Consider the following 253,501-nt stretch of genomic DNA (forward strand, 5'->3'; position numbering starts at 1 on the left):
CATCTTCAGCACCCTGCTCTGCACATTTAAATCTATAGGGAAATGATTACTGGCTGAGAGCCATGAGAGGCGGTGCTCTCAGCCCGCCAGTCAGCCGATTTCAATGGGACTTTGAAATTGGCACTGAAACCCAGCCTGCACATCTCAATTGATGAAAACTGCTAAAGTCGTATAATTTACGTTAATAACATCAACTTTGAGCTATTTCCAGTGAATTTTGACCACTTCACAGTTCACAGTATTGTTTTCATGTAGTTAACTAAAAAAGGTTGCACCAAGGTCACTGGCTGACTAAGCGAAGTAACAGCAGTGACCGGCACACACAAATGGCAGTTCAACTTCAAACATGGCACATCTAGGACACAGAGTGGCACTGCAGTGGCAGACAGGATGGCAGTTTAATAAACTATACAACCTCACAGAAAGTAACCTAGAATGTTTTTCTTACTCAAGAACTAGATCAGAAGGATGGATTGCTTTATAAGTTAATTTAATTCTTTGATTCTGAAAATGTTAATCAAGGGGGGCATTGGGGATAATATTGAATATTCAAATTTGATGTAATTTTCTGTCCTAGGTTGCTAAAGTGCTACAGCTTTCGAATGAGGCCTCACATGTGTTAATTTTAGTTAATAAATCAATCAATTAATCTTTCTGGTGTTCTGTTTCATTTTTTTTTTTAAAACAGTACGCATCTAGCATAACAAACCAAGCACTTCAGCAACAGGGAATGCCACTTTTATGGCTGAAGTGCTTGGTTTGTTTGGGCACCCACAAAGCTATTTTTTGGAAGGACTATCTCTGATCTCTAATAAAGAGGTTTATGATGAGGGTATCCATTGCAACAAATTATAAATTTTTAAAGTATGTTATAAACTCACCACAAACAAACTTTGGCCTCACAAATTGTGATTGCTTTACAAACAAGTTTGGGGTAAGAAGAATCCCCCACTCAAGAGGTGGCTTTTAAAAAAATATTTTACTGGCAGATGCTCAATTAGTTTAGTGATATATCTCAGGTGCGTGAACAGGAGGGGTAATACTAAGTACGATAAAAATACATTGTTTTCCCCAGTACTCAGGTTTGCTGAGGCACCTGAGACACCGCCCCGCCGAATACATGCCCCTCCACCACCGATTCCCCTTGATACTATGTGAGGGGATGTGTAACAAAACACACCCCCTCACATGCCTTCGCAGCAGGAGAAATCATTCAATAGTCGCTGACCATCGAATGATTTCTCCTGTCTTCGCAAATAGAAGTCAGTGAAAACTAACTTTTATTTGAATGCGCCTGGACGAAGTCGGGGCAGGCGGCTGACTTCCTGTATTCCACAGGAAGTCAGCCGCCTGCCCCGACTTCATCCAGCCCACCTTCGGAAAGCATCGGCCCGCCTGCGTACCCATGGGAACGCCCAGCATATTCATGGGAACGCCCATAAAACGCTTGGTGTTGCCATGGGCGAGCCCCATTCCTGCCGCAGTCCGTCCCCTCCCCTCCCCCCGCGCAACATACGGCCCGACAAGTGTGTAACTCGCTGAGGTCATTCTCTGGCGGAGTCTGCACATGCCCAAATACGCACGTGCGCATGAGCAGATCCCCAAACATCGGAACGGGGCGAATTAGGCCTTATGTCTGGATAATTTAAGTCCCCCATTATAAAACTTGGCCCTTTTCTGGTGATGTAATAGTTGCTCCTAATCAGACTCTTTAATGTCAGGAGGTTTGTATCATATACCTATCAATCATTTATTTATTTGAATTATTATTACCCCAGATATCTAAACCCATAGAGCCCAAGTACTGTCCCCACTACCTAGAATCTTTTATGAATGGATCCAATGTGGGTTTAACATACAGACAGACCCGACCACTTACCGCATCCTTCCTGAGCAGGGTATAGCTCTCTATATTTAATGCCCAGTCATAGAAATCATTGAGTATCTGGTGTCCTTAATTAATGTCTAATGCTATAATGGTATGGAGAACTGCACAACCAATAAATATAGTTAGTGCCTTCAAGTTGCATAAAATTTAGGGCGGGATGTATTAAAATACATCGCCGCCCGCCGCGATGCCAGCGCATATGTACTAACATATGGGACTGGCATCGCGGTGCGGTGACTGAGCCCCCCCGCGATACCTGTACTCTGGTCTCCGTCACCTTCCTGCCGCCTCCTGCTTCCCTCACGCCTGGGACAGCTAAGCAGGCTGTCCCCGGCGCCTCCTCCTCCCCCCTGCAGCCGGAAGGATGTCCGGCTGCTTCACTAGGGGGAGGAGGGGCTTACCTTCCGGGGTCCAGGAGGACCTTTCAGGAAGGTAAGCCGGAGGGGGGTCGGCGAGTTTGCGTCGGAGGCGGCAGGCGGCGAAAAGAAGCCCATAGGCTTCTATAGGGTATCGCCACCCAAAGGTGGCGATACCCTACAATGCGGTATCGGTGCGGCCGGGTTTTGATATATAGGAAAATGCGGTAAAACCGGGGTTTTACCTCATTTTCTGTTTAATACATCTCGCCCATAGTACATTAAAAACATACTTATATGCTAAGGGATGAATTCACACAAGATCAAATTGCATTTGGAATTTATTGCACAGGCATCACATTAATCATGTATATTAAAAGCGAGAAAAGAAGAAATATCACAGCAAATATCTGGTTGCAAGCAGGAAATCCCATATCACAGGCAGCAATTTTAGTATCAGTACTTGCAAAACTTCCCAAAACATACTGTTACTAATGTTCTATAGAAATATATTGTAACAAAGAGCATTAAAGCATAGTTTTAAAAAGTAGGCAAGTATGCAGGTCACCTGTCTGAGCCCCCTTTGGATCTCCTGTAACAGCAGCCAAGAGGGGGTGCATTGGACACGTATAAGGTGTTGCTGCTGGGTCCACAGGACAGCCCCCACAGCTGCTTGTTTTTCATGGTCTGTGATGAAGGGCCATTTCCAGAGGAGGGTTCCTGAGGAACCCTGCCGGAACTACATCCTGCCCATAGGCTACTGTGGGCTGCTGCAAGCTGGAGGTTGCTGTAGGTGCATGGACCAATATCGGGCAGCATTGTATTCCCTCCTACAAACCTATGGGGAATGCAGTAACCAGCGGTAAAGGAGAAAAGTATTGGTGTTTTGGGGGCATATCTGCAATTATTATTTGATAAATGGCGCCAAAGCACATGAGGCGAGAGTTTACAGAGATCTGTGTGCTAATATTGGTGCTGAACAACAGAATGATTTATTTTTACATTGGCATGACTAGAAGACTACAATAAAAGCCTAGACATTACAACATGATGGGGTAAATGTAATAGGGTCCAGACTAGTGCCGTAGCAATAGACCCCATGGTAGTTTGGAGGCACCAGGTAACCGTGGGCGCCAAGAGTCTGCTATTGTTACACTGCTGATGGGACCTGCAGATCTACTTGTCTGTGGTTCTGGCACTCCTCCTGCTAACATTAGAAATATCTCTCACAAAATGGCTGCCTCCTCACAGCAGACAGTTATTGAGGATGATAGAGTATTCAGTGGCCTCCTCTAAAATCCTTAATAACTGTCTGCTGTTAGGTGGACATTTTGCAAGGGACATTTTTAATGGTAGCAGGAGGAGTGCCAGGATCTCAGACAAGTAGATCCGTATGTCTCAGCTACAGACCTGGCGGCGGTGGAAGGAGGGACCGAATTTTCTAATTGGGGTGCCCAACTTTCTGTTATGCCACTTGTCTGGACTGTTGGAAGTTTGGGTTCTCGTTTGAGGTTGGCTGTATATTTAAAGCGGCAATAACTTTCAATGCAAAACCAACTTGCATTTTCCTTGTAAATAATTGCCGCTTAAAAAAAACGGCCATTCTCGGACAAAATCTCAGACCTTAATCAGTTCAGACCCAGTTCCATTTATCCCAATATCTTTAAGCCAGAGCCTTTAGTCTTGAAATAATGTTTCCTCTTCTAATCATCTCCCAACGTAGCCCCCAATCCAATCAATATAATTGTTGACTTTGGTGTAAAACCCATAGCCACTCCCACATTTAAGGCCCCAGGACACGAGACCTGTGAGCACCCACCTGTCATTGTTCAGGACGGCAAATGGGCCTCCGATGTCCCCACCACACGAGTCTTTCTGCTTTTGACCTGGAGTTTCCAGGAAACCAGCGCAGAACATGTTCTCTGTGAAGTTCTGCAAAAACCTCCTAAATTTGTCTAAATACCGCTTACATTTCTTCCGCTCCACCATGGGCAACTTCACATAAAGCAAATCTTTAGACATTACCTTTTGCTCTGTCACCCCAAACCCAGTCACATAACCTAATATGCCGGATTCATACAATACTTCATCACTGTTTTCGGGGAGACAGATGGGGGACACATTGTCATCCATAGTGACTGGATCTTGCAGCTCGACCAGTGCGATGTCATTGTCATAGTTGTTTTTAGTATAGTTGGGGTGCACGTGAACCCCCTTCACAAGTAAAGGGCCTTTTACAATTAGCTTGTCTGACTTTATATCACCAACAAAAATCTTCACGTCCTCAGGCCTAGATCCCGTCGACAAACGGATTTGTGAAGCAGACATCATAACCCAGCGTTCTCCAATCAGCACCCCACCACCAGTTGATAATTCTTTGTGCACTAAAACTTGCCACGGGAAGTTCCCAGGAGAAGCTTTTTTGCCACCGATGATGCGGCTAATTTCTACCACAGGATGGACAGGCTTCCCACAAACTGAGAACACAAAAATGGACAGTCAGTGACTAATACGCCTTTCACACCACAAATGCAGAGACAAACCGGGAATTAAATTCCAGGGACATTCCCGGGCTGGGACCCATTCACGCATGCTTTTGAAGCAGGGACAATGTGGTTCGGCACCTTTCACACTGAACCACGGATGACCCTGCATTTTTATGAAAATATCATAAAAAATGGCCTTTTTAAGGTCCACATTAAAAGGAATTGATTATTAATAATTAAGACACAAAACATTTGTAGTGTTTCAGCCTTTTTTTAACTTGTATAAAACAAATGAATAGGTATATAAAGCATAAAATCTGGCGCTGGATCTCCTCTTCCCCTATAATGCTTAAAAGCTCCCCCAGCTGCCAAGACATTGCACGCAGGGGTTAAAATGCACTTCTGGGGTCTGTGGTGCCACAGAACATGCACACTGTATCCCCGCACACTGTATGATGCCTCTGGGCGTGTCTGTGAGTGTCCACCACAACAGGAAGTTGCCCTGCTAGCAAATCAGCATCAGCAGACATCAGTAGAGGCAACACGGGAAGGAGGGACAAGTCCCTGCACCTTTCACACCAGCACTAGTCCCGGGTCGTTATACTGGACCCAACCTGGGAATTTAGGCTGGTGTGAAAGGGGTATAACACACCTGTCTGCATATGTACACCATAGCCTGTTTAATGGGGGGGGGGGGGGGTGTATTTTTCTATGTGTATTTCAAGGTTGTTTAGGTTGTCTTTGTTCCACTAAGAGGAAACTTTAAGATAGGGGGTTATTTTGGTTCACTCGGAAAGGCCCAATCACTCTCAAAACCATATGTATATGAACAGCTGCCAACCTGCCGTGGGGCAGATGGGGAACTGCAGCAGCAGTCTCCAAGGTCCCATGGGGTGCCATGGAAACCAAGATCCTGGCATCACCACCAAGACCTGCAGAGACACAGGGGGCATCTCCCAGCTCATTTTTCAACCACCCCAGCGGCAGGACTCCAAGAGGTGCAAGTAGGAGCCTCAATAGGGGTATACTGTAAACGACAGAGGGGAGCCAGAAAAACAGTGGCATCATCGGAATTGTAGTTTATCTTTTACTGGTCACACTTTGTGCAGTGAAGAATAAACTGATAAACTACAAATCCCATGAGGCCATTGAGCCCTGCTTTGATTCAGAGAAAGGAGAGATCGCTGGCTGATGCTGACGTCCTGCTGCATGTACACTTGAAGATCCGCGCCGGCATGTCTGCAGTCTGTGCAGGGAGGCGTGCACCGGCCCGCTCTGCGCGTGCGGCGCGGGAAACAATTGTCGGCAAGGTGAGAGAAGGGGAGGAGGCAGATTGCTGAAAGCATGAAACAGCAGCTAGCGGGGAAGGAGGACGGGTGAGAGGAGCGGGGGCGGGGGAGGAGAGGAAGACTGGGACAGGTGAGGAGTAGGATGGAAGTATGATTGGAAATACTGTATTAGGGCAGCGGAAGCAGCAAGGATGGGACTCCAGCGCTTAGCGTTAGAGGCCCCCTGTATGCAGGACCTGCAGTCAATGGATAGGACCCTGTAACAGAGAGTGCTGGAGTTCTGTCTGTGCTGATGCTGCTAGCTTGGTATTGTGGCCAAATTCAACCCCCCTGACCCCCCGCTGACCGCATTGCCGCCGGGGCTATAATGGGCTATAGGTATGCGAAGTCGGGCTGCCTGTTGTTGATACATCGGGCAGCTTCACATCCCCCATAGAAACTCATGGGGGAGGTGGCCGGCGGCGGTGCAGGTGGGGATCACAGCAGGGATCGGAGATCCTGCTGTGGTCCCCTTTGGTACATTACGGTGATATCAAATATTTGCGAGTAACCCCCGAAAACAGGTGTTTCCAGGGATGTAGCCGCAAATATTGTTTGATAAATGCAGCCCTCTGCCCATTGCTGTTTCTCCTTCTCTCTCAACCCAACTTTGGTGGAGTGGGGGCCCTTTCAGTATTTTCCTATGGGGCCCATGAAGTTCTAGTTATGCCCCTGCGTAACATGTGCAGAGAGAGTTAGATTTGGGTGGGGTTTGTACTTCAAACTGAGATCTATATTGCAGCGTAAGAATAAAATCAAACAGTATTTACCCTGCACAGAAACAAAATATCACCCAAATCTAACTCTCTCTCTCTCTGCACATGTTACATCAGCCCCACCTGCAGTGCAGCATGGTTTTGCCCATTAGAAAGAGGTTTTTGTGAGCCACCCTGAATGAGGCCCATAGTCGCCACCCAGACAGACTAATCTGCTAATCTCCTGTTCAAATATAGCAGATCGCCGGCCGGCTGCAAATCCATTCACAATTCACCATCAAATGATTTTCGGCACCGGAGCGGACATCACAGACCCTCCCTGAAGACACTTGGGCGCGCCTGCATTTTTCCTCACAAGTCCAGAAAACAGGCGGTTTACCACCCACAAACGCCAGCTTCTTGTCAATCCTCTTGCTCATGGCAAGCGATTAAAAAAGTATCAAGATTTCAGCGCCGGATGGCCTCGCATATTCTATACTATGGGCCGAAGGGAGACCAGCGGCGACGGTGGGGGAGGCAAAGGGGACCCGGGACAAGCTCCGTTGGGAGCGCACCCATGGCGGGAGCCAGCCGCTGGTTGGGGCTGGCGATACTTTGCCAGCCCCTGCAAGAACTAGGCCAGATCCATCTGTAGGTTTCGTGGAAAATCAGGAAAGCTTCCGTCAATCTATATCATTGCAGCAAGATCCACAGATTTATTTAACAATTGCCAAAAAATTATTATTATTATTTAAGCAACGTACCTGGCACACATTTTGGTATTTGTTGTTCCCCGTTCTCATCCCTCCACACTCGATCCTCTGAACAGTTGAACGTAGCTGAGAATCATGTAAACAGAAGTATTAAGGCCCATACACACTTAAAGATTTTCATTTCAAAAGTCTTTAGGTGCCCATACACTAGTAAGATTTATTTGCAGATCTGACTGGTTGCAACAAAAACATGGTTATGGATGAGTGACAGTTTGTAAGTTTTCCAGCATTTCCAAGCAAATGGTCAACTGTCATTTGCTCTCATCCATAACCATGTTTTTGTTCCAACCAGACAGATCTGCAGATAAATCTGCATGTGTATGGCCACCTTTAGCCAAAATTTCTGATAGATATATCTGTCACCAAAGTAGTGCGTACACACTGAGCTATTTTCCCCAAAGAGCAAGAGGTTTTCAGGAGGTGAAAGACTTTGCTGAAAATCTTTCATATAAAAAGATATTTACATAATGGGCGGGGTTTGAATTCCAAGGGTGGGAGTACTGGCCATTTTATTCAGTGCATGTCTGCATATTCTGGCGACCGCTCAGAAAATGGCAGTGCTACTCCCCAAAACATCCAACTGACCAGCGATCGCAGGCGTTCGGCAGTGGCGGCAGTAACGCATATATTGCTGGCACATATATATTACTGGCTATTGTTGCTAATATCCTGTAAATTTACAGTGGTGGCCAGTAGTATTTCTGTGCTGCTGTCCTGCGGGCTGGGGAGCGGGAGCCGCCGCAGACGGGGGAGACGCGGCTGCTGCTGGCGGCTGCGAATGGCTTTTCCTCCCTGCTCCATGAATATATAGAGCAGGGGGAGGGAGAAGGGGATAACGGGGTTTTTACCGCATTTTTACCTTAGAGAATCTCCCCCAATTTCTGTTAAATTTCAATCTATCAATAAACTTTTCACTTTATCACGTGGAAAGTGATAACGCAAAAAGAGATAAACTACCAACCAACAGGCACCTAACTGTTATTTTAAACCATAGCCTACAGCATGGTAGTTAGGAGCTTATTGGCTGGTACATTATCTCACTCTATTTAATATTTTTGAAGGCTTAGTACATCTGCCCCAATTTTTTTGGGAAAAAAAACAAACTCACCAAAAAAAAAACATTGTACAATCCACCTATACCTAAAACAACCCCAATCAGGGTAACACTAGTCCATATAATAATAGACCCAGCAGTATACGTACCACTTCCTGTCCGAGTCCCCACTGTGTAACACTAGTCCATATAAGATTAGACCCAGCAGTATACTGTACGTACCACTTCCTGTCCGAGTCCCCACTGTGTAACACTAGTCCATATAAGATTAGACCCAGCAGTGTACGTACCGCTTCCTGTCCGAGTCCCCATTGTGTAACACTTGTCCATATAAGATTAGACCCAGCAGTATACTGTACGTACCACTTCCTGTCCGAGTCCCCATTGTGTAACACTAGTCCATATAAGATTAGACCCAGCAGTATACTGTACCACTCCCTTCCCGAGTCCCCACTGTGTAACACTTGTCCATATAAGATTAGACCCAGCAGTATACTGTACCGCTTGCTGTCTGAGTCCCCACTGTGTAACACTAGTCCATATAAGATTAGACCCAGCAGTATACGTACCATTTCCTGCCCGACTCCCCACTGTGTAACACTAGTCCATATAACATTAGACCCAGCAGTATACGTACCACTTCCTGTCCGAGTCCCTACTGTGTAACACTAGTCCATATAAGATTAGACCCAGCAGTGTACGAACCGCTTCCTGTCCGAGTCCCCACTGTGTAACACTAGTCCATATAAGAATAGACCCAGCAGTGTACGTACCACTTCCTGTCCGAGTCCCCACTGTGTGACACTTGTCCATATAAGATTAGACCAGCAGTAGACGTACCGCTTCCTGTCCGGGTCCCCACTGTGTAACACTTGTCCATATAACATGAGACCCAGCAGTATACATACCGCTTCCTGTCCGAGTCCCCACTGTGTAACACTAGTCCATATAACATTAGACCCAGCAGTATACATACCGCTTCCTGTCCGAGTCCCCACTGTGTAACACTTGTCCATATAAGATTAGACCTAGCAGTATACTGTGCGTACCACTTCCTGTCCGAGTCCCCATTGTGTAACACTGGTCTATATAAGATTAGACCCAGCAGTATACGTACCACTTCCTGTCCGAGTCCCCACTTGTAACACTTGTCCATATAACATTAGACCCAGCAGTATACGTACCACTTCCAGTCTGAGTCCCCACTGTGTAACACTAGTCCATATAAGATTAGATCCAGCAGTATACGTACCGCTTCCTGTCCGAGTCCCCACTGTGTAATACTTGTCCATATAACATTAGACCCAGCAGTATACATACCGCTTCCTGTCCGAGTCCCCACTGTGTAACACTAGTCCATATAACATTAGACCCAGCAGTATACGTACCACTTCCTGTCCGAGTCCCCACTGTGTAACACTTGTCCATATAACATAAGACCCAGCAGTATACATACCGCTTCCTGTCCGAGTCCCCACTGTGTAACACTTGTCCATATAAGATTAGACCTAGCAGTATACTGTACGTACCACTTCCTGTCCGATTCCCCATTGTGTAACACTGGTCTATATAAGATTAGACCCAGCAGTATACGTACCACTTCCTTTCCGAGTCCCCACTGTGTAACACTAGTCCATATAAGATTAGATCCAGCAGTATACGTACCACTTCCTGTCCGAGTCCCCATTGTGTAACACTAGGCCATATAAGATTAGACTCAGCAGTATATGTACCACTTCCTGTCCGAGTCCCCATTGTGTAACACTAGGCCATATAAGATTAGACTTAGCAGTATACTGTACGTACCACTTCCTGTCCGAGTCCCCACTGTGTAACACTAGTCCATATAAGATTAGGCCCAGCAGTATACGTACCACTTCCTGTCTGAGTCCCCACTGTGTAACACTAGTCCATATAAGATTAGACCCAGCAGTATACTGTACCACTTCCTGTCCGAGTCCCCACTGTGTAACACTAGGCCATATAAGATTAGACTCAGCAGTATATGTACCACTTCCTGTCCGAGTCCCCATTGTGTAACACTAGGCCATATAAGATTAGACTCAGCAGTATACTGTACGTACCACTTCCTGTCCGAGTCCCCACTGTGTAACACTAGTCCATATAAGATTAGGCCCAGCAGTATACGTACCACTTCCTGTCTGAGTCCCCATTGTGTAACACTAGGCCATATAAGATTAGACTCAGCAGTATACTGTACGTACCACTTCCTGTCCGAGTCCCCACTGTGTAACACTAGTCCATATAAGATTAGACCCAGCAGTATATGTACCACTTCTTGTCCGAGTCACCATTGTGTAACACTAGTCCATATAAGATTAGATCCAGCAGTATACGTACCACTTCCTGTCCGAGTCCCCATTGTGTAACACTAGGCCATATAAGATTAGACTCAGCAGTATATGTACCACTTCCTGTCCCAGTCCCCATTGTGTAACACTAGGCCATATAAGATTAGGCCCAGCAGTATATGTACCACTTCCTGTCCGAGTCCCCACTGTGTAACACTAGTCCATATAAGATTAGGCCCAGCAGTATATGTACCACTTCCTGTCCGAGTCCCCACTGTGTAACACTTGTCCATATAAGATTAGACCTAGCAGTATACTGTACGTACCACTTCCTGTCCGATTCCCCATTGTGTAACACTGGTCTATATAAGATTAGACCCAGCAGTATACGTACCACTTCCTTTCCGAGTCCCCACTGTGTAACACTAGTCCATATAAGATTAGACCCAGCAGTATATGTACCACTTCTTGTCCGAGTCACCATTGTGTAACACTAGTCCATATAAGATTAGATCCAGCAGTATACGTACCACTTCCTGTCCGAGTCCCCATTGTGTAACACTAGGCCATATAAGATTAAACTCAGCAGTATATGTACCACTTCCTGTCCGAGTCCCCATTGTGTAACACTAGGCCATATAAGATTAGACTCAGCAGTATACTGTACGTACCACTTCCTGTCCGAGTCCCCACTGTGTAACACTAGTCCATATAAGATTAGGCCCAGCAGTATACGTACCACTTCCTGTCCGAGTCCCCACTGTGTAACACTAGTCCATATAAGATTAGACCCAGCAGTATATGTACCACTTCTTGTCCGAGTCACCATTGTGTAACACTAGTCCATATAAGATTAGATCCAGCAGTATACGTACCACTTCCTGTCCGAGTCCCCATTGTGTAACACTAGGCCATATAAGATTAGACTCAGCAGTATATGTACCACTTCCTGTCCCAGTCCCCATTGTGTAACACTAGGCCATATAAGATTAGGCCCAGCAGTATATGTACCACTTCCTGTCCGAGTCCCCACTGTGTAACACTAGTCCATATAAGATTAGGCCCAGCAGTATATGTACCACTTCCTGTCCGAGTCCCCACTGTGTAACACTTGTCCATATAAGATTAGACCTAGCAGTATACTGTACGTACCACTTCCTGTCCGATTCCCCATTGTGTAACACTGGTCTATATAAGATTAGACCCAGCAGTATACGTACCACTTCCTTTCCGAGTCCCCACTGTGTAACACTAGTCCATATAAGATTAGACCCAGCAGTATATGTACCACTTCTTGTCCGAGTCACCATTGTGTAACACTAGTCCATATAAGATTAGATCCAGCAGTATACGTACCACTTCCTGTCCGAGTCCCCATTGTGTAACACTAGGCCATATAAGATTAAACTCAGCAGTATATGTACCACTTCCTGTCCGAGTCCCCATTGTGTAACACTAGGCCATATAAGATTAGACTCAGCAGTATACTGTACGTACCACTTCCTGTCCGAGTCCCCACTGTGTAACACTAGTCCATATAAGATTAGGCCCAGCAGTATACGTACCACTTCCTGTCTGAGTCCCCACTGTGTAACACTAGTCCATATAAGATTAGACCCAGCAGTATACTGTACCACTTCCTGTCCGAGTCCACATTGTGTAACACTTGTCCATATAAGATTAGACCCAGCAGTATACTGTACCGCTTGCTGTCCGAGTCCCCACTGTGTAACACTAGTCCATATAAGATTAGACCCAGCAGTGTACGTACCGCTTCCTGTCCGAGTCCCCACTGTGTAACACTAGTCCATATAAGATTAGACCCAGCAGTATACGTACCACTTTCTGCCCGAGTCCCCACTGTGTAACACTAGTCCATATAACATTAGACCCAGCAGCATACGTACCACTTCCTGTCCGAGTCCCCACTGTGTAACACTAGTCCATATAAGATTAGACCCAGCAGTGTACGTACCGCTTCCTGTCCGAGTCCCCACTGTGTAACACTAGTCCATATAAGAATAGACCCAGCAGTGTACGTACCACTTCCTGTCCGAGTCCCCACTGTGTGACACTTGTCCATATAAGATTAGACCCAGCAGTAGACGTACCGCTTCCTGTCCGGGTCCCCACTGTGTAACACTTGTCCATATAACATGAGACCCAGCAGTATACATACCGCTTCCTGTCCGAGTCCCCACTGTGTAACACTAGTCCATATAACATTAGACCCAGCAGTATACATACCGCTTCCTGTCCGAGTCCCCACTGTGTAACACTTGTCCATATAAGATTAGACCTAGCAGTATACTGTACGTACCACTTCCTGTCCGAGTCCCCATTGTGTAACACTGGTCTATATAAGATTAGACCCAGCAGTATACATACCACTTCCTGTCCGAGTCCCCACTTGTAACACTTGTCCATATAACATTAGACCCAGCAGTATACGTACCACTTCCAGTCTGAGTCCCCACTGTGTAACACTAGTCCATATAAGATTAGATCCAGCAGTATACGTACCGCTTCCTGTCCGAGTCCCCACTGTGTAACACTTGTCCATATAACATTAGACCCAGCAGTATACATACCGCTTCCTGTCCGAGTCCCCACTGTGTAACACTAGTCCATATAACATTAGACCCAGCAGTATACGTACCACTTCCTGTCCGAGTCCCCACTGTGTAACACTTGTCCATATAACATAAGACCCAGCAGTATACATACCGCTTCCTGTCCGAGTCCCCACTGTGTAACACTTGTCCATATAAGATTAGGCCCAGCAGTATACTGTACGTACCACTTCCTGTCCGATTCCCCATTGTGTAACACTGGTCTATATAAGATTAGACCCAGCAGTATACGTACCACTTCCTTTCCGAGTCCCCACTGTGTAACACTAGTCCATATAAGATTAGACCCAGCAGTATATGTACCACTTCTTGTCCGAGTCACCATTGTGTAACACTAGTCCATATAAGATTAGATCCAGCAGTATACGTACCACTTCCTGTCCGAGTCCCCATTGTGTAACACTAGGCCACATAAGATTAGACTCAGCAGTATATGTACCACTTCCTGTCCGAGTCCCCATTGTGTAACACTAGGCCATATAAGATTAGACTCAGCAGTATACTGTACGTACCACTTCCTGTCCGAGTCCCCACTGTGTAACACTAGTCCCTATAAGATTAGGCCCAGCAGTATACGTACCACTTCCTGTCTGAGTCCCCACTGTGTAACACTAGTCCATATAAGATTAGGCCCAGCAGTATACGTACCACTTCCCGTCCGAGTCCCCATTGTGTAACACTAGGCCATATAAGATTAGACTCAGCAGTATACTGTACGTACCACTTCCTGTCCGAGTCCCCACTGTGTAACACTAGTCCATATAAGATTAGACCCAGCAGTATATGTACCACTTCTTGTCCGAGTCACCATTGTGTAACACTAGTCCATATAAGATTAGATCCAGCAGTATACGTACCACTTCCTGTCCGAGTCCCCATTGTGTAACACTAGGCCATATAAGATTAGACTCAGCAGTATATGTACCACTTCCTGTCCGAGTCCCCATTGTGTAACACTAGGCCATATAAGATTAGACTCAGCAGTATACGTACCACTTCCTGTCCGAGTCCCCACTGTGTAACACTAGTCCATATAAGCATACCTCCAAACTGTCACGATTCCGTCGGGACAGTCCCGATTTTAGGGTCCTGTCCCGATGTCCCACCCGCGGCAGGCATTGTCCCGCTGCGGGGGGTGGCAGTTGGGAGACCCCCCAATCTAGTAGAATAGACGCTGTGCGCATGCGCACAGCGTCTATTCTCGTATGAAAATGAGGTTGCGGCTAATTAGCATAAGCCGAGCCCTCATTTGCATACGCCCCGCCCCCTTTTCGGACGCTCGCACGGCTTCGCCGCGCGAGTGTCCCTATTTCCCCCGGATGGAAGTTGGGAGGTATGATATAAGATTAGGCCCAGCAGTATACGTACCACTTCCAGTCTGAGTCCCCACTGTGTAACACTAGTCCATATAAGATTAGATCCAGCAGTATACTGTATGTACCACTTCCTGTCCGAGTCCCCACTGTGTAACACTAGTCCATATAAGATTTGATCCAGCAGTATACGTACCACTTCTTGTCCGAGTCACCATTGTGTAACACTAGGCCATATAAGATTAGATCCAGCAGTATACTGTACGTACCACTTCCAGTCTGAGTCCCCACTGTGTAACACTAGTCCATATAAGATTAGATCCAGCAGTATACGTACCACTTCCAGTCTGAGTCCCCACTGTGTAACACTAGTCCATATAAGATTAGATCCAGCAGTATACGTACCACTTCCTGTCCGAGTCACCATTGTGTAGAAAGGCTCAGTGCAGTTGTAGATAATGGTCAACTGGGTCTTCCCTTCGTTTGGCTTGGTCAGGAATTTGTATCCACCATTACGTAAAGTTGGCGGATTCTCACAGAGCTGTTCTACAAAGACCAGAGAAACGTATTATAATAATGAATGGATGACGCAACAGTTCCATCAGGGGCGTAAGCAGAAGTTTGTGTGCCCCACAGCAAAATTTACAATGCCCCCTCCCCCCAATGTCCATTACACCTTACACTAGACACCGCAATGTCCCTCACTTTATATACTGTACACGCATACACACGTCCCACACTATATATACTGCACACACACATACAGTATATTCCACACTATATATACTGTACACACACATATGCCACACTATATATACTACACACATATGCCACACTATATATACTGCACCAGGCTCAGCCAATCGGACACATACAGTTCTGACTTCCCCGGTAGCCTGGAACTCCCCGTCTTACTGCTGCAGGTGAGCGCCGCAGCCGCTGTCCTCACCTCCTCTCTGAGTCCCACCATGCGGCTGCAGTTCTCTGGCCGTTGCCAGGCCGTCTCTGCTCAGCTTATCCGCCAGCCACCCGGCAGCCCGGCACGGCGCGACTCCCCCCATCCCCCCACCCAGCAGCAGGCAGTCACGATCCAGACGGCCGTGTCCCGCACCGCGCCAGCTCTTTTATGAAATATAAAAATCACAGTTACGGCATACCTCCCAACTTCTGACCTGTAGAAATAGGGACACTCGCGCGGCGAAGCCGAAAAGGGGGCGGGGCGTATGCAAATGAGGTTGCGGCTTATGCTAATTTGCCGCAACCTCATTTTCATACGAGAATAGACGCATGCGCACAGCGTCTATTCTACTAGATTGGGGGGTCTCCCAACTGCCACCCCCCGCAGCGGGACAATGCCTGCCGCGGGTGGGACAGCGGGACAGGACCCGAAAATCGGGACTGTCCCGCTGTAATCGTGACAGTTGGGAGGTATGGTTACGGTGCAGGGGAGTGCTTGCTTTCCATGGGGCCCCCCCAGCCCCCATAGCAGCTGCACCCCCTGCACCCACGGTAGTTCCACAACTGAGTTCCATATAATAAATGATTTAATAATTAAGCTGGATACACATTAGACAAGTGGTTCCCAAACGCTAATGAATCAGACTCGCACCAGTAGTAGTAGGTGTATGTAGGCTTATGGTATCAATTGCAGACAATGTCTAGGATGACCGTCACTAGGTCCAGCACTTATGGTCGACAGTGACTAGGTTGACACCTTGAAATAGTCGACATGCCCAAGGATGACATTGACAAAATGTCGACACAAGCCTATGGTCAACATAGACATGGTCAACGTGAATAAGGTCAATATGAGTTTTCACATTTTTGGGTGTCTATGTTGACAGTGTGCTGTAGTCCACAAGTTCCTAGAGGTCTAAAAACTTATTTTGTTTGTTCAAAGAGACCCTGGACTTTACCCTCCACAAGCAACATCTCTATCTGTACAATACCAGGAAGAACATATCACTGGTCTTATCTATGTTTTTTGGACACTTGTTCTGGCCCCCAATTTATTTATTGTAAATGTATACAGCGTTTGTTCACTGAACCTCGGTGGTCGGTGGAATACAATAACGTTGGGGGTCAGTGGAATATAATAACAATAGGTGATTCATCGCGCCCTACGGGCGATCTTCGCACCATCGTAAGGGGCTGCGCCCCCTTAATTTGTGAACGTTTGTATATGAGAAATATGGTTAGAATTGTATGAAAGATGCCTGTATTGCAACTTGAGTTATAGGTGAAATGTGTTAAATAGAGAGCATATGATGTGGAAGGGGTGTGTATTGTTTTGTTTAATTAAAAAGCGGTTACAGAGTAAGATGTACATTGATAGTGTGGATGGTACAGTGACATTTGTGGGTGTGGGTGGGGGTGTGTGTGTGCGTGTTGTTGAGGTGTGTGTGTGTGTGTTGTTGAGGTGTGTGTGTGCGTTTGTGTGCAATAGTATAGTAGGGTGAGCGGGTCCCCACTGGTGGAAGTTACGGGGCAGGAGAACAAGAGGCAGGGCAGTGATAGGGGTGTGTGGGCATGAGGGGTAGTAAAGGTTTTTGGCTGTTGCAGAGTAGGGATGGCCATTGGTGCAGACGCCATCGATGGTTGGCATTGATGGTGATTTTGCACCCTGCCATCAATAGTAGTAAAATATTACTTGGATAACCATCGATTGTTGTAGCTATTGATGGTCCTCCATTGAATCTGACTGAATAGGTTGTGGGTCAATCAGAACTTGGTGGCGGGACTTCCGGGTGTGGGTAGTGTGTAGGGGATGCAGTTAAAATCCCGGCGGTCGGGATCCCGGCGTTCAGAATCCCGACGCCGGAATCCCGACCGCCGAAATGCCGACACATTCTCCCTCCTGGGGTGTCCACGACACCCCTGGAGGGAGAATAAATTAGTGTGCCGAGCGTAGCGAGGCACCGGGCCCGCTGCGCGGCGATCCACGTCCCCCCCTTGTCGGCATTTCGGCTGTCGGGATTCCGGCGTCGGGATTCTGAACGCCGGGATCCGGACCGCCGGGATTCAATACTGAATCCGTGTATAGCTTTGCTCCGTGTCCCGGCTCCTTAAAAAATTTTGAAACTTGATCGGTTCTCCTTTGCCATCGATGTAGAGAAACCATCTGGTCCTCCCACATCGATGGCATCAACGTTTTTCAACATCGGCCATAAACCATCGATGATTTGAAATCATTGATGGTCGATGGGCATCCCTAGAACTGGAGGAGGGTGGGGGACAGTATGCAGCTCCCGGCAGTGGGTGAGCGTCTCCTCCCACTGGGAAGGTGCATGAGAGCAGGAGGCTGTATAATAGTGGTATGTTGGAAAGACATTGATAAAAGTTGTGGCGCTGGTGAGGGGGGGGGGGGGGGGGCACGGCACGGGGGTCGCGGTGGCCGCGAATCACGAGAGGGGGGGGGTCGCGGGGGGCAGCTGGGAATCGCGGGAGAAGGGGGTCGCGGGGGTCCAGGGGAGGGGGGGTAGGTTTGCTGGCAGAGGGGGGGGGGGGAGGCTGTGGAGTAATGGTGGATGGTGGGCGTGTACTGTAGCCCTGGCTGGGTGGGGGGAGGTGATGTCAAGGGGGTGGTGGTGTGTATAACACTGGTCTTTTCCCTAGGGGGGGTGGGTTTGTGTAGAATGCTGGGCAGGAACGTTATACACACAGGGGATGAGTGACAGATCTGGCTAAATATATAAGAGATTGGTGGTTAGTGGAATATAATAACATTGGGGGTCAGTGGAATACAATAACATTGGGGGTCAGTGGAATACAATAACATTGGGGGTCAGTGGAATATAATAACATTGGGGGTCAGTGGAATATAATAACATTGGGGGTCAGTGGAATATAATAACATTGGGGGTCAGTGGAATATAATAACATTGGGGGTCAGTGGAATACAATAACATTGGGGGTCAGTGGAATACAATAACATTGGGGGTCCCTGGAATACACACACAGGAATCAGGCCTGGATGCTGCTGCTGTTCGTGAGGACCGGGCTGCTCCTGGTGACACTACTGCAAATCCCTCTGCCACAAGGCTGGCACAAGATGGAGCAGGGGTGTGTCCAAGAAATGGCGTCCAGTGATGCTACATCGTCCAGGTTAGTTCTGTATACAGTTCGGTAGTGCATACACGCTGAACGATGCGCAGAAATTCATTAACGATACATACAAACCTGTATGTTCAAACGATCAGTAGAAACAACAAACGACCAGCGGGACCGAGCATCAGTGTGACAACAGAGGACACACACTGGCCAATTTACATGGTTTGTTGTTCAGACCACGTCGGAATCGTCCACATTGTTTAAAAAGTCATCTCATGTGTACCCAGCTTAATATTCCACCGGTCTGTCCTTACCACTGCCCATACTGATGGACAACCCACCTACTATGTGCCGCTATAGCATTATCCTTGGTACTTATCAATATGTCGTATACGAAGATACCCGGCAATGTTGTTGCCCTTTGTTTTACCAGTGGATTGCCCATCACTTAGAAACTGATCGGTATAAACCACAATTAATGCCAACTGGGAGAAGTAAAAGCATACAGAATGGTAATACAAATAGCGAAAGTATATATACAGGATAGATTAAGTGCGCTGCAGCAGCTAGTTAAGTCCACACTACCCAAAAAAGGTTCTCCTTTAAAACCTCCACCACAATCAGATATAACATACAAAATGGTAGTAGACTTATCCAGCGCTATGTATCAATCCCTCCTGAGAAGTCTTCCGTCTCAGTGTGTACTCCACATGTAGGGAATATCAAAGGAAATATCTCATAGTGTAACACTGTTAGTTTATTACATACAAGACATTAAAAACATATATTCTTCACTGTCACAACCAGTGAATGAAATGAAGAGACTTTTCACATTAAACAGTTAAAAAGCATGTCCTCCGTTGCTAGTATGTAAAGGGGGTAATTACCGAGTCCAGGGGAACTGTTCGAAAGACAGTTCAATCAAGCGTGTTTAAGCACAATCCACAGGAGTCAGGATACCGGTCTCTCCTTTTCTCCCCGGCGCGCTGTTTCTGGTTCCTGGATCGGTCCCTCTTATTCTACCGTGCAGCGAGTATTCAGGTGCGGGCTTCACCACCAACGCGTTGATTCCCCCTCTACAGCCCCTTTTCCTCTTTTCAGCTAAGGTTTTTGTAAGGAGCGGCCTCTTCTGTATAAAAAATGAGGTACCTGTGGTTCTTCATAGTCCTCAAGGGCCTCAAACCTATTAGTTTCCATCAGTTCAAACTGTGTATTGGGGCAATGATCTTTTAGCCCCTCCTGATAGTTTCTATATCTCTTTCTCTTGCCACTTCTCTCCTTTCTTCTTTGAAAGAATCTCCTTTCGGGATCCCTATTGGGCAGACCCCTATTTGGGAACTGTCTAGGGATCTAGGGATCCAGCCGCGCTGCCGGAGATGGAGGAGTGGCCGAACACGATTTAAAAGTCAGACACGGCGGACATACAAACACACCTTGATAAAGTCCCCAGAAGGGGAGGAAACGCGTTGGTGGTGAAGCCCGCACCTGAATACCCGCTGCACGGTAGAATAAGAGGGACCGATCCAGGAACCAGAAACAGCGCGCCGGGGAGAAAAGGAGAGACCGGTATCCTGACTCCTGTGGATTGTGCTTAAACACGCTTGATTGAACTGTCTTTCGAACAGTTCCCCTGGACTCGGTAATTACCCCCTTTACATACTAGCAACGGAGGACATGCTTTTTAACTGTTTAATGTGAAAAGTCTCTTCATTTCATTCACTGGTTGTGACAGTGAAGAATATATGTTTTTAATGTCTTGTATGTAATAAACTAACAGTGTTACACTATGAGATATTTCCTTTGATATTCCCTACATGTGGAGTACACACTGAGACGGAAGACTTCTCAGGAGGGATTGATACATAGCGCTGGATAAGTCTACTACCATTTTGTATGTTATATCTGAGAATGGTAATACAGACAGTGGGACATCACAGCATACAGTAAACCATACAACACCCTCATAAAGGATTAAACGCCCTCATAAAGGATTAAACGCCCTCATAAAGCAGTATACAACCTCATAAAGCAGTATATATACCCTCATAAAGCAGTATATATACCCTCATAAAGCAGTATATATACCCTCATAAAGCAGTATACACCCTCATAAAGCAGTATATATACCCTCATAAAGCAGTATATATACCCTCATAAAGCAGTATATATACCCTCATAAAGCAGTATACGCCCTCATAAAGCAGTATACACCCTCATAAAGCAGTATATATACCCTCATTAAGCAGTATATACCCTCATAAAGCAGTATATATACCCTCATAAAGCAGTATACACCCTCATAAAGCAGTATATACACCCTCATAAAGCAGTATATACACCCTCATAAAGCAGTATACACCCTCATAAAGCAGTATATATACCCTTATAAAGCAGTATACAACCTCATAAAGCAGTATATATACCCTCATAAAGCAGTATACGCCCTCATAAAGCAGTATATACGCCCTCATAAAGCAGTATATACACCCTCATAAAGCAGTATATACACCCTCATAAAGCAGTATACGCACTCATAAAGAAGTATATATACCCTTATAAAGCAGTATATACCCTCATAAAGCAGTATATATACCCTCATAAAGCAGTATATACCCTCATAAAGCAGTATACACCCTCATAAAGCAGTATATACCCTCATAAAGCAGTATACATCCTCATAAAGCAGTATACGCCCTCATAAAGCAGTATATATACCCTCATAAAGCAGTATACACCCTCATAAAGCAGTATATACCCTCATAAAGCAGTATACAACCTCATAAAGCAGTATATATACCCTTATAAAGCAGTATACACCCTCATAAAGCAGTATATACCCTCATAAAGCAGTATACACCCTCATAAAGCAGTATATATACCCTCATAAAGCAGTATACACCCTCATAAAGCAGTATATATACCCTCATAAAGCAGTATACACCCTCATAAAGCAGTATACGCCCTCATAAAGAAGTATATATACCCTTATAAAGCAGGATATACCCTCATAAAGCAGTATACACCCTCATAAAGCAGTATATATACCCTTATAAAGCAGTACATACACCCTCATAAAGCAGTATATACACCCTCATAAAGCAGTATATACCCTCATAAAGCGGTATACACCCTCATAAAGCAGTATATATACCCTTATAAAGCAGTATATACACCCTCATAAAGGAGTATACGTCCTCATAAAGCAGTATACGTCCTCATAAAGCAGTATATACGCCCTCATAAAGCAGTATATACACCCTCATAAAGCAGTATATACCCTCATAAAGCAGTATACACCCTCATAAAGCAGTATATATACCCTCATAAAGCAGTATACACCCTCATAAAGCAGTATATATACCCTCATTAAGCAGTATACACCCTCATAAAGCAGTATATATACCCTCATAAAGCAGTATACACCCTCATAAAGCAGTATATATACCCTCATAAAGCAGTATATACCCTCATAAAGCAGTATATACCCTCATAAAGCAGTATATACCCTCGTAAAGCAGTATACACCCTCATAAAGCAGTATATATACCCTCATAAAGCAGTATACACCCTCATAAAGCAGTATATATACCCTCATTAAGCAGTATACACCCTCATAAAGCAGTATATATACCCTCATAAAGCAGTATACACCCTCATAAAGCAGTATATATACCCTCATAAAGCAGTATATATACCCTCATAAAGCAGTATACGCCCTCATAAAGCAGTATACGCCCTCATAAAGCAGTATACGCCCTCATAAAGCAGAATATATACCCTCATTAAGCAGTATATACCCTCATAAAGCAGTATATACCCTCATAAAGCAGTATATACCCTCATAAAGCAGTATACACCCTCATAAAGCAGTATATATACCCTCATTAAGCAGTATACACCCTCGTAAAGCAGTATATATACCCTCATAAAGCAGTATATACCCTCATAAAGCATTATATACCCTCATAAAGCATTATATACCCTCATAATACAGTATATACACCCTCATAAAGCAGTATATATACCCTCATAAAGCAGTATACACCCTCATAAAGCAGTATACACCCTCATAAAGCAGTATACACCCTCATAAAGCAATATATATACCCTCATAAAGCAGTATACGCCCTCATAAAGCAGTATATACCCTCATAAAGCAGTATACTGTATATACCCTCATAAAGCAGTATACACCCTCATAAAGGAGTATATGCCCTCATAAAGGATTATATGCCCTCATAAAGGAGTATACGCCCTCATAAAGGAGTATACTCCCTCATAAAGCAGTATACGCCCTCATAAAGGATTATACTCCCTCATAAAGGAGTATATATACCCTTATAAAGCAGGATATACCCTCATAAAGCATTATATATCCTCATAAAGCATTATATACCCTCATAAAGCAGTATATACACCCTCATAAAGCAGTATATATACCCTCATTAAGCAGTATACACCCTCGTAAAGCAGTATATATACCCTCATTAAGCAGTATACACCCTCGTAAAGCAGTATATATACCCTCATAAAGCAGTATATACCCTCATAAAGCATTATATATCCTCATAAAGCATTATATACCCTCATAAAGCAGTATATACACCCTCATAAAGCAGTATATATACCCTCATAAAGCAGTATACACCCTCATAAAGCAGTATACACCCTCATAAAGCAGTATACGCCCTCATAAAGCAGTATACGCCCTCATAAAGCAGAATATATACCCTCATAAAGCAGTATATACCCTCATAAAGCAGTATATATACCCTCATAAAGCAGTATACACCCTCATAAAGCAGTATATATACCCTCATTAAGCAGTATACACCCTCGTAAAGCAGTATATATACCCTCATAAAGCAGTATATACCCTCATAAAGCATTATATATCCTCATAAAGCATTATATACCCTCATAAAGCAGTATATACACCCTCATAAAGCAGTATATATACCCTCATAAAGCAGTATACACCCTCATAAAGCAGTATACACCCTCATAAAGCAGTATACACCCTCATAAAGCAATATATATACCCTCATAAAGCAGTATACGCCCTCATAAAGCAGTATATACCCTCATAAAGCAGTATATATACCCTCATAAAGCAGTATACGCCCTCATAAAGGATTATACTCCCTCATAAAGAAGTATACACCCTCATAAAGGAGTATATGCCCTCATAAAGGATTCTACACCCTCATAAAGGAGTATACACCCTCATAAAGGAGTATACACCCCCATAAAGGATTATACGCCCTCATCAAGCAGTATACGCCCTCATAAAGGAGTATACACCCTCATAAAGGAGTATATGCCCCCATAAAGGAGTATACGCCCTCATAAAGGAGTATACGCCCTCATAAAGGAGTATACACCCTCATAAAGGAGTATATGCTCCAATAAAGGAGTATACGCCCTCATAAAGGATTATAAGCCCTCATAAAGGAGTATATACCCTGAAAAAGCAGTATACGCCCTCATAAAGTAGTATATATACCCTTATAAAGCAGTATATATACCCTCATAAAGCAGTATACACCCTCATAAAGGAGTATACACCCCCATAAAGGAGTATACACCCCCATAAAGGAGTATACGCCCTCATAAAGGATTATACGCCCTCATAAAGGAGTATACGCCCTCATAAAGCAGTATACGCCCTCATAAAGCAGTATATATACCCTCATAAAGCAGTATATACACCCTCATAAAGCAGTATATACCCTCATAAAGCAGTATATATATCCTCATAAAGCAGTATACCCTCATAAAGCAGTATATACCCTCATAAAGCAGTATATATACCCTCATAAAGCAGTACTATATACCCTAATAAAGCAGTATTTATACCCTCATAAAGTAGTGTATATACCCTCATAAAGCAGTGTATATACCGTCATAAAGCAGTATATATACCCTCATAAAGCAGTATATACACCCTCATAAAGCAGTATATATACCCTTATAAAGCAGTATATACACCCTCATAAAGCAGTATATACACCCTCATAAAGCAGTATATATACCCTAATAAAGCAGTATATACAAATGCAGATTTGATGAGGTAAGTCTGTATAACCAAAGTAGAGTAGCGTCATACATAAAACAGGCAGGTTTGCTAAAAACCGGAACTGGACCACGGAACACTGGACCGTACGGGCTCCGTTCATCAAACTGCCGTTCTGAAGCTTGTAGCGTCCTGTCTGGGGGTGTGCCTGTCCAGGGCCTGAGCAGGGGGTAAGGGAAAGCAAGCGGCAGCAGGGTCTGCGTGAGTGCCGGCACCCGCTCGACGCAATGACATGCTGCTACCTGATGCTGCCCACTGGAGGCGAGTCAGCCGCAGCGTGGGTGCGGCCATGGCAGAGACGACAAATCCCCCCCACTGATTCAATTGACTGTACACAGAGCTGGCTTTTGGCTACTATGTACAGGATGAGCCGGCGGATGGGCATGCTGGCGCGCCCTGAGATGCGTCGGGGCCAAACGGAATCAGCAGTGTCTTCTGGTCTCTCTGCCTGTATCCTGCTTCAGCTTCTCCATTATGCGTGAGACATCATCACGGCACATGCTGGGGAAACACATTGGAGAGGAGGTGGGGGGCACAAACGTTTTGGCAGGGGGGAGCAAAACTTATAGTTACGCCGACCTGGCAATTAGGGGAAGAAGAAGGCAGGCGGCAGCTCTCTGTAGCTTTTTCCAAGCCGACTCCCCCATTCTGTGCCATTACCGGCGCCTCTGTACATTGTATATATATATATATAGATATATATATATATCTATATATATATATATTCCTGTGGGGGTCAATGTGTGTATGTCTTTTGCCTGGCAAATGTCTGAGGGTGGATGGTGTGCAAAACTAAGGCATAAAGTGGTCTTGCCCTGTAAGGCCACACCCCCTGCAATGAGGCCTCACCCCTTTTTGGCGCACTATACTATTCTACCACGGGGCGAACATATTGCTTAGCAACAGACCTGGGAGGGAGATGGTACCAGGGATATTTGTACAATGCCTCGTTGGGGGTGTTCTAACATCCGCACCCCAGCTCCACCCTCTATCGCCACCCATCGCATTCATAATTATCACATATGCGATAATTATGGCAAAGGACAGCTCTTGCATTAAGAGCTGTCCCTCGCGGTGAGTCAGCGCTCCCCCCTCCCTCACCTGTCTGCTGCTGCTGCGGCGGGGGGACTGGCTCTCCTCCTCCCTGCACCCGGAAGGGGATCATAGTGCAGGGAGGAGGAGGTCACAGGTCTGGGCAGCACAGCTCTGTGCTTCCCAGACACAGGTGAGCGGGGGCGCGCGAGATGCGGGGCGGTGGGGGTCCGTGCGGGGCGGCGGTGAGTTGGTGCGGCGGGGGCGCGCGTTATAAGCCCATAGGCTTCTATGGGGCATCGACAGATTTTTTCTGGGGATGCCCCCCGCCGCGATAACCCGGCGGGGATGCCTAGAGCATCTCAAAATGCGATAAAAACCCAGATCACTGGGTTTTTACATAATTTTTAGCTTAGAGAATCTCCCACTAGGGGCACATAGGATACAGGTATAAATACTATATATCACTGTCACATACCTACAGCTGTGTAGTACGCAGAGAATCCGGTATATCTCTCATGGTTGGAGGCGTCGGATGTGAACACCAGTGTCAGGTGTGTGGTTGGATAGTATTTCTCGCCATTAGGTATTCCTGTAGATTTTACCAAACCGCCATCACAGAGCGTCTGCTGCACCTCACCCCCAACTATAATCTGAGGAATAGAGACCGCGGTCAGCCAGGAAACAGTAGCACAGGGAGAAAGTACTGTACATACCCAAACAGGCAGTGGTGGCTGCAGCACAGACCAAAATACAAATAGGGGGGAAACATCAACTGCCAGTGAATGGCATGGCAGTTGGTGGCAGTGGGTGTGGCTCAACTATTTACATTTTAAACTGTGCTGCAGCCCCCTCTCTGGAGCCACCGCTGCTAACTGGTATCAAGCATCCACTGACAAAAACATACACATAGACACATACCGACAGACAGAAATCCCACCCACAGGCAGATACATACAGGCAGACAGAAATCACATCCACAGGCAGACACATACAGGCAGACACATACAGGAAGATAGAAATCACACCCACCGGCATGCACATACTGGCGGACAGAAATCAAACGCACAGGCAGACACATACAGGCAGACAGACAGAAATCACACCCACGGGCAGACACATATCGGCAGAATGAAATCACACCCACATGCAGACATATACAGGCAGAGAGAAATCACACCCACAGGCATACACATATCGGCAGAATGAAATCACACCCACATGCAGACACATACCGGCAGACAGAAATCACACCCACAAGCAGTCACATACAGGCAGACAGAAATCACATCCACAGGCAGACAGAAATCACACCCACAGGCAGACAGAAATCACACGCACAGGCAGACACATACAGGCAGACATAAATCACATCCACAGGCAGACAGAAATCACACCCACAGGCAGACATATACAGGCAGACAGAAATCACACCCATGGGCAGACACATACAGGCAGACAGAAATCACATACCGGCAGACAGAAATCACATCCAGGGACAGTCACATACCGGCAGACAGAAAACACACCCACAAGCAGACACATACTGGCACACAGAAATCACACCCACAGGCAGACACATACTGGCAGACAGAAATCACACCCACAGGCAGACAGATATAACACCTACTGGCAGACACATACTGGCAGACAGAAATCCCACCCACAGGCAGACACATACCAGCAGACAGAAATCACATCCACAGGCAGACACATACCAGCAGACATAAATCACACTCACAGGCAGACACATACAGGCAGACAGAAATAACATATACTGGCAGATACATAATGGTGGACAGAAATCACACCCACAGGCAGACACATACCGGCAGACAGAAATCACACCCACAGGCAGAAAGAAACCATATGCACAGGCCGACACATACCGGCAGACAGAAATCCCACCCACAGGCAGACACATACCAGCAGACATAAATCACACTCACAGACAGACACATACAGGCAGACAGAAATAACATATACTGGCAGATACATAATGGTGGACAGAAATCACACCCACACAGGCAGACAAATACAGGCAGACAGACAGAAATCACACCCACAGGCAGACACATATCGGCAGACAGAAATCACACCCACGGGCGGTCACAAGCCGGCAGAGAGAAATCACACCCACAGGCAGACACATACTGGCGGACAGAAATCACACCCACACAGGCAGACACATACAGGCAGACAGACAGAAATCACACCCACGGGCAGACACATATCGGTAGACAGAAATCACACCCACATACAGACACATACTGGCAGACAGAAATCGCACCTACAGTCAGACACATACAGGCAGACAGAAACCACATGCACAGGCCGACACATACCGGCAGACAGAAATCAGACCCACAGACAGCAACATACCGGCAGGCAGAAATCACACCCACAGGCAGAAACATACCGGCAGACAGAAATCACACCCACAGGGAAACAGATACTGGCAGACAGAAATCACATTCACAGGCAGACACATACCGGCAGACAGAAATCACACTCAGAGGCAGACACATACAGGCAGACAGAAATAATATCTACTGGCAGACACATACTGGTGGACAGAAAATACACCCACAGGCAGACACATACAGGCAGACAGACAGAAATTACACCCACGGGCAGACACATACCGGCAGACAGAAATCACACCCACACAGGCAGACACATTCTGGCGGACATATATCCCACCCACACAGGCAGACACATACTGGCAGACAGAAATCCCACCCACACAGGCAGACACATACAGGCAGACAGAAATCACATGCACAGGCAGACACATACCGGCAGACAGAAATCTCACCCACAGGCAGACACATACCGGCAGACAGAAATCACAACCACAGGCAGACATATACAGGCAGACAGAAATCACACCCACAGAGAGACAGATACTGGTGGATAGACATCACATCCACAGGCAGACACATACTGGCAGACAGAAAACCCACCCAAAGGCAGACACATACCGGCAAACAGAAATCACAACCACAGGCAGACACATACCGGCAGACAGAAATCACACCCACAGGCAGACATATACAGGCAGACAGAAATCACACCCACCGAGATATAGATACTGGCGGATAGACATCACATCCACAGGCAGACACATACCGGCAGACAGACAGAAATCACACCCACGGGCAGACACATATCGGTAGACAGAAATCACACCCACATACCGGCAGACAGAAATCGCACCTACAGTCAGACACATACAGGCAGACAGAAACCACATGCACAGGCCGACACATACCGGCAGACAGAAATCACTCCCACAAGCAGCAACATACTGGCAGGCAGAAATCACACCCACAGGGAAACAGATACTGGCAGACAGAAATCACACCCACAGGGAAACAGATACTGGCAGACAGAAATCACACTCACAGGCAGACACATACCGGCAGACAGAAATCACATCTACAGGCAGACATATACAGGCAGACAGAAATAACATCTACTGGCAGACACATACTGGTGGACAGAAATCACACCCACAGGCAGACACATACAGGCAGACAGAAATCACACCCACGGGCAGACACATACCGGCAGACAGAAATCACACCCACAGGCAGACACATACTGGCGGACAGAAATCACACCCACACAGGCAGACACATACTGGCTGACATAAATCCCACCCACACAGACAGACACATACCGGCAGACAGAAGTCACACACACAGGCAGACACAAATAACATCCACTGGCAGACACATACTGGTGGACAGAAATCTCACCCATAGGCAGACACATACTGGCGGACAGAAATCACATCCACAGGCATAACACATACAGGCAGAAATCACACCCACGGGCAGTCACATACCGGCAGACAGGAATCACACCCACAGACAGACACATACAGGCAGACAGAATCCCATTCACAGGCAGACACATACAGGCAGACAGAAATTGCATCCACAGACAGACACATACAGGCAGACAGACAGAAATCACACCCACGGGCAGACACATACCGGCAGACAGAAATCACACCCACAGGCAGTCACATACAGGTAGTCACATACTGACAGACAGAAATCACACCCACAGGCAGACACATACAGGCAGACAGAAATCACACCCACAGGCAGACACATACAGGCAGACAGAAATCACATGCACAGGCAGACACATACCGGCAGACAGAAATCACACCCACAGGCAGACATATACAGGCAGACAGAAATCACACCCACCGAGAGATAGATACTGGCGGATAGACATCACATCCACAGGCAGACACATACCGGCAGACAGACAGAAATCACACCCACGGGCAGACACATATCGGTAGACAGAAATCACACCCACAGGCAGACACATACAGGGGAGACATAAATCCCACCTGCAGACACATACAGGCAGACAGAAATCACACCCACAGGCAGTCACATACCGGCAGACAGAAATCACACCCACAGGCAGACACATACAGGCAGACAGAAATCACACCCACAGGCAGACACATACAGGCAGACAGAAATCGCATCCACAGACAGACACATACAGACAGACAGAAATCACATCCACAGGCATGACACATACAGGCAGACAGACAGAAATCACACCCACGGGCAGACACATACCGGCAGACAGAAATCACACCCACAGGCAGACACATACAGGCAGACAGAAATCACACCCACAAGCAGACACATACAGGCAGACAGAAATCCCACCCACAGGCAGACACATACAGGCAGACAGAAATCGCATCCACAGACAGACACATACAGACAGACAGAAATCACACCCACAGGCAGACACATACAGGGGAGACATAAATCCCACCTGCAGACAGGTACATCCCCAGGATACTCATCCACAGACTGGCATCTTATAGGCATGTTATCGTGTGCATGTTGCTGTAGTGTTCTCATGCAGAATATTTGTCTACTCTCCAGGAGTTCACTCCCAGCCACCCGGAAGAATAGGCAATTGTACTATGGGTGTTATTCTGGTTCACTCGTAAAGGCAAATTCGCTCTCTAATGGACAAAACCATGTGCATTGCAGGTGGGGCTGATGCAACATGTGCAGAGAGAGTTAGATTTGGGTATCATTTTGTTTCTGTGCAAGGTAAATACTGGCTGCTTTATTTTTACACTTTGGTTTTGCCCGTTAGAGAGTGAATTTGCCTTTGCGAGTGAACCAGAATAACCCCCATATGCAAGCACTCCAATGAAGCACCCAGGACACCCAGCCATGTATACTGTCTCCATTTACCTTCAGTGAGTTATTCCTGCAGTCTGTGGAAGGCTCAATGTCCAGGTGCAGGAAATACAGGTGGATTCCGTACCCTTCTGGCACCCGGATCTCCCAACTTTCATTGGTATTATCGGGGTAACTCTGGGGGTAATTTGGGGATGTGATTTTCCCAAACATAGAGGGAGACCCTGCGCCGACATACCCCAAGAGGGCAAGGAACAGCCACCTGCTGGTAAAGGCACAGTATTACAGCCTCAGTCCCTCAGTGTGTTGGAAGACAGGAAGTAAGACAGTGACAGGAAGTAAGACAGCTCACAAATGTACAGTATCTGCTAAATGCATACCTCCCAACAGCCCCGATTTTAGCGGGACAGTCCCGATTATCAGGACCTGTCCCGCTGTCCCTCCCGCGGCCGGCAGTGTCCTGCGGTGAGGGGGGGCTGTTGGGAGTCCCCCCTGTCAGCTGCTAAACAGCGGGGAATAAACGCTGTGCGCATGCGCACAGCATCTATTCCCGCAGCCATGGGGCTGGGGGCATGGCTAGAGGCTCACAGAGCCTCTGGGTCATGCCCCCATAGTGGCAAAATGGGGGAGTGGCCTCGCGGAAGAGCTCCGAGTATAGGCCACGCCCCTGGAATTAGGCCACGCCACCGAAAATTTCGGCGCGCGCGTCAACAGTGTCCCCGCATCCTACTCGGGCAACGTTGGGAGGTATGTAAATGTCCCAGTGGCACAGTGGCCGCACACAGGCAGAATTATAGTGAACTGAGGGCTTAGGGGCAGATTTACTAAGTATTGGGAGTATTAATGTAGTAACATGATTGTAAGGGCAATGCTTTCCCTTCTATGTCGGGAGTCAAGGCTGTTCTGCACAAGTGCGGTCTGCTGAGCATGCATGTGTGGCGCCCATTGCTGGGAAGGTAAATGGCTATGAGCATGGGTGTTCCTGTTTAGTTGCTGGATTGATAGCTCTATCGGAAATGGGGAGATCAGTGCCTGAGTAGGGGGGGGGGCAGTGCCTGAATAACCAATAGGGTAAGTAGTAGTAGTAGTAGTACGTTTATTTATAAGGCGCCGCAAAGTGTCCGCAGCGCCGTACATAGCAAACAAAAAAACAAATTACAAGGTAACGTACAGGGTGTGTAGAAAGATACAGTATAAATAGCTGGTAGAACTAAAATCAGCATCAGTTCTGAAGTAGGTGTCAAAATTGTCAAGGAGACTGAAGATGAAGTAGAGGAAGGGAAGAACAGGACAGGAGCACAGGTGAGGTAATGAGGTAGGGTGAGTACGTGAGGAAGGAGGGCCCTGCTCATAAGAGTTAACATACTAAAAATAGGTGGGTGGACAAACGAAATACAATAGGATAAGTAGGAATGGAGGGGAATGGAGGCAGGATAGGAGGATCAAAAGAGGTTAGGAGGAGGGATAGGCTAGTCGAAAAAAGTGGGTTTTGAGGGAGCGCTTGAAGGAGGTAAGGGAATCAGATAGCCTGATGGGTGGCGGGAGGTTGTTCCAGTGCAGGGGGGCAGCGCGAGAGAAATCTTGGACACGGGAGTGGGAGGAGGTGATTAGGTGAGAGGTCAGTCGGCGGTCAGCGATGGAGCGAAGAGGACGGGAGGGAGTGTGGATAGAGATCAGTGAAGAGAGGTAGGGAGCTGTGGAGGAGGAGAGAGCCTTGTAGGTGGTGGTGAGGAGTTTAAAGAGAACTCGGAAAGGAATGGGAAGCCAGTGAAGAGATAGACAGAGGGGGGAGGCGGAGGTAGAGCGGCAGGAGAGGAAGATGAGCCTAGCAGCAGCGTTAAGAATGGATTGGAGAGGTGCGAGGCGGATGAGGGGTAGCCCAGAGAGAAGGATGTTGCAGTAGTCAAGGCGGGAGATGACAAGAGAGTGAATGAGAATTTTGGTCGCGTCAGTGGAGAGGAATGGTCTGATGCATGAGATGTTGCGTAGGTGAAAGCGGCAAGACTGTGAGAGAGCACGAATGTGGGGGGTGAAAGAGAGGGAGGAGTCAATGATGACACCGAGGCAGCGCGTTTGGTCGGTGGACGTGATCTCGGTTTCACCAATGCTGATGCAGATAGTGGGAGAAGAGGGGATGTTCGGGGGATGGAAGATTAGAAGTTCAGTTTTAGCCATGTTTAGTTTCGGGAAGCGTTGGGTCATCCAGGCTGAGATGGCCGTGAGGCATTCGGAGACCTTGGACAGGAGTGATGGGGATAAGTCGGGGGAGGAGAGATAGATTAGGGTATCATCAGCATAAAGGTGGTAATGAAAACCATAGGAGCTGATGAGGGTGCCCAGAGAGGTGGTGTAGAGGGAGAAGAGGAGAGGGCCAAGGACTGACCCTTGGGGAACACTGACTGGCTGTGGGGTAGTAGGAGAGGAGGAGCTCGGAGTGGAGACGGAGAAGGAGCGATCGGAGAGGTATGAGGTGAACCAGGAGAAGACCGTGCCAGTAGGCTGCAGCCGAGGGCACCAGGATCTGGGAGAGGAAGGGGGGCACTGCCTGATTAACCAATAGGCTGATTACGCTGCAGCCTAGGGCATCAGGACCTGAGGGGGGAAGGCGGGCAGTGCCTGATAAACCAATAGGCTGATTAGGCTGCAGCCTAGGGCACCAGGACTGGGGGGAGGTGGGCAGTGCCTGATTAACCAATAGGCTGATTAGGCTGCAGCCTAGGGCACCAGGACTGGGGGAGGTGGGCAGTGCCTGATTAACCAATAGGCTGATTAGGCTGCAGCCTAGAGCACCAGGACTGGGGGAGGTGGGCAGTGCCTGATTAAACAATAGGCTGATTAGGCTGCAGCATAGGGCACCAGGACTGGGGGAGGATGGTTCTGATTAACCAATAGGCTGATTAGGCTGCAGCCTAGGGCACCAGGACTGGGGGGAGGATGGTTCTGATTAACCAATAGGCTGATTAGGCTGCAGCATAGGGCACCAGGACTGTGGGAACCCTTATCAAGGAATAAATTTTAGGTATAATTTACTCCATGCTTGTTAGCTCATCCCCATGTACTGTGAGGGGTAATGTTCTTTGGGTGCCTGCCAGATGGCTGTGCCAATGTAACTTACTGATGGAACCATTACTTTATGTACATTGTGCTACAGTGCCAGCTGGGCAGCCTAAAGGATGCACGCCGGGTTTTCACTGCAGGAGGTATTGCCAGCAAAACCAAAAGCTGGTGACCACCGCTGCTCCATAAGGACACCTGCCGATCCCCCACAGCCCACCGACGACCAACCCACACCTTTGTCCAGGCAGCACAGTGCTATGCTGCCCGGACCAATGACCTCCTCCTCCCTGCACCATACATCCTCTTCTGCGTGCAGGGAGGAGGAGGAGGAGAGCCTTAGTGACCAGCATCATCATCAGCCGCCGGGGACCTGCTGCACATCTCCGGTGCAACACAAAGGACAGTTTTGTTTTGTTAAAACAGAAATTAATGCATCAATAATTCCATACCTCCCAACTGTCACGATTCCGTCGGGACAGTCCCGATTTTCGGGTCCTGTCCCGACGTCCCACCCGCGGCAGGCATTGTCCCGCTGCGGGGGGTGGCAGTTGGGAGACCCTCCAATCTAGTAGAATAGACGCTGTGCGCATGCGCACAGCGTCTATTCTCGTATGAAAATGAGGTCGCGGCTAATTAGCATAAGCCGCGCCCTCATTTGCATACGCCCCGCCCCCTTTTCGGGCGCTCGCACGGCTTCGCCGCGCGAGTGTCCCTATTTCATCCGGAGAAAAGTTGGGAGGTATGATAATTCTACTGTTTTATTACACTTTGTTTTCTTAAATACTGTTATTATTGCTGCAGATGCCTTTAGTTTGTTGCTCAAGCTACTAGTCACGGTGTATGAGGCCTACCCTTTGCACTAAGCAGCAGGTGTTTGTCAGAAGCAGCAACCATTTTGTCAACTATGACTTGCATAAAAGCATTATAAAATGGCTGAAGATTCAGAGCAGTGCTGGAAAAGGGATTTCTGGTTCTGTTTCTGGTTTTATAAGTTTAAGAATGTGATGTTGACACATAGTTGCCTACCCTCCTGCATTCTGCAGGAGACTCCCTGAAATAGTAGCAATCTCCCTCTCTCCCTCATTAGTCTATCAATCGCCCTCATTTCACCTAACCCACATTGCACTGTTACATTTTTGGGAAAAAAGGGGAATGAGAGATAGATACATTTGCATTGAATCATCAGCACCATTTTCCAGCCCTTTACAAGTATAGTAGCTCTTACTAACTGCTTTGGGGGGTCATCTACATTTGGATATAAGTCATTTTAAAAGTTTCCTCTCAGATGTAGCAGTACACACCCACGCTTCTAGGTGCCACATTCACAGTCTCTTTTCACAATCTCTCCATATATGGAACTAGGCACGCCCTTTGGGTGGAGTGTGCAAAATTCTACTACCAACTATAATCTCCCTGAAACTAGTTTTCAAAAGTAGGCAAGTATGTGTTGACATTATAGTGGAGCAAGGACAGCCAGCTAGTCTCTACAAGATGAGAAACCATTTGATAAGGCCACGCATGCGTAGACCCCAAGGCCACTGAATCTTTCCCTAGTAACAAGGAAGGTGGGTGTTGGGTGAATGATGACATCATGATTGAAAGCAAAGCTGGCCAATAAGACTCAATGCTCATGAGTAATTAATTAATGTGATTAAGGTTTAAATATCAGAGTTAGAGAATGAAGGAGGAGGCAGTTTAGGAAGAACAGGCAAGCAGGGGGGCTGGAGGTAAGGTACTTGTGTAATACAGTATCTGGGCGCCGATTTGTTTGATTGTATGCCTGCGATGGACCCAATTTTTTCGGAAAAAAACGGGTCCATCGCATCGCATTCAACCAAATCACATGCGATGCGATTAACGCGATTTTTACATTGGATTCAATGTTAAATGGTCCCTGAGACCCGATTTTACATTGGGTCCAATGCTGAATGCCCCCCAGACCTCATTTTTGATTGTATACCCACCCTGTTCGTACCCCCGCTATCCAAGTGGGCCTGGAGTTGATTTTATATAGTGTGGCGAGCGGACGCGGATTACTTAACATGTATTCCGCATCCCCCTCACTGAGCTCGCCACACTATATAAAATCAACTCCACGCCCACTTGGATAGCGGGGGTATGAACAGGGTGGGTATACAATCAAAAATTAGGTCTGGGGGGCATTTAGCATTGGACCCAATGTAAACTCGGGTCTCAGGGACCATTTAACATTGAATCCAATGTAAAAATCGGGTCGATCGCATGCGATTTTGTTGCATGCGATGCGATCAACCCGATTTTTCCGACCCAATAAAAAAACGGGCGCCCAGATAATACACAAGTACCGGAGGTAACTATGAAGGAGGTTTAATGGCTGATCACTGTCTTGATAGGTTTCCATTTTTATTTGATTTAGAATTACTGTTTAAGTATTAGCTAATCAATTTTTGGTTTCTTGTGTTAAGTACCTGTAATCAAGCCATTTTTTTCAAGTAAAGCTTTGTCATACATTTTTTACAAGTTTGTGTTGGTGTGCCATTATTTCACCGTTTGCTGTTATATTTAAGGGTTGTAAAGTAATTATAGATAAGTACGCATTATCAGTTTGTATTTAAACACATAGCTGTCTATCCTCCTGCATTCTGCAGGAGACTCCCTGAAATAGCAGCAATCTCCCTCTCTCTCTCTCATTAGTCTAGCAATCTCCCCCATGTCACCTAGCCCACATTACACTGTTACATCATAGTTACTTCCCCCTCCTGCATTCTGCAGGAGACTCCCAGACATAGCAGCAATCTCATTAGTCTAGCAATCTCCCTCATGTCACCTAGCCCACATTACACTGTTACATCATAGTTACCTCCCCTCCTGCATTCTGCAGCAGACTCCCTGACATAGCAGCAATCTCCCTCTCTCTCTCTCATTAGTCTAGCAATCTCCCTCATGTCACCTAGTCCACATTACACTATTACATCATAGTTACCTCCCTGAGCCGGATTAACAATGGGCCTGATGGAGCTACAGCTCCAGGCCCACTCTCTAAATAGGCCCATTTTGTAGCTGAGGGTCAGGGCTTTCCAACGAGCCCAGCCCCGAGTCTCTAGCCCCCCGGGAACCGGAGATACTGCCAGGCAAAGCTGGAACGTTTTCCCCATAGGATAACATGAGACCCACAAATTCCAACTCCCACCTGGTTCCAACGGCATCACAGAAGCTCAAGGTTGATCTCAGTCTAACCCAAATTGGGCCTTCAATCTGATACCAGGCTGGTCCATATGGGTTCATTGCTTCTAGAGATATTTCGTGTAAACCGATTTTGGTACTTGTTTCCTAGCACGGCCACACCGATTTACATCGGGGTGGTCGTGTCGGAAAAATCGGGTCGATCGCATCGCATGCGATTTGGTCGCATGCGATGCGATCGACGCGACCGACCGATTTTGGACCCGATTTTTTATTTTGAATGAAATGTAAATTGGGTCCCTGGGACCCGATTTTACATTGGATTCAATGTAAAATATTCCCCCACGATAGACGCCAACCCGAAGCGTGGCGAGCGCAGCGAGCCCGCGAGGGGCGGCGGTGCGCGTCCTCCGATCTTTTCATTCCCCTACTATCCACGTCGGCGTGGAGTTGAGAATAGAATAGCGCGGCGAGCGCAGCGAGCCCCGCGAGGGGACGCGGATACCTTCACAGGTAAACGCGTCCCTTCGCGGACTTCACAGGTGTCCGCGTCGCCACGGACACCTGTGAAGCCCGCGAGGGGAGGCGTATAACTGTGAAGGTATCCGCGTCCCCTCGCGGGGCTCGCTGCACTCGCCGCGCTTCGGGCTCGGTGGCTCGCTGCGCTCGCCACACTATTCTATTCTCAACTCCACGCCGACGTGGATAGTAGGGGAATGAAAAGGTCGGAGGACGCGCACCGCCGCCCCTCGCGGGCTCGCTGCGCTCGCCACGCTTCGGGTTGGCGTCTATCGTGGGGTGACGACGGGGACATCTAAAATGTGAAATGGGTCATATTGGCCCATTTCACATTTTTCAAATTTTTTCAGGATTTCAATGTTAAAAAATCTTTTAACAATGAAGCCTATGTCGGGGGGCATTGCGTCGGGACCTATGTTAATGGTCCCGACCGACGCGATGCCCCCGATATTTTACCTTTCACGACACGATTTCAATGTTAAAATATTTTTTAACATTGAAGCCTATGGGGAAATCGCGGGCATCGCGTCGGTCGCGTCGGGACCATTGTTAACGGTCCCGACCGACGCGATGCCCCCGATATTTTGTCCTAGCCGGCCAAATGGACCTGATTTCAAAGGAAATCGGGTCCATCGTATGGATCGTGTACCTTAACTTAAAGGTACACGATCCATACGATTGTGGCCGTGCTAGGAAACAAGTACCCCGATTTTTTTTTTTTCATTTTTGAAATGTAATTTCATGGTTGTTCATGTTGTTTGAGGACAGATTTCTCTGGAACCAAATGGCACAGTTTCACAGGACCAAATTCATTTGAAAATAATTTGAATCCCTCGTGTAAATGGCTCAGTTGGTTCCGAAGATATAGCTGGTTGTTTAAAGGGGGGAGGGTAGTTTTCTCTCCTCCTCACGCCTGAAAATGCAGGAACTAGGCTGGTGTAAAAGGGGCCAATCCGGGAATGTCCCTGCATAATCCTGGGTCAATATTCCTGGGTAAATCCCTGCATTTTCTGGTGTGAAAGGGGTATTATATCAAATAGCTGGGACCTACATTGCTCTGAATACAGCCGGGCAGCCCCCTGCTCTCTGTCCGGCAGTCAATGGCTGTCATTTCTGCCTGGCGGCGGCTGTCCCTCGGTTACCACAAGCATGTATTCCCCCTTGGCAATGAGCATGTAATCCCACATGGCAATGAGCATGGAAACTCTGGCAATGAGCATGGAACCCCTGGCAATGAGCATATAGGTAAGCAGCACTTATGTAGCATAATTTTTAATAGGCATTATGGTGTTTGGCTTAATACGTAATGGACATTATGGTGTGTGGCTTAACATGTAATGGATATTATGGTGTAATTTTTAATGCACACCTTTGGCGCGCAATGCCCGTTTATGAATCATATTGTGCATTTATTCTGACTGGAGTGCCGCCTCACCCCGCAAGTATCTTAGGACATCGGCATCCTGCGGGTGCACCTTTGGATATCTCCCTGCATTTTTCCTATGTCAGACCCCTTCTTTTTCCAGGCATATATAATTAGTTGGAAGTATTTACAAAAATAGAGACACACCCATGAGCAGACCACCCAACCAGAACACTGGTCACGCCCCCCACATTATTAGGCGCTGGCCACAACCCCTATTATTGCGCATAATAGGCCCTTGATAATTTTCAGCTCCAGGCCCATTTAGACCTTAATCTGGCTCTGAGCAATCTCCCTCTCTCCCTCATTAGTCTAGCAATCTCCCTCATGTCACCTAACCCACATTACACTGTTACATGTTTAGGGGAAAAAGGAATGAGAGATAGATACAGTTACATTGAATCATCAGCACAATTTCCCAGCACTTTACCAAGTATAGTAGCTCTTACTAACTGCTTTGGGGCTCATCTACATTTAGATATGTCATTTTAAAAGATTTGTCTTAGATGTAGCAGTACACACCCACACTTCTAGGTGCCACATTCACAATATCTCCATATATGGAACTAGACACGCCCTTTAAGTGGAGCATGACATGTCCCCTCAATGGGGCACGGTGCAAATTTCTACTACCAACTATAATCTCCCTGAAACTCATTTTCAAAAGTAGACAAGTATGTTTAAACATATTGGTCATGTCAAATGTGCAATTTTTTTACCGAAAGATTTTTTTAGCCAAAGTCTGAATTCACATGCGATTTCTGGGGATTTTTCAGAAGTACGGTGGACTCCTACGCTTTTTGTTCCCTGCATTTTTGGAACCAGGACTGGCTCAATGAGTCCAGGGCTAGTTTGGCTAAGGAGGGGGAGATCCCACGGCGTATTTTTTTTTTTTTAGTTTTAACTTTAACACATTTTTTGGGACAGAACCACGCACAGATATCACTGATCTGAGCATGTTTCTGTCAAATTCGCCAGTCTGAACCTGTTCTATTTGTTTTGCCATTTTTGGTAATGTTTCTAAAAATCACACCATATTACATTTACGAATTGTATACTTTATAATGGGAAAACATCTGTGTGCGAATCGTAATGTGCAATTTTAGCACATAATAAAAATGTGCGATTTTTACTGCTAAATGTGCGAATTAAATCGCAATTCGCACACTATTACATTTGAGATTTTTTTTAAAACATGCAAATTCGGTTGTTTTCTTTAACCAAAATTCGCGAAAGTGAGAAAATCGCACCCTATTACATTTCGCCCTCAAAGTTAGCTTTTTATCCTTTTTTTAACTTTTTTTTCTTTATATATATATATATATATATATATATATATATATATATATATATATATATATATATATATATATATATACAGGTTGAGTATCCCGTATCCAAAATGCTCGGGACCAGGAGAGTTTTGGATAACGGATTATTCCGTATTTCGGAATATTTTAATATTTCAATGATGTATTTTGAAGTATCTTGCATTTATGCTGTATAAACACATAATATACACACAAATATATTTTATTACCACATAAAATACACACAAACATATTTTAATTGTTCAAAAAACAAGGTTTCAAAACGTGAAACAAAATGTGTGTACTATCTCAGCACTGAATTTGAATGCCAAGCAATCATTGTCTTGAACATATATAGTGCCAGTTACATATCATGTCCCCAGTGATGCTGTTACATATGTCCCCAGTGAGTTTTTAGCAAAAAAACATTTTTTTTTCACTTTCTGGAATGTCCGTATTTCGGAATAATTCGGATAACGGATATTCTCTGTGTGATTCTGTACTGTCCCTGCTAATTGTGTAAATGTAACCTATGTAATGCCCCCCCCCCCCCTCCCCCCTCCCCCCTCATCCCTGCTTGATGCTGCACTATATATCCAAAACAAATTCCGAGTGTGCGCAAGCACACCTGGCCAATAAAGTTGATTCTGATTCTGATTCTGATTCTGATTCGGATACGGGATACTCGACCAGTATATATATATATATATATATATATATATATATATATATATATATATATATATATATATATATATATATATATATATTTTTTTTTTTTTAGGGTTACAGGCTGTTCTACAAATTTAGATTTTTTTTTTCATATTGCATAGTCGAGGTAATTTAAAAATGTTAATGATTGCCGCCTTCATTTTTGCAGCTTATTGAATGTGCTCGTAGTTTATATTGTGCATGTAAAGCCGGGAACTCTCACCTTAAATCCATCGCCAAGGCAGCCCGAATAACAGCACACAGCAGATTGTAATTGAGACAGACAGAGAGGAGAGAAATACCTGCAGCCTAATCAAAGTGTCTCCGCCCCATGTGTTTGGGAGTATGGGGGGGTGGGGGGGGGGGGTGGGGGGGTAGGACGTTACAAAAAAAAAGAGCAGTCAGTTGGATTTGTTACGAAGCATTGGCCAGGATTTCGTAAGAATGGGCTGAGATTTGTGAAATCAGCAGTTTTCCTGTAAATGACCCAAGCAGTCGCCTTCACCCTTCCTATCTCTAGGCACACAGACACATGGCCCCACTGCAGAACTTAGCAGGAGGGATCCAGCTACCTGCAAACAAAACAGGATCTACATCTGTCATATACAGTACAACAGTATATTATAGTCGGCATCTGTGCCCTCTTCCCTTATGCCCTTTTCCTTCTCTTACTTAGTCTATCAATGGCACCAAATCTGCAGTTTTCTGCCACCCTAATACTTATGTCAGTGCCAGAGCTGTAACTCTTGGAGGTAATGGAGTCATCTGCTGCCGGGCTCCTGCTCCCAAGGGGGCACCTCTCCTCCCCTGCGGGTTTGAATCAGTTAAATGAAAGCCGTTGATATCGTTTCTGTGGCTTAATCTGCACAATTACTGTGCAAAAGCAAATATATCAGTGCGGTGTCTGCCTCCAGTGAGAAAGGTCACAGGTTCTAATCCTGGGTATGACTGCTAAGCAATGTATTTGTTTCAAATAAACGATAATGTCAATAAATGTCATGTAATGTAACAAGATTTAGAGAAATATATTCTGGAATTTTTTTTATGTATGTATATAGGGGGGGGGGGGGGGGGGTACCAATATTTATCTTGCCTCTGGGCAACTGGGACGAATTTACATCACAATGCCATCTGTTGATGCAGCCGTGGTTATGTCCCCTGTACTTGTCCTCTATTGTATTCAACCATAAGTCACGGTTTCCTGTTTATGTACTGGGCACTGCGGATCCCTTGTGGCCAGGGCCGGCACCACCACTAGGCAGCTTTAGGTATCTGCCTGTGGAGGGTGGCAGGAGGGAGCAGAATAGAGGTGAGCAACTCTCCCCCCCTGTGGAGCGACACGGCCACCGCCGCATCACCCCCCCAGTGACCCTCCCCACATCTACCGCCACCCCCCCTCGTGGAGCGATGCAACGCAGCGCACCGCATCACCCGCCCCCCCCCTGTGAAGCGACGCAGCAGCTGCATCACCCCCCCCCCCCCTGCTTGTGGCACCAAATAAATAAGGGATAATAATACTAATACAGTCAGAACTTGTATCTCCAACACTGTAGCAAGAAACTAAAGTCGCCCATTTTGCAGAATCTCTATGTTGCACTAATCATAATTACATTGTTGCGAATACTGATAAAATATACCCGTCACCTAGACGTAATAGCAGCTGCCATATTGAGCGCTGAGGTCACATTGTCCTTCTTCCCTATCCCAAACCTTATTTCTTAATACTTATTTTCCGGATGCAGCTAAAATCCCGGCAAATCCAGACACCAGATCTCTGACACCGTCCACAATCCCCACACCAGAATCCCGACTGGCTGCGGGAGGGGGAGGTTAATGCTAGGCTGTGGGGAGGGGAGGTTAGGGTCTGGGACCACCATCTGGGGGGGGGGGGGGGGTTTGGGGGGGTTAGGATTAGGCACTAAGGGAGGGTTAGGTTTAGGCTGCAGGGAGGGAGTGTTAGGGGTTAGGCTACAGGAGGGGAGGTTAGGGTCAGGCACTGAGGGGGAGGTTAGGGTTAGGCTGCAGGAGGGGAGGGTTAGGCACTAAGGGGGGGTTAGGGTTAGGCTGCAGGGAGGGGAGGTTAGGGGTAGGCTACAGGAGGGGAGGTTAGGGGTAGGCTACAGGAGGGGAGGTTAGGGTTAGGCTGTGGGAGGGGAAGGTTAGGGTCAGGCACTAAGGGGAGGTTAGGGTTAGGCTGCAGGAGGGGAGGGTTAGGCACTAAGGGGAAGTTAGGGTTAGGCTGCAGGGAGGGGAGGTTAGGGGTAGGCTACAGGAGGGGAGGTTAGGGGTAGGCTACAGGAGGGGAGGTTAGGGTTAGGCTACAGGAGGGGAGGTTAGGGTTAGGCTGCAGGAGGGGAGGTTAGGGTTAGGCTGTGGGAGGGGAGGGTTAGGCCCTAAGGGGGAGGTTAGGGTTATGCTGGGGAAGGGAGGGTTAGGGTTAAGGGGCCCATACACGGTCCGTTAAACGGATCCGTTTGGGTCTTAATTAGCATGCATCGCATCGGATCGCATGCCTAGTACATGCGGTGTGCATGCAATGCCATCCGATGCGATGTATAGCTAGTACAAAAAGTATGTGCAGCACATACTTTTTGTACCGTACTATGTGATGCGCGGGAGCGGGTCTATGGGCTCCTTTAGTCTGCGGGGTGAGCAGGTTAGGGAGGTTATGGTTTGACACTGAGAAGGGAGGGCTACATTTACATAGAAACATAGAATGTGACGGCAGATAAGAACCACTTGGCCCATCTAGTCTTTTTTAAACATGTTACCTCAAACCATATTTGATCCTTATTTTTTTGTAAGGATATAAATATGCCTATCCCAAGCATGTTTAAATTGTACTACTGTATTTGCCTTTACCACCTCTGATGGTTGGCTATTCCACTTACAGTATACTACTCTTTCTGTGAAGTAATTCTTCCTCACATTTCCCCTGAATCTTCCTCCCTCTAGTGTCAGTGCATGTCCTCGTGTTCTGCTGCTCCTCTTCCTGTGAAGAATGTCTCCCACCTGTACCTTCCTCCCTCTAGTGTCAGTGCATGTCCTCGTGTTCTGCTGCTCCTCTTCCTGTGAGGAATGTCTCCCACCTGTACCTTCCTCCCTCTAGCGTCAGTGCATGTCCTCGTGTTCTGCTGCTCCTCTTCCTGTGAGGAATGTCTCCCACCTGTATCTTCCTCCCCCTAGCGTCAGTGCATGTCCTCGTGTTCTGCTGCTCCTCTTCCTGTGAATAATGTCTCCCACCTGTACCTTCCTCCCTCTAGCGTCAGTGCATGTCCTCGTGTTCTGCTGCTCCTCTTCCTGTGACGAATGTCTCCCACCTGTACCTTCCTCCCTCTAGCGTCAGTGCATGTCCTCGTGTTCTGCTGCTCCTCTTCCTGTGACGAATGTCTCCCACATGTACCTTCCTCCCCCTAGTGTCAGTGCATGTCCTCGTGTTCTGCTGCTCCTCTTCCTGTGACGAATGTCTCCCACCTGTACCCTCCTCCCCCTAGTGTCAGTTCATGTCCTCGTGTTCTGCTGCTCCTCTTCCTGTGACGAATGTCTCCCACCTGTACCTTTCTCCCCCTAGTGTCAGTGCATGTCCTCGTGTTCTGCTGCTCCTCTTCCTGTGAAGAATGTCTCCCACCTGTACCTTCCTCCCCCTAGTGTCAGTGCATGTCCTCGTGTTCTGCTGCTCCTCTTCCTGTGAAGAATGTCTCCCACCTGTACCTTCCTCCCTCTAGTGTCAGTGCATGTCCTCGTGTTCTGCTGCTCCTCTTCCTGTGAAGAATGTCTCCCACCTGTACCTTCCTCCCCCTAGTGTCAGTGCATGTCCTCGTGTTCTGCTGCTCCTCTTCCTGTGAAGAATGTCTCCCACCTGTACCTTCCTCCCCCTAGTGTCAGTGCATGTCCTCGTGTTCTGCTGTTCCTCTTCCTGTGAAGAATGTCTCCCACCTGTACCTTCCTCCCTCTAGTGTCAGTGCATGTCCTCTTGTTCTGCTGCTCCTCTTCCTGTGAAGAATGTCTCCCACCTGTACCTTCCTCCCTCTAGTGTCAGTGCATGTCCTCGTGTTCTGCTGCTCCTCTTCCTGTGAAGAATGTCTCCCACCTGTACCTTCCTCCCTCTAGTGTCAGTGCATGTCCTCGTGTTCTGCTGCTCTTCTTCCTGTGAAGAATTTCTCCCACCTGTACCTTGTTATAACCCTTGATATATGTGAAAGTTTCTATCATGTCCCCCCTTTCCCTTCTCTGCTCTAAAGTATACATATTAAGATCTTTTAGGCTGCGGGAGGGGAGGGTTAGACTGTGGGGTGGGAAGGAAAGAGATTAGGGTTAGGCACTAAGAAGGGAGGTTTAAGTTAAGGCTGCTAGGAGGGAGGGTTAGGGTTGGCACTAAGGGGGGAGGTTAGGGGAGACCTTCCCAGCCCGGGATATCGACCGTCAGTATTCTAACTGTCGAAAAGCTTATACTGATCCCTTATTTTCCTATTGTGGAATCTCCAGATGAACCCAATGCATCAACTGAAAAGGTCCCAGGTCTCCCATTTTTGGGGGGAGGGGGTCGGTGGGGGTGCCGTGACTTTCTGAAGTATTCCAGCCCTGGCTGACTGGTTTGGGGCTGATGAACGTTATGGCAGGGGATCCCTTGCTCTGTGTCTTCCTGCTGGTTGGTGGACATAGGGTGGCCAATCCCTCACATCAACCAGTGGCACCCCTTTGGGATAACAACTTAGGTCAGGTTTCTTTGGATTCTCTTCCCGCACATAATTTACTTACATGTCATAAATAAAAGAGATATCTCTACCCTGAATCTGCCATATGTGCGAACTAGGTATCGGAGTCATCATAATATGATGTTACAATATATCGAATGGACCACATGAATGGACTCAATAATCTGGTGATGACAATAAATGAACCCAGGATGGATTGTGAAGAATACGCATACACTTACCTGAAGGTTTCGGATTCCTCTTATCAGAATACAATTAGAATTAATACAATCCCAATATCTTCACTTCACTTCAAATTTCATTTATTATATATAATTTTTTCATTTTAATTTTTCATGTATTTTCCTTTATTAATTTTTTCAATTATACAATGCTGTTGGCACTTTATAAATACATCATCACCTTCACGGATTGCAACCATCAAAATAGCTATATGTTCATATTCAAAACATATATCTTTCTCTTTTCTTCTCTGTCATCAAAGACTCACTCCACATTCACTTACCCTTTTTGAATACCATCGGTAGCCAACATACTGCTGGCACCCCACAAATATAGCACCATTCATTAGTTTTTGCAGAGTTTTATTTAATTTATATTTTTCACGTTTTTTCACAAAAAAATTTGCGTTATTTTGTCACACTGCACCTTTAAGTATCACTCATGCACACTCCTATCACACTAAATATTAACATCCCATTTCTCATAGAATACAGCAGCTCATATATTACTAGTCTTATACACATCCTGTACATATATAACATTTATACATATGTCCTTCTTACATCCAGTGATTCCATTCAAATTGATTGACCTCATGCACCCTAGGAGATAACCATTCATGAAAGATAGTTATTTACTCTCAAATAATAGACAAGTTCCTCATCATTTGTCATTATGGGAACAAAATCCAAAGTATGATAAATACATTTATTTTAAGGTCCCCTCTATCTAACCTTAACTAACATAGTGCTCTTTCCACATATGAATCTGTGCCAGATGCCAAATATGAACCAATAGCAACACGCTAGGGACACCCCCCCCAGACCACATGAATATTCATGAGACAGAGTATATCAGTGACCTCCTGATGCCCATCCGGTTGGCCTTGAGAAAGCTCAGTGCGAAACGCGCGTCGGCGTTCCACATGAGCAGGGGCGAATGTCACTTTGACATTTGAAACTATATATTGTTTCAGATTGTTTAGATAGCGTGGTGCGCAAATCTGCCATCCCCAGGCGTACACACTGGCACACAGCCGGTGCCAGCTGTGACTCACGAGAGTGAGATCCTAGACGCTGCGGGACATTCTGCCCGTACAGCGAGGCGCACTAACTGCCCGACCGGGAGACGGCAACACGGAGGAGGATAGTGATTATCTACCTCTTCCCATGTACACACTGTTGAGTGAGGAGACAGAGCGGCCGGGACGCCGTCCGCTTCTGGTCTCCCAATATACCCGGCAGATACACAGTATCTATTTTTTAACATGGAAATAAAATGTTACAATCCTTGTTAATAACGCCCCTGAATCATTAACTAAGATACATTAAAGATAAAGACGTTCTTTTCCCTGCCACGTCAGGATATTCATATCCTTCTTAATTTGTCCATCAGTGTTTTATGTTGTATGTGTGTTTTTAAGTATTTTGCGGTTCTTAAATATAATAATTAAAAGTTACATTTTATTATTCCTTCTTTTTGTGCACCACATAGAGACTTACTCTTCTTTAATCCTCATACCTCCATGCCACCAGTGGTAGCACGCCTCTGTCCATTACTAACACTATATGTTATGACTACAGAGAGGCTCAATATATGATTGAGAAAATTCTTCTCTTCCCATATATATATATTTTTTCCAGTGCGATTGACATCCTTCTTTTTTCTCCCAATCCCGGGATCGGTAGGGATCCTGGGATTTGGCCCCAAAATTGCCGGGATATCAATCTTGGGATTGTAGTTTCTAATCCTGGGATTTCGGGGTTAGATTACGTATGTGCCGCAACGCCCGCAGCTACAGATGTAAATATATGTGCAGCACGGCCGCTTTGGGGGGTGGGCAGGGGTGATTTTTTAAATTAGGTATGCCAATCCCAGGATCCCGGGATTGAAAAAATATCCCCGGATTGGTTTCCCTTGTTGGACAATTCCACACCATTTTATGTTTGCCCTGATTTCCCGGTATCAGACAAGGCTCAGAGGTCCAGGACTGGTTGTGGATTTTCTATCCATATTTTTTAAACAGAATGAAGCATGCACAGATCAAAGTGATATGAGAATCACTTGCCTGTTTGAAGTAGACGAAGGCATGGCGCATGTAAAGCTGTGTCAGGCCAACTGATAATCCAAAACAATTATAGTCATATACCTTTCACAACCAAAGGGGGAGCAGAGATATTTAAACCAAACTTGCCTACCCTACCGGAATGGCCAGGAGACTCCTGAAAATCGGGTCCCCCTTCTGGCCCCCGGAAAGGTGGGCAACCCTCCCGTATACTGGCGCCGTCCCCCCTCTCCTGGATACTGGCGCCGCACCCCCCCCTCTCCCTGGTAGCGTTAATTTCCCACATTTCACGGATTTTCGGGTGGAGGGTGCGAGGTTAAAGAAGCAAACTGCATCATTTAGCCCCTCCTCGAAGTCTTGTGAATTGTGGGGTTTGCAGTACTGGGGGGTGGGGCTTGATGACGTTTACACACACCCCCCTTGAAGAGCTGCTGACAGTCTCCTGATTTAACCCCTTGAGTGGTGTTTTTTTCTGAGGCAGGACAAACCTACCAGGGCAGGTTTGTACTGCCCCAGAAATACCCACCACAGCACTTAGGGGCAGCCCCCCCCCCCATGTCGTTCACCGCCAGCCAATGCACTCAGTCCTGACTTGCAGGATCGCCGGGTTTCTCCTGCCGCTACACCCACTGCTATTCACAGATGGCACAGCGGTGACCAGGCGGCAAGCTCGGGGGGACTCGGATGCCCGAACTTCCAAGTCCCCCTGTGCCACCCTTTGCAGAGCGGGGCCTGCCGCCTGCTCACTGCTGCGGATGGCAACGGTGGCAGCAGCACTGAGCCCCGACGTACGATTGCCAGGGTGGGGCGCTGGCCGGAGGTGACAACCTGGGGGGGGGGGGGGGTGGTGGAGTGCCAGTGGTGCACAGCTGGAGGCACCTATCAATCAGTGGCATGCCTGGAAATTTCTCGGGTGAGCCCATGCAGGTGGTGCAGTTCAGCTCGAGAAATTTCTGGGCATACCACCAAAGTACTTAGACCCTTTTGTGCAGAGCCCCTCAGAGTACCCAGTCATGCTGCCAGACTGAAACTTCTAGCAGAGAAATGTGATTATCGCACCTCCCAACTGTGTAGTCCCTGTTTTTCATCACTGCTACACTGAATAGATGCTGAGCAGGCTCCCAACTCCCCCACCGTGCGACACTGCCGGAAAATCGAGACAGGTGGGAGGTATGGGTTCTGGTGTAGTAGCGAGTGAGTTCATCAGGGACAGGGTTGTATGAGGGATTTCTGATGATGCAACTCGCGTACATTTATTATACGCAAAGGAATAACCCTGAGCAACGCCATCCACATACAGTAGGCAATCCAATAATAGCCTGATGCATGAGTCCTCCGGGAACACATACATACATACATGCTGCATCCATACCCCATACCATTGGGAAACTCCCAGGGATAGGATGTATCACGCAGCAGGGTATGGTCATTAGGTCAACTCGATTTAGGTCGACATGCATTGCATCGCCCAATGAAGGTTTACCAAGTGAACACATGACATAGGTCAACATGGCTAATGTCGACATGGTTGGAAGTCAACACAAGCATTAGTTCGACAATGGGAAGGTCGACAGCAAAAAAGGTCGACATGAGTTTTTCATGTGTTTTTTTTTTAGCCGACATGTGCCGACAATAGCTGACATGCCAAAGGCAAAGATACCACCTTGGATGCAAAATATGATTTATGTTAAATCACGGGCAAGGAATCATCTGTGCTCACTCGTGGGGTGATATGATTTGCATAAACTCCTCCCACTCTAGCATATATCAGCATATTAACATCTGAACCACATCAGTGGAGGCCCTAATTCAGACCTGATCACAGGGCACATTTTGGGGTGGCATTTCCGACCTGCCCGCTAGGCTGCATATATTCAGAGCGTCTCGAGCAGGTTAATGCCGCCCTGCCAAACGCGTGCCCCCACCCACCATCTGGATCCCTTGGCTACATGCGAGAGGATGGACTTCATTTTCTGCTGTACACTGATGTGGGAATTGGGGGCGGGCACTGATGTTGTGACGTCATCTGCCCTGAGCAGCTAGGGAAATGGAGCCCATTATTTCTATGGGTGAGCCCACCGTTTTTCTGGACACGCCCCTGAAACGTCAGGTGTCCACTCTGGAATGCCCCTTGCCTGTCAATCAGGCAGCGAGTGTCCGGGTGAGTGAAAATATCGCAGAAGGAGCTCGCTGCGGGGGTTTGCACATGTCCATTAACACCTATGCCCATGGGCAATCCCCCACCATCGGGGACTGGGCCGAATTCGGACCTGTGCGAGCAAGCCTGAATCGGCACCTTTCGACAAATAGACAAAACCATGTGCACTGCAGGTGGGGCAGATGTAACATGTGCAGAGAGAGATAAGTTTGGGTGGGGGTGTTCAAACCAAAATCCTGATTGCAGTGTCAGAATAAAGCAGCCAGTATTTAACCTGCACAGAAACAATAAAAGCCACCCAAACCTAACTCTCTCTGCATCTGTTACATCTGCCCCACCTGCATCTGTGTCCATCCCCTATGCGGCGGCTCTCCTTCCACCTGGATTTCAGCGCTGCCTGGTATGCTGAGCACCGCACCCGGCTGCGCTCTTTTCTCAGGGTCTTGCTGTACTTGCGGAGTCCTTCCGCCACTGCTTCTGGGCTAAATGGCCGACAGTGCCTAGAACAGCAGTCACTAATGGTCGGCAGTTATTAGGTGGACACCTTAAAATGTCAACGTGCACTAGGTCGACTTTGACAAAAGGCCGAAACAAGGAAAAGATTGACATAGAAATGGTCAAATTCAAAAAAGGTTAAACACAAGTTTTTCTCGGTTTTTGCGTATGTCGACATGGACACCGTAAAAGTGTACCGCGTCCGCCCATTTCATCCGATTCCGACGCAACGGGCCAAGAAATCAGACGAAAAGTGTCAAATCACCTCCGATTCTGATCCGATGCACATCTTATCTGAGCCGGAGATCGTCATGTCTGCCACAAGGATCTATTGCATCCGATGTATCGTATGCGGTCCAGCTGCACGGGAGCTTCCAGGTAAGTTGGCAGGGTACCTCACACTAGTGGATGGGCACCGCAGCTCTATGCCCACTTGGATCAGGCAGTAAGAACAAGTGGTAACAAATATGCTGGGCGTGCCAATGAAAATGCTGGGAGTGTCAGGGAAAACGCAGGCGTGCCAAACCCTGTTAGGGGCGGGTGTGTGACGCCAGTAGCAGGCTGGAGTCTGAGTAAGTCCTGAGATATGCGGCAGCTGCAATGAATGGTGCCCAGTGTAAAATCATGTGATGTGAGCGATTTCCGATGGGATTTGGGCATATTCGCTTGGGTTCGGATGGATGTGCAGCCGTACACATCCATCGGCACAGCGAGCGCATTCATTCGCAAGGCGGGATCTCTCAGGGACGGAGGCTAAACTCATGTGAATTTGCGGCCGTGCGATCAGCCCTGAATCAGGCTCTTTGCCCTCTAGAGATGATCACATAAAATCAGCTCTCCCTGGAGGACGTCAGCATGTACCCTGCACTTAGAACATACAGTACAGTATGTACCAATTATTCAGTTTATTTTTAAAAAAATGCAGTAATTCAATCATACAAACCCAAACCACTGTACTACACACTTGTTCTTCCGGATTCATACAGCAGAGGGCAGCACAGACCAGGTACAGAATACATCATGGACTTTACTTTGTCCCGCTGTCTCCTCCTGTTCTCCTCCCACCTGTCTGACTCTCTGATTGCAGCTGAAACTTTCAGATTTGGGGATAGAAGTTGCTCAGAGTTAGAGAACATATAATGTAAGTAGTAATAATAAGGGTATACTGTACATTATATGTAACGCTCTGCAAGGATGTGGGAGATGCAGCGTTCTGCCAGGATGTGGGAGATGCAGCGCTCTGCCAGGATGGGTGAGATGCAGTGTTCTGCCAGGATGTGGGAGATGCAGCGTTCTGCCAGGATGGGTGAGATGCAGCGCTCTGCCCGGATGTGGGAGATGCAGCGCTCTGCAAGGATGTGGGAGATGCAGCGTTCTGCCAGGATGGGTGAGATGCAGCGCTCTGCCCAGATGGGTGAGATGCAGCGCTCTGCAAGGATGGGGGAGATGCAGCGCTCTGCCCGGATGTGGGAGATGTAGAGCTCTGTAAGGAAAGGGGAGATGCAGCGCTGTGCCAGGATGGGGGAGATGCAGCGCTTTGCCAGGATGGGTGAGATGCAGCGCTCTGCCCGGATGGTTGAGATGCAGCGCTCTGCAAGGATGGGGGAGATGCAGCGCTTTGCCAGGATGGGTGAGAGGCAGCGCTCTGCCAGGATGGGTGAGATGCGGCACTCTGCCCAGATGTCAGAGATGCAGCGCTGTGCAAGGATGGGGGAGATGCAGCGCTCTTCCAGAATGAGGGAGATGCAGCGCTGTGCCAGGATGGGTGAGATGCAGCGCTGTGCAAGGATGGGGGAGATGCAGCGCTCTTCCAGAATGAGGGAGATGCAGTGCTTTGCTCGAATGGGTGAGATGCAGCGCTCTGCCAGGATGGGTGAGAGGCAGCACTCTACCAGGATGGGTGAGATGCAGCGCTCTGCCCGGATGGGTGAGATGCAGCGCTGTGCCAGGATGGGTGAGATGCAGCGCTGTGCCAGGATGGGTGAGATGCAGCGCTCTGCCTGGATGGGTGAGATGCAGCGTTCTGCCTGGATGGGTGAGATGCACCGCTGTGCCAGGATGGGGGAGATGCAGCGCTCTGCCTGGATGGGTGAGATGCAGCGCTCTGCCTGGATGGGTGAGATGCACCGCTGTGCCAGGATGGGGGAGATGCAGCGCTCTGCCTGGATGGGTGAGATGCAGCGCTCTGCCTGGATGGGTGAGATGCACCGCTGTGCCAGGATGGGGGAGATGCAGCGCTCTGCCAGAATGAGGGAGATTCAGCGTTCTGCCAGGATGGGTGAGATGCAGCGCTGTGCCAGGATGGGTGAGATGCAGTGCTCTGCCAGAATGAGGGAGATTCAGCACTCTGCAACGATGGGGGAGATGCAGCGCTGTGCCAGGATGGGTGATATGCAGCGCTTTGCAAGGATGGAGGAGATGCAGTGATGTACTGTACTGAGATCTGCAGAGATGAAAGAATGCAATATTCTGCTGCAGTAGATGGTATTGACGAGACGCAATGCTCCAGCTGGTGGGGTACAATACCTGGCTAATAGTGTTGAGGTGCAATGCTCAGATGGGATACACAGGATGCAGAGCTCTGCCCTCTTGGCACCACTGACTGTATCCACAGAGAAGAGCAAAGTGTTTATATAGAAAGCCGGGGCTGCAATCTGCAATTCCCATTCTGTGGTTAATGTTCAATTTTTATTGCTTTACTCTCCAGGTTATTTTGGGTTCTTCTGCTTTTTAGAACTGTGACGTGTTCTACACAGAAAAGACCACAATATGGAATCATCACTTCCCCCAATTTCCCCAAAACGTACCCAAATAACAACCACAGCACCTGGAACATTGCTGTCCCTGAAGGATACCACGTGTCTCTGAAATTTCTGGTGTTTGACCTGGAGCCATCAGAAGGATGTAGCTATGACTATGTGATGGTACTGACCATGTGTAGCGCACTATGTCAGGGACGCTCTCCTGAGGGCCATGTACATCTGTGCCATAGATATCTGACCTGGAGCCATCAGACAGATGTAGCTATGACTATGTGACGGTACTGACCATGTGTAGCGCACTATGCCAGGGACGCTCTCCTGAGAGCCATGTACATCTGTGCCATAGATACCTGACTTTGTGCCATCAGACGGATGTAGCTATGACTATGTGTAGTGCACTATGTCAGGGACGCTCTCCTGAGAGCCATGTACATCTGTGCCATAGATACCTGACTTTGTGCCATCAGACGGATGTAGCTATGACTATGTGACGGTACTGACCATGTGTAGTGCGCTATGTCAGGGACGCTCTCCTGAGAGCCATGTACATCTGTGCCATAGATACCTGACCTGGAGCCATCAGAAGGATGCAGCTATGACTATGTGACGGTACTGACCATGTGTAGCGCACTATGTCAGGGACGCTCTCCTGAGGGCCATGTACATCTGTGCCATAGATACCTGACCTGGAGCCATCAGAAGGATGTAGCTATGACTATGTGACGGTACTGACCATGTGTAGTGCGCTATGTCAGGGACGCTCTCCTGAGGGCCATGTACATCTGTGCCATAGATACCTGACTTTGTGCCATCAGACGGATGTAGCTATGACTATGTGACGGTACTGACCATGTGTAGCGCACTATGTCAGGGACGCTCTCCTGACAGCCATGTACATCTGTGCCATAGATACCTGACCTGGAGCCATCAGAAGGATGTAGCTATGACTATGTGATGATACTGACCATGTGTAGTGCGCTATGTCAGGGACCATCTGCTGCGGGCCATGTACATCTGTGCCATAGATACCTGACCTGGTGCCTTCAGACAGATGTAGCTACGACTATGTGACGGTACTGACCATGTGTAGTGCGCTATGCCAGGGACGCTCTCCTGAGGGCCATGTACATCTGTGCCATAGATACCTGACCTGGAGCCATCAGATGGATGTAGCTATGACTGTGACAGTACTGACCATGTGCAGTGCGCTATACCAGGGACACTCTCCTAAGGCACATGTACATCTGTGCAAGAGATACCTGACCTGGAGCCATCAGACGGATGTAGCTATAACTATGTGACATTACTGACCATGTGTAGTGCTATGTCAGGGACACTCTCCTGATGGCCATGTACATCTGTGCCATAGATACCAAACCTGGAGCCATCAGGGAGATGTAGCTATGACTATGCGACGGTACTGACCATGCGTTGTGCGCTATGTCAGGAACGCTCTCCTGAGGGCCATGTACATCTGTGCCATAGATACCTGACCTGGTGCCATCAGAAGGATGTAGCTATGACTATGTGACGGTACTGACCATGTGTAGTGCACTATGTCAGGAACACTCTCCTGAGGGCCATGTACATCTGTGCCATAGATCCCTGACCTAGAGCCATCAGAAGGATGTAGCTATGACTATGTGATGGTACTGACCATGTGTAGTGCGCTATGTCAGGGACGCTCTCCTGAGGGCCATGTACATCTGTACCATAGATGCCTGACCTGGAACCATCAGGCGGATGTAGCTATGACTATGTGACGGTACTGACCATGTGTAGTGCTAGGTCAGGGACACTCTCTTGAGGGCCATGTACATCTGTGTAATAGATACCTGACATGGAGCCAACAGATGGATATAGCTATGACTATGTGACGGTACTGACCATGTGTAGTGCGCTATATAAGGGACATTCTCGTGAGGGCCATGTACATCTGTATCATAGATACCTGACCTGGTGCCATCAGATGGAGCACTACACATGGTCAGTACCGTCACATAGTCATAGCTACTATGACTATGTGACGGTACTGACCATGTGTAGTGCTCTATGTCAGGGATGCTCTCTTGAGGGCTATGTACATCTGTGCCATAGATACCTGACCTGGAGCCATCAGGCGGATGTAGCTATGACTATGTGGCGGCACTGACCATGTGTAGCGCACTATGGCCCTTATTCTGATCGGTGCGGCCCGATCAGAATATGCGGCCACGACCGTGCAGGCGAATCCCCGCCTTCCATACGGATCGCCACCTGCCGTCCGTACGCGGATATGTGGCGATCCGCATGAAATTGGACGGGGATACGCCTCCTCCATGGTGGGAGCAGCCCCTGCATTCGATGGTCGCCGAACATCGAATGCAGGGCCGCACGCTCCACCAGGTCCCGCAACACAAGACCACACGGACACTTGTCCGAGTGAAATCTTGTATGGGGGCGGGCAGCTGACATCCGGCGATATCAGATGCCCGCCCCCAACACATGCGTCACAGCCTCATTACCATGCGTACGCCCCGCGTTTGCATGGGAACGCCCATGAAACGCGGGGCGTATGCATAGGGAAATGAGGCTAAGTAGCCCCTCACGCCCCTATCCACCCCCTTTGCGGCGTTAAAAAAAATTGTGCGGCGATTTCGCCTGCACATGCGCAGAGTGCCCTCTGCACATGCGCAGAGCGAAAACATCGGCGGAACGGCCGCATGCGGCCGTTACCGCTTAGATCAGAATAAGGGCCTATGTCAGGGACGCTCTCCTGAGGGCCATGTACATCTGTCCCATAGATACCGATCCTGGAGCCATCACAGGGATGTTGCTATGACTATGTGATGTTACTGACCATGTGTAGTGCTCTATGTCAGGGAAGCTCTCCTGAGGGCTATGTACATCTGTACCATAGATGCCTGACCTGGAGCCATCAGGCGGATGTAGCTATGACTATGTGACGTTACTGACCATGTGTAGTGCGCTATGTCAGGGACGCTCTGCTGAGGGCCATGTACATCTGTGCCATAGATACCGAACCTGGAGCCATCAGCAATTTAGTAGGCCAAGTATTTGCCTAGTCGAAAACTCATCTACTGTTAAGCTCAATAATTCTATTATAAAACTTGTGTATGGAGTAAATTACATTTTCCTAATTTGTCCTAATTTTTACAAATAATGGGGCAGATGTATTAAGCTTTAACAAGAGATAAATCCTAGGGTGATAAGGAGAGATAAACGTCCAGCCAATCACCTGCTATGTGCCATGTTACAGGCTGTGTTTGAAAAAAGTCAGTAAGGAGCTGATTGGCTGGATGTTTATCTCTTTTTATCACCCTAGGATTTATCTCTTGTTAAGGCTTAATACATCTGCCCCATTATTCTATAGCACAAAACTGCACTAATTTCCCCTGATGTTTCTCCTTTGTTGTCTCTGTCCCTCCCTCTCATTCCATTGGTCTACTTCCTCTGCTTTCATACTGCATACCAGGTGTCGGCTGACAAGAGGAAAATGGGCCGATTCTGCGGTCCTGTGAAGTCCAAGTCCCACCCGGGTCATCGCCTCTTTGTCTCTCAAGGAAACCGAATGAAGATTGAATTTCAGTCAGATTTCTCTAATGAGGAGAATGGCACCACCATCCTGTACCCAGGCTTCCAGGCTTACTACCAGGCATTGGGTAAGTGCAGACCACCGGTAGGTCATTCCACATGTAAAAAAGCACCTGGAAAGATAATGAAAAGGGAACAAAAGGAAGACCATTGATTTAATAACCTTGCTGAAGAACACAGAGTGAAGACACCCACCGTCTATGCCCTCTTCTACTCTTCTTCCATTCCCTCTCATCTCCTCCTCAGACAATGATGAATGTGCCATCCAGAATGATAACAGCATCACTTGGACCCCGCCGTGCCAGCACATCTGCCATAACTATGTTGGAGGTTATTTCTGCTCGTGTCTCCCAGGATATAAGCTGCAGAGTGACCAGAGGTCCTGCAAAGGTAAGTTCTAGATTCTTCTCACACGTCCTCTTGTAGCATTAGAATGATGGACAATTATTGGCAGTGCTGGTGTTGACTTATCGCTCCTATTTTCAGTGGAATGTAGCAATGAGTTGTTTACAGAGGAGACCGGATTCATCTCCAGCCCAGGATACCCCCAGCCTTACCCAGCTGACCTCAACTGCACTTACAAGATCCGCCTAGAGAAAGGTCTCCTCGTCTCCCTCAACTTCCACAAGACCTTTGAGATTGATGACCATCCCCGGGCTTTATGTCCTTATGATACACTGAAGGTGATGTTCTGGTCAATCCCTGCTTCATGGAAAAATAGATTTCAGTGGTCTGTGCCCATGGAGGAGAGATAAGTGCCATTGGACCCGGTAATTTGCCAGGTCATTTCGGGTCCTTCTGTGTGAAAGAGTCAACCCATGTAGCAATTCCCAGACTTTCACCCTGGTTGTGTCCTTTTCTCTATCTGAAAGGGATATTAGTAGGTGCAGAGGCTGGAGAATGAGGAGGGCAGTGTTGTTAAGGATAGAGTGAAGGTGAGGCTAGGTGGTAAGTGGGTAGGCTGGTGATAAGGAGATAAGGGTGTGGGTGATCATTTTAGAGGCTTTCACGGTGAGAAATGGCCTCGTTCTGGAAATTATATGGAGGTGGTAGTGAAAGTATTTGGAGATGAACTGAATGACGGAATCCAGTATGACAAACAGGAGGTGGTTCTTAGGACAAAGGAGAAGGAGGCATTGAAAATAAGGAGGAGGAAGGGTGTGTGTGGGTGATGCGATCATCAATTTTAGAGATGATTAGATTAAGCAATGACTCAGGATGTTCATAAGTTCATGGTAAAGAGGCAGAGGGTGACAAGTGGAGGGGACAGAGAGCGATTGGCCAGGGCAGGAGTGGTCCATTTTTGTATTGAAAGTGTAAAAGGTGATATTGGAGGCTGTAAGAGCGGGTAACCTAACAGAGGGAAGAGGTGTAGAGGGAGAAGCGATGGGGACCAAGAACCTAGGGTGATACTGATGGAACAAGGGAGGTGGCGGAGGTACCCGAGGAGATAGAAAAGGAGTGGTTGGGTGAGCGAGAGGTGAAGGATATGAGGGAGGAGGACGTGGTCAAAGGAGTTGAGGATGAATACAGAAGAGTGCATAAGTGCTCTCTACTGCACCTGATATAAACATTAGATGTCCTCTGGCAGTTCAGAGGTCACAAGATTCTGTAATTTAATGCAGGTTACATAACAAATTGTTGTCATATTATTCTTTCATGTGCGCTGCCAGGTGTTTGCAGGTGGCTCACTGATAAACAGTTACTGCGGCCGCCACTCACCAGGGAACGTCAGCACACAGAGTAACGAGGTGGACATAGTATTCCAATCTGACGACTCCGGAGACAGCAAGGGGTGGAAGCTTTACTTCACATCAGAAGGTGAGGAGTTCTATCACATGTGGGTGAAGGTCAGATGTAGCTACATCACCGTCCATCACTGTAATGGGCCGTGTCTGGCAGTATGTCCGGTTCCCTCTCTGAGTGTACATAATGTATAATTAGGAAAGACCTGCGTATAGGGTTGGGTTGCTGGATCCTTGTAACTTTGCTCATCTCATTCCTGCTTACCAGCTGTAAAGTGCCCAGACCCTGTCGCCCTGGATGAATTCTCCATTATTAGCCCAAAGCTGAATGAATACAGAATGCGGGATTATATTGTAGTGTCCTGCCGGACAGGTTACAGACTGATGGAGGTAAGTGTGCCCAGACATGACATATAAACCAACAGGAGGGCTCATTTACTAACACTGCCTCTAGGAGCTTACACAAAACCACTGTGACCAATTGGACTCATATACAGATATAGCCACGCTCGCCTATCCTGTTGGCCCGCCATCCTGGCTTTGTTGTTGGTCCATGAGAAATGTCCCGTTATGGCGCACTTCTATGGCAAAAGCATGTAATTACACTGCTTCGCAGCTGGGTGGCGACTGCTCCAATGATGAAAACCACAGTACAGTGCTGCGGATTAATATGTGAAGCGCCATTGCTATTTATTGTGTGCCTTTGCTTCCACTTTACCTGTGTGCAGTATGCAGAGCTTACTGTAGCTCCATAAGGGTGGGCTCCCTCGTGGCCGATAGTCTTGGCCCGCTACCTTGTTTGTTATACAGTAATTATGTTACAAAGATGCTCATTCAGCCCCAGGGACTTTAGTACATCTGTACCTCCTTGTTCGTAACGGGCTATATAGAGACCAAATTAAGTCACAGTAAGGCCATTGTAGGATCTTCAACCCTTCTAGCTCAGCATGACTAGATTCAAACCAACAGAAGTCAATATAAGGAGGTCTTTATATATCTAGATACAAACCAATGGAGGTTTAGGAAGCATGGACAGGACCATAAATAAACTCATGGAGGTCTTCGGAGGACCAGCTATAAGCTCTTGTTGGTCTTGATACAGTAGGATCAAAAGAGAAACTCAAGGAGGTCTATAAATGCCAGATAGGACCTCATGGAGCTCTAGATACTATAATATGCAAACTCATGAAGGTTTTCAGAGGACCACCTGTAATCTCTTGGAGGTCTTGATACAGAAAGATCCGACACAAAGTCAAGGAGGTCTCAGAAGGCCAGATATTACCTCATGGACCTCCAGAGATTATAATAGGCATACTCTTGAAAATCTATATAGGAACAGACACAAAATGAAGGAGGTCTCGGAAAGCCAAATATGAACTCAGGATCAAATCTGGATAAGATGCAAACTCTCACCAGCATATGAACAAATATGAAGACCAGGCCAGTATAGACACTTCTACTTATAAATCAGTATATTACACAATATTACTGGAAGCTCAGGGATTTGAGGACCAGTCATGGTGACTGACCTGGTGGCTAGGGTGGTCTCTATACATTGTTAACCACAGTGATCCAGGTGTTAGACACAGACATAGAACGCTTCACTTTTTATTTGCCTGAAGATCTCCTTCAACTGTCTCACTGCATGTTCAATGCACATTTAATTCTAGTAAGCCTGCCCGAAGCAAATGCTTTGAAAGCTAGTCTGTTACCTTGTGATTGCCTCTGTGTTTGTGCATGTGTGAGAGAGAAAGAGATGTAGTTTCACTCCCTGCCAACAGATGGCAGTGTTTTGGAGACACACAAACGGACACTAGACATATATATATATATATACAATGGATTGGATAGAGGTCTAAGCGACTACAAATACCTGTATAAGAAACGTGTTTCTTTTTTAAACATATAAGAATTTATTTTATACATATAAAAAATGCACAATAGCATTGAATATAAGAACAAACAGTACAAGAAATTAACATAGAAAAACAACAGTGAAATGATGCAATTATACTGTTTGTTCTTATATTCAATGCTATTGTGCATTTTTTATATGTATAAAATAAATTCTTATATGTTTAAAAAAGAAACACGTTTCTTATACAGGTATTTGTAGTCGCTTAGACCTCTATCCAATCCATTGTATTTTTTTATGCCACACCCCTTACCAAGGTGTTTTTCCTTAGAGGTCAGCTGACACCCTTTTTTCTAAAGGTATACCTGTTTTTCTATACATAAGAGAACTAAGTTGTTCAGGACATAAGTGGCGCCCTACATCCCCCCCCCCCTCTCCTCATATATATATATATATATATATATATATATATATATATATATATATATGATTAACTACAGTATGTGCAAGAACAGTAAATACCCAGATAGTTACACAATAAAGCACTGCAGACGCTTCTCCAGTAATAATAACTTTCTCCCACAGAACGACAAAGAGTTGCGCAGTTTTACCTCGCTCTGCCGGAAGGATGGCACCTGGCACCGCCTGATGCCCCACTGTGAAAGTAAGACGCCTCCATGCCATGCAATCTACAGTGAATATTAATGTAAATACAGGGGCGGATCCAGAAGAAAATGACAGGGGGGCACCATGGCAGGGGAAGTGAGAGAGAAGTTATTTTACATGTGTTGAAAAAGTGGGTGGGGCAATGCAATAGGGGGCAAGTAGGTGACCCCAGGGAATAGGTGACACGGGGAGGTATTAGGTGACGTAGAGGATGACGAGGAGAAGCAGTGAGTGACGCCAGGTAGAGGGTGACAGATAGATGCAATTGGGGAGGAAGAGCCACAGGGGGGTGGAGAAACACTTGTTGACATGGTGAGAGATAGTGGGTGATAAGGTAAATGGGTTAGATGTGGGAGGGAAGGCAGGGAGACACTGGGCTGGCATTATGGGGTGGTCAATGGCTACACATTTCAAATAATGCCACAATGTTATTCAAATGACACCGCAAGTAGTGCCCTTGATTCATATAGTAGTGTAATTAATTTATGTAACACTACACAGTAGTGTTGGGAGGAGCTGTAACCAGTGCTGTGTTGGTGTGGCCAGTGCAATGTGGGAATGTACAGGGCTACACAGTAGTACTCCTGAAATTGCTGCCCCCTAAACATACAAAACTGTAATAGTGCGCGCCAACAATTTAGCAGTGGCCACATAATAACACCAATAACACCATTATACCCATTACACATTATGCCACAAACCGTAATTCCCCTTACACAGTATGCCACACACCATAATTCCCCTTACACAATATGCCACACATAATGGCCCCATTGCTCCTGTTTATACACAACATGCCCACAGTCATAGCGACTCTTACACACATTATGCCCACAGAAGTAGCGCCGCTTACACACCCCGGGCGTACCGGGGTGGACACCGTCATGGGCATGCCTGCAAAAATGGTGGGCATGCCTTTAGAAATGCTGGGCTGGCCCCAGGGAACGCAGGTGTTCCTCTGCCTGCTGGGGGCGGGTGGATGATGTCACATAATACTAGCACCCGCCCCCCAGTCCAGATGAAAGAGAAGACCATGCAGCTAAAAAGTAAGCCCTGGTCTACCCATCGGCTGTGTGCAGAGGTAAAGTCATTTAATGGTGAGTAACCATCAAATTACTTTTCCTCTGTCCAGGCACTTGGGAGCGGATGTGTAAGTGGTGTAAGTGTACACATCCGCTCGTAGAGTGGGTGATTCGGGTGCCAGGGGAGGCGTTAAACTACTCGCTACGCTATGAAAAACGCAGCCTAGCAATCAGGTCTGAATTACCCCCAATGTCCACAGCTGCCCACAGTAGTGCATATACATAATTCCCACTGTAGTAGTTCCACATAAGCATGTGTGTAACTATCCCCCACCCACCCATTTCCCTACACTTACCAAAATCTGTCTGGCAGCTCATCATCCCCCTGTCCTAAACCTTCTTACTCCCATGTGGCTCCACCCCCTGATGTCTGTGTAGCTCTGCCCCTTTAATGCCCTGATTGGATGTGCTACCTGTCACAGGGGGTTGAAGGAGCTTCATGCTGCCGCTGCTGCCTGTCAGAGCAGTGTGTGACAGGTGCAGCATCCGGGGCTATCAGCGGAGATGCAGAGCAGGGAGAGCGCCTCTACAGCCTGGTGCCTCTCTGCACTGCATCCTCCAATTCTAACCACCATGATCTAACCACCACAGCTAATCACAATGAAAGGACCACCAAGACTAACCATTATGAATTGACTACTGACATAATACAGAATATATTGTTAATAACTTCCTTCAGTCACTGTTTACCCCATAGGTGATATGAATTAGGATATAATAAGATTCTTGGTCCAACAAAACTTTGGACATTGGTAAAGAAAATGGTGGAGGAAATGCAAACTACTTTTGATATAAAGCTAGCAGTGAGCTTGGCCCACTCAATGTCACCCATTGTCTATACTACCTTCTCCCTGCTGTATATGCTGACCTCTCCCAGTGCAGAGCATTCCCCGCCTAAGGCCTGTCATGTCGCTCGCACAGTAGGAGTCATTGGGTGTGGTATAGGGTACCGACATTCAGGATCCTGACAGTCATTAGCCCAACGTCGGGATCCCGACTGCCTGGACAGCATGGTGAGTGCAACAAAGCCCCTTGCGTGCTCATTGCGGTCGCCACGCTGTGGGCACGGTGGCTTACTATTCTCGCCACCTATTCTATTCTCCCTCTATGGGGGTCGTGGACCCCAATGAGGGAGAATAGCGAGTGGCCATCGGGCACCCGTCTGTCCAAGTTTTGACAGTCGGGATCCCGACGTCGGGTAAATGACTGTCGGGATACCTACTGTCGGGACCGTGTCCGGCACCCGAGCCATTGGAGGGGTGGTGTATGCACCCATTGCAGTTGAGCAGACCTTTGAAGAATATTATATATAAATGGGTTTTAGACGTGACAGTGACAAAATTGCATATAATAAATGTTATATACTCTTTCCTGCAGTTGTGAGCTGTGAGAGTCCACAGACGCTCCGTAATGGTAATCACACTTTCCTGACCAAGCCTCACAAATTGACATACCTGTCCGCCATTACCTACAACTGTACTGGGCACTTCTACAAAATGGTGACTCGCACAGGAAGTGGTACGTATCCTCCTCTCTCTTATAGCAAGCACTCGAGGATTGGAGAGTAGGTAGCGCGGAGCAGTTGGATTTGTAGATTTTCCCTGGGATATATATGCTTGTTACCGTTATACATTGAGAGACTATGAGCAGCGCAGAGCTTGTGCCTTCCAGAATGGCCAGGATTCTCCCGAATATCATTCAGTGTCATTCAGTGCAGGGAGAGATATGGTCCTGGGTTCCAGCATTTCATCAGGCATCGTGGGCCATTATCATGGGATAAGACTTGTGGGGGCCCCGGGGCAACTAGAATGTGGGGGCCCCATCCTCCATTAGACGGGGATGAGATTGAATGGTCAACAGTGTCTAGATCGCCACTGATGGTCGACACACACAAAAAAAATGATCGACATTCATTAGGTCAACATGGTCAAAGATTTTCCACATCCCCCCCCCCCCAAAAAAAAAGTGCTTACTTTACCATCCCAGGGGGCATCGAGGAGGAATATAATAGTGTGTACACTTACACAGTGTCCATGTTGACATTAGTTGACATAGACGCCGAAAACAAATCTGTGTTGGCCCTTTTCATGTCAACCTGTTCCATTCCGACATTTTCCGTGTGTCGACATTTTGACCATGTTGACCTAATACTTGTCAACCATTTTAGTGTGTCGACCTTTTGCCTGTCAACCATTAGTGGTTGACCATTCGACCCATACCCCATCTGATGCAGAGGAGAAAAGCCATGGTGGATTGCCTGGGGGATTCTAGACATCTGGCTGCCGGGTGGGGGTAAGGCTTCCTGGGACTCGGTGATCTTTATGCAGCAGCTGGTGTGCCCCCGCTCACTGCAGTGAGGGATCAATGAGAGTCACCTGGATCGGCCAATGATTGTGGGTAGGCGGACTTCTCAGGACTCTACTGGTTATGCTGCTTCTGGCAACAGCTTCTCTGGGTCCTAGTGCCTGCGGACTGTAACAGGTGAGCAGATGCAACACTGACCCCTGTTTACCTGCTACAGCTGATGGATGCTGGGACCCAGTACTGCTGTGGGAAGGCAATTGAGCAATCCCTGTGGCAGTGCAGGGGCCCCCAATGTGTGGGGGGCCCCAGGATGATTGTTCCACCCCCATACACCATAATCTGACCACACTGCAGGCCATCAGAGCATTGCCTACAGAGTGAGCAATTAAGCGTCTGTGTACGCAACCAGTACGGCGACACGCCTGCATCCCCTGATAACATGGGAACTTCTCTGTGCATCTGAATAGTCACCGTATTGAGACATAAGGTATATACTGACAAATACTAGTGTCACCTGTACAGTACTAATGCTCATGTGATTTCCAGCTACATTCACCTGTTCAGAGGATCGAGTGTGGAAGGATGAGAACGGGGGACAACAGATACCAGAATGTCTGCCAGGTACGTTGCTTGGTAGGGGACGTAGGCAAATAATAAAACAATAATGATAATAATAATAATGTATAGGTGGTTGTTTCACTCTTTTCAGCTCTTCCTTGTAATAGGATAATATTAGCTTTCAGCTTCTTAATTTAAGGACCAAATCCAAATCAATCAACTGCATTCTCTAAAAAAAAAAATCTATAACAAAAATGGTGGACACGCCCATGGAAATGCTGGGCATGCCCCTGCCTGCTTGGGGGCGGGCGGATGACAATGAACAGCCCAGCTTTAGTTTATTGATAGATAGCAGATACAGCCGTACTCACTGTTACACACATCAGCTTCAGCATAGCGGGATGTCTCTCCAGCTAGTGAGTATATGTGGGAACACTGGAATCATTGAGTATTGTAAGTAATTGCAGGTCTGTCTGGAGCGAAGTGGGAGACTTCAGTCTCATGCCATGTCACACCACACAGTGAAAATAGAAGCTGGCCCTTGCACATGCCCTGCAGTAATCTTGGTGGCCATTTTAGGATAGCGCATGAAGCCTCCTTGGGGAATAGTCTATGCCAGTGGTTCCCAAACTTTTTCAGTTCGAGGCACCCTTTGAGTCTCCATGATTACTTCAAGGCACCCTTAAGCCAAAATAAATAACCAAACTGTCCCCTTTTTAAAGTAGTTGGGTGAAAATAACGCTATTAGTATTAGATCAGCAAAACAATACTTATTTGTAAAAAACTTGTTTGCAAAAATATATTTACATCAATCCAAGAAAAAAAATAAGATAATTTACAGTATCTAGTTCCCGATTTCTCCTTTGGCACTGAAGATCTGTGGCTAAATTGTATCACCAAACTTTAGTATGGTGATTCTGATTCACAAAGGGTGGAAAGCTCTGCTTTCTGCTTCTCCATGGCATTCATATTAGCCATCTCAGGATGGCGGAATCTGAACATCGGCGTGGAAACTACTAGCAAGCTAACAGCATCCCAAATCATTTTGAATAAAGTACATGAATACACCCCTATGCATTGCATCCCTGGTTATCTGAACCTGCATCCTAGGGAGACCAATCCTGGGATTGGCCCCAAAATCACTGGGATTTCAGGATTAGACTGTGCAGTCTAATGTCAGGCAGCATCTGGGCACTCGCTGAGAAGCTGCCTGGCTGTTCCCGACCCAGCGTGCAGCTCTGCGCAGTGTGACGTGATGTCAGAGGTCACGCTGTGCAGGTAGCACTGCCCACCGCACTCGCTCCACTGCCATCTGCCTGCTCAGTACGGCACCTCCGCTCCACTCCCTGGTTGCATTGCCTGCCCAGCTCCGATGCCCACTGGACTGACCATGTTGGGGAAGCATGGGCGTTTTTTTTTGTGGGGGATGCCAATCTCGGGATTCAGCCTTTTCAAACCTGAATCCTAGGATTGAAAAACTTAGGCTTTGTATAAATATCAGTTTTTTTGTACTAAAATGAATCAATCTAAAAAGTTTTTTGTATGCACTATACATCCATGCACAAGACCCCCCCCACCCCACCCCCCATTACCAGCCTGATCCTTTCCTCCCTATAGCATTGTATAAGTCACTTATATTATAAAACACACAAACCCACCCACCCAGCGCAGGCTGCACAGCACTATTCTGCTCATTACTCACAGCCGCCGGGACCGTGTTGGATATTGCTGCCGCACACTCGCACCCGCAAGCTTCCCTCCCCCTGCTGATTCCGGTCACCTGAGCGTGCGTATTCATAGAACATTGTGCCCGATGAAACCCCCCTCCACCCCATCGCACGCAGACTCCAAGCTATTCCAAGCTAATGGACAGGCTCACACCATGGAGCGGAGGGCGGGGGGGGGGGGAGTACAAAATATGCAGCCTGGTTATATTCAGCGGCACCCCTGTGACATTGCTGCGGCACCCCAGGGAGCCGCGGCGCACAGTTTGGGAACCACTGGTCTATGCAATAGAACAGTTTTAAGGATATCCAGATGGTCACATCACACCAAGTCACGCTATGGTGAGCAGCGGTGTAGCTTGGCGCCATGGTGCCCGGAGCAAGGACATATTTTGCGCCCCCCCTTCTCCCGGTAATGAATTGGGGGCGTGGCTAACATGTGTTGGCATGTTACATTTGAAAAGAAAAATCGTAAAAAATAAGACACTTTATAAGACGCTGTAACGGAATCTGCTGCGCTATATAATACACTGTAACGGAATCTGCTGTGCTATATAAGAAGCTGTAACGGAATCTGCTGCGCTATATAAGACAGTGTAATGGAATCTGCTGCGCTATATAAGACACTGTAACGGAATCTGCTGCGCTATATAAGAACCTGTAACGGAATCTGCTGCGCTATATAAGACACTGTAACGGAATCTGCTGCTCTATATAATACACTGTAACGGAATCTGCTGTGCTATATAAGAAGCTGTAACGGAATCTGCTGCGCTATATAAGACAGTGTAATGGAATCTGCTGCGCTATATAAGACACTGTAACGGAATCTGCTGCGCTATATAAGAACCTGTAACGGAATCTGCTGCGCTATATAAGACACTGTAACGGAATCTGCTGCTCTATATAAGACGCTGTAACGGAATCTGCTGCGCTATATAAGACACTGTAACGGAATCTGCCGCGCTATATAAGACGCTGTAACAGAATCTGCTGCGCAATATAAGACACTGTAACGGAATCTGCTGTGCTATATAAGACACTGTAACAGAATCTGCTGTGCTATATAAGAAGCTGTAACGGAATCTGCTGCGCTATATAAGACAGTGTAATGGAATCTGCTGCGCTATATAAGACACTGTAACGGAATCTGCTGCGCTATATAAGAACCTGTAACGGAATCTGCTGCGCTATATAAGACACTGTAACGGAATCTGCTGCTCTATATAAGACACTGTAACGGAATCTGCTGCGCTATATAAGACACTGTAACAGAATCTGCTGCGCTATATAAGACACTGTAACGGAATCTGCTGCGCTATATAAGACACTGTAACAGAATCTGCTGCGCTATATAAGACACTGTAACGGAATCTGCTGCGCTATATAAGACACTGTAACGGAATCTGCTGCGCTATATAAGACGCTGTAACGGAATCTGCTGCGCTATATAAGACACTGTAACAGAATCTGCTGCGCTATATAAGACACTGTAACGGAATCTGCTGCGCTATATAAGACGCTGTAACGGAATCTGCTGCGCTATATATGAGACGCTGTAACGGAATCTGCTGCGCTATATAAGACACTGTAACGGAATCTGCTGCGCTATATAAGACATTGTAACGGAATCTGCTGCGCTATATAAGACACTGTAACGGAATCTGCTGCGCTATATAAGACGCTGTAACGGAATCTGCTGCGCTATATATGAGACGCTGTAACGGAATCTGCTGCGCTATATAAGACACTGTAACGGAATCTGCTGCGCTATATAAGACGCTGTAACAAAATCTGCTGCGCTATATAAGACGCTGTAACGGAATCTGCTGCGCTATATAAGACACTGTAACGGAACCTGCTGCGCTATATAAGACGCTGTAATGGAATCTGCTGCGCTATATAAGACGCTGTAACGGAATCTGCTGCGCTATATAAGACGCTGTAACGGAATCTGCTGCACTATATAAGAAGCTGCTGCGCTATATAAGACACTTTAAAGGAAGCTGCTGCGCTATATAAGACACTGTAACGGAATCTGCTGCGCTATATAACATGCTGACAGCTGTAAATAAAGATAAATAAATACAGATAGATATATACAGCATAAATAAAGATATATACAGCACAGCAGGCCAGGGCAGCAGCAGAAGCCAGAGATTCACTCAACCCCCACCCCACCCCCCCTCGGGCTCCACGAATCCAATAAAAAAACAAGCTTATTACTATGTTTATTTTAAGAACATTATGTAGAAAAAGAAAATAAAATCCACCTTGATAAACGGGATAAGGCACGGGCGGCAGCCAGCAAGACACCTTCTCCTCCTCCAGGCTACAGCCAGCGCTTGGGAAGGCTGATGAGTGACGCTGCAGTAGCCAGGGAGGGGGTCAGAGACAGGTGACTCTGGCTGCTGCTGGGACTGGGACAGTGTGTCACTGTTAGTGCTGCTACGCTGCCTGCGCTGCCCGGAAGCCGGACCGAGCAGCAGCAGCAGCAGCAATTCAGAGGCAGGAGGACGACGTGTCAGCCCGCCGCCCGGCCTCACCGCCCGTGACGCTTGGCGGCAGGGACCGGGCGAGCAGGGCAGGAGGCAGGCGCCGGGCAGGGCAGCCGCCGGCGCTGCGCACGCTGCCCGGGCCGTAAGTATGCAGACAGATGTCACTCACACCACACTTGCAGGGATCATTTGCGGAGGGGGGGCGGGCCGGCGGCGCCAGTCAACCAATCGGCGCCCGGTGCAGGAGCTCCGGTGGCTCCGCCCTCCCTACGCCTCTGATGGTGAGTCCTCTCCCACCAAGTTACGCTATGGTGAGTCCTCTCCCACCATGTCAACAATTATATTGATTGTATTGGAGGATACGTAGGCAGATGATAAGAGGAACAGTCATACCAGGATTTTAAGGACCATTTAAAATGTACCTAAATAATAATATTTAAAAAAATGCTTAATTGCAGAAACGTAGTTTACAAATATACCAGGGTTGCCGACTTTATAATTCTCCACTCCAGGAGAGTTCCAGCAGCCGCTCAGGGGGCGGGGCTTAAGTGTGATGTCACTAAGCCCCGCCCCCATGATGGCAAACTGCCGAAATCACGGCTCTCCGTGGAGGGGGCGGGGCTAAAATGACGTGATTGTGTCATTTTAGCTCCTCCCCCTCCTCTGAGACCCGGGAGGGTTGCCCACCCTTCCGGGGGGCCGGGAGGGGGTCCCGATTTTCGGGAGACTCCCGGCCAGTCACATTAGAGAAGGAGCCAGTCAGTGCAACAACTATTGGGGCAACTTATGTAGGGTACACACCACGACGACCCGCTCACGATGCACATCGCGAGCGGGTCGTCAGTGTCTCGTCCGACCCACTCACGGTGACGCGGGGGGGCACGACCCGCTCACGATGTGCACCGTGAGCGGGTCCGATCCGATGGCGACCCGCACCCGGCTGTATGGTCGTTCTTCAGATCCTACCTGCTGCGGGGCCGCGCATCGGATCGGGATCGGACCAGAACAGGGAAAAAAAGGGCCTAATCTACCTACAATCTACATCCAATTGGTCGGAATTGGATCTAGATTGAGGGGATCGGGCCCTAGTCGTCCTGGTGTGTACCCAGCATTAAGCACAGCTCCCACTGCAGCAGCCGTGTCATGTGCAGGGATGAAACTGAAAGTAAACTAGTACAGGTACTAGCAGCCCTCTCTGTCGGAAGCTCAGGGCTGCTGGAAGCTAGTTTACTTTTAGTTTCTTCTTCACTGTAATTCAGTGCAGTCAGTTCCTCTGGCAGGGCTGCCAGATAAAGAGGGAGCTGCTGATCTCTGCTCAACCCCCTCACCAGCCTCCCAAGAGTTTCCATGAAACAGCCCAGCACTGCAGCAGGCTCCACAGAGCTGTCCGAAAAAGGGGCGGGGCTAAACGGCAGGCCCTTCGTCGGCATGGTGAGTGTGAAGACAGGCATGTATCCCCTGGAAGACAGGCATGTACACACCGGGCAGAGAGCATATACCCCCTGGCAGAGAGCATGTACCCCCTGACAGAGAGGCATGTACACACCGGGCAGAGAGCATTTACCCCCTGGCAGAGAGCATGTACACACCGGGCAGAGAGGCATGAACCCCCTGGCAGAGAGCATGAACCCCCTGGCAGAGAGCATGAACCCCCTGGCATAGAGCATGTACCCCCTGGCAGAGAGGCATGTATCCCCTGGCAGAGAATACAACCCCTGGCATAGAGCATGCACCCCCTTGGCATACAGCATGCAACATTGAAACCCTTGGCATCAACAATGAAACCCATAGCATTGAGCATGTAGGTAAGCAGCAGTTATATGTAACAGGCATTACGGTGCGTAGTATTATATATAATGGGCATTACAGTGTGTGGCATAATGTGTAAAGGGCATTACGGTGTTTGGAATAACGAGCAATGGGCATTTACGGTGTTTGGTGTAATATGTGATAGATATTATGTTGTGTGGCATGTGTGGTGGGCATTACGGTGTGTGGCATAATGTGTAATGGGCATTATGGCATGGGTAAAATATGTAATATTATGGTGTAAATTTTTGGCGCACGCCTTCGGTGTGCACTATCCCTATTTTAAATTTGTCTGGCTCCTACAATTTCATCCTGACGCCTACATTTAAAAAAAAAATTGGCAAGCCCTGGCATAACATGTAATGGGCATCACGGTGTGCGGTGTAACGTGTAATGGGCATCACTGTGTGTGGTGTAACGTGTAATGGGCATTGTGGTGTATAGCCAAACATGTAATGGGCATCACGGTGTGTGACAAAGTGTTTAATGAGTATCGTGGTGTGTGGCAAAACATGTAATGTTAATCGCGGTGTGTGGCAAAACGTGTAATGGGCATTGCGGTGTGTTGCGCAATGTGTAATAGGCATTACTGTTTGTGTGTACGTCTAAGGGGCATTATGGTGTGCAAAACCAATATTATCTGTGGCATCTGGGGGTCAAAGGTGCTGTCTGTGTTATATGGGGTCAAATATGCTGTCTGTAGGATCTGGGAGCCACCAATACGATCTGTAGTGTATGTGGGGGGTAACCAATGCTATCTATGGGTTGCAGGTGCTGTCTGTAGATCTAGGGGTCACTTATGCTATGTATGTGCAGTTGTGTGTGTGTGTGTGTGGGGGGGGGGGAGCACTACCATCTTTGTCGCCTCCGGGCACCTGGTATGAACTTACGCCACTGGCGTACGAGTTTGCTGGTGGAACGCATACTGTTTTTTAAAGTGGCAATTATTTACAAGACAAAACCATGCATTGAAGTGATTGACACTTTTGGAAAAAAAAGTCCAAGTTCTGTTGGGACGGGGATGGACTCTGTGTACATAGCCTCCTGACGCAGAAGCGGTCTCCACCTCTGAAATAAAAACCGCCACTTACTTCACAATATTAAGCAATATGCTCCCATCTATTTTATTGCTAAAGGATTTAACTCTGATCATATATACCCTAATTATCCCACTGCCCAAAAATAAACTAAAGCTGTTGTAATTCACTTTATGCTGTCTGTTCTGTAATCCTAATGTCAGATTAATAGTGCCTGTATATCTCTTATATATTTGGCTACATCTGTCACTTAAAGTGTGTCTGGAGCTATAACGCTGGGTGGAGCCTCTGACTCACATGACTGACTCACATGACAGAGAACCAGCCCAGTGAGCCCACAGACAGTGCCAGACACCCTCTGCCTCTCTATGTTACACAGCAAAGACACAGCTACTCACCAGACACACCAGGTGAGCGCCCCACACCTCCATACCTCCCAACATGACCCTCTCCAGGAGGGACAGAATTCTCTGTTTCTGGACTTCCATCTTAATTTATGATTGTCATCACCTGTCATTTTAAACAGGGTAATTGATAAGAAAGGTGTTTAAGCACAGGTGATGGTAATCCATAAATTAAGAAGAAAGTCCAGAAACAGAGCAATGTGTCCCTCCTGGAGAGGGTCATGTTGGGTATGCACCTCCCTCCCCCCCCCCCCATTCACGGCATCCCCACGATTAAATGGCACATACAAAACACTGACATGGCTATGGTCGACAATGAAAAAGGTTGACAAGATTTATTTTTCACTTTTTCAATGTTTTCATATTCATTTTCATGTGTCGACATGGACACCAATGAAGTGCCACACTTATGTCAACATTTCTGTTGACCTTTCTGTGTTGACTTTTTCTTGTGGCGATTCGCGGCACCCCCCGTGACCCCCCTCCCGCGATTTGCAGCACACCCCCCGCAATTCGCGGCACCCCCGGTGACTTCCGCGATTCGCGGCCCCACCCCGTGACACCCCCCTTCCTCCTGCGATTCGCGGCACCCCGCGACCCCCCCTCCCACGATTCACGCCAACCCCCCGGGCCCCCCCTCCCGCGGTTCACAGTGCCCCCCACGACCCCCCCTACCGCGATTCCCCACCCCTGACCCCCCCCCTCCTGTCATTGCGGCAACCCCCCGCCCCGTGACCCACCCTCCCGCGATTCACTGCAACCCCCCGCGCCCCCCCCCCATCCCATGATTCGCGGCACCCACACCCCCCCCACGACACCCCCTCCCGCAATTCACGGCATCCACCCACGACCCCTCCTCCCGTGATTCGCGGACACCCCTCACCTCCTCCCTCCCCCCCCCCACCCCCGCGCGCGATTCATGGCAACCCCAGGATTAAATGGCACATGCAAACCACTGGCACGGCTATGGTCGACAATGAAAAAGGTTGACATGAGTTTTTGAAGATTTATTTTTCTTTTTTTGAATGTTTTCATATTCATTCTCATGTGTCGACATGGACACCGATGAAGTGCCACACTTATGTCAACATTTACATGTGTTGAACTTTCTGTGTTGATTTTTTCTTGTAGCAATTTTTTTCCAGTGACAACTATGAACTATGTGCACGTCAACCTACACATCATCAACCAATTCTTTGTATAATATATAACACCTGTTCTGTTTTACTGTAGGTGTTTTAAGTCAGACCTTTTACTGCTACTGTTACTGTTTATGTAAATGCATTCTGAATGACAGCAACATCCTACCATCCTTCTACAAGAATATATAACCAACTAGGTGATTCATCGCGCCCCGTGCCCCCCCCCCCCCCCTCCCGCAATTCACGGACCCCCGCGCACCCCCCCTCCCGTGATTCGCAACCCCCCCCCCTCGCGCAATTCACGCCCCCTCCCACGCTTTGCGGACCCCCGCCCTCTCCCGCGATTCGCCGACACCTGCGCCCCCTCCCTCCCTTGATTAACGGCACCCCCCGCGCCCCTCCCACAATTCACGGCACCTCTAAGCCCCTCTTTAGTACCCCGTATACTCACACACCCCTATCACTACCCAGCTTCCTGCTCTCCTGAACCGTAACTTACACCACTGGGGAGTCGCTGACAGTGTTTTGCCCACATGCCCCTATCATGCCTCATAGCTCAGCCTCCTGCTCTCATGCACCCGAGCTCCCACCCAGTAGGAGGAGACACTGACTAAGGGCCACCATCCTGTACTCCTGTACTACCACGCTGGACCCTCACCCACTGGCAGAAGCTGCACAGTATCTCCCACCCTCCTCTTTAGTCCCCCTTATGCCCACACACCCCTATAACTACCCAGCCTCCTGTTTTCCTGTGTCGTGACCTCCGCCAGTGGGGAGCCGCTGACTCAGAAACACCCTACTATACTATTGCACACACACACCTAAACAACATGCACACACAGCCCCCCCCCACACCCACAAATGTCACTGTACCATCCACACTATCAATGTACATCTTACTCTGTAACCGCTTTTTAATTAAACAAAACAACACACCTCCTTCCACATCATATGCTCTCTATTTAACACATTTCCCCTATAACTCAAGTTGCAATACAGGCCATCTTTCATACAATTCTAACCATCTTTCTCATATACAAATGTTCACAAATTAAGGGGGCGCAGCCCCTTACGACGGTGTGAAGAGCGCCCGTAGGGCGCGTTGAATATACACCAGGTGTATATATATTATTCAAAGAATTGGTTGATGATGTGTAGGTTGACGTGCACATAGTTCATAGTTGACACTGGGAAAAAATTGCTACAAGAAAAAATCAACACAGAAAGTTCAACACATGTAAATGTTGACATAAGTGTAGCACTTCATCGGTGTCCATGTCGACACATGAGAATGAATATGAAAACATTCAAAAAAAGAAAAATAAATCTTCAAAAACTCATGTCAACCTTTTTCATTGTCGACCATAGCCGTGCCAGTGTTTTGCATGTGCCATTTAATCCTGGGGTTGCCGTGAATCACGCGCGGGGGTGGGGGGGGGAGGGAGGAGGTGAGGGGTGTCCGCGAATCACGGGAGGAGGGGTCGCGGGTGGATGCTGTGAATTGCGGGAGGGGGGGTCGCGGGGGGGGTTTGGGTGCCGCGAATCGTGCCGCGTGGGGGAGCGGGGGGTTGCAGTGAATCGCGGGAGGGTGGGTCGTGGGGGCGGGGGGCCGCAATGACAGGAGGGGGGGTCAGGGGTGGGGAATCGCGGTAGGGGGGGTCGTGGGGGCACCGTGAACCGCGGGAGAGGGGGCCCGGGGGGTTGGCGCGACACAGGCTGAGAGCGTCTCCGGCTTATGTGTCTCCATGGAGACGCATAGCTCAGCCAATCAGGACTGAGCTATGCGTCTCCATGGAGACGCATCACCCAATCACGCTCTCAGCCTGTGTCGCGCTGGGACAGCGCGACAGAAGCTGTTCGCTGCATCGGAGGGAGCCGGTTCAGCCCGCTGTCAGTGCGGGCTGTCCGGCTCTGCTGCAGAGAGACCAGCGCTGGATCCTGGATCGGTATGTATAGCGGTGTAAAAGTGAGGTGTTTGTGGATGTGGGTGTATTAAAGTTATACTTTTCTGTGTGTGTGCTTTATTTAAACATTCTTTTTACAGGTGGACTACAGGTCCCAGCGGGCCCATTAATGCCCCGCATGCTGGGACTTGTGGTTCTCCAAGTCACAGCCTGCGGGGAAGGTCTGCTGGCACTTGCAGTTCTCCTGTATTAAGCAATGTTACGAATGAGAATTTAACCCTATCAGGCCGGCGTCCAATGGCCAGGGACGCCGGTGACAGCCCCGGGCTTCAGCCCTGGACGGGTGAAGCCTGGGGGGGGGACCCCTTTATTGGGGGGGTCCCCACTCCTCCAGGTACCCCATCCAAGGCTGACCAGCCACGGTGCTCATGGTGCGGCTGGGGGACCTTGTGTAAAAAGTGTCCCCCGGCTGTGGCATGACACTGCGGGCTGTTGGAGCCCGGTGCTGGTTTCAAAATACGGGGGACCCCTACGCTTTTTGTCCCCCGTACTTTTGGAACCAGGACCGGTCTGTTAATGCCGATGAATTATGACCAAAGAAACAATAAGTGAAAAGCGCAGGTTACGTATTATGTCCGTAACCTGCGTACCCTTTATACCTAACTACGTGCGAACAAAACGTAGCGCAGCGTAGCGTACCTTTATCGTGTATTATACACCAAAAAACCAATACCTTAATAAGAGATCCTTTCCTAGTACTTTGACTCTAATCTGCGAATATACCTTTATAGGACAGAGTCCGTAATAAACCTTTATCGCTAAATGCGAATAACAGACACAACCACGGTATAGAAGTAAGGAGATAGGAACTCCACAAAAAGATGTATTTAAGTCCCTAATGGACAAAAGGGGGTTACAGAAATAGAAAATACAGGTATAACAAGTTATACAATAGTCTAACAATAAATATACTAAACAGGCTCTACTAAGGGAAGAAAAACAGATACAGGATACAATCAGCCAACAATACTATAAGGATAAATACCGTTAATGCAACCGTTTACCGTCTCCTCATCAAATATGCGCAGCGCAGTCCGGTCAGAGCTCGCTATCGTTCAGGGTTGAACTATAGCCCGGTCGTAGGTCAGGGAAAGGAAGATGTGCCGAAGTGAACGTGATTGTTCTGGGTCGCCTATCTTATAGGGTCAGAAAGGGGAGGTCAAAGGCCATTCCCATTGGTCAGAGATCGTATGTCAGGTCCACTGTGAATGGGGGTTAGATAAGGCACCTGGTTTGAATAGGTGCAGGGGAGTGAACTTTAAGAGTCCTTTGTTTGTTGGTATCGTCGTCAGGAGTCGTAAATAGCTGTAGAAACCGGTTACATCTAGATTCCTTTGTTATATACTTTCAACCGAAACTGTCTTGGGAATATGGAATATGTCCATAACTATCGGGCCGTGTCTATTGCGAAATATTCGCAATGACCGGAATACTGCGCATAAGAAACGGAGCGGAACGGTACTAAACACTATACAGACAGATGTATGCAATGCTAACTAAGCTATGTGTGGCGTTCTAAACCTTTAACTATATTTTATTTAGTGTCAGTATGTCATTATGAATTTATGTGTGATAGTATGGCTACTCTTCTGGTCCACTTTGTCACACATACTCGGGTATGGAAACTTTATTTGCGCAACTCTGCGAACCAAAATGGCGGCCATACTATCCTAAAATGGCGTGTGTGCAACTTGACTTCCACAGTCCACCCTTTAACAGTAAATATAAAACTGTTACAATACAAAACATTTTACACAGCAATACAGAAATTCATAATCCTAACAGAGAAATTGGGATACATGAATTAAACATATAAGGGGAGTAAACCATCTGCTCTCGGCCGATCCAGGATCATGGATAAACGATGGGCCGCATTTATCGAACAATCTACTCAGGGTCACGAAGGATAATGTACAATTTTGGGATAAAAATAAAAACAGGGGTGGTTACAACATATATACTTTCACAAATATGGTTTCTTTAAAGGGAGGTGGTTTCGATTCTAGGGTCATATACCAAACCCTGGTCTTCCTCTGTATCTCTCGTTCTTACACTCATGATTTCGGTACGTTTTGTCTTTCCCCGGGTCACCACCTTTAAACATTTGAACACAAAGACTATGATGGCGCCACCGATACAGAGAAGAAGCTTTCCTATGCTAGCTATGATCCCTTGCGCCCATTCTCCTAAACCAGAGAACCAGTGCATTGGATTCAACCAGGAGGTCCATTCGCTAACTTTGTTACCTATTTCTGCCAGGCTGATATTATGTTCCCTTCTAAATTCCCATTTAAGCTGAAGAATCTCATCTATCCGATGATCGATGATTTCTTCTGGGTCTTCAGTATTGTTGGTGATATATGTACAACATTTTACCCCAAACTGTGTAGAGAGGGTGACACAATATCCTCCTGTCATAGCTGTCAGATAGTTCAACACCATCCGATGTTGGACTAGCTCTCTTTTATATGCTTGCAACTCCTTTCCAGTGTATCTAAAAGTGTCATCATAAATCTCAGTGATGTTATCTACCAAGCTGGCTAATGCTTGTATATATTTAAAATTTATGACTCCTCTGGCGGTATGGGTGATATCTAATGCAATGAGGAGTTGGATACCGAACGACTCGTGTATCATTTCAGAAGCTAGGGGTTCTTTCTTGATAGTTAAATCCCTTTTGTGGATTTGATCATAATGGGTATGAGTGTAAGGAGGAGGTATACCTCTGTGTATGCTCACCATCTCATCATGTGTGAGGGTCATCACTTCAGGTAATACTCTGCCTAGATAACAAATACCAACGTAGTTCATGGAGAGCCATTTGTACGCCCTTCTACCACAAATATAATAAACGTCGTCAGGGAGAAAATAAGGGACAGAGTATTTCATGATCTTGTCACACATTATCCATAAGAACATTCCCGTCCCATGCTCCCTGACTTGTTCCTCACAAGTTTCTGGCTGTAGGGTCATATTACAGTAGCCGGCTGATACTCTGCCGGCCATCATTTTACTTTTCTTCACCGTGTAGACATATTTATAGTGTCTCCCACTGGTTCGGATTTTTAACAATAATTCCTTATCAATAGGCTCTCCATCTGGACGCTGGGAGTAAGTTATTGTCTGGTTGTGCCATGTCACTTCCCAAGTACCAATCGTTCTGGAACTAGAGAAGTTCATACATACCAGGGATTTGTCCACTTGGTATGGGTGTAATCTAAGACTAGGGGACCTGGTATACAGGTATCTCTTATCCAGTGGCCTCCCTTTATTTAATACACTTATCTCAGAAATATTAAGCGGGTATGGGACTAGGCCTACACTACTCCTTTTATGTAGCACTTGTGAACACACCCAGCATTCTGTTTGGTTTAAGACCTTACCCACTAGTGAGTGGTAATCACTCAAAGGATGTCGGCCTGTAGTTGCCTTACTTGTCGACTGGCATCGCTGGATGCATTCTTCTTCCATTTTAGGTTGACAATATCTACAGACACAGTACTCACCAGACAATAATTCATCACATAGCCCTTGAACTACGTTTTCCTCATACCTTTTACCTTCTCCTGTCATGGGCAAAGTGTCAAGCTGGTTTAGGGATTCTACCTCACCCATATCTGGGTCCATTATTACACTGTCAGAACTCCGCTCCGATCGCTCTAGTATGTGGCAGCCACCGAGTATCCTTGGATGAAGAAGAGGAAACAGAAAGAAAACAAGGAAATAGATGCATAACTGTGAACCTGTTGCTTGGAGTCCTTCCATCATCTCTACCAGGGGACTTTTATTTGCTCTGCTCTTGGACCTTTGCTCGCTCAGGTTGCTTGACCTTGGCTGCTTCTCAGTCTTCCCGGAACAATGCTTCTAGCGAGACTTCTTCTCTTTCGCTCTCTGCACACTGGGACTCTGGGTTACTGGCTTTCTTGCAGTGGGACGAATGTATCCAAGTCTCTCTCTCTGCGACTTTAATTGATGTAGTGCTGGTCAACAAAACTTGGTACGGTCCTTCCCAACGGTCTATCAAACAACCTGAGCGTAAAAAATTTCGGATCATAACAAAGTCTCCTGGTTTAAGATTATGACAATTTTCAGTAGGCATATCAGGGTTCAGTAAATTCAGCTGCTTTTGTTGTTTCCTTAGCTGTTTGTTTAGCTTTAGGATATACTGTACAGTTAACTCATTATTACATTTGAGATCATCCTGTGGGTCTATCATGATGTGTGGCTGCCGACCAAACAATATCTCGAAGGGGGACAAGTTGAGCGGAGTCCTGGGAGTGGTCCTAATGCTATACAGCACAATAGGCAATGCCTCTGGCCATAACAACCCTGTTTCAGCCATAACTTTACCCAATTTGTTCTTAATAGTACCATTCATTCTCTCAACTTTGGCGCTCGCCTGGGGACGATATGGAGTATGAAGTTTACTATTAATCCCCAGGAGTTTACACATGATTTGGAAGACCTCTCCTGTGAAATGAGTGCCTCTGTCACTCTCAATGACCTTTGGGATACCATATCTACAGACAAACTCCTGACATATTTTCTTTGCTGTAAAGGTAGCAGTGTTGGAGGCAGCGGGGAAAGCCTCCACCCAGCTGGAAAACATGTCAACACAAACTAATACATATTTCAAATTTTTACAGGGTGGTAACTGTATGAAGTCGATTTGTATTACCTGGAAAGGGCCTTCTGTAGGAGGGATGTGGGATGGCTCTGTTGGGATGGCTTTTCCAATGTTCTTCCTCAAACAGGTGAGGCATGACATTGCCACTCTACCTGCTTGAGAAGCGAACCCTGGTGCACACCAGTAGGCCTTTACCAGCTTGCACATACCTTCCTTCCCAAGATGTGTCAGCCCATGGGCCGCCTCGGCTAGACTAGGAAGGTATGCTCTGGGGGCCACTGGTTTCCCGTGTCCATCTCTCCAAAGTCCGGTGGACTCTTGGCCACATCCCTTCGACTTCCATACTGCTCTTTCCTGTGGGGAACACAAATTCTGCATGTCTATCAGTTTGGATGTGGATACCATGTTCAGTGTACAAAGGTTTGTAGGATGGGTGAAAATATTTACAGGGCATGCGGCCCTTTTCGCTGCCTCATCAGCGCGGCTGTTACCAAGTGACACCGGGTCCTTCTCTGATGTATGAGCTTTGCACTTGATAACAGCCACTCTGTCTGGAAGCTGGATAGCTCCCAGAAGTCTCCTAATGTATGTCGCATGCGCCACTGGTGTGCCAGCCGCCGTCATGAAATTTCGGAGGCGCCATAGGGCTCCAAAATCATGCACTACTCCGAAAGCATATCTGGAGTCGGTATATATGTTAACTGATTTTCCCTTGGCCAGTTCACATGCTCTGGTCAGTGCCACCAGTTCTGCTACTTGTGCTGAGTGAGGTGGTCCCAAGGGTTCAGCTTCCACAATACCTTCTCCATCTACTACCGCGTAGCCTGTGCACAGCTCTCCCGTCTCCGTCTGTCTATGACAGCTACCATCTGTGAATAAGGTTATGTCTACCTCACTTAATGGGCTGTCGCTTATGTCAGGACGTGCTGTAAAGGTCTGATTCAGGTAGGTCATGCAATCATGCTTATCCTCACCATCACTAAACTCTGCTTTACCATTTTCAGCAACATTCCCATCACTCTCCACCCTTTGTGCCTTGGAGGGCACATGAGGAAGGAATGTGGCTGGGTTTAGTGTGTTGCATCTTTTGATGGTAATATTTACTGGGGCCATCAGCGCCAGTTCCCACTTGGTGAACCGTGCTGAGGACACATGACGTGTTTGGGCAGAATTTAGGAGGGCAGAGACAGCATGGGGAGCATGAACAGTTAAATCGTGTCCCAACACCACGTCCTCACTCTTGCTTACTAGTTGTGCTATTGCGGCCACACTTCGTAAGCAAGTTGGGAGTGAGCGTGCTACTGTGTCCAGCTGGCCACTGTAGTACGCTACTGGTCGGTTGGCATCACCATGTTTTTGTACAAGTACTCCTGCCGCACACCCAGCTGATTCAGTTCCGTACAGTTCAAAGGGTTTCCCATAATCTGGCATTCCCAGTGCTGGGGCCTTTGTTAGGCTCACCTTTAGTTCCTCGAAAGCCAGCTCAGATTCCTCAGTATGAGAGACCCGATCTGGCTTAGTTGAGGAAACCATCTCTTGTAGTGGTAATGCCAGAATAGAGAATCCTGGGATCCAATTGCGACAGTATCCACACATGCCTAGGAACGTACGGATCTGGTGCTGGGTCTGTGGCAGTACCATGTTCTGAATCGCTTGGATTCGGTCGTCGGTGAGGTGTCTCAGCCCTTGGGTAAGGCAGTGGCCCAGATACTTAACCCTGGTCTGGCATAATTGCAGCTTATCCTTTGATACTTTATGACCTGTCTCTGAGAGATGCATCAGCAGCTGTCTAGTGTCATCCACTGATGACTCCAGTGACTCAGAACACAACAATAAGTCATCGACATATTGTATCAGTATCGAACCACTCAGGGGTTGAAAGGATTGCAAACAATCATGCAAGGCCTGGGAGAAGATGCTGGGGCTGTCTATGAATCCCTGGGGGAGTCGTGTCGAGGTATACTGTACTCCTCTGTAGGTAAAGGCGAACAGATACTGGCTGTCTGGGTGTAAAGGGACAGAGAAGAACGCTGAACAGTGAGGTGGGATTTGCATTAGGATGACAGCTGGGTTTGGCACTACGGGGAATTGGCTCTCAACTACTTTGTTTACCCCTCTTAAATCCTGCACTAGTCTGTAGCCCCTCCCCCCGCTCTTTTTCACAGGAAAGATGGGACTATTGGCCGTGCTGGAAGTTCTAACTAGGATTTCCTGTTGGAGCAATCGTTGGATCACTGGGAATACTCCTAGCTCAACTTCAGGTTTTAAAGGGTATTGCGGTATTTTTGGGGCTATCCTGCCTTCTTTTAAGCGGATCTCTACTGGAGCTACATTTGCCATCAGCCCAGCATCCTGTCCATCTTTAGTCCAAAGGGAACCCGGTATTTGTGCTGTAATTTCAGCTACCCTAGATGGATTTGACTCTACAACAGTGGAATACAACATTAGCCTCTGAGGACTGTCCAGCATATCTTGCACTTCTTGTGTAAGATTTTTAGGAGTGTCCAGGAATACCCCATCGGGGGTGCAATAGATGACACATCTCATTTTGCATAGTAAATCTCTACCCAGAAGGTTAGTCGGGGCCGCTGCAGCCAACAGAAAAGAGTGTTTGGTATGCAGAGGCCCGATTGTAACCTCTGCTGGTTTCGTCAGTGGGTAATGTTGTATTTTTCCTGTTACCCCAATTGCTGCTACTGATTGGTCAGTGAAACCCAAGTGAAGAGGAGTGTTGAGAACAGATCTGGCCGCCCCTGTATCAGCCAAGAAGGTTTGCCTTACTCCAGCTATATCAACCTTCACCTGAGGTTCCTCTCTAAGGTGTTGTGTTAGTCTAACTGGCTGTAGGATACAGGTATGACCTGTTTCCTATTGTCTTACCTGGGTTGCCCTTAGTACAGTGTCAGCCATCAGATGGGGAGGAGGCATGTTGCGTGACCTGTCTGTCTCCTCCCATTGTCTAGGGGTTGGGTATTTCCTTGTCTCACCCTGGTGAGGCTCCCATTCTCACCTATGTGTTTTGTAACTCCTGGGGTTTCCTGACTTACAATGAGCTGAGTAGTGACCTTCCCTATTGCAGTTGTAACAGATAATTGGCTTTCTACCTGTGTCCCTGGTGTTTCGTTGGTATGCAGCTTTATTTGGGGCATTTGTAAGGGCTTGGATGCTAACCATCATCAGTTTGTCAGTTTGCAGTTCCCTGTGCTTCTTAATGTTGCGGTCGTGGTCCACAGCAGATTCCCGTAGGGCATCCACTGTCATTCCACGCCAATTTGGGAAAGAAGTTTGGACTCTGGCTCTCAGGTTTTCCCTAAGCCCTTCCACCAGCACAGAGACAATCATCTCCCTCAGGTGGGGGTCGTCCTTAGGCTCGGAGACACCAGTGTATTTTGATACCTCCAGTAAGGCCTTAGTGAAATAATCAGCAGCAGTTTCGCCATCCTTTTGTTTGATGGTGAAAATCTTGCTATATTCCACTGCCGCAGGAAAATATACTCCCAATTGTAAGTTGATTAGGCGTATATTTTCCTGGTTGATCTCATCATTTATCTCCTTGTCCACTTTCAATCCACTATCCTGAATGAATTTCGGGATGTCTATGTGAGTGGGGAGACAGGCCCTCAACATGATTCTCCAATCCTTGTTGGTGGGCTCATCAGAGTTTCCCAGATCCCTTACAAATTTCCGGCACAATGCCAGATCTTTCCTAGGGTCAGGGAAATCTGTAATGATGGACCGCAGCTCTAACCGTGTCCATGGGTTTAGCATGGTCATCTTTCTGGTAGGTATCACACCCTCACTGTCTGCCTTACCATAGGGAACCTCCAGTGTGCGTACGGGGTATGTTTGTACCACATCTGCATTACTGGGACCTGCTTGGGAGTCGGCTGTGTCTGTGCTGTGCAGTGCTTTCTTACCTGGGTCCAATACTATGCTGTTGGCATCAGCCGTCTCCTCTTCCTGTGCTGGAGCCCCAGCAGCAGGTTTAGCCGGTTCAGCTTTTCCCTCTATCATGTTAATTGCATGGGAGACGGCCAGTGCCAACAGCTGTTCGTTTTCCTCTCGGGTTTCCTTATAAGGGGATAAGACAGGGTACAAGTTAGCAACAGGTAAATTACTACTCAGGTCTCGCTTATTAGTCATTAACCCCTTCGGCACATATGGGGGTGGGGGAGCTGTTGCGGCTACGGTTGCATTTTTATTGTGGCTGATTGTATCTGGCACTGCCAGACATCTGATTACCCATTGTTCCTGCCCTTCCTTCTGCCACAATTTAAGAATTTCTATGTGCTTAACTCTCTTCTTACGATTGGAGAGTAGACATATTTCATCTTTTACTGCCGATAAGATTTCTGGATCGAAGCTACCAACACTGGGAAATTCTAACTTGCTGCCTTGTGTCATTTTTCTCCATTTATTTTGGTAAACAACTGCTTGTTCACCGTGCTTACAGCACATAATAAAAGCCGCCGATCCTTTTGGTCGGCTTGCTTCCTCCCTAACATGCACGTTATCACAGCGTGACCCGTTATTACCCATAATTACAGGAATAAACGTTCACAGCTTAATAGATATCGGTGGGTTATTACTTGTCTGAGAGCTCCCCAAACACTCACTTCTACAGCTTCCTAGAACAGTCCCACAATCAAGCGGGTGCGAAGGATACGAGGTATGATACTCAATCACCAAGTCTTTCAACTAGCAGCGAACTTCTAGTCAACTTGCAAGGTGCGGCCTAATTTTTCCAGGGTACAACAAACTTGTTTTCCTGTACCCCCAAAAACTGGATTTTCTAAAGTAGCTAATCGGATCACTGGGTTCCGATGTATCTTCTTGTACCCTCCTAGCGGATCAGTTCCACTGAAGGGGCAGTTCCTATGGGCACGTCGTCACGTGCACCCTGTCCTACCTGGACTGTCCTACACTGGACTACACTGCGCTTGAGTCGTGCCGTCACACACCCGTTCGCCTCAGTTATGTTTCACACTGGACGCTAGTTACACCTTGGTCTTATGCTTATATTTGAAATATTTCTGTACAGAAAATCTTCCCAGGCTGGTAGCTTTTCACTAGATACTTATGCAGGTATAAATCCCTTATAAAAAGCTATAGGAATCTATTAAAATAATGCTTGAGTTGCTTGTTTTTGGAAAATGAACAAAAAGAAAAAAACTTATTTTCTTTTATTAATCACCGCCTTATCCACAGTATATTACTATACTGTTTTAAATAAGGCTAGTGGTTTAACACTGTTCACCTTTTGAGTTCCTATGTGTGCTGCATATGCAGTGCCAATGAACAGCCACGTGTGTACGTGCGTTGTTCACAGGCCGCCGATGAAATCGGCCACCCACGTGTTCTATAGTGTATTTGCAAAGTTGCACTCGGGTTTCGCTATACGCAGTAATTGCGCCTAAATGTGGAATAAATCCCTTAACTCCGTCCGAAAGTTACGTATCAAGATGCAAAATAAATCCAGCACTTAATCCGTAAATCACGTACAAAGATGCGAAAATTTCCCGATATGGGCACGTGCGCGCGCACCTTGCGTAATACACAATAGACACTTTACGTTACTGTAAAAGGCTCAGAACTTATCGCCACGTGGCGGGGTCCCTTGCCCTGCAGTAACTAACACTAAAAGTTATAGTTTTGCACAGAGGGGATCCTCTATGTACTATAATAAAACACAGGCCTTTGTCTCCACGTGTGCGAGCTTTATCGCACGTGGCACATATACTGTAATAAACAAGCAACTCAAAACACTATGCCCCGTTAAACTACTTGTGGCAGGCAGAAGTACAGTTTACTAAACACTTAATATATGCTTAAAACACGTGGCTTAACGTTTCACCTATTGTACTTCGGGTTCAACGCTAGCACTTCCCGAACCCCGCACCGCCGCGGACCTGGCCTATCCAGCAATGGATAATAAATACTTCCACCCCTTTGCTGGTATAGGTCAGGCCGCGCCCGGTACTGAGCTCCAGAATGTGTAACGGACGGACGAGCCCTCAATTGTTAATGCCGATGAATTATGACCAAAGAAACAATAAGTGAAAAGCGCAGGTTACGTATTATGTCCGTAACCTGCGTACCCTTTATACCTAACTACGTGCGAACAAAACGTAGCGCAGAGTAGCGTACCTTTATCGTGTATTATACACCAAAGAACCAATACCTTAATAAGAGATCCTTTCCTAGTACTTTGACTCTAATCTGCGAATATACCTTTATAGGACAGAGTCCGTAATAAACCTTTATCGCTAAATGCGAATAACAGACACAACCACGGTATAGAAGTAAGGAGATAGGAACTCCACAAAAAGATGTATTTAAGTCCCTAATGGACAAAAGGGGGTTACAGAAATAGAAAATACAGGTATAACAAGTTATACAATAGTCTAACAATGAATATACTAAACAGGCTCTACTAAGGGAAGAAAAACAGATACAGGATACAATCAGCCAACAATACTATAAGGATAAATACCGTTAATGCAACCGTTTACCGTCTCCTCATCAAATATGCGCAGCGCAGTCCGGTCAGAGCTCGCTATCGTTCAGGGTTGAACTATAGCCCGGTCGTAGGTCAGGGAAAGGAAGATGTGCCGAAGTGAACGTGATTGTTCTGGGTCGCCTATCTTATAGGGTCAGAAAGGGGAGGTCAAAGGCCATTCCCATTGGTCAGAGATCGTATGTCAGGTCCACTGTGAATGGGGGTTAGATGAGGCACCTGGTTTGAATAGGTGCAGGGGAGTGAACTTTAAGAGTCCTTTGTTTGTCGGTATCGTCGTCAGGAATTGTAAATAGCTGTAGAAACCGGTTACATCTAGATTCCTTTGTTATATACTTTCAACCGAAACTGTCTTGGGAATATGGAATATGTCCATAACTATCGGGCCGTGTCTATTGCGAAATATTCGCAATGACCGGAATACTGCGCATAAGAAACGGAGCGGAACGGTACTAAACACTATACAGACAGATGTATGCAATGCTAACTAAGCTATGTGTGGCGTTCTAAACCTTTAACTATATTTTATTTAGTGTCAGTATGTCATTATGAATTTATGTGTGATAGTATGGCTACTCTTCTGGTCCACTTTGTCACACATACTCGGGTATGGAAACTTTATTTGCGCAACTCTGCGAACCAAAATGGCGGCCATACTATCCTAAAATGGCGTGTGTGCAACTCGACTTCCACAGGTCCAAGAGTCCGGGGCTGGTTTCAGAAATACGGGGGACCCCTACGCTTTTTGTCCCCCGTATTTTTGGAACCAGGTCCGGCTCAATGAGCCCGGGGCTGGTTATGTACAGGAGGGGGGACCTCACGCCTTTTTTTTTTTTTTACTTTTACACATATTTTAACAAAGAACCATACACAGATCACAATGATGTGTGCATGGTTCTGACAAAATCGCAATGTTTCTGACCAAACCGCCAGTCAGGATCAGGTCTATTTTTTTTTGGAACTTTAGACCATTCATTGTGGCGATTTCCAAATGCGCATCTCATTAAAAATGCGATTTGTATCTTTTTCAATGGGGAAAACATCTGGATGCGAATTCCGGAGTTAAAAAAAATCGCACTTTTACAAAGTGCGATTTCGCGGCAAAAAGTGCGATTTATGCCGCAAATCGCCACCCATTAAAAAATCGATTTGGGAAAAAAATGAAAAAACGGCCGTTTTTGCGATAAAAATCGCCAAAAACCCACCATCGATCTCTAATAAATGTCACCCACTGTGTCATATAATTACCGGGAAAGCAGCACTCCAGCCAAATAATTCAAAAACGATTTTAGTGAACAAATGTGGCAAATCACATAGTAACGTTTCGACACCACCGTGTCGTCATCAGGCGGTGGTGTCGAAACGTTACTATGTGATTTGCCACATTTGTTCACTAAAATCGTTTTTGAATTATTTGGCTGGAGTGCTGCTTTCCCGGTTATTATATATATATATATATATATATATATATATATATATATATAGCAAGGAATAAATGGCGGCACTTGGAGGCTTGTGGTACAAAACGATTCTTCTTTATAAATATATGGTGCAAGAAATACTAACGTTTCGGGAGACCCCGTTATCAAGGTGCAGAATTACAACAAGTGCACAAGTGAAAAAACCCTTACCTTTATGTGGTAAGGGAAGCCTGGGAAGGGAGCCCATCCCCCTCGACCGCGTCCTGCGTGTGGCCGGAAGTTGCTGGTGTAGCACTTCCGGTCCTCCGCCGGCAACGCGCGTCCAGGGTTGCCTAGGCGACCTGTGAGACAAATAGTGACTGGTTACAAGTGCTGGTGACAGTAAAAGTAAAGAACAGCGTTCAACTAGTCATGCAGATTATATATACATTTGTCGCAGCATAGCCCAGATGTACTGCTGGAAATGTAGCATTCGCTGAGATGCGGCTGGCATATGGCGGTAAGGGACAGTTCCGACTCTTAAAGGGACATGGGTGGATTTATAAATGACTCTGTGTCAAATATGCCATGTCTCTGATGCCGCGGCGATCTGCGTGTACATGGGCTGCTACTGGAAATGTTAGGTCAAAATTGCGTTAAGCGATAAGGGGGACGATCTCCTTGGGGGGACGTCGCAGGGACAAAGGTGATAACACGGGAGCGGGTGGGCTGGGCAGGCAGGGGGTATATTGTAGAAGGGTCCAGCATGTCTTCTGCTGTGGGTCAGGGAGCCAGGGTGGCTAAGATACATTCCGCGGCTCCTTGGAGAACAAAGTGGGGACAAAGGTGACAACATGGGATCAGAGTGGGCAGGGCTAGGCAAGAGAGTGGTCCAACATGACCTCTGCTGTGAGGTAAGCCAGGTAGGCTAGAATACATTCCACGGCATCCTCTCGTTCAATCCATTCAGGTAGGTAGTCTTCAATTTGAAGATCCAACGAGCTTCAGTTTGCAGAAGTCTGGTGTCTCTGTCCCCGCCTCTCAGCTGTGCTGGAACATGCTCGATGATAATATGGTGTAGATCAGGGCCGTCTTTCCCATTGGGCACGATGGGCAGTTGCCCGGGGGCCCTAGGACCTAGGGGCCCCCGGCCCAGCCCAATGGGAAAGATGGTGGCCGGGGTCCGGGAATCCGCTCACCCTCGCTGGGGGATCCGGGCAGGGGGATCAGGGCGGTGGCGGTAGCTAGAAGCCTGATTCGGCGAAGCTCTATTTGCCGGCGGGGCGGGAAGCGCTGTTGCATTTGAATAGACTGGCCGGACGCTGATTGGCTGAATTCAGAAAATCAGCATCCGGCCAGTCTTTGAAAAGGCAACAGCGCTTCCCACCCCACCGGCAAATAGCGCTTCACCTCCTAGCTAGCAGTGAATTTAATTTTAGGGGTCCGTGTGCCGGGGTTCTGATCATCCTCACTGGGTGATCCGGCAGGGGGATCAGGGCATCGGTGGCGGTAGCTAGGAGCCCGACGCGGCGAAGCGCTATTTGCCGGCAGGGGGGGCGAGAAGCGCTGCTGCATTTAAAATGACTGGCTGAATGCTGATTGGCTGAATTCAGCCAATCAGCATCCGGCCAGTCTTTTCAAATTCATTAGCGCTTCCCGCCCCCGCCGACAAATAGTGCTTCGCCGCTTCGGGCTCCTAGCTACCGCCACCGCCGCCCTGATCCCCTTCCCCAGCGAGGATGGTCGGATCCCCGCCACCCGGCCACCATCTTTCCCATTAGCGCTATTTGCCGGTGGGGCGGGAAGCGCTGCTGCATTTGAAAAGACTGGCCGAACGCTGATTGGCTGAATTCAGCCAATCAGCGTCTGGCCAGTCTTTTCAAATGCAACAGCGCTTCCCGCCCCGCCAGTTAATAGTGCTTTGCCACTTCAGGGCAGGCTCCTAGCTACCGCCGCTGCCCTGATCCCGCTGCCCGGATCCCCCAGCGAAGATGATCGGATCCCCGGCCGCCGGAAGCTGACTGGCTGCCGCACGGAGCCAGAGAGGTGAGGGTTGGGTAGGTGACTGTGGGCTCCTGGGCAAACTAATTTGGGGGGGGGTCCAGTGAACTAGGTTGCCCAGGGGCCCTTCCTAATGTTAAGACGGCCCTGGTGTAGATCGCTTAATTTGTGATCGGCTTCGGTGAAATGTCTTGCGACAGGGTGCTCTGAGATTTTTCCTTTCTCCTTGTTAGTCAGGGCTGCTTTAATAGTTGAGCGGTGCATTGCTGCACGTTCCCTGAAGGGCCGGATGATCTTGCCCATGTATCCTTTGGAGCACGGGCAGGTTAAAAGGTACACGACGTGTGAGGTGGTGCAAGTTACCAAATGGTTGATTTTAAATGTGCCTTGTGCTGAGGGTATGGTGAATGTACTGCCAGTTTTCATGGATTGGCAGGTCGTGCACTGGATGCACTTGTAGCATCCTGGTGGTTTCCTCAAAAAAGTGCCCTCAGCTGGGGTCTGGTTGCTGTTGTATCCAGTGATGTCAGTATGGACGATGAGATTGCGTATGCTTTTATTGCGAGTGAAACAGGTCATCAATCTTTTATTTCTGAAGCAGGGGAGGCTTTTGTCAGTGCCGACTATCGGCCATAGGGCCCGTGTAGCTCTGGGTATGACAGGGCTGGAAGTGGAGTATTTGTTGGTCCAGGGTATCACATTGCTGTGGGCCCATTCTTGCTTCTCAAGCAGTGCCTGTCTGGACATCCCTAGCACCCCTTCCTTCTGTTGCCTTAGTGTCTTGCTGTAATGGGCATCACGGTGTGCGGTGTAACGTGTAATGGGCATCACTGTGTGTGGTGTAACGTGTAATGGGCATTGTGGTGTATAGCCAAACATGTAATGGGCATCACGGTGTGTGACAAAGTGTTTAATGAGTATCGTGGTGTGTGGCAAAACATGTAATGTTAATCGCGGTGTGTGGCAAAACGTGTAATGGGCATTGCGGTGTGTTGCGCAATGTGTAATAGGCATTACTGTTTGTGTGTACGTCTAAGGGGCATTATGGTGTGCAAAACCAATATTATCTGTGGCATCTGGGGGTCAAAGGTGCTGTCTGTGTTATATGGGGTCAAATATGCTGTCTGTAGGATCTGGGAGCCACCAATACGATCTGTAGTGTATGTGGGGGGTAACCAATGCTATCTATGGGTTGCAGGTGCTGTCTGTAGATCTAGGGGTCACTTATGCTATGTATGTGCAGTTGTGTGTGTGTGTGTGTGGGGGGGGGGGAGCACTACCATCTTTGTCGCCTCCGGGCACCTGGTATGAACTTACGCCACTGGCGTACGAGTTTGCTGGTGGAACGCATACTGTTTTTTAAAGTGGCAATTATTTACAAGACAAAACCATGCATTGAAGTGATTGACACTTTTGGAAAAAAAAGTCCAAGTTCTGTTGGGACGGGGATGGACTCTGTGTACATAGCCTCCTGACGCAGAAGCGGTCTCCACCTCTGAAATAAAAACCGCCACTTACTTCACAATATTAAGCAATATGCTCCCATCTATTTTATTGCTAAAGGATTTAACTCTGATCATATATACCCTAATTATCCCACTGCCCAAAAATAAACTAAAGCTGTTGTAATTCACTTTATGCTGTCTGTTCTGTAATCCTAATGTCAGATTAATAGTGCCTGTATATCTCTTATATATTTGGCTACATCTGTCACTTAAAGTGTGTCTGGAGCTATAACGCTGGGTGGAGCCTCTGACTCACATGACTGACTCACATGACAGAGAACCAGCCCAGTGAGCCCACAGACAGTGCCAGACACCCTCTGCCTCTCTATGTTACACAGCAAAGACACAGCTACTCACCAGACACACCAGGTGAGCGCCCCACACCTCCATACCTCCTAACATGACCCTCTCCAGGAGGGACAGAATGCTCTGTTTCTGGACTTCCATCTTAATTTATGATTGTCATCACCTGTCATTTTAAACAGGGTAATTGATAAGAAAGGTGTTTAAGCACAGGTGATGGTAATCCATAAATTAAGAAGAAAGTCCAGAAACAGAGCAATGTGTCCCTCCTGGAGAGGGTCATGTTGGGTATGCACCTCCCTCCCCCCCCCCCATTCACGGCATCCCCACGATTAAATGGCACATACAAAACACTGACATGGCTATGGTCGACAATGAAAAAGGTTGACAAGATTTATTTTCACTTTTTCAATGTTTTCATATTCATTTTCATGTGTCCACATGGACACCAATGAAGTGCCACACTTATGTCAACATTTCTGTTGACCTTTCTGTGTTGATTTTTTCTTGTGGCGATTCGCGGCACCCCCCGTGACCCCCCTCCCACGATTTGCAGCACACCCCCCGCAATTCGCGGCACCCCCGGTGACTTCCGCGATTCGCGGCCCCACCCCGTGACACCCCCCTTCCTCCTGCGATTCGCGGCACCCCGCGACCCCCCCTCCCACGATTCACGCCAACCCCCCGGGCCCCCCCTCCCGCGGTTCACAGTGCCCCCCACGACCCCCCCTACCGCGATTCCCCACCCCTGACCCCCCCCTCCTGTCATTGCGGCAACCCCCCGCCCCGTGACCCACCCTCCCGCGATTCACTGCAACCCCCCGCGCCCCCCCCACCCCCATGATTCGCGGCACCCACACCCCCCCCACGACACCCCCTCCCGCAATTCACGGCATCCACCCACGACCCCTCCTCCCGTGATTCGCGGACACCCCTCACCTCCTCCCTCCCCCCCCCACCCCCGCGCGCGATTCATGGCAACCCCAGGATTAAATGGCACATGCAAACCACTGGCACGGCTATGGTCGACAATGAAAAAGGTTGACATGAGTTTTTGAAGATTTATTTTTCTTTTTTTGAATGTTTTCATATTCATTCTCATGTGTCGACATGGACACCGATGAAGTGCCACACTTATGTCAACATTTACATGTGTTGAACTTTCTGTGTTGATTTTTCTTGTAGCAATTTTTTTCCAGTGACAACTATGAACTATGTGCACGTCAACCTACACATCATCAACCAATTCTTTGTATAATATATAACACCTGTTCTGTTTTACTGTAGGTGTTTTAAGTCAGACCTTTTACTGCTACTGTTACTGTTTATGTAAATGCATTCTGAATGACAGCAACATCCTACCATCCTTCTACAAGAATATATAACCAACTAGGTGATTCATCGCGCCCGTGCCCCCCCCCCCCCTCCCGCAATTCACGGACCCCCGCGCACCCCCCCTCCCGTGATTCGCAACCCCCCCCCCCTCGCGCAATTCACGCCCCCTCCCACGCTTTGCGGACCCCCGCCCTCTCCCGCGATTCGCCGACACCTGCGCCCCCTCCCTCCCTTGATTAACGGCACCCCCCGCGCCCCTCCCACAATTCACGGCACCTCCTAAGCCCCTCTTTAGTACCCCGTATACTCACACACCCCTATCACTACCCAGCTTCCTGCTCTCCTGAACCGTAACTTACACCACTGGGGAGTCGCTGACAGTGTTTTGCCCACATGCCCCTATCATGCCTCATAGCTCAGCCTCCTGCTCTCATGCACCCGAGCTCCCACCCAGTAGGAGGAGACACTGACTAAGGGCCACCATCCTGTACTCCTGTACTACCACGCTGGACCCTCACCCACTGGCAGAAGCTGCACAGTATCTCCCACCCTCCTCTTTAGTCCCCCTTATGCCCACACACCCCTATAACTACCCAGCCTCCTGTTTTCCTGTGTCGTGACCTCCGCCAGTGGGGAGCCGCTGACTCAGAAACACCCTATATACTATTGCACACACACACCTAAACAACATGCACACACAGCCCCCCCCCCACACCACAAATGTCACTGTACCATCCACACTATCAATGTACATCTTACTCTGTAACCGCTTTTTAATTAAACAAAACAACACACCTCCTTCAACATCATATGCTCTCTATTTAACACATTTCCCCTATAACTCAAGTTGCAATACAGGCCATCTTTCATACAATTCTAACCATCTTTCTCATATACAAATGTTCACAAATTAAGGGGGCGCAGCCCCTTACGACGGTGTGAAGAGCGCCCGTAGGGCACGTTGAATATACACCAGGTGTATATATATTATTCAAAGAATTGGTTGATGATGTGTAGGTTGACGTGCACATAGTTCATAGTTGACACTGGGAAAAAATTGCTACAAGAAAAAATCAACACAGAAAGTTCAACACATGTAAATGTTGACATAAGTGTAGCACTTCATCGGTGTCCATGTCGACACATGAGAATGAATATGAAAACATTCAAAAAAAGAAAATAAATCTTCAAAAACTCATGTCAACCTTTTCATTGTCGACCATAGCCGTGCCAGTGTTTTGCATGTGCCATTTAATCCTGGGGTTGCCGTGAATCACGCGCGGGGGTGGGGGGGGGAGGGAGGAGGTGAGGGGTGTCCGCGAATCACGGGAGGAGGGGTCGCGGGTGGATGCTGTGAATTGCGGGAGGGGGGGTCGCGGGGGGGTTTGGGTGCCGCGAATCGTGCCGCGTGGGGGAGCGGGGGGTTGCAGTGAATCGCGGGAGGGTGGGTCGTGGGGGCGGGGGCCGCAATGACAGGAGGGGGGGTCAGGGGTGGGGAATCGCGGTAGGGGGGTCGTGGGGGCCACCGTGAACCGCGGGGAGGGGGCCCGGGGGGTTGGCGCGACACAGGCTGAGAGCGTCTCCGGCTTATGTGTCTCCATGGAGACGCATAGCTCAGCCAATCAGGACTGAGCTATGCGTCTCCATGGAGACGCATCACCCAATCACGCTCTCAGCCTGTGTCGCGCTGGGACAGCGCGACAGAAGCTGTTCGCTGCATCGGAGGGAGCCGGTTCAGCCCGCTGTCAGTGCGGGCTGTCCGGCTCTGCTGCAGAGAGACCAGCGCTGGATCCTGGATCGGTATGTAAAGCGGTGTAAAAGTGAGGTGTTTGTGGATGTGGGTGTATTAAAGTTATACTTTTCTGTGTGTGTGCTTTATTTAAACATTCTTTTTACAGGTGGACTACAGGTCCCAGCGGGCCCCATTAATGCCCCGCATGCTGGGACTTGTGGTTCTCCAAGTCACAGCCTGCGGGGAAGGTCTGCTGGCACTTGCAGTTCTCCTGTATTAAGCAATGTTACGAATGAGAATTTAACCCTATCAGGCCGGCGTCAAATGGCCAGGGACGCCGGTGACAGCCCCGGGCTTCAGCCCTGGACGGGTGAAGCCTGGGGGGGGGACCCCTTTATTGGGGGGGTCCCCACTCCTCCAGGTACCCCATCCAAGGCTGACCAGCCACGGTGCTCATGGTGCGGCTGGGGGACCTTGTGTAAAAGTGTCCCCCGGCTGTGGCATGACACTGCGGGCTGTTGGAGCCCGGTGCTGGTTTCAAAATACGGGGGACCCCTACGCTTTTTGTCCCCGTACTTTGGAACCAGGACCGGTCTGTTAATGCCGATGAATTATGACCAAAGAAACAATAAGTGAAAAGCGCAGGTTACGTATTATGTCCGTAACCTGCGTACCCTTTATACCTAACTACGTGCGAACAAAACGTAGCGCAGCGTAGCGTACCTTTATCGTGTATTATACACCAAAGAACCAATACCTTAATAAGAGATCCTTTCCTAGTACTTTGACTCTAATCTGCGAATATACCTTTATAGGACAGAGTCCGTAATAAACCTTTATCGCTAAATGCGAATAACAGACACAACCACGGTATAGAAGTAAGGAGATAGGAACTCCACAAAAAGATGTATTTAAGTCCCTAATGGACAAAAGGGGGTTACAGAAATAGAAAATACAGGTATAACAAGTTATACAATAGTCTAACAATAAATATAACTAAACAGGCTCTACTAAGGGAAGAAAAACAGATACAGGATACAATCAGCCAACAATACTATAAGGATAAATACCGTTAATGCACCGTTTACCGTCTCCTCATCAAATATGCGCAGCGCAGTCCGGTCAGAGCTCGCTATCGTTCAGGGTTGAACTATAGCCCGGTCGTAGGTCAGGGAAAGGAAGATGTGCCGAAGTGAACGTGATTGTTCTGGGTCGCCTATCTTATAGGGTCAGAAAGGGGAGGTCAAAGGCCATTCCCATTGGTCAGAGATCGTATGTCAGGTCCACTGTGAATGGGGGTTAGATAAGGCACCTGGTTTGAATAGGTGCAGGGGAGTGAACTTTAAAGAGTCCTTTGTTTGTTGGTATCGTCGTCAGGAGTCGTAAATAGCTGTAGAAACCGGTTACATCTAGATTCCTTTGTTATATACTTTCAACCGAAACTGTCTTGGGAATATGGAATATGTCCATAACTATCGGGCCGTGTCTATTGCGAAATAGTCGCAATGACCGGAATACTGCGCATAAGAAAACGGAGCGGAACGGTACTAAACACTATACAGACAGATGTATGCAATGCTAACTAAGCTATGTGTGGCGTTCTAAACCTTTAACTATATTTTATTTAGTGTCAGTATGTCATTATGAATTTATGTGTGATAGTATGGCTACTCTTCTGGTCCACTTTGTCACACATACTCGGGTATGGAAACTTTATTTGCGCAACTCTGCGAACCAAAATGGCGGCCATACTATCCTAAAATGGCGTGTGTGCAACTCGACTTCCACAGTCCACCCTTTAACAGTAAATATAAAACTGTTACAATACAAAACATTTTACACAGCAATACAGAAATTCATAATCCTAACAGAGAAATTGGGATACATGAATTAAACATATAAGGGGAGTAAACCATCTGCTCTCGGGCCGATCCAGGATCATGGATAAACGATGGGCCGCATTTATCGAACAATCTACTCAGGGTCACGAAGGATAATGTACAATTTTGGGATAAAAATAAAAACAGGGGTGGTTACAACATTTATACTTTCACAAATATGGTTTCTTTAAAGGGAGTGGTTTCGATTCTAGGGTCATATACCAAACCCTGGTCTTCCTCTGTATCTCTCGTTCTTACACTCATGATTTCGGTACGTTTTGTCTTTCCCGGGTCACCACCTTTAAACATTTGAACACAAAGACTATGATGGCGCCACCGATACAGAGAAGAAGCTTTCCTATGCTAGCTATGATCCCTTGCGCCCATTCTCCTAAACCAGAGAACCAGTGCATTGGATTCAACCAGGAGGTCCATTCGCTAACTTTGTTACCTATTTCTGCCAGGCTGATATTATGTTCCCTTCTAAATTCCCATTTAAGCTGAAGAATCTCATCTATCCGATGATCGATGATTTCTTCTGGGTCTTCAGTATTGTTGGTGATATATGTACAACATTTCACCCCCAAACTGTGTAGAGAGGGTGACACAATATCCTCCTGTCATAGCTGTCAGATAGTTCAACACCATCCGATGTTGGACTAGCTCTCATCTCTTTTATATGCTTGCAACTCCTTTCCAGTGTATCTAAAAGTGTCATCATAAATCTCAGTGATGTTATCTACCAAGCTGGCTAATGCTTGTATATATTTAAAATTTATGACTCCTCTGGCGGTATGGGTGATATCTAATGCAATGAGGAGTTGGATACCGAACGACTCGTGTATCATTTCAGAAGCTAGGGGTTCTTTCTTGATAGTTAAATCCCTTTTGTGGATTTGATCATAATGGGTATGAGTGTAAGGAGGAGGTATACCTCTGTGTATGCTCACCATCTCATCATGTGTGAGGGTCATCACTTCAGGTAATACTCTGCCTAGATAACAAATACCAACGTAGTTCATGGAGAGCCATTTGTACGCCCTTCTACCACAAATATAATAAACGTCGTCAGGGAGAAAATAAGGGACAGAGTATTTCATGATCTTGTCACACATTATCCATAAGAACATTCCCGTCCCATGCTCCCTGACTTGTTCCTCACAAGTTTCTGGCTGTAGGGTCATATTACAGTAGCCGGCTGATACTCTGCCGGCCATCATTTTACTTTTCTTCACCGTGTAGACATATTTATAGTGTCTCCCACTGGTTCGGATTTTTAACAATAATTCCTTATCAATAGGCTCTCCATCTGGACGCTGGGAGTAAGTTATTGTCTGGTTGTGCCATGTCACTTCCCAAGTACCAATCGTTCTGGAACTAGAGAAGTTCATACATACCAGGGATTTGTCCACTTGGTATGGGTGTAATCTAAGACTAGGGGACCTGGTATACAGGTATCTCTTATCCAGTGGCCTCCCTTTATTTAATACACTTATCTCAGAAATATTAAGCGGGTATGGGACTAGGCCTACACTACTCCTTTTATGTAGCACTTGTGAACACACCCAGCATTCTGTTTGGTTTAAGACCTTACCCACTAGTGAGTGGTAATCACTCAAAGGATGTCGGCCTGTAGTTGCCTTACTTGTCGACTGGCATCGCTGGATGCATTCTTCTTCCATTTTAGGTTGACAATATCTACAGACACAGTACTCACCAGACAATAATTCATCACATAGCCCTTGAACTACGTTTTCCTCATACCTTTTACCTTCTCCTGTCATGGGCAAAGTGTCAAGCTGGTTTAGGGATTCTACCTCACCCATATCTGGGTCCATTATTACACTGTCAGAACTCCGCTCCGATCGCTCTAGTATGTGGCAGCCACCGAGTATCCTTGGATGAAGAAGAGGAAACAGAAAGAAAACAAGGAAATAGATGCATAACTGTGAACCTGTTGCTTGGAGTCCTTCCATCATCTCTACCAGGGGACTTTTATTTGCTCTGCTCTTGGACCTTTGCTCGCTCAGGTTGCTTGACCTTGGCTGCTTCTCAGTCTTCCCGGAACAATGCTTCTAGCGAGACTTCTTCTCTTTCGCTCTCTGCACACTGGGACTCTGGGTTACTGGCTTTCTTGCAGTGGGACGAATGTATCCAAGTCTCTCTCTCTGCGACTTTAATTGATGTAGTGCTGGTCAACAAAACTTGGTACGGTCCTTCCCAACGGTCTATCAAACAACCTGAGCGTAAAAAATTTCGGATCATAACAAAGTCTCCTGGTTTAAGATTATGACAATTTTCAGTAGGCATATCAGGGTTCAGTAAATTCAGCTGCTTTTGTTGTTTCCTTAGCTGTTTGTTTAGCTTTAGGATATACTGTACAGTTAACTCATTATTACATTTGAGATCATCCTGTGGGTCTATCATGATGTGTGGCTGCCGACCAAACAATATCTCGAAGGGGGACAAGTTGAGCGGAGTCCTGGGAGTGGTCCTAATGCTATACAGCACAATAGGCAATGCCTCTGGCCATAACAACCCTGTTTCAGCCATAACTTTACCCAATTTGTTCTTAATAGTACCATTCATTCTCTCAACTTTGGCGCTCGCCTGGGGACGATATGGAGTATGAAGTTTACTATTAATCCCCAGGAGTTTACACATGATTTGGAAGACCTCTCCTGTGAAATGAGTGCCTCTGTCACTCTCAATGACCTTTGGGATACCATATCTACAGACAAACTCCTGACATATTTTCTTTGCTGTAAAGGTAGCAGTGTTGGAGGCAGCGGGGAAAGCCTCCACCCAGCTGGAAAACATGTCAACACAAACTAATACATATTTCAAATTTTTACAGGGTGGTAACTGTATGAAGTCGATTTGTATTACCTGGAAAGGGCCTTCTGTAGGAGGGATGTGGGATGGCTCTGTTGGGATGGCTTTTCCAATGTTCTTCCTCAAACAGGTGAGGCATGACATTGCCACTCTACCTGCTTGAGAAGCGAACCCTGGTGCACACCAGTAGGCCTTTACCAGCTTGCACATACCTTCCTTCCCAAGATGTGTCAGCCCATGGGCCGCCTCGGCTAGACTAGGAAGGTATGCTCTGGGGGCCACTGGTTTCCCGTGTCCATCTCTCCAAAGTCCGGTGGACTCTTGGCCACATCCCTTCGACTTCCATACTGCTCTTTCCTGTGGGGAACACAAATTCTGCATGTCTATCAGTTTGGATGTGGATACCATGTTCAGTGTACAAAGGTTTGTAGGATGGGTGAAAATATTTACAGGGCATGCGGCCCTTTTCGCTGCCTCATCAGCGCGGCTGTTACCAAGTGACACCGGGTCCTTCTCTGATGTATGAGCTTTGCACTTGATAACAGCCACTCTGTCTGGAAGCTGGATAGCTCCCAGAAGTCTCCTAATGTATGTCGCATGCGCCACTGGTGTGCCAGCCGCCGTCATGAAATTTCGGAGGCGCCATAGGGCTCCAAAATCATGCACTACTCCGAAAGCATATCTGGAGTCGGTATATATGTTAACTGATTTTCCCTTGGCCAGTTCACATGCTCTGGTCAGTGCCACCAGTTCTGCTACTTGTGCTGAGTGAGGTGGTCCCAAGGGTTCAGCTTCCACAATACCTTCTCCATCTACTACCGCGTAGCCTGTGCACAGCTCTCCCGTCTCCGTCTGTCTATGACAGCTACCATCTGTGAATAAGGTTATGTCTACCTCACTTAATGGGCTGTCGCTTATGTCAGGACGTGCTGTAAAGGTCTGATTCAGGTAGGTCATGCAATCATGCTTATCCTCACCATCACTAAACTCTGCTTTACCATTTTCAGCAACATTCCCATCACTCTCCACCCTTTGTGCCTTGGAGGGCACATGAGGAAGGAATGTGGCTGGGTTTAGTGTGTTGCATCTTTTGATGGTAATATTTACTGGGGCCATCAGCGCCAGTTCCCACTTGGTGAACCGTGCTGAGGACACATGACGTGTTTGGGCAGAATTTAGGAGGGCAGAGACAGCATGGGGAGCATGAACAGTTAAATCGTGTCCCAACACCACGTCCTCACTCTTGCTTACTAGTTGTGCTATTGCGGCCACACTTCGTAAGCAAGTTGGGAGTGAGCGTGCTACTGTGTCCAGCTGGCCACTGTAGTACGCTACTGGTCGGTTGGCATCACCATGTTTTTGTACAAGTACTCCTGCCGCACACCCAGCTGATTCAGTTCCGTACAGTTCAAAGGGTTTCCCATAATCTGGCATTCCCAGTGCTGGGGCCTTTGTTAGGCTCACCTTTAGTTCCTCGAAAGCCAGCTCAGATTCCTCAGTATGAGAGACCCGATCTGGCTTAGTTGAGGAAACCATCTCTTGTAGTGGTAATGCCAGAATAGAGAATCCTGGGATCCAATTGCGACAGTATCCACACATGCCTAGGAACGTACGGATCTGGTGCTGGGTCTGTGGCAGTACCATGTTCTGAATCGCTTGGATTCGGTCGTCGGTGAGGTGTCTCAGCCCTTGGGTAAGGCAGTGGCCCAGATACTTAACCCTGGTCTGGCATAATTGCAGCTTATCCTTTGATACTTTATGACCTGTCTCTGAGAGATGCATCAGCAGCTGTCTAGTGTCATCCACTGATGACTCCAGTGACTCAGAACACAACAATAAGTCATCGACATATTGTATCAGTATCGAACCACTCAGGGGTTGAAAGGATTGCAAACAATCATGCAAGGCCTGGGAGAAGATGCTGGGGCTGTCTATGAATCCCTGGGGGAGTCGTGTCGAGGTATACTGTACTCCTCTGTAGGTAAAGGCGAACAGATACTGGCTGTCTGGGTGTAAAGGGACAGAGAAGAACGCTGAACAGTGAGGTGGGATTTGCATTAGGATGACAGCTGGGTTTGGCACTACGGGGAATTGGCTCTCAACTACTTTGTTTACCCCTCTTAAATCCTGCACTAGTCTGTAGCCCCTCCCCCCGCTCTTTTTCACAGGAAAGATGGGACTATTGGCCGTGCTGGAAGTTCTAACTAGGATTTCCTGTTGGAGCAATCGTTGGATCACTGGGAATACTCCTAGCTCAACTTCAGGTTTTAAAGGGTATTGCGGTATTTTTGGGGCTATCCTGCCTTCTTTTAAGCGGATCTCTACTGGAGCTACATTTGCCATCAGCCCAGCATCCTGTCCATCTTTAGTCCAAAGGGAACCCGGTATTTGTGCTGTAATTTCAGCTACCCTAGATGGATTTGACTCTACAACAGTGGAATACAACATTAGCCTCTGAGGACTGTCCAGCATATCTTGCACTTCTTGTGTAAGATTTTTAGGAGTGTCCAGGAATACCCCATCGGGGGTGCAATAGATGACACATCTCATTTTGCATAGTAAATCTCTACCCAGAAGGTTAGTCGGGGCCGCTGCAGCCAACAGAAAAGAGTGTTTGGTATGCAGAGGCCCGATTGTAACCTCTGCTGGTTTCGTCAGTGGGTAATGTTGTATTTTTCCTGTTACCCCAATTGCTGCTACTGATTGGTCAGTGAAACCCAAGTGAAGAGGAGTGTTGAGAACAGATCTGGCCGCCCCTGTATCAGCCAAGAAGGTTTGCCTTACTCCAGCTATATCAACCTTCACCTGAGGTTCCTCTCTAAGGTGTTGTGTTAGTCTAACTGGCTGTAGGATACAGGTATGACCTGTTTCCTATTGTCTTACCTGGGTTGCCCTTAGTACAGTGTCAGCCATCAGATGGGGAGGAGGCATGTTGCGTGACCTGTCTGTCTCCTCCCATTGTCTAGGGGTTGGGTATTTCCTTGTCTCACCCTGGTGAGGCTCCCATTCTCACCTATGTGTTTTGTAACTCCTGGGGTTTCCTGACTTACAATGAGCTGAGTAGTGACCTTCCCTATTGCAGTTGTAACAGATAATTGGCTTTCTACCTGTGTCCCTGGTGTTTCGTTGGTATGCAGCTTTATTTGGGGCATTTGTAAGGGCTTGGATGCTAACCATCATCAGTTTGTCAGTTTGCAGTTCCCTGTGCTTCTTAATGTTGCGGTCGTGGTCCACAGCAGATTCCCGTAGGGCATCCACTGTCATTCCACGCCAATTTGGGAAAGAAGTTTGGACTCTGGCTCTCAGGTTTTCCCTAAGCCCTTCCACCAGCACAGAGACAATCATCTCCCTCAGGTGGGGGTCGTCCTTAGGCTCGGAGACACCAGTGTATTTTGATACCTCCAGTAAGGCCTTAGTGAAATAATCAGCAGCAGTTTCGCCATCCTTTTGTTTGATGGTGAAAATCTTGCTATATTCCACTGCCGCAGGAAAATATACTCCCAATTGTAAGTTGATTAGGCGTATATTTTCCTGGTTGATCTCATCATTTATCTCCTTGTCCACTTTCAATCCACTATCCTGAATGAATTTCGGGATGTCTATGTGAGTGGGGAGACAGGCCCTCAACATGATTCTCCAATCCTTGTTGGTGGGCTCATCAGAGTTTCCCAGATCCCTTACAAATTTCCGGCACAATGCCAGATCTTTCCTAGGGTCAGGGAAATCTGTAATGATGGACCGCAGCTCTAACCGTGTCCATGGGTTTAGCATGGTCATCTTTCTGGTAGGTATCACACCCTCACTGTCTGCCTTACCATAGGGAACCTCCAGTGTGCGTACGGGGTATGTTTGTACCACATCTGCATTACTGGGACCTGCTTGGGAGTCGGCTGTGTCTGTGCTGTGCAGTGCTTTCTTACCTGGGTCCAATACTATGCTGTTGGCATCAGCCGTCTCCTCTTCCTGTGCTGGAGCCCCAGCAGCAGGTTTAGCCGGTTCAGCTTTTCCCTCTATCATGTTAATTGCATGGGAGACGGCCAGTGCCAACAGCTGTTCGTTTTCCTCTCGGGTTTCCTTATAAGGGGATAAGACAGGGTACAAGTTAGCAACAGGTAAATTACTACTCAGGTCTCGCTTATTAGTCATTAACCCCTTCGGCACATATGGGGGTGGGGGAGCTGTTGCGGCTACGGTTGCATTTTTATTGTGGCTGATTGTATCTGGCACTGCCAGACATCTGATTACCCATTGTTCCTGCCCTTCCTTCTGCCACAATTTAAGAATTTCTATGTGCTTAACTCTCTTCTTACGATTGGAGAGTAGACATATTTCATCTTTTACTGCCGATAAGATTTCTGGATCGAAGCTACCAACACTGGGAAATTCTAACTTGCTGCCTTGTGTCATTTTTCTCCATTTATTTTGGTAAACAACTGCTCGTTCACCGTGCTTACAGCACATAATAAAAGCCGCCGATCCTTTTGGTCGGCTTGCTTCCTCCCTAACATGCACGTTATCACAGCGTGACCCGTTATTACCCATAATTACAGGAATAAACGTTCACAGCTTAATAGATATCGGTGGGTTATTACTTGTCTGAGAGCTCCCCAAACACTCACTTCTACAGCTTCCTAGAACAGTCCCACAATCAAGCGGGTGCGAAGGATACGAGGTATGATACTCAATCACCAAGTCTTTCAACTAGCAGCGAACTTCTAGTCAACTTGCAAGGTGCGGCCTAATTTTTCCAGGGTACAACAAACTTGTTTTCCTGTACCCCCAAAAACTGGATTTTCTAAAGTAGCTAATCGGATCACTGGGTTCCGATGTATCTTCTTGTACCCTCCTAGCGGATCAGTTCCACTGAAGGGGCAGTTCCTATGGGCACGTCGTCATGTGCACCCTGTCCTACCTGGACTGTCCTACACTGGACTACACTGCGCTTGAGTCGTGCCGTCACACACCCGTTCGCCTCAGTTATGTTTCACACTGGACGCTAGTTACACCTTGGTCTTATGCTTATATTTGAAATATTTCTGTACAGAAAATCTTCCCAGGCTGGTAGCTTTTCACTAGATACTTATGCAGGTATAAATCCCTTATAAAAAGCTATAGGAATCTATTAAAATAATGCTTGAGTTGCTTGTTTTTGGAAAATGAACAAAAACTTATTTTCTTTTATTAATCACCGCCTTATCCACAGTATATTACTATACTGTTTTAAATAAGGCTAGTGGTTTAACACTGTTCACCTTTTGAGTTCCTATGTGTGCTGCATATGCAGTGCCAATGAACAGCCACGTGTGTACGTGCGTTGTTCACAGGCCGCCGATGAAATCGGCTACCCACGTGTTCTATAGTGTATTTGCAAAGTTGCACTCGGGTTTCGCTATACGCAGTAATTGCGCCTAAATGTGGAATAAATCCCTTAACTCCGTCCGAAAGTTACGTATCAAGATGCAAAATAAATCCAGCACTTAATCCGTAAATCACGTACAAAGATGCGAAAATTTCCCGATATGGGCACGTGCGCGCGCACCTTGCGTAATACACAATAGACACTTTACGTTACTGTAAAAGGCTCAGAACTTATCGCCACGTGGCGGGGTCCCTTGCCCTGCAGTAACTAACACTAAAAGTTATAGTTTTGCACAGAGGGGATCCTCTATGTACTATAATAAAACACAGGCCTTTGTCTCCACGTGTGCGAGCTTTATCGCACGTGGCACATATACTGTAATAAACAAGCAACTCAAAACACTATGCCCCGTTAAACTACTTGTGGCAGGCAGAAGTACAGTTTACTAAACACTTAATATATGCTTAAAACACGTGGCTTAACGTTTCACCTATTGTACTTCGGGTTCAACGCTAGCACTTCCCGAACCCCGCACCGCCGCGGACCTGGCCTATCCAGCAATGGATAATAAATACTTCCACCCCTTTGCTGGTATAGGTCAGGCCGCGCCCGGTACTGAGCTCCAGAATGTGTAACGGACGGACGAGCCCTCAATTGTTAATGCCGATGAATTATGACCAAAGAAACAATAAGTGAAAAGCGCAGGTTACGTATTATGTCCGTAACCTGCGTACCCTTTATACCTAACTACGTGCGAACAAAACGTAGCGCAGAGTAGCGTACCTTTATCGTGTATTATACACCAAAGAACCAATACCTTAATAAGAGATCCTTTCCTAGTACTTTGACTCTAATCTGCGAATATACCTTTATAGGACAGAGTCCGTAATAAACCTTTATCGCTAAATGCGAATAACAGACACAACCACGGTATAGAAGTAAGGAGATAGGAACTCCACAAAAAGATGTATTTAAGTCCCTAATGGACAAAAGGGGGTTACAGAAATAGAAAATACAGGTATAACAAGTTATACAATAGTCTAACAATGAATATACTAAACAGGCTCTACTAAGGGAAGAAAAACAGATACAGGATACAATCAGCCAACAATACTATAAGGATAAATACCGTTAATGCAACCGTTTACCGTCTCCTCATCAAATATGCGCAGCGCAGTCCGGTCAGAGCTCGCTATCGTTCAGGGTTGAACTATAGCCCGGTCGTAGGTCAGGGAAAGGAAGATGTGCCGAAGTGAACGTGATTGTTCTGGGTCGCCTATCTTATAGGGTCAGAAAGGGGAGGTCAAAGGCCATTCCCATTGGTCAGAGATCGTATGTCAGGTCCACTGTGAATGGGGGTTAGATGAGGCACCTGGTTTGAATAGGTGCAGGGGAGTGAACTTTAAGAGTCCTTTGTTTGTCGGTATCGTCGTCAGGAATTGTAAATAGCTGTAGAAACCGGTTACATCTAGATTCCTTTGTTATATACTTTCAACCGAAACTGTCTTGGGAATATGGAATATGTCCATAACTATCGGGCCGTGTCTATTGCGAAATATTCGCAATGACCGGAATACTGCGCATAAGAAACGGAGCGGAACGGTACTAAACACTATACAGACAGATGTATGCAATGCTAACTAAGCTATGTGTGGCGTTCTAAACCTTTAACTATATTTTATTTAGTGTCAGTATGTCATTATGAATTTATGTGTGATAGTATGGCTACTCTTCTGGTCCACTTTGTCACACATACTCGGGTATGGAAACTTTATTTGCGCAACTCTGCGAACCAAAATGGCGGCCATACTATCCTAAAATGGCGTGTGTGCAACTCGACTTCCACAGGTCCAAGAGTCCGGGGCTGGTTTCAGAAATACGGGGGACCCCTACGCTTTTTGTCCCCCGTATTTTTGGAACCAGGTCCGGCTCAATGAGCCCGGGGCTGGTTATGTACAGGAGGGGGGACCTCACGCCTTTTTTTTTTTTTTACTTTTACACATATTTTAACAAAGAACCATACACAGATCACAATGATCTGTGCATGGTTCTGACAAAATCGCAATGTTTCTGACCAAACCGCCAGTCAGGATCAGGTCTATTTTTTTTTGGAACTTTAGACCATTCATTGTGGCGATTTCCAAATGCGCATCTCATTAAAAATGCGATTTGTATCTTTTTCAATGGGGAAAACATCTGGATGCGAATTCCGGAGTTAAAAAAAATCGCACTTTTACAAAGTGCGATTTCGCGGCAAAAAGTGCGATTTATGCCGCAAATCGCCACCCATTAAAAAATCGATTTGGGAAAAAAATGAAAAAACGGCCGTTTTTGCGATAAAAATCGCCAAAAACCCACCATCGATCTCTAATAAATGTCACCCACTGTGTCATATAATTACCGGGAAAGCAGCACTCCAGCCAAATAATTCAAAAACGATTTTAGTGAACAAATGTGGCAAATCACATAGTAACGTTTCGACACCACCGTGTCGTCATCAGGCGGTGGTGTCGAAACGTTACTATGTGATTTGCCACATTTGTTCACTAAAATCGTTTTTGAATTATTTGGCTGGAGTGCTGCTTTCCCGGTTATTATATATATATATATATATATATATATATATATATATATATATATAGCAAGGAATAAATGGCGGCACTTGGAGGCTTGTGGTACAAAACGATTCTTCTTTATAAATATATGGTGCAAGAAATACTAACGTTTCGGGAGACCCCGTTATCAAGGTGCAGAATTACAACAAGTGCACAAGTGAAAAAACCCTTACCTTTATGTGGTAAGGGAAGCCTGGGAAGGGAGCCCATCCCCCTCGACCGCGTCCTGCGTGTGGCCGGAAGTTGCTGGTGTAGCACTTCCGGTCCTCCGCCGGCAACGCGCGTCCAGGGTTGCCTAGGCGACCTGTGAGACAAATAGTGACTGGTTACAAGTGCTGGTGACAGTAAAAGTAAAGAACAGCGTTCAACTAGTCATGCAGATTATATATACATTTGTCGCAGCATAGCCCAGATGTACTGCTGGAAATGTAGCATTCGCTGAGATGCGGCTGGCATATGGCGGTAAGGGACAGTTCAGACTCTTAAAGGGACATGGGTGGATTTATAAATGACTCTGTGTCAAATATGCCATGTCTCTGATGCCGCGGCGATCTGCGTGTACATGGGCTGCTACTGGAAATGTTAGGTCAAAATTGCGTTAAGCGATAAGGGGGACGATCTCCTTGGGGGGACGTCGCAGGGACAAAGGTGATAACACGGGAGCGGGTGGGCTGGGCAGGCAGGGGGTATATTGTAGAAGGGTCCAGCATGTCTTCTGCTGTGGGTCAGGGAGCCAGGGTGGCTAAGATACATTCCGCGGCTCCTTGGAGAACAAAGTGGGGACAAAGGTGACAACATGGGATCAGAGTGGGCAGGGCTAGGCAAGAGAGTGGTCCAACATGACCTCTGCTGTGAGGTAAGCCAGGTAGGCTAGAATACATTCCACGGCATCCTCTCGTTCAATCCATTCAGGTAGGTAGTCTTCAATTTGAAGATCCAACGAGCTTCAGTTTGCAGAAGTCTGGTGTCTCTGTCCCCGCCTCTCAGCTGTGCTGGAACATGCTCGATGATAATATGGTGTAGATCAGGGCCGTCTTTCCCATTGGGCACGATGGGCAGTTGCCCGGGGGCCCTAGGACCTAGGGGCCCCCGGCCCAGCCCAATGGGAAAGATGGTGGCCGGGGTCCGGGAATCCGCTCACCCTCGCTGGGGGATCCGGGCAGGGGGATCAGGGCGGTGGCGGTAGCTAGAAGCCTGATTCGGCGAAGCTCTATTTGCCGGCGGGGCGGGAAGCGCTGTTGCATTTGAATAGACTGGCCGGACGCTGATTGGCTGAATTCAGAAAATCAGCATCCGGCCAGTCTTTGAAAAGGCAACAGCGCTTCCCACCCCACCGGCAAATAGCGCTTCACCTCCTAGCTAGCAGTGAATTTAATTTTAGGGGTCCGTGTGCCGGGGTTCTGATCATCCTCACTGGGTGATCCGGCAGGGGGATCAGGGCATCGGTGGCGGTAGCTAGGAGCCCGACGCGGCGAAGCGCTATTTGCCGGCAGGGGGGGCGAGAAGCGCTGCTGCATTTAAAATGACTGGCTGAATGCTGATTGGCTGAATTCAGCCAATCAGCATCCGGCCAGTCTTTTCAAATTCATTAGCGCTTCCCGCCCCCGCCGACAAATAGTGCTTCGCCGCTTCGGGCTCCTAGCTACCGCCACCGCCGCCCTGATCCCCTTCCCCAGCGAGGATGGTCGGATCCCCGCCACCCGGCCACCATCTTTCCCATTAGCGCTATTTGCCGGTGGGGCGGGAAGCGCTGCTGCATTTGAAAAGACTGGCCGAACGCTGATTGGCTGAATTCAGCCAATCAGCGTCTGGCCAGTCTTTTCAAATGCAACAGCGCTTCCCGCCCCGCCAGTTAATAGTGCTTTGCCACTTCAGGGCAGGCTCCTAGCTACCGCCGCTGCCCTGATCCCGCTGCCCGGATCCCCCAGCGAAGATGATCGGATCCCCGGCCGCCGGAAGCTGACTGGCTGCCGCACGGAGCCAGAGAGGTGAGGGTTGGGTAGGTGACTGTGGGCTCCTGGGCAAACTAATTTGGGGGGGGGTCCAGTGAACTAGGTTGCCCAGGGGCCCTTCCTAATGTTAAGACGGCCCTGGTGTAGATCGCTTAATTTGTGATCGGCTTCGGTGAAATGTCTTGCGACAGGGTGCTCTGAGATTTTTCCTTTCTCCTTGTTAGTCAGGGCTGCTTTAATAGTTGAGCGGTGCATTGCTGCACGTTCCCTGAAGGGCCGGATGATCTTGCCCATGTATCCTTTGGAGCACGGGCAGGTTAAAAGGTACACGACGTGTGAGGTGGTGCAAGTTACCAAATGGTTGATTTTAAATGTGCCTTGTGCTGAGGGTATGGTGAATGTACTGCCAGTTTTCATGGATTGGCAGGTCGTGCACTGGATGCACTTGTAGCATCCTGGTGGTTTCCTCAAAAAAGTGCCCTCAGCTGGGGTCTGGTTGCTGTTGTATCCAGTGATGTCAGTATGGACGATGAGATTGCGTATGCTTTTATTGCGAGTGAAACAGGTCATCAATCTTTTATTTCTGAAGCAGGGGAGGCTTTTGTCAGTGCCGACTATCGGCCATAGGGCCCGTGTAGCTCTGGGTATGACAGGGCTGGAAGTGGAGTATTTGTTGGTCCAGGGTATCACATTGCTGTGGGCCCATTCTTGCTTCTCAAGCAGTGCCTGTCTGGACATCCCTAGCACCCCTTCCTTCTGTTGCCTTAGTGTCTTGCTGTCGTAGCCTCTGGCCGTAAACCTCTGCACAACCAAGTCAAGGGCCTCCTCCATTTTGTCAGGCTCGCTGGTGATTCTTGCACTGCGTATTAGCTGGGATTTTGCAAAGCCCTTCTTCAGTGCCATGGGGTGATGGCTTGAGGCCCTCAGCAGTGTGTTTTTGCTGGTGGGCTTGTAGTATACAGATGTGGCCAGTGAGCCAGCTTGCTTGGTCACAAGTACATCTAGGTAGTTGATGGACTTGGTCTCGATCTGAGTGGTAACCTTTATGGGTGAGCTTCTGTTGTTATATATATATATATATAGACATGGGTAGCAGTGGCACGCACTCGGGTTTGCACAAACACAGTCAGACTACAGCAGTAGTATCCTTGAAAACGGATTAAACTCCGAAACGTTGGATACTACTGCTGTAGTCTGACTGTGTTTGTGCAAACCCGAGTGCGTGCCACTGCTACCCATGTCTATCTATCTCTCTGTGTGAGCACCCCAGTCATTACTTTGTGTTACATGGAGTGCCATTCAAAGTATATCTCTATATATATATATATAGGATAGGGAAGCAGAGCGGCACTCCAATAATAAAGTTGCACCGGTGTCAGGTCCATATAGTAGAAATGCAGTACACTTACCCCCCCAGACGAAGGAGTTCAGACCGGCACTCAGTCAGGGTGAAGAAAACAAAAGGTCTCCCGACAGCTGTTTCTACTGGGCTCTGCCAGTTGTCAGTCTACCCTGATGACAACTGGCAGAGCCCAGTAGAAACAGCTGTCGGGACAGCTGCTGTTTGTTTATGATGCACAAGAAATAAACCTTTTGTTTTCTTCACCCTGACTGAGTGCCGGTCTGAACTCCTTTGTCTGGGGGGGTAAGTGTACTCTATATATATATATATATATATATATATATATATATATATATATATATATATATATATCTATATCTATATCTATATCTATACAGTAATAGAGAGGTAATATACAATATAACAGTGATTACCTTGGTTAGAGAACCCTTCAACCCTTCAGACCAGTACTGTGTTTCCATATTAGTCTGAGTCCCTGACTGTCTATTTTCGTCTTCTCAGTTTGCGGGAAACCTCTCAACTCTCTGGTCCAAATCAGCCGCATCATCAATGGTGACAAAGCAGCTCCTGGGAACTTCCCGTGGCAAGTTTTAATAAGGAAAAACGGGCGTGGTGGCGGGGTGCTGATTGGAGAGCGCTGGGTAATGACTGCTGCACACGTCATAAGACCCCAGAATTATGAATTCATAGCAGACGAGGATGCCAAAGACTTGCACATTTTTGTTGGCGATATAAATGTTGACAATATAACTGAAAAAGGCGCTTTACTTGTGAAGAGGGTTCATGTGCACCCCAACTACACTATACACAACCACAATAATGACATCGCTGTGATCGAGCTGCAAGATCCACTCACTATGGACGAAAACGTGTCCCCCATCTGTCTACCGGAAACCAGTGAAGATGTTTTATATGAATCCAGGTTATTGGGTTATGTGAGTGGGTTTGGGATGACAGAGGGAAACAGACTTTCGAATGATTTGCATTATGTGAAGTTGCCTGTTGTTGAGCGGAACAAATGTCAGCAGTATTTAGACAAAAAGCAAAGTGAACCTAAGGCCTCACCCGAAACCCGATCACAGAAGTTCACAGAGAACATGTTCTGTGCTGGCTTCCCTGATATTCCAGGTCGGCAGCAGCAAGACTCATGTAGTGGGGACAGTGGAGGCCCATTTGCCGTCCCAAACAGTGACAGGTGGGTGCTCACAGGTCTCGTGTCCTGGGGCATTGGCTGTGGGCGTGGCTATGGTTATTACACCAAAGTCGACAATTATATGGATTGGATTGGAGGCTACGTAGGCAGATGATAGGAGGAACAGTCTTACCACGATTTAAAGGCACATTTAAAATGTACCTAAAATTTACCTTTTTTTTTTTTTTTTATAAATGCTTAATTGCAGAAATGTAATTTAGAAATATAGGGGCATATGTAATAATGAATGAATTTGCTGGTGGAACTCGGACTGTTTTTTAAAGCGGCAATAATTTTTAAGGCAAAACCATGCATGGAAATGATTGTCGGTTAAAAAAAAAAGTCCAAGTTCTGTTAGGGGGGGGATGGGGGATGGGACGACTGTGTGTACATAGCCTCCTGACGCAGAAGTGCTGATAGCCATCTCTGAAATAAAAACATTTGGTCCGTCAGGGGGCTACCCCCCCTTGCATCCGCCACTTACCTCACAAATTGAAGCAATATGCTCCCATCTATTATAATGCATTAGTGCCTGTATATATACTGTATTTTAACATATTACAGTGTATTAGAGACATTAAAAACGTATTTTATGTAACAATATAGCCTTATGATTTATATAATAAACTCTGGATGTCGTCATGCCCTGGTTATATTTATTGCTTGTTACAAATCTCCAAAATGTTAAATGACATACTGGGTGAAGCAGTTGTACAAAAACGCTATCAGTGCACAGAGAACATTGCCAATAATATCAGCTGCAAAACCTCGTCCAGTTCTGTCTCTCCAGATATTCTAACCTTAACGCCCAGTCTATATGTACACAGTATATACATAAACACAAATAACCCCAACCGCGCTCAATGAAACAGTAGCAGCACCTACAGATCCGAAAGTTTTAGAGATTAGGGAAAGGCAGTTTGAGAGTGCACTAACAACAAATAAACAAAATAGATAAATTAATAATATTTAATAAAAATTCTATATATTTGATGAACAATTTGCATTCGTTCTCCCAGAGAATGTCGCTACATTCTCTGGAAGAACGAATGCAAATTTCTCCTGGTCCCGAGCATTTCAGATAAGGGACACTCAACATGTACCTGCATCCTGATGTTTATTTATTGGGAGTGCCACCATATCGCTACAATATATATGATATGGATAAGAGGATGACTCCTCTTGATTAAGGTGCTGTGTGCACGGAAACGGCCGTCGAGGAGACGTGAGATGTAACATACTTTAATGTATCTGCCTGTTGGGTGTCAACATTTGCTATTTTAATGCTTCAGCACGGATAGGAATATTCTAATAAATATGCATAAAAAAAATCTAAAAAATTCTCTTTCTGAGACTGGTACTGGTCTTCCTGTTGCCCATGTGGATTACAACAAGAAAAATACCTTTATATATATATTCATATATAGGAGAATACCCGGGACAATCTTCCTCCTTGGGAGTTTGGCCATGGTGCCTGCCTTAGAACACTTAGCAGTGTTCAATAATTTCAGAAACGATGAGAGGCAATCACGGGTCAGTTTGATCCTAAATCAGGTGGAGGACGCCAGTTAGGTGATCACCTCCGCCTGATTTATTATTGAATTATTATTAAATTATCCTAATGATGTAAACGGAAGTACCATACATGGCCTTCCTGACCAATTGATTGCACTATAAATGAGCACTCAGGCCGGAATAAAGGGGCGTTAATGACGAAACGCACTGAGAGGCCTCTACCTCACCACCAGCACAATATCTTTTAATACATGAAAACTTTATTTGTAATTTTTATATGCACTTTATTAAGCTCCTCATTTAATTTGAATTGGAGTTTTCCTTTTTATTATATACCACTGCACATGCACTGGAGTGATACCGTCAGGGCCGGTGCAAGGCAGTTTGGCACCCTAGGCAAAACTTCTAATAATGCGCCCCCCCCCCCCCCCCCCCCCCACCCAGTTTCGTTAGGAATAAAGTATATATATATATATATATATATATATATATATGTTTATATATATATATGTTTCTGTGCGGGAACCCGGTGCGCAGCAATGTACTTCAAAGTATCCCTCACACACCTGTACCCCTGTCCTGCACGCTGCTGTTTCCCTTACTCACATGTAACCAGGCCCTGCACCCAGCCTCATCCCTAACACATGTTCCCCAGCCCTGCACCTCCCCCAAACCACATGTTCCATCCCCAGCCCTGCAACACACATGTCCCCCAGCCCTGCACTTTACCCAACACACATGTCCCCAAGCCCTGCACTTTACCCAACACACATGTTCCCCAGCCCTGCACCTCCCCCAAAACACGTTCCCCAGCCCTGCAACACACATGTCGCCCAGCCCTGCACTTTACCCAACACACATGTTCCCCAGCCCTGCACCTCACCCAAAACACATGTTCCCCAGCCCTGCACCTCCACCAAAACACGTTCCCCAGCCCTGCAACATACGTCACCCAGACCTGCACTTTACCCAACACAGATGTTCCCCAGCCCTGCACCTCACCCAAAACACATGTTCCCCAGCCCTGCACCTCCCCCAAAACACGTTCCCCAGCACTGCAACACACATGTCACCCAGACCTGCACTTTACCCAACACACATGTTCTCCAGCCCTGCACCTTCCCCAAAACACATGTCCCCCAGCCCTGCACTTCAACCAACACACATGTTCCCCAGCCCTGCACCTCCCCCAACTCACATGTCTCCCAGCCCTGCACCTCCCCCAAATCACATGTTCCCCAGAGCTGCAACACACATGTCCCCAGCCCTGCACTTCAACCAACACACATGTTCCCCAGCCCTGCACCTCCCCCAACTCACATGTCTCCCAGCCCTGCACCTCCCCCAAATCACATGTTCCCCAGAGCTGCAACACACAAGTCCCCCAGCCCTGCACTTCAACCAACACACATGTTCCCCAGCCCTGCACCTCCCCCAACTCACATGTCTCCCAGCCCTGCACCTCCCCCAAATCACATGTTCCCAGAGCTGCAACACACATGTCCCCAGCCCTGCACTTCCCCCAACTCACATGTAAAACCATCCCTGCACCTCCCCTCCCTCAAATACATAAAGTATGTGCCAGTCACCTTTGCTGTATGTCTGGATGATCTGGCTGCTGGCAGGATCGGATCTTGTGCTGGAGGGGGCGGAGCTACCAGACGATCTCTGTGAAGAGCAGCAGCAGCAGGAAGCAGAAGAGCAGGGACACAAGCCTCATAACTGCCGGCTGCTGCTGGAAGCTGAGCCCAGCAATCACCCACAGAATGCAGTACCTGCTCCCAGGCCTGGGTAACAGCATTCCAATGTGCAAAATGTGCTGGGGGAAGTGTCAGACACCCCTACAACGCACGAAGACCAGTAAAATACTTAATTTACATGATCATGGTACTGGGGCGCCCTCTAGTGGCCAGCGCCCTAGGCAGCTGCCTAAAGCTGCCTAGTGGTAGCTCCGGCCCTGGATACCGTTTGGAGACCATCCAGGGAGATCCTGGTAACCTACATACAGATAGTGGTAGATGCTCAATTAGTTCAGTAGCATTTCCCAAGTGCATGAGGGAGGGGTTAAATACTGGGTAAGTAAAACAAGACATTTTTTTCCCTCAACACACTGAGCAATGCTAGTAACCAATCTAGAACACTACATGATAATAGAATTCAGAGATATTGGTTACATATACCTGCGCAGGTGTATGCTATGCCCCCAAGCCGCGTCAAGGCTTCTCTGTATATTGGGGGTCCCTAGCGCTATATCTAGGTGCAGGGTGCGGCACCCCAAAAAACCATCATAAGCTGGGAAGCCCAGCGCGGCATGCCAGTGATATACTAAGTGTTAATAATTAGTGATAGGAAGCCGAAGCTATATAAAAAGAGAGAGATAAATGAATGCAATTAAAATAGGATAGAGATAGTGTTAGTGAGGGAAAAGTGTTAATAGAATGTAAGGGCATGCCGCACTAAAGCCACCCAGCCCATCCAGTCCAGGAGCACCGCACCCCACACCACCGTTACCCTAAATTGGGTCTACGATTAACCAGCAATCCTGGTAACCAATGAGGTCCTAAAAAGGGTCACTAAATATTTTTGATGGGCACAATTATTTAAATCACATGGTACGCATATTAAGCACTATCCACAGTGAAGTCACTTACCTATTACACTATTTCTAAGTATCTTACACCTTGAGACAATACAACAACGTCCTATAAGGAGAACAATCAGCAGCCACCTGTCACTCAGGACTGTGTTTTAGGAGAAGGACAAGTACCCCTTTCTCTCTCTCTCTCTCTCTATACATATATATATTCCATAGGCAAAAAAAACACCTTATGGTTTTACATGCCCCATTAAGGCTTCTTAGACTTGAGCTGAGATTTCACGACATTATTGAATTTCTACCACTCAAACAAGCAATGGAATTCTAATCATTCCTTGCACAATACAGATATGAGGCGGAATGTTCAAATTCAAACGTTTTTTAAAAGGGGCAATCCCTTGGCATTGTTTTGCTGGAGCACAGTGCGCACCCTGTGTAATGAGCAAGTAACACTCCTAGGCAACGAGCATGTAACTCCCCCTGGCAACGAGCATGAAATCCCCCATGGCAACCAGCATGTATCCTCCTCACTTCTGGCAACGGGCATATAACACCTGGCATCAAGTATGTAGGTAAGCGGCAATTATGTGGCATACTCATAATGTTGCCAGTGTCTTCACTGCAGAACATTGCATCCCTTGTGTGTGGGATTGTCTTATAGGTAAATTCAACTTTGTCACAGGTATACGTGCAGACTATCTCTCTCTGCTGTAACATCCACATGCTTTTGAACTCTATTGGGTACATTTGCAAGCAAGTGTCTTCACTGCAGAACATTGCATCCCTTGTGTGTGGGATTGTCTTATAGGTAAATTCAACTTTGTCACAGGCATACGTGCAGACTATCTCTCTCTGCTGTAACATCCACATGCTTTTGAACTCTATTGGGTACATTTGCAAGCAAGTGTCTTCACTGCAGAACATTGCATCCCTTGTGTGTGGGATTGTCTTATAGGTAAATTCAACCAAATATCTGATCTGTGTAAATAACAACAGTACCTTGCCTGTGTGTAGTGAGGCATGTATTTTTTATTCTAAAAGAGATATAGTATCCTGGAATGCCAGAACTGTTTTTGTAAGCCACTTTTATTGCTCTGTATAGCAGGGGGTGGGGACTGAGGGTGTAGATTCTTCCAATTATTGGAAATTGGGAAGAAGGCATTGTTAGAGTATATTAGTTCTCATTGCATACGGCTGTGGCCGGATAGGCTGTGGCCATAGTTTAGCTGTGGCCCTGTATTGAAGTGGACCGTTTTAAAGTGGGAAAACAGAGTCATAACTACAAGCGTTATACCTGCGTTACAGGAAAACTGAAGGCAAACTACTACAAATCAACAAAAACACACATGGACTGCATTGATACCTCAAGAGTATGTAATTCATCTCCAATATGCTCTCTTTATTTCTGTGTTATGCAAACTCTTGTATGATTTGAAAAGTTCTGATTTAATGAATTGTTTGTAATTGTTATTACTTGTTTGGTGAAGTTGTTCAGTGAAGCATAGTTTAGTGTTGCATTCTGCCTGATGTCTACTCAAACACAGTGCAAATTATCTCCTTTGACCATTTGGCCATTAGTGTTCAGGTGTAGCCTGACCTGAACAGACTCACTATATTCTTAGAATTAGTGACCTGCAGCTTTTCTGAACAGTAAAAAAATAAAAACAGACATTGAACAACATCATCAAACAGGTAATTTCAACTTTAGATTTCAATTTTTGTACTGTATGAACATGGCTAGGAATAACAGATGCACAGGCAAAATGTTTAAAACTATGTGTGCAAATGCTAGAAGCCTAGGAGACAAAATTCCTGATCTAATAGCAATAATGACAAGGGATGACCTAGACATTGTGGCTATCACAGAGACATGGTGGAATGAGAACCATGGCTGGGACGTAGCTATACCAGGATACAATTTATTTAGGAAGGACAGAATGGGAAGAATCGGAGGAGGGGTAGCAATGTATGTAAAGAAAAACATAAATGCTACTTTAATACAAAATATTGAAGAAAAAACTGAGGCCCTTTGGGTGACCATAGAAATGGGGGAGAAGGACATTATTCGTACTGGGGTCATCTATAGGCCACCAGGCCAGGGGCAGGATTTGGACAGGAGCCTATTGCTTGATGTCACTAAAATGGCTTTAAAGGGAGAAGTCATAATCATGGGAGACTTTAATCTACCTGATGTGAATTGGGAGGAGTCTTTTGCAAGATCATCTACAAGTGGCAAATTTCTAAATTCCCTACAGGGAGCCTCTCTCAAGCAATTGGTGAGGGAGCCTACTCGCAAAGACTCAATATTAGATTTAATACTCACAAATGGTGACAGGATATCAGACATATATGTGGGTGAGAACCTGGGATCCAGTGATCATCAAGCAGTATGGTTTAGTATCAAGTCAGGGTCCAACTCCAGTCACTCAAAAACTAAGGTGTTGGATTTTAGGAAGGCTGACTTTGCAAAAATGGGGAGATGTTTAAGCGACTCATTAGCGGATTGGACGAACTTGAAAGGAGTGCAGGAGAGGTGGAGAAAATTAAAAAGTGCAATACTAAAGGCAACGGACCTTTGTATCAAAAGGGTTAAGAAAAGTACCAGGAAAAGGAAGCCAGTGTGGTTTACAAAAGAGGTATCAACTAGTGTAAAAGCAAAAAAGATGGCCTTTAGGACATACAAGCAGACTCAAAATAATAATGACAAAGAAGTATGTCTTGCCAGACGCAAAGAGGCTAAGAAAGTGATCAGGCGTGCCAAGGCACAAGCTGAGGAGAAAATGGCTCAGTCGGTAGATAAAGGAAACAAAACTTTTTTTAAGTATATAAATGAAAGGAGAAAATCAAATGGAGGAATAATAAGACTGCGGACAGACACTGAGAATTTGGTGGAGGGAGACAAGGCAATTGCAGATCAGCTAAATAATTACTTTTGCTCTGTATTCACTATAGAAGGAGAAGGGAAGGGACCACAGTTAAGTTGCAAGGACATTTATAAAAATAAGGTAGATGGAGGTACATTTACTAGGGAGAAAGTCCTAACAGAACTTTCAAGACTGAAAGTGGATAAATCAATGGGGCCAGACGGAGTGCATCCAAGGATACTAAAAGAACTAAAAGATGTGTTGGTAGCGCCATTAACAGATTTATTCAACCAGTCACTAGATACAGGTGCAGTTCCAGAGGACTGGAGAAAAGCAAATGTAGTTCCACTGCACAAAAGCGGAAGCAAAGAAGAAGCAAGTAACTACAGACCAGTGAGCCTTACATCAGTAGTAGAGAAAATAATGGAAACACTATTAAAAGAAAGAATAGTGGAATATCTTAAATTAAACAACTTACAGGATCCAAAACAGCATGGTTTTACTGCAGGGAGATCATGCCAAACAAGTCTCATTGACTTTTTTGACTCCGTGACCAAAATACTAGATGAAGGGGGGGCTGTAGATGTGGCATATCTAGACTTTAGTAAGGCATTTGACACTGTCCCACATCGCAGGCTGCTAAATAAACTTGAAAGTGTGGGATTGGATTATAAAACAATTAAATGGATAAGAACCTGGTTGCAGGATAGGAAACAGACAGTTGTCGTAAATGGAGTGCATTCTATGGAGGGACATGTTACCAGTGGAGTACCCCAGGGATCTGTACTTGGACCAGTGCTCTTTAATATCTTTGTCAGTGACATTGCAAATGGTATTGAAGGGAAAGTATGCCTTTTTGCAGATGATACAAAGATATGCAACAGAGTAGACACACCAGGAGGGGTAAATCAAATGACTGATGATCTAAGTAAACTTGAGAATTGGTCAAGAGAATGGCAACTACAGTTTAATGCTAAAAAATGCAAAATTATGCACTTGGGACTCAAAAACCCAAAGGCTCAATATAGTATCAAGGGTACTATAATGGAAACTACTGAGGAGGAAAGAGATCTAGGAGTCACTATTTAAAGTGACTTAAAGGCAGGGAGGCAATGTAACAAAGCAATGAGGAAGGCTAGTCAGATGCTTGGTTGCATAGGGAGAGGAATCAGTAGCAGAAAAAAAGACGTAATAATGCCACTTTATAGGTCATTGGTACGACCTCATCTGGAATACTGTGTCCAGTTCTGGAGGCCATATCTTCAGAAGGATATAAATACATTGGAGAGTGTACAAAGAAGGGCAACTAAAATGGTTCATGGCCTACATCACAAAACTTACCTGGATAGACTAAAAGATCTTAACATGTATAGTTTGGAGCAGAGAAGGGAAAGGGGGGACATGATAGAAATCTTCAAATATATCAAGGGTTTTAACATAGTACAGGTGGGAAATTCTCTTCAAAGGAAAACAAGTAATAAAACACGAGGACATGCACTGAAACTGGAGGGAGGTAGGTTCAGGGGAAATGTTAGAAAGAATTACTTCACAGAAAGGGTAGTGGATAAGTGGAATAGCCTCCCATCAGAGGTGGTAGAGGCTAAGACAGTAGAACAATTTAAACATGCTTGGGATAGGCATATGAATATCCTTACAAAGAAATAAGGATTAAAAAGGGTTGAGTTTACCTGAAGGGTAAAAAAGGGGCAGACTAGATGGGCCAAATGGTTCTTATCTGCCGTCAAATTCTATGTTTCTATGTTTCTATACTATGTAAAAGGTATTTTGGTGTGTGGTATAATATGTAATAGTCATTACTGTGTATGGCATAATATGTAATAGGCATTGCCCATACCCTCCAACTGTACCAAATTTGTCGGTACAGTACCGTTTTTTTAACGGTCTGTACTGGCAAATAAAAACTGTACCGAATGTACCGGGTTTTTGTCTTTGTCCCCCGACTCCTTGTTCCGGGCTGTCACTGACTGTGCGCTCTCTGTATGTGCTGCAGCAGTGCACACCGGTCCCCACAGCTCAACAGGGGGATGCCAGCGTGTCCTGCCCACCAACCCCAGCAGGAAGCCGGCAGGAAAAGAGGCCTCAAACACCCCAACAACCCCCCCCCCCCCCCCGCGTGCATTCATCGCCCTCCGACCGATGCTTTTGCCTTGCCAGTCACTGATGTCTCTAGGAGGTATAGTGATGTAGTAATCCCGCCTACTGTTATGCTGGCTCCACCCATTGTTGATTTGCATGTGAGGGGATGTGTTTACGTACATCCCTTCGCATGGTACCGAGGGGATTCGGTGATGGGGAGGATGGACATTCGGCCAGGCGGCATCAAGCCGCTGACTAAGCAGCAAACGACCTCTGCATAGAGAGCGGTACTGAATCACCCCCAGGTCTGTTGTGTATAGATCTGAGCCAGTCAGTCAGCACTAACAAGAGACCTCAGAGCATCCCTCACAGTCGGAATTACAAATAACACAGAGACTTTGCATTTGTCACTTTATTGTAAAGGAACTGATGTTGCATCCTCCCCCCCCCCCCCTCCCATAAAACCAATATACACCCATACTCGCTACATCAGAGTGATGGTAATGTTACGTTACGGCTTCTTTTCAGGACAGACGTTCACCGGTTCCGCGTTCAGCTCACCCTCCTCCTTTTCCACCTCTTCTATCGTCTCTTTGATCCAGTCCAGGTAATTCTCCACCTTGGTGTACATGCCAAACTTGCCACAGTCAATTCCCCAGGAGACGATGCCAGACATATATAACTTGTTGGTGTCAGTTGGGTTAGTGAGGTCCTCGAACATGAGTGGGCCCCCACTGTCACCTTTACAGCTGTCTTTTCCAGATCCACCGGCGCACACCATGTTTGCGGTAAAGGTTTGATTTGTGACCACGGTCTTCCTGCATTCATCCGTATCACGGAAAACAACTCTGGCGTACTGCAGCTGTCGTGTTGCATCTTTTTTGGCTGTTTTACCCCAGCCAGCAACATATCCAACCTCACCAAACGCAGGAGAGTCCCTCCCCTTTTTTGGCAGACATACTGGACAGACACATGGACCCAGTTTAAGTTTATTGCTAAGCTGGATGAGGGCTATGTCATTGTCAAAATTTATCCTCTTCTCGATATCTTCCTTTATCCACTTGGGGTGTAGGATTACTTTCTTGGACTGCTGTTCCTTTGCCTTACCAAGGCTTATAGACCCAACTTTTATTGTGGGATTCACACTATCCTGGACTACGTGGGCAGCGGTGAGGACCCAACGATCTGATATGAGCGCTCCTCCACCCATCGTGTCAGATAAAATATGTACGGTCCATGAAAAGTATCCATCCTTAGCCACCGAACCACCAAATATCCTTGACTGGCGCTCTAGTGAACTGACTCCACAGACTGGAAAGACAAAGTAGAAGAATATTAACAAATAATCTATGAATGGACCAAGGGAATTAAGTGATTAAATGAACAGTTATTGCAAACAATCTGGTCATAATGCCGACTCTGAGCCGACATGAGAACGGTCAACAAACACAAATGTAGAAATGGTCATAATGTTGACAATAATTCCAATATGGGCAATGTCCACAGTCGGTACCAGATGGTCAACAGTCAGTAGGTCAATGGAATTAACAGGGTCAAAAGGTCAATAGGGTCAAACGGTCAACATGGATTTAGGTTGACAGGGTCAAACTCTAAGGTCTTAACCCTAACCCATGTCTACCTTTTTAACCTCAACTTTTTGGCCCTTTCACCATAAATCCCTATAGACAATTTACCTGAGGATCTTTTGACCCTGTGGGCCAATTGACTATCGACCATATGCTGTGGACATATCGGCTGCCTATGTACTATCTTCCATCTAGGAACCTGTGGCATTTAAAAAAAATTGAGCCCACGATATCCAATACAGAGTGACAAGTGATTGACAGGAAGTGACCATTTGGGTGGTGTTAACATGGTGCTAGCTGAGAGTGATTGTATAGCCAATGCGGTGCTCGCGTTCTTGCGTAAAGGCTGCATATGCGATTGAGAATAAGTTGCGGCCGCTCCTGTCGGTGTCTCTTTTCCTTTCAGGATGGCAGCTTCATTTGCTGATATTAGCACTTCTAAAATCCGGCCAATGACAGCTTATATCCGATTGGCTGATATTGGTTAAACAGTGCCGCATTCCTCATATCATACATCTTCACTACATCCAACAAAAGTGCGCCCCAAAAAAAGAGAAATCCCTTTTTTAAATGGTTTTGTTCTCTTACACCCACCCATTTATATTTTATACAAGTACATGTATATTTGATTTCTGCGGGCACCTCCAGCAACTTCATATACAAAAATTCTTCTCATAACTATAGAGCATACAGCTGGTTCAATCTAGATACCTATCTTTCATCAACTGTCCTGAGCGAGATACATCGCTGTCGACTTGCTCGCCTTCCCAGGGAGCCGGAGCTGTACCAAATTTTTGGGAGCCTCCCAGCCATTCCGGGAGGGTAGGCAAGTGTGATTCATATTTGCAGCCAATGCCCCAAAACTGGTGTTTTCAGATAAATAGCCGCAAATACACAGTGATAAATTGGCTCCTATGTCCTTTTTGCATCACAATCTAAGTTTTGTCCATCGGTGGGCTACAATTCCGTCATTGAACCAGGTGCCATGTAGCCTTTGACACCCTGTTCTCTGCTAATGCCGCACCTGGAATCTTCCAGGAACTGCTGGTATTGCTACTTTCTGGACTATCACACCTGGAAGATTCTAGCCAGAAGAATACACCTGCAAGCAAATTAACATTTTGGAATTGCTGCAGGAGGTAAAAGCATTTGTATTCACATGAATACTGCAAAACACCCGTCCCAATGTCGTCCTCATCAGTGGTGGCAAGTATGCAAGATTATTAATCTACCTGGATTGCTATTCCATTTAGAATGGTCAGTTGTGGAGAGAGGACTTCTGGGTTACTGACCCAAGAGTCCTATAGCGACATACAAGGTAGATATAGCTGTAGATATCGTTTTCTGGGTCTGCAGCACGTATCTCTAATATCCGCTGCGGAGTCTTCTTATTACATATTGAGATTGCGAAGACTGGAGTGTACCGAGGTTTTTACAGAATTACTAACTTTGTGAGAGTCATTAAAGTGACATTATGAAGAATTAAAGGACAGATAACATCACATTGCTAATATACTATTAGGGTTATGATAGAAACGCTGGTTATATCTTACCTGGTTCACATTTGGGGAGATTACTTTCTTCATTGCTGTTTATCCAAAGTCCATCCACAGAGCAGTGATAAGTATCTGCAGATATGCAATTTGCCCATTAGCGTTTTAAACTTGCATTTCATACGTGATCAACAATCATCATTGCCTCCAACCAGTGACATGTTCTCAGCTCGCACCATCATTTACAGCCACTGACACATTCTCAGCTCGCACCATAATTTCCAGCCAGTGACATGTTCTCAGCTCGCACCATCATTTCCAGCCACTGACACGTTCTCAGCTTGCACCATAATTTCCAGCCAGTGACATGTTCTCAGCTCGCACCATCATTTCCAGCCAGTGACATGTTCTCAGCTCGCAACATCATCTCCAGCCAGTGACATGTTCTCAGCTCGCAACATCATCTCCATCCAGTGACATGTTCTCAGCTCGCAACATCATCTCCAGCCAGTGACATGTTCTCAGCTCGCAACATCATCTCCAGCCAGTGACATGTTCTCAGCTCGCAACATCATCTCCATCCAGTGACATGTTCTCAGCTCGCAACATCATCTCCAGCCAGTGACATGTTCTCAGCTCGCAACATCATCTCCATCCAGTGACATGTTCTCAGCTCGCAACATCATCTCCATCCAGTGACATGTTCTCAGCTCACACCATCATCTCGCACCACCACCTCCAACCAGTGACATGTTCTCAGCTCGCACCATCATTTCCAGCCACTGACATGTTCTCAGCTCGCGCAATCATCTCCAGCCAGGGACATGTTCTCAGCTCGCACCATCATTTCTAGCCAGTGACATGTTCTCAGCTCGCAACATCATCTCCAGCCAGTGACATGTTCTCAGTTTGCAACATCATCTCCATCCAGTGACATGTTCTCAGCTCGCACCATCATCTCGCACCACCACCTCCAACCAGTGACATGTTCTCAGCTCGCACCATCATTTCCAGCCACTGACATGTTCTCAGCTCGCGCAATCATCTCCAGCCAGGGACATGTTCTCAGCTCGCACCATCATTTCTAGCCAGTGACATGTTCTCAGCTCGCAACATCATCTCCAGCCAGTGACATGTTCTCAGCTCGCACCATCATTTCCAGCCAGTGACATGTTCTCAGCTCATACCATCATCTCCAACCAGTGACATGTTCTCAGCTCGCAACATCATCTCCAGCCAGTGACATGTTCTCAGCTCGCAACATCATCTCCATCCAGTGACATGTTCTCAGCTCGCACCATCATCTCTCACCACCACCTCCAACCAGTGACATGTTCTCAGCTCGCACCATCATTTCCAGCCACTGACATGTTCTCAGCTCGCGCTATCATCTCCAGCCAGGGACATGTTCTCAGCTCGCACCATCATTTCTAGCCAGTGACATGTTCTCAGCTCGCAACATCATCTCCAGCCAGTGACATGTTCTCAGCTCGCACCATCATTTCCAGCCAGTGACATGTTCTCAGCTCGTACCATCATCTCCAACCAGTGACATGTTCTCAGCTCGCACCATCATCTCCAGCCAGTGACATGTTCTCAGCTTACACTACCACCTCCAACCAGTGACATGTTCTCAGCTCGCACCATCATCTCCAGCCAGTGACATGTTCTCAGCTCGTACCATCATCTCCAACCAGTGACATGTTCTCAGCTCGCACCATCATCTCCAGCCAGTGACATGTTCTCAGCTCGCACAATCATCTCCAGCCAGTGACATGCTCTCAGCTCGCACCATCATCTCCAGCCAGTGACATGTTCTCAGCTCGCACCATCATCTCCAGCCAGTGACATGTTCTCAGCTCGCACCATCATCTCCAGCCAGTGACATGTTCTCAGCTCGCACCATCATCTCGCACCATCATCTCCAGCCAGTGACATGTTCTCAGCTCGCACAATCATCTCCAGCCAGTGACATGTTCTCAGCTCGCACCATCATCTCCAGCCAGTGACATGTTCTCAGCTCGCACCATCATCTCCAGCCAGTGACATGTTCTCAGCTCGTACCATCATCTCCAGCCAGTGACATGTTCTCAGCTCGCACCACCACCTCCAACCAGTTACATGTTCTCAGCTCGTACCATCATCTCCAGCCAGTGACATGTTCTCAGCTCGCACCACCACCTCCAACCAGTGACATGTTCTCAGCTAGTACCATCATCTCCACCCAGTGACATGTTCTCAGCTTACACCACCACCTCCAACCAGTGACATGTTCTCAGCTTACATTACCACCTCCAACCAGTCACATGTGCTCAGTGCTCACCCTCTCCTCCTACCAGTCACATGTGCTCAGTGCTCACCCTCTCCTCCTACCAGTCACATGTGCTCAGTGCTACCCTCTCCTCCTACCAGTCACATGTGCTCAGCGACCCCCCTCTCCTCCTACCAGTCACATGTGCTCAGTGCTACCCTCTCCTCCTACCAGTCACATGTGCTCAATGATCACCTTCTCCGCCTACCAGTCACATGTGCTCAGGGCTCCTTCTCTCCTCCTACCAGACACATGCGCTCAGTGCTACCCTCTTCTCCTACTGGTCACATGCGCTCAGTGCTCACCCTCTCCTCCTACCAGTCACATGTGATCAGTGCTCACCCTCTCCTCCTACCAGTCACATGCGCTCAGTTCTCACCCTCTCCACCTACCAGTCACATGTGCTCAGTATTCACCCTCTCCTCCTACCAGTCACATGTGCTCAGTACTCACCCTCTCCTCCTACCAGTCACATGTGCTCAGTGACCACCCTCTCCTCCTACCAGTCATATGTGCTCAGTGCTCACCCTCTCCTCCTACCAGTCACATGTGCTCAGTGCTCACCCTCTCCTCCTACAAGTCACATGTGCTCAGTGACCACCCTCTCCTCCTACTAGTCACATGTGCTCAGGGCTCACCCTCTCCTCCTACCAGTCCCATGCGCTCAGTGCTCACCCTCTCCTCCTACCAGTCACATGCACTCAGTAATCACGCTCTCCTCCTACCAGTCACATGCACTCAGTGCTCACCCTCTCCACCTACCAGTCACATGTGCTCAGTGCTCACCCTTTCCACCTACCAGTTACATGTGCTCAGTGCTCACCCTCTCCTCCTACCAGTCACTTGCGCGCAGGGCTCCCCCTCTCCTCCTACCAGTCACATGCACTCAGTACTCACCCTCTCCTCCTACCAGTCACATGTGCTCAGTGCTCACCCTCTCCACCTACCAGTCACATGCACTCAGTGCTCACCCTCTCCACCTACCAGTCACATGTGCTCAGGGCTGACCCTCTTCTCCTACTCATCACATGAGCCCAGTGCTCACCCTCTCCTCCTACCAGTCACATGCGCTCAGTGCTCACCCTCTCCTCCTACCAGTCACATGCGCTCAGTGCTCACCCTCTCCACCTACCAGTCACATGCGCTCAGTGCTCACCCTCTCCTCCTACCAGTCACATGCGCTCAGTGCACACCCTCTCCTCCTACCAGTCACATGTGCTCAGTGCTCACCCTCTCCTCCTACCAGTAACATGCGCTCAGTGCTCACCCTCTCCTCCTACCAGTCACTTGTGCTCAGTGCTCACCCTCTCCTCCTACCAGTCACATGTGCTCAGTATATTGCTTCTCTAGCATTTCTTCCAAATGAGCCCAATACTCACCATGACCACTCAAGGTGTAATATTCTGAGTTGCAGCTGTACTTCACCTCTGATTGATATGTGCTATGTGTGAAGGTCACAGCACCATTTTCAATTGTATCAGGATCCCCACAGTCAACAGCTGCACATAAACACAGGGAACATTTCATTTTTTTTTCTTTACCTATTACATCTCTTTCTTTGAGGTCCATCGGGAACACTGGGCTTGATGCTGTGTATAGGGCTGGACGGTAGGACCAGGCACCAAAAAATTTAAACTTTTCCAACCCAAGCAGCTAGTTAAGTTAGGAAGGCAGAAGCAAGAATAGGAAGGCAGATCAGGAAACACCCAGGTCCAAACATACAGAGGATAGTGAAACCAGAGAGACAACAAACTTATCACAAAATGTGATTAGTGTGTCCATGTGTCCTCTATGGATCTCGAAGAAAGAGATTTAACAAGTAAGAACATAAATCAAATTATCTTCTTCGTACAATAGGGGACAAAGGGCTTGATGCTGGGATGTCTTAAAACAATATCTCTAAGTGTGGGGACACCCCAGAGCTGCACTAAGAACCCAAGGCTGAGTCCTTGGAATCAAAAGTATCAAAAGCATAAAAATGAAGAAACGTGTGGGTGGACGACCGCGTTACCACGTTACAAAGCTGTTCTGATGTGGCACCACCGTAGGAAGCCCAAGAGGCACTAACAGTCCTGGTGCATTGAACATGCACTGCTGTTGGAACTTAAGAATCAGATGCCACATAAGCATGATGAATCGTCGAGTGGAGCCAGCGGGCCAGCATCTGTTTGGATGCCAGTCAACCCCTCTTGCGAAAACAATAGAGAATGGTAAGGGCATCAGATTTTCGGAATTCCCGAGAGCGTTTGACATAAATCCGGAGGGCCAGCACCATGTCCAAAGAGGCCTCACCAGGAGAGGACTGAGGATACCGGAAAGCTGGAACCACAATTTCCTGGTTAATGTGAAATCGAGGGATCACCTTGCGTAGGTGATCTGGCTGCAGAACTGCTCAATGATGATGAAAGATGAGGAATGGAGCATGTCACTACAGTGCCCCCAACTCCGGGATGAAGCAAGAAGAGAAAAGGTTTTCCACATCAGTCAGGGAAGGTCCACTGAAATCTATGGCTCGAAAGGTGGAAATTGAAGAGCTCTAAGGACCAAAGACAAGTTCCTTGGAGCCACTGGAGGAAAAAAATGAAGCCTGTATATGAAGGACACCCTGCAAAAAGGTAAAAATGCCAACTTTTGTTGAAAGAGAATCAAGAGAGCTGTAACTTTAGAGAGGTTAAAGACGTAAGCCTGAATCCGGTCCAGTCTGCAGAAGGGAAATTAGTCTGAAGGACTGGATGGACACCCTTCTTTGGCTCAGTAATCTCAAGATCCTTCCAAAATGTTGCCTCTGGAAGGAAGACTCGCTGCATCCAAGAATCCAGAAGGGCCCCCAAGTGAAGCATCTCCTAAGTTGGGACAACCGACGTCTTGCACCAGTTGGTTATCTAGCCGTGAACTTGGAGAAAGTCCACAACCAGACAACACGATAAGCAAGTACAGAAGAGTCCTGACTCCCTGCCGTCTGAGCTGCCATAACAGCTATAACTTTTTTGTGAAGACCTGAGGGGCTGCGGGGAGCCCAAAAGGAAGTGCCCAAAACTGAAAATGATTCTCCCGTACAGCAAAGTGAAGAAACTGCTGATGCTATAGACCAGTGGTTCCCAACCCTGGTCCTCAAGTACCCCCAACAGTGCACATTTTCCAAGTCACGGCAGGTGCACTCATTATTCAGGCACATGTGAAAAGATCCACAGGTGGAGGTAATTTTAGCACTTGTGATTCTGTGTGGAGACCTGCAAAACATGCACTGTTGGGGGTACTTGAGTACCAGGGTTGGGAACCACTGCTATAGATGAATGGGTACATGTAGATAGGCGTCCTGGATGTCCAGAGAGGCCATGAATTCTCCCATTTCCAGCAACAAAATGATATGGAGCTTTTGTATCTGAAGATACCTATTCAGGGACTTGATGTTGGCGATCGGATAAAATGCCCTGTTGGGTTCCGCTTTAGGACAGGAAGGATGACCCTGGAAATCAGGAAAGAATGAATGGGGTATCGTAGAGCGCTTGCTTTTTCTGGATCAGACAGCAAACTGACGGAAAAATATGACTGAGAGAGCGACAGCGGAAGGTGAGTGCGTAGACTCAGAAAATTATGTCAAGCACCCTGGTATCCATGATGGTCTCCTGCCAGATGCTTGAAAAAAGCAAAAGCCAACCTCTGAGGCTGGGATCCCCCAGGTGGAGGCCCATCCTGTCAGGCGGTGGGTTAGTTAGATGGCTTAGGATCTGGGCATCTTGTAGACCAAGACTGCTTGCCATGATGTTTGGTAGTCTTCATGGACTGAACTTAAAATGTGGAAAAGACCTGACCCCTGACTTTACCCTGCGGATGTAAGGACCAAAATTCTGTCGCTCATGGCATGGGAGCTGCATTGTAAGGGAGGAAGGCAGTTTTAGATGCTGTCAAAGTCACTATAATCTTATCCAACTCTGGTCAAAAACGAACTGTCCCTGTATAAGGCATGGCCTCCAGCACCCTCTTGGAATCAGAGTCCCCCTGCCATGAATGGAGCCAGATGAAGCCAAAGCTTTAGTTGCCAACAGGGCCAGGGTCGCCTCCCCTAAATGTGAAGCGGTCAGTTGCACATGAGTGACCAGAGGAAGTAACTCCTTCCTAGGGGGACCTTTGGTTAAGCCTCTGGCAAGGCTTCTACCCATTCACCAAGAGCTTTAGACACCCAATCCAAAGCCAAAGCTGGTCTGGCAATGGCTCCGGTGTGTGCGTAAATATTAACAATCTTCAGGAAGTCCTCCAACTTCCTGTCTGTAGGTTCCTTCGGGGAAGCCATGTTGTGGATAGGTAGGGATCCTACCTGCATTAGGCCCCCAACCACGCATCTTATCATGTGTTGGCAAGTGGGCCTCCCACTCCCCTGTGGCACCATCTTCCCAGTGATACAAGAGAACAAAGTCCTTTCTTTCACTGAGTGGCTTCTCTGTGAGACTGAAAACAGGTTTGAACATCCGGGGCTGTGTATGGACCTGGTAAGGCACAGGGGGTGGGGCAAGGCATAGGAGATTCCTTGGCTATGGAGAGACAGAGGTATTTTTCACTCGCACAGGACTGTCCTCTTGTATTAAGGGATATGTGTCGATGTGCCTAGCGAAGCTAATTGCTATGTCAGCTAGGGTTCGTTTGAAGGGAAATTAAACATTATAGAGGATAATTCCCTGTTTAGACTGCATCTACGCAATTTCCAGTGCAATAAGTAACAAATTTTCAATACAATGTCGCGGCTTAACTACCAGTTGCTATATCTCAAATTGTGTACTTTTGTTACTCAACATTCGCTTATGTTGATTTTGATTAGTCATACAACCGCTTTCCATACATTAAGCTTGTGCATTTTCAGTGATAGAATGTTAACAATCAGATAGTGATTTCTCTCCAACCCAAATTGGTTGGACATGCATTCAAAAATACAGACAAATTGCTTGCGATAATACACTCTGTAGAGCCAGACAACTTTCAATTATTGGCAAATCACTGGCCAATTTGGTGTATGTCGGATTGTGGCTTACAGTTGGACCACCAATTTGTTGCGTGCCAGATTGAGATTTGCGGTTGGACAAACACTAAATAGTTATTTCTTTCCAACCCAAGATATTTAAGCATGCATATATAAGGTACAGACAAATTATTTGTGGTAATGCGCTCTACAGAGATAAGTAACTTTCACTTATTGGTGAATATTTGTTGTTGAATTTGTTGTATACCAGATAATGGCTTACAGTTGGACAGCCGATTTGTCATAAGCCTGACGAAGCTCTTGCGAAGCGTGCGCCGACCGAACTCAGTGTGTCCCCCGATATCCCCCTCCCCACTTACTATTGTATTTTGATTTATGTACAGTTGCGCACCACGGGTCTCCGCTGTAAACGGAACCCCACTGCTAACTGGTCAGGGTCTGACGGCCGTCACCCTACCACAGCAGCAGTATTGCTCTCCTGAGGCCGTGCACGGGCACATACCCCAGGCGTCCTCTAAGTGTAAGGGACCAGGCAAATTTTGGACACGGTAGCAGTGATTAAGTACACGGGCAGGTGACGGAGGCATTCTCCTCACCCAGCGCCACTGGTCACATCCTGCATACCCAAACTAGCCTTGAGCCTCCCTAGGTCACTGACTGAAATATTAATCTTAAACCCGATCTCATGGTAGATCTTATATATGGGTTACATGTAAAATCGCAATCTGTCCTAATACCTGACAAATAAGCAAATATCAAGTGGGTCTCTCCTAGGTGCACAATACACCAGGAGAAACAGATAAACTACATTGATTATAAAGCATAATATCTCGGGGGCACACTGCATAAGGATTCATTCCTTTTTTAAATCACTAGTTGTGTGTATATGTATGTTAGTGTGTTTTTATCTTTCGCAACCTTTTAGACGTTCTCTATTAAAAGTTACATTTTATTGTATATTTTTTTCAAGGTGCACCAACCCAGACGTTCTGTGCTCTCCCCCTCTTGCTCTCCAAATTTAATGTCTTATGGTAGCACACCCTTACTGGTTCTATAGTGAATCCCACATAAGCAACCTTAAACACAAGGGTCCACCTCACAAACGATTGTCAGTATATTTTCCTGTGCGACTGGTAAAAACCCCTGTTCTATGTGTTACTTATTGCACTGGAAATTGCGTAGATGCAGTCTAAACAGAGAATTATCCCCTATAATGTTTAATTTCCCTTCAAACGAACCCTAGCTGACATAGCAATTAGCTTCGCTAGGCACATCGACACATATCCTTTGTTCTGATACAGAACTCAGTTTTGCATAGTGTATAAATTACAAGCTCACTGCAAACTTAATGTTGTCTATCCGTTTTTATTTGCTTGTTTGTTTTGATAGTGCATGTCCACCCTATCTTAATTATAACAATTAAAAGTTAAATTTTAACACAGAATCAGATACAAGAGTGCCCCACAAAAAGAGTCCACTTTCCCTTCTCCCCTACTTTGCATTTAAACCGGACTCAGGGGATCACCACCAAGACACAAAGACCCATTACCCTCTCAGGGACAAAACGTCTATAAAGGTTGGTACCAGGCAACTCAGGCCGAACCCCACCAAGAGGTGAAAGGGGTCTCTCTTGACCCACTTCACACTAGGTGGGCATAACCTTGTGCGGTTCCCAAAACCCCTCCCTCCCGAAATATAAAACACACATAGAACATAGTAAGGGTGACGGACAAAAGATAGAATGGGTGTGTTAAAAGGACGGTGGCTTCTTGGTAACACACTGTTATCTGTTCTAGTTCAGTATATATTATATTGTATAGTACCACAGGTTCTAATGTTCATACCACTTGGAGAGAGAATTGACAGTGCATAACTCTCTATAATATGGGTTATATGGTACTATACAATATAATATATACTGAACTAGAACAGATAACAGTATGTTGCCAAGAAGCCACCGTGCTTTTAACACACCCATTCTATCTTTTGCCCTTCACCCTTACTATGTTCTATGTGTGTTTTACATTTCGCAAGTTTTAGATAAATAAATAAAGGTTACATTTTTTATTTTTTTTTATTTTTTGTGATAGGTGCACCACACCAGTGACAATCCTTTATCTTGTTTCTCCTTGAAATATTGTGTCCTATATTCCTTGGCTATACATGTCAAGTGGTCAAGCAGTGGGTAGTAGTTCTTAGGATTATTGGGCCATTTTGGCGGAATAGGCAAGTATGTTCTTGTAATGTTACTGGGAAGATGGTACAGTGGTGGAAGGGGGGGGGGGGTGCACAATGTAAGGAAACTGTGTGTGCAATGTGTGGTGGGCACATCCTGCTCCCATTATACAGAAGTCTATGTCCTCATGTTTGTTCAACAGAAGAAATATGGACATTTAGAGCAATTGAATAGCAGATTGTACATGTTGTCATGCCTTACGTATGCATTTCAGTTGGGTATTTGTCCAGGTCCCGTCACCCTGGCATCTGGCTTGGAATGATTCCAGCTTTTTCTAGAAAAGAAAAGAGATGATTCCAAATGCAGTTGTATAGTGCTCCCCCCCCCCCCCCCCCCCAGTCACATGACCCTGGCACCTCTCACCTTTCCCACCAAAACCTCAAATCCGTCCACACATCTCATGTTGACCACATCTTTGAAGACATATTTATCTTGGTGGGGATGCATGATGGTATGGAGAAACTCTTGTGTGGGGCAGGAGATGGCTGGGCACAGAAGAAAGAGATATGAAATGTTATTGATTGTTGTTATCGCAAGTATGTATAATATTTAATATTCTGTCTCATGTATTATACAAGGACAATCCTAGGTTTTTGTCTAACAATTTGCCCTGTTTTCTCAGCTTGAGTCATATACTAACCACATAAGATGCAATAGTGCAGTGCAGCATCGCAGTGCAAATCAGAGTACGCCCAGCTGGCTATAAGTGCACTAGACGGTAATTAGCATACTACACTGCCTGCTTACAACCAGCTATCAATAGCATAGGGGAGAGCTAGAATTAATCGATCCTCCATTCCTCCCTGTTTTATTATACCAGGATTACAAGACCTTTCCTGCGCAGTGTGATTACAGATCACAATGGTGTATCCTACATTACTGCAGTTATTATCTTACTGGGAAATAGAGACTTTGGGTCTGATTGGTCACAGATGCAGCTGCGCTTTTTGCTGCAGTCACGTCTTAAAAACGTTAATAAAATCTCCCATCTTTGTCCGAATTTGTGTGACATCCTGTGTTTTTTTTGGGACTGTCCTGCTGTCCCCTCCATGGGCAGCAGCAGTGGGGGTGGGGGCAGTGCGGAGTCCCCCTGTCACTCAGCCGAGCAGCGCACATCATCTATTCATGAGGGACGGGGGCCTGTTTTTTTACCCAAATTTTGACATAGTCAACATGGACATTGAAACATAGCAGCTGGTCCCCTAATTAAAATGCCGTAATCCTTGGGTCTCAGAGGAGGGGGCGGAGCTAAAACGGCACAATTGCGTCATTTTAGCCCCGCCCCCTCCACGGAGATCCATGAATTTGCTGCTTTAACAGCATGGGGCGGGGCTTAGTGATGTCATTCGTAAGCCCCGCCCCCCGAGGCGGCTGCTGAAACTCTCCTCTCCGGGCTTCTCCCGGAGAGGAGAATCTTAAAGTCGGCAACCCTGCCATATCGACCTAGACCCATATCGACCTAGACCCATGTCAACCTAGACCCATGTTGACCTAGACCCATATCGACCTAGACCCATGTCGACCTAATGTTGTCGACCCAATGCTTGTCGACCTAATGACTGTATCCCGCACACCATAAGGGGCCAGCCTCAAATTTAATCTTAGTGCTGGAGGTGAAGTTACTATTAATTTTGTGGAAGGAAAAGGAGGATTTAATCCTTTTTAAACAGACTAGGTGGTTGGGGTTGATTATGCGTTTGTGTCACATCAGTCTCAGTGGAGACCTTGTATGTGAGTTATGTGTTTTATTGCAAAAAGGCTGAAAATGAGTCAGGACATTATAAGAGGACACCAGTTTGTAGGACTATAGGACCCATGTTTGCAGTCATGTACGTCAGGGGTGTCTTATAAGAGAAGGGTCTCTAGTGCAATCTTCATGAAGGCCCCACCCCTCATGGTGGCACATTTACCCTGGACACATTGGTACTGTGTCAGAGCCTGCTGTGCATGTCTCCAAGAAAATGGTTCCCGATGATATTTCTACTGCATGTGTTGGCATCATTCACCCATAGATGCAGCCGCAAGGCAAGTATACTGATTGGGCCAGGGTGTACGGTGTAGGCATCCCTTTGAGTCAGGGGTACGTGTAATCTGCACACCCTGCACGCTGGGAACATAGCATAAATGAGTGTGTTACAGGGCTTAAAGTGGTCCTGGAGAGGTGGTGGAACTCATGTTCCCTGACACCAACCCCCCTCCCCTCATGAGGCGGAGCCTGAGTGAGTGCCGGGTTTTAGGTTACCCCTGTAAACTATAAATGTGTGTCCTACCTCCCATACTTTATAAAGGGATAGTGGTACCACAAGGAAGGGGTGTGCTCACACAATAGTAACGCCAATTAAAGTGACGCCACACAGTAACACAGTCATATTCACAGTACACCGCATGTAGTGCCGCTGATTCATATTGCACCACATAGTAGTGCCCCTTATGCACACAGTAGTGCCTCTTATTCAAGTTAAGCCACACAGTAATACTCCTTACACATAATTCACACAGTAGTGCTCTTATGCACATAGGGGGTTATTCTGGTTGATGCAAATTCGCACCCTTGCGAGTCCACCACAACCCACCCTGTGAATGGCAGGCCTGCTGCTCTTAGTGGTTCTTCCTCACTTGACACATGACATCACATTTGCTGTGCCAGAAAAGAGAGCATCTGAGAAAAGCTTTTCTGTTGAAATTACTGTGCAGGGCTCTGTTCCCGATACCATCACAGGTGGTGGAACTGAGCCCCCCCCCCACCTCCTACTTTAACCCCTGGTGTGTTCCAGGGCCGTCATAACAGCAGTGTGGGCCCCTGGGCAAAGCAATGCACTGGGGCCCTTACCCATTCTCCCCTCCTAGGGGTGGGGGGTGCTATCAGCAGCAGCTTTGATGTCCCACGGGTGGCAGGGGGTGCTCTATTGTAAGCCCCAGCAAGGGACGGGTTAATGCCCCCCCAGCAAACTTTGACCAGCGCACGCAGGGTTCACGCAGCCCGGCCGGCAGCAGTGACTGACAGGCCAGGAGAAACCCTGATTGGAGGAGACAAGGAGGAAGAGGAGGCCCGGGAAGGAGGAGGAAGTTCCAGCTAGAGACTCACGTGGGTGTCCCGGCGTGGAGGCGAGAAGAAAGAAGACGGAGCGGCAGCGTGTGACTTGCGGCGCAGAGAGAAGTGCCCGCCGCTGCCGGAGAAGAGACCGGAGAAGCGGGTGACGTCAGCGGTGCCCCCCGCCGACCTCCGGGAGGAGAGAAGAGACGCGGCACAGAGTGACAGTGCGGGAGAGCTGTGACCCCCGGTGACCCCACCACAGTAGCCAGCCGCAAATCACAGCCTATAGAGGCTGGTCACCGCCGCCGACCCCACTCCTGCATCCACCTGCGAGACGGTGCCCACGCTGACCTCCCTACAGCAGCCAGCCAGAGAGACGGGGCGCACAAGGAGTGTGACCCCCTCTCACTTCCCAGCCAGCGTGACCAAGAGAGAAGGGAGCCTTGTGGCCCCTGCCAACCACAGCCTTCACCAGCCGCATCCAGGGTGTCACAAGACCAGTGACCCCTGTTGACTTCCCTGCCCACCAGCAGCACCCCTATGAAAGAGAGAGAGAGAGGAAGCGGAGCCAGCTACCCTGAGCCTGCCGTGCCAGCACAAGCTAGTGACTACTAAACTGTAAGTCTGCCCTTGTGGCCGTGGGATCCTTGTGTAGAGAGGAGGGGGATACCCGCAGGGAGGCTTTCCCCGCAGCACTGATCCTGTTACCTGTTAGGCTGCCCAGCCATTCACTGTATCTACCAGGAATCTGCCCTGCCACTCTAGCGGGTCTAGCTATACCCTGTCGTTGGAGGAGTACCCCTATTGAGGCCGCTCTGGTCCTATTGTCTGGGTAAGGAAACGTAAGATACTATAAGGGCCAAAAAGGGCCTCCTTGCCACCTTGTTAGCTAACCTTATCAGTGAAAGACCTTTCCCTGGAACAAGACTGCCACCCAGTGGTTCAAGACCCAAATTGCGACTCCCTGTCGGATCTGCAGGAAAAGCAGTGTGTAGTAAGGTTCACTCGCATTTGGCACTACCGCTGTATTCAAACGTAAATAGTGTACCCACTCGCAGTTTAGCGGAGGTTAGTGCCGACTCCCCGAGTCACAATTATAGGCCAGGTACTGAGTGATCCCATAGTCGGTTGATGATACATTGTTATTGTTTAAGCATTACCCCGAGTATTAATGTTGTTTATGCACAGCGTATGGCATATTGTATTTACCGCATTGTGATGTTGTGAAATCCCCGTTTCGTCAAAAGTAAGGTTGACGTTTGCGGTGGCCATATTGTAATAAAAGGTCAAACTAATACGGTTGTTGTCTACTCTGTGTCACCATCCTGCCTCATGAGAAGACTCCAGACTAGAACCCATGAGATCGAGGAAGTACGGCCCTCACCGCATCCCAAAAGGTAACCCATTTCAGGGGTCTACACTATCTTCCACTCAACATGTAGGACCTGGAGCAGTAACTTATGCTAATTACTCCTTTACTGCACAGGTGGTGGGAGGGGGAACACTAACGTGTGGTAGGGGGCACTGAGCTGAATGAAGGGTCCCTTGTAAATGACTTCATGGGAGGTAGGGGGTGTTTTATACGCAGGGGAGGGTTAGATAATGGAGTGGGCTTAATATTCGTCATTTTCCGGTGGAAGGGCAGCTTGTGCGACTGCAGATATCGCCATTATCTGGAAAAATCTAGAGTCCCAACTTTCAGGAGGTGCTGGGGACTTGGGGATCAGACATCAGGAGCCAGAGCAATCCATTGACAAAAATATAAAACTGTACACCAGACGTTTGGCGCTGGAGCAGGGACCGGCTGCTGGAAGGCTGATATTAGAGATGGGTCGTTCGTGAACGAACCGGATCTTTTGAACGGATCCCACCCAAGAACGAGTGAGCCGCCGATCCCAAAAAGGTGATCCGTTTCAGTTTCGGTTTCCATTGCAATGCATTTTCCTGATCTCAGTGCTGCCACCTGTGGCAGCTGAGATGTACTACCTCTGGAGACTGAGTATAGTGCTGTGACTACAAGTGATAGAAAGATTAGCTGCTGCTGCCAGGGATGGCCATCGGTGCAGACGCCATCGATGGTTGCCATCGATGGCGATTCTGCACCCAGCCATCGATCAGTGTTTTTACTCGGTCATGTATATTCCCCCTTTTTTTAAGTGAGTCGAGGATCCGTCTAAAAGATCCACATTTTTGCACTGAGAGATCCGTCGGATCCCGGCTCAGCTTAATGATCCGTTTTGCCCATCTCTAGCTGATATGTCTGGTTCTGGGCATGGTAGAGACAAGCCGCTAGTGTCCACAGAAAGGGGAGAGTCACAGCTTTTGGAAAAACTCTAAGTCGGAGAGAACCTGAGAAATGTGACTGGGAATTAAAATTAACAGGTCGGATGTGGACTGCTGCTTTGAAGTTGGATATCTCCAGTTCCCCGGGGCCGATTTTCAAAATTCTTGTATCACTGGAAAAAGGGGATCCTCAGCTATCAGCCCCTTATACACCTGGGGCCCCTGGGCAAGTGCCCATTAAGCCCATACGATTAGACGGCCCTGGTGTGTTCATTATTATGAGCTGTGCATCACACTGTGGTCTCCTCACCATCCTCTGAATAGCGTATCTTCCAGCCTCTGTGGTCCCCTCCGCTGTCTGTCTGGAATATAATATCCACTTCATTACTGTCCGTGTGAAGGCTCGGAGGGGGAGTTTTTCCACAGAAGGGACCAAAGCTGCGTCGTTTGGCTTTTATCTAAGGAGTAAATAAAGCTGGGTGAGACCATTTATACTATTACAACCCTTAATATAAAGATCCCCTCCCAGATTTTTTCTATTTCAGTATTTTTTTTTTTCATTTATTTTTTTTACTTCTGGGTAACAAAGGGCAAATCATTTATTTATTAACAGTTTCTTATATAGCGCACACATATTCCGCAGCGCTGTACAGAGAATATTTGAACAATCACATCAGTCCCTGCCCCAGTGGAGCTTACAACCTATATTCCCTACCACATGTACACGCGCACACAGACATTCTAGGGTTAATTTTGTTGGGAGCCAATTAGCCCACCAGTATATTTTTGGACTGTGGGAGGAAACCGGAGTACCCGGAGGAAACCCACCCAAGCACGGGGAGAATATACAAACTCTGCACAGTTAGAACCATGGTGGGAATCTAACCCATGACCTCAGCGCTGTGAGGCAGTAATGCTAACCATTACACCATCTGTGCTGCCCAATCACTCCCAATCGCCTTTCAGCCCACACTTACCAAGTTGTAGTCACAGGTCACACACACTTCCCATAGCGCTCTACTGCTCTAGGGCTGACCATCGGTGTGGTTTTCATCAATGGTTACCATCGATGCCAATATTGCAAGCAGCCACTGATGGTTACCAACTATGATACATTGCTGGGGAGTTCATTGGACCAAATGACGAGGAACGCATCATTGTAGCCCTGCCCACCGCTGTGCAATACCTGTAATACCAGCATTGTATGGCAGGAGCATGACCACGATGATGCAATTGCACTGGCCACACCCCCAAACATAGCATTTCCCTCGCAGCCCCTCCCCTTTGCTTCATGGAGCTGGCAGCCAGAAAGTAGGCAGCCCTGAATTAATGTACACTATGGTGGCAATGACAGCGCAGCACAGACTGCGATATACTCACAGTGAGACTGTCATAGGAGCAGCTTCCATCCTCCGCTGCCTCTATGTCAAAGTCTTCTGCCCGGAAGGTGAGAATAACCTGGTATCCCGGTTCTAGGTGCACTTTGTATTCACAGCGGGAGTTCTCAGGGTACGGAGCGGGATAGCCGGGGCTGCTGATCTGCCCCCTCAGGTCCGTATACACCGCCCCACTACAGTTCACTATGAAAGAAGAATACACAAGCAGGCTGTATTGGTTACGAGAAACATTGTCTAGGTCGACAGTAAGTAGGTAAACCACTAAGGGTAGACAGGGACTAAGTCGACACCTTAGAATGGTCGACATTGTCAGAAGGTTGACACAAGCTTGTGCAATAGTTACCCCCACATGTGTGCTGGTCTGCATGGAGGTCATATTCCGGAGGGCACGAGCAGAAGTAGCCTCCAATGTAGTTGTTGCAGAAATGTGAGCAAGCTTCATATGAATCGTCCTCACACTCATCTACATCTGGGGAAGAGAGACAAATACGTACATATAGTACGGTAACTCCAACTCCTCCTCCTCCTTATAGCCATTGTGCTCACCAAACACCTGCACTAGGTTCTGCCTGCACTGGGTACTCGGGTCTGCATTAGGTATTCGGGCCTGCACTAGGCACTCGGACCTGTACTGGGTACTCGGGCCTGCACTAGGTACTCGGGTCTGCACTCGGTACTCGGGCCTGCACCGGGTACTCGGGCCTGCACCGGGTACTCGGGCCTGCACCGGGTTCTCCGGCCTGCACCGGGTACTCGGGCCTGCACCGGGTACTCGGGCCTGCACCGGGTACTCGGGCCTGCACCAGGTACTCGGGTCTGCACCTGGTACTCGGGCCTGCACCGGGTACTCGGGCCTGCACCGGGTACTCGGGCCTGCACCGGATACTCGGGCCTGCACCAGGTACTCGGGTCTGCACCTGGTACTCGGGCCTGCACCAGGCACTCGGGTCTGCACTAGGTCCTCGGGTCTGCACTAGGTACTTTGGTCATTAGATGCCCTTAGGGACACATATGGGATTCATGTATTATTGCTTCTTATGTAGTATGTCACCCACCTACAGCCACATAGTATGCTGCGAATCCGGTATGTCTCTCCTGGTTGGAGAAGTCTGAATGGAACGCAAGCGTCAGGTGTGTGGTTAGGTAGAATTTCTCCTTTATATGGGCTCCTGGGGATCCAGCAAGATGGCGGCCACAGAGCACCTGCTGTACTTCACCACCAATTATAACCTGTAGGAAAGAGAGGTCTGTTACCCAGGGGGCAAAGGAACAGAGACCACGTGACCTGATAGCTGAGCCGGGCTGCGTCTGTCTGCTTACCACAAAATCCGTACCCGCGGGATTGAATCATATTTGATTAGGGCTATAGTACGGATCTGTACTCTACAGGGCCTGATTCACGATGACTCATATTTTTGTGAGTTCAACCCCGTCCAAATGTTTTGGGGACTGCGCATGTGGGGACTCTATTATGTGTGTGTGCAGCCCCCCTTCTTGAATGGCTTTGGTGACTTGCCTAGCCGCCAAGCTATTCATAATCATCGGGGTGGGCCAGGGGAGGACAAGGTGCCGGTGCATGGGGATCCACAAAAGCCGTGGGTGCGCCCAGGAAAACGTTGATGGGGGAGGCCCTGACCTGGCGTTAGGCGCCAGGTTGCGCGACGCTAGGCTGTGGCATCTAAGGATCCAGCGCTAGATCGCAGGTTACGTAAGACAGCTTTGGGCCACAGGTTTGCAGGCGTTAAGCCGCAGGCGCATTTGCTTATTGCCCTGCCCCAGGGAGCAGGAGGTTACGCGTGTTCATTCTCAGGTGCCGGTACCAGCATCCTAAGCGAGTCGGAGGACCGGTAGGCGGCTGGTGAGTATAACCTGTGTTGTATCTGTTGTTATGTTATTCGTGATCCTTCCCCTCCCCGGAGTGTTTCCCCACCTGGGTTACACCCGCCGTGTTCCACAAGTGGGTGGAACCAGTCTGAGGCCAGTAGTGCCTGTGATGATCATCCCCTCACCCCCCTAGTGGATTCTCCTCCCCCGTTTCTCCTTCAGGTAGCGTCGCACCGGAAGCCAGTGGAGCAAGAGGGAAGTACCGGGACAATCATCGGCCCGAAGGTGAGAGACGGAGGGCAGCGAGGTGAGTACGCGTGAGTACACGTGAGTAGTGTTTGCGCAGGCCACGCCCCCGTGCCTCTTACATTTGCATGAGAACACCCAGCATTCTCATGGAACGCGGGGCGATTCCATATGCTGATGGAACAGCCCGCCACCCCACGCCCCTCACTGCCCTCTGCCCGCAATGATGGGTGTGTGGACCTACCGAACAGTTTGTTCGCCATAAGTGCACGCACCCAGCAGATGCACATATGCATAAATGTGCATTCAAAAAACATTGCCCCAATGCGAAGGCATATGAGCTTGTCAATGGCCCTAAATAAGGTCCTAGATGTCTGAATGCAAAGCTGATGTCTACGTTTCCATGGAGGGTGCCTGACGGGGTCCCGACTGTCAAAACACCGACAGCCGGGTTCCCGATGGCCACCCGCTATTTTCCCTCGTTGGGGTCCACGACCCCTACAGAGGGAGAATAGAATAGGTGGCTCACGTAGCGAGCCACCGTGCCCGCAGCGTGGTGAGCGCAGGGAGCCCGCAAGGGGCTTAGTTGCACTCACCATGCTGTCTGGGTCTGACCAGTCGGGATCCCGACTGTCGGACCCCTATACCACACCCTCCATGGAAGCGGGGAAGTGAGAGGCGTGCAAGCAATGTCCGTGTACAGTAACAGGGTGTTTGTGTTATTGTTCTGCTTGTGCCTAATTTATGTTTTTGGGTGGTTCTTGGACATTATTGGCGCTTACTCACCATAGAACGCATATGATAAACTGGACGCAGCAGCTAAGCATATGCGATGCTTAGCAATGCAGATGCAGGAGGAGGTGTGATCGCAGTTCAGGATGAACCTGGGGACCGCCGGTCGCATTTTCATCTGCGCCTGCAAACTAGGTCTGACCTTACTCAGGCACAGTGTCGTGGGGGCCTTGCCAGGCCTGAGACATGGGGGAAACACACCCTCGTTTTACCAAACGCTGGTTGCCTCCACCCCTATCACTTGTTACAAATGATAAATGGTGCTCCAGGCAATCAGCTCCTGTCATTAATTTGAAAAATGACAGTTAGTAGTGAATGCCGAATGGAATTTGTTTTTGCAACTGCTAAAACCCTTGCATCAAACGACAAGTGACCAGTTCTCCACTGGCTGCAATATTGCCTGGGGGGGTGGGGTGGGATGACGTGGTCCCCACGTCATCATAGAAATTGATCCCACTTATCAAACAACCCTCAAATTGTTAAATTCCAATTCATATCTCCTGTCGCTCTCCCATTTATTGTGTATTTTGCCGTGCCACCAAAAATAAGAATGTATAGTACCGTATGTCTCCACCAGACGACGGTACCCCACTAACCAGTGTGTGATACAGTATGAGTGCACAGTGCTATGTACCTTCAGTGAGTCATATTCGCAGTTTTCGGAAGGCTCGATGTCCAGGTGTGTGAAATACAGGAGGATTCCGTACCCTTCTGGCACCTGAATCTCCCAGGCATCATTGGCATTACTGGGGTAGCCCTGAGGATAATTGGGGGAGGTGATCTCTCCAAACTTAGTGGGAACACCTCCGTTTGCACACCCCAGGAGGGCGAGGAACAGCCACCTGCTGGAAAAGGCATAGAATTACAGCCACAATGTACAGTACTCAGGTGCTAATACTTACACGCGTCATTACTAGGCAGGGCCGTTTCTAGACAATTTAGCTCCCAGGGCGAAGAAATAAAAATGCCCCCCCCCCCCCCACAAAAAAAAACAACACATAACATGGTATCATAGAAATTGGGGGTGTGGCTTAATTTTAAAAGGGGTGTGGCTTACTATAAGGCATGGTCTAGCAGGAAAACAATTACCTTATATCACACTTTTGCAACCTGCATGACCAGACATTGGTTACTGCAGGAATTGTTAATTGTCCTCCCGCACTTAAGTTGGCCGGCTGAAGGCCACACACAGTGACCTAGTACGCCTCACAGATCAAGGCCAAACAATGACAGGCTACTTAAATCATTATACACTATTTATCCGTGATGACAATTACCCATTACGCCGTACACTGTGATGACGATTACATATTACGCCGCACACCGTGATGACAATTACACATTATGTCGCACACCGTGATGACAATTACACATTACGCCGCACACGATGATGCCCATTAGACCCCACACTGTGATGGCAATTACTCAATACTCCCCACATCGTAATGCCCATTACACATTATGCCCCATGTGCCGCTGCCGCACAACTGATGCCGTTTACTAATATGCCCCCACAGTGCCAGCTATGCCCCCACAGCGCCACACATATGCCCCCACAGTGCCACAAATATATGCCCCCACAGTGCTACACATATGCCCCCACAGTGACACAAATATATGCCCCCACAGTGACACAAATATTTGCCCCCACAGTGACACAAATATATGCCCCCACAGTGACACAAATATATGCCCCCACAGTTACACAAATATATGCCCCCACAGTGCCAGATGTGCCCCCACAGCGCCACACATATACCCCCACAGTAACACAAATATATGCCCCCACAGTGCCACAAATATATGCCCCCACAGTGACACAAATGTATGTCCCCACAATGCCATACTCACTTTGTCTCTCCCTCTGCTGCCTCTGCTGCCGCTGCTTCCGAGGGGAGGTGAGCCCATCGTGCCTCTCTCCTTCCCCTTCAGTGTGTGGAGCTGAGCCGTCAGCCATTCATACCTCGCGCCCGAGCTCTGATTGGCTGACAGCGGCAGCCCAGTGACGAGACCGAGGGGAAGGAGAGACGCACGATGCGTTCCCCTCCCCTCTCCAGGGAAATCTCAGCCTCTGCTTATGTGTCGTGCGTGGAGTCGGGCCAGCCGGGGAGACAGAGCGGCGGAGGAGGCGGCTACGGCGGCGTTAGGGGAGACTGCCGGGCGCCCTGGCTGTTTCAGAGGCGGACAAGCCGTGCGGCGCCCCGGGCTGCTGCACGGCTTGTCCCCCTCTAGAAACGGCCCTGTTACTAGGTACCAGTGGCGTAGCTTGGTTTGGGGCGCCCCCCCGCCGTTAATGGGGGGTCGCCCCCCCTCCCCGACGGCCTCCCCCCCCCCGGGCCGCTGGTGCCTCCCCCCCAATCGACGCAGGCTTACCTGTCTGCGCGTCCCGGCTCCCCTCCTGGCTTAAATTAATAATTCTATGCAGACGGACCACGATAAAATGGCCGCCCCCATACCGCAGACAGTTTCAGAGAACATTCTTTTTTATGGGGCGCCCATTTTATCTTGGTCCGTCTCCATAGAATTGATTGAAGCCAGGAGGGGAGCCAGGACGCGCAGATAGGTAAGCCTGCGGGGGATGGGGGTCGGGGGCATTACTATAGCACCGCAGCCCCCCGGTGCCCCCATATGCACAGTGCCCCCCCGCGACCGCAGAGGCTGCGGTGCTATAGTTACGCCCCTGCTAGGTACTACAGTATATTTCAGTGTATGTCCTCAGTCAGTGCACTGGACCAGAGAGCAGTTGCCAGGAAGAAGAGACAGGAGCCTTACCATGAGGTGGGAGAATGTGAGCTTTGAAAGTGCAGTACTGGTTTTATTATGATTGTGTATTTATTCATTATGGCATGTTTAACCTTTTCCTGACAACTTATTCACATTTTTTAAAAGTTTGATTCATCCTAAACTAAAGTATAGTAGATATGTATAGTGTTAAATATTAGTACTAGTAGGGAAATGCGGGAGACTTGCCCCCCTTCCCGGGGGACCGGGAGGGGGACCCGATTTGCGGGACCCTCCCGGTAGGCAAGTATGATACAGTATCCAGTGTATAAAAAGACTAGTGTGTATATCGATGTCATTACTAGGTTCTACTAGTGCTCCCCCAGACTCCCGCTCTTGCTACAATGTTCCAGTGGAAAATTTGTGGATTGCATTTGAAACACACACCCCACCCCCACACACACACACTTACATATGGATATGAGTATAGATTAAAGCGTACAGTGTACTGCTAGAGTGCAAGCTTCGTGGGTTACAGTGTGTTTTACCTGTGAGGGTTGAAAGCAGCAAACTCTCACCTTAGCTCCATTGCAAAGTCAGAATCCCAGCCCACGGGAGAGTGCATACACTGAGACTGAGAGGAGGGGAGAACCCTGCAGCCTGATCGCTGAGCCTTCCTCCCATGTGTATTCCGGACCCAGGGACCTTCCTACCCGCAGAGAGACTCTTGTTTTGTTTATGTTCTGGACTTTGAGATGGGCCAGCTGCAATAAGGGGGGTTCGGAACACGACAACTTTAGGGAAGACAGAGAGATCGGGGGTAGGAAGAAATGGGACAACCAGATCTGTGTGGGAAAAGTGGGGGCAGGGGGCACTGCAGATTTGGGGGTAGGTGTGCAGCACAGAAGAGGCCAATTGGATTTGATATTGAAGAATGGGGAATGTCCAGTATTTCGTAAGGCTTGGATGAGGGTTGTGAAAGCAGATGATTTCCTATAAATGGGAGGAGGGGGGGGGTGAGTCCAAATCCCAACCAGTCACACTGGGCAGTCTCATATCTACTGGTCTATGGCTGAGGGCCAGATGTCCAAAAAGTGATCAAATGGAGCGTTATAAACAACCAGTCAACCGGCTCCTAACTGTCAGGTCACAGACTGAGCTTGAAAAATGACATTTATTATCTGAGTGGCTGGTTGTTATTAAAGCCCCATACACACTAGGCAATCCCGCCGATGCCACTAACGGAGGCTGCGAGGACCCAGCGTGCGCGGGGGGGGGGTGTTTCGGCATTGGCTAAGAGAAGACAATTATATAGATGATCACGTCACACGTAACTGTGCATACGTTGGTATACGGCCCGTTAGGTCAATGCCATATGGTTGACAAGAGCTAAAGGTCGATGTGGCAATGATCGACGCATAACCTGTACCATAACCCATACGTCATATAGGCCCTGATTATTTACACTGTCAGACCTGTCAGCCCTTATCATATATATATATATATACATTGCACTATACATTTGGAACATGCAGGAAATATATTCCTCAGTCACTAAAGTAATAATATAACAGTGCTTCCAATTCCACTCCGATTCTTTGGTGATTGGAGCTGATGAACCAATGGCACCACCTTGAGGTGAGTGAAGGAATTGCTGGTGATCCTACTGTAAGTAAATAATAAAACAAAAAAACAAAAATTTGACAGCAGATACTGTAAAGGTGGCCATACATCAGAAAGACCTGTTCACAATCATGATTGTGTCCAGATTTCCCGGCAGAATTGTTGGTTTTTGGATACACAATGTACTCACAATGTACACAATACGTTGTACAATCCAGCTGCTGCATACAACCAAGGGGTCAGTGCTTGTTGCCAAGGGTTAATGCTCATTGCCATGGGTTAATGGTCATTACCAAGGGTTAATGCTTGTAACCAGGGGTTAATGCTCCTTGCCAGGGGTTAATGATTGTTGCCAAGGGTTAATGATCATTGCCAGCAGTTACTGCTCATTGTCAGGGGTTAACGCTCATTGCCAAAGATTAATGCTTGTTGCCAGGAGTTAAGGGTCATTGACAAGGGTTAATGCTCATTGCCAGGAGTTAATACTCGTTGCCAGAGGTTAATGCTCATTGCCAGGAGTTAATACTCGTTGCCAGAGGTTAATGTTCATTGCCATGGGGTCTCGGAGCCTTGGAGGAGACAGATGCTAAAGATCATATTTGACCTCTAGCATCTGACAGGGAGCACAGCGCTGTAGCGTTACTGGGAAGTGCCGGAAGTGCATATCGCTATGTTTCCTGTCAGATGCTAGAGGTCAAATATGATCTTTAGGGGGAAATTTACTAATATGAAAAACCTAGTTTTTCGTATTAGTATTTTCCCTACGACTGCATACGACTGTTTCAGTCATATGCACAGTCGTGTTCCGGAGGGGGATTTACAAAGCAGTCTTATACGACTGCTTTGTAACCCTCCGATGTCGTATACATTCGTATTAGCGGCACATATATACGGCCGCTAATACGAATTTTTCTGGCAGGCTGCACGGTGTAAAAAAAAATAGAAAAAAAAATAAATATTAAAAAAAAAACAGCGTGGGGTCCCCCCCACAGCTGTAACCAGCACCAGGCTGAAAGAGCCGGGGCCGGTAATTAAAAATCAGGGAACCCGACAAACAGGGGCTGGCTGGCAACTTTAGGCCTGGGGTGCAAGTCCAGAGCACTGGCCCATGAGTAACAGTGTTTGGCTGAGAAAACCCCCTACTCTCCCTGTACAACAACAACTCCCGACACTTTCTCCCTCCGTGGGCGTCCACGTCACCCACAGAGGGAGAATAAATTAGTGTGCCGAGCGTAGAAAGGCACCGGGCCCACTGCGTGGCGAGCGATCCACATCCCCCCCCCCTTGTCAGGAATTCGGCGGTCGGGATTCCGGCGTCGGGATTTTGAACGCCAGGATTTCATACCAATCCCACAACAACAACAGCAGCAGCAGCAAGACCCTGCAGGCTGCTCCTCTACTATAATAATAAACTAGGACACCACATGCTGCTCCCCCTGCATAAAAAGAATATAACACCACAGGCTCCTCCCCCTGCATAATAACCGGAAGACACCACAAGCTGCTGCATAATAACTGGACACCACAGGCTGCTCCCCCTGCATAATAACCGGAGGACACCACAAGCTGCTCCCCCTGCATAATAACTGGACACCACAGACTGCTCCCACTGCATAATAACTGGACACCACAGGCTGCTCCTCGTGCATAATAACGACACCACAGGCTACTCCCCCTGCATAATAACTGGACACCACAGGCTGCTCCCACTGCATAATAACTGGACACCACAGGCTGCTCCCACTGCATAATAACTGGACACCACAGGCTGCTCCCCCTGCATAATAACCGGAGGACACCACAGGCTGCTCCCCCTGCATAATAACACAACCCCCTGCATAATAACACAACACCACAGGCTGCTCCCCCTGCATAATAACACAACACCACAGGCTGCTGCTCCTGCATAATAACACGACACCACAGGCTGCTGCTCCTGCATAATAACACGATACCACAGGCTGCTCTCCCTGCATAATAACACAACACCACAGGCTGCTCCCCCTGCATAACCTGACACCACAGGCTGCTCCCCCTGCATAACCTGACACCACAGGCTGCTCCCCCTGCATAATAATGACACCACAGACTGCTCCCCCTGCATAATAATGACATTACAGACTGCTACCCCTGCATAATAATGACACCACAGGCTGCTCCCCCTGCATAATAACACAACACCACAGGCTGCTCCCACTGCATAATTACAGGACACCACAGGCTGCTACTCCTGCATAATAACACAACACCACATGCTGCTCTCCCTGCATAATAACATGACACCACAGGCTGCTCCCACTGTATAACCTGACACCACAGGCTGCTCCCTCTGCATAATAATGACACCACAGACTGCTTCCCCTGCATAATAATGACACCACAGACTGCTTCCCCTGCATAATAATGACACCACAGACTGCTCCCCTGCATAATAATGACACCACAGACTGCTCCCCCTGCATAATAATGACACCACAGACTGCTCCCCTGCATAATAATGACACCACAGACTGCTCCCCCTGCATAATAACACAACATCACAGGCTACTCCCCCTGTACAGATGATGTTACCTGAGGCAGTGAGGCTGAGATCTTCACTGCCCCCGGGCGGACACCACAGGCTTCTCCTCAGTACTTGCTGCAGCATTAGCAGGGGAAGGTGGACGGCTGGATGCACAGGCCAGCCACCGGAAGAAGGGTGCCCTGTGATGTTCGGCACAGGCAGGCTGCTTGTTGCTGGTGCTCTGGCCTCTCGTCCCGCCCACAGCTCTGCCCCCTAGCGGCCTCCTCTCTAAACATGTCCCTATTTTCTTAAAGCCCGGACAGTGCTAATCACCAGAGGACGTGGCCAATACACCAGGCGGCCCTCAGTACTGATTTATAAAGCGGCCCGGGGGACACATGGCACCCTGCCCCCCGGCCCAGCCCGCCCCTGCCGACAAATACGGGTTCCCCGATTTTTAACAACCAGCCCCAGGCTCCAGGTCCGGGGCTGGTTCCCAAAATAAGGGGGACAAAATGACTAGGGGTCCCCCATATTTTAAGAACCAGCCCCAGGCCAAACCAGCCAGCAGGGTAATGTCACAGCCGGGGGACACTTATTATATAAGGTCCCACGGCCAAAACATTAACCCTACCGACCAGTCAGCCTGGCCAGGGGCTCTGGGGGAGTGGGGACCCCCCCAATGAATGGGTCCCCCCCCTCCAGGACTTACCTGACCAGGCTGAAGCCTGGTGCTGTCCCCGGTGACCCTGGGCTGTGGTCACCGGGCTGATAGTGGTGTAAAAAAAAGAATAAACTATTGTTTAATACTGGTGAACTATGAGTCCCAGCAAGCCTCCCCCGCAAGCTGGGACTTGGATAACCACAAGTCCCAGCCTGCGGGGCATTAAAGGGCCCGCTGGCACTTGTAGTTCCACAGTATTAAAAATAGTAAAATAAACACACACTAACACATAAGAACTACAAGTGCCAGCGGGCCCTTTAATGCCCCGCAGGCTGGGACTTGTGGTTCTCCAAGTCCCAGCTTGCGGGGGAGGCTTGCTGGGACTCATTGTTCACCAGTATTAAACAATAGTTTATTCTTTTTTTTACACCACTATCAGCCCGGTGACCACAGCCCAGGGTCACCGGGGACAGCACCAGGCTTCAGCCTGGTCAGGTAAGTCCTGGAGGGGGGCGGGACTGGAGGGGGGGACTGAAAATATAGCACTGAAACAGTGCTATATTTTCAGCAGGAACTCAGGGGCAGATGTATTAAGCAGCCTGGTGAAGTGATAAAGTGTCCGGTGATAACAAGCCAGTCAATCCACTCCTAACTGTCATTTTTCAAACCCAGCCTGTGACCTGATAGTTAGGAGCTGATTGGCTGGTGCATTATCACCGAACACTTCATCTGGCTTAATACATCTGCCCCTCTGTTCCTGAATCTGTTATTAAATATGACATCATCGGGAACCGAGTTCCTGAACCTGTCCTGGGCCAAAATGTACTTTCCATAAAATAAGACTTATTTGAAAGTTATTTTTAAGTGCATTATTTTCTAAATGAATATATATGTGGAGAAATAACTTTAATCCATGTGCTAAGCTCGATGTTTCAGGGCTCGGTGGCGCCATCTTCAGGATATAAAGACCGCTAGTAGACGCTGCTGCCTGCGCTTTTGCATGCAGTTCAGAATCAGTCCCAAAGACAGGAAGAAGCTGATTGGTTGCTTTTGTGACTGTGAACATTTAGCAACTGTAAGGTGCGATCATAAAGCGCACGGGTACAACCCACCACACGCACTTATATATACGGCCCCAGAGTCTGCGCTGTGCGCAATCATGCACCATACTCTCCACATGTTCAGCCTGGCCCCCTTCCAACGTAACCCCTGCACCTGGCGGCCGGGCGCCAGGTGCCAGCAGAAATCCCGGGCTCACACCACCAAACACCCCTGCCAGACCCCCTTCCACCCTAACCAATGAACCCGGTGGCCGCACCACTGAACACCCCTGCTTCCCCACACTGGCAGCACCGATCATCCGTCGCTCCCCCAACCGCCGATCCTCCGAACCCCTGCTCCCGGTTACACCATTTGAGTATGCCTGGGGCGGCTGGTTTGGGGGGTGGGTTTTTTTTTTTAATTAGGAAGGTCAATCCGGGAAATCCTGGTATTGAGTATTTTTCAATCCCGAAACCTGGGACTGAAAAAATGCCCTGGGATTGGCATCCCTACTTCCATCAATATGTCTGCCATTGGCAAGTCCTATATAATTTCTAGGTCACAACATGTGTCCACTTTCAGGGCAGCCTGGGCCCTGAAAGTGAGAGGGCCCAGGTAACAGCAGTGTGGGTCAGGACTGCTGTGGACTGGCAGCCAATCAGGAGCTGCCATTTGTCGCAGTTGGCCAGATCACAATGCTACCTTCCCTCTCAATGGTAAATGGGGGGGGGGGGGCAGTAGTAGCTGCGTGGGGGTGGTACAAGCAGTTGTGTGTGTATTTCTGTGGGGCAGTGTGCATTCCTCCCAACCCTCCCCATTACAGAAGGACAGTCCTGCTAATTGGAGACCATCACACTGTCCCTCCCACGGCGGCGGCGCAGTGTCCAAAAGGTGGGGGGGCAGGTGGTGATCACCGCTGCTGTGCAACTGGTGATCACTGAATAGGTTCTGTGTGTTGTGCACAGGACTATTCAGCATCGGTAGGAGAGCCAGAGGTGCTGGGCACACCCCCAAATTTACGATAATGGGGGTCGTGGTGATAGGCTATGCCCCTGTCACATGAGGCCCCAACTTTAGACCAAGGCTCCGCACTCCTGGACTCTGGCACTGCTGGGAACTTTATCACTATGGACTCGCTACCCACCACAAGACTTACCCATCTTGTATCTTTTACTGCTGTGGATGGCAGTAGGATTCTAGGTGGCACTATTGCCCTCAGAACTGAACCACTTCGAGTCAAGGTAGGAGTTCTCCACTCAGAATTTCTTTGGATTCCCAAAGCCTCACACGCCCTGGTCCTCAGCCCTCCACGGCTATGACATCATAACCCGAAAATTGATTGGAATACCTCTCAAGTAACTGCTTGGGGTCCAACTTGCACCTGAAGATTATTCAGTTAAGAATAATATCGGGCGCCTGTGATGTGAGCTGGTTTCCAATAAGCAGCTGCTAAGGAATAGGGGTAGTCAGTCCCTATAAACAAAACCAAATGTAAAAAAAAAAGCGCTTAATGATCCAATGACAAGTGACGATAAAAGAATGTATTGTTTTTACTTCTTACACATAAAGTATATACATCACTAAAACATTTTAAACATAAATAATACAGAAAAATAAAAAAATGTATAAAAAATTCAAAATTGTCATACTCTCAGGTAGTTTGGTACGGAGCATCCAATGGTTGAAGGGAATAGGGGAGTCAGGTGGACAAAAGGTAAGTGCACATTACCTTGTATTATTTAGGTACAGTGGGGGTTATTCTGATCGGTGCGGCCAAACGTGCGTACGTTCCATATTAGCGTACGCTCTCCGTACGCGGCCGTTGAGGTTAAGTCCACCCACAAATCAGCCGCATACGTACGGCCAGAAACAACGTCGAAGGGGAGTGGCGTACAATTGAGCGTACGCCAACGTACACGGACGGATCAGCCCTTAGACTCCGACAACTGGCGTACAGCAGAGCGTACGCCACCGTTTACGGACGTCTCTTGTCCGTGTTCCCACCGACTTCTTGCGGCTATCTGAGCGTACGCCACCGTGCACGGATGGGTCTCTATTGTTTTCAATGGAAAACTCAGCGTATGTCACCGCTCATGAGAGTGAGCGTACGTCCGTGCACGCTGGCATACCCTTCACATATATGGACCTGCAAATCTTGCCTTTCAACTATAATTAAGACAATTAATTCATTATTCTAATTGTGTGCAAAATAGTGGGCATGGGCTTAAAACATTGCTGAAACATCCTTTGTAGGTGTTAGATGTGGTTTATGTTATTGTATCATAAATACAAAACATATGTTTGTATTAGAGTGAACACGTTGACACATGTCGACTTGTGTAGATTGAGTGTGCTACTGTGTAAAGTCTATGAAAGCACGTAGTTAATGTGTATAACTGTTTAACAAATACCTACCTTAGCATATATAAGCAGGTCTTACAAAGATTCTTACCTTAAATTAAACAAACCTTTAAATGTAGAGAAGTATAGAAAGATAAGCTTCCAAGGTGTTTGAGTGCTGTGTGTGGCTTGCAGGTAGTGAAATCATGGTTTGGACTTAATAGACTGCAGCATTGCTTATTACATTCAGGTGTATGTGTTTGAGTAGTAATCAGCGTAAATTAGCAAACCCAGGTGCACGCTGTCATGCGGTATCTGTAGGGGTGGTCTGAGTTGGCGGTTGGCGGCCGCCTGTTTTGTGTCCGAAATGAACGGTGCTTTAGCCGATCGAGCGGTAGTAGCACCGTTCATTTTTGGTGCACACCCCCGTGTACGCCCATGTTTACGCCCATTTTCCCTCATTATTTCGGCCGCTCCCCTCAACACGCCCCTATGCCGCCCCCAATGCCCGTACTCTCGCGTACAGGTTTTTTCGCACGGAGAGACCCGTCCGTAAGCGTTGTGGAGTGTTCGCGCCTCCGCATTGGAGATGGTACTCATGCGCAGATCATTAAAAACCCCGGAACGTACGCGTACGGCCCGCCCGCACCAACCAGAATAAGGCCCAGTGTGTGGTCTGTGGGCGAACTGGCATAAGTCTGGCTCTGGCTCGCGTCCGTCCAGCAGTGCTCATCCAAACACAATGACACTGTCTCTTCCGCAACAAGTATCTGCTGCACAAGGCCCTAGGCCACACTCATCCTCACCTCCATGTTTGCAGGCCGCAAACATGCCTTCTGCACGCTGGAGTGCCGTCCATTCCCCGGCCATCTTGGATCAGGTAACATGACTTCCCACAGCCAATCCTGTTACCTAACTCTGACCTCGTTGACACACAGTCTGGGTCTCAGCCTATCAGCTGTCACCTGCCACTATAAGGATTCTGGGAGATCTGCCCCAATCCATCAGTGCAATGATGTCTCCAAAGTAACTGCATCTCTAGATCTGATCCTGCTTTCTACAGCATTGTGCAATGACCATCTTGCTGCACAGCCTGACTCCCCCTAGTGGTCCTCACCACATCCTTCGGTCCCAGACAATTCTCTACTACCTCTCCTGTTATTGTTACCTGTCCAGTTACCATTGAGCATACCTGCTCAACTCTACAGTACCATCTAATTCTACCAGTCACCATTCAGAGGGTATTCATTGATATCCGTCACCATCAGTGAACCAACATTGGAAACTATCATCCTCAGTGTATCTTCCTCAAGTGCCTGTGTTATTGGTAGCTGGTATGAGCAATGTTACTTACCTGTAGTGCATCTCATCGTCATTTCCATTTCATCATCAATGGTCACCATTGTGGGGCTCATGTAGTAGAAGGCACATATGCCATCAGTGCTAATTACAAGTGTGGCTGTGACTACTCCTCTGCTGCTGCCTTATTGGAATAATGTTATATAAGTATTTTTACAGCTCCCCAAAGAGCCTAATTGCAGGCCTCTCACTATTTGCCTGAGGATGTTTCAGCACCCTCGCAGAACTGCACATAGGGACTGAAATCTATGCAAACCCAATGGTTTATGTGCAAATCTGATGGTGTGGGGTCTGCAAATGTGCTACAAATGTGCTATATATAATGTTGCTCAATAATGGCAGTGCCTCCCCTGTCATTATCATTTTTACAGCCTGTTTTTATTGGTTTAGGAGGCACCAAGAGCGGTGCCTCCCGCTGACAATGTTAAGAGACAGAAAATGGGGGCGGGCAGTGGGCAGGGCAAAGCACCAGGCTTTAAAATCCCATTCAAGAAAGCTGTAGAAACGGCACCTGTAGAAGTGCCTCAGTGACAGGGACGTGCTTTCTGCCTATATGAAAGCACACCCCTGTCACTGAGGCAGATGTGATTCGGCAATCACATCTGCCTCAGTAACAGGGGTGTGCTTTCATATAGGCGGAAAGCACGTCATTGAGGCACTTCTACAGGTGCCGTTTCTACAGATGGAGGTCTGCTGATTCTGCTCCATGCTGCCGGGCGCTAGTTCAACTCCTGCCCGCTGGCTCCTCACTGCCTGCTCTCTCTTCACTACGATCGCCCACTGGAGCTCTCCTCACTGCCGGTGCCCTCCTTCTTGCTAGCCGCAGCCTATTTTGGTGTGGACGCCGGACGGAGAGGAGCGCTGCTGGGACAGAGCAGTGGGTGGAGACTAGAGAGATTGGAGGGGAGCGGGCTGGACGGGGAGCGGACGCACACGTCAGTCGTGCGGGAGACGGCGGGATGGGAGCGCAGGGCCGAGTCCCTCCAGCCAGAAGAGTTACTGTGCATGCCTCCAGTCCAGCGCCACAGCGGGTGCACCAACCATCACACACCACGGAGGCAGAGGAGCTGCGCAAGCATATTTTCAGTGAATGAGGGGACAGGCAGTGTGACCAGGACCCATGAGGAGAGAGGCAACAGTCTGGAGCTGGCAATCGAAGACAGGTACCCTGTTCTACTCTGTCCCCAGCCAGAACACGGCCATTAGGTTATAGCACAGCAGGGACAGCTTAATAGACTGCATCAATGTACCCCTTCAAGGCAGACAGTGACAGTCTTTTCCTCATTGTCACAAGCACAGTACAGTCAGCTTGCACCCAGATTGCTAACTAGAAGCCCTGCTGATAGTCACCCCTGTCATACTACCAGGATTTCCATCCAGCCATGCCACCTCCTTTCTACCTGTCATAGTGGCCACCAGACTCTGCTATTCATAACTCACACTTTTGGCAGCCGCTCTGTGCCCGGGCATCGCTCATGTGCCACCTGTGGGCTGCAGTAGACTTGGCGAGGCTGGCTCAATGTATGTGCTGTGAGACCCTATAGTATGTACAGGGATACCCTATAGGATAGCATATCTGTGAGATGATGGGGCCTAATTATTAAATATCACATATTAAGTGCAATCTGGTGGTGGCTTGGCGCTGACGGGTCTATGGGGAGCGCTGGGTCCAGGTTGCTTCTGCGCTGACAGGCAGGAGCTGCTCTGCTGGTCTCTGCTGCTTATGCAGGTGGCAGGTCCCACACCTGCCTGTCAGCGCAGAAGTAACGCAGAGCCAGCGCTCCCCACAGTCCCCGTTTGCGCTAGCTCCACCAACCCAGTGCCTCACCAACCACTTATCTCACTGCATGTCACTGGACAGGGTCATCCACCAATCAGAGCTCACGGGCCAGCAGCCAATCAGGAGCTGGCCCACAAGCTTTGATTAGCAGACACGTGGTGTGCTGTGCTGTGCTCTCCTCCCCTCGGCGACATGACAGCACTGCAGAGGGATGCCGGACCATCCTCTCCCCACCTGGCAGCAGCAGCAACAACGGTGAGTGCTGCTGTGGGGGCATAGCAGTTTCTGGCACTGTGGGGGCACAGCAGTTTCTGGCACTGTGGGGGCACAGCAGTTTCTGGCACTGTGGGGGCACAGCAGTTTCTGGCACTTTAGGGGCATAGCAATTTGTGGCACTGTGGGGGCATAGCAGTTTCTGGCACTGTGGGGGCATAGCAATTTGTGACACTGCAGGGGCATACCAGTTTGTGGCAATGTGGGGGCATACCAGCTTTCTGGCACTGTGGGGGCATACCAGGCACCGTGGGAGCATATGTGTATCTGGCACTATTGGAGGCATATGTGTATCACACTCCCATTTTCATTGGCCGCACCCCATGTGGCTACATCCGCTTTTTGGCGCGCACCTACTGCCTGCGCGCACAGTACCGCCAGAGAATTTATTTAGAATGGCACCACAATCCGGCAGACATTGTTTACCTGGCACTGCTGGGGGCATTGTGTTGATTGCATTACTGTGGGTATTGGGGGCATTGTGTAACTGGGACTGTTGGTGGCATGTGTATATATGGCACAGCGTTTATTCAGAGAGGATGGGGACATGGCCAGTAGCTCTCAGAGCACTGGCCATGCCCCCATAGCAGAAAAAATGGGGAATGTGGCCTCGCTGGAGTGACACGATAGTAGGTCATGCCCCCTAATACGATAGATGTCTGCCTCCAGTGTTGGGAGGTATGTATGCGGCATATTGGACATTGCAGTGTGTGGCATATTGTGTCTGGGGCATTGGGGTATGTGGCATAATGTGTCAGGGGCATCACAGTGTGTGGCGTAATGTGTAAAGGGCATTATTTGGTCATTAGGCAGATTTCTTTTTTAAAATGTTATTTTAGTAGCTCTTCGGGTGGTTTATTTTGCCGCGAGTAGGTTGGAAACCACTGGTCTACAGCATGTTGGTCGACAAGCATTGGGTCGACATGGGTCTAGGTCGACATGGGTTTAGTTCGACAGGTCATTAGGTCGACAGTGTCTAGGTCGACAGTCAAAAGGTCAACATGGGGTTTTTCACAGTTTTTTTGAGCCGACATGCAATGTTCCCTCCAATTTTACGAAGGCTGTGTGCGGCAAAAGATTTTGGCTGTGCAACTTTGGAAGGAAATTAAAATTTTTGTGCGTCACATATATATAACTGGAAAATGACGTTCAGCATTTGTGTTAACTTTACTTCAAAATGAAATTAAACATTCAAAACACAGCACACAATGTAGTTATTGGGTGAAACACACATTCATTGAGTCCACAACTGCAAAAAGGGAACACTGCTGCTTTGTGCGCTCTGTTGTAATGTCTGTGTGCACGCTCGGCGAGTTGTGTGCGCGCGCACGTGCGCACAGCTTAGAGGGAACACTGCCGACATGTGCTCACAGGCGGTATTCCATGCCCTACCATCCACTAGGGCGTGGTGGGAGAGTAAAATAGTGTGCCTGACACATCGGGAGCGCAGCGAAGCACCGTGCCCGAAGCATTGCAAACAAAGCAAGGGGATGCGGTGCACTGGAAACTGTGTCCATGTCGACATTCGGGTAAAAAACAGTGAAAAACCCCATGTCAACCGTTTGACTGTTGACCTAGACACTGTCGACCTAATGCTTGTGTGGAATTATTGACCTGTCGACCTAAACCCATTTCGACCTAGACCCATGTCGACCAAGAACCATGTTGACCTTTCCCCATGTCAACCTAACGGTGTCGACCTAATGCTGTAGACCAACATGCTGTAGACCAAACGATCCCAACCCATGCAGAATGGGCCTTGTGATGTCACTCAAAGCCGCCGTCAGACAAACTGAGGCTTTGGGGGTGAAGCATGGTTGACACCCTGCACTGTTCCAAATGGGGACCCCGTTTTGAAGGCGTGACGGGTCCTGGGTTTGCATTGTCAGATCCTACAGATTTTGAAAATGATGACGCGCTGCACTTACAGCAAGTAGACTGTATAAATGGATATTATTTATTTTATTAGAAACATTTGTATCAAATCTACTCACTAGCTCAAACATATAAGATACATTTCTGTTATATTTAATTTCCTACAGAAAGGGGGTTATTCTGCATATGTTACATCATCCCCACCTGCACTGCATATGGATGTGTCCATTGAAGAGTGAATTTGCCTTTGCGAGTGAACCAGAATAATCCCCAAACAATCTGCAGTTCAATAAAGGTATATAAAAACATTGGGAAAAGCAAGCAAAAAATAAAATAAAATATGAATAAAAAATGGGTATATGTTTTCAGACCTGCACAATCTTTTAGCTGTATAAATTAATCAGATAAATTGTTTTTGACCATTGGACCATACTCACAACGTCCTGCTTTAGGGTATATAGTGTCCCAATAATTGATAAACCGTCTGATTTATTGTAGTAAGAAGTGGGCGATTGGAGCAGTATTGGGGATTTCCCCGCTGGTCGGCACCTATGGCTTTCACAGTGTTTGTAACACCAGCAGTATGAAATCATTTTGCAGATACTCACCTGTACAGCAGATACTCACCTGAACAGCGTTGGAGCGCACACAGTTTGTCCAGGCTGTCTTGTAACTGTTCTTGTTCCTGTGCGTGATGTCAGTGTTGGGAGTCTGATGCCGCACTAGGTTTCCATGCGGCGGGGAGGTGCAGGGTGAGCTGGCGGGGAGATTGCCGGTCACCCTGCACCCTGAGCCCGAAGCATGGCAAGCGCAGCGATCCATGAGAGGTGACGCATTACATTTAGACAGTGTCCATTTCGACCTACTGTATGTTGACATAGACACCAAAAAAACATGAAAAAACTCATGTTGACTTTTTGAATGTTGACCTTGTCGACCTTTGGACCCTGTCAACATTTTCACTGTCGACCTTTTGACCCTGTTGACGTTTTGACTGTCGACCATCAGCTGCGTGGGGGTGGTACAAGCAGTTGTGTGTGTATTTCTGTGGGGCAGTGTGCATTCCTCCCAACTCTCTCCATTACAGGACAGTCCTGCTAATTGGAGACCATCACGCTGTCCCTCCCACGGGGCGCAGTGTCCAAAAAGGTGGGGGGGGGCAGGTGGTGATCACTGAATAGGTGCTCTGTGTTGCGCACAGGACTATTCAGCATCGGTAGGAGAGCCAGAGGTGCTGGGCACACCCCCAAATTTACAATAATGGGGGTCGTGGTGATAGGCTATGCCCCTGTCACATGAGGCCCCAACTTTAGACCAAGGCTCCGCACTCCTGGACTCTGGCACTGCTGGGAACTTTATCACTATGGACTTAGTCCAGCGGTGGTCGCTACCCACCACAAGACTTACCCATCTTGTATCTTTTACTGCTGTGGATGGCAGTAGGATTCTAGGTGACACTATTACCCTCAGAACTCAACCACTTCGAGTCAAGGTTGGAGTTCTCCACTCAGAATTTCTTGGGATTCCCAAAGCCTCACACGCCCTGGTCCTCAGCCCTCCATGGCTACGACATCATAACCCGAAAATTGATTGGAATACCTCTCAAGTAACTGCTTGGGGTCTAACTTGCTTTTGGCACCAGAAGATTATTCAGTTAGGAATAAAAGCGGGCGCCTGTGATGTGAGCTGGTTTCCAATAAGCAGCTGCAAAGGAATAGGAGTAGTCAGTCCCTATAAACAAAACCAAATGTAAATAAAAAAGCAATATACAGTAGCAGCCAATGGCAAGTGAAGATAAAAGAATGTATTGTTTTTACTTCTTACACATAAAGTATATACATCACTAAAACATTTTAAACATAAATAATACAGAAAAATAGAAAAATTAATAAAAACTTCAAAATTGTCAGTTTGGTGCGGAGCATCCAATGGTTGAAGGGAATAGGGGAGTCATGTGGACAAAAGGTAAGTGCACATTACCGTGTATTTAGGTACAGTGAGTGGTCTGTGGGCGAACTGGCATAAGTCTGGCTCTGGCTCGCGTCTGTCCAGCAGCGCTCATCCAAACACCATGACACTGTCTCTTCCGCAACAAGTATCTGCTGCACAAGGCCCTAGGCCACACTCATCCTCACCTCCATGTTTGCAGGCCACAAACATGCCTTCTGCATGCTGGAGTGCCGTCCATTCCCCGGCCATCTTGGATCAGGTAACATGACTTCCCACAGCCAATCCTGTTACCTAACTCTGACCTCGTTGACACACAGTCTGGGTCTCAGCCTATCAGCTGTCACCTGCCACTATAAGGATGCTGGGAGATCTGCCCCAATCCATCAGTGCAATGATGTCTCCAAAGTAACTGCATCTCTAGGGCCCTTATTCTGATCGGTGCGGATTTCTCCGCATGCGTTCGTCCCGCCGATGGTGATCGTCTGCGCATGTGCAGAGGTCACTCTGCGCATGTGCAGGCGATTTCGCCGCACGTATTCTTGACACGCCGCACAGGGGGCGTAGAGGGGCGTGAGGGGCTACTTAGCCTCATTACCCTATGCATACGCCCCGCGTTTCATGGGCGTTCCCATGCAAACGCGGGGCGTATGCATGGTAATGAGGCCGTGACGCGTGTGTAGGGAGCAGGCATCTGACATCGCCGGATGTCAGCTGCCCGCCCCCATACATGATTTCACACGGACAAGTGTCCGTGTGGTCTTGTGTGGCGGGACCTGGTGGAGCGTGCGGCCCTGCATTCGATGTTCGGCGACCATCGAATGCAGGGGCTGCTCCCAAGACGGAGGAGGCGTATCCCCGTCCAATTTCATGCGGATCGCCACATATCCGCGTACGGACGGAGGTGGCGATCCGTATGGAAGGCGGGGATTCGCCTGCAGGGTCGTGGCCGCATATTCTGATCGGGCCGCACCGATCAGAATAAGGCCCTAGATCTGCTCCTGTCATTATCCTGCTTTCTACAGCATTGTGCAATGACCATCTTGCTGCACAGCCTGACTCCCCCTAGTGGTCCTCACCACATCCTTCGGTCCCAGACAATTCTCTACTACCTCTCCTGTTATCGTTACCTGTCCAGTTACCATCGAGCATACCTGCTCAACTCTACAGTACTATCTAATTCTACCAGTCACCATTCAGAGGGTATTCATTGATATCCGTCACCATCAGTGAACCAACATCGGAAACTATCATCCTCAGTGTATCTTCCTCAAGTGCCTGTGTTATTGGTAGCTGGTATGAGCAATGTTACTTACCTGTAGTGCATCTCATCGTCATTTCCATTTCATCATCAATGGTCACCATTGTGGGGCTCATGTAGTGGAAGGCACATATGCCATCAGTGCTAATAACAAGTGTGGCTGTGACTACTCCTCTGCTGCTGCCTTATTGGAATAATGTTATATAAGTATTTTTCCAGCTCCACATAGGGCCTAATTGCAGGCCTCTCACTATTTGCCTAAGGATGTTTCAGCACCCTCGCAGGACTGCACATAGGGACTGAAATCTATGCAAACCCATTGGTTTATGTGCAAATCTGATGGTGTGGGGTCTGCAAATGTGCTACAAATGTGCTATATATAATGTTGCTCAATAATGACAGTGCCTCCCCTGTCATTATCATTTTTACCGCCTGTTTTTATTGGTTTAGGAGGCACCAAGAGCGGTGCCTCCCGCTGACAATGTGAAGAGACAGAAAATGGCGGCGGGCAGTGGGCAGGGCAAAGCACCAGGCTTTAACCCCTTCCCGACATTTGACGTATATATACGTCATGGCCGGGATGTACTTCCCGACACATGACGTATATATACGTCATGACTTTAAACTGTCCCCGCGTCTATAGACGCGGTGACAGTTTAAACATGTCTGCTGTCCCTGACAGCAGACATGTCCCTGCATGCCCAGGGGGGGTGGCGATGCCTCCCCCCCGTCGGCGATCGCTGTGATTGGCTGTTCAATGTGAACAGCCAGTCGCAGCGTTTTCCTGTGTTACCGGTGAATCAGACGCTCGGTAACACAGGTGTCAATCACCGCCGGGTGTGAGGGGGCATGAGGGGGTCACCGGTGATGGCGCGTCATTTAAACTAACGGTGACTGCGCTGCAGACGCCATTCCGGTCTGGAATTGCGTGCACAGCGGTCACCGGCCACTCTGTCATGCTATACATACCTGAACCTTGCCTGATACTTACCTGATCACCGCTGATCACCGCTGGTAGCGTGCTGCCAGCAGCTGGATGCTTCCTGGATCTTGTGACTTCCTGTGTGCTGCTGCTGCAGTGTCATAGAGTCACAGATCGTGAGAGATAGTGAGAGATAGTGACAGAGAGTGACAGAGAGTGATAGAGAGTGATAGAGAGTGCTATATTTTGTGTCTGCTGCACCCCTTTTGTGCTGATCAGTATATCTGTGCTGATCAGCAATTTTTTTTTTTTTTATATATATATACCTGTCAGTTGCACCAAAGGTTGTGCTGCCTGTGCAACTGACTGCTGCCCCCCCTTTTGTGCTGATCAGTTTAAACTGATCAGCAACTTTTTGTGGGTCCAGTTTTTTTTTTTTATATTATACCCTGTCAGGTTGCACCCACAGTTGTCTGCCTGCTGCCCCTCACTGCTAATCAGTGTTGCATCACTGCATCACTGATCTGCAGTTTTTTTTGGGGGGGGGGGATTGCAGTGGGGTTTTGTTTTTACACCCAAGTTGCTTTTGTGGGTGCTTTTGTGGGTGTCCTGTGGCCGCTGATCAGTGACGTACATCACTGAACAGCATTTTTGGCACAGGGTTGATATCATTTTTTGTCTGCAGTTTTTTTAATTTTTTTTTTTTTTTGGAGAGTGCTGTGGTTTATTACACCCACGTTGCTTTTGTGGGTGTCCTGTGGCCGCTGATCAGTGACGTACATCACTGAACACCATTTTTGGCACAGGGTTGATATCATTTTTTTCCTGCAGTTTTTTTAAATTGTTTTTTTTTTTTGGAGAGTGCTGTGGTTTATTACACCCACATTGCTTTTGTGGGTGTCCTGTGGCCGCTGATCAGTGACGTACATCACTGAACAGCATTTTTGGCACAGGGTTGATATAATTTTTTTTCTGCAGTTTTTTTTTGGAGAGTGCTGTGGTTTATTTTTTTTTAAATTGTTTTTACACCCACGTTGCTTTTGTGGGTGTCCTGTTGCCTTTGAGCGCTGTTCAGTGACGGACGTTACTGACCAACATCTGTGCTCAATTTTTGGCGCAGGACCTTTTTTTTTTTTTTTTTAACCCCTTCAATTTTTTTTTTTTTTATTGGGATCAAATTCCTGTATAAAGTATTTTTTTTCTGCACTACATACACACTAAACACTACATACCCCCCGTGTTGAAATAAAGTTTGTACCCCCCCTACACTATACACGTGTTGAAACATTACACTTACAGAAACACAAAAATTAAAATGGCATCCCAAATGTCATCCCAGTCATCCAGAAGAATGTATTCAGCGGAGGAGGCATATGCCATGCTTGCCTCTGACTCTGACACAGCCAGTGATGCAAGCGGGGAATTTGAAGGATTCGTCTTAAGCTCCTCTTCCTCCTCTAGTGATGAGGGACCCCCTCAAAGACGCCCCCGTAGAGCAGCTGAGACCCCCCCCCAAATGATTGATCCCGTATGGACCCCACCACCAGACAATTTTGAGCCCCAGGTTCCTGAGTTTTTGGCCATCCCAGGAATCCAATTTGATTCAACAGGTCTCAGAGAAATTGACTTTTTCAAATTATTTTTCTCTGATGATTTTATAAATTTAATGGTGGACCAAAGTAATTTATATGCCCAGCAGTTTATTGCTCAAAACCCCACGTCATCATTTGCTAGGTGGACCCCTGTAGATGCAGTAGAGATTATGACGTTTTGGGGTCTGGTGTTACATATGGGCATAGTAAAAAAGCCAGAAATTAGGCAATATTGGAGTACAGATGTTCTGTACAGCACCCCATTTTACCGTATGGCCATGACTCGGATTCGTTTTGAGACAATCCTTAAATTTTTACATTACACAGATAATGCACAGTGCCCACCCAGAGATGATCCCACCTTTGACCGGCTATTCAAAGTCAGGCCGGTCATTGATCATTTCAGTGCCAAATTTGCAGAGATGTACATCCCTGAAAAATTTATTTGTATCGACGAGTCCCTTATACATTTTAAAGGAAGGGTTAAATTCCGCCAGTACCTTCCCAGTAAGAGGGCAAGGTATGGCATAAAAATGTATAAGCTGTGTGAAAGCACCTCAGGGTACACTCACAGGTTTAGGGTATATGAAGGGAAGGATTCAAGAATTGAACCGCCAGAATGCCCCCCCTCCCTCGTAGGTGTTAGTGGAAAAATTGTCTGGGATTTAGTGCACCCCTTCCTGGATAAAGGTTATCACCTCTATGTGGATAACTTTTACACTAGCATCCCCCTGTTTAAGGCCCTTGGTTCAAGAGGTACAGCAGCTTGCGGTACTGTGCGCAAGAACCAAAGAGGCCTCCCAAAAACGCACATTGCCCAAGTACTGAGAAGGGGTGAAAGCAGGGCACAATCCACAGAAAATATGTTGTTGGTCAAATATAAGGACAAGAGGGATGTCCTTATACTGACAACAATTCATGGAGACAGTACCACCTCCATCCCTGTACGAGGTACCAGTACCCACACCTCAAAACCTAATTGTATCCTAGATTACAATAAGTACATGGGCGGAGTGGATCTTTCAGATCAGGTACTGAAGCCGTACAGTCCCCTGCGGAAAACAAAAATCTGGTACAAGAAGCTGGCCGTGTATATCATCCAGATGGCACTGTATAACGCTTACGTGCTATTCCGTTCTACCAGCCAGAGGGGGACATTTATGCACTTTCAAGAGGAAGTCATAAAGGGCCTAATATTTGGGAACCAGCAGGCAGAGGGCCCCAGTACTTCTAGTACTGGCCCCCGTATTGTACCAGGGCAGCATTTTCCTAACGAAATCCCCTCCACTGCAAGAAAGGGCAGGACACAAAAAAGGTGCAAAGTTTGCTATAAAAAGGGAATAAGAAAGGATACTATTTTCCACTGTGAAACTTGCCCCGACAAACCCGGCCTATGTATAAAGGAGTGTTTTAAAATATACCACACATCTATGGATTATTAGGTTCATCATTTCACCGTGCTTCGGGGGTCTTGCTAATGCCACATAGCACCCACCATTCATTCCACCAGAATCTGAGCTGCAAAATCCAAAAATCACTCCTTCCCTTCTGAGTCCTGCCATGCACCCAACTGGTATTTTTTGGTCACATATGAGGCATTGCCGTACTCGGGAGAAATTGGGGCACAGATTTTGGGGTGCTTTGTCTCCTTCATTCCTTGTGAAAATGAAAAATTTTGAGCCAGAACTGCATTTTTGTGTAAAAAATGTAATTTTTCATTTGCACAGCCCAGTTGTATCAAAATTGGTGAAACCCCTGGGGGTTTGAAATGTACACTATACCCCTAGATGAATTCCCTGAGGGGTGTAGTTTGCAAAATGGGGTCACTTGTGGGGGGGTTCCACTGTATTGGTGCTTTGGGGGTCTTGCTAATGCGACATAGCACCCACCAACATTCCACCAGAATCTGTGCTGCAAAATCCAAATATCACTCCTTCCCTTCTGAGTCCTGCCATTTTTTGGTCACACATGAGGCATTGCCGTACTCGGGAGAAATTGGGGCACAGATTTTGGGGTGCTTTGTCTCCTTCATTCCTTGTGAAAATGAAAAATTTTGAGCCAGAACTGCATTTTTGTGTAAAAAATTTAATTTTTCATTTGCACAACCCAGTTGTACCACAATTGGTGAAACCCCTGGGGGTTTGAAATTTACACTATACCCCTAGATGAATTCCCTGAGGGGTGTAGTTTGCAAAATGGGGTCACTTGTGGGGGGGTTCCACTGTATTGGTGCTTCGGGGGTCTTGCTAATGCGACATAGCACCCACCAACATTCCACCAGAATCTGAGCTGCAAAATCCAAAAATCACTCCTTCCCTTCTGAGTCCTGCCATGCACCCAAATGGTATTTTTTGGTCACATGTGAGGCATTGCCGTACTCGGGAGAAATTGGGGCACAGATTTTGGGGTGCTTTGTCTCCTTCATTCCTTGTGAAAATGAAAAATTTTGATCCAGAACTGCATTTTTGTGTAAAAAATGTAATTTTTCATTTGCACAGCCCAGTTGTATCAAAATTGGTGAAACCCCTGGGGGTTTGAAATGTACACTATACCCCTAGATGAATTCCCTGAGGGGTGTAGTTTGCAAAATGGGGTCACTTGTGGGGGGGTTCCACTGTATTGGTGCTTCGGGGGTCTTGCTAATGCGACATAGCACCCACCAACATTCCACCAGAATCTGAGCTGCAAAATCCAAAAATCACTCCTTCCCTTCTGAGTCCTGCCATGCACCCAAATGGTATTTTTTGGTCACATGTGAGGCATTGCCGTACTCGGGAGAAATTGGGGCACAGATTTTGGGGTGCTTTGTCTCCTTCATTCCTTGTGAAAATGAAAAATTTTGAGCCAGAACTGCATTTTTGTGTAAAAAATTTAATTTTTCATTTGCACAGCCCAGTTGTATCAAAATTGGTGAAACCCCTGGGGGTTTGAAATGTACACTATACCCCTAGATGAATTCCCTGAGGGGTGTAGTTTGCAAAATGGGGTCACTTGTGGGGGGGTTCCACTGTATTGGTGCTTCGGGGGTCTTGCTAATGCGACATAGCACCCACCAACATTCCACCAGAATCTGAGCTGCAAAATCCAAAAATCACTCCTTCCCTTCTGAGTCCTGCCATGCACCCAAATGGTATTTTTTGGTCACATGTGAGGCATTGCCGTACTCGGGAGAAATTGGGGCACAGATTTTGGGGTGCTTTGTCTCCTTCATTCCTTGTGAAAATGAAAAATTTTGAGCCAGAACTGCATTTTTGTGTAAAAAATTTAATTTTTCATTTGCACAGCCCAGTTGTATCAAAATTGGTGAAACCCCTGGGGGTTTGAAATGTACACTATACCCCTAGATGATCTCCCTGAGGGGTGTAGTTTGCAAAATGGGGTCACTTGTGGGGGGGTTCCACTGTATTGGTGCTTCGGGGGTCTTGCTAATGCGACATAGCACCCACCAACATTCCACCAGAATCTGAGCTGCAAAATCCAAAAATCACTCCTTCCCTTCTGAGTCCTGCCATGCACCCAAATGGTATTTTTTGGTCACATGTGAGGCATTGCCGTACTCGGGAGAAATTGGGGCACAGATTTTGGGGTGCTTTGTCTCCTTCATTCCTTGTGAAAATGAAAAATTTTGAGCCAGAACTGCATTTTTGTGTAAAAAAATTAATTTTTCATTTTCACTGCCCAGTTGTACCACAATTGGTGAAACCCCTGGGGGTTTGAAATGTACACTATACCCCTAGATGAATTCCCTGAGGGGTGTAGTTTGCAAAATGGGGTCACTTGTGGGGGGGTTCCTAACTTTTAGCATCTTATGGTGCCTAGAAACCTACATGGTGCCTAAAAAATAATCTCATAAAAAGGAGGCTCCAAAATCAAGTAGGTGCTCCTTCTATTATGAAGCCTGTGGTTTGGTCAACGTGCACACTAGGGCCACATATAGGATATTTATGAAAACAAAAGAATTGGGGGAATCAATTTTTAGTCACATTTCTCTAGTAAAATCTACTGTGTTCCTTAGAAAAATGTATTAAAATTGAAAATCTGCAAAAAAAATGAAATTTTGAAATTTCACCTACACTTTGTTTTAATTCCTGTGAAACCCCTAAAGCATGGGTCCTCAAACTGCGGCCCTCCAGATGTTGTGAAACTACAAATCCCAACATGCCTTGCCACAGTTTTAACACTCCCTTGTAGCAAAACTGTGGCAAGGCATGCTGGGATTTGTAGTTTCACAACATCTGGAGGGCCGCAGTTTGAGGACCCATGACCTAAAGGGTTAACAAACTTCCAAAATGCTGTTTTGAATACTGAGGGGTGCAGTTTTTGAAATGGCATCATTTATGGGGGTGTCTCACATACAAGTCCCTCAAAGTCACATCAGAACTGAACTGGTCCCTAAAAAAATCAGTGTTTGAAATTTTCTTGAAAATTTGAGAATTTGCTATTCATATTTTAAGCCTCCTAGTGTCCAAAAAAATTAAAAGGAGGCTGAAATAATGATGGAAACATAAAGTAGACATATGGTCTATGTTAGTTATTAACTATTTTGAGTGGTATGATTATTTGTCTCACAAGCAGAAAATTTAACATTTTGAAAATTGCAAAATTTTCCATTTTTTTACGACATTTTGGTATTTTTCACAAAAAAACACAGACTGTATCGACCCAAATTTACCACTAACTTGAAGTACAATGTGTCACGAGAAAACAATCTCAAAATCACTGGGATAAGTAAAAGCAAAAAAAAGTTATCCCCACTTAAGTGATACATGTCAGATTTGAAAAAAAGGGCTCTGTCAGGAAGGCAAAAACATGCTGCGTCAGGAAGGGGTTAAAATCCCATTCAAGAAAGCTGTAGAAATGGCACCTGTAGAAGTGCCTCAGTGACAGGGACGTGCTTTCTGTCTATATGAAAGCACACCCCTGTCACTGAGGCAGATGTGATTCGGCAATCACATCTGCCTCAGTAACAGGGGTGTGCTTTCATATAGGCAGAAAGCACGTCATTGAGGCACTTCTACAGGTGCCGTTTCTACAAATGGAGGTCTGCTGATTATGCTCCATGCTGCAAAATCAACTCGTGCCCGCTGGCTCCTCACTGCCTGCTCTCTCTTCACTACGATCGCCCACTGGAGCTCTCCTCACTGCCGGTGCCCTCCTTCTTGCTAGCCGCAGCCTATTTTGGTGTGGACGCCGGACTGAGAGGAGCGCTGCTGGGACAAAGCAGTGGGTGGAGACTAGAGAGATTGGAGGGGAGCGGGCTGGACGGGGAGCGGACGCACACGTCAGTCGTGCGGGAGACGGCGGGATGGGAGCGCAGGGCCGAGTCCCTCCAGCCAGAAGAGTTACTGTGCATGCCTCCAGTCCAGCGCCACAGCGGGTGCACCAACCATCACACCGCGGAGGCAGAGGAGCTGCGCAAGCATATTTTCAGTGAATGAGGGGACAGGCAGTGTGACCAGGACCCATGAGGAGAGAGGCAACAGTTTGGAGCTGGCAATCGAAGACAGGTACCCTGTTCTACTCTTCCCCAGCCAGAACTCGGCCATTAGGTTATAGCACAGCAGGGACAGCTTAATACATCAATGTACCCCTTCAAGGCAGACAGTGACAGTCTTTTCCTCATTGTCACTAGCACAGTACAGTCAGCTTGCACCCAGATTGCTAACTAGAAGCCCTGCTGATAGTCACCCCTGTCATACTACCAGGATTTCCATCCAGCCATGCCACCTCCTTTCTACCTGTCATAGTGGCCACCAGACTCTGCTATTCATAATTCACACTTTTGGCAGCCGCTCTGTGTCCGGGCATCGCTCATGTGCCACCTGTGGGCTTCAGTAGACTTGGCGGGGCTGGCTCATTGTATGTGCTGTGAGACCCTATAGTATGTACAGGGATACCCTATAGGATAGCATATCTGTGAGATGATGCGGCCTAATTATTAAATATCACATATTAAGTGCAATCTGGTGGTGGCTTGGTGCTGACGGGTCTATGGGGAGCGCTGGGTCCAGGTTGCTTCAGCGCTGACAGGCAGGAGCTGCTCTGCTGGTCTCTGCTGCTTATGCAGTTGGCAGGTCCCACACCTGCTTGTCAGCGCAGAAGTAACGCAGACCCAGCGCTCCCCACAGTCCCCGTTTGCGTCAGCTCCACCAAGCCAGTGCCTCACCAACCACTTATCTCACTGCACGTCACTGGACAGGGCCATCCACCAATCAGAGCTCACGGGCCAGCAGCCAATCAGGAGCTGGCCCACAAGCTTTGATTAGCAGACACGTGGTGTGCTGTGCTGTGCTCTCCTCCCCTCGGCGACATGACAGCACTGCAGGGGGATGCTGGACCATCCTCTCCCCACCTGGCAGCAGCAGCAACAACGGTGAGTGCTGCTGCGGGGAAACTAGCACTGTGGGGGCATAGCAGTTTCTGGCACTGTGGGGGCATAGCAGTTTCTGGCACTGTGGGGGCACAGCAGTTTCTGGCACTGTGGGGGCATAGCAGTTTGTGGCACTGTGGGGGCACAGCAGTTTCTGGCACTTTAGGGGCATAGCAATTTGTGGCACTGTGGGGGCATAGCAGTTTCTGGCACTGTGGGGGCATACCAGTTTCTGGCACTGCAGGGGCATACCAGTTTGTGGCAATGTGGGGGCATACCAGCTTTCTGGCACTGTGGGGGCATACCAGGCACCGTGGGAGCATATGTGTATCTGGCACTATTAGAGGCATATGTGTATCACCCTCCCATTTTCATTGGCCGCACCCCATGTGGCTACATCCGGTTTTTGGCGCGCACCTACTGCCTGCGCACACAGTACCGCCAGAGAATTTATTTTGAATGGCACCACAATCCGGCGGACATTGTTTACCTGGCACTGCTGGGGGCATTGTGTTGATTGCATTACTGTGGGTATTGGGGGCATTGTGTAACTGGGACTGTTGGTGGCATGTGTATATATATGGCACAGCGTTTATTCAGAGAGGATGGGGACATGGCCAGTAGCTCTCAGAGCACTGGCCATGCCCCCATAGCAGAAAAAATGGGGAATGTGGCCTCGCTGGAGTGACACGATAGTAGGTCATGCCCCCTAATACGATAGATGTCTGCCTCCAGTGTTGGGAGGTATGTATGAGGCATATTGGACATTGCAGTGTGTGGCATATTGTGTCTGGGGCATTGGGGTATGTGGCATAATGTGTCAGGGGCATCACAGTGTGTGGCGTAATGTGTAAAGGGCATTATTTGGTCATTAGGCAGATTTCTTTTTTAAAAATTTATTTTAGTAGCTCTTCGGGTGGTTTATTTTGCTGCGAGTAGGTTGGAAACCACTGGTCTACAGCATGTTGGTCGACAAGCATTGGGTCGACATGGGTCTAGGTCGACATGGGTTTAGGTCGACAGGTCATTAGGTCGACAGTGTCTCGGTCGACAGTCAAAAGGTCAACATGGGGTTTTTCACAGTTTTTTTGAGCCGACATGTGCAGACAGGCGGTATTTCATGCCCTACCATTAGGGAAGCCAATCCCGGGGCATTTTTTCAATCCCGGGATTCGGGATTGAAAAATGCTCATTCCCGGGATTGGCTTTCCTAATTAAAAGACTGCCCCACAAACTTACATTTGATGGTTGCCGGGTGGGGGGACGGGTCGTCCATGCCGCTGGCGTGCTGGCTTCGCGCTGGCTGTGGGCGCTTGGGCTGGGCGAGTGGGCGCGCTGGCTGGCTGGGTGGGTGCTTGGGCTGGGCGGGTGGGTGGGCACGCTGTCCGGCACAGCATTACAATGCCGGGCGCGTCCTCTGCTTCCCCTGATCTCACGCTGAGAGGTCACGCTGCACACAGTGCTGCCGGGAGAAGTCGGGCAGCGTCTGAGCGATGCTCAGACGCTGCCCGGCATTAGACTGCGCGCATGCGCAGTCTAATCCCGAAATCCCGGGATTGGAAACTCCAATCCCGGGATTGAAATCCCGGCATTTTGGGGGCCAAATCCCGGGATCCCGCCGATCCCGGGATTGGCCACCCTACCTACCATCCACTATGGCGCGGTGGTAGAATAAAATAGTGTGGCGAGCGCAGCCAAGCAGCGTGCCCGAAGCATTGCGAGCAATGCAAGGGGATGCGGTGCACTGGAAACTGTGTCCATGTCGACATTTGGGTAAAAAACTGTGAAAAATCCCATGTTAACCTTTTGACTGTTGACCTAGACACTGTCGACCTAATGCTTGTGTGGAATTATTGACCTGTCGACCTAAACCCATTTCGACCTAGACCCATGTCGACCAAGAACCATGTTGACCTTTCCCCATGTCAACCTAACGGTGTCGACCTAATGCTGTAGACCAACATGCTGTAGACCAAACGATCCCAACCCATGCAGAATGGGCCTTGTGATGTCACTCAAAGCCGCCGTCAGACAAACTGAGGCTTTGGGGGTGAAGCATGGTTGACACCCTGCACTGTTCCAAATGGGGACCCCGTTTTGAAGGCGTGACGGGTACAGCAAGTAGACTATAAATGGATATTATTTATTTTATTAGAAACATTTGTATCAAATCTACTCACTAGCTCAAACATATAAGATACATTTCTGTTATATTTAATTTCCTACAGAAAGGGGGTTATTCTGCATATGTTACATCATCCCCACCTGCACTGCATATGGATGTGTCCATTGAAGAGTGAATTTGCCTTTGCGAGTGAACCAGAATAATCCCCAAACAATCTGCAGTTCAATAAAGGTATATAAAAACATTGGGAAAAGCAAGCAAAAAATAAAATAAAATATGAATAAAAAATGGGTATATGTTTTCAGACCTGCACAATCTTTTAGCTGTATAAATTAATCAGATAAATTGTTTTTGACCATTGGACCATACTCACAACGTCCTGCTTTAGGGTATATAGTGTCCCAATAATTGATAAACCGTCTGATTTATTGTAGTAAGAAGTGGGCGATTGGAGCAGTATTGGGGATTTCCCCGCTGGTCGGCACCTATGGCTTTCACAGTGTTTGTAACACCAGCAGTATGAAATCATTTTGCAGATACTCACCTGTACAGCAGATACTCACCTGAACAGCGTTGGAGCGCACACAGTTTGTCCAGGCTGTCTTGCAACTGTTCTTGTTCCTGTGCGTGACGTCAGTGTTGGGAGTCTGTTGCCGCGCACTAGGTTTCCATGCGGCGGGGAGGTGCAGGGTGAGCTGGCGGGGAGATTGCCGGTCACCCTGCACCCTGAGCCCAAAGCATGGCAAGCGCAGCGAGCCATGAGAGGTGACGCATTACATTTAGACAGTGTCCATTTCGACCTACTGTATGTTGACATAGACACCAAAAAAACATGAAAAAACTCATGTTGACTTTTTGAATGTTGACCTTGTCTACCTTTGGACCCTGTCAACCTTTTCACTGTCAACCTTTTCACTGTCGACCATCAGTGGTCGACCATATGATTGTAGACCTAGACAGTAGGTCTAATATACCATAAACGGTTCACTACCGGCGGTGGTATGGGGAATGTCTGCACCGCACAGCGGCAATCACCTGTGGGCACTTGTGCCAGTATGTGTAGGTGGTGAGTACTTCCGGTCGCTCCCGAGATCTGCAGAATTAACAGCTAGGTGCATTTGGGATGGGATTAAGAATTACTTAACGCGTTTCTCATCACGTATCCTACAGATGGCGATCCACAAGCTTCATCTCACGCAGGATGGCGAAGGTCTGAAACCATCGCGAATTGTGACCTTTGGATGCGATGATCGCAACTGTGATCCAAGGCTGCACCCCAAGACGCAGCATTCCGACCCTCGATAATACGAACAGGAGGTGACTAATTCCAACAGGCGCCCCCTGCTGCATTAGATGGAATTACACCGACGCCATACAAACAGGAATCGTGCCCATAACTGACGGACGTTTCTATTCATCCAGCAATTCAGCTCTTCTCTATGGACTGTATAGGTCAGATGTACTAACCCTTGTAGAGTGCTAAAGTAGAGAGAGATAAAGGGCCCTGATTATTACACTGGGCACCAGTCATCGCAGACACTTACTCTGCGGAGCAAATTCGTAGCAGGATTTCATCGCAGGATGGCATCGCGCATGCGTACTGCGAAACATACGCATGCAAAGTGTATCGATAATTGGCCACCCTGCGAATTCCTAGCCGTATGATCAGATTCGAATCGGGCCAAAAGTACTACCAGCTACCTGTTCGCTAGGGTCTGAATCAGACCTTTTATTTCCAGAGACATTTCTGTCACTCACTAAAAATGTACTCAGCTCTGTATTATATATATATGGATCTTTCACACCTCTGCATGGCAACCATTGTGAAATACAAGGTAAATGTCTATGGTAGAGCTCGCACGTTGTACAGCGCTGCTATTGTCTGGTTTACATAACTGAGCTTTCTTCTAGCGATACAGATGACGACAGCATCCCGATCCCTTGGCAGCAGTCTGTGAACGCACAACCTTGTAGCCAACTCTGTTATTAGTATTTTAATATGCCATATGTCAACTTATGATTCATAATGTGTCTATCATGGAAGCGCAGCGTTAACTGTAAAGGTGCCCATACACAGCCGATTTGGGCCAATTTCGACGAATCGGGCTGTGAAATCTGACCAAATCGGCTCAGTTTGATGTCCCCTCAGGTCCAAGGTACGGTACCGCATCGGACCTGAGCCGGTGGTTGTACCTGCTGGCTGTCCGACCAACCGACCTGGGACCTCCCTCTCCGTGTGGTAGGAGGTGGGCAGCTCCTAGTGCCGGGCCAGCTTGTAGTGGAGGGCAGCAGGGTCCATCCGAGTGACGGCCGGGAACTTGTAGAGGCATTTTAACAGGAGGCGGGGCGGGATGTGGCTGCTGAATATATTGAAACTAGGTGATTCATCGCGCCCTACGGGCGCTCTTCACACCGTCGTAAGGGGCTGCGCCCCCTTAATTTGTGAACGTTTGTATATGAGAAATATGGTTAGAATTGTATGAAAGATGCCCTGTATTGCAACTTAGGTGTCCGCGAATCGCGGGAGGGGGGGTCGCGGAGGGTGCCGCGAATTGCAGGAGGGGGGGTCGCGGGGGGTGCCGCGAATTGCAGGAGGGGGGGTTGTGGGGGGGTGGATGCTGCGAATCGCGGGAGGGGAGGGATTGCAGAGAATCGCGGGAGGGGGGTCACGGGGTGGGTTGCCGCAAATCGCGGGAGGGGGGTTACGGGGGCGGGGGTTGCGGCGAATCATGGTAGGGGGGGTCGCGGGGGGTGTGCCGTGAATCACGGGAGGGGGGGTCACGGGGTGGGGTGCCGAGAATCGCGGGGGTGTGTGTGTGTGTGCCGTGAATCGCGGGAGTGGGGGTTGCGGGGGGGGGTGCGGGGGGGTGTGACGCGAATCGCCACAAGAAAAAATCAACACAGAAAGGTCAACACATGTAAATGTTGACATAAGTGTGCCACTTCATTGGTGTCCATGTTGACACATGACAATGAATATGAAAACATTCAAAAAATGAAATAAATCTTCAAAAACTCATGTCAACCTTTTTCATTGTCGACCATAGCCGTGCCAGTGTTTTGCATGTGCCATTTAATCCTGGGGCTGCCGCGAATCGCGGGGGGTGCCGCAAATTGCGGGAGGGGGGGTCGCGGGGGTGGGTGCCGTGAATCGCGGGAGGGCGGGGTTCACAGGGGTTCCGGTGGGGGGTTGCCGCGAATTGCGGGAGGTGGGGGGTCACGGGGGGTGCCGCGAATCGCGGGAGGGGGGGTTGCGGGGGTGTGACGCGAATCGCCACAAGAAAAAAATCAACACAGAAAGGTCAACACATGTAAATGTTGACATAAGTGTGGCACTTCATTGGTGTCCATGTCGACACATGAGAATGAATATGAAAATATTCAAAAAATTACAAAAAAACTTCAAAAACTCATGTCAACCTTTTTCATTGTCGACCATAGCCATGTCAGTGTTTTCCATGTGCAATTTAATTCTGGAGCTGCCGCGAATCACGGGGGGGTGCCGCAAATTGCGGGAGGGGGGGTCGCGGGGGTGGGTGCCGTGAATCGCGGGAGGGCGGGGTTCACAGGGGTTCCGGTGGGGGGTTGCCGCGAATTGCGGGAGGTGGGGGGTCACGGGGGGTGCCGCGAATCGCGGGAGGGGGGGTTGCGGGGGGGTGTGACGTGAATCGCCACAAGAAAAAATCAACACAGAAAGGTCAACACATGTAAATGTTGACATAAGTGTGCCACTTCATTGGTGTCCATGTCGACACATGACAATGAATATGAAAAAATTAAAAATAAATCTTCAAAAACTCATGTCAACCTTTTTCATTGTCGACCATAGCCATGTCAGTGTTTTGCATGTGCCATTTAATCCTGGGGCTGCTGCGAATTGCGGGGGGGGTGCTGCCAATCATGCAAGGGGGGGTCGCGGGGGGGTTCTTTTTGCCGCAAATCGCGGGAGGGAGGTCGCGGGGGGGGGTGTTTTTTCCGCGATTCGCGGGAGGGGGGGGTCGCGGGGTGGTGGTTATGCCGCGAATTGCGGGAGGGGTCGTGGGGGGGTTCTTTTTGCAGCGAATCGTGGGAGGGGGGGTCGCGGGGGTGTTTTTGCTGCGAATCGCGGTAGGGGGGGTCGCGGGTGTTTTTGCCGCGAATCGCGGGAGGGGGGGCGCGCGGGGGGGGGAGGTTTTGCCGCAAATCGCGGGAGGGGGGCGCTCACCTGGTGGCTATGGAGTAGCAGTGCTGGGCAACATGGGAAGGCAGTGGGTGTCTGGCACTGTCTGTGGGCTCACTGGGCTGGTTCTCTGTCACATACCTCCCAACATGACCCTCTCCAGGAGGGACACAATGCTCTGTTTCTCGACTTCCCCTTAATGCAGTGGTTCCCAAACTGTGTGCCGTGGCTCCCAGGGGTGCCGCGGAGCACTTGCAGGGGTGCCCTGGGTTGGTGATCCAGGACAAATTCAAATGATATATGGTCAAGTAATAAGGAAAATCAGTACTTGTGACTGCCAATTATAACATGTGGATAAACAGAAGTGAATCATGTTCCTAATTACTCACATAACTGGACCTAAAGAGGACATATAAGCGCAACTTATTTAATTTAATATTTTTTTCTGAAGTTTTTGGTATCTAATTTTTTGCCTAGGGGTGCCATGAAAAAAAATCTGATACTCTAGGGTGCCGTGATCCAAAAAAGTTTGGGAACCACTGCCTTAATGTATGATTGTCATCACCTGTTTTAAACAGGTTAATTTCTCAGAAAGGTGTTCAGCACAGATGAAGGCAATCACACATTAAGAGGAAAGTCCAGGAACAGAGCGTTATAGACACAGACACCCACTTTGAGTGACAGATGTAGCCAAATATATAGGAGATGACTGGCCAGACATTGATTGGCTGAGAGAATTTTCCAGGACAGCCCGCCGCGGCAGCGCAGCTGAGCCCGTAAAATATCTGGGCATACCACTCAAGGGGTTAATCTGGGCCGATCATTAATGCAGATCTGAAATAATTAACTGCATGTGCACATTGTGTAATGGGCCTGATTCACATCTGTTCGCTAGGCTAGGTATGTTCGCAGGTAAACTCTGCATGCCGGAACATCCAGCCCACCCTTCCCACACGGCGCCTGAATCCCGTCGCTAGCCACCACCCACAATCGTCCTAACGGGAGAGTGCAGGGGAACGTTAAACGTTTTTATGGTGAAACGCACCGAAGCCATTTACTCAGGGGTTTGTGCATATTCTCGTGCATGCGCAGACCACCAACATCAGGGAAAGGGATGAATTTGGGGACAGCCGAGCCAAACGTTAATCGGCAGGCTGTACCTAGCGCTAACAATACATTTAAAAAATATTATCCCCCCAGTTAACCAGCATTAAGTGCAGCATTTACAGTTATCGCTAGATCATACATCTGCCCCAATGCTGGATAATCAGTGATCTACCTGTATATCAACAGATAGATCTATAGACAGTCAGTGTGTGAGAGAGAGAGAGAGAAAGAGTGTGTGTGTGTGTACTCCGTCACTATGAGCAGGTGGGGTATTTACTATCTATCTGGGATACAACCTAAAAGGCACCACCAGGCAGTCACCTGACCTCTCACCCACATCTGACATCACGTGACCCTTGCCCCCATCAGCTCACACAGTGACCGCTAGTAACCCACTCCCCGGGAGCGTCCAATCAGCGCCAGGCCACGCCCCTTCTTACGGTGTGCCTGTCTAGGCCCCGCCTGCGATAGACGCTGGCTGAATAACGGCACCCGACGCCCCGCCCACAACGCACTCCTCATCCGTCCTGAGCCAATCGACGAGCGCGGGGCGGGTCGCACCGTCACAATCTTTCGCCCTGGGCGTGGCCTTACAGACGGGGGCTGCTCGGTCCAGTCAGGGCCCGGCGGGTAGTGGGGGAAGATGGCGGCGGCCTCGGGGACCCTGCTGCACGGGGCGGCGGAGGCGCTGGGAGCGTCGGAAGCGGCGCTGAGACTCATCCTGTCCATCTTCAGCGGTGAGGAGCCCGGGGTGGGCGACATGGGAAAGTATGGTGGCATGGCATGCGGGCGGGGGGGCACCTGTTGTGTGGGCGGGGGCTAGTGAGAGGCATGGCAACAGGGTGGAATAAGGGGGTCTGCTGGCAACAGGGTGGAATAAGGGGGTCTGCTGGCAACAGGGTGACATGAGGGAGCAGTATTATGGGAGAGTGTGACCCGGCGGGTGCTGGGGGGCTGCACTGTGTGACAGGGTGACCCTGCGGGTGCTGGGGGGCTTCACTGTGTGACAGGGTGACTCTGCTGGTGCTGGGGGGCTGCACTGTGTGACAGGGGGATCCTGCTGGGGGGCTTCACTGTGTGACAGGGTGACCCGGCGGGTGCTGGGGAGCTGCACTGTGTGACAGGGTGACCCTGCGGGTGCTGGGGGGCTGCACTGTGTGACAGGGTGACCCTGCGGGTGCTGGGGGGCTGCACTGTGTGACAGGGTGACCCTGCGGGTGCTGGGGGGGCTGCACTGTGTGACAGGGTGACCCTGCGGGTGCTGGTGGGGCTGCACTGTGTGACAGGGTGACCCTGCGGGTGCTGGTGGGGCTGCACTGTGTGACAGGGTGACCCTGCGGTTGCTGGGGGGCTGCACTGTGTGACAGGGTGACCCTGCGGTTGCTGGGGGGCTGCACTGTGTGACAGGGTGACCCTGCGGGTGCTGGGGGGCTGCACTGTGTGACAGGGTGACCCTGCGGGTGCTGGGGGGCTGCACTGTGTGACAGGGTGACCCTGCTGGTGCTGGGGGGCTTCACTGTGTGACAGGGGGATCCTGCGGGTGCTGGGGGGCTGCACTGTGTGACAGGGTGACCCTGCGGGTGCTGGGGGAGCTGCACTGTGTGACAGGGTGACTCTGCTGGTGCTGGGGGGCTTCACTGTGTGACAGGGTGACCCTGCGGGTGCTGGGGGGCTGCACTGTGTGACAGGGTGACTCTGCTGGTGCTGGGGGGCTTCACTGTGTGACAGGGTGACCCTGCGGGTGCTGGGGGGCTGCACTGTGTGACAGGGTGACCCTGCGGGTGCTGGGGGGCTGCACTGTGTGACAGGGGGACCCTGCGGGTGCTGGGGGGCTGCACTGTGTGACAGGGGGACCCTGCGGGTGCTGGGGGGCTGCACTGTGTGACAGGGGGATCCTGCGGGTGCTGGGGGGCTGCTGCACTGTGTGACAGGGGGATCCTGCGGGTGCTGGGGGGCTGCTGCACTGTGTGACAGGGTGACTCTGCGGGTGCTGGGGGGCTGCTGCACTGTGTGACAGGGTGACTCTGCGGGTGCTGGGGGAGCTGCACTGTGTGACAGGGTGACCCTGCGGGTGCTGGGGGAGCTGCACTGTGTGACAGGGTGACCCTGCGGGTGCTGGGGGAGCTGCACGGTGTGACAGGGTGACCCTGCGGGTGCTGGGGGAGCTGCACTGTGTGACAGGGTGACCCTGCGGGTGCTGGGGGAGCTGCACTGTGTGACAGGGTGACCCTGCTGATGCTGGGGGGCTTCTCTGTGTGACAGGGTGACCCTGCTGGTGCTGGGGGGCTTCACTTTGTGACAGGGTGACCCTGCGGATGCTTGGGGGTGGGGGTGTGCTGCACTGTGTGACAGGGTGACCTTCCCGGTGTTGGGGGGGCTGCACTGTTGGAGAGGGTGACCCTGCTGGATCTGGGGGGGCTGTGCTGAGGGAGAAGGTGACCCTGCATCATGAAGGTGTCGTTGCGGATCCTTGACATTGTTTCATTCCTTCTTTTTAGGGTACCCATTGGCCTTATTTCAGCGATACTTCCTCTACAAGAAGCAGCCGTCCCATATCCATCTGTTCAACACAGTGACCGGGCTCTGCATCGCCTACTTTAACTTTGGTATGTCCTATAGGAGAGCGAAGCCTTAGCTACAGGTGGCTACAGCCTGGGTGCACAGGGTAAGACTGCCATAACGCATGTTAGATGGCCACCGGTTACTGGACTCGGTTTGGATTGGCCAGGCTGGAAAGGAGTACTGGTATTACCCCCCCGTTCAGGGTGAGAAGGGGTAGGAGCTGTGCGCTATGGTTTTATGCTGTATTCAGGGACTGGTGTAATATCCTGTGCTCTCTGGTCACACGCTGCCTGGTATATATCTCCTATATATTTGGCTACATCTGTCACTCAAAGTGGGTGTCTGTGTCTATAACGCTCTGTTCCTGGACTTTCCTCTTAATGTGTGATTGCCTTCATCTGTGCTGAACACCTTTCTGAGAAATTAACCTGTTTAAAACAGGTGATGACAATCATACATTAAGGCAGTGGTTCCCAAACTTTTTTGGATCACGGCACCCTAGAGTATCAGATTTTTTTTCATGGCACCCCTAGGCAAAAAATTAGATACCAAAAACTTCAGAAAAAAATATTAAATTAAATAAGTTGCGCTTATATGTCCTCTTTAGGTCCAGTTATGTGAGTAATTAGGAACATGATTCACTTCTGTTTATCCACATGTTATAATTGGCAGTCACAAGTACTGATTTTCCTTATTACTTGACCATATATCATTTGAATTTGTCCTGGATCACCAACCCAGGGCACCCCTGCAAGTGCTCCGCGGCACCCCTGTGAGCCACGGCACACAGTTTGGGAACCACTGCATTAAGGGGAAGTCGAGAAACAGAGCATTGTGTCCCTCCTGGAGAGGGTCATGTTGGGAGGTATGTGACAGAGAACCAGCCCAGTGAGCCCACAGACAGTGCCAGACACCCACTGCCTTCCCATGTTGCCCAGCACTGCTACTCCATAGCCACCAGGTGAGCGCCCCCCTCCCGCGATTTGCGGCAAAACCTCCCCCCCCCGCGCGCCCCCCCTCCCGCGATTCGCGGCAAAAACACCCGCGACCCCCCCTACCGCGATTCGCAGCAAAAACACCCCCGCGACCCCCCCTCCCACGATTCGCTGCAAAAAGAACCCCCCCACGACCCCTCCCGCAATTCGCGGCATAACCACCACCCCGCGACCCCCCCCTCCCGCGAATCGCGGAAAAAACACCCCCCCCGCGACCTCCCTCCCGCGATTTGCGGCAAAAAGAACCCCCCCGCGACCCCCCCTTGCATGATTGGCAGCACCCCCCCCGCAATTCGCAGCAGCCCCAGGATTAAATGGCACATGCAAAACACTGACATGGCTATGGTCGACAATGAAAAAGGTTGACATGAGTTTTTGAAGATTTATTTTTAATTTTTTCATATTCATTGTCATGTGTCGACATGGACACCAATGAAGTGGCACACTTATGTCAACATTTACATGTGTTGACCTTTCTGTGTTGATTTTTTCTTGTGGCGATTCACGTCACACCCCCCCGCAACCCCCCCTCCCGCGATTCGCGGCACCCCCCGTGACCCCCCACCTCCCGCAATTCGCGGCAACCCCCCACCGGAACCCCTGTGAACCCCGCCCTCCCGCGATTCACGGCACCCACCCCCGCGACCCCCCCCTCCCGCAATTTGCGGCACCCCCCCGTGATTCGCGGCAGCTCCAGAATTAAATTGCACATGGAAAACACTGACATGGCTATGGTCGACAATGAAAAAGGTTGACATGAGTTTTTGAAGTTTTTTTGTAATTTTTTGAATATTTTCATATTCATTCTCATGTGTCGACATGGACACCAATGAAGTGCCACACTTATGTCAACATTTACATGTGTTGACCTTTCTGTGTTGATTTTTTTCTTGTGGCGATTCGCGTCACACCCCCGCAACCCCCCCTCCCGCGATTCGCGGCACCCCCCGTGACCCCCCACCTCCCGCAATTCGCGGCAACCCCCCACCGGAACCCCTGTGAACCCCGCCCTCCCGCGATTCACGGCACCCACCCCCGCGACCCCCCCTCCCGCAATTTGCGGCACCCCCCGCGATTCGCGGCAGCCCCAGGATTAAATGGCACATGCAAAACACTGGCACGGCTATGGTCGACAATGAAAAAGGTTGACATGAGTTTTTGAAGATTTATTTCATTTTTTGAATGTTTTCATATTCATTGTCATGTGTCAACATGGACACCAATGAAGTGGCACACTTATGTCAACATTTACATGTGTTGACCTTTCTGTGTTGATTTTTTCTTGTGGCGATTCGCGTCACACCCCCCCGCACCCCCCCCCGCAACCCCCACTCCCGCGATTCACGGCACACACACACACACCCCCGCGATTCTCGGCACCCCACCCCGTGACCCCCCCTCCCGTGATTCACGGCACACCCCCCGCGACCCCCCCTACCATGATTCGCCGCAACCCCCGCCCCCGTAACCCCCCTCCCGCGATTTGCGGCAACCCACCCCGCGACCCCCCTCCCGCGATTCTCTGCAATCCCTCCCCTCCCGCGATTCGCAGCATCCACCCCCCCACAACCCCCCCTCCTGCAATTCGCGGCACCCCCCGCGACCCCCCCTCCTGCAATTCGCGGCACCCTCCGCGACCCCCCCCTCCCGCGATTCGCGGACACCTAAGTTGCAATACAGGGCATCTTTCATACAATTCTAACCATATTTCTCATATACAAACGTTCACAAATTAAGGGGGCGCAGCCCCTTACGACGGTGTGAAGAGCGCCCGTAGGGCGCGATGAATCACCTAGTGTTGTAATATTGCCCTGTTGCTGTATAATTACTAACGTTATACAGGGATATGTCTTATGTTGCAGCTAGTGAGGTTCATTTTCAGCAAATAGGTCAACACAGCTAAGCATTGACACAAGCATTAGGTCGACAATGGAAATGTTGACAGTCAAAAGGTTGACATGAGTGTTTCACGTTCTTTTTGTTGCGGTATTTCATGCCCTACCATCCATTAGGGCGTGGAGGGAGAATAGAGTAGTATGCTGAGTGCAGGGAGGCACCATGCCCGCATCATGGCAACCTTCCCATTGTCGACCTAATGCTTGTGTCAACCTGTTTCATGTGTCGATTTAAGCCATGAACCAATGCTTTCAGACCTAATATGGGTCGACCGATACCCGAATCAAACAGCTCTGTGTACCCGGCTTGCAGACTGAACTCAGAGCTGCTTCTATTTATTAGCCCGTATTTATAGAGCGCTCTGTTGCGTTTACAGCTGGGAAGGAAGCCGCGATAAATCCAGGCTGTAATACCAGGCGGTCCGGGAAGGCAGAGGGCCCTGCGACACTGTGTGCTCTGTATAATCTTTATTACACCATAACGAGATCATTTTGTGGCATGTAGAACACAGGCAGTGAGGGATTCATTCTAGACTGCACTGGTGTTTTGCAATATCCGCACTGTAAATTCTTACAGTCCTGGCTAATCCTGTTCATTGCTCGGTATTAACGGAACGGGCGCAGTAATTCCTCCTGCATCTGGCTTGTGTGGCGAGATCGTGCCACAAAAGATTATTCACTACAAGGTATTTGCTCAATGAAAACAATTGAGAGATTCCTTCAGGGCACAAGAAAGTGTGTGTTGAGGATCAGCGAGCCGGTGCATCCTGAGCTGCTGGCACAGGCTGGTACTGGATTTATCACACTGATACCGTTCTGTGTGTTAACCCCTTATCCCACTGCTGTCTTTGGTGTTGGGAGTAATTCAGACGACCCCCCCCTCCCCCGGGATTGCATTCTAGGGGGGCAGCGGCTTCACTGAATGCTGGGCGTTCCCCCTTAGTGTCTCCCCCAACCGCCCCCCCTTCCCCCGGAGAAGTGGTATCTGTCCCCATCAAGGACGTTATGTGCAAGGTGGTAATGCTCCTGCCAATCAGCTCCAAACTATTAATTTACATATTGTAGCTGATTGGCTGGTTCATATATCATTTTTTCTGGGGAAAGATACCACTTCTCCAAGCTTCCTACATTTACCCCCGAGTAATGTGGCTCGCATGCCCCCAATAGAACACAGGGAGGTTACAGTGGATAACTGTTACGTTACAGGAGTAGATTGTAAGCTCTGCGTCTTCAGAGAGTGATGCAAATGATGTTTGGTTATTCTCCACTGTAATATAAATATGGTGTTGAAATGGCAGATTCTAGAGTGTGGTGTTTATTTAAGATAGTGATTAGGCCGCGGTGCAAGGTACAGTCAGAGGGTGACGTGTATTCCTGGACGCTCACACCGATCGTTGCAACATTAATGCCACTGAAGTGTGGAACACTGGTGATCTCATTACATTGGCACCTGCCAAGGGGTGATATATTGGGCAGCACATGAAGACTCCGTTCTTGACAGTGATGTGTTGGACGCAGGAATAATGGGCACATGTAAGGATTGGGGTGGGAGAATGCGACCAGCGCAAACTGGGCGCACAAAAAATGTAATGGCTCCCGGCTACTTCGTAAGCAAGCAATAAAGTTGAATCACCCCCAGGGCATCGCAGCTTCCTATATGTGCCACTTGTTGCTGTCCACCACAGAATGCCCATACAAGGGTCTCGTGAGGGGCAGAACTAGAAGGCAGCCTGGTCTGTGGATGGCTGATGGCACGTGAGTGGTTTAATTCGGCAAGACAGGGCACCGGGGTGTACTATGGCAGGCCTGGTTAGCCCGTGGATCTCCGGCGGCTGTGAAACTACAGATCCCAGCATGCCCTGCCACAGGTTTAGCATTCCCTAATAGTGAAACTGTGGCAGGGCATGCTGGAACTTGTAGTTTCACAGCAGCTGGAGAGCCTCTTGTTGGCAGACCTGCACTATGGGTAGTGTTCTGCTGGCGAGGCTTGGGTCCTCGAGTAGATGCCATAGAGACTCCACCTTGCAACTGGGGTCTCGATGATGGGTTGGCAATGTTTAGTCCGACACTGACGAAAGGTTGACATGGAAATTGTGGACGTATGAAAAGGTTGACATGAGTGTGATAACAATTTGACAGGTGTTGTGAAACTACACATTCCAGCATGTCTTGCCACAGTTTTACCATTTCCTAATAGCAAAACTGTGACAAGGCACGCTGGTTCTTGTAGTTTCACAACAGCTGGAGAGACAGAGGTAGGCCAGGCCTGTCTTTGTGCCAGATACCACGGGACCCCTTCAGAGGTCCTGTGGAGTCCCTGCCTCAGCAGGTCAGAGCTGGATTGGTGGCACTAGGCAGGTGGTTATAATGTAATGTTTATGGCACAGATAGAAGTGACCTCTGCCTGTCATTCAGCCCATATGACGGGTGTGGCCTGGGGAGGTCGGATGGACAACAAACAGTTGTACCTCTGAACCTGTAATTCTGGTTATTGTTTAACGGCAGCGGCTGGAAGGTGATCAGCTTACAGACCGCAAGCTCCACTGAGCGCTCACACACACACACTAGGACTGAGTGCAGGACACATCGTATTCTCCTGCAGGCAGCAGCCTTATAGATCGGAATGTGTGTTTAAAGTCACGGTCACCGTGGCGATGGCCATGGTGATGACATTCCCAGTATACATGACAATGCATCTGTCCATCTCGCTGATGCAAATGGCATAAAGTTAATTATTCCCAAGAGTTGCTGCCTGCGCCGTTGTGTTGGAGAGCAGAGTATTGTGCTTTTCCCCTGTGGTCAGTGCATTATTACTTGCAGCTATTGGAAGCAGTATTGCATAGGAGCACTTCCTGAGCACATATTCCCCTGTGCGGCACTGAGCAGGCGTTCCCCCTGTGCGGTCTCAGGGGTAACTGTACCAAGATGCCAGTTCTATTAAAGATGAGATGTTGCCCATAGCAACTAATTTAATTATACTTGCTTAGTTACTGTAGCACCTTCTAGAATATAACACTGACAAACAAAAAAAGATAAAAATTTTTTTTTTAGTATTTAATGGCTATTTGCTAATTCTATATTGAAAAATAAAGCAGTGTACACACGGTGCGATTGCTTTGCTATTTGATCCTGATTCAATCGGGATTGAATTACACAACAAGGCAATCGCATTTGATTTGGACTATGTAGTCTTGTCCGCACAGTCTATTTTACTATGCTTCTATTTTGCTTATACAGGTTGAGTATCCCTTCTCTGAAATGCTGAGGACCACGCGCATTTTGGATGAGGGATTTTTCGGATTTTGAAATATATATATTTTTTCCCCATACTTACCTGGTGCCCTGACGTCCACGGTGTCCCCCGGCGGCCTTCAGGATCCTCTTCAGAGGCATCTCTGGTCCCAGGGGTGCATTGTGTAGGTGTGCGGGCGCGCTGGTGTCATCACCGGCGTGCCCGTGCACTCTCGCAATTCACCCCTGGGACCTGAAGAGGATCCCAGAGGCAGCCGTGGACATCAGGGGACAAGGTAAGTATGAAAAAAAGGGGTGGGGCAAAAAAACCAAAAATATTCTGACAAACCACGGTTCGGAATATTTCAGTTTTCGGAATACACTGATAAGGGAGACCCGACCTGTATAAGCAAAATTGAATAGACAAGTAGACCATTGAACCAAAATCTTTGTTTATTTTTGAAAAACTTTGCTCTTGTCCCTTGTTACAATGATCATGAAATATTAACAGTTTTGAATGACCATATAAGGAGAGGGGTGTATTAGTGAGTAAATGAGGGGCGGGGGGGAGCAAGGTGAATGTTTTCATTAAGATGTGATGGACTTTGACAATACAATGAGGGTATAATGGGGGGTACAATAAAGGTCTGAAAATGGGGAAATTTTCTTCAAATCCGTAATTTCGTTCTGATCGAAACTTTTTCGGGTAAAAATATTTTCTTCAGCTAGTAATGTGGGAGAAATAAAAATCAGAAATGCAGAACCCAGGCTCAAAGTTTGTGTTGACCGGTATAATAGAATCTGGTTACCATGGGTAACTTCCCATCTTCAATAGAACGTCCGTCATAGTATATTTACCACCCAGTGTCTGACCTTTCACGGGAATAGGTATCAAGCCTTCTTAGAGGGGATAAATTGGCCGTATAAAAACCAATCGGATGCTAGATGGCAATTCCCAAGTGCATATTTAAAAAAAACGATGTCTAGAAATGGATCAGTTGCTATGGGCAACCTCTCCGCTCTTTAAAAGGCTTGATACATCTCCCATTGTTTTATAAGCCTGTGCGTAGGCGCCTGTAGAGTCCCAATAACGTATCTCCTGTGTCCCCCTCTCCCCCCCCCCACAGGCTCTCAGCTGTATCACTCGCTGTTATGCATCGTGCTGCATTTTCTCATGCTGCGCCTTATGGGGAGAACAGTCACTGCGGTGCTGACCAGTTTCTGCTTCCAGATGGTGAGTAGCGGGGGCTTGGGACTCCTACCCTGGCATCGCAGTGCCCACCTGCACTGGAATCTAGCTGAATAACCAAGAGATGTTGGTACTGATTCCTGTCTCTGTGTTCCAGGGCTATCTCTTATCTGGCTACTATTACACGGCCACAGACGACTACGACATCAAGTGGACCATGCCGCACTGCGTCCTTACACTGAAACTGATTGGTGAGTGGACGGAACAGGAGCGTTCTGCATAATATCCTGCGTTGTGCATAATGCAGCTCAGTGTGCTCAGGTAGCTGATAGCTGCAGGCACCGGTTATAATACTGCACCCACGTTGGCTTGTTAGGTGAGCGGATCACAGCAGCACCCAGTCACTGCCTGAGACTGTACCCTCCTTCTAAGCTCCTCCTTAGTTCTCCTGGTTTCTGCACGCTTCTCATACGTTGTGTTGCTACCAATGCCACCTCTAAAACTAGCTTTATTAACAACGTAGATGAGGACAATTCATACAGTAAAGCTAAACACACAAGGTAGTTAAGCGAATATTTGCGCAGTGCATGTGCGAAAAGTCCTAAACCCCATTACGGAGCATGTATGCAGAGACTGCTGGCATTAGAACTGGCAGTGTGAAACCAGGAACATTGGCAGTGACTGGAAGGTAGCCTGGAGTGAACACAAAAAATGGCTGTAATGGGCGTGTTGGAGAAAGTGTCTGCATTATGGGTGTCTCGGTGAACATGGCCGCGTTCCTGATTGCAGATCCACAGCTATGGAGGCCATGTTTCAGAATAAGGCACTGCGTCTGTCATACGCGTATGGTGCGCTAGTGTTGTAGTGGTCAGCGCCAGCGAAGGAGTTGCCCTGGCAAGCAGGCGTCTCCGGGCTTTGCACAGTCTGCGCACACTAGTACACAAGAGGGCTGAAACTAGCACCTGCACCGCTGCCACTCTGTTGCCACAGGGCGCACATTAGTGTCCACCTCCGAATCAATCCAATGGTGGCATCAGGTGTGCGCAGAGATGATATCTGTGTCTTTTTGCAGTGCTGCTGAACCTTTGGGTGTAGGAAGGGGATACGGTCATTAAGTCAACACCATTAGGTCGACATGGGTCTAGGTCGACAGGTCATTAGGTCGACACAAGCATTGGGTCGACATGGGGTTTATCACTGTTTTTTGAGCCGACAGGCGGTATTTCATGCCCTACCATCCACTAGGCGTGGTGGTAGAATAAAATAGTGTGCCGAGCGTAGCGAGGAACCGTGACGAATCATGGTGAGTGCGGTGCTAATGTGTCGACATCCGGGTAAAAAAAAACAGTGGAAAACCCCATGTCGACCTTTTGACTGTCGACCTTGCCCATGTCGACCTAATGCTTGTGTTGACCTAGACCCATGTTGACCTTTCTGCATGTCGACCAACATCTTGTAGACCTAATGATCCATACCCATAGGAAGACCCTGTGGTCAGAACGGATTCAGTACGAAATCCCGGCTGTCGAAATACCGACGCCAGAATACCGACCACTGAAATGCCGACAGAGGGGGGGGGCGTGGCTCGCCATGCAGCTGGCCCGGTGCCTCGCTACGTTTTGCACACTATTTTATTCTCCCTCTATGGGTGTTGTGGACCCCCATAGCGGGACAAAGTGCCGGCATTGCAGCGGTCAGGATTCCGGCGTCGGTTTTTCAATTGTCGGGATTCCGACCGCCGGGATTTCGACTCTATCCGGTCAGAACGTGTCTGTGAGAAGCCACTCGCCGAGTCTGGTCCTATTGTATCGCGTACTGCGCTCATGAATCCATTACTAAGCCTGTGCTCCCTTCTCCCCCCTACAGGACTCGCCTTTGATTACTACGACGGAGGAAAAGCCGAGGTTGGTATCTCGTGTGCCTGTATCGGTGCCAGGTGCTGCTGCCTGTGTAATTACCCTGTAATCTGCCCATAGTGGAAGTCGACAATTAGTCAGCGCTTCTGCTGTCAGCGTGCCAGTGGTGTTACCTGTCTATGCAAGACCTGCTTTTGTTACAGCCGTAACCTATGTAAACCCTGTAATCCAGTCTGTGTTTACTACTCGAAAGCAGAGCTCGCACCGTTCTCTAGGAACCCTGTAACCAGCTGGAATGGAGGAATGTCTCTGCTCGGATGGATAGAAAAACAGTCACTTATTCTGGTTCATTCCATCGTACCGGGCGTTTCCTTGGGCTCGCCGGAGATTTGAACAAAAGCTTTCATCTTATTTTATTTTATAGTTCACTAATAGTGTCCTGAATAATTAGGGTCGGTTTTCTTTGTCACAAAGGAATTGGTATAAAGGCCCTGTTGACGCTTTGCCCAAGTCACTCTTACGGGACCTATCGTTTATCGATTATTTTGCCGTCATTGTGCCAAGTTTTCCTCTTAGGGATCAATCATTGCGGGAAAGGACGCACTTTACGCCACATAAATTCACCAAATTGCTCACTGGCCCATAGGGTAACGAGCAATTTTGGGCATGAGAAGGATGCAAGATTGGGTACTGGTGTTACAATGCAGGGAGCAGGGGAACATTGCACCCTTCTCCCCTAACAGGATTACTTATCGTGTTCTAGGGATAAATGCTTTAAAGGCCGCTGAATAGTGATATCCTGGTTGCGGTAGACCACGCTATTTGGCGCGATTGAGGACCAGTATGTGGGAACGTCTGTTCATGGAGGCAATAAATTCCACCCTGCGCACAGCGGAGTAATGTCTTCCTAGTGCGGCTTCTTTCTCACTAACCTTTAATGAGGTCTTGTTGTTAAAATAGTACGTCGGTAACTGTCGGCGCAGATCAGATCAATATACATAAGAAATGACATTCACATAGATACATTATTACAGTGTGCATTCAGTATACTTCTGTAGGGAATACGGTCTATAGGTTGACATATATTAGGTGGACCACTAAAGCTCGACAGGGACCGAAGGTTGACACACGCATTAAACATGGGACATTCGACATGAGTTTTTACCTTTTTTAAAAAAAAAATATTTTTTTTTTTTTTTTAAATCAGGCGGTATTTCATTCCCTACGGTTCACTAGGGCGTGGCGGGAGAATATAATAGTGCCCGAAGCCTGGCGAGTTCAATGTTACACTGGTACGGTGTCCATTTCGACTTGCGTCAAAATTTGGGACAAAAAAGGGAAAAAGATCAAGTTGACCTTTGGACTGTCGACATAATGCTTGTGTTGACTTTCAGACTCTGTCAACCTATTCTTGGAGATGGCCCTGCTCATAAGAGCTTACCATCTATGGGTAACAACTCTTGGGCAATAAAAACAAAATACAAAATGTCTTTCACACCTTTCACCATATACAGGGGAACCACCATTCTGTATTTCCAGCAGTTTACAGATGAGATCGGGGGTTCTGGGTAACTGGTTGCAGCGCCTGTCGTCATTTTAGTCCTGGTGGTTGCAGAGCTCGGACCTTCTATGACGAGTGATGGCGCTGCTGTGTGACCACAGTGCGGAGCATCTTCCTGTTTGTTTGGGCCCTTATTCTGGTCACTCTCAGAGGCAAATTCCTCCTCAAATGGACAAAACCATGTGCACTGCAGGTGGGGCAGATGTTACTTGTGCAGAGAGAGTTAGATTTGGGTGGGGTTTTACTTCAAAGTGAGATCTATATTGCAGTGCAAAAATAAAGCAGCCAGTATTTACCCTGCACAGAAACAAAATAACTCACCCAAATCTATATCTCTCTGCACATGTTACATCTGCTCCCCTGCAGTGCACATGGATTTGTCTATTTGAGAAGGAATTTGAATTTGCAAATTAACCAGAATAAGGGCCTTGGTTTCTTGTCCTTGTAAGCATGTAACACTGTGTTCCCCTTCCCCATTATTACACCCGCCGGGTCACCGTAATGTCTCCCCCAGATTTCTGTTTCTCTACTTGCTTTGCCCCCTCCTCAGTTGGCCATCTACCTGAGCCACTGGGGAAAGGTGGGTGCATGCCCGGACACCCACATGCATGAGACAGGACAGACGTTCTAGGATTATTATTATTATATAGATGCATTTGGGAAATGTGCAAAGTGTCGTATGTCGCTGAACCGAATGAACGTGGACTCTTGTCTCCCTCACAGTCCTCGCTGTCCCCAGAGCAGCAGCGCTACGCAGTGCTGAGAGTACCCACGTTGCTGGAGGTCTGTGGCTTCTCCTATTACTACGGGGGGTTTTTAGTAGGTCCCCAGTTCTCCATGTGCAGCTACCTGAAGCTGGTGACCGGCCAGATGACTGATGTGGAGGGAGAGAGGCCGAACAGGTGAGGTCTGGGGGCTCTGTTACAGAATAAGCTGCGCTCCTCGTTCCCACCACTGAGAGTGACGTCCTTGTTCCTGTCTCCGTGCAGCATCCTGCCAGCAATGAAGCGTCTGTGCCTTGGATTCTTCTTTCTGACGATATACACAGTGTTCTCCCCCTACCTGCCTGACAACTACTTCTTGACAGAGGAGTATGCGGTAAGAGACCTCCATAGCTTCTGAGGGGGGGGGGGGCGCTGTCTGGCCGCTGTGGGGGGGGGGGGGAGGGGGAGCTGTCTGGCAGCTGGGGGAGCGGGGGAGGCTGCGATGTGGCTGGGGAAAGAGGGCTGTGCAGAGAGGAAAAGCTGGTGCTAGATGGGAAATGGTTATGGTATATTGTGTCTAGGTCTACAGTCAAAAGGGTGACAACTATTGGTAGTCTGGGCGAAAAGGTTGACATGAAAAAGGTTGTACCGCGGCCCCTCGCGTGGAAGGTGCACCATGCTTCGTCCGCGGTGCACTAGTATAATCTAACTCTCTGTCCTCATAGATGGCAAAGTCAGTTTTTGTACAAAAAAAAAAATCATGAAAAACTCAATGTTGACCTTTTGACTGTCGACATAGTGTAGATCTTATGACTGGATACCACGTGAAATGTGCAGTTTGCTGGCAGCAATGTGCAGGCCCTGCCACTTTTACCACTAAAATGTACAAACTGTTTCTTCAGGTTACTATTAATGCCCGCTAATTCAGCAGCTTTTCCAGTGCATGTAACTATAGATCAGTCATATTCAAATGGCTCATAATGGAGTAAGCAGTGATGCTTTGGAATACACTCTGATCTCTATTTTCACTGTGACATCTGGCTCCTCCTTCCCTAACGATCACATAACATGCTGACTTCCTGATACAGGCCTACACATAAACACAGTATGCTCTATGGGGGGGGGGGATGCTCCTCACCCCTTCTCCTCCCTCCTCTGATTTTGCAAAGGAGATAATGATTTAGAAAGCCAGCTATGATAAGTCTGATACGTATGTACTGTAGCTTGCTACTGTATTTGAAGGTTAATAAACTCCTTCTACGTTGGATTGCTGTTTTCACTTGGTATAGGCCGTACTGACATTTTATTTATTTTGAACAAACTTGTGGTACATGCAGTAATTATGGATCTCGGTATGTAACCGTTTCCTCTGTTCCCCATCTTCTTGTTACAGAACCAGCCGTTCTGGTACCGCTGCGTGTACATGCTGATTTGGGGAAAAGTGACACTGTATAAATATGTGACCTGTTGGCTGGTGACGGTGAGTGGGGCAGGTGTTGTGGGGCATAACGTCTTACATATAAACGGGGCATGGCCCAGCTGGCATCACCACTGGACGTGCCCCAGCCTTCTGTGACATAGAAAGGGCGTGCCCAGCACCTACAGAGACGTACATGGCACCTATTTAGAGCCGATATCTGCGTGATGTGTACCCACTACCTCCGTGTGCGCCCTCCTAACCGTAATGCTGCTGTGTCATTTTCTACTTCGGTAGACATCAGGGGCCACAGCTTTACATTGGGTAGAAGGAGATGGGATGAGCACCAGCACCCTAGAGGTTAAACTTGAACTGCCTCCCAGGCAGTCGGGCTCCTCCCCTCCTCTACCCCGCCTCCAGGCCAGGAAGCTCAGTTTTTTCGGGTGCTGGCAGGAGCCAGATGCACCTAATAGAGGGGCTGCTATTTTAGCAGCCTAACTTGATTTTTATATTTTATTTTTATTTTACACTGACTCTGTCAGTGACAGAGCAGCAGCACTGGGGGTCTGCAAACAGACACCTGTGCTGCTGGCTCCATCACCCGGGTCCGGAGCTGCATCGCCACTCGAGGGTGGGGACCTGCAGCGGCCCCCGGGCACTGGGGAGCCACAGCCGCCACCGGACGCCGGGGACCTGACAAAAGGTAACGCGCTCCCCGCTGGGAGCGCGCGCGATTGCGCTTGCAGGGCATTGCGGCTGCAGCAGTTCGGCGGGGGGGACCGCCGACTGCGCTGACAAGCGGACGGCTGGTCCGCCACCCGCTCCCGCTGGACCACCAGGGAAACGGTTTGTGGGCAGCGGCGGCAGGTATGCGGGGCCTCCCGGTAGCACCGGATCCCCGCCATTTTTACCTGCGCCGCATGTGGACACCTCCCTGGGGGCCATTTGTCAGCAGGGGGAGAAGGCTCCCCCCACATCAGCCTCTCCACCCGGGGACAGTAGGCAGGGAACTGTGTTTAGCACACAGAGAGTTCCCGCCACTGAGATCCCTTCCTGCCTGCGACATGTGAGGAGGGACACGGAGGAGCTCACAGCCACCCGGAGTTCCACTCCTTCACTGCCAGGTCACTTGGGCAAGTCCCCCCTGTACCCCTCCTTCGGGACACCGTACAGTACTGTGCTCTGAGAGGAGCTTTGTGCCATTAATTGCATTGCCCTTGTATGCTGCATTGTTTGTTAACACTTTAGCTGCATTGTCAGTTTAATTTGTGTTACACTGTACTATATGGCCATGTATTGCTGGTTAGGTCATGCTGACTTAACATGTGTGGAGGGACACAGAGAGCTTATCAAGCCAGTCTGGGGTTCCACTCCTTCACTGCCTGGGCTCCCCTGTAATAATCCAGGAGTCAGGTTACAGAGCAGACAGAGGTCAACCTCGGCACAGCAGAGCCAAGTGCAACATTGTATCCTGTGAATTAACACCATCACTGCCTGTCAGAAGCATAAGGGACAGGGCGGATGGTGTAATGGTTAGCATTGCTGCATCACAGTGCGGAGGTCATGGGTTCCATTCCCAACATGACTCAAACTGTGCAGAGTTATCTGCCTGTCAGATACAAGCTTGTCAGATGCAGACTGCGTTGTCTGTACCATATAGATTGCCAGTATATCCACTGCACCGGTATATATATATATATATATAAACTGCACTGTATGTCTATATCACTGCTTTGTATGTCTATTACAAGCTGGCTCAGATGCATACGGCATTGTCTGTACCGTATAGACTTGCCGGTCTATATCACTGCAGCTGTCTATTGTATGTATATCACTGCACCGTCTATATCACTGCATGTATATCACAGGCTGACTATGCACTGTGTAACACTATCACTGCCTGTCAGAAAGGCTGCCTGCCCTATGGCATTGCTATATGTGCCTAGTACTAGCTTACTTCGCATTGCTGCTTCACAGCGCTAAGGTCATTTCCCACTATGACTCTAGCTGTGCGGAGTTTTGGTGTTCTCCCCGTGTTGGTGTGGGTTTACTCCGGGTGCTCCGGTTTCCCCCCACGATCCAAAATATGAAACAGAAGTATGAAACTGTGGCAGCCGTACATATGGGCTAAATGTCTACGCCACCGCCTGGTGTACATAGTACCAGCTTACTGAGTGTAGCTTGAACACTATCTCTGTTGGTCAGAGAATACTGTGTTAGCGGTACCATATAGGCTACCCGCCTATTCTAGGCATTGTATGCCTTCTATTCTTGTAGTACATGGTCTTACCTGTGAGCTGCCGGTTCACAGTGCTATAATACTGCAACGACTTCCCAGGGGTACCAGTCCCTGTGACTCTGGGGCTCTGGCACTGATGTCTCGTACATCCTGTAAGGCTGGCCTATGCCCGCATTAGTCTAGTACAGGACGGCTTATGCACAGGCTGCTACAATGCGTGGGCAATGCCCACAGGTACAGCCTCCTCTCAGGAGACTGCTTGGGGTTGCCATTGCAGCTAGTAGATAAGTGCTTATCTGCTCCGCCCCTGCAGCCTTGGATTGACATCATCCCTTGGCTGAGTGCTTATCTGCCTCCGGACAAGGTCCCCAGAAAAGCCGTCCCCATCCTTGGCGGGTGTAGCTCTCCGCACGGTGGAAGTACTCCATACCCGTAGCTAGATGCGGATACCCCCGTCATCCAGACTCCTCCGTCAGGAACAGAGGAGGACACCTAGGATTAGCATTCTCTAGAGGGGACCGCCGCCGACGGTATGAAAGATGGGGGTCCTGTGATAAGGTGAATCCCCCACTTCGTCTTGAGGTGCCGACCTTGGTCTCAGCTTTTAACCCTAAATAACCCCGCTGAGCCGCCTACACCTTTGGGAGTCTCCCTACGTGTATTCTGGGTTTATTCTGTAAATCACTGAACTTGAGATTAGTTTGGAGATTGCTAACTGGAAGTTTAGCTTGCCATCGGCGGTTTCCCTTCCTTTTACCCCTTTCCACAGGAGGACATAGTCCCCTGGGAGATTGTCCCTAAAGTGGACACACTCCTGCCCCAGACATCTGGTTGGGTGGCTAAGGCCTTAGTTGCGTGAGCAACTTCTCTCACAGCGGACGCTGCATAAGGGGTGTCAGAGGAAACCCTGCTGCCTTCTATTGGGCATCACGTGACACTTTACCTGGGGGTGGCGGCTCTGGAAATCACACCACTCACCTCCAGAGGGTCACTTTCAGCCGAAGCTGCGACAAATACCGGTGTCTGCGCTCTTGGAAGGCCCAAACTCAGGGTCCCGTTAAGGGTTCCTTCTGATTTGGGCCCGAGCCAGATATGCGGGCCGGTTTAGATACTATTCGGCAGAGGATATACCTTCTGGGGGATTGCCATCTGGCTTTACAGTCCAGGATCAGACAACTCTTCTCCCCCCCGGTGGGGGTCTGTGCATGGCTGCAGGGGGGCCCTGGGGCTGGTGGTATCGGCCTTTGCATTGACCAAATAGGCTCAGTTCCATTCCCGCCCTGTACAGGGGAAGATACTCTCCAGGGGGTTGGGACCCTATCACAATATCTGGGCCCAGAAGTTCACCTGGTCCCCAGCGGGGGCCTCCCCTTATCCCCCTTTTCCTGGTGGCGTCGGCACGGAACCTCACTACTGGATCCAGTAGTAGACACTCCTAGCCACACATGCTAGCCCTCTGTGTTTGGAGGGTGGTCACTTCCCAGAGGTCGTTCTATGGTATCTGGACCACTCTGGTGGCCCAGCTCTTCATCATCGTCCTCAAACTGAAGACAATCTTCCGGCCAGTCTACCTGGCAGAACCCTGACTTAGGGGTTGCCCGGTGCAGGTCCAGTCGGACATTGCTACAAGGGTGGCTTATGTTAACCACCAGGGTGGCACTCGTTGTCAGCCCACTAGGGCGGAAGCATCCTGCATCTTTCAGAGATGATCCCTGCTCTTTCAGCAATCCTTATCCCGGTAGTCCTGAATTGGGGGGCGGTCTTCCTTGGCCGTCAGACCCTGGATGCCGACGACTTGACCCTCCATCGGGAGGTGTCTCAGATGATGGAACAATGGTGGGGCCCAACTGAGGTGGCCTTGATGGCCTCTTGCCATACCCTCAAACCACCACTGTTCGGGTTTAGAGGGGAGGCTTGCCGGATAGAGGCCCCGGCGCTCCGTGGCTGTCCACACTGATGGCGCTTTTCTGCCGCTTTTCCTCCCTTTGCGAATGCCTCGCAAGCTGAAGCCAGAGGGGGGCACGATGAGTCTGGTTGCTCTACCTTGGCCCAGACGAATCGGGTGTTCGGATCTGCAGTCCCTGTCAGTAGCCCCTCCTATTCGCTTACCCCCGGACACAGGCCTGCTCTCTCAGGGTCCGCCTCTTTCTCTCGACTTTGAGGCACCTGGCTGTGACGGGATGGCTGTTGAGACCTCCCGGGTAAAAGGCCCAGTGGGTTTCACTCAAGAGTGACCTCCACCATACACAGGGCGAGGAAACCTCTCTAGATGGGGGTGTACCATCGCATATGGCGGGCTTACTTTTCCTGGTGCGAATTCTATGCTTCAGATTCCGGGACTTACTGCCTGACCTAGGGTTCTGCCCTTCTTGCAGAAGGGTCTGGAGGCTGGGTTGCATTTCTCATCTTTAAAGGTTCAGATTTCGGCCTTGTACATCTTGTTCCGTCGATGAGTGGCCCTGTCGACGGATGTCTGCACATTCCTGCAGGGTGTCTTCCATATCCAGCCTCCCTATGTTACCCCGGTTGCCCCAGGAGATCTCTCTAATCCTGCTGGCTTCAGGGCCCACCTTTTCTGCCCTTGCGGTCGGTGGACCTGTGTTGACTCGCCTGGAAGATCATTTTCTTGTGGCGATAGCTTTGGCCAGGGGAGTCTCTGACACGTCAGCTCTGTCCCGTAAGTCCTTTATTCTTGGTCTTTCGTTCTAACCTGGCGGTTCTTCCTACCGTTACTTCTCACCTACATTAGGTGGTGTCCAGCTTTCAGGTCAACCAGGACATTATTGTTCTGGCATTTGGACAGTCTGTTGTTACTACGGCTTGGTCCTCCTTGGACATTGTCTGGACGGGGTACCTCTATGTCCGCCATTCTAGGCTGTTGCACTAGTCGGACTCTCTCCCTCTCTCTTTGTACTATAGGGGTCGGATGAGAGGGTGGCCTGCCTCTATGCAAACTACTGCCCGCTGGATTCACTCTGGCAGGCATATTTGGACACCTCCCTCCCGGTTCCGGCGGGGTTTCAGGCACATTCCGTTAGGTCTGTGGGGTTGTCCTGGGCTTTTAGAGGCAGTGCTAAAGTTGAGCAGATTTGCAGGGCGGCGACTTAGTCGTCCGCCATTACTGTATTGCGTTTTTTGCGCGTTTGACACGTTTGCCTCCCAGGACTCGGCCTTCGGCCAGAGTGTGTTGGCTGCGGCACAGGCGCGTCCCCACCCATAGGGGGCTGCTTTAGGACGTCCCAATGTAAAGCTGTGGCCCCTGATGTCTACCGAAGTAGAAAATGAGATTTATGTCTTACCAGGTAAATCTCTTTCTTCGAGGACATCAGGGGCCACAGGGATCCCTCCCTGCCGCGCCTGCTTTACTTCCGTTATGGTTAAGTTATGATTATGTTATGTTGTTCCTCGGTTGAGGGTAATAACATGTTCAGAATATGTTTCTGTGCGGTGCTTCTCTTCCTTCTATCTTGTCTCCTGCCTTGGCTTGTTAAAAAAAAACTGAGCTTCCTGGCCTGGAGGCGGGGTAGAGGAGGGGAGGAGCCCGACTGCCTGGGAGGCAGTTCAAGTTTAACCTCTAGGGTGCTGGTGCTCATCCCATCTCCTTCTACCCAATGTAAAGCTGTGGCCCCTGATGTCCTCGAAGAAAGAGATTTACCTGGTAAGACATAAATCTCATTATCTGTACACCTCACCGGCCTCGTTCCCGCTTCTCCCGCAGGAAGGTGTCTGTATCCTCTCTGGCCTTGGCTACAACGGCAAAGATGAAAAAGGCCAAGCTTCCTGGAATGCCTGCGCCAATATGAAGGTGTGGCAGTTTGAGACCACACCCCTTTTCACCGGAACCATCTCCAGCTTCAACATCAATACCAATGACTGGGTGGCAAGGTGAAGGGAACTTTTTTTTATTTGTCCACGTGCTATATATTAGTGGGTTATCGCCTCAAATAAAAAAAAAATTATCTACCCATTTCTACACCCGGCCGCCCCAATCGGCGGCCAGCAATGATCAGGAAAATTAAAGAATGTTAAAAATGTCCAATTTCCCGGATCCCGGTCAGGATTGGGGGATCTGGGTTTTTAAAAAGTGTTTAATATTCCTGACCTGGTCGTCAGGGGAACCACCCATAGGTTAAATTATGCAGAACATGGTATGTTGATATTCTGGTGTGAATATGTTAAATGCAACATCCTATACATGATAGCATTCTGGCCATATCGTCTAAGAAGCTTATCATTCTAGCACAGGCCTGGCCAATCGGTGTCTCTCCAGCTATTGTGAAACTACATGTCCCAGCATGCCTTGCCACAGTTTCACAGCTGGAGAGCCACCGGTTGGCCAGGCCTGTTCTAGCATCTGACTAGCAGAAGTCTGGGCTAACTGGATGGGGGAGGACGGTGGCTTCAGATAATAGCACCCGAGTCTCTGGTGTGGGCGGGGTTGTATTGTCTGCAGTAAACGGTGTGAATAATAATTTCCTCCCTCCTTTCTCTCCCTCAGATACGTGTTCAAGCGTCTCCGTTTCCTCGGCAATAAGCCCGTGTCTCAGGGAGCCGCCCTCTTCTTCCTGGCCATATGGCATGGTCTGCATTCGGGATACCTCCTCTGTTTCTCACTCGAGTTTCTTATAGTCATTGTGGAAAGACAGGTAAGAAGACTGAGGGGATGAAGCCGCCCTGTCCGTGCACGTTGGATGCAGCCATTTTCTGGGCAGGGTTAATGTCTGTCAGTGAGGTGTGCTGTCTGCAATATGGCTGCTCCACCGTGTGTAGGCAACGAGTACTGTGTGAGCGTGGCAATGGGGGAGGGCACAGAATCTGACAACCTGACACCGTATTTTGTTTCCCCCCCAGATGATTCAGTTGGTGAGGGACAGTCCAGTGCTCAGTCACCTATGCTCCATTCCTCTATTGCGCCCTCCGCTTTACATAGTGCAGCAGTTCTTCCACTGGCTCTTCATGGGATACCCGCTGGTGCCATTCTGCCTTTTTACCTGGAACAAGTGGTTCAAGGTAAGTTGGGCTCCTCAGCCCAGCACTAGAGTTGGGGCTGATCATCCTCATTATAAGTGTAGGCGGGGGGGATGTAATCAGGGTGCCGCATTTCCTAGAATTGAAGTGCATGAAAGTATAGGAAACAGCCATAAACAGGCTGTTCTGTATACTTATTTCTGTCTTTCCATACTCAACATATTATTCCATAAGAACCATACATATATTTACGTGTATAAAAATACTGTTTATTAAAACATGAATTGCTTAAAATCAGGTTCTTCTTATCATAGGAGTACACTCTTTGTTTTTACAGATGAAAGGGGTTTCATCTGTAAAAACAAAGAGTGTACTCTATGATAAGAAGAACCTGATTGTAAGCAATTCATGTTTTAATAAACAGTATTTTTATACACGTAAATATATGTATGGTTCTTATTGAATAATATTATGAGTATGGAAAGACCGAAATAATCATTGTAATACAGGGCGCCTGACACTATTGTGGTAGTATTGGGTTGAGGAAGCTAGGGAGATAGTGCAAATTCCAGGAATTTTGTTGTTTGTTCTGTATACTTGTACAGGGAATTCCAGTAATGCTACCCTCTGCTGTATTATCATGTGACCGTGCTCCCACTGTGCTACTCTGCTGTATTATCATGTGACCGTGCTCCCACTGTGCTACTCTGCTGTATTATCATGTGACCGTGCTCCCACTGTGCTACTCTGCTGTATTATCATGTGACCGTGCTCCCACCATGCTACCCTCTGCTGTATTATCATGTGACCGTGCTCCCACTGTGCTACTCTGCTGTATTATCATGTGACCGTGCTCCCACCATGCTACCCTCTGCTGTATTATCATGTGACCGTGCTCCCACTGTGCTACTCTGCTGTATTATCATGTGACCGTGCTCCCACCATGCTACCCTCTGCTGTATTATCATGTGACCGTGCTCCTGCAGTGCTGCTCTCTGCTGTATTATCATGTGACCGTGCTCCCGCAATGCTGCTGTATTATCATGTGACCGTGCTCCCACAATGCTGCTCTCTGCTGTATTATCATGTGACCGTGCTCCCGCAATGCTGCTGTATTATCATGTGACAGTGCTCCCGCAATGCTGCTGTATTATGTGACCGTGCTCCCGCAATGCTGCTCTGCTGTATTATCATGTGACCGTGCTCCCGCAATGCTGCTCTGCTGTATTATCATGTGACCGTGCTCCCGCAATGCTGCTGTATTATCATGTGACCGTGCTCCCACCATGCTACTCTCCTGTATTATCATGTGACCGTGTTCCTGCAGTGCTGCTCTCTGCTGTATTATCATGTGATCGTGCTCTTACCATGCTACTCTCTGCTGTATTAACATGTGACCGTGCTCCTGCCGTGCTGCTCTCTGCTGTATTATCATGTGACCGTGCTCCCACCATGCTACTCTGCTGTATTATCATGTGACCGTGCTCCCACATGCTACTCTCTGCAGTATTATCATGTGACTGTGCTCCCGCTGTGCTACTCTCTGCTGTATTATCATGTGACCATGCTCCCGTCCTGCTACTCTGCTGCATTATCATGTGACCGTGCTGCACTGCTGTATTATCATGTGACCGTGCTTCCACCATGCTACTCTGCTGTATTATCAGGTGACTGTGCTACTATGCTGTATTATCATTTGACCGTGCTGCTCTGCTGTATTAACATGTGACCGTGCCGCTCTCTGTTGTATTATCATGTGACCGTGCTCCAGCTGTGATACACTGGTGTATTATCATGTGACCGTGCTCCCGCAATGCTACTGTATTATCATGTGACCGTGCTGCCGTCCTGCTACTCTCTGCTGTATTTATCATGTGACCGTGCTCCTGCAGTGCTACTCTGCTGTATTATCATGTGACCGTGCTCCCACAATGCTGCTGTATTATCATGTGACCGTGCTCCCGCAATGCTGCTGTATTATCATGTGACCGTGCTCCCGCAATGCTGCTGTATTATCATGTGACCGTGCTCCCACAATGCTGCTCTGCTGTATTATCATGTGACCGTGCTCCCGCAATGCTGCTCTGCTGTATTATCATGTGACCGTGCTCCCGCAATGCTGCTGTATTATAATGTGACCGTGCTCCCGCAATGCTGCTCTGCTGTATTATCATGTGACCGTGCTGCTCTGCTGTATTATCATGTGACCGTGCTGCTCTGCTGTATTATCATGTGACCGTGTTCCCACCATGCTACTCTGCTATATTATCATGTGACCGTGCTCCCGTCCTGCTACTCTGCTGTATTATCATGTGACCGTGCTGCTCTCTGCTGTATTATCATGTGACCGTGCTCTTACCATGCTACTCTCTGCTGTATTAACATGTGACCGTGCTCTTACCATGCTGCTCTCTGCTGTATTAACATGTGACCATGCTCCCGCCGTGCTGCTCTCTGCTGTATTATCATGTGACCGTGCTCCCGCCGTGCTGCTCTCTTCTGTATTATCATGTGACTGTGCTCCTGCAGTGCTACCCTCTGCTGTATTATCATGTGACCGTGCTCCCACTGTGCTACTCTGCTCTATTATCATGTGACCGTGCTACTCTCTGCTGTATTATCATGTGACCGTGCTCCCACCATGCTACTCTGCTGTATTATCATGTGACCGTGCTCCCACCATGCTACTCTCCTGTATTATCATGTGACCGTGCTCCTGCCGTGCTGCTCTCTGCTGTATTATCATGTGACCGTGCTCCCACCATGCTACTCTGCTGTATTATCATGTGACCGTGCTCCCACATGCTACTCTCTGCAGTATTATCATGTGACTGTGCTCCCGCTGTGCTACTCTCTGCTGTATTATCATGTGACCATGCTCCCGTCCTGCTACTCTGCTGCATTATCATGTGACCGTGCTGCACTGCTGTATTATCATGTGACCGTGCTTCCACCATGCTACTCTGCTGTATTATCATGTGACTGTGCTACTATGCTGTATTATCATTTGACCGTGCTGCTCTGCTGTATTAACATGTGACCGTGCCGCTCTCTGTTGTATTATCATGTGACCGTGCTCCAGCTGTGATACACTGGTGTATTATCATGTGACCGTGCTCCCGCAATGCTACTGTATTATCATGTGACCGTGCTGCCGTCCTGCTACTCTCTGCTGTATTTATCATGTGACCGTGCTCCTGCAGTGCTACTCTGCTGTATTATCATGTGACCGTGCTCCCACAATGCTGCTGTATTATCATGTGACCGTGCTCCTGCAATGCTGCTGTATTATCATGTGACCGTGCTCCCGCAATGCTGCTGTATTATCATGTGACCGTGCTCCCACAATGCTGCTCTGCTGTATTATCATGTGACCGTGCTCCCGCAATGCTGCTCTGCTGTATTATCATGTGACCGTGCTCCCGCAATGCTGCTGTATTATCATGTGACCGTGCTCCCGCAATGCTGCTCTGCTGTATTATCATGTGACCGTGCTGCTCTGCTGTATTATCATGTGACCGTGCTCCCACCATGCTACTCTGCTATATTATCATGTGACCGTGCTCCCGTCCTGCTACTCTGCTGTATTATCATGTGACCGTGCTGCTCTCTGCTGTATTATCATGTGACCGTGCTCTTACCATGCTACTCTCTGCTGTATTAACATGTGACCGTGCTCCTGCCGTGCTGCTCTCTGCTGTATTATCATGTGACCGTGCTCCCGCCGTGCTGCTCTCTTCTCTATTATCATGTGACTGTGCTACTCTGCTGTATTATCATGTCACGTGCTCCGACTGTGCTACTCTGCTGTATTATCATGTGACCGTGCTCCCGTCCTGCTACTCTGCTGTATTTATCATGTGACCGTGCTCCCGCTGTGCTACTCTCTGCTGTATTATCATGTGACCGTGCTGCCGTCCTGCTACTCTCTGCTGTATTTATCATGTGACCGTGCTCCTGCAGTGCTACTCTGCTGTATTATCATGTGACCGTGCTCCCACAATGCTGCTGTATGACTGTGACCGTGCTCCCGCAATGCTGCTCTGCTGTATTATCATGTGACTGTGCTGCTCTGCTGTATTATCATGTGACTGTGCTGCTCTGCTGTATTATCATGTGACTGTGCTGCTCTGCTGTATTATCATGTGACTGTGCTGCTCTGCTGTATTATCATGTGACCGTGCTCCCGCAATGCTGCTCTGCTGTATTATCATGTGACCGTGCTGCTCTGCTGTATTATCATGTGACCGTGCTCCCACCATGCTACTCTGCTATATTATCATGTGACCGTGCTCCCGTCCTGCTACTCTGCTGTATTATCATGTGACCGTGCTGCTCTCTGCTGTATTATCATGTGACCGTGCTCTTACCATGCTACTCTCTGCTGTATTAACATGTGACCGTGCTCCCGCCGTGCTGCTCTCTTCTCTATTATCATGTGACTGTGCTACTCTGCTGTATTATCATGTCACGTGCTCCGACTGTGCTACTCTGCTGTATTATCATGTGACCGTGCTCCCGTCCTGCTACTCTGCTGTATTTATCATGTGACCGTGCTCCCGCTGTGCTACTCTCTGCTGTATTATCATGTGACCGTGCTGCCGTCCTGCTACTCTCTGCTGTATTTATCATGTGACCGTGCTCCTGCAGTGCTACTCTGCTGTATTATCATGTGACCGTGCTCCCACAATGCTGCTGTATGACTGTGACCGTGCTCCCGCAATGCTGCTCTGCTGTATTATCATGTGACTGTGCTGCTCTGCTGTATTATCATGTGACTGTGCTGCTCTGCTGTATTATCATGTGACTGTGCTGCTCTGCTGTATTATCATGTGACTGTGCTGCTCTGCTGTATTATCATGTGACCGTGCTGCTCTGCTGTATTATCATGTGATCGTGCTCCCGCCATTATGCTCTCTACTGTATTATGTGACCGTGCTCCCGCTGTGCTACTCTGTTGTATTATCATGTGACATGCTCCTGCAGTGCTACTCTCCTGTATTATCATGTGACTGTGCTCCTGCAGTGCTACCCTCTGCTGTATTATCATGTGACCTTGCTCCCACCGTGCTGCTCTGCTGTATTATCATGTGACCGTGCTCCCACTGTGCTACTCTGCTCTATTATCATGTGACCGTGCTCCCACTGTGCTACTCTGCTGTATTATCATGTGACCGTGCTCCCGTCCTGCTACTCTGCTGTATTATCATGTGGCCGTGCTGCTCTCTGCTGTATTATCATGTGACTGTGCTCCCGCCGTGCTGCTCTCTTCTGTATTATCATGTGACTGTGCTACTCTTCTTTATCATGTGACTGTGCTCCTGCAGTGCTACCCTCTGCTGTATTATCATGTGACCGTGCTCCCACTGTGCTACTCTGCTGTATTATCATGTGACCGTGCTACTCTCTGCTGTATTATCATGTGACTGTGCTCCCGCCGTGCTGCTCTCTGCTGTATTATCATGTGACTGTGCTCCCGCCGTGCTGCTCTCTTCTGTATTATCATGGGACTGTGCTCCTGCAGTGCTACCCTCTGCTGTATTATCATGTGACCGTGCTCCCACTGTGCTACTCTGCTGTATTATCATGTGACCGTGCTCCCACCATGCTACTCTGCTGTATTATCATGTGACCGTGCTCCCGTCCTGCTACTCTGCTGTATTATCATGTGACCGTGCTGCTCTCTTCTGTATTATCATGTGACTGTGCTACTTTGCTGTATTATCATGTGACCGTGCTCCGACTGTGCTACTCTGCTCTATTATCATGTGACCGTGCTCCCACCATGCTACTCTGCTGTATTATCATGTGACCGTGCTCCCACATGCTACTCTCTGCTGTATTATCATGTGACCATGCTCCCGTCCTGCTACTCTGATGTATTATCATGTGACCGTGCTGCTCTGCTGTATTAACATGTGACCGTGCTCCCACCGTGCTGCTTTCTGCTGTATTATCATGTGACCGAGCTCTTACCATGCTACTCTCTGCTGTATTAACATGTGACCGTGCTCCTGCCGTGCTGCTCTCTGCAGTATTATCATGTGACCGTGCTCCTGCAGTGCTGCTCTCTGCTGTATTATCATGTGACTGTGCTCCCACTGTGCTACTCTGCTGTATTATCATGTGACTTTGCTCCTGCAGTGCTGCTCTCTGCTGTATTATCATTTGACCGTGCTCCCGCTTTGCTACTCTATGTTGTATTATCATGTGACTGTGCTCCTCTCTGCTGTATGATCATGTGACCATGCTCCCGTCCTGCTACTCTGCTGCATTATCATGTGATTGTACTACTATGCTGTATTATCATTTGACCGTGCTGCTCTGCTGTATTAACATGTGACCGTGCTGCTCTCTGTTGTATTATCATGTGACCGTGCTCCAGCTGTGATACACTGGTGTATTATCATGTGACCGTGCTCCCAACGTGCTTTTCTGCTGTATTATCATGTGACAGTCCTGCTACTCTCTGCTGTATTTATCATGTGATCGTGCTCCTGCAGTGCTACTCTGCTGTATTATCATGTGACCGTGCTCCCGCAATGCTGCTCTGCTGTATTATCATGTGACCGTGCTGCTCTGCTGTATTATCATGTGACCGTGCTGCTCTGCTTTATTATCATGTGACCGTGCTGCTCTGCTGTATTATCATGTGACTGTGCTGCTCTGCTGTATTATCATGTGACCGTGCTGCTCTGCTGTATTATCATGTGACCGTGCTCCCGCCATTATGCTCTCTACTGTATTATGTGACCATGATCCCGCTGTGCAACTCTCCTGTATTATCATGTGACGTGTTCCCGCCATGCTACTCTGCTGTATTATCATGTGACCGTGCTGCTCTCCTGCTTTATTATCATGTGACCGTGCTCCCGCCGTTATGCTCTCTGCTCTATTATCATGACCATGCTCCCACTGCTCTGTTGTATTATCATGTGACCGTTCTCCCATCATGCTACTTTGCTGTATTATCATGTGACCGTGCTGCTCTCTGCATTATTGTCATTTGACCTTGCTCCCGTCATGCTACTCTGCTGTATTATCATGTGACCATGCTCCAGCCGTGCTGCTCTCTGCTGTATTATCATGTGACTGTGCAGCTCTCTGCTGTATTGTCATGTGACTCTGCCGCTCTCTGCTGTATTATCATGAGACCGTGTTCCCGCCGTGCTACTCTCGACCATGCTCCTGCTGTGCTACTCTCCTGTATTATGTGACAGTGCTCCTCTCTGCTGTATTATCATGTGACTGTGCCCCCGCCATGATACTCTCTGGTGTATTATCATGTGACCATGCTCCTGCTGTGCTACTCTCCTGTACTATGTGACCGCGCTCCTCTCTGCTGTATTATCTTGTGACTCTGCAGCTCTCTGCTGTATTATCATGTGACTGTGCCCCCGCCATGTTACTCTGACAATGCTACTCTATACTACACCATGTGTCACTGCTGCTGTGCAGTTATGCTGTGCTCTATAATCATGCAGCTGTAAGTTTGCCATACATTATTTCGGGAGATATAGGGACCACTTTACGCTGATTCCCTGATTTGCTCTCTCCCTGCAGGTGTACACATCGGTCTATTTTATAGGCCACATATTCTTTTTATCGCTGCTCTTTGCACTGCCTTATTTGCGGAAAGCCCTGGTGCAAAGGAGGGACAAGGCGGAGAAAGCCCACTGACAGTTCTCTACGGTAAACTATTGTGCCCTATGGTTCTATGTACTTGTATGTATTACTGATACCTCGGCCCATTGTCTTATTCTGTGGTCCTCTCGCCCCTTTCTCTCTCCCCGCTTGCTCTCGCTTCCCTTTCTCTCTCCCCGCTTGCTCTCGCTTCCCTTTCTCTCTCTCCCAGCTTGCTCTCGCTTCCCTTTCTCTCTCCCAGCTTGCTCTCGCTTCCCTTTCTCTCTCCCCGCTTGCTCTCGCTTCCCTTTCTCTCTCCCCGCTTGCTCTCGCTTCCCTTTCTCTCTCCCCGCTTGCTCTCGCTTCCCTTTCTCTCTCCCCGCTTGCTCTCGCTTCCCTTTCTCTCTCCCCGCTTGCTCTCCCTTCCCTTTCTCTCTCCCGCTTGCTCTCGCTTCCCTTTCTCTCTCCCCGCTTGCTCTCGCTTCCCTTTCTCTCTCCCCGCTTGCTCTCGCTTCCCTTTCTCTCTCCCCGCTTGCTCTCGCTTCCCTTTATCTCTCCCCGCTTGCTCTCGCTTCCCTTTCGCTCTCCCCGCTTGCTCTCGCTTCCCTTTCGCTCTCCCCGCTTGCTCTCGCGCCCCTTTCGCTCTCCCCGCTTGCTCTCGCGCCCCTTTCTCTCTCCCCGCTTGCTCTCGCGCCCCTGTCTCTCCCCGCTTGCTCTCGCGCCCCTCTCTCTCCCCGCTTGCTCTCGCGCCCCTCTGTCTCTCTCCGCTTGCTCTCGCGCCCCTCTGTCTCTCCCCGCTTGCTCTCGCGCCCCTCTGTCTCTCCCCGCTTGCTCTCGCGCCCCTCTGTCTCTCCCCGCTTGCTCTCGCGCCCCTCTGTCTCTCCCCGCTTGCTCTCGCGCCCCTCTGTCTCTCCCCGCTTGCTCTCGCGCCCCTCTGTCTCTCCCCGCTTGCTCTCGCGCCCCTCTGTCTCTCCCCGCTTGCTCTCGCGCCCCTCTGTCTCTCCCCGCTTGCTCTCGCGCCCCTCTGTCTCTCCCCGCTTGCTCTCGCGCCCCTCTCTCTCTCAGCTTGCTCTCGCGCCCCTCTGTCTCTCTCTCAGCTTGCTCTCGCGCCCCTCTGTCTCTCTCTCAGCTTGCTCTCGCGCCCCTCTGTCTCTCTCTCAGCTTGCTCTCGCGCCCCTCTGTCTCTCTCTCAGCTTGCTCTCGCGCCCCTCTGTCTGTCTCTCTCTCTCTCTCTCTCTCTCTCTCTCTCTCTCTCCTTGCTCTCGCGCCCCTCTGTCTCTCTCTCTCTCTCTGCTTGCTCTCGCGCCCCTCTGTCTCTCTCTCTCTCTCAGCTTGCTCTCGCGCCCCTCTGTCTCTCTCTCTCAGCTTGCTCTCGCGCCCCTCTGTGTGTCTCTCTCTCTCTCTCTCTCTCTCTCTCTCTCTCTCTCTCTCTCTTAGCTTGCTCTTGCGCCCCTCTGTCTCTCGCTCTCTCTCTCGGCTTGCTATCGCGCCCCTCTGTCTCTCTCTCTTAGCTTGCTCTCGCGCCCCTCTGTCTGTGTCTCTCTCTCTCTCTCTCTCTCTCAGCTTGCTCTCGCGCCCCTCTGTCTCTCTCTCTCAGCTTGCTCTCGCGCCCCTCTGTGTCTCTCTCTCTCTCTCTCTCTCTCTCTCTCTCTCTCTCTCTCTCTCTCTCTCTCTCTCTCTCTCTCTCTCTCTCTCTCTCTCAGCTTGCTCTCGCGCCCCTCTGTCTCTCTCTCTCTCTCTCAGCTTGCTCTCGCGCCCCTCTGTCTCTCTCTCCCCATACTCGCTCTCGCAGCCCCTTTTCTCTCCCCCTGGTTGCTCTCGCGCCCCTCAGTCTTGCCCCGCTCGCCTCTCCTCCTATTTTATTTTTTATCAAAAACAATAATGATTTTGTTTCTCTCTCTCTCCCTAGATTGTACATCACTCCTTGTGGTGTTGAATAGCACATCCACTGGGAAGCACTCTTCATGCTGGCTGGGTTTAACCTGAAGAACTTGGGGTTTACAAAGATAACACTGCCAGGATGGATATTAATTGCTGATTATTTTTTTAAAACAATGACAAACTGATTGCTGATACCACTGCAGCGATGCGGAGGGCCCCAAACATATTTTATAGACTTTTCTACTGTTTGGGGTTATTACCTGGAAATTCCACTACTTGAACTTTATAGGTTTCTGAAGACTGTCACCCAAATCTCTCGATCATTTCCCCCAACCCACCCCTGCAAAAAAAAAAACCCAACCCATTATTTCATGATGTCACTGGGCAGCTGCGATGGTAAAATGGTGGCCTTAGCGCTAGTGCCGGCTAAGGTTGCCGACTATGGCCTGTGCTTGATCAGACCAGAGGTGCTGCTAGTTACGTAAAGATAAAGGGAGTCTGTATACAGATGCGGCCAGTATGATGTGGGCCCCAGCTCCACGGTATGTGTAAGAACCTGACTCCAGACCTAGCCAATCAAAGCTCTCTAAGCATTGCTCAGAGAAAGTGCACTTGGATTGGCTGGTTTCTGTCATGTGATCACAACTGTGGCCCTCAGCCATGTCCTGCCTTTTTTTTTAAGAGTTGCAATAAAGCACTCTGCCAAGTAACGTTGTCTGCGCCACATGTGAATTCCTACATCCTCAGAGCTGGTCCTGACACATTGCACAAGGAATGAAATGAATATCTGGGTATGTACAAATGCGGGCACACAACGCTATATCCTCTTCAAGTTCTGACGATCGGCGGATCTGAGAAGTGGATGAGACCGAAACGTAGCGAGTCTGTTATTTCACGGTTTGGTGTGTTCAGCATGAATTTGTATTTGTAGTCTGCCTGTGTGTTTGGCTTTATTAAAGGGGACATTTCCTTAAAAAGCTGTAACTTTCCATCCCCCCTCATTAGAATGTAGGCCAAAAAACCCCAGTACAATGGAAAATTGCATGTGCGCTGTGTCCTGGGTACTAAGGTGTAAATTTACTAAAGCTTCTAAACCAGTGGTCAGGGAACGGGGTAAATTTACCCCAAATGGGGTAAAAATGAAATTTCTGGGGGTAATGGACGGTCGCGTTGAATATGAATATGTATGCATGCCCGGCTGTGTCACGACAACAAAACCATCCATTTCTCCCAGGAATTTTATTTAATTGCATTAAAAAAATCTATATATAGATTCTATATGCATGCGTGTGTTACAGTACTGTACTGTACAAAAACACAATAAAAATAACTTAAATGAGGAGGCTTTCAACAAATACAAAGAATCAAACAAAACTTGTAAACGGGTAATCAAAGTAGCTAAAAGGGATTACGAAGAGCGCATAGCCACTGAAAGCAAAACCAACCCCAAGAAGTTTTTCAAATGCATAAATAGTACGCGAAAACTATTTATAAACATAGGTTGAACTAGATGGACGCAAGTCTTTATTCAGCCTCACCTACTGTACTATGTAACTATGAATAATTAAGGAGAACATAGGCCCATTAACCAATACCAATGGAAACATTTTTACGGAAGATAAGGAAAAAGCAGAACCCGCAAATGGGATGAACAAGCCGGATCGAAATATTGTTTTCACGACCGAGGAAATAATATTGAGGCTCAGCAAACGCAAAACAAATAAATCACCAGGGCCAGATGGGATTCATCCTAGGGTACTAATGGAATTAAGGGAGGAACTAGCAACCCCTCTGTATTACATCTTTGATAATTCACTATTATCAGGTAAGGTACCAAAAGACTGGAGAATAGCAGAGGTAGTGCCAATATTCAAAAAGGGAAAAAGGGAGGGTCCAGCTAATTACAGACCTGTGAGTTTAACATCAATAGTGGGTAAACTATTTGAAGGTTTTTTAAGGGATGGTATCCAGGAATATTTAGACCTTCATAGTTTACTTAATATTAACCAGCATGGGTTCGTGAAAAATCGTTCATGTCAAACTAATCTACTTCGTTTCTATGAAGAGGTTAGCAAAAACCTTGATAATGGAAACGCTGTAGATGTGATTTTCCTAAAGCTTTTGATACAGTACCACACAAGAGGTTGATAAATAAAATTGAGGACATGGGATTAGGGGATAATATCTGTAGATGGGTTGGGAATCGGCTGTGTAACAGAGAACAAAGAGTAACTGTGAACAGTGCCGTATCAAATATGATACCAGTACTAAGTGGAGTGCCCCAGGGTTCGGTTCTAGGGCCCATTTTGTTCAACATCTTTATTAACGATATTGGGATGGGGTTACTCAGCAAAGTATCCATCTTTGCAGATTACACAAAACTGAGCAGAGTTATTAAATCATCAGAAGATGTCACCACGCTTCAAAATGATCTTGACAATCTAGATCAGTGGGCAAAAAAGTGGAAGATGAGGTTCAATGTGGACAAATGCAAGGTCATGCACTTTGGGAGACATAACCAGTGTGCTAGATATAACCTAAGCTGGGATGAATTGGGTAATTCAGTACTTGAAAAGGATCTAGGAGTCCAAATAGACAACAAACTGGGGTGTAGCGCTCAATGTAATATAGCAACAAAAAAGGCCAACAAAATTCTTGCATGTATCAAAAGGGGCATGGAAACTAGGGACTCAAAAGTGATAATGCCACTGTACAAAGCGTTGGTGAGACCTCACCTCGAATACGGAGTGCAGTTCTGGACCCCACACTATAAAAAGGACATCATAGAATTAGAAAAAATCCAAAGAAGAGCAACAAAGCTTATTAGGGGAATGGAGAATTTAAGCTACGAGGAAAGATTAAGCAATTTGTGTCTATTTACACTAGAGAAGAGACATTTAACCCCTTCAGTGGCAATACCGAGAATTTTCCGGGCTGGGCCTCAGTGCCCAGTCTGGCAAGCCCGGAAAATTCTTGGGATTGCCACTGTTTGGCTCCCTCCCCTCTGCGGCGCCGCCTCCTCCCCCCTCCCCTCCGGTTTTCTTGTTGAAGTCCCCGGCACCGGCTTATGACAAGCCGGCTGCCGGGGACAGGGACGCGGCACGGGGAGGCCCAGGTCCGGGCAGCCGCTGATTGCCAGTGCCCGGACCCAGGGAGGTAGTGGTGGGGGTTTTTTAAGGGAGCGCTCCCCATAAAAAACTCGCCCAGTGGGGAGCGCTCCCCAAAAAATAACCCCACCACTGAAGGGGTTAAGGGGCGACATGCTCAACATGTACAAATATATCAGGGGCCAATATAAGGAACTATCAAACACCCTTTTTTCTGCTAGACAGGAATCTAGGACGCGAGGGCACAAGTTTAGAGAAGGAAAAAGATTTTGTTCATCTAGAAGAATTTTTTTTTTTTTTTACGGTCAGAGCAGTCAAACTCTGGAACTCTCTTCCTGGAGACGTGGTGTCGGCAGACACTATAAATATGTTTAAAATAAGGTTGGATAAACATTTATTGGTTAAAAACATTCATGGGTACCAATGAGAAGCATAATCTGTCTTTAAAATATCAGAACATACTATACAACAAGGGTTTAGCTATTCTAAACCTAGGTTGAACTAGATGGATGCAACCTCAGCCTCACTTACTATGTAAGGACCTGACGCAATGCTGTGTGTGTTACAGTACTGTAGTGTACAAGGACCTGACGCAGTGCAGTGCGGGCTGTGTGTGTTACAGTACTGTAGTGTACAAGGACATGACACAGTGCAGTGTGGGCTGTGTGTGTTACAGTACTGTAGTGTACAAGGACCTGACGCAGTGCAGTGTGGGCTGTGTGTTACAGTACTGTAGTGTACAAGGACCTGACACAGTGCAGTGTGGGCTGTGTGTTACAGTACTGTAGTGTACAAGGACATGACGCAGTGCAGTGTGGGCTGTGTGTTACAGTACTGTAGTGTACAAGGACATGACGCAGTGCAGTGTGGGCTGTGTGTTACAATACTGTAGTGTACAAGGACATGACGCAGTGTGGGCTGTGTGTGTTACAGTACTGTAGTGTACAAGGACCTGATGCAGTGCAGTGTGGGCTGTGTGTGTTACAGTACTGTAGTGTACAAGGACCTGATGCAGTGCAGTGTGGGCTGTGTGTTACAGTACTGTAGTGTACAAGGACCTGACGCAGTGCAGTGTGGGCTGTGTGTGTTACAATACTGTAGTGTACAAGGACCGGACGCATTGCGGGCTGTGTGTGTTACAGTACTGTAGTGTACAAGGACCTGACGCAGTGCAGTGTGGGCTGTGTGTGTTACAGTACTGTAGTGTACAAGGACCTGGTGCAGTGTGGGCTGTGTGTAACAGTACTGTAGTGTACAAGGACCTGACGCAGTGCAGTGTGGGCTGTGTGTGTTACAGTACTGTAGTGTACAAGGACCTGACGCAGTGCAGTGTGGGCTGTGTGTGTTACAGTACTGTAGTGTACAAGGACATGACGCAGTGCAGTGTGGGCTGTGTGTTACAGTACTGTAGTGTACAAGGACCGGACGCAGTGTGGGCTGTGTGTGTGTTACAGTACTGTAGTGTACAAGGACCTGACGCAGTGCATCAGGCCCTTGTGTATAACCCGCTTTCCTGCGTGATGCCCCGGGCCCTGCATCCAAGTCCGCCTGCTTCGTCAGTAGAGGCGACTAGTTGCTGCGCCATCTCAGCAGAGCGCAGTCTGTACTGGCGCTTTGGCACCGAGGTTCTTTGCCTGGTTATAGGCTCCTGTGAAGGTACACCCATCTCTAGTCTAGGGGAAACATTGCACAGACTGTCACTATATCATCTTGTGATACTGATAGTTGCCTGGACATCACATTATCAATGGCTATACCATATTATGGGTGGGATGCTTTAAAACAGATTGCCGGGTTACTGTGAGATGTGAAAGGTTTATTTGCAATTACCCGGGTCTGCAGTGATTAGGGATTTCTGCATTTTTGGCAGGGATTTTGGGATTCAAATTCGCATGCGCGACCACCAACACCTGCCCACCCTCTTTCTCTCTGCTGTGTGTCACCCGCCGCATCCACTTCTGCTTCCTCAACTGCCAGGCCGTCCACTTGCTCCGATGCCACTGCCCGCTCCCTCCAGTCACTTTGCCCACCCGAACAGTGACGAACAAGCTCACAACTTTATTGTTATACACAGATTGTGTATAGAAAGTATGTAGAGATCACAGAAGGAGTGAGGGTCCTGCTCCTAAGCTTCCATTCTAAAGGATTCTGTCGTGTTCAGTAAAGTGTCTTCAATATCACTGTGATAACATCAGGATAGTTACATCCTTTAGTAAATAAGGAATTTGGCTTTACCTGATGTAATTTCTTTGTTACACATGTAGGCAGCTGTGACGTATGCTGTAACCCTTGGAATAAAGTTGTTCCCGGAAGGTAGACATTGGGGTAAATTGACTTGCTACGGGCAACCAATCAGAATCTACTTATTTATTTAGCACCTTCTAGAGCAGGCATGTCCAACGGTGGCCCTCCAGCTGTAGTGAAACTACACATCCACTTGCCATAGTTTTAGCACTCCTAATAGCAAAACTGTGACTCGTAGTTTCACAACAGCTGGAGGGTCATAGTTTGTACAGGCCTGTTCTAGAAGATAATGGTATCTGGTTCCCCATAGCAACATTCCATCTAATACAGAACTCCAATCTTAGTAAATTTCCCCCATTGTGGTTCTTCCTCATCTAAATGATTTATCAATCTGCGGATAAAAGCTATACTGTAGACACATGGGCAGGACGTATTGGGGCTGTACAGAAAATATCCAATACAGTATATGCAAAGTATTCAATCGGGCAGAATTCCTTATTCATGATATATATTTATTAATCGCTAGTAGAGTTCTCGGAGTATCTCCTGAATCATTTAATTATGGAAAGAGGAACATTCTGCTGCTTTGATCATGTCCTGATGCCAATGTCCTGTGAGCACGGGGGTCCGCACTGTTAGCAGAATGTGCCCCTGATAGCTGACGTTCTCTCCCCAGTGAGACCATTTCCCTAGTTTGGAACGAGAGTAATTTTGGAAGGCTTTTGACACTGACCTGGGCAGTAATATGAGGCAATCTTAATCTGACATTATAGAAATATTGAAATTTAACTATACAGATACAATGTATGCAGAGGGGTCAGAATGGGGTTGTCGGCTGCACTCGGGTGTCACCTTTCCAAGGAGTGATGCCAAAAATGCTGGCTCCTCCACAGTGATAGGAGCTGGGTGCTGCAGTGTGATGTTATCCTGCAGCACTTGGCTCCTGTCAGTGAGAAGGAGCCTGCAGTGCACTGACTAGCATCAAGGGGCAGCTCCTGGTCAATCATAGGCATGGATCCAGAGTGATGTAACCACGAGGGAAGCTTTCTGATCTTCTGACACAGATTTTCTGGTCCCAGCACCAGGACCAGCCCTTGTTTAAACCTTTGGCCTTTCTTGGGAATCTCTGCTTCCTGCTCCTGAAACTTGGTGTCATCAGCCGCAAAAGTCTTCCAATGTGTTCGCTGTAGTTGAGCAAATATCTCACTAGCTGACAACACCCCTTAGACAGGGGCCCTTACACTGCGTTCTTCTGGTGGGCCAGAGAATTCTCATTCCCAGTAACATCCTCATTTGAAGCACTGTACTACTTACGTTTTCCATGTATATGCAAGCAGCTGCCATTAATACTGGATGTAGGCCCTTATTCAGATATGATCGCAGTACAAATGGGTGGGGCAGATGTACCATGTAGAGAGAGAGTTGGATTTGGGTGAGCTATTTTGTTTCTGTGCAGGGTAAATACTGGCTGTATTATTTTTACACTGCAATTTAGATTTCAGTTTCAAAACACCCCACCCAAATTTAACTTTCTGCACATGTTACATCTGCCCCACCTGCAGTGGTCATGGTTTTGTCCATTTTGAGAACAAGTTTGTACTGCGATCAGATCTGAATAAGGGCCATAAACCACCATGATTGCACAAATACACGCTCATTCCTCCGATCCGAATCCTGTAATTCCCTTTAAATACCCCGCAGTCTCTGAACACCAGCAGCAGAGTATGAGGACAATTCCAGTAGCTGCAAAGGTGTAATGTTCCTAAATTAGTCCTGATGACATGGAAGAATATAGCTGCCAATATACTCTGACAGGTGGGTGATAGTCGGAGGGGAGTGCTGAGCAGGCACGCTGGTAGCTCTACAGGCTGTCTGATCAGTACCACACAGTGCAGGGAGTCTTAGTGAGCACTCACAAATACATCTGCTGGTATTCAGCCCCCGAGATGCAGGTATTCAAGCACATGTGCAGCTTCTCAGAGGTCTGAGTGATCTGGAAAACAGTATTCCAATGAAAATTGGGGTACATTGATTAAGATGGGAGTTCTATTGAAGATGGGAGGCACTAAGAATTAGCTGTTCAGTGTAACTCTTGAAAACACTATAGCCCTGTACACACAGGGCGATATATTGCTGAGCGATATATAGCTCACGCTGAGTGATATATTGCTCGGTGTCCCGTTTGCATCAGCGACCAGAGATGGTCGCTGATGAAAAAGAAACGGTACTTGTTTCCTAGCACGGCCACAATCGCATTGATCTTGTACCCTTAATAGTGGTATGCGATGGCCCCCGACGCGATAGACCCGATTTCCCATTGAAAAGTAAAAAAATCGTGTCGGTCGCGTCGCATGCGGCTAAATAAGCATTAAATGGTCCCGACGCGATGCCCCCGATTTCCCATAGGGAACAATGTTAAATGGCTCAATTTACCCAAATCAACAGGGAACAATGTTAAATGGTCCAGAAACCCCCCAAAACACCCCTGAACAGTGAAATGGCCCCCCAAAATTAGTTAACGCCACCCCACGATCAGCGTGAACCCGAAGCGTGGCGAGCACAGCGGTACGCGTCCTCCGACCTTTTCATACCCCCACTATCCACGTCGACATGGAGTTGAGAATAGAATAGTGTGGCGAGCCACCGAGCCCGAAGCGTGGCGAGCGCACGCGGATACCTTCACAGGTAAACGCGTCCCCTTGCGGGCTTCACAGGTGTCCGCGTCGCCACGGACACCTGTGAAGCCCGCGAGGGGACGCGTATAACTGTGAAGGTATCCGCGTCCCCTCGCGGGGCTTGCTGCGCTCGCCATGCTTCGGGCTCGGTGGCTCGCTGCGCTCGCCACACTATTCTATTCTCAACTCCATGCCGACGTGGATAGTGGGGGTATGAAAAGGTCGGAGGACGCGTACCGCCGCCCCTCGCGGGCTCGCCATGCTTCGGGTTCACGTTGATCGTGGGGTGGCGTTAACTAATTTTGGGGGGCCATTTCACTGTTCAGGGGTGTTTTGGGGGGTTTCTGGACCATTTAACATTGTTCCCTGTTCATTTGGGTAAATTGAGGCATTTAACATTGTTCCCTATGGGAAATCGGGGGCATCGCGTCGGGACCATCGCATGCGATTTTTTAGCATGCATGCGATGCGACCGATTAGATTTTTTTTACCTGCGATGCCCCAGATTAGAATCGGTGTGGCCGTGCTAGGAAACAAGTACCAAAGCAACTGCCGGGCGAGCCCGGCAGTGGAAATCAGCTGGTCGCAGGAGCATGTTCCTGCGACCAGCGATCACTACGGGCAGAAAACGGGATCGAGCACCCGGCAATTTATCGCCGGTGCACACTCCCATCTCTGACAATATGGTCGCTCAACGACCATATTGCCCACGATATTAGACAAAATCGCCCCGGTGTGTACGCACTTTATAACTGACCTTTCCTAACCAGGAGGGTGATTCAGACCCACTTGTTGCAGGCTGAATTTGGTCCCCCGGCCGATGGTGGGGGCTGCGCATGTGCAAGTTCCACTCTGTAATGGGAGGAATGGAGGCGGGCAGGGGTCTGGTACAGTGAAATGCTGAATGTTTTATGGGCGCTAGTGTGCTCCGAATTCGGCCATTTCCGACCAAGTTTAGTCTAGACTGACTTATCTGCGACCGGCGAATGATTTGTTGTTGAACTACACATCCCAGCAGGTCATGCAACAGTATTTGCATGGCCAAATATTAAAACTAGCAGTGCATGCTGGGATGTGTAGTTCAACAACAACTGGAGGGCCAAAGGTTCCCTATCACTAGACTAGAGGAAGAGCGGATAGATATGCCATAAACTAATGAATTGGCTCTTCTTAGATTGTAAGCTCATTTGCACAGCGCCTCCTTTCCCTTCTCTGTCAGGTCACAGTGATTTGTATATTTTAATGTACAGCGAGCGGTAATATGTCCGCATTTTATAAATGAAATACTCAGTACAATACTGGAGGAAGACGCCTCCGAGAGCTGGCCTGGATTTCCATACTCACAATGGGTCATAGAACTTTCAGAATCCCCCAAAAATGTAAATGTACACTGCGCCATCTACAGATTGTCAAGGGGTACTGCATCCTAGGTACAGTGCATCTGGAAAGTATTCACAGCGCTTCGCTTTTTCCACATTTTGTTAGGTCACAGCCTTATTCCAAAATGGAATAGATTCATTTTTTTTCACTCAAAATTCCACACACTATGCCCCATAATGTCAGCATGAAAAAAGGTTTTGGTAGATTTTGGAAAATGTATTAAATATAAAAAACTCGCAGCCTTTGTTCGAAACTTTGTACAATGCAGCCATTTCAGCCTCAATTTTTTTGAATATTAGTTGGCCCGTACGAAGATACGTTTAGCGAGGTTGGTGGTTTGTAGGAGGATGAAAGAAGAACCGGTTCATTTGTAGCCATTTTTCAAGTAGCCAAGCAAAACTGGTCATTTTAGCCACGCCGTATCGATGCCTCCAGGGAAAGAAATTTGGGCCAAAAGTCAATTTTTACTTCGAGTTTTAAACAAATACAATGTGCAATTCTAAACTAATAATGCAGAGATCTTAATCTTTAATTTGGTACCTCATTAACAATTTTGGTTAGGTATGAAGGGAGAAAAAGGGATTGTCACCAAAACGCACGTTCTAGAAATAATATATAAATATATAGAATAGAATAGAATCAACTTTATTGTGGATATACAATTTTTTGTGGATATACAGTGCAGGATCAAGCAGGGATGAAGGAGGGGGGGGGGGGGCATTACATACATTACATTGAGACATTAAATGCGGGGAACACATGCCCGCCGAGCAGCACAGTGCCTAGGCAGCCATCAGCGGCGCCACTGGTCGCTGCGGCGGCCAGGTAGGTACCAGTATAAGCAGGGAAGGTACAGTTATCGCACAGGGAACATATACCCACCGAGCAGCACAGCGCCAAGGCACCCATCAGCGGCACCACTGGTCATTGCAGCAGCCAGGTAGGTACCAGTATAAGCAGGGAAAGTACAGTTATCGCACATCGAACATATACCCGCCGAGCAGCACAGTGCCAAGGCAGCCATCAGCGGCACCATTGGTCATTGTTGCAGCCAGGTAGGTATCAGTATAAGCAGGGAAAGTACAGTTATCACACAGGAAACATATACCCGCCGAGCTGCACAGTGCCTAGGCAGCCATCAGCGGTGCCACTGGTCGCTGCAGCAGCCAGGTAGGTACCAGTATAAGCAGGGACAGTACAGTTATCACACAGAGAACATATGCCCTCTGAGCTGCACAGCGCCTAGGCAGCCATCAGCAGCACCACTGGTCGCTGCAGCAGCCAGGTAGGTAACAATATGAGCAAAGACATTGCAGTTAAAGCAGAGACAGTACAGTTATCACACCAGGGACACAAGGTTACATATGGCTGAGTGCACAGATCCTAGGCAGCAGTGGCGTAACTAAGCCTCCGCAGCCCCCGCCGTCGCGGGGAGGCGCAGAGTAACTATGGACGCCCCGGCGCCGGCTCCTGCTGATAATGAAAAGTGACACTTAGAAAATGGCTGCCCCCGTATTGCAGACAGTTTTGGCAGCCATTTTCTAAGAGTCACTTTTCATTATCAGCAGGAGCCGGCGCCGGGAGCGAGTGACGGGACAGTGACCGCAGATGCGGCCGGGCAGCAGCGCAGCGAAGACTGGAGCAGCGCAGCGGTGACTGAGGGAGTTTGGACGGGACAGTGACCGCAGATGCGGCTGTCAGGTATGGGGGGGCGCCGAAAAAGTTTGGCGGGGGGGCGCAAGATATATAGTTACGCCACTGCTAGGCAGCCATCAGCGGCACCGACTTCCTGTAGGAGAACCACAGCAGGTTTTCATCCAGGATGTCTCGGTACATTGCTGCATTCATCTTTCCCTCTATCCTGACTAGTCTCCCAGTTCCTGCCGCTGATCCCCACAGTATGATGCTGCCACCACCATGCGGTCACTGTAGGGATGGTATTGGCCTGGTGATGAGCAGTGATTGGTTTCTTCCAAACATGACATCTGGCACTCATGCCATAGTTCAATCTTTGTCTCATTAGACCAGGCAACTCCAGCCGGGCTGCCATGTGCTTTTTACTAAGGAGTGGCTTCTGTCTGGCCACTCTACCATACAGGCCTAATTTGGTGGATTGCTGCAGAGATGATTGTCCTTCTGGAAGGTTCTGCCCTCTCCTCAGAAGAACGCTGTAGCTCTGACAGAGTGACCATCGTGTTCTCGGTCACCTCCCTGACTAGGGCCCTTCTCCCCCCTTTTCAGTCAGTTTAGACGGCCGGCCAGCTCAAGGAAGAGTCCTGGTGGTTCCGAACTTATTTCATTTACAGATGATGGAGGCCACTGTGCTCATTGGAACCTTCAAAGAAGCAGAGATTTTTCTGTGGGAACTTATATAGGGTTAGGGTTAATAATTACATTACTTTTGTGTTTACAGTGTAATAGTCCTGGTGATTCTGCTATGTTTGTTTCAGCCTCTAGGTGGTGCTACAGACCATCTGTGTATAAAAAGGTTCCAGGCATGAAATGCCTCCAAATCATAATACGGCATTGCCCTGATTTCCAGATGTTTACCACCCGCTCCCAATCTGGCAGACTGTAGAGGTTACGATAGGACAAGCAGAATGCAGCCCATTATGGGTCAATCGTGCAGATTCCTCGGTGTGACCTCTGTCCCAGTTCCTGGCTAATGTGACCTCTGTCCTCTGTCCCCTGTCATGTGTCCGTAGATTCTGGCACAGGAGTCAGCCAGATAATGATAGTAATGCAGATTGTGCAACATTCTCTCCTGCCCACACACCATGACTGACGGTCTCTCTCCTACCCACACACCACGACTGACAGTCTCTCTCTTACCCACACACCATGACCGACGGTCTATCTCCTGCCCACACACCATGACCGACAGTCTATCTCCTACCCACACACCATGACTGACAGTCTCTCTCCTACCCCCACACCATGACTGACCGTCTACCTCCTACCCCCACACCATGACTGACAGTCTATCTCCTACCCCCACACCATGACTGACAGCCGCTCTCCTACCCACACACCATGACTGACAGTCTATCTCCTACCCACACACCATGACTGACAGTCTATCTCCTACCCACACACCATGACTGACAGTCTACCTCCTACCCACACACCATGACTGACCGTCTACCTCCTACCCCCACACCACGACTGACAGTCTCTCTCTTACCCACACACCATGACTGACAGTCTATCTCCTACCCCCACACCATGACTGACAGTCTACCTCCTACCCACACACCATGACTGACAGCCTCTCTCCTACCCCCACACATGACTGACCGTCTACCTCCTACCCACACACCACGACTGACAGTCTCTCTCTTACCCACACACCATGACTGACAGTCTATCTCCTACCCCCACACCACGACTGACAGTCTCTCTCTTACCCACACACCATGACTGACAGTCTATCTCCTACCCCCACACCATGACTGACAGTCTACCTCCTACCCACACACCATGACTGACAGCCTCTCTCCTACCCCCACACCATGACTGACCGTCTACCTCCTACCCACACACCATGACTGACAGTCTATCTCCTACCCCCACACCATGACTGACAGTCTACCTCCTACCCACACACCATGACTGACAGTCTACCTCCTACCCACACACCATGACTGACAGTCTACCCCTACCCCCACACCATGACTGACAGTCTACCTCCTACCCACACACCATGACTGACAGTCTACCCCTACCCCCACACCATGACTGACAGTCTACCTCCTACCCACACACCATGACTGACCATCTATCTCCTACCCACACACCATGACTGACCGTCTATCTCCTACCCACACACCATGACTGACCGTCTATCTCCTACCCCCACACCATGACTGACAGTCTCTCTCCTACCCCCACACCATGACTGACAGCCTCTCTCCTACCCCCACACCATGACTGACCGTCTACCTCCTACCCACACACCATGACTGACAGTCTATCTCCTACCCCCACACCATGACTGACAGTCTATCTCCTACCCCCACACCATGACTGACAGCCTCTCTCCTACCCCCACACCATGACTGACCGTCTACCTCCTACCCCCACACCATGACTGACAGTCTATCTCCTACCCCCACACCATGACTGACAGCCTCTCTCCTACCCCCACACCATGACTGACCGTCTACCTCCTACCCACACACCATGACTGACAGTCTATCTCCTACCCCCACACCATGACTGACAGTCTACCTCCTACCCACACACCATGACTGACAGTCTACCCCTACCCCCACACCATGACTGACAGTCTACCTCCTACCCACACACCATGACTGACCGTCTATCTCCTACCCACACACCATGACTGACCGTCTATCTCCTACCCACACACCATGACTGACCGTCTATCTCCTACCCACACACCATGACTGACCGTCTATCTCCTACCCCCACACCATGACTGACAGTCTCTCTCCTACCCCCACACCATGACTGACAGCTTCTCTCCTACCCCCACACCATGACTGACCGTCTACCTCCTACCCACACACCATGACTGACAGTCTATCTCCTACCCCCACACCATGACTGACAGTCTATCTCCTACCCCCACACCATGACTGACAGTCTATCTCCTACCCCCACACCATGACTGACAGCCTCTCTCCTACCCCCACACCACGACTGACAGTCTATCTCCTACCCACACACCACGACTGACCGTCTACCTCCTACCCACACACCACGACTGACCGTCTATCTCCTACCCCCACACCACGACTGACAGTCTCTCTCCTACCCCCACACCATGACTGCCAGCCTCTCTCCTACCCCCACACCACGACTGACAGTCTATCTCCTACCTACACACCACGACTGACCGTCTACCTCCTACCCACACACCACGACTGACCGTCTACCTCCTACCCCCACACCACGACTGACCGTCTCTCTCCTACCCCCACACCACGACTGACCGTCTCTCTCCTACCCCCACACCATGACTGACAGCCGCTCTCCTACCCACACACCATGACTGACCGTCTATCTCCTACCCACACACCATGACTGACAGCCGCTCTCCTACCCACACACCATGACTGACCGTCTATCTCCTACCCACACACCATGACTGACCGTCTATCTCCTACCCACACACCATGACTGACAGTCTATCTCCTACCCACACACCATGACTGACCGTCTATCTCCTACCCACACACCATGACTGACCGTCTATCTCCTACCCACACACCATGACTGACCGTCTATCTCCTACCCACACACCATGACTGACCGTCTATCTCCTACCCACACACCATGACTGACCGTCTATCTCCTACCCACACACCATGACTGACAGTCTACCTCCTACCCCCACACCATGACTGACAGTCTACCTCCTACCCACACACCATGACTGACAGTCTACCTCCTACCCCCACACCATGACTGACAGTCTACCTCCTACCCACACACCATGACTGACAGTCTACCTCCTACCCACACACCATGACTGACAGTCTACCTCCTACCCCCACACCATGACTGACAGTCTACCTCCTACCCACACACCATGACTGACAGTCTATCTCCTACCCACACACCATGACTGACAGTCTATCTCCTACCCACACAATATGACTGAAGGTTTTTCTCTCCTACCCCCAACAGTGACAGTGTCTCTCCTACCCCCACAACATGACTGATAGTCTCTCTCCTACCCCCACAATATTACTGACAGTCTCCTACCCCCAACAGTGACAGTTCTTTCTCATACCCCCACACAACATGACTGATGGTCTCTATCCTACCCCCAACAGTGACAGTCTCTCTCTTACTCCCACACCGTGACTGAGTCTCTCTCCTACCCCCACACCATGTCTGACAGTCTCTCTCTCTCCTTCCCACACAGTGACAGGCAGTCTCTCTACTCCTAGAAGAGGGGGGGGGGGGTTTGTCAATCGCACAAGATACAAATTGAAATCAGTAGGACCCCTAAAATGTACAGTCTACAATTGGATTGAAAGACAGGGGTGTGCTACCTATGGACATGGGCATAGGAACATTTAACCCCTTCCTGACACAGCCAGTTTTTGCGTTCCTGACAGAGCCATTTTTTTCAAATCTGACATGAATCACTTAAGTGGGGATAACTTTTTTTTGCTTTTACTTATCCCAGTGATTTTGAGATTGTTTTTTCGTGACACATTGTACTTCAAATTAGTGGTAAATTTGGGTCGATACAGTCTGTGTTTTTTTGTGAAAAATACCAAAATGTCGTGAAAAAATGGAAAATTTAGCGATTTGCAAAATGTAAAATTTTCTGCTTGTGAGACAAATAATCATACCACTCAAAATAGTTAATAACTAACATAGACCATATGTCTACTTTATGTTGCCATCATTATTTCAACTTCCTTTTAATTTTTTTGGACACTAGGAGGCTTCAAATATGAATAGCAAATTCTCAAATTTTCAAGAAAATTTCAAACACTGATTTTTTTAGGGACCAGTTCAGTTCTGATGTGACTTTGAGGGACTTGTATGTGAGACACCCCCATAAATGATGCCATTTCAAAAACTGCACCCCTCACAGTATTCAAAACAGCATTTTGGAAGTTTGTTAACCCTTTAGGTGTTTCACAGGAATTAAAACAAAGTGTAGGTGAAATTTCAAAATTTCTTTTTTTTTGCAGATTTGCAAATTTAATACATTTTTCTAAGGAACACAGTACATTTTACTAGAGAAATGTGACTAAAAATTGATTCCCCCAATTCTTTGGTTTTCATAAATATCCTATATGTGGCCCTAGTGTGCACGGTGACCAAACCACAGGCTTCATAATAGAAGGAGCACCTACTTGATTTTGGAGCCTCCTTTTTATGAGATTATTTTTTAGGAACCATGTAGGTTTCTAGGCACCATAAGATGCTAAAAGTTAGGTACCCCCCCACAAGTGACCCCATTTTGCAAACTACACCCTTCAGGGAATTCATCTAGGGGTATAGTGTACATTTCAAACCCCCAGGGGTTTCACCAATTGTGGTACAACTGGGCAGTGAAAATGAAAAAATTAATTTTTCATTTTCACAGCTCAGTTGTATCAAAATTGGTGAAACCCCTGGGGGTTTGAAATGTACACTATACCCCTTGATGAATTCCCTGAAGGGTGTAGTTTGCAAAATGGGGTCACTTGTGGGGGGGTTCCACTGTATGGGTGTTTCGGGGGTCATTCAACCAGAATCTGTGCTGCAAAATCCAAAAATCACTCCTTCCCTTCTGAGTCCTGCCATGCACCCAACTGGTATTTTTTGGTCACACATGAGGCATTGCCGTACTCGGGAGAAATTGGGGGCACAGATTTTGGGGTGCTTTGTCTCCTTCATTCCTTGTGAAAATGAAAAATTTTGAGCCAGATCTGCATTTTTGTGTAAAAAAAATGTAATTTTTTACACAAAAATGCAGTTCTGGCTCAAAATTTTTTATTTTCACAAGGAATGAAGGAGACAAAGCACCCCAAAATCTGTGCCCCAATTTCTCCCGAGTACGGCAATGCCTCACGTGTGACCAAAAAATACCAGTTGGGTGCATGGCAGGACTCAGAAGGGAAGGAGTGATTTTTGGTGGCGGAATGAATGGCGGGTGCTATGTCGCATTAGCAAGACCCCCGAAGCACCAATACAGTGGAACCCCCCCACAAGTGACCCCATTTTAGTCACCAGCTTTGGGAGGGGGGCTGGCGCTGCGGCTGGCGGGGGGGTGGGAGGGGTGCTGGCGCTGCGGCAGCCGGGTGGGTGGGAGGGAGGGAGGGGGGCTGCCGGGTGGGAGGGGGGGGGGGCTGGCGATCGTTGGTGATCGGTGCGGTATACGCACACACACACACACACACACACACACACACATATATATATATATATATATATATATATATATATGTGTGTGTGTATATATATATATATATATATATATATATATATACATATATATACACACACATATATATATATATATATATATATGTGTGTGTATATATATATATATATATATATATATACACACATTTGCACATTATATTTTATTTTATTTTTAACTTTTCCAGCAGCAGCATGATGCTGCTGCTGCTGCTGCTGCGGGGGGGAGGGGGGAGGAGGGGAGCGCAGCGTGCGCTCCGGACGCATCGGTGGAGCCGCTGGAGCTGCTGCTGCTGCCGGGTGAGTGCCCGGCGGGTGGGAGGGGGGTGCTGCCGCTCGGTGGTGATCGGTGCTGCACCGATCACCACCGTTTTCTGTGTTACCGAGCGGCTTAGCCGCCGGTAACACAGGAAACGCTGTGAATGGCTGTTCAGATTTGAACAGCCAATCACAGCGATCGCCGACCGGGGGGGGCACCCCTGCCCCCCCTGGGCGGCGAGGGGGGATGTCTGCTGTCAGGGACAGCAGACATCACCTAACTGTCACTGCGTCTCTAGACGCAGTGACAGTTAGAAGTCATGACGTACATTTATGCCATGTGTCGGGAAGTACCTCCCGGCCATGACGTAAATGTACGTCAAATGTCGGGAAGGGGTTAATAGAAAGAAAAGATATGTCCTTGGTTAGGTGCACCTAAGAGAATATAATAAAATGTAACCTTTATTTCATAATCAATTAAAAGGCTGCAAAAATTTTAAAACATAGACGTACAACATAAATGGGGTTAACACAGTTTAAAACTGAAGTTGGCAGGCAGAAACTGCTGTTTGAATAAAGAATTTTAATGCATGTGTGTCCTTATCAACGAGGTGTGGACTTCCTTATATTGGTAAGTCCACACTCAGGTTGTATGATATGTAGGCACCCAAAGGCAGTGCAACTAGCGCAGGTCCACTGGACTTTCTGCGGTATTGCCACACGCTCTAAATGGGTGCTACTCTAAGAGTGGGTAAAGACCTCTTATAACTCTTAGTTTTTTATATATGGTCCTGTTACAAGTGTCAACACTGTGCCCGTCGACTGGACTCCTATGTGAATAATACAACGGTAATGAGTGCTTGAATTGCGCTGTGCAGATAACACACCTATAATATGCGCTTTGTAAATAAATTGCGCATGGGGTGTATGGTCCCCACTATTTAAACCTGGATACCCCTCTGGTATGTAATGGGGGAATAAATTACCAGGGAGGACCAATGGTACGTGCTGAGGTGTGTGCGTCTCTGTTATTTTGTGCCCGTGTGCCTTGCGCAACAGAGACGCATTGAGAGTGTTACTCCCTTCTCACACCTCAATATCGCATTCTGGTCCTTCTTGGTAATTCATTCACCCTTAGAGCTCCTTAATAGAGGGGTATCCAGGTTTATCATTCTGGACTAGATTACAGACGTGCACCCTTGTGCTTATGTGCAACCACGCCATCCTGAGAGTGTTATTTCTACCACACACCTCAGCACGTACCATTGGTCCTCCCTGGTAATTTATTCCCCCATTACATACCAGAGGGGTATCCAGGTTTAAATAGTGGGGACCATACACCCCATGCACAATTTATTTACAAAGCGCATATTATAGGTGTGTTATCTGCACAGCGCAATTCAAGCACTCATTACCGTTGTATTATTCACATAGGAGTCCAGTCGACGGGCACAGTGTCGACACTTGTAACAGGACCATATATAAAAAACTAGGAGTTATAAGAGGTCTTTACCCACTCTTAGAGTAGCACCCATTTAGAGCGTGTGGCAATACCGCAGAAAGTCCAGTGGACCTGCGCTAGTTGCACTGCCTTTGGGTGCCTACATATCATACAACCTGAGTGTGGACTTACCAATATAAGGAAATCCACACCTCGTTGATAAGGACACACATGCATTAAAATTCTGGTACTTGTTTACTAGCACGGCCACACCGATTTACATCGGGGTGGTCGTGTCGGAAAAATCGGGTCGATCGCATCGCATGCGATTTGGTCGCATGCGATGCGACCGACCCGATTTTCGACCCGATTTTTTGATTGAATGAAATGTAAATCGGGTCCCTGGGACCCGATTTTACATTGGATTCAATGTAAAATATTCCCTAAACCCCCAAATTTAACGACGTAAACCCCACCCCACGATAGACGCCAACCCGAAGCGTGGCGAGCGCAGCGAGCCCGCGAGGGGCGGCGGTGCGCGTCCTCCGACCTTTTCATTCCCCTACTATCCACTAGGGCGTGGTGTGAGGATAGAATAGTGTGGCGAGCGCAGCGAGCCACCGAGCCCGAAGCGTGGCGAGCGGACGCGGATACCTGTGAAGCCCGCGAAGGGACGCGTTTACCTGTGAAGGTATCCGTGTCCCCTCGCGGGGCTCGCTGCGCTCGCCACACTATTCTATTCTCACTCCTCGCCCTAGTGGATAGTAGGGGAATGAAAAGGTCGGAGGACGCGCACCGCCGCCCCTCGCGGGCTCGCTGCGCTCGCCACGCTTCGGGTTGGCGTCTATCGTGGGGTGACGACGGGGACATCTATAATGTGAAATGGGTCATATTGGCCCATTTCACATTTTTCACATTTTTTTAAAGGTGAGATGGACTTAATCAAGTCCATCTCATCTTGTGCCATTATAATGGCACAAGACCGACGCGATCCTCACGATTTCAATGTTAAAAAATATTTTAACATTGAAGCCTATAGGGAAATCGGGGGCATTGCGTCGGTCGCGTCGGGACCAATGTTAATGGTCCCGACCGACGCGATGCCCCCGATTTTTTACCTTTGCCGGCAAAATGGACCTGATTTCAAAGGAAATCGGGTCCATCGTGTGGATCGTGTACCTTAACTTAAAGGTACACGATCCATAAGATTGTGGCCGTGCTAGGAAACAAGTACCAAATTCTTTATTCAAACAGCAGTTTCTGCCTGCCACCTTCAGTTTTAAACTGTGTTAACCCCATTTATGTTGTACGTCTATGTTTTAAAATTTTCGCAGCCTTTTAATTGATTATGAAATAAAGGTTACATTTTATTATATTCTCTTAGGTGCACCTAACCAAGGACATATCTTTTCTTTCTATTAAAAGTCTCTCTACTCCCCATGCAGAGACAGGCAGTCTCTCTCCTCCCCACACAGTGACAGGCACCCAGTCTCTCCTCCCCACACAGTGACAGGCACCCCGTCTCTCCTCCCCACACAGTGACTGACAGTCTCTCTCCTCCCCTCACAGTGACAGGCACCCAGTATTTCCTCCCCACACAGTGACAGGCACCCAGTCTCTGTCTCCTCCCCACACAGTGTCAGGCACCCAGTCTCTCTCCTTCCACAGTGACAGTCAGTCTCTCTCTCCTCCCCACACAGTGAGTGGCAATCTCTCTCTCTCCTCCCCACACAGTGACAGACAGTCTCTCTCTCCTCCCCACACAGTGACAGACAGTCTCTCTGTGATACCTGTGCGCAGCAGGGAAGCCGTTCACGCTGAACGGGACTGAGACCTGACGGGGAACACGGCAGAGCTGTGCGTCTCCCTATCGGAGCCCCGCACATGCGCAGTCGGCTGGAGGCTGGGAGGCGAGAGGACTACATCCCCCATGAGCCCGTGGGGTGAAGTGCGCGACTTCCGGGAGGGGAACGCGTGAAAAAGGGAGGAAGGAAGGAGAAGTGCGGAGAGAGAGACGGACGGGACGTGTGTGTGTGCCCGGGCTGTTAGAGCAAAAGGACGGGGAAGAGAGGGACAGACCGCCCCCAGGGGAAGCCAACAGTGCGCAGACGGCGCAGAGGGGTCCCGCGACGCAGCAGGCAGCCGCAGACAAGCACAGCAGCACTCCAATCCACCGCGCACCAACCTGACACGTGGAGAAGCAGACAGCCGCAGACAAGCACAGCAGCACTCCAGTCCACCGCACACCAACCTGACAACTGAGAGAGGGTGAGTGGCTGCATTCCAGCCAGACCAGCCTGTTTGTCCCCTGCAGCGTCCTGCACCCCTATCTGCAGCACAGAGTGGCACTTACACTTTTCATATAAGAACTGTCTATAGACTGAGCCTTAATTACCCCTGCTACCTTCCCTGCCTAGGAGCCACGCAGGACTGAGTAAGAACACCTCTTTAGTGCCCCATCCCTATGCAGAGAGAGAACGGAGCGATTCCTCCCCAAGTTACAAGCAGCACCCTGCTTGATAACTAGATACTGACTCTGGGCCTTCCCAAGTACTTCGGGACATTTGAGACCCAACTGTGAGCCGGATCATTACGCCCCCTGTGGATTACAAGTACCCTATGGCCATAGACTGAGAAATTAGGCCGGACTGTGTTACCGGGTCCCGGATATGTTTTACCACAGGATCACAAGGGTTAAAGAGTTACTGCAGTAATCGTTAGGATTCTTAAGTGCACTATAAAAAGAACACCTATTATTGCGCAATAATAATCCTATGTTATCTGTTTAATAATTACTGGGTTATCTATGTAATAATTACATGTACCTGTCACTGTGGTTGATGCGATAGTGAGATTGGTTATTTACTTTGTCTATGCAATAATCATTAGATGTGTTACACTGATTCATGCAGCTGTGAAGTTTAGATAGACTTATAGCATTAGTAGTCGTAGGCGAAGTATAGTCTTTACTCTAAAGAAGTTGACGGCCAGGACCGTAGAGCGTAGCGATTCCTTTCTGTTTTAATTAACCAGACACGTTATACCTCAATTGTTATTGTGCATGTCTTGCTGTTTGATTTGAGACGCAGGCTGCGAAATACTGTGCAATAAAAGCGTTAACCCTTTAAGAAACCTCTGTTCCCTGTCTGCAATTAATCCGCAAGAAGAAGGAGAAGCAGAAACTATTCCAGCGGCGACACCGGTAAGAAAACGCCCCTCATTCTACACCCGTGGTTATCACATTTGGCGCCTGACGAACAGGATACGTACACTAGAAGCGGAGAAAACCCAACCCAGCACCGGTCAAGATGTCGCAAGAGGAAGCTCAAGGAAACCCGCAAGCCATGCGGAGCACGGATCAAGGTGATACACCTGGAGGAAGCGACGCTACTGCACGGATTCCGGCGACAATCAACATGCCGTACTACTTCGGAGCACCGTGGCTCCCCACCTATACAGGAGAGACCAGATCGTCAGAACCCAACGGATTCCGCGACTTCAGGGACCAGATAGAGACCCTGTTCAACGTACACGGCCTGAATGAAAAACAGAAGATCGAAATCCTAATGGCACAGTTGAAGGGGTTTGCTAAGAGAGAAGTAAAATCGTGGGCAGCAGATCAAAAAGAATCAGCGACAGCGATATTGAACAAATTGGCAACGATCTTTGACTCTAAGACGCTATCAGAACTGAAGACACAATTTTACGCTCGGAAGCAACAACCGCAGGAGACGTTGCGAGAATTCGCTGTGGAACTGAAAGAGGCACTACAAGCCATCAAGGAGTGCACCCCCACCGAAGTCATAGCAGAGAATGAGACACTGACGAACCAGTTCCTGGATGGGATATACGATGACAACACGAAGGGTCAACTGAAGATGCTACACCGACAAGAAGCACCCATAGACTTTGCCAAATTCAAGGAACTGGCGGTCAAGGTTTTTGGGGACAAGCCTAGCAAAGGGAAAGTGGCTGTGAATCCTGAAGTAGCCGTTCAGCAACAAGCCCAAGCCACCGCAGCGAAAGACCCAGTCGCAGAAATGCAAGGACAGATCGCCGATTTGACTCAAGGGATGGCCGACCTCTGCCGAGAACTGAGAGCCCTAAAAGAAACACCTCCCCAACCGAGACCGTGGAGAATGGAAAGGGAACCCCGATACAGTAATGAATGGAGGAATACTCCGTGGAATTCCGGTCGCCTCCCATCAGATCGATTCGACGAACAAGGGAGGCCGGTATGTAGGCGATGCCAGAGAAGCGGGCACATTGAGCGAAATTGTAGACAACCCGAACATTTAAACGAAGAACTCCCGAGGTCCAGGACCAACCGTCGGGAGAACCCCCAGCAATAGGTCCTTCACCCCAGGAATGGCTGCCGAAATATATAGGCCAATGCCCCACGATTGAGATTGAGATTAATGGAGTCACCTTACCCGCCCTGCTAGATACTGGATCCCAGGTTACCACTGTCCAATGGGTTGAGTTCGCCAAGCATTGGAGAGAAGAAGAGATTCTGGCACCACCGCCGGCATGGCTGAACCTGCTAGCCAGCAACGGGCAGAGTATCGACTGTTGTGGATATTGGGAGGCTGGGATCAAAATCGGACAAACCCAGCTGCCCAATCAAGGATGCTTGATCACGACCGTTGAAGATAAGGGACTACCGCCTGTCATAATAGGAATGAATATTCTCAGAAACTGCCCTGAAGAATTAATCTCAACGCTGAAACAGGAACTGTGCAGCATAAATCAGATTGAGAGGCGAGCACTGCAACATACCATCCGTGTCCTGAAAAGTCAACAGAGGTTCGCCGATAAAAAGGGCGAGATCGGGGCCGTCCGAAGTGCCGAACGAAGAACCGTCCTGTTACCGCCGAACTCTGAAAGTCTGCTCTGGTGCAAAGCAAAGATTGGGCCGAGAGGGAGAAATTATGATGCCATTATTGAAAGGAACAGTTTGTGGTAGCCCGCACATTAGTAACCGTGGCGCAAGGACGAGTCCCGGTAAGGCTGCTGAACCCGCACAATCACCCTATCAAAATAGCCAGATTCACAAAGATCGCCCAAATTTATGAAGTGAACTTCCAAGATATAGTTGGGACGGAACCTACTCCGATTCGACAGAATACAATTACTGGAGACGCCCCAGGAAGTCAACGTGAACCCCCTTGGTGGGGTAAACTACAAATAGGGGACCAGGATACACCAGAGGCAGAAAAGGCGGGAGTATTGCAACTTGTACTGAAGTATGAGAGGGCTTTTAGCAAAGATGCTAACGACTATGGACACGTGAAAAATATCCAACACCACATCCCAACCGGAGCTGCCCCTCCGATAAGAGAGCGCCATCGGCCGATCCCTCCGGCATTATACCAACCTGTCAAGAAGATGATTGAGGAGATGAAGGCAGCGGAGGTGATCAAAGATAGCTGCAGCCCGTGGGCCGCACCCCTAGTACTGGTCAAAAAGAAGGACGGCAGCCTCCGCTTCTGTGTCGATTATAGAAAACTGAATGCGGTGACACAAAGAGATGCGTACCCCCTCCCTCGGATTGAGGAGTCGTTAGCCGCCCTCCAATCAGCAGCATACTTCTCCACATTAGATGTCACCAGCGGCTACTGGCAGATCGCGGTAGCCCCAGAGGATCAAGAGAAGACTGCATTCACGACTCCGATGGGGCTGTTTGAGTTCAACCAGATGCCGTTTGGGCTGACCAACGCCCCGGCAACATTTCAGAGGGTGATGGAGTACTGCCTGGGCTCACGGAATTTCGACATCCTACTCCTATACTTAGACGATATCATCGTCTTCTCCAGGAGCTACGAGGAACATCTGGAGCACCTGGGGGAGGTATTCCACCGACTGGCTGATTATGGGTTCAAGTTAAAGCCGTCTAAGTGCCATTTACTCAAAACAAGTGTACAATACCTTGGCCATGTTGTCAGCCCTAAGGGAGTAGAAGTTGACCCTGCGAAAGTGCAAGCGGTACAAGACTGGCCCACCCCGAGAACCATCAGCGATGTGCGACGATTCTTAGGATTCGTAGGGTACTACAGAAGATTCATTGAGGGCTTTGCCAAAATTGCGGCCCCGCTACATGAATTACTGAGGAGTACACCAGGCCGGGAAACCAGGAAGAACGCCCTTGTCACTTGGACTGACCGGCAAGAGGAAGCGTTCACACGACTGAAAGGTCTACTCACAGAAGCACCTCTACTGGCCTATCCGAACTACGACCTTCCATTCAAAGTGTACACCGATGCCAGTACCCAGGGGCTGGGAGCTGTGTTAGCCCAGGATCAAGAAGGGAAGGAGCGCGTGATCGCATATGCGAGTAGGGGGTTGTGACAAACGGAAAGAAACGATAAGAACTATAGTGCCTTCAAGCTGGAGTTACTAGCCCTGATCTGGGCAGTGACCGAAAAGTTTAAAGATTATTTGGCTGCGACACCCTGCATCATCTATACAGACAACAACCCCTTGGCCCACCTCCAGAATGCTCGGCTCGGAGCGCTAGAACAAAGGTGGGTCTCCAGACTGGAAAACTTTCAGTACCGGATCAAATTTAGGAGCGGAAAGACAAATGCTAACGCAGATGCCCTCTCTAGACTCCCCAGGGGCCCCGAACCGGCAATCGAAGACGAGTGGGAAGAAGTTGAACTCCCGGTGTTCGGACCCCCGCCTGCGAAACAAAGCCTGGTGGCCGCCCAGCAGACCGAAGCGATCCCTCCTGCCGTAACTAGCAACATTATTAGACAACCAGAACTGAATTGGGCCAAGATCCAAGAGGAGAGTCCAGTCCTGCAGCAGCTGAGACGTCTTCTGGCCTCTGGCAAGACCCCGAGTAAAGAGGAGCGACAAAGGCTTGACCCAGAACTGGTCCGATTGCTGAGGCACCGAGACAGGATCCGTATCGTCCAAGGGATACTCGTCCGGACTAGCATCGACCCATGTACTCACAGCACCCTAAGTCAGATACTGGTTCCCCATTCCCAACGGACGGTGGTGCTGAAAGCATACCACGAACACTCTGGCCATTTCGGGATCAAAAAGACGGAGACTGCCATCAGGAAGAAATTCTTCTGGGTCCACCTACAGGCAGACGTCGAAGAGTGGATCGAACGGTGTGAGGCTTGCGCCTTGAAGAGAAACCCTCGGCCTGGACAGAAAGCACCGCTCCAATCCATCCACAGTCAGCGGCCATTGGAGATCCTGACGCTAGACCATGTCAAGCTTGGGCCGAGCCACGCAGGGTACCAGTATGCCCTGATGATAGTCGACCACTATTCCAAGTTCATGGTGACTGTACCGGTGAGGGATATGACAGCTCAGACAACTGCTGAACAGCTGTTGAAGAACTTTATCCGACCCTACGGATATCCAGAAATGATCTTGACTGACCAGGGCCCAGCATTCGAATCGGTGTTGTTCAGTGAACTCTGCAAAGTGGCCGGCTGCAAGAAGTTAAGGACCACCCCCTACCACCCGCAGGGCAACGGGTTATGTGAGAGGGCGAACCAGACCCTGATAGGGATGATGCGGACACTCTCTTCGGCCGAACAGCTGAACTGGCCCACCCTACTACCAGAGCTAACGTATATGTATAATAACATGGAACACGCTTCGACTGGATACACCCCGTATTACCTCCTGTTCGGAAGAATGGGGAAACTGCCCGCCGACCTCGAGCTCAATACTCTCCCTGAGAGGGTTGAAGCTATACAGACCGACTGGGTAAATGACCACAAACATCGGATTGATCTGGCGAAGAAAGTAGTGGAAGAAAGGATGGAGACAGCCCGCCATCGGCAGAAGACAAGCTACGATCAGGATGCGGGGGCTGAATCATTCCGCGTGGGAGATCGGGTTTGGAAGAAAGACAATCGACGAAGCACCAAATTGGACCCCATCTGGGAATCCACACCCTATGTGGTCGTACATCTTTCAACGAGTTGGGGTGGATCGTCACAAGCAAAGGGATGATAATAAAGTAACAATTAGAGGGATTATGGTAGTCAATGATGATACCAACATACAACCAGTGTGACTTTTATTGTCAGTGGTACTAGGTTGGTGGTGCTCCCAAAGGTTCAGCGGTAAAGCTGATAGAAAATAGGGTGTCCAGAGGAGGACAAAGGAAGAACAAAACTAGGTTTTTGGGGCACTCTTCTTCAAATTGTAATGTGTAAGGTAGTAAGATGATTGGAATAAAAATTAACTTTTATTAGATTTCACTTAAAAAAGGTTGGCGTCAATGATATATGAATAAAACGTATCAGGTAAATACAATTTTACAATGATGCATCACAATAAGAGTATACAATATAATGTCACATGGACTAGGCGAAAATGTTTTACACCGAGGGGACCACCCCCTGTAAGGTTGAAAAAATATATATGTTCTAAGCCCGTGAGAATTACCTTAGTGGGGTAGATGATGAAGAGGTATACGGAAATGGCACTTCAAAAACTGGTCAGTCAACTGGGTAATAAAAATAATGATAAATAAAGGACAGAGAAAATGGACAGAAAGATTGTTAGAGTAAATTAAGAGCAAGAGAAAAATGGTCGTTGGTGTCGTGCCTGATATTCTGGGTGTTCCGCTGTTGATACAACACCAGATCTTCCCTAACAGTCACCCGGTTAGGTACTGATCAGGCCAAACACTGCTTAGCTACTGAGATCGAACGAGATCAGGCGGCCCAGTGGTGTATGGTCGTATACTTAATGTATTGGATATAACGACACAGGACTGACATTAGGGACCATAAATTGCTTCTGCTTTCAAGAGACACAGAGTGACCACGGCCTGATGCTCGAGGTATTGCAGGACGGGTCAACTATGCCAAGGGATGAGAGAGCAACGATATACAAGAGTACAGAGCACTGAATTTATTGCAATGACCAGACCCTTCTACTACCTTCCATCGTATGGAATAAATTGGATGGGAGTTGAGAGTAATAGTCTGGTAGTGCTCAATTCAATAAAAAAAGATAAAGATGCAGAAAAAGTAGGTATGTGCCCCCTATTCGATTGTGTCACCTGCTGATAGTGATGGATTGACACTTAACACCAGGTTCAATCCGGGGGTTGTATGGTACAATTCTGTGAGGTATGTGTCACAGCGGGAAAACAATAATGGTTGTTGGTCCCAAGGTGGTCACAAGAGGGTACAGCGCCACCAATGAAAGTTAGAAACAGCGGGCAAACATAAATGCAGTTAAATATATTGGACCACAATTTATGTGGTTATGCAGATCAAAACAGACACAGAAAACAATTATAGGGTTTGAAAGACCGTACAATGAAAATTCACTCGATGTAAATTTGAAGCGCACAGATATAAGATGAAAAGCACTAAATATAAGTAGTTTGAGATTTGCACATTAGATTTTGGGGTGCCAAGCACAAGCAGATTGTCACCGAGACATTGAACTGGGAATGAACACACTCAAACTAATTAAGGCTGATCCTATATGTATCTGCCGGATTAGGTCTCTAAACAGTAGGGTTCACATAAAGGCGTAAATTTTAAACTAATCACACAAGGAAGTTTGAAAAGTGGATCAGGTTTCAGTAATAGACAACGTTAGTGCATTCAAGACAAAAAAAGAGACGAAAAACCTCCACCTGCTGATATATGCAGTCACTGGTGGTATGGGTTAATATCTCAACAAGTCATAAACAGATAATCTGTTAGCAGTATTATGTGCACACAGAACAAAAAATGGATTTCAAAATGAATAATTCTTGTATGGTTCTCTGCGGTAAATATAATATACACTACTTCTGTAAAGGGTAATACTCCCTTGTGCCCCAGTTTCTTAATAAATGAGAGAGGAGGTACAGGGGTCCGTTATGCAGAGAGGAGAAGTAATAAAAATATGGTAGGGTGCTGTGTGGGGTGCCGGTACCTGGCGGGTGATAACCCGCTGATGATGTGGACTCAGTCCGGGTGGGTCCCTGGGTCAGGCTGCGTCTACCAAGAATTGCAGCGTGAATGGCTGTGTAGAGGCGGCCAGGTGATCCGCCCGTGGCTAGCGGCAGGTAGACCGGCTCCAAGTGTGGAATGACGGCAGGGGGTGGTCCTAGGTGCGTCAGTGGACACGTGTTTCGCCGTGGAGGCTTGTTCACCGTGACGCATTGGCCTAGGGGATCCCCATGCATCATATATGGTGTGTAACCAATGGGAGAGGGAGACAGTGTGATGGACGTGGGGGGCGGCGAATGGGGTGGCGCGGCTTGTATGTCAGCTGGAATAGCTGTGCGTACACCCATTGCTGAATGAGTGTAGCTGCCGGCATGTCTGGGGGAGGTGCCCTGGCCGTATGTCAGCTGAAGTAAGGGGGGATTACCGTGCGAGGGATAACATCTGAGATACTCTATAGGAGGTGGGAATGAGAGCGTGGGGCGGGTAGGTAGGGGTGCGTGAGCGGGTTATGAAGCCCGATCGGTAAATTAAAATTTGGAGTTTAATGGATGACGGCATGTCAATACCTGGGAGTGTGATGGCCGGGGGAGTAGAAGGGGGCAGAGAGAAGGGGGAGGAGACATGGCTGAGGTGGGAGAACTTAACAGCAACACATGGAGAGAGGAGCTCGAAAGGAGGATGACAGGTATTGAGAGAGGACGGCTTAGGAGTATGAGCAGACAGTAAGTATTGACAAGTTGTCTGTTAGGGGTAAATACGTAGGAGAGAGTAATATGTGTTGGAATAAAATGAAGTGAAACAAATACACTAATAAATTCATGATATACTGTCTTGACATGGGATTTCGAATAATTATAATTATTATATTATTATATTTGAACTATTGAGAAGAGGATAGCATGTTATGAGATACTGGACAAGGCTATGTCCATACTGTGAACCCCAGGTCGCTGTGTCCTTTCAGGTGAACCACACGTGGAGAGTGGACTGTGGATAAGAGAAAGAAACACTTATATTGAAAGATGGCTTTCAGAGAAGAGAGGCACAGGTTGAATATTGAACGTGAGGCAATGGCTGGGGTACAGGGCTAGTCCTGGTTTCATAGGAAGGCACTGAACTGGATCCCTTCATTGAGACCAACTGGGGATAATGCATCAAGGTAGAAGATCCACCAGCTCTCTCTTTGCAATAGGGATTGGTGGATGTCCCCCCCTCTGCGGCCCAGATGTATTTGTTCTAATCCAAAGAAAAGGAGTTTAGAGGGGTCAGCTGAGTGATATTGTAAGAAATGCCTAGCAACTGATGTGATCTGTTTCATCCTTGCCCTGTCTTTTGCAGCATTTCGAATGGTCCCCATGTGTTCAAGGATCCTTTGCTTGAGGGGGCGGGAGGTCATTCCAACATATCTTTTATTGCAGGGACAGAGAATGCAGTATATCATGTTGGGGCTTTTGCAGTTAAAGTATCCTTGAATTTGTAGCGGTTCATTGAATTTGCTGTAGAGGGAGGTAATGTTCGTTACTTGGCTGCATATCTTGCAATTGCCACAAGGGTGAGTGCCTTTGACACTGGGTATCCTGGGTTTATTCCTAATGTAGTGGCTCTGTACCAGATTGTCTCGGAGGTTGGGGGCCCTCCGCCAGCTCAGGTCAACATTGGGTTTGAGGTTTGTTAGTAAATCTTTGTCAGTACGAAGGATATGCCAATGCTTCTGTACAATATTTTTGATTGCTTTCCATTGTGGGCAGAAAGTGCCGACCATCCTGATGGTCGGAGTGTCACTACTGCTGTCAGGTTTTGTGTTGAATAGAATAGCATCTCTTGTGGTGTTTACAATGGATTTTCTGGCTTTCTTGATGAGCCGCTTGGAGTATCCTCTGTCCTGTAGTCGCAATGATAGTTCCTCAGATTTCACCAGGAAGGTCTGATCGTTCGAGCAATTGCGGCGTAGCCTCAGGAATTCACCTTTAGGGAGATTTGGATACAGTGGGTGGAAAATGTGAACTGGTACAATGTAGAAGGCTATTGGTTGATGTTGATTTTCTGTACAGTTCTGTGCTGAGTTTGTTGTTGATATCGCGGTATAGATGAAGATCAAGAAAGGTAATGCTGTTAGGGCTAACTTCGTAAGTGAATTTGAGGTTGAGGTTGTTGGTGTTGAGTTTGTGAATGAAGTCCTTGAGCTGCTCAGGGGTGCCCTTCCAGATGATGAGGATGTCGTCAATATAGCGCATCCAGATGTGTATGCATTCGACATCCGCATCATTCTGGAAGACAAATTCCCTTTCCCACCATCCAAGGAAGAGGTTAGCGTATGTGGGGGCACAAGCCGCCCCCATCGCCGTCCCCCTTCCCTGGACGTAGTAGTGGTCATCGAAAACAAAGAAATTCCGGTGGAGAACAAAGCTCAGGAGTTCCAAAAGAAAGTTGTGGAATGGAGTCATTCCCTGCATGGTGAGGAAGTATTTGGTGGCTCCGATCCCTAAATCGTGTTTGATACAATTGTAGAGTGACTCTACATCAAGTGATACCAACAAGTGATCATCCTCGAGTTGTATGTCGTGTATCTTTTTGAGCACATCTGTAGTATCTTTTGTGTACGATGGCAAACTTGTTACATGATGACGTAAGTGGATGTCGATGAAGGTACAGGCATTTTCAATAAGGGATCCATTGCCAGAAACAATGGGTCTTCCGGGTGGTTCGGTTAATGATTTGTGGACCTTGGGCAGAAGGTAAAAGGTTGCAACTCTCGGATTGGGGGTTTGAAGATATTGAAACTCAGATTTGGTGATAGTGCCATCCGCAAGGGCTCTTCCTATCATGCGATCATATTCAGTTTGGAAATTTGAGGAGGGATCAAAAAGAGTCTTATGGTAACATGCCTTATCATTGAGTTGTCGGTGTACCTCCTTAAGGTATAAGATAGTCGGCCAGAGAACGATATTGCCCCCCTTGTCCGAGGGTTTGATGACAATGTCGTCCCAGCTCCTTATTTCTTTAAGGGCTAGTGATTCTTGTCTGGTCACATTACCTCCAATGTGTGAATATTTGGCTTTCCGGTGAAGTTCGTCAAAGTCCCTGGCCACCAGGTTTGTGAAGACTTTCACTTCCGGACAGATTGCCTCTGTGGGAAAAAAAGTAGATCTCTTTTTGCAAATTGTTCTCCCTAGATGTTCCGGTCCTGGATCCTGCAGTTCTTCCAAGTCTTGTATTGCCTGGAGTTCCTGTGTGGACCATGCTGTGGTGTTATCAGTGTTGGGGTCAGATTTATGCATCGCATGAAATTTAGTAAGAAGCAGTTTGCGGCTAAATAGATGTAAACTAGTTTCCCATTTAAATCTATCGAATTTATTGGTCGGAGAGAAAGATAAGCCTTTTTGAAGGACCGCACTTTGGTCAGGTGTGAGAATGTGATCGGATAAGTTGATAATTTGTAAGCCGGTTTCTGCTGTCCTCACATTGGTCTGTTCCTCTGAGACTGTCGACTGGACTGACGTGGCTCCCATGTCGACCAGTCTCTTCTTCTGTTTCTTGGTGCTCCTTCTTGTCTTCCTCTTCCTCTCCCTTGTCTGGGGCCGTTGCCCCTTCCAAAGTCTAAAAAATGGTCCCGATTATAAGAATTTGAGCCGTCACTGTTGTCATCAGTACTCGAGTACTCAGACTCAGAGAATATAGTAGTCCCTCTCTGATCTCTCTTTGGTTGGCCTCGATATGATTGTGGTGGTCTAGTCCAGTTGAAAATCTTGCCAGAACTAAAGTCTTGTACGTCCCGTTGGAATTTGGTCTTTTTCCTCTCGACTATCACAGTCTCATATGTTTCCAAATCTTTTTTTATTTTGTCGAAGTTGTTTTGAAAGTCATTGTTTTGCTCCCACTTTTCAAGTTTCTTTCCCAGAGTCTCGATGTTTTGCGAGCATTCCTCTAATATGAGGTGATTATGCTTGATGAGTATTAAGATAAGTTCTTGTGAGCATTTGAGGAGACTAGTCTCCCATTCTTTCTTAAGATTCTCAGTATGTAACTCAAATGATGGAAAAGTCTTAGGTCGGAGTCCTCTGGGAGTGACTTTATGTTTCTGATAATTTTCTAGGCTGGAGAGATCCCAATTTGACCTGATTTGTCTCTGAAGAGTTTTTTTCAGATTGTGAAGTTCATCATCCCAGCCCAGATCCGTTGATGTAATGGAGGATTGGGTAGAGAAGATGTTATCAAAATCTTTAGTTTTATGTCTATTGGTAAGTTCGTTACGAAGGTTGAAGGTAGACATGCCAAAAAGGGGAATGGGGATGTTTGGAAATTTAGAGAGGTTACACAAAGAAATGATAAGAATGGCAGTTGGGGCCCTAGGAGGAAAGGAGTGAAGTGTAATAGGGGAAACTTGAGCGTTTCCTAAGGGGCTGTGCTCGATCCGGAAACTGAGAGAGACCTCAGTAAAGTAACTGTTTCAACGAGTTGGGGTGGATCGTCACAAGCAAAGGGATGATAATAAAGTAACAATTAGAGGGATTATGGTAGTCAATGATGATACCAACATACAACCAGTGTGACTTTTATTGTCAGTGGTACTAGGTTGGTGGTGCTCCCAAAGGTTCAGCGGTAAAGCTGATAGAAAATAGGGTGTCCAGAGGAGGACAAAGGAAGAACAAAACTAGGTTTTTGGGGCACTCTTCTTCAAATTGTAATGTGTAAGGTAGTAAGATGATTGGAATAAAAATTAACTTTTATTAGAATTCACTTAAAAAAGGTTGGCGTCAATGATATATGAATAAAACGTATCAGGTAAATACAATTTTACAATGATGCATCACAATAAGAGTATACAATATAATGTCACATGGACTAGGCGAAAATGTTTTACACCGAGGGGACCACCCCCTGTAAGGTTGAAAAAATATATATGTTCTAAGCCCGTGAGAATTACCTTAGTGGGGTAGATGATGAAGAGGTATACGGAAATGGCACTTCAAAAACTGGTCAGTCAACTGGGTAATAAAAATAATGATAAATAAAGGACAGAGAAAATGGACAGAAAGATTGTTAGAGTAAATTAAGAGCAAGAGAAAAATGGTCGTTGGTGTCGTGCCTGATATTCTGGGTGTTCCGCTGTTGATACAACACCAGATCTTCCCTAACAGTCACCCGGTTAGGTACTGATCAGGCCAAACACTGCTTAGCTACTGAGATCGAACGAGATCAGGCGGCCCAGTGGTGTATGGTCGTATACTTAATGTATTGGATATAACGACACAGGACTGACATTAGGGACCATAAATTGCTTCTGCTTTCAAGAGACACAGAGTGACCACGGCCTGATGCTCGAGGTATTGCAGGACGGGTCAACTATGCCAAGGGATGAGAGAGCAACGATATACAAGAGTACAGAGCACTGAATTTATTGCAATGACCAGACCCTTCTACTACCTTCCATCGTATGGAATAAATTGGATGGGAGTTGACAGTAATAGTCTGGTAGTGCTCAATTCAATAAAAAAAACCACCATATATGATGCATGGGGATCCCCTAGGCCAGTGCGTCACGGTGAACAAGCCTCCACGGCGAAACACGTGTCCACTGACGCACCTAGGACCACCCCCTGCCGTCATTCCACACTTGGAGCCGGTCTACCTGCCGCTAGCCACGGGCGGATCACCTGGCCGCCTCTACACAGCCATTCACGCTGCAATTCTTGGTAGACGCAGCCTGACCCAGGGACCCACCCGGACTGAGTCCACATCATCAGCGGGTTATCACCCGCCAGGTACCGGCACCCCACACAGCACCCTACCATATTTTTATTACTTCTCCTCTCTGCATAACGGACCCCTGTACCTCCTCTCTCATTTATTAAGAAACTGGGGCACAAGGGAGTATTACCCTTTACAGAAGTAGTGTATATTATATTTACCGCAGAGAACCATACAAGAATTATTCATTTTGAAATCCATTTTTTGTTCTGTGTGCACATAATACTGCTAACAGATTATCTGTTTATGACTTGTTGAGATATTAACCCATACCACCAGTGACTGCATATATCAGCAGGTGGAGGTTTTTCGTCTCTTTTTTTGTCTTGAATGCACTAACGTTGTCTATTACTGAAACCTGATCCACTTTTCAAACTTCCTTGTGTGATTAGTTTAAAATTTACGCCTTTATGTGAACCCTACTGTTTAGAGACCTAATCCGGCAGATACATATAGGATCAGCCTTAATTAGTTTGAGTGTGTTCATTCCCAGTTCAATGTCTCGGTGACAATCTGCTTGTGCTTGGCACCCCAAAATCTAATGTGCAAATCTCAAACTACTTATATTTAGTGCTTTTCATCTTATATCTGTGCGCTTCAAATTTACATCGAGTGAATTTTCATTGTACGGTCTTTCAAACCCTATAATTGTTTTCTGTGTCTGTTTTGATCTGCATAACCACATAAATTGTGGTCCAATATATTTAACTGCATTTATGTTTGCCCGCTGTTTCTAACTTTCATTGGTGGCGCTGTACCCTCTTGTGACCACCTTGGGACCAACAACCATTATTGTTTTCCCGCTGTGACACATACCTCACAGAATTGTACCATACAACCCCCGGATTGAACCTGGTGTTAAGTGTCAATCCATCACTATCAGCAGGTGACACAATCGAATAGGGGGCACATACCTACTTTTTCTGCATCTTTATCTTTTTTTATTGAATTGAGCACTACCAGACTATTACTCTCAACTCCCATCCAATTTATTCCATACGATGGAAGGTAGTAGAAGGGTCTGGTCATTGCAATAAATTCAGTGCTCTGTACTCTTGTATATCGTTGCTCTCTCATCCCTTGGCATAGTTGACCCGTCCTGCAATACCTCGAGCATCAGGCCGTGGTCACTCTGTGTCTCTTGAAAGCAGAAGCAATTTATGGTCCCTAATGTCAGTCCTGTGTCGTTATATCCAATACATTAAGTATACGACCATACACCACTGGGCCGCCTGATCTCGTTCGATCTCAGTAGCTAAGCAGTGTTTGGCCAGATCAGTACCTAACCGGGTGACTGTTAGGGAAGATCTGGTGTTGTATCAACAGCGGAACACCCAGAATATCAGGCACGACACCAACGACCATTTTTCTCTTGCTCTTAATTTACTCTAACAATCTTTCTGTCCATTTTCTCTGTCCTTTATTTATCATTATTTTTATTACCCAGTTGACTGACCAGTTTTTGAAGTGCCATTTCCGTATACCTCTTCATCATCTACCCCACTAAGGTAATTCTCACGGGCTTAGAACATATATATTTTTTCAACCTTACAGGGGGTGGTCCCCTCGGTGTAAAACATTTTCGCCTAGTCCATGTGACATTATATTGTATACTCTTATTGTGATGCATCATTGTAAAATTGTATTTACCTGATACGTTTTATTCATATATCATTGACGCCAACCTTTTTTAAGTGAATTCTAATAAAAGTTAATTTTTATTCCAATCATCTTACTACCTTACACATTACAATTTGAAGAAGAGTGCCCCAAAAACCTAGTTTTGTTCTTCCTTTGTCCTCCTCTGGACACCCTATTTTCTATCATGTGGTCGTACATCTTCCAGACACCGACTCAGTGGTGTATGGGATAGAGAGAGAGGGAAGTGACCGCCATGCGCTCAAGATGGTACATCGGAACCAACTCAAATTATGCCGTCACAGAACGAGGTCGGAAGAAGGGGGGCTCAGCTATACAGAAGAAGAGTCGACACAAGTCCCCATCCACCCTCTGCAAGACCCGACAGACCTCCTACTCTTCATGGGAGGACCCTCACCTTGCTCCTGGGGGGGCGAAACAGCTCCAATGGCATCACCCGGTGTCGTCGCAGAAGACAGAAGGGAGGCCGAGGAATTCGGGCCGTCACTCCGTACAGGCGGAACAGAGCAGATGTCCAGCAGACCCATCCGAAGCACCCGAGGGGTTAAGCCCCTCCGATTTAGAGAATAATTATAATGATTGACTTAGAGTGTAAAAGTTACAGTTGAGGCTACGTGTTGTATTCTCTGTCAGAAATACCGTATTTAAACCTACTGTTTGTTTTGTATTAATGTACGGGAAGATGTGCATAGTTGCATGGGGACATGCAAACATTTCAGAAGGGAAGAATGTGATACCTGTGCGCAGCAGGGAAGCCGTTCACGCTGAACGGGACTGAGACCTGACGGGGAACACGGCAGAGCTGTGCGTCTCCCTATCGGAGCCCCGCACATGCGCAGTCGGCTGGAGGCTGGGAGGCGAGAGGACTACATCCCCCATGAGCCCGTGGGGTGAAGTGCGCGACTTCCGGGAGGGGAACGCGCGAAAAAGGGAGGAAGGAAGGAGAAGTGCGGAGAGAGAGACGGACGGGACGTGTGTGTGTGCCCGGGCTGTTAGAGCAAAAGGACGGGGAAGAGAGGGACAGACCGCCCCCAGGGGAAGCCAACAGTGCGCAGACGGCGCAGAGGGGTCCCGCGACGCAGCAGGCAGCCGCAGACAAGCACAGCAGCACTCCAATCCACCGCGCACCAACCTGACACGTGGAGAAGCAGACAGCCGCAGACAAGCACAGCAGCACTCCAGTCCACCGCACACCAACCTGACAACTGAGAGAGGGTGAGTGGCTGCATTCCAGCCAGACCAGCCTGTTTGTCCCCTGCAGCGTCCTGCACCCCTATCTGCAGCACAGAGTGGCACTTACACTTTTCATATAAGAACTGTCTATAGACTGAGCCTAAATTACCCCTGCTACCTTCCCTGCCTAGGAGCCACGCAGGACTGAGTAAGAACACCTCTTTAGTGCCCCATCCCTATGCAGAGAGAGAACGGAGCGATTCCTCCCCAAGTTACAAGCAGCACCCTGCTTGATAACTAGATACTGACTCTGGGCCTTCCCAAGTACTTCGGGACATTTGAGACCCAACTGTGAGCCGGATCATTACGCCCCCTGTGGATTACAAGTACCCTATGGCCATAGACTGAGAAATTAGGCCGGACTGTGTTACCGGGTCCCGGATATGTTTTACCACAGGATCACAAGGGTTAAAGAGTTACTGCAGTAATCGTTAGGATTCTTAAGTGCACTATAAAAAGAACACCTATTATTGCGCAATAATAATCCTATGTTATCTGTTTAATAATTACTGGGTTATCTATGTAATAATTACATGTACCTGTCACTGTGGTTGATGCGATAGTGAGATTGGTTATTTACTTTGTCTATGCAATAATCATTAGATGTGTTACACTGATTCATGCAGCTGTGAAGTTTAGATAGACTTATAGCATTAGTAGTCGTAGGCGAAGTATAGTCTTTACTCTAAAGAAGTTGACGGCCAGGACCGTAGAGCGTAGCGATTCCTTTCTGTTTTAATTAACCAGACACGTTATACCTCAATTGTTATTGTGCATGTCTTGCTGTTTGATTTGAGACGCAGGCTGCGAAATACTGTGCAATAAAAGCGTTAACCCTTTAAGAAACCTCTGTTCCCTGTCTGCAATTAATCCGCAAGAAGAAGGAGAAGCAGAAACTATTCCAGCGGCGACACCGGTAAGAAAACGCACCTCATTCTACACCCGTGGTTATCACATCTCTCTCCTCCCCACACAGTGACAGACAGTCTCTCTCTCCTCCCCACACAGTGAGTGACAGTCTCTCTCTACTCCACACACAGTGACAGGCACCCAGTCTCTGTCTCCTCCCCACACAGTGACAGGCACCCAGTCTCTCTCCTCCCCACAGAGTGACAGACAGTCTCTCTCCTCCCCACAGTGAGTGACAGTCTATCTCTCTCTCCTCCCCACACAGTGAGTGACAGTCTCTCTCTCCTCCCCACACAGTGACAGTCTCTCTCTCTCCTCCCCATACAGTGAGTGACAGTCTCTCTCCTCCCCACACAGTGACAGACAGTCTCTCTCTGTCTCCTCCCCACACAGTGAGTGACAGTCTCTCTCCTCCCCACACAGTGAGTGACAGTCTCTCTCTCCTCCCCACACAGTGACAGTCTCTCTCTCTCCACCCCACACAGTGACAGTCTCTCTCTCTCCTCCCCACACAGTGACAGTCTCACTCTCTCCTCCCCACACAGTGACTGACAGTCTCTCTCCTCCCCTCACAGTGAGTGACAGTCTCTCTCTCCTCCCCACACAGTGACAGTGTCTCTCTCCTCCCCTCACAGTGACAGTCTCTCTCTCTCCTCCCCACACAGTGACAGACAGTCTCTCTCTCCTCCCCACACAGTGAGTGACAGTCTCTCTCTCTCCTCCCCACACAGTGACAGGCACCCAGTCTCTCTCTCCTCCCCACACAGTAAGTGACAGTCTCTCTCTCCTCCCCATACAGTGACAGTCTCTCTCTCTCCTCCCCACACAGTGACTGACAGTCTCTCTACTCCCCTCACAGTGATAGACAGTCTCTCTCTCCTCCCCACACAGTGACAGACAGTCTCGCTCTGTCTCCTCCCCACACAGTGAGTGACAGTCTATCTCTCTCTCCTCCCCACACAGTGAGTGACAGTCTCTCTCTCCTCCCCACACAGTGACAGTCTCTCTCTCTCCACCCCACACAGTGACAGTCTCTCTCTCTCCACCCCACACAGTGACAGTCTCTCTCTCTCCTCCCCACACAGTGACAGTCTCACTCTCTCCTCCCCACACAGTGACTGACAGTCTCTCTCCTCCCCTCACAGTGACAGTGTCTCTCTCCTCCCCTCACAGTGACAGTCTCTCTCTCCTCCCCACACAGTGACAGACAGTCTCTCTCTCCTCCCCACACAGTGAGTGACAGTCTCTCTCTCTCCTCCCCACACAGTGACAGGCACCCAGTCTCTCTCTCCTCCCCACACAGTAAGTGACAGTCTCTCTCTCCTCCCCATACAGTGACAGTCTCTCTCTCTCCTCCCCACACAGTGACTGACAGTCTCTCTACTCCCCTCACAGTGATAGACAGTCTTTCTCTCCTCCCCACACAGTGACAGACAGTCTCGCTCTGTCTCCTCCCCACACAGTGAGTGACAGTCTATCTCTCTCTCCTCCCCACACAGTGAGTGACAGTCTCTCTCTCCTCCCCACACAGTGACAGTCTCTCTCTCTCCTCCCCATACAGTGACAGTCTCTCTCTCCTCCCCACACAGTGACAGACAGTCTCTCTCCTCCCCTCACAGTGAGTGACAGTCTCTCTCTCCTCCCCACACAGTGACAGACAGTCTCTCTCTGTCTCCTCCCCACAGTGAGTGACAGTCTCTCTCTCCTCCCCACACAGTGAGAGTCTCTCTCCTCCCCACACAGTGAGTGACAGTCTCTCTCTCTCCTCCCCACACAGTGACAGTCTCACTCTCTCCTCCCCACACAGTGACTGACAGTCTCTCTCCTCCCCTCACAGTGACAGACAGTCTCTCTCTCCTCCCCACACAGTGACCGACAGTCTCTCTCTCTCTCTCCTTCCCACACAGTGAGTGACAGTCTCTCTCTCTCCTCCCCACACAGTGACAGGCACCCAGTCTCTCTCTCCTCCCCCCCTCACAGTGACAGACAGTCTCTCTCTCCTCCCCACACAGTGACAGAAAGTCTCTCTCTGTCTCCTCCCCACACAGTGAGTGACAGTCTATCTCTCTCTCCTCCCGACACAGTGAGTGACAGTCTCTCTCTCCTCCCCACACAGTGACAGTCTCTCTCTCCTCCCCACAGAGTGACAGTCTCACTCTCTCCTCCCCACACAGTGACAGACAGTCTCTCTCTCCTCCCCTCACAGTGACAGACAGTCTCTCTCTCCTCCCCACACAGTGACCGACAGTCTCTCTCTCTCCTCCCCACACAGTGAGTGACAGTCTCTCTCTCTCCTCCCCACACAGTGACAGGCACCCAGTCTCTCTCTCCTCCCCTCACAGTGACAGACAGTCTCTCTCTCCTCCCCACACAGTGACAGACAGTCTCTCTCTGTCTCCTCCCCACACAGTGAGTGACAGTCTATCTCTCTCTCCTCCCCACACAGTGAGTGACAGTCTCTCTCTCCTCCCCACACAGTGACAGTCTCTCTCTCTCCTCCCCATACAGTGACAGTCTCTCTCTCTCTCCTCCCCATACAGTGACTGACAGTCTCTCTCTCCTCCCCACACAGTGACAGACAGTCTCTCTCTGTCTCCTCCCCACAGTGAGTGACAGTCTATCTCTCTCTCCTCCCCACACAGTGAGTGACAGTCTCTCTCTCCTCCCCACACAGTGACAGTCTCTCTCTCCTCCCCACACAGTGACAGTCTCTCTCTCCTCCCCACACAGTGACAGTCTCTCTCCTCCCCACACAGTGAGTGACAGTCTCTCTCTCCTCCCCACACAGTGACAGTCTCACTTTCTCCTCCCCACACAGTGACAGTCTCTCTCTCTCCTCCCCATACAGTGACAGTCTCTCTCTCCTCCCCACACAGTGACAGTCTCTCTCTCCTCCCCTCACAGTGAGTGACAGTCTCTCTCTCCTCCCCACACAGTGACAGTCTCTCTCTGTCTCCTCCCCACAGTGAGTGACAGTCTATCTCTCTCCTCCCCACACAGTGAGTGACAGTCTATCTCTCTCTCCTCCCCACACAGTGAGTGACAGTCTCTCTCTCCTCCCCACACAGTGACAGTCTCTCTCTCCTCCCCACACAGTGACAGTCTCTCTCTCTCCTCCCTATACAGTGACAGTCTCTCTCTCCTCCCCACACAGTGAGTGACAGTCTCTCTCCTCCCCACACAGTGACAGACAGTC

The 253,501-nt window shown here is 48.3% G+C and overlaps 5 protein-coding genes and 3 pseudogenes across 10 annotated transcripts in view; 4 read left to right on the top strand and 4 right to left on the bottom strand.

Moving 5' to 3' along the window:
• The window catches only part of RBP5 (retinol binding protein 5), a 28,299-nt gene extending 27,645 nt beyond the window's left edge, over positions 1-654 (top strand). For both annotated transcript variants that reach the window (XM_083149721.1, XM_083149720.1), the window contains one exon: positions 1-654. This exon is cut by the window's left edge and continues 1,486 nt beyond it. The gene's annotated coding sequence lies outside the window, so the exon portion shown is untranslated.
• A 1,913-nt stretch (positions 655-2,567) lies between these two features.
• Positions 2,568-41,727, bottom strand: LOC146009403 (complement C1r subcomponent-like). Of its 2 annotated transcripts, none has more exons than XM_083149728.1 (6): positions 41,603-41,727; positions 31,252-31,459; positions 26,475-26,649; positions 15,244-15,384; positions 7,518-7,592; positions 2,568-4,721 (listed from the first exon to the last, which is right to left on the bottom strand). In XM_083149728.1, exons 1-6 carry the CDS (start codon positions 41,611-41,613, stop codon positions 3,952-3,954), a joined length of 1,380 nt encoding a protein of 459 aa, XP_083005854.1. In that variant the 5' UTR covers positions 41,614-41,727; the 3' UTR covers positions 2,568-3,951. The 2 variants fall into 2 exon arrangements, with proteins under 2 accessions (XP_083005854.1, XP_083005853.1); XM_083149727.1 differs by having other exon boundaries at positions 31,252-31,462; positions 41,603-41,707.
• Positions 41,728-52,094: 10,367 nt separating this feature from the next.
• LOC146009400 (complement C1r-A subcomponent-like) lies at positions 52,095-113,436 on the top strand. 3 transcript variants are annotated; one of them, XM_083149722.1, is made up of 11 exons: positions 52,095-52,175; positions 53,742-53,958; positions 57,272-57,458; positions 57,637-57,780; positions 57,877-58,073; positions 59,064-59,211; positions 59,404-59,525; positions 61,576-61,654; positions 64,116-64,256; positions 65,589-65,663; positions 112,104-113,436. In XM_083149722.1, coding segments are annotated over exons 1-11 (2,118 nt in total). In that variant the 5' UTR covers positions 52,095-52,173; the 3' UTR covers positions 112,910-113,436. The 3 variants fall into 3 exon arrangements, with proteins under 3 accessions (XP_083005848.1, XP_083005850.1, XP_083005849.1); XM_083149724.1 differs by lacking the exons at positions 52,095-52,175; positions 53,742-53,958 and adding an exon at positions 54,226-54,521; XM_083149723.1 differs by lacking the exons at positions 52,095-52,175; positions 53,742-53,958 and adding an exon at positions 55,499-55,561.
• Positions 113,437-122,297: 8,861 nt separating this feature from the next.
• C1S (complement C1s) lies at positions 122,298-147,674 on the bottom strand. Of its 2 annotated transcripts, none has more exons than XM_083149726.1 (11): positions 147,340-147,674; positions 144,675-144,882; positions 142,234-142,408; positions 141,522-141,647; positions 141,162-141,361; positions 140,092-140,239; positions 134,828-134,949; positions 134,666-134,738; positions 128,636-128,755; positions 125,006-125,080; positions 122,298-123,177 (listed from the first exon to the last, which is right to left on the bottom strand). In XM_083149726.1, exons 1-11 carry the CDS (start codon positions 147,384-147,386, stop codon positions 122,378-122,380), a joined length of 2,094 nt encoding a protein of 697 aa, XP_083005852.1. In that variant the 5' UTR covers positions 147,387-147,674; the 3' UTR covers positions 122,298-122,377. The 2 variants fall into 2 exon arrangements, with proteins under 2 accessions (XP_083005852.1, XP_083005851.1); XM_083149725.1 differs by having other exon boundaries at positions 144,675-144,885.
• Positions 147,675-180,244: 32,570 nt separating this feature from the next.
• On the top strand, positions 180,245-212,533 carry LPCAT3 (lysophosphatidylcholine acyltransferase 3). Its single transcript, XM_083149730.1, has 13 exons — positions 180,245-180,439; positions 182,201-182,308; positions 189,513-189,619; positions 189,732-189,825; positions 191,441-191,478; positions 193,715-193,893; positions 193,981-194,089; positions 195,089-195,175; positions 201,070-201,236; positions 201,850-201,997; positions 202,203-202,361; positions 209,883-210,011; positions 211,852-212,533. Exons 1-12 carry the CDS (start codon positions 180,346-180,348, stop codon positions 209,997-209,999), a joined length of 1,407 nt encoding a protein of 468 aa, XP_083005856.1. The 5' UTR covers positions 180,245-180,345; the 3' UTR covers positions 210,000-210,011; positions 211,852-212,533.
• Positions 212,534-239,430: 26,897 nt separating this feature from the next.
• LOC146011732 (5S ribosomal RNA) lies at positions 239,431-239,548 on the bottom strand (annotated as a pseudogene).
• Positions 239,549-245,865: 6,317 nt separating this feature from the next.
• Positions 245,866-245,983, bottom strand: LOC146011733 (5S ribosomal RNA; annotated as a pseudogene).
• Positions 245,984-247,709: 1,726 nt separating this feature from the next.
• LOC146011721 (5S ribosomal RNA) lies at positions 247,710-247,827 on the top strand (annotated as a pseudogene).
• The last annotated feature ends 5,674 nt before the right edge of the window (positions 247,828-253,501 follow it).

The sequence above is a fragment of the Crinia signifera genome, chromosome 6 (genome assembly GCF_055691185.1).
Source record: "Crinia signifera chromosome 6, ASM5569118v1, whole genome shotgun sequence".
NCBI lineage: Eukaryota > Metazoa > Chordata > Amphibia > Anura > Myobatrachidae > Crinia > Crinia signifera.

Excerpts from the sequence above, each read along its gene's own strand:
- LOC146009403 (XM_083149727.1), bottom strand. Across the intron at positions 15,385-26,474 it reads TGCGTACTACACAGCTGTAG|AACAGCTCTGTGAGAATCCG; the intron begins GTATGTGACAGT and ends TGGTCTTTGTAG. Across the intron at positions 7,593-15,243 it reads GGTGACTCGGACAGGAAGTG|CTACGTTCAACTGTTCAGAG; the intron begins GTACGTATACTG and ends CATGATTCTCAG.
- LOC146009400 (XM_083149722.1), top strand. Across the intron at positions 57,781-57,876 it reads TGACCAGAGGTCCTGCAAAG|TGGAATGTAGCAATGAGTTG; the intron begins GTAAGTTCTAGA and ends TCCTATTTTCAG. Across the intron at positions 65,664-112,103 it reads GATACCAGAATGTCTGCCAG|TTTGCGGGAAACCTCTCAAC; the intron begins GTACGTTGCTTG and ends TCGTCTTCTCAG.
- C1S (XM_083149725.1), bottom strand. The coding sequence starts at position 147,386 with ATGCACTCTCCCGTGGGCTGGGATTCTGACTTTGCAATGGAGCTAAG. Across the intron at positions 141,648-142,233 it reads AGCATACTATGTGGCTGTAG|ATGTAGATGAGTGTGAGGAC; the intron begins GTGGGTGACATA and ends TCTCTTCCCCAG. Across the intron at positions 141,362-141,521 it reads AGACCAGCACACATGTGGGG|TGAACTGTAGTGGGGCGGTG; the intron begins GTAACTATTGCA and ends CTTCTTTCATAG.
- LPCAT3 (XM_083149730.1), top strand. The coding sequence starts at position 180,346 with ATGGCGGCGGCCTCGGGGACCCTGCTGCACGGGGCGGCGGAGGCGCTG. Across the intron at positions 180,440-182,200 it reads CATCCTGTCCATCTTCAGCG|GGTACCCATTGGCCTTATTT; the intron begins GTGAGGAGCCCG and ends CCTTCTTTTTAG. Across the intron at positions 182,309-189,512 it reads CATCGCCTACTTTAACTTTG|GCTCTCAGCTGTATCACTCG; the intron begins GTATGTCCTATA and ends CCCCCCCCACAG.